This window comes from Chelonus insularis, unplaced genomic scaffold (genome assembly GCF_013357705.1).
Source record: "Chelonus insularis isolate UGA/USDA-ARS -01 unplaced genomic scaffold, ASM1335770v1 contig_279_pilon, whole genome shotgun sequence".
Classification (NCBI taxonomy): Eukaryota; Metazoa; Arthropoda; class Insecta; order Hymenoptera; family Braconidae; genus Chelonus; species Chelonus insularis.
The window spans coordinates 1-218,440 of NW_023276463.1; the positions used below are offsets into that span (position 1 = coordinate 1).

At 28.3% G+C, this 218,440-nt stretch overlaps 6 protein-coding genes and 2 long non-coding RNA genes across 16 annotated transcripts; 5 read left to right on the forward strand and 3 right to left on the reverse strand.

Annotated features, from left to right (window-relative positions):
* Positions 1 to 6,583: 6,583 nt before the first annotated feature.
* On the forward strand, positions 6,584 to 8,203 carry LOC118065241 (uncharacterized; the record flags this gene model as incomplete). Its single annotated transcript, XM_035080409.1, has 5 exons — positions 6,584 to 6,798; positions 6,868 to 7,088; positions 7,308 to 7,513; positions 7,607 to 7,760; positions 7,912 to 8,203. Coding segments are annotated over 5 exons (1,088 nt in total), but the record flags the coding sequence as incomplete, so codon positions are not given.
* Positions 8,204 to 10,571: 2,368 nt separating this feature from the next.
* On the forward strand, positions 10,572 to 121,746 carry LOC118065245 (alkaline phosphatase-like). Of its 2 annotated transcripts, none has more exons than XM_035080417.1 (9): positions 10,572 to 11,612; positions 57,804 to 58,051; positions 105,297 to 105,471; positions 107,772 to 107,950; positions 108,832 to 109,033; positions 110,180 to 110,320; positions 113,129 to 113,323; positions 120,016 to 120,137; positions 120,288 to 121,746. In XM_035080417.1, exons 1-9 carry the CDS (start codon positions 11,546 to 11,548, stop codon positions 120,663 to 120,665), a joined length of 1,707 nt encoding a protein of 568 aa, XP_034936308.1. In that variant the 5' UTR covers positions 10,572 to 11,545; the 3' UTR covers positions 120,666 to 121,746. The 2 variants fall into 2 exon arrangements, with proteins under 2 accessions (XP_034936308.1, XP_034936306.1); XM_035080415.1 differs by lacking the exon at positions 10,572 to 11,612 and adding an exon at positions 47,035 to 48,717.
* A 5,731-nt stretch (positions 121,747 to 127,477) lies between these two features.
* On the reverse strand, positions 127,478 to 149,430 carry SERCA (ATPase sarcoplasmic/endoplasmic reticulum Ca2+ transporting SERCA). 5 transcript variants are annotated; one of them, XM_035080414.1, is made up of 12 exons: positions 149,211 to 149,430; positions 145,794 to 145,990; positions 141,276 to 141,293; positions 138,983 to 139,065; positions 137,014 to 138,894; positions 136,716 to 136,936; positions 136,457 to 136,592; positions 136,217 to 136,369; positions 135,993 to 136,126; positions 135,613 to 135,730; positions 135,373 to 135,490; positions 127,478 to 129,872 (listed from the first exon to the last, which is right to left on the reverse strand). In XM_035080414.1, the coding sequence occupies exons 2-12, from the start codon at positions 145,909 to 145,911 to the stop codon at positions 129,844 to 129,846; spliced, it is 3,009 nt and encodes a 1,002-aa protein (XP_034936305.1). In that variant the 5' UTR covers positions 145,912 to 145,990; positions 149,211 to 149,430; the 3' UTR covers positions 127,478 to 129,843. The 5 variants fall into 5 exon arrangements, with proteins under 5 accessions (XP_034936305.1, XP_034936301.1, XP_034936303.1 ...); XM_035080410.1 differs by lacking the exon at positions 127,478 to 129,872 and having other exon boundaries at positions 135,104 to 135,490; XM_035080412.1 differs by lacking the exons at positions 127,478 to 129,872; positions 149,211 to 149,430 and adding an exon at positions 148,168 to 148,312 and having other exon boundaries at positions 135,104 to 135,490.
* Positions 149,431 to 149,535: 105 nt separating this feature from the next.
* Positions 149,536 to 151,586, forward strand: LOC118065244 (uncharacterized). Its single transcript, XR_004690146.1, has 4 exons — positions 149,536 to 149,781; positions 149,902 to 150,276; positions 150,951 to 151,260; positions 151,339 to 151,586. It is a non-coding gene; the product is annotated as an uncharacterized lncRNA (long non-coding RNA).
* A 6,030-nt stretch (positions 151,587 to 157,616) lies between these two features.
* LOC118065240 (pre-piRNA 3'-exonuclease trimmer-like) lies at positions 157,617 to 161,802 on the reverse strand. The gene is made up of 10 exons (XM_035080408.1): positions 161,591 to 161,802; positions 161,068 to 161,302; positions 160,322 to 160,934; positions 160,133 to 160,246; positions 159,930 to 160,026; positions 159,718 to 159,817; positions 159,308 to 159,394; positions 158,845 to 158,933; positions 158,357 to 158,455; positions 157,617 to 157,848 (listed from the first exon to the last, which is right to left on the reverse strand). Exons 1-10 carry the CDS (start codon positions 161,740 to 161,742, stop codon positions 157,770 to 157,772), a joined length of 1,665 nt encoding a protein of 554 aa, XP_034936299.1. The 5' UTR covers positions 161,743 to 161,802; the 3' UTR covers positions 157,617 to 157,769.
* Positions 161,803 to 162,174: 372 nt separating this feature from the next.
* ssh (Protein phosphatase Slingshot) lies at positions 162,175 to 198,264 on the forward strand. Of its 4 annotated transcripts, none has more exons than XM_035080405.1 (8): positions 162,175 to 162,381; positions 166,251 to 166,306; positions 174,312 to 174,471; positions 182,164 to 182,342; positions 185,799 to 185,864; positions 192,477 to 192,671; positions 193,797 to 194,066; positions 194,156 to 198,264. In XM_035080405.1, exons 1-8 carry the CDS (start codon positions 162,325 to 162,327, stop codon positions 196,839 to 196,841), a joined length of 3,669 nt encoding a protein of 1,222 aa, XP_034936296.1. In that variant the 5' UTR covers positions 162,175 to 162,324; the 3' UTR covers positions 196,842 to 198,264. The 4 variants fall into 4 exon arrangements, with proteins under 4 accessions (XP_034936296.1, XP_034936295.1, XP_034936298.1 ...); XM_035080404.1 differs by lacking the exon at positions 162,175 to 162,381 and adding an exon at positions 164,303 to 164,729; XM_035080407.1 differs by lacking the exons at positions 162,175 to 162,381; positions 166,251 to 166,306 and adding exons at positions 168,545 to 168,941; positions 169,183 to 169,381.
* A 2,709-nt stretch (positions 198,265 to 200,973) lies between these two features.
* Positions 200,974 to 202,039, reverse strand: LOC118065247 (X-linked retinitis pigmentosa GTPase regulator-interacting protein 1-like). The gene is made up of 3 exons (XM_035080418.1): positions 201,756 to 202,039; positions 201,536 to 201,694; positions 200,974 to 201,460 (listed from the first exon to the last, which is right to left on the reverse strand). The coding sequence occupies exons 1-3, from the start codon at positions 201,963 to 201,965 to the stop codon at positions 201,122 to 201,124; spliced, it is 708 nt and encodes a 235-aa protein (XP_034936309.1). The 5' UTR covers positions 201,966 to 202,039; the 3' UTR covers positions 200,974 to 201,121.
* A 239-nt stretch (positions 202,040 to 202,278) lies between these two features.
* Positions 202,279 to 205,460, forward strand: LOC118065248 (uncharacterized). The gene is made up of 4 exons (XR_004690148.1): positions 202,279 to 202,474; positions 203,169 to 203,340; positions 204,165 to 204,430; positions 204,562 to 205,460. It is a non-coding gene; the product is annotated as an uncharacterized lncRNA (long non-coding RNA).
* Positions 205,461 to 218,440: the final 12,980 nt, after the last annotated feature.

Consider the following 218,440-nt stretch of genomic DNA (forward strand, 5'->3'; position numbering starts at 1 on the left):
ACTTTTACACACATTTATTATAAAAAAATTGAATTAATAAAAATTTTAATTCCTTTGCAGTCATTGTCAGTAGTTTATTTTTGGAGTAATAAAAAACTCTGAATCTACCTAATTAAGACAATACTTTTTACATCGTAATTGCCTATCTTATGTTTATTCTAAATTAATACTACTCTCAACAGTAATATACTTTGATATTCGTATTTGTTATCAAAAAATTAAATAATATAACGAATATAAATAGCATAGAATTTATTTTAGTAAACAAGGGAAGTACATAGCTCTACTTTGACACAAATAATATACGTTCTACTCATATTGTTGAAAGGATTTTTAATTATCCACTATTCGAACGTTGACGTAAACATCATTATACACAGATTATTATCATATATGTATACGTTTTATTTTAAAATAATATCATTTTCACAGGTTATTGTTCTTTTGTTGTACATAATTAAAATTCGGAATTGCGAATGGTTATCGTCATTTTCTCTGTTGAATTATAAAAAATTGTCCATTAAGTTTATTAAAAATTAAACGATGGAATTTTTTAACATTTAATCTTTTTCTTTGAATTATTAAATTCTATATTCAGAGATTTAAATATGTTTCATTCCAGAAATATTTGATCGGTAAGCGGTTGAATATAACTTCAAACGTTATGTTCAATTAAATATCAATTCCTTCAATGGAGAATTGCAGTATTTTTAGAGTGGAAAATTTTAAAAACTCCGATAGAATGGATTTTTTTCTACAAAGATAAAAGCAAATATTTCAGAATATTTATGCAATTAATTTTTCAATAATTCTTTAAACTGCATAATTTAATTTTTAACTAAATTTTATTATCATTTTTTAATCATTGTTTACTTCGTATAATGTAAAAAAAATTCCTCCAAAGCGTCAAGTTAGATTTTATTTTTTTAGTTTTCTTTCCTTTCAATACCTGCATTCAACAAGATCTAAGGCTCAGAATGACGGACACCTCGTTAAAGTAAATTATAGTAATATTGTACCACCTAAAAAGACTTTGACACTAGTGAATCTTTTTTACGATTTTACCCTCATTCTTCTTCTCTCTTTTTCCTCTTATTTGTTCTTAGTACACAGAAAAGAGTTGTCTGAAAAGTCTAATAGGACAAAGAATGTCAATGAGGCTAATTTTTTTGTACAATACTTCACGATTTTCCGTCCATTTTTATCGCTTTATTAAATGTTTTTTTTATTAGAAGTATTTTTAATTTTTTCCAATAAAATATTGATCTGCATTTCAAATCTAAAACTCTTTTAATAAATCAATGGTTTTTTTAAAAAAAAAAATTTTTCATTTATGAAAACAGTTTGATTATTGAAATAAAATATTTATTGAACTAGTACACCATGCTATACATACAATTTAAATAAATGAAAAAAATATTATAAAGATAAAATAAAAATAATTAAAACAAAAAAGTTTTTTTTAATAAAAGAATTTTATTTGTTTCTCATTTATAAATGTAGTGTGGGAAATTAATGTACAACGAACAACTAGAGGTAAAAATAAAATTTATTAAATTATCAAAGAAGAAATACACAAACCAAATCTAAATATTGTTACTCTGCCAAGGTGGAGTCTTCAACTGACTCTTACTTGGTCGATGCGAAAGAGGAAAACTCTCTTTTCCCCTACTTTTCAACATCTTCCCTTTACCTGAAGGGTTTGGGATTTTTCGGGACTCGGTATTTTTCACTCTCTTTCAATATCCACTTCGGATGTAGTAGGGTTTGTAGGATGTAGGGGGGATGTATAGGGTTTTTACACCCATAACCATAAAAGGGAATAAATCCAGTTGTTTTGAAAAGATAAGCTTATTCTAGAAACTAAGTCTACTCTTTAATATTAATTCCTGTCCCCGATACTACATGAATCATCATTTTTATTAGTGCAGGTAGTTAATATTTAAATAATAATATTTTAACTGTAAGGTAAGTTCTGGCATTACTTATCTCTTGAAAATAGTTAATGCTTTTATAGGCAAAGGACAGAGTCTCAAAACAGCTCATTGTAACATTAGTGGTCACATTTATCGAACCACTAAATAATAGTCATTGCAGAACATTCGACATGTTTTATGTTAAGAGATTACTTCTTTCTCAAGAGCTTGACAGATGCTGTGGTCATAGCTGTAATTCTTCCTTAATGAACATTAAGATGCTTCGGTTTTATTTATGGTTTGTTAAATTCCAACAACTACAAAACAGCTCATGGCTTCACAATTGTAGTTGCATCCTCTTTTATTGGTTTATAGAAATTAATTATAAATACTATTTCACATCACTTATATGAGTTAATCAATTTTATAAAATTCGTCATTCCTATTAATCATAGTCCTTTTGGAGAATATTTTATTTCTAGACAAATGAAGAACAACCTGTCAGACAATAATTGTTCAAAGTTTCTGGTTGTAAGTAATTTTAATTACTGGTTATATCAAAGTTTATAATTCTTGCAAATCTGCTCTACGGCTCTATAAAGTCATTTTTATAATGAAATTCGATTTTTATTTCAAAGTATAATATTCATTTTTGCAACGCAAATAGACATTTTAAGGTAGAAGAGTTAAAACTTCTTAACTTGGTTCAGTTGGACTGTAATATCTATTCCCCAAAAGAATATTCATAATATCTACTAATTTTTAAGTGTTCTACCGATTATTTTATTTCCATTTTCAATTTAATTCATAGGGAGAATCTATAATTTGCTGGTTTCTTTTTATCACTTTCTTTCCTGGATATTTATTTGTTTAAAAACCATGTTTCCAATTTTTAGTGAATAGTAAATGGAGTAAAAGTAATGTATTCCTAAAAAAGATGAATGAACACAGGTATTATTTACAAATAGATTGAAATCAATATTCAAACGTCAATATTATAATTATCAAATTTCTCGTTAATTAAGATATAGCAACAGTTCAATGCATGACAAAAGATACGATGCTTTTGTTTTATGAAAATGTCAGTTAAATAAAAAATAATTATGATTAACATAAATAAATATAATACTGTACTGTTATTATTTAAATTTGTTTATTATATGAAGTTGTTAATAATAAATATTAAGACCATTTGGCTTAATATATCACACGGAACCCTCAAATTTATTTTGATCTATCTTTTAACATTACTCTTTGATCTGAATGTCTATAAATTATTTTATTTATGTATTTAATCAACAAATTCATATTAAATACTAACCAATAAAATTTAGCTCATGTTGACAATTAGCAAAATATAATAATCTATGTGAAGTTATAATACTATATTAATCTGTATTTTTGTTGAGAGTATTAATATACTATTTACATTCATATCCACTGGAAGGAGTAATTCATGAACAATTTAAAATACAACCCTTTCCAATTATATTGTAATTAATACATTTATCATACGCAATTAAATACTTTACAAGGAATTTCGAAATTAATAATTATGAAGTTTAATGAAAAGGAAGGTTGGAATATTTTATAAAATTTTTATTATTTAAATTATATAATTTATAATGGATTATAAAATATCTTTGTTTGATAAATACATAATTGGACTAATTTATTTATCCTGTAGTAGTCGAAATAATAACTTTATTTTAAGTATCTATACAGATATTTCACTGGTATCGATAATAAAAACAAATCTTTGAAACCATCTAGACCCCAAAGAATTTTTATTCGCAATATTTTCAAATGAATAGATATACTTGACACACTGACCTAGATATGACTTAAGAATTAATTATACTTTTTTTATATAAACGAAAATAAATAAACTAGCTGGCTTCTCCAAAACTTCCAAACTATTTTTCTTACAAATATTTAACGTTTATAATTTTTTTTTATTTAAAAAAAGCTTATTTTAGAAGACAATTCTAACTTCAATCAATTTTTATACCGTCAAAAATTGATTTTTCCTATTTAATGATTATTGTATTCAATAGTTCAAAATAGTTCAAAAACATTACAACCTAAATTACACAAAATGCATAGTTTTGGAGATATAATAATAATAATAATACATTTAATTATTATTTTTCGTTTTGTTGACTTTTTTTTAAATTGTAAAATAAACATTTAGTATGCATTAAAAAGTACTTTCAAGTAATTTGGCTATAAAAACAATTGGTTGGCAGATTTATTAAGTATGAAATAAAATAGTAATAAAACAAAATAACTAATAAAAAGATTAATTTATAAAACAAATGGAATAAAACTAAAGTAATTGAAGATTTATCTTCAAGTAAAAAACTTTATGTTATATGTAAGCAGTTATTTCTTTTAATAGTAATTTATATTTCATTATTTATGATAATAATTTTTTAAAGTAGTAGGAGAAGCAGTAAAAAATGTATTGAAATGAATCAGCAGTGTGAGGTACTAAGTGACAGTAGAGAATGTATGCGAAAAGTTTCCAAGTTTTAGTGGTCGCGTGTTTCGAGCAGAGCAGGACTTCTCTAGTGGCAGTCGTGGATGAGGAGGCCGCAAGAGAACACACGGCTGGTGAGGAGTAACAGAGCCAAAGGGGTGAGAGTAGTCGGAGGAACTTTGGGCTGACGGGGATGAGTTTATCTGGCGGTTAACACACTAGGGAGGTTTATGCAAGTCTGCTATCGGTCCTAACTGTACTTGGCTACCTATACATTTACTGGTTTCGAGTACCGTTGACTACAACCAACTACTACTGTCACCGCAGTGGGTCAAAGCTATAAAGCCTCTTCATCAACCTCTATTACATCCTGAGAAAATTTAACGATACCAGCATGGAAATATGTTTGCTGGACTTGGCTTTTGAAGAATTTAAAGATTTTACACTATTTATTTGTTAGTAAAAAGAATTTTGTCATCTTGCTTCCAAGCAATTTTTGTATGGATTGTATTAGGCAACATGGTAACCAGGAAAGATTATCCTTGAATAAAAATTTTCCCATGTTTTTCAATTACAATGTCAAATAAATGACCCAAAAATGTATATAAATATTTTCTACATCGATCAGAAAGGCTGTTACCACCATTAACAATAAATTTAATTGCTCAACATAAACACTGTATCTTGATGAAGGAGTCTGGGAAACATGATCCCTTGGGAGTGTTGATTCAGTTCTAATATCTCAACACTTGAATCGTTCAAGTCTCCCAGAGGATAAAGTCTCTCGGACTCTATAATTTATCCAACAAATATGACTTTTCCCAATCGGATATTCCAGAAATATCTCATGAACATCCTCTACCGAAATACAGAAATTGGTTGCCATGGTCCAGTTGTTAAAATATTTCTATTTTTACCTGGATATAAAATTACTCAACAAGTTAGCAGCATTTAGAAATAACTTCAATTTATCTTTTAAATATATTCTACTTACTTTGGTAGAAAAATAAGCCAGCATGTTAAAGATACATGTGAAAGAGCATGAATTCAATGTTAACCTACTTTAGCTACATACTAAAGTAGCTGAGGATCAAAGCCAAGTATTCATGAACGGTCAATTAATGCATCTAAACTGAGTATGAATATCACGTAGCTCTTGATCACTCTGAGGCCATTTAATTCTCATAAATTATCCACAGAAAATAAACTTCCTCAAGATAACCCGTAAGTATACTTAATAACTATAGTTAACTTGTAAAATAATGATATGTATTGTTATTATATTAGTACAATTGATATCTGTACACTTTTACTAACAGGTGTTCTGCTCACCCATTTATTTGACCATGACCATCTGTATGATATCCTCAGTATAAAATAAATTTCATTAAAATATATCATTACGATATCTTGTGATTATAAAAGTAATGAAAATTTGTGAAGAATCTTCATTTTATACTTCTTATCTTAATCTGTAACAAGTATGTCATAAACAATGAGTGCCAGACAAATTATTTGCTTCATATTCTTAATATTCATTACTTATGACGAATAATCACTAGTATTTAAATAACTGATAAACTTATTGAAATCATTCTTCTATTATTTAATTCAATGTAAAAAAATGTCTGTCAGCCAATATAGAAGTTCTATAAGTTGTGATGAATGATAAGACTCATTTTAATATAAAAAATTATAAGAAATGTAATTAAGACTGTACTAAACTAGTCAAAGAATTTATCATTCACTTAAAGTTGGCTCGATTAAAATGATAAAGTGTTACAATGACAAATAATAAATTTTATTCATTGATCTTATGGATAAGTATTTTATCGTTTGGTTCACTAGTTCATAGTCATTTTCGACAATTGAAGAAGGTTATCTACATAAAAAATAATGATCCAGATCAACATGTGGAAGGTATTGTAAGACCTAAGTTAATTTTACCTGATGCCCAGGTATTGATTCAAAGTTAGATTGATAGAAATATTTTTCTTTAACATTATCAAGAAAAGCTTGGAAAATGATTCTAGACATAAAGCTATGCAGAATAATATCAATGTTGAAACATCTATGAAAAATGCAGAGGAAAAAAGAGGATTATAGAACCTGAAGAATGCACAGAATAGCTAAAAATTTTATTATTTCAAAATTCCAATGTTGTTTTTTTTTTCTTTGATTTCAGGGTTAACTTACGGTCGCTTAACATTTTTAAGAGGATGTTTGATCCACGAGCAACGTTTGAATAGGGAAGGAAATCATAATAAAAAATGCACATCTTATAATCATACTTATTATAACTATCTCTTTTCTGATCCTGTGGAATACCAGCTATTTCAGTGTAGTGGAAATATTTTCAATTGCACTGCAGTAACACGTTTTTCAGCTGCTTTAACAATGGTATTACACTCAATAATTATTGACCAATTTTTTTCATATTGTCATTAATGATATGAATAATTTTTACAGCGTCTTGAAAATCAGCTCTATCGATTATCAATTGATGAGAAATTAAATATTATAAAAACTCATCAGTGGAATGATCAACTTACGAACTCGATAAAACCACTGTTAACAAAAAATACTAATTCGAATGAGATATGTAAATGTTACTGTGATGATGAGTCTCAAAGAAATACTATTCAATCATTTTGCCAAGATATGGTTGAAACAGATTCACTTCTAGGATAGTAAGTATTAATACAACATTTTTAAACAACAAAAAACAAGTTCTATTATTTATTGTTTTGGCCTTAGTAGGAAGCAAGACTGATTCATCTTGGTCCAACATTTTACCAAGGTTCGCTGGACAAAGCACAGTGTTGGGTCATGAATGGGTCAGTCTTGGAAGAAAAAAGTCGACAAAGCAGAAATGATTGTAATAAAAAAAATTCTCTATTTATTTTCAGTGTTCTTACTGGAGTTCGGTTCAAGATAAGAGATCGAATAGTGTATTTAGAAATCCAACAAGGGAAACTAGTTAATGGCAATATTGATCTTAAAACAGTTCATTGGAAAAATTCACAACCATGTAGATATTATGGAGTGTTGAACTACAACCATCGTTCTCTACAACTAGATGATGTACTGGCTCCTGAAGGTTATGCTATAACAGGTAGAAAATTCATCTGGTTCTTAAAGAGGACCTGTAAGTGTACTGAACATATTGAGCAATGTAATATTAATGTATTCATTTGATTTCCATCAGGATTATTTTGGATAAGATACCACAAGCGAACAGCCTACTTTGGTTTTGAAAAAGGAAGATTGATATTAGCAATCAAAGCAACAAGAGTTGATAATCATGGAAATTTAGTACCTGAAAAATGGTTGATACGAGAGAAAATATCAGCACCAAGCCGGTAATTAGCATTGTCTATGGATATAGACTTTGAACTTTATGTTTGTAAGTCAATAACAAAAATGAAGTTTCAAGCTCCAATAGAATTAATTATATATCAGTTAATCATCAAATTATATACTTAATTGGTACAATAATGGAATCATTTACAGGGTATTGCATGTTTTTAATCAATATATTCTTTCATCTCCAACAAAAAAAAGTCAAGAACTTAGCACTCCTAACAAGCATTACATCAAGTTCCGAACGACAAGTTGGTCAAAGGATTTTGCTCAACATGTTGTTCCTTTCATCGATTTACAAGAAGTTATTTCGAATTCTTCTAAACTCGTTACTGGAGTGGGTGTTTATTATAGAAGTCGTAAACAATATGGTGGTTTTATTGCTCTAAAACTCATCATTAAAAAATCAATCAAAATTTATTATTTAAATAAATCACTGTAAGTATAAACAGTAATTCTTGTATCACAAAGTTTTATAATAATTTTACAGTTTTTTTATTACAATATAAGATTATATTTGCCTGCCATTAACATTTGAAAAACTTCAGATCAAGAAGTTACAAAAATTGATATCAAATTGATTATCATCGTTGAGTAAATCATATATTAATATATGATATAGGTATCTCTTTCTGAAATATACCATAAGTCAATTAATTCATTGTATATTTCTGCAAAAGATACCCAAACAGCCTACCAAACATAAGTTTGTTCACCTAGTCACCTAAATTATTTAGCAAACGTAATCATTAACGTCTAAATAATTCGTTTTGTTTTAGTTGACTGGGTTTCGGATGTTCAGATTACGAGAAGAAATTGAGACCATTTTATTGGAATTTATTCCATTATGAGAGATAGAAAAAGAATCAAGAAGTAATCGAATGTGTTTTATATTTAGTCTGAGATCATTGACACGTTGAGAGTTCAAAGAACCAAAATCATGTGAATTATAATATAATCATTGATGAATAATAAATTTCACTTTGGATAAATACAATTATTATGGGTACTCACATGTACATACAGATGTTAACTAAATTCCGAAAATAATTGACAATATTTAATGAAATGTAAAATTGGTTCTATCCATGGAAAGCTACACTGGATCATATCTTCATTTATAATATTTCAGACATCAATAGAATAAGTGATTTTTTATTAATAAATATGATTCAGAAGTTTGTTAACATTATTTCTGTTGGAAAATTATGGATGAGCATTTTTTTATTTCATTAACAATGTCTATAATATTTGTTAGAATCAACTTTATCAGCTTTTTTTATTAACTTTCCATTTGGAAGTTACTGTAATGAAGTCGATTTTTGAGATCCGTAATTTTGCTATTTCTTTACGTTTTAAGATATTTAAGGATGTGTATAACATTTATGAATTTTTATGTGCTTCAGGCTATATAAGTGCTCACTTATTCTACCTGTTGAACGAAGCTTAAATAGTTGATTATAGACTGATGATATAGGTATGATTTAAATAAAATTGTAAACTAAAAAATGATAAAATTACGGATTTCAATGAATGGGAAATTCGTCATCAGATCACCAAGTGTACTCCGACCCATTATAGAAATATTAGTAAACATCTTTTGTTTTATTTAAGAATCATTTAAACATAGAATCTACATAATGAGTACGTTGTAATAAAATATAGTTTTATTCATGATAAATAATAATATATTCTCAACATTAAATTTTCGTTTCTATTTAATAATATATATGATATAATCTCCTTATCTTACATACACATGAAGAATGAAACGATGAAAGAGGCGTGTCATGAAAGCGAATATGCAATATTGTATCATTGTTATACATAAAATGTTATGCATATTTTTTTACCAATAAACTTGATCAAATATGCTACAAAATAGAGAAAGAAAATCAAATAACTTTGAGTTGATCCTGAGATTATTTATCTCTGGAGATTAAAATTATTTTATCAAAAAAGGAATAATATGAAATGAATGTATAATATAATAAATGAATTGAATATCTTATTTTATTTTTTTTTAATAAAATAAAATATTTATAAAAAATCTGGGATCGTTTTATGTTCATCCATTTTATTAAATTCTTTCATTTTCATTGTTAACACCTGAGAATCATATAATTTGGTAAAATAAGTAGAAATGTTAAGTGAAATAGAAAATATTTGTTAGATATACCAAGTTTATTAAAATCAAGCATTTTATATAATAAAAAAAAAGATTCAGTAATTTTGTTAAATTTAATTATAACCTTATTTTTGTATAGAAAATTTTACTGAAGAGTAAAGTTTTTGATTAGTTTTTGAAATTATGTCATCGATATTAGATTATAACTTTTATTTCATTTTTTTGTTAAATTTTCTATTTTTCCATAAAAAAAGCAATATGCTTTTTTGCTGCATCTATCATAATCTTGGCTTCATAAGCAATGAAAAATTGAACAAAATACCCTAGTCAGTAATAGTGCTTGATCTGCAAGATTTTTTTCCCCCAAATGCTTCAACAAAAAATGAATTGAATATCGAAAGTAGCATCTAACAAATTATTGATGAGTCATCATTAGATGATTTTCATAGGTTATGAAAATTTAAAAAAGAAATAATTTGAAGAAGCTTGAATAAATAATTTGTCAAAAAATACTTAATTAGAATAAAATAGTTTATTCAAGTGTAGCAAGATTAATTTTATCGAATTCAGTATTATTCTAATCCAAGAAAAGTTCATTATAGAGTTTCTGTTCTAAGCAGACATTAATGAAGTATAGATAGTGCAAAGTAAAGCTTACAGCAGTATAGTATGCCATCGAAAACCAATGGACTGATATTCTATCACAAATACCAAACACAGCACAGCAAAAAGGGCATGGTTGATCTTAACCAATAATATATAATATAGCTATCCTAGCAGACTAGAATATTGAAATCTAGAGCTAATAATTATGTGTATTGTGTGTTGTTATCTTTAAACTCCAAATGGTTATGGAAGACTCGCAACAGACGTGATTTAACATTCAGTTTGCTTGCTATTAAAACAGTCACTGTTAAACTAAAATATTTCAATTCTTTGTTTTATGATTCATTACTCTAGAATATTGTACAAATAGCTCTCTACCAGATGGTATATTTAATCAGTGAAAATTAAAGTGATCAAATTAATAAAAATTATTGTAGGTTATCTTCTTGATAAAATAAAATGAAATATAAAAACGTATAAATGTGGTGTGATTGTTCTAAGTATATGAGGTTATAGAAAAAAGTGAAAGGTTTTATACACTATTCTTCCAAAGTGCTTTTGTGTTATTTATTCAAACCATGTTTCTGACTCACCACAATTTTGTGAAGATTTTTTTGGGTCTAAGAAGTATGAAGCATAATCAAAATAGACAATTTATCCAATTCATTATATACAGCAGAGGTTATATAACAAAGACTATCTGTTTTTAATGCTTTCATCCTTAAAAAAAAAACGCTTTGATGAAACCAATCAGTTGACTGAAGGAAGACAAAGAGTGAATGGACATAGTGAACGTATAAGAAATGAAAGAATAATCGTTTTTATTGATCCAGATAGATCAGCTGTGATTTTTTTTCTCAATTTTATTTGGAAGCATCGTTTAGCAAACAAACAAATTCATGAAAGTGATGGTAAGAGAGACAAAGTGTGGAAAGGTCGATTGTTCCCTTGGTTCTCATATGTGTCCCTACTGTACCAAAGACTCGTAAAATAAAAGAATCTTTGCAAACGTTGCGGAAAGCTCACTGACTTGGCCACTTTCAGTCTTCTATGATCATCATTTTTTTCTTCAACATTTATCTGCCTAAATTTCATTGCCATCAACCTTTTTACACTGGTAAGTAATACCAATAAGTAGATATATGTTTGTAAACATAGGATATATATTAAGTACAAATGACATATTTGACAGGAGTTGAATTTACAGGATTATGCTTACTTATACTTCTAATCTGTGGAATCACTTCTTTTTTCCTGTCAAATTGTCAGTTCTCATAACCTCAGTTGATTGGTTCTACGTTGGCCATTTGACAATAATTAGGTCCCACAACTATGTAGCAATCTGCTAAAGGAAATAACCCATATAGGGTATTCCTGGTATGATGTTATCATTCACATCATCATGTAATTGTCATCATGGTGTCATTTTCCATCATTAGACCAGCATTGATTGCTATTTACAATGATGGCCCATCATTAATAGCAGACACTTTGGTCATATTTTGCATTTAATATCAATCAGTGCTAATAAAACATCAAAATAGATAAATAGAAAAAGAAAAACAGGTCCATCAATCGTTGAAAATAAATAAAAAGTTGTGATTCATTGAATGAATTATAAAATTTAATTTTAAGAAAGACCAGAATATTTTTGCAATGAATCATGCTGAATGTTTTAGAGAAATTTTTGAAGTACTAATTGAGAATCTTTCTTCATTAGTTTAATTTTGGTTTGAATTATAATTTAAATGAAGCGTAAATTCTTAATGAAGAGATCTTATTATTTTCCACTTTCCGTTTTGTAGACAAATCGATAAATATTTATCACCAGTTGATGTAAAATATTTATCTTTATTATTTCAGGGATTCATTTGTACTGATTATTCATAAAAAAAAAAATTCGTATTCATGTTACTTTATTAAAAGTATGTAAAAATTTTTCTAGTATAATTCAGTAGTGTAAACATCGTTATAGTCAGACAAGGTAGATGAATGTAAACAGTGGAATGAAAGTGGACAAATGGACTGTTTTGAAATTAAAAAAGGGAGAGTGAAAGAGTTGGATAAATAATCTTGAACATCAAATACGAGAATAGATGAGAATGAAAGAAAAATTATTCAGAACAAATGAAATATACTTGAGTTTAATATTGACCAAGTCTTCATTAAGATAAGATGTATGTTTAGGAAATAATTAAATACACAGATAAATTTATTTGTTAAGTGATTGAATTTTATTTAACTCACTTTTCTGCATTTTTATAAATTAATTATATGTGATTTCAATTTTTTCTTCATCTTGGATTTTAGAAATAAAATAAAACCTTCTCTTAAAGCAATAAATGGAACACTTGCAGACTGAGAAATAAAATATTCAAGATAGAATCAATTGGATGATCAAGGCAAATGGATTTCTGTTTATTGTTAAAAAATAAACGAATGTTTATAACTAAATATTTTTTATTGTTAAATAATGGCGTGAATTAATCCTATGGGATCTTATATCTCGTATAAAACATTCTGTGTACTAAATAAGTTTTCTTATTCTTACTCTAGTAGAAAAAAAAACTGTCTTAAATTTTTTATGTCTCTACATTATTGATTAATCTAACATTTGATGACGTAAATGACTATTTATTTTTTTACGAACATACAATGATTAAAACAAAATGGGTCTGGGTGCATTTTTTGCCCTCACGACGAACTTCCCATTCAGTGAATAAATTAAAATCATTTTTAATTGTTTATAGAGCCATGTGAAGTCATTGACAACCATATTATATTGATACTAACCTCAGTTTCAAACAATATTAATTATCAAATAAGTAGAATTTTTTTTTAAAAAAACTGGCTGTACCAAATTTGTTTAAACTTCTTTCAAATCTTCGTTATTGAATTATCTTTCAAAATACAATTAGTCTGAATTCAATATCTTTAGTGGTTCTCGAGATATAATGTCAAAAACGCACGTTTAATTATACGTACGGACAATTGTACGTACATTCATTTTTTGACTTTCTAATATGCTTTTAAATGTCTTAAAATTTAAAGATACAATAAAAATACGAATTTCTAAAATCAATCCCACTACAATACACATCCTAATAGAAAATTAAAAATATTCATTTTGTTATTTTGTAAATCACTTCTGTATAAAAGCACCTGGATGCAGTTTTTTTTCAACAACATTTCAGTATCAGCGACATAATTCAATGTATGTGTTAATAAATTATAAAATAATAAACACGATCCGATTATACAAAATAATAAAGACAATATTTGTTTTTGGATTCAATAGCTTCACAAACTATTTAGGAGAAATACAGCATGAATTATCAGCGATTAAATATTTTTATATCAAAGTAAATATTTTTGTATTTATTTTGCTCAAAAGTAGTAATTTTATTGCTCTGTGATAAAAGGAAATAGTTTGTTTGAGAAAATGAAGATTAATTATTTTTTCTTCACCGAAGAAAATAAATGAATTCATGATGCGGTTTATTTTGCATTTGCTTTCAGAATAGATCACTATTAGTGAGTCATTATCCGCAAACAACAAATGAGGCAGGACACTCGAGGGTATAATCCAGCTAATCCTACAGCCATTACGTTAATTTCTCAGAATACACTGCTTTTACCAATAAATGTACATCAAAAATTTCTCACTAATATACACACGTTTTAGATTATTCCAACATTACTTATCATTAAATATCGATTGATTACTAAAAGCTTGATGATTAATTAATCAAAATGAAATCAGTAGTGGTAGTTTCTGCTGCATAAATTAATTGAAAAGAATTGCATCAAGTCATAAATATACTAATGAAATATACCTTATATTTATTTCTTTTAATTAACCACATAGAAAAGATGAAATAAAATCATTCAGAGTAAATGAAAAACTTTACCATAGGAAACTACACTCACTTTAATTAACCAACTATGTATCCTCACTGGTAACGCTTTTCTGAAAATACATAAAAGAACACTTGTGATTCTTTTTTCATGTGAAAATGATGTCACTTACACGCCTTGAATTGAATGAAAAAGAATTACTTTCCTTTGGAGTCAAGAAAAAAATTTAGTAGGTTCTTTTTACCAGATAACTTGAGAAACGTTGTCTCACCTTTAGAGTGATAAAAATGAATCAGTTGGTGGAAGACGACTGGAAGTGATATCAAGAAAAAATATAGAAAAATTCGATTTTTCATAAATGTATGAGAAATGGAATATTTATTTATTCCTAATATGGAAAACAAGTTTTTATTTTGTCTTTAGCTATAGTTTTACTATGTTTGGTTATTGTTCATAAACTAAAAATAATAGTCGACAACAATGTTGTGTTTTTGAAAAAATTGAAATAATAAAATTACGATTCCATGTCGTGTAACGATTCTACATACATTTAAACAATGTAAATATTCACTAAATGAAATATGGGTTTTTTTATTTGTGAAATCTGGGAAAGCAACAAGTAAAAATATTTCTCTTTTCTATTATAAAGTGACAGCAAATTTTCGTTTTTATTGAGTTCTTAATTTCTTTTCTATCAATTACTTTGCACTTTTTTTTATTTAAGAAAAAAATTCTGTTTTTCCAACATTTATTTTTTCAATTTGAGCTTCTAGTGTTTCTGTTATATAAACACTTCTCTCCTTTAAATCAATGTTAAGAGCTGTGTGTACAAAAAAAAAAAATCATGGAAAAAAAATCTTAAATATTTTATTAAGCAATAAAGTTGTTTGTGAGACAGTAATGTAATTAATGATAAATATTTTATAAATTATAATTAAATACATTAAAAAATCATGTTCCACATTAGAAATATTTTAGGCAAGATTCATGAATTTTTTAACTTTAGCTTACCTAGATAAGATGGTAATTTAACGGTAATAATTCCGAAATGTTCAAGAACTCTTATTTCCTCTACATTCCGTTTTTATCCTGTTCAGTATTTCGTTAAATCAGATATATTTTATAAATATCCTTTTCTTCTTCAAAGCTAGAAGCATTTTAAACTTTCGAAGTCGGGATTACTGTTTATGAATATTTGTTTCCTTTTGAAGAATAAAAAAAACTCGATTTAAAAATAATTATTCATTACTCATCAATGCTATGAGTCAGAATAAAATTAATTACGATCTATGAATGCCATTTTTTCCGTATAAATATTTATATGCTGAATATTACATCATTCGAACAAGACAATTCTTTTCATGTTGACAAGTGCTATTTAACTGATCGATTGAAGATTAGACTCAATCTATTCCATTCCTCAAGTATTGTGTTGTTAGCCTTTTTTTCTATCGAGCAATATCGTTTTGAAAAATACAAAAGCGATTGTATTGGTTATGATGAGTTTCGTGAGTCATAAATTCATGATTACAAGCGATTATTTCAAAGAAATGAGCTAATTTGTACAATATGTGCTATTTTTTTGTCGAGCTTGCAATAATAGGTACAACGGAATCAGTTTCATATTGAACGTAGAGGTCAAGAATAAAAATGCTGTAGAAAAAGTTCGATTCTATTGATTTTATCCATGAATTCGTGAGATTCAGGTCAAAAGGTATTACCAATCTCATTCGAACCGCAATTTTAAGAGGTTGCAAAAACGGAATACGGATTAATTTTTCATTTTTACGATGTTAATACAAACTTTCAGCTATACATCAAGTCATAATAATTGTTTTCAAAAGCTCTAGAGTTACAGTTTTCTTTTTCTCCAAAGGATAAAAATAAATAATAATAAGCAAAAATTCAAAAAAGATGATTTAATTTGAAGATAAATAATTAAATGAGACAGCAAAAGACCGAAACGAAAATGGAAGCGATTTTTTGGCTTTAGATTATTAACACTATTCGTAGTTTTCTCTTGCGCGAAAATTTTCAACTGAATGCCATCTGGCAGGCGCGCGTGAACTACTGGATTGGACCCGCACTAAATCTGTATATATTCAGAAAATTATCGACTTTAATACGCTTTGTGTATAGCGATTTCACATTGAACACACTCTAGATGTGTTATTTCAACACACCTTCGATTTACAGTGATTTTACTGAATTTTTTTTAACACTGATAATTTCTTGGGATGACAACAAAGTGTAAAAAGTGTACTAAATATATAAGCAGGTGAAAATGTGTAAGTTATTAGATTGAACACAATAAAAAAACACGTTGATCTGATATTCAGTGGAATCTCTCAATGATGATATTGAACTTTGAAATAAAGTTATACACTTTCATATCTGTCGAAAGGATATGAAGTTTTATTTTCAAAAAATAGCGTTTTTATGGATAAAATAGACAGCATTCTAACAATAAAGTTCGTAAAGTGATTGGATATTTTTATGTAGGATTGTAGTTAAAGTGATAGCATTTGGGTGTAGGAGGACATCAAGAGATTGAATACATCGTATCGGTCTTCCACAGAAGAAGCCAGTGACTTTTATTCCATTTAAAGATACCATCTATATGCAAATGGCTGTTCATATCCAATAAAGAAGAAAAAATAAGAAATCAACAAAATAAGTTTTTTTTTTGCTTTTTCTTCGCTAAAGTACTTGAGCAATTTTAGAAAGGTCAGGAAAATGATGTAAAAAATTTTTCGACGTTTATAGCTGGTTGTATTTCTGTAAAGATGTGATGTAAGAGTGTTGAGATGCCGACTATGTTTGCCAAGCTCTTTAGAGTACACCATTACGGATATTAGAGAACGACCAACTGATATTAATAGCAATAGCGTCGCATGTGCGTGAACATTCGTATAAATACATAGCTAGATATCTATATAGAAAGAGGAGAGATTGAGAATACCAAAGTGGCACTCACTTCTCTTGTTTTTCCGGAGAGATGGTAAGCCACACCGGATGCACATGCTTTTGGTCTTTACATCCGGTCGATTGGGCGAATTTAGAACATCCTGAATATGCCTCAAGCAACACAAAATATATTTTCATATTCAACGGAGAAAAAAATTTTTACATTGTTCCTATAAAACGTATATGTATATTTTTTTTCTTCTAATAATTAAAAATTCATGATTTATTCTCTTTCTTATTCTCCCATTATTCAATTGTTGCGTTTTGTAAAACTATTTATCCTAAAATAATTTACTGAATGTTTAAATAAAAGGCGCCATTTAGAAATTAGAATGTTACATGGAAAAGAGAGTCTCGAAAATATTTACATTTTCTTATATTAAAGAAATAACTCACATGAAGAAGTTATGTTGAATACCATTTTTTCTTATCTAAAATTTATACAATGCAATTCTAGGAAAATTTAATTAATTAATAATTAAACACCTGAGTGTTGATAATATTTGTTCGGGATTGGGCAATAAATAAATAGATAAATTAATGCGAATATTGGTTTATCAATTGAATTACACTCTTTTCTTCTTGATATCTCAATACATATTAACTATAATATTTTACTCTATCGCCCCTGGTGGTCATTAGAACAATGTTTAACACCGTAAACAAACTGTAGTATTTTGGTAAACGGCTAGAAGTGGTTAAAATTCATGCACAAAATTGCTATCGTTTGATTATGGCATTTAATATTGTAAACACTTTAAATGTTTAATTTTTAAACGTGTGAATGTTTAGTGAGAAAAAAAATTAATCTGACTATCACATTAATATTTATAATACTTTTATGTCAGTATTAGACTAAAAATATGGCTTTTATAAAACAATTGTTCATCGAATAAATAAATAAAACAATTCTAATTGAATATTTACCTTCAGCAGAAAGAAGAATTTTCAATATTTATCGTGTCAATTAAAATATTATCTGATAGACATAAAACAAAAAAATAAAAATTGATAAAAAAATCGAATGTGGAAAATGAATATTCTGTCGTGGTATTTTATTAATAAATTGACTGCAATATGAATTTTTATTCTCGTATTTGATGGCTGTTTTCGATAAATATACAATGAATATAAGCATTTTTTCTTAAAATGCATAAATAAAAAATTAAATTTTAAAACTACGCTGTGATGAAATTAATAAAAAAAAAAACTTCAATTGGGGAAAAGAGGGGTAAAGTGGAACACGAGAAAAAAATGTAAATCATGAAATTAATTTTTTTATTAACAAATGTCAATAATTTCTAATGCATTGATAAATTGAAAAATTAATAAACAAAAAACGCAATAGGTGTTTGAAGTTTATTTTAATAAATTTATATAAAAAAGTGAAATTAAATAAACCGTAGTTAATATAAAAAAAAAGAATGGCAGCTTCGAATATAAGTTGAAAAGGTATTTTAATAATTGAAGAATTTTCTCTCTAACCAGTCAAAATAAAACTAATAGCCTCATTATTTACAGTCGAGATGTAACTTAAGACATAAATCAAGAAAAATCACGTTTTTTAATTAATAGTTTTTTCACATTTCCCTTTTCCTATACGTTTTTTTTTTTTCACAATATCAATTATTAAGTTATAAAGTGAAATTCAATTAAAAATGATGGATTTTACCGATCAAAGTTAGAAGAAATTCAATTCACACTCATACAGCTTACAGATTACAGCTTTTGTAAAACTCTTATAGTGCAGTCTTAGCGCGTGCGTAGTTCATCTCTTGATATCCTAGCGCACGCGAATAAACTACCATATTACGCGTGTACCTTGTATACGACAGAGTTCGCACCATCGGATAAGCTTTGACAGGGTGACCCTGTTATCGAACGGTAAAGCCACCGACCCACAACCTCCACCTCTTTCGCTCTACGAATAAACGGAAGCCGGAAGGAGAGATGTTGTACAAACGTCCATGACTCTGATATATTAATATCAGGCTAATAATTTATAAGCTACCTATGACTATTTTCGTCTTCATTTTTTACCTCTCAGATTTTACCAGTTTTTTTTCCTCTATTTTATTTATTTATTATTTTTGGAAGTTTACTAAGTTAAGGTTGGAGTGGGTAAATATTAATGTAGAGAGGATTATCGAGGCAAAATTATTGAAAAATGTTGTTGGATATTCATTAAGAGGGAAATATTTTTTGATTCATTTCGTAATTACTTAGTGATGTGGAATTAATGATTATAATAAAGATCCTAATTATGGATATTGATTTGACTATGCTTGCTGGTAGCAAACTTTGCAAATCGGTCTGCTTCTTTTTTTTTTATTTTTTATTTTAATAAGTGAAAATAGATTTACTTTGTGGAATAAGGAGTTAATAGTATTTATGCCTCTTAAGTCAGTATAATTATTCGTATTTCAAGAATTCTATTCACAAGTTTTGATATTGATGTAATGAGAACTAAATAAATTCTCAAAATAACACAGTATTAATTTCCGGTACTGTAAATCGACATCTAATTATCTAATTATTCTAAATTTTATTATTTCATATCAAAAGAGTAGTTGACAAATTAATAAAGTTAAAAATAATTTTTTTAAAAAAATTATCCCTATTTTTTGCTGTTGATATTTATTTAATATGTTGAAGGATTAACGTAGTTAATTCGACATGATATAATCCCAGATATTAGAAAAAAAAAACCTCTTAATATGAAATATCACATTCAAAGTCCGTAATTTTACTTATGAATGCTTTACATGTGTTTCATAATGCTTCCAGTTTTTTTTAATGATGACATGTTGCCCGTCTTGTTCTGTCATCCAAGCTCGTTCCAGTTTTTCTATTTAATTGCAACAAATTTTAATGGATAACAGATCGAACTATAGTCAGCTGTTTCGAAATGTATAAAAAAAAATAGAGAAGAAAAAAGAATTTCAAAATGAAAAAAATGTCATTCAGCTGAGTGAAAAGAATCATTGAAATCTCATCGAATTGGAGGCCTTGATTACTGATTGCAAAGGAGTAAAGAGATCGCTAGAGAATAAAGACGATCCAGTTGAGTTTCAATATCGTAATGGATACAAAGTTGATCAGAAATTTTTGTTAACAAGAAATAATGTCAAATGTATTACTAAATGATGCGATGAAATCTTCTGAATTACTTGGATTGATGAAGCATCACGTGTACGTGATTGCATGTCATGATATGACCACGCACGGATGTTATTTGTGTTCAAACAGAGCTCTGAATTATTCCTCGAGAGTGTTTTACTCTTGGTAACTTTAATTAAAGCACTTTCAAGTCATCTGTTAGCAACATAAGATGCTCATGACGTTATGACATTCTTGAAATATCAATAACTTTTGAAGCTTAATTTTTTAATAAAATAAAAAATAACGTGATGTATATCCTATTAAAAGCTCGTCGGTGCTTTTTGAAAATATTGAATTTAGAGATAGGAAACACCGCTCGTGTATGAAAGTTTAATTAGAGCAACACATTATCCACCAGCTCACAACACTGGGCGTTAATTAAACCCCGTACTAATCCGTCATGGGTTCAGGCATTCATGTTTTAGTGAAAATAATCGAGAAACTCAATTCTTTGATCGATTTAGATAAAATTCATAAATACAACATATGCACGCACACTACGTTTCATCAAATTAATTTATAATATTGATTGTGAAGCTAAATTTTTACCATCACCAAATTTAATTTTTTTAAATATTTTTTGTTACTCGACTTTCTCCCTTTGATCATGTGAAAAATACATCAAAGGTTAACTGAAATTTTCCGATATTTTTCTCAGTAATTTAAATATTAATTTTATAAACATGCTTCGGTTTTGAATATTTTTGTTCTATTGAATTAATGAAACTAATAAAAATATAATGAGCTTTATTTATTATTATTTGTATTAAAATTGAAACACTGAAAAAGCAGAATTGGAGGTTATATGGGAATTTATTTATTTTAAGTTATTATGTTTTTCATATATATTATATTTTATTTTAAGTTATTTTAAGCTGTTATTTATTAGAAATTATTATACGGGAAATGATTTATTTGAAGTAGTGAACCATTAGAGCTTAGAAATAATCTGTGCGCATGCGTCAAAATCAATCCCTGTATAACCTCCAATTCTATTTTTTCAATGTTTCAACTATATTAGTTATTACTATTATTATAACGCAATTATATTTGTACACAACAATAACTGACGAACCTAAAGTGTATATTAACATGAGGATTTAAAATGTCACATAACCTTACTTTCAATAACTAATCCAATATGTTATTATTAAGCTTAATTTAATCATTATGTTAATTTTTGATTTTTTTCGGAGTAAAATTTAACTATTTAAAATTTTTTGTTTATTATATTTATTTTATAAACAATGTTTTTTTATTGCAGAAGATTTTGCCTAATTTTTTTACATAAATTCAACTGACATTTTGATTTCTCTAATAAATTGCGAGATTACAAAAAGAGAAGTATCAAATAAAAAACATTACACATATATATATATAAAAATGATTTATATTTTTGCCATATCTCTACAGTAATGTTTTTGCTTTCTTTCTCTATTCGGTATTCATTCATCAATTTTTATTTCTAACAAAATGGCTCCCGAAAGTGCTGGCCAGTTACAGTAGTCCGAGTTCAACCGCAGATACGTATAAGAGCGGATAAGTATTGCAATTGGAAACAGTGTGCGCCCACCGTGGAAAATATAGGCGACAGTAGGACAAGGAAGAACTTGCAATTGTCCAAGTTCGTTCCACAAAAACACTTATTGTATTGTTCGATCTATGTACAGATAAACCTCAACAAGACTAAAAAGAGAAAAGTGTTAAATCCGTAAATTCTTTAATTCTGGGTTAACTGACAAATATAAAACTAGATTGGATATGGCATTATAATAATTAATTTCTTCACAAGTGCATATAAGCCTCATTAGGTTTTCTTATGGTATACTGCAATGTCAATCATCTATTATTGTCCTCTAACTTCTGACCTCGAAAACAATACCATCAACCGAAATTTATTTTCAAATTTGGATAAGTGACGTTTTTTATTCACGATTATTTCTTTAAGAATCATCTTTTTTTATCTTCTTCTTTAAGCTTATTGGATATTCGACGCCGAAAAAAGCTTTAAAGGAATTCAGTTATGTCAACGACCTTCTGAACGAAAATTCTAGAAAAATCCAAAATGGTCGAAATAATAAAAAAAAAAAGACGCAATATCAATAAACAAGTAAACATAACAAGATTACAGTTCTACGAAAAATAAAACTTCAATTTGAAATAAGTGAAAAGTTTCAAATGAAGATTTATTTCGTCTGTATTCAGTATTCAGTGATCATTATAGATCGATAGATAAAGCGACCGGAATATCAAGATTTGATATTCAAAAATGGTCACATATTATTTATTTTTCAGAGTGGTTATTGAAGATGCAATGTAGGTCATGGTAATATAGATTTTTCAGAGTACTTTCGTAGATCATTAATATCAAATATTGCCCAGACCATGTATGCTACAAGTGCAGACTCAGGTGTGGAAATTTCCTCTTCAGTTATTTCGATTTTTATGTTTTTTTTTCCTACCTTTATCGTGCTACGAATGTATTTGTTTTTTGTGTGTAATATCTTGAAAGCTGTAGAGACATTTATATCATAACAGCGATTAATATTTATAGGTGTAGATAAATTACATAAACATGTAGAATTATAATAATTAATGTTATTGAACATGATGTTTATTGAAATGCTTTTGAATTTAAATAAGGAACTCAAATCTCAGTGTAGATGAGATGAAATCGTAAATTTTGGTAAATCCAATTTAAACAATTTGAAAACTATCAATTATTGTTAATAATAACAATAATTATCTGAATAAATTTTTTTTCATGTTTCTGACTCTTTCACTTATTTCAAATATGGCCGACCCAACTCAGTCAAATCGCTTCAGATTTTTTATCTCAAATATTTCCCTTATTATTCAACCAATAGGCTTCATCTTATCTCATTCTGTAGATTGATGTTGCAAGAATCTGTTCCTGCAGGTATTTTCTTTTTTTATCTATTCATTTTCCTAAAACTAGTCCACAAAGTTTCCTAGAGATTAATATATTTATATTTCTCCGCTAGAGGCGCTTCAAGCGAGAAAATCATTGCATATATAATTATTGTGTATTGTATATCGAATATTCTTACTACATAAATATATTTTAAAATCTTTAAATTTGCGAAATGACATAATTACTCATTACTTCATACAAAAATAATTTTACTTTTTCCAAATGTTATTTGATCCGAAAATGTTATATTCTTATCTCAGTTTATAACGTTCATTCGTTGCAGACTTTTTGTCCGTTACAATTACCGATTGAATTCCTAGCATTTACAGATCCTTCCTGTCGACACAATAAAAATCAAGATAGTTTCCGGAGTATTTTATTTCCTCGACAGAATTTCAAACTATTTAACGTCAAGGTATTTCGGAAATTCTTTTACATCAAGAATAATCTATGGCTTTTTAAACAATACTAATAAAAAATTTATGCTTATTTTTCGGCAATGCATTTTGCATATTAATTCGCATAATAAATGAAAATGACATTTGACACGTCGGGATAGATAAATAAAAAATATTTAGACATAAAAGGGTTCGATTAGTAAGCCAACAGGATAAATTTGAAACTCGGCTTGTTAAAATGATATTAAATGCATGGCATACAAATTACTAGAGTAAAATTCGAAGTTATCTCGTCAAGTTTTAATGTGATAATCTTTCTCTCTCTTGCTGGTGCTGCCGCTGCGTTAACTCACTGTCAGTCATGTGGAAACTTGAATTTTCATTCAAAAGACGACTTCGCAACCACGTAGATAATTTGATGAGTCAAGTGGATCTCTTGGGGCTTTAGTAACTTACTTTCGCAGGTCAACAAGCGTATTTTGAGGATAATTTAAAGTTGCATGCGACGCCATACAGTCGCAATCGACCAATCAATCTTCCTATATTCTCGAGATAAACGTTTTCCGTATCGCGCTCACTTCGATATTTTATACTAGTGATCATGGCGACTACGAGTCGCCCACGAGTAAATTGATTTTCCCATAGTTATATCAGGCATTCATTTCTCTTCTGTCACATCCAAAATTCCATTTTTTCTTCTTGCCAAGTGCCTAAATTAACCCATTAGATTTCACTCGCAAATAAATTGCCCATTTTTTACAATAATTAAAGGTATACTATCAAGAAAAGTCGTTTATTTTGAAGCATTTTAATGTCCAATTTGTGTTTTATGGGCTATTTATTATCTATAATTCTGCTGTGTTTGAAGTTAAAATATTACGATAAATTAATTGATTCATTCCTTTATTAATTATTCGATCAGTGAAATCAGTCAACATTTTTTACACAATCTATAGTGCAGTACCGGTCATTAATGCTGTGTGATTTTGTACAGGAACAGCATTTATGTTGGTATTGTAGGTTAAAATCTATAGTTTGTTTATGGCATTTGACATTGAATAGGCTTAGCGGGTTAAAAGTGTCTACAAGAATAACAATCAATCATTCTTTAGATGAATTTTTAATTGATAAATTATGAACTCGTTAAAATGAAAAAAAAGTACTTTTAGTTTGAAATCAAATTTAAAAGCTCTTATCTTACATATGAATGATTTTCCATTCGAATGATCATTATATTACTTTCATTACCATTTCAATCTATAATTTTATGAGTCTTGAATACTCCAATTTGAAGTTGCAGTGGTTAATCTCTTGAGATAAGTTTGAAATTTTAGGTCCTTCACGGATTCATTCATTCCTGAAACTCATCAAAACCCTGTAACATATTATAAAAATATAATTTTCTCAAACTTACCATCCTTTTTTAGCCTTTACAACTCTGTTTCCAACATTTTCCCAACGAATCTGATTATTTCATTATTGTTTTATATTGAATGCTGTAAATTCATCTCTCTTTTTCGATTTTAACAATAAACGTAAAAATAATTCATGCAAAAATTACAAATATAATGCTATGTTTCTTTTTTTATTAAAAAAAAATTATTTAAAAGTATAATAACAACTTCCGTTATGAATACTATATTTTTTCATATTTCAGAGCTAACTACAAGCTCCTTAAAATAATATGGTAATTTTTAGCATTCCTTGGTAGTAGTACTGAATTTGCTAATGATATAATCTAATTAGTTTTGTAACCATTTTTCTCTCTGACAATATATTGTATAAAAACTAGCACAGTATATTTTTTCTTTCTAAAAATAAATTATTGAAAAGCCCTTTATCAGACAAAGACACTTTTTTTTATTCATTTGTTCAAAGAATCTAATCATAAAAACCATTGTAAGCTAACTATACACTACACGACATAAATGGTGTCGCAATTTGGTATAGGAAAGTATAGGGAATCGCATGTATAACCTCAAAAGAAAAAAAAACAATAAAATTGGGCGACATTTATCTCGCATTGTATAGACGCTAGTCCCCCTAGCGTATGAAATACAAAATAATTTGATTGTCATACACTGTTTTTTCATTTTTAAAAATTTCTTAATTATTCGAGAAACAGGTGGCATTTATTCCGAATCGATATATCGAATATTCCTGTCCTGATTTGAATATCAATCGAATTTTCAATAGATCGTAGTCACTATTATACACGAATCTTATCTAATTTCAATTTGAAATTAATTAAACTTGGTCCTATCGTGAGTGTTTAATCGAAGCGATTAAATAATTTTCCTCAGTATTGGAAAAAGCGATATGGTAATTATATCTGACATTCAAGGTATGCACTATTGGAGCCTTTATTCGATAAAATTTGGCTGTGTCAGTCATTTCATCACATTTTTTTTTTTTTATTATTTTCTCTAGAGTATGCTATATAAGTTGCACAATTTATATTTCCAATTTCATTATTTTTTGTAAAACATAACGTTGAATTGTAAACTGTCAAGAAAGGTTTTGTTCAATTCCAAATGATTGACATGTGAATTCGAAATAATTTGGAATGAATTTTTTGAAATTGACATTTATTATAGACTCATTTTAACAAGCATAAAAAATAGAACAAAATAGCGTTGAAATCATATTTGTTGAATACGTTATGTAAAAATAACTTTATATTCATAAGCTAGTTTTAATCAATTTGATAGCTAATTTTTTTATTTATGATTAATGATATTCTCAGCTTCATTAATTCTAAAAATACACAAAATTATTGATGAATAATAAATCATACTTAAAAAAAAAATGAATAGAATTTCAGATCTAAAATATTTTCCATCTATATTTTATTAATAATATAATTTACATAATAATAAAATTTTCAGTTAGTAATTCAAAATTTAATACGTACGTATAAAGTATCGTAAAATATTTTCATAACATGAGGAGGATGAGATTCTATTTATCAATCAGATATTCAAATAAAGTCAAAAATAATAATATGATAATTAGTGAAATTAATCTTTAGCATTCCGTTACAACAAAAATGGCTACGAAGAAAATTATTTAATATGAACTCTTTAAAAAGTTAAAAGAGAAATCAAATTTTAAAATAATCATACGCAAAAATATTTATTTATAATTATGAAGTTTTTTTTTATATTAATCAATATTTAACTTCATATTAAAATGAATAAAAATTTCAGTTTTATAGGTCATCAGAATATTTACAAATGAGTTTTTAATTACATTCTGAATGCTTTTGGCATTGATGAAAAGCATATATAAATATAATGCTTTTTTTATCATTAAAATTATATAAAAACGATGCATATTTTATTCTATAGCTAACATATTTATTTAAAATTAGTTAATTAAATTTAATATTATTTATGATAATATAATTTTCGATAAAACGATTTGAAAAATTAATCCATTTTTATTGTGATCAAGATGAAATGTGATTCTGTCGTAAATTTAGTATATTGATGTCAGAAATCGCATCAGATTTGTTCCAGTAGCTCTAGTATGGATGATATAACATAAACCCTCAAGTTATTTTGAGTACAGACAATGCTATTGAAGTGAATTAAAGAATAATAAAAATTTAAAACTCAATAAAAGTTGGGTGTATCAGAATATAATAAAATGTTGCCAAGCTGCAATTTGTAAAAATACACAACAATGACAAATGTAAGTTGACAAAATAATTTAAAAATTAACTTTTAATAATAAAAATTTTTCATCTTTCCAGTGAAGAGTCACTGTAATGAGTGCGATTTTATGAATTCCAAATTTCGACATATCTCCACGTTTCGAGGTCTCCGTGTGTGTGTGTGTGTGTGTGTGTGTGTACGTATTCGCGTTCGAAATTATTTTTCGCCTCGATTATCTCTAGTTTAAAAAATGATATCGACGTAAGACTAATTGCATTCTAGTTTAAAAAATGATATCGACGTATTTGTAAAAATGATATGACTAATTGCATTCTAGTTTAAAAAATGATATCGACGTAAGACTAATTGCATTCAAAAACATAATTATGCAATTGTAAATATTGTTTCAATACCGTCAATCACAGTAAAACACTAAAAATAATAATAATGATAATGATCAATATTATAATAATTTTTAGTCTTGTTAAAATCATGAAAAAATCATTTTCGGCTCCACCAAAGTTCCTCATTTCACAAACCCATTTCTCTACCATCAGAAACTCTTGTTTAGAGTAAAAATTATGTTGTTGTTTCAAACACGAACGTTCATTTATTTTTTTTTATCATGTTCAAATTCTGTGTCGACGGTCGATTCGCAATATTGTGGCTAGTCACGAGAAAATCTTTCCTCAACACCACCTGCATGATATCTTGACTTTCTTTGCACTTTTTTTTCTTACAAATACTTTTTTAATATATCCTCTATCCTTGTTTTTTATGGTCACATCTTCGCTCAACATTATTCCACAAACGCGAAGAACTTTTCTCCTGTTTTCGTTTTATAACTTTCAAGCCTAGAATAAGTTCAAGTAGCACACAGTCAACTCGGAGATTGTTCAAATCTCTATATCTACTAACATGCACTGAAACAAGACTCGACGACCACTGAATTATCTTTACAACTTATAAGCGTGTGCAACGATGCAAATAAAACTGATAAAATACTTTTTTATTTTTAAATAAAAAAAATATGTAATTTTTTTTTCAACTCTTCAATAAACTACAATATCTTTGAAAAATAGAAAAAATTCATTGCATTTGAGAATAAAAATTTTTTTTGTTTCTAAACATCGATAACCATCGATTTACAAAACTTTGGTTTTCGTTAACATACTGCTGATTATTTTTAACATTTTTTTAAATAAAATTTTTGAACTTTTAAACTTTGTCCGTATCCTGTGTTCTACGACACCATACGGCCTGTTTTTTTATTGTTTAATATTTCTTTTTATATAATAATCAATATGACTTGGATAAAAATTCAATTCAACTGTCAAAGGGATAGGATCAATAATTCAATCAACATGGCTAAACTTGTTTTATTTTTATTTTTGAATAAATCCACGATTAAAGGAAAAAAAGTTGAGAAGAAGTTTCTCTCTTGTTGGTTTACTAACATAAAACTAGACCTGCTTTGATTGGTTCGGATAGTATAGACTATCGATAAATTGCAGTCAGAATATGTATGTGAACACCCACAAGTCATTACTGTTATTGGAGCTTCCGGGCTTGTTCATTCAATCGTTCAACGTTAAACGTCCATATTGATTACCGAAAATTGCCTCTTCCCGCTCTTAATACTCATGCCCATCACTGGCCGTTTTATGCAGCCGATGTTTACCACATTATTCTAAGCTATTTCGTGTCGACAATCTATTTTCTGTCACACAAAACATACCGTCTAATAAATAAATATTAGTAGTTTAATTCAATTTCATCAATTCGAGGTCTAAGTTGCACACAAATTGTTTTCATAACTCTCGAAGTAATTGTTAAACAATTATTTTAAGGAGATATTTAAAAACTTCAGAATCTAAGTTGAACATGCATATCTATAAAAAAGTTTAAAAAATTTATTTTTGTCTCCAAATTGTCAAAATATAATGGAAATCACGCTTTTTTAGGGAGTTTGCCAAGTATTCTAGCAATTTTGAAGATAAAATTATTAAATACACATATCAACTCTCAATGAATATGAAATAAATATAAATTGATTTATAAAATACTTTCATTATTTTTGTATATATTGTTATTGATCAAAGGGACATTTTTTATCAGTCTATAAAAGTTGAAGATAATGAAATAGTCAACACTTATAAGTATTCATATTATTTAGATGATGGTATTTGGTATGTATGACTCATAAATTTTCAAAATACCCGTCAACTCAATGGTCCTATTATCACCATTAAACTGACTATTTTTACCACGCTGTTGTTTGAATCATAATGAAAAGTATGCAAATTTCAAAGATCACCTACGGGCATATGTAATCTACCGTACGCATCCCTCGGGATTCTAAGGTATGAAGGACTCTATGGAATTCTCTCGTGTATCTTCTCAGTAACGCTACTTTACTAGCTCTCCTCGATCTATCGGAATTTCTACACTGACTCGAGATAGTTTCCATTCCAAGCTATAAAGAGAACAGGCTTTAGAATTCTATCGATTTTCGTTTATCGAAACTTCCTGTTTTTTATTATGTATTGTTTACCTAAAGTAACGATAGATATTGTAACAATGTTTATTTTGTAGCTTTGCTATCAGAACATACCGAATGTTTGTTGAAATTTTAACGGTTGAATTGGTACTCTAATATTGTCAAAGAATAGATTTTTTTCCTTAACGTAGTTGTTTGAATTGTAATTGAAAAGTGGTTAATATGTTTTTTTTTTTTTCGACAAGAAAAGATCTTTTATTAAAAAAAATGAAATTTAATTATTTTTATTTTTAACTTTGGAATGTAAATTTATTTATAATTAATTAATTAATTTATTTATTTATAATATCATAATGCATCATAGATAGTTTAAATTAGCACAGTTGCTAATTTTAATTGCTTTTAGTATTACAAATTGATCCAATTCAAATGAAATATTGAATAAAAAATCCTCTGTAAATACTCAATTAGATTTTAGTTCAAAGTTTACGTTCAACTTACATTTAGTTCAATTTCAACTTACATGCACAATTTACATTGCATCGATTATATTTAATTGAGAAAGTTGGAATTTAAAAGGAAAAAAAAATGGTTTAATTTTTAAAATAAACTTACTTTTTCTAATTTCTCAACAAAAAATTTATCATTATTTTTCTTTAAATATTTCAATTTTATGTTGATAAAAAAGACAATATGATGTATTCTAATAATTTATATTGATGATAAAATTTCTAGTGATAGAGTCATTCCAATCTAAAAACAAGAGGCGAAGACTTTTATTTATTTCTACAAAGTATTGGTCTGGCTGGTAGTCAAAAGTACTATATTAAGGGAAGATGAGTTTAGGTCTTAAACTTTGGAATCAAAAGTCAGTTCAAAGTATAGAACTTATGTGAGTTTGGAGCATTTTCGTGGTATTACCAATATACATAGCTCTATTTCTATATTTTATATATTCAAAGCATATATTAATATGTAATATCAGTTTCTGTACTGAGCTTAATTAAACATAAGTCCTGCTGCATTGCCTTTGATTTGGAGTTATCTGATGTTTTAAATAATCATTCATAGCCATTAGAACCTTTTAGATAAAAAATACATAAACAATATAAATTTGTCAATACCATGCCACATTTACAAATACAGAATTTATAGTATTTTTTTCAATTTTAACCTTTAAAAGCGATTTTTGATTTACTTGTTGGAAATCGGGATAAAAGGGTGGAATAATATTTTGTAGATTGTAAAAAAATCGACAATTGTTATTTCAAACTTTTTTCTATATCTTGTATAGTTTTCGAGATAATTGCAAAAATAAGCGATCGGGGTGGTTTTTATCCTTGTTCGAGGTAGATGGCCATATGGGAGAGATGGCCAATCGAAATAATTTAGAGAACTGTTCACTAGATGTTGTTAGTGTGAGAGATCGAAACAACGACCAAAATTTTGGCGAAAGTTCTATAAATTACTTCGATTGGCCATCTATCCCGGACTTAACCTATTTTTTGTCTCCTAAAAGCTTTTTAGTATACTTTGAGCCATTGGAGTTCTTTCTGACTTCAGCATAATATTTTCTTCACTATTACTTATTTAGAGTGAATTTTTTTCTCAGTGTACTCGATGATTTGATCAACGTAGCGTAAGAACTTTATTTTTCAAGTAACGTTTCTTAATTATAACTGTTGGGTTTTTTTCTTGGCTCTTCCTTGATCAGATAAAGTTGTGTCTACTTTTCATCAGGTATAAAAACCAATTTTCTCTTGTGTATTTGCTTTTTATTTACGTATGATATATTTGATGAAAAAAATTAATTAACTAAGACCGATGGTTGAGTGGGATCAGAATTATGATATAAAGTTAAAGAAAGTGCGTTGAGTTTTACTATTGAAGTAAATATAACAAATTAATTAAATTTAAAATACTGTAGAAAAAATTTAATGAGCTCAATTAAAGTATTGAATCAGAATTAAAGTGAAGATCTGGTAATTAGGTAAAATGTTTGAGATGAATTTTAATTAAAATTAATAAAATAACAAGAAATATAACTTTGAAAAGATTTCAATGTAGATTGGAAAGCTATAGAAGTAATTTTATGACAAAATCTAAATATTTAAATCATTGAAAATGATGATCATAAAACAGCAGTATTCTTGACTCTTTAGAATCTTAATTCAAATAGTTAGATGGTGAAGCCATTTTTTGAACAAGTTCATGGAACAATTGGTACAACTCGTGCGCTGGCATCATCAGGATGAACGAGTCGAAAACTTTGTTTCGGCTTTTGTGGGGAATTACGACGAATAAACTTGTCTCCTTGGCGTGTTTGTTCTCTTTATTCTCTATCATTTTAATTATATTCTCCAAAGAGAATAATCTAGCTTTGTAACTTGCTGTGTACAATTCACTTGATCATTTGAAGCCCGCGATACAAATTAAGAGATTTAGCTTGGGAAAGTGGTCTTTGAGAATTCATTGGCCAGGTCAATGGATCTGAACGCGGCAATCAGGTATGGCAGCTTACGTCTCTGGACATTTCCAGTACACCGGCTGTGGCAAATTAGATGCATAATATTCCATGCAGGCACCAACTGGTCCTCGGGTACAGTTGGTATATAATAATTACCAACGACCACTGGGAGACTCGGAGCCCGGATCTCTGTAATTAGAAGTGCAAGTTGGGCGCAAGGCCGCATTCGCTTAATACCCAACGTCGAGCCTCACTCTACTCTCTTCCTCTTATATGAGATTATCGCTTGAAGTGTGCCTGCACTGTTAGGATTATATTCAACTCACTCACTATCAACCTTTTGCTTCCTTCCTTCCCTCGGCCTTCACAATCTTTAAAGCTCTCACCCAAATCCTGACCAACTATAATTGAAATAATGTCATGCGATTTAGGATATGTAATGAAAATTATTGTTATTGCATTTGTAATGCTTTATAATTACCTTCATTGGCTTCTTTATATATTTAATAATCTTCACATTCACTAGCTACACGTTTATGAGTGGAGTTCATGTTGGTGGAAATAGAATCAGTACCTCGTTGTTAGAAGTTTAATCATTATTTATTAATTGTTACAGTTTTATTAAAAAGAATAAATGTTGCAGATTAAAAATTATTTTTTAATATTGGCATCAAAGAGAAAGCAAAACCTTTTGGGTGGCTGAGTTCATAAATGGCTATCAAAGATTTAAAGATAAAAAAAATTGATGTGAAAAATTGATAAATGGGTTTTTTCCTAGTAGATTGCAAGCTTTTTATTTAAAAACTTGGCAATATTTTATTTTATTGGAATTATTTTTTTTGTTTACATTTTTTTAATCAAAAAACAAGGTGATTTATTAAACTATAAACTTTGATAAAGTACCCATAAAAATTCATTTCAATTATAATATTATTAAATAATTTTATAAATTGATTGCTAGACAATAATTTACAGCAAGAAAAGATTTCTTAAAATTCACTGAAGAATCCTTTAATTATTACTGAAGTAATGCAGTGAAGCGAGATCATATTTGCGAACCCAAGAAAACTTACTCAATAACCCAGTGAAAATTCTTGAACAAAAAAAAATTTTAAGACTCTAAAAATTCTAATGGGTTCCCAAGTAAAATAAGAAAGATAACTATCGATAATGTACAATGATATTTTTTATTTATCTGATCATTTCCTGCTAAATTGCTTTAAATATAAAAATAAAACCATTACCATTTAAATAACAACCCCAAAATTGTCGCAGTTTTGTATCTTCTCGGCTGTGAAAAATTTCAGAACAATGAATACCACAATAAATAAAAAAATATCCCGAGTATCTCAGTAAGACGAGGAAAAAATGTTGACGATAATCCAACTGTTTTATTGTACACCGAGAACCACAGGAACTTTCAGTTAATTCTTGTTTTAAAACCCACTGTACAAAGTAGATAATTAGTAGCGAAACATTCAAAAAGAATAATAAAAATAACAGAAATAAAATTACAAAAAAAAAAGAACTGTGAACGTTTAACAGCTATTGTAATAATTTTTATTAGGATCAAGCAACTTTTTTTTTCATTAGGTTCTAAAGTTTCATGGTTCTACGCTGGTGGTCTAGTTAATAAAGCAGACAGATATCTAGGATCTAATAGCATGTGAGTTGAAAATGACGAAGATACTCACGTCCGTAGCTTCAGGCCATAATTACGAGGGTTTCCGTGAACTTTGTATTCTGTTAGCGTTCGCTTCTGCTCAACTACTCGTATCTCATGTCCACTGTTATACACTGGACATTCTTGCCTTATCAGCTGTTAGACTCCCATCCAACATGTCCTCGAAATTATTTAGTCGTGTATTCACGAGAGGAAATGACTAAAGTAATAAAAGAATAAAAAAAAAAGACATTGAAAATTCAAGTAAAACAACGTAATTCATCTCGGTTCTTCCCCATCCAAGAGTTTCATTCATCACTCGTGCATGCATGTTGGCTCTGACGTTATATTTGTTTTGGATCCTTTCTCATCTCTTCCCCATTCGTCCCCGGAATTTCATTCTTACAGTTATTTCCGGATGTACCGTCCATTTGGTACGCCAACAACCGCAAGTCTACTAGGTTTTGTTCATCGTCCACGTGCTTTACTATTCTTCTTTTATTTCAATTCACATTTTTCCATCTTTTTATACATCGATTGCTGTACATTTTCATTGCATCCAATTCATCTCAACCTCGACCAGATTCACAAAAAAAAACTTTACGTAAAATAAAACATAAAAATAAAACTTGATTATGCGTCCATTCTGGAACTGCAAAAAAGCTTAAATTAGAATAAAAATAGGGGAAAAAAATTGGCAATCGTTTTTTGCATTTGTTATCTGATGCTTAAAATTACTGGGATTGAGATGAGACAATGATGGGGATTATTACATATTGTGTTATGTAACAGTGTATGCTAAAAGTTAGTAAATTAATTTACAAAGCGACATGGGAGTAGAATTAATTTAATCTTTAATCTTTCACTTGGCTACGTTGGATCTGACATATGGAATAAAAAAGTTATAATTATAATTTAATCACCTTCAATATATGTACAAGTAAAAAATAATTTTTTTTAATTTTATTTTACAGTAAAAATGATACTAAATCATTCACTATTACCAATTATAATCAACCATTTTTTTCATTTCTCGTTGATTGATGAAAAATGCGTTAATATAAAAATAACAAGCATTAATAGAGATATTCTAATAAAGAATTTATCTTTATTATTTCAAACTGATTCAAGAATTATTTGAGATTAATGGACAAATAATGAAACATTTAATCACATTATTTTTTTACATAGCTGCTGCCTGCAAAAATATTAAGCACGTTATGTTTCTCATTGATGTCCACCGAGAAAATTAAAAGATAAAAGTGACTCTCTATTTAAATTTTTAATTATTTCTCTTAGTAATCGAGCGAATTATTAAGAATTAGAGAAAAATGGCATCTACTGAACAGATAAATGTTATACAGTTCAACATACAGATTGGTTATTTTGAAGTAAAAAAAGTAAAAGTTAGATATAATGTTCAAGTTAGATCTAGACTGAGGAAAAGAAAATATTACTAGGATGTTAATAAAGCATAAAAGATAGGAAAGGCTCCCTTTCTAAGACTCTCTAATAATTAATCAATTTTTTTTAAATCAAAAAGAACGTTTTATTTTCTAGTAATTTTTAATTCTGATGCAGTAAAAAAATTATTAAGAAAAAACTAATCCTAATCGAAATACCTCAATTAATGATTCTTAAGTAATAATATTTTTTATTTCTCTTTATTGAGAGAGTTATTTAATTATTCCAGAGATATTTAATTTTACAGAATATATCAAGTATGAGTTATTAACAATAAGGATTTATTTAATTACGTGTCTCGACAAAGGATTAATTTAATATTAATAAATTTTATAATTAATTTATTTTAGTGAATATATATTATTAAATAAACGTCTTTGATCATATTCCAGATTATTCTTAATAAATTTATGCATTAAAAGATAATTTTATTTGTTATTAAAATTATTTATGCAGAAAAATAAAGAATAAAATTTGATAAAAGAACTGAAAAATTCTTATCATGAAATAAAATATTTTTAAAGATTTTTTAAAATTTATAACATGCATCAGAAAAATTTTAAATACAGAACTCTTGGCAGCATCTAAAAATTTTAAAATTAAAGAAGAAAAAATTATAATTCTATATTTATTTTTTGTTTTTTTTATCATTTATTTTTTACGTAGTGGAAATATTTTAATATTTTTAAAATGTAAAAATTGATAAACGAAAAAAAATTCAGTCATCTTTTACTTTATCATACTCAACACTTCATTTCCATACCTTAAAGCTTCCCCTTCTTAACTTCAATCCTCCAAGAAATTTTCTCTGTAAATAAAGGTTAAATTTCTCCTACTCATGCATCTCCGTCGTCAGTCAAAATTACAAGAAGTATTTCATGGTGAAATAGAATTTCGAAGAAGATTGAATAAAGCATGTCGTCCATCCCCATCAACTTCGTCACTTCATACGTTCCAATGTCAAACAAATATGTACGCTGGTATTTATATCCTTTTTTTTCTTTCACGCTAAATATCTCTCAATAAAATAGTTCTACACGAGAAAAATATGTTCCACTGTATTTTAAAATTCCTGAAAACTTCCAAAGTATTTTTTTTTTATCACAAATGAACTGATTTTTATAAAATATTTTCTCTTTTATAAATAATTAACATAAGCATAACATTATTATTGAATAACATTTAATCATAATAAAATGCAATTTTCTCTTCACTAAAATATGGAACAAAGTAATGTCACGAACAAGAACTCCATAAAATTAATTATCTTCTTCTAACTTCTGCCCTGAAATTCGTCCCATGAATTGACGAATTAAATTTTTTCTTTGATCATAATTAATGATAATTCCCTACAGCACATCTTTATAATATTACTAACAATCATTATTAAATTCAAAAGTGTTCAATGATAATTATTGTTTCCCAACAATTAATCAACCTTTGAATTGTTTATATCTACTTTGATCTTCATCAAGTATTAAGATGTTGAAATGAAGGTGGAAAGTAAGTACATACCTGTTATTCCAGCATAATTAAAACAAGCAAATGAGACCTTGATGTTAACATTGACAGCTTCAAATTGCTTTCGTCAGTGATGAGGATGTGGTTGGCAGAATAGTAACGAGATATTCAGATCTTGAGGATTCGAAGCAGCTTGACATAAATCCTACACTCTGGTTATCATCTATGTTTTCTCTATTTGACAAAAGCATTGCTACAGTCGTATCGTATTCGGATGCTCAGAGAGGTATCTGAGGGAGTACTAGTGTTACTGGTACTCGATGTTTTATTCTAGGAAAAGCGCCGCAGGAACACAATACGAGGAAATGAAAAGACTACTAACTCCTGAAAGAAAGATAAAACTATTTTTCCTTTAGAGTAAATAATTCTTTTGAGTTGTTTTTCTTTCTCTATTTAGTGCTTTCTTGTACACTTTTTTTCAATGTTTGTTTTTATTTTTATCATTCGTTTCAAAATGACAGCTGTAGATGAAAAATAAAGTGATAAGCAAGATTGACTCTCACTGTATGTAATGTTAATGAAATAAATTTTTATTTTTCACTCACTGACCTGTTTTTAGTAAATAAGAAATTCTGTTCGCATATATTCAAGCCTCATTTACTACAGAAACTTACGATAATGGATCCTTGCCTGGTCTGATGTTTTTTCTTCTTAGTTTATCTTCTTTCCTCTCAACATCCCCAGCATCACCCTTTTAGTCATTTCAATTGACGAGTGCTATTCATCTAGTGGTAGATAAATTTCTCTCAATCTACAGTCTTTTCATTTGTCTCTTGTTCTTAAACTTTTTGAACTGTTTTCCATTAAACTTTCGTTGTAATACTCAACTTCTGTACTGAACATTTGGTGATTAATTCTCTGAATCAAAACTCAATCGTTTTTTGTATTCCTTGACGTAAAACAATGAAAACATGAACACCTTCCTGAATGATGAAAGCAAATGATTTAGTATTATGAAATGATTCACTTTAAAGTATTTCAATTGAGATTAATTTTTTTACTACAGTAGAATTAAAGATTATTAGAAAATAAAACGTTTGGGTAAAAGCGCAGATTTGGGGCTCCAAATTAAGTGTCTTGGACAAACAAATATAAGTATTTTATACTTTAATTTAGGCCGTAAGAGAGACGATGTAGTGTATTTTTAGCAACAAATATTAATTTTATTTCAAATGGCTCTGGATTTTTTTTGATACGGCCCAGAATGTAATAAATAAAAATCTTTTTTCTGCCTCTATGCTTTATAGTCCAGTCAATATAGGAGGCTTGGCTCCATTGGTGTTGAAAATTTTTGTACAAAGGACAATTTTTAATTTTCTAACGTCAAAATATCCGCAATGACCTAGAGAAAAAATGTGTCCAAAAACGAAAGTGCGCTGATTTTTTCGCATTTTAGGGGTCCCGTGTATCTAAGCGAGACAGCACTATCGGCGGCGCCACGCGCTAGAAAAAGACACAACTATCGGAATGTAAAAAACGTATTTTCGATAAAAAAATTGTAGTTTTTTTTGTTCAATATTATTTTATTAATTATTTGATGAACAAAAAAACCTACAAATTTAATTATAAAAATTTGCTTCATTAAAATAAATAATACATTTATTTATTATTTATTTAAATTTTTTGGGTCAAATATTTGCCTAAAATCAGTAAATAAATAATCAGAATCAGAATCTAATTAGTAAGTAGGTTTCCCCGCGGCTGTCTTAGTCTGCAAAAAAAAAATAATTAGAATAAAATTTAATAACATTGACTGAAATATCTTACAATGAAATCATTATAAGAATTATGAATTTCTATAAATAAAATAAACAATGATTTAACTACAACTCCACCATATGTTATCTGTCAGAAACAATAGTCTTTTTGTTCACACTTGAACATATTTAACTGAAATGTTCCGTATCTTACAGTGAGACATGTCATGTTTTCGAAACACGAGTATCATTTGGTGAGTGTGAAGGTTCATATAAATAATCCAAACCGCCACAATATTAGATATAGAGTGAAAAACTTTTGGTGTAATTTTTGAAGGTTTCACGCCATATACTGATGAATAGTTAAATTGTTACCGTTAAATATTCGACAGCTTGAATGGGAAATGCATGTCCCATGGGACAGCAGATGTGGTTATCAAGCGTTGTATTCTGCATTCTCTAGTTCTCTTCGTTGTTGCAAAACCACCAAAACGCACATGACTAACGTCCTTGCTTCAAAACAGTACAACTCTTGGCTCTGCTCAAGCTAATTCCATATTTTCAAGCTTGATGTATTAATATTTCATATAAACGACCGCACTGAGAAGGAAGTGAATATGGAGACACGATAAAGAAATAAAAGAACATAAAGTCAAAGTGCAGGAAATGTGAGTCAGAATCAATGACAAACCTCTTTATGTCTACTCTTCTAACCATTGATTTATAATCTCTGCAGTCACGTTTGCCTAAAAAAAAATATTCCTCTCAATAAATCAGCCTTGATACTGAAAACAAAAGTATAAAATCAGCATTACCTCTTACCGATTTTTTAGCAATTTTCGGCTGGATAAAAATGGGTCAGATTAATCCTAAGGCTTCTCTCATTCAAGATCCATCTCGCGTTCTCCAATGTTCAGATGATAAATATGGAAATCATGCTGTGATGATATATGAGCTACTGCTTTTAGAGTAGCTGAGTAGTTGTAAGTAAAGTGAGGAGGTATTAACCGAATAAATGTGTATACAGGAAACCAACGTATAATACAAGTTCCATGACATTGAAGCTCATCGCGATTGTGTATTTATATATAATTCATGTATAGATACAGGAGTACATTGGTATAGAATCTGTATAACGTGCCTTTTGATGTACCATCCGATGTTCGACTGCTTTCAGTTAGAATCAATGACATCGATGATTATAGTCATTGTATCCATCTCAAAGCGTATTTTACGATAAATTTATTCATTAAACTGATTCCGTGTCAATTTGATTGTAAAGAAATATTTACAACAATTCATTTTTATTGATAAGAAAAATTAAAAGTACATTAAATGCTATAGTGAGAAAAAAATTTATTGTGAAAAAAGAATATTTTTTTCAACGAATAATATCAAAATTGTGAATAAAACGCATGAAATGTTTAGTAATCAAACATAACACATTGATATTATTTTTTTTAGTGAATTCTACTGATTGATTTTTAAAAAGTATGACATTAAAAATATTAAATACATTTTTTTCAATACTCGAAAGATTAAATGAGATTGCATCGGTAATTCTAGTCACTCAAAACCGTACAATTGTATGCAAAAGCATTAGAAATTGCAGCGAAAGAGAAACGACTAAGAACTCAGCACAATTGTAAGATAAAATGAGGGTAGATAATCGTATCATGATATCGATTACTTCCAGCTCAACTACATCTTGTAAATCTCAAGGTTATCGTCGTTATAGCTGCACAGTAGTCTCTAAGTAATTAAAGCCCAACTTTTCAAGATAAAACGTCGTAAAAATAAAAAGTTAGAAATTAATTACACCTCTTTGATACTTGTGTTAGGGTTGTCATATAAATGGTTGGGTACAAACGTTTTTATGAAAATTACTCATAAAATAATATCTTCTCACTCACGAACAATTAATTTTGATTATCCAGACTGAGGAACTCGGATTCCGGCATTTTTATTAGTGAGTATAAAAATGCTGAATTAAATTCTTTCTCTTTGGCTTCAGTTGGACAGTATTTTTTTTTTGTGCCTGCAATATCCAAACTTGACCCGCGGGAAATGAACGTCGAGATGCTAAAAGAGAAAGGGACAAATGGTCAGAGCTTGTGTGAAATCAATGCAATAAAACACCGGATATGCGAGGCTTGGGAATAGTCTGTTACTGTCGTGGCAAAATTATGCGATTAGCTTTGAAGGTTCATAACAAGTGAGTAATTCATTTGCTTTTACTATCATTTTAACGAGAATTAAATCAACTTTAAATCGTACTATTACGTACATAATTTTAAAAAAATTCAAAATAATTAATAAAAGATAAAATTAATAATACTAGACAATTAAAATATTGTAAAATAAATTTAAAAAATGCGCTTTGTTTTCAATTTTGTAATTAAACATTTGTTTTGATTAACTTTTAATTGATTTAAAATTAATAGAAAAATTTTAAATTATTAATTGACAATTATTAAGCCTGTATAATTTTATTATTTTTCTAACTGAGTACAAAATATTTATTTAATCGATAAAAATAATTCGAATAAAATATTTTATTGGATTTAATGAAATTTTGCATGAATTTTATATTGAAAACATTAAGTGTTTAGTTTCTACACATTTAGATTCACCATAAAATAAAAGTGTTTTACTTTAAAATTATAACGATTCATTTCTAGTTTCACTAGAAATCCGGGAAAATTCGAGTGTATAGCAATAAAACGCTTAAAGTGTTTAATAATAAAATACCTAAGTGTTTACAATATTAAAGACAGCTTAAGCAATGAAAAATTAAGCATGTTAAAATTTCAATTATCAAATAATTTAACTACTAATTAATCTTCATTAATTATTGTAATTAACCAGTGTCTAAGCTCGTTGAATTTACAATAATAAATGTTTATTTAATGAAACAACAATCAGAATATTTCCAAGATATGAATCAAAAAATTCTCCAATAATGAGACATGATGATTTTTGAGTCATACTCTTAGCTAAAAATTAAGATCCTCTTCTTAATAGGTAAAATCGATGATAATTAATTTAAGGTGGAGTATATAGCTAGTAAAGTGCACGTTGGTCTCACAGGGTAATTAATTTAATCGGATATAAACCACGGATTATTGTCGTGAACAGGACGACCAGGCTCACCAGAGACTGAAATGCTTTTGGGTACCTACGACAATGTTGAGACGATTAATGCTAAAATAGCAACAGGTTTGACGCGATTATGTATTTCTAAAGAAGACATCAATCTGTGTTAATAAATTATATATCATCAGAAAAAACAACAATTGTCACAGCAAAAAAAAAAAAAAAAATAAAAAATGAAGTCAAGAACATGATTAAGGCTTGTTTAACATAATATTCATAAATATTTGGTGTTAAATGTCATGTTAATCTAAATAGATCATCTATTATTTAGCTTTAATATTATCATTAGGAGAAATAAAAATAACTTTCTGATACAAAGATTTCAGAAATAACGAAAACGACAAAATGAATGATGAATTTCCGGTGACTAACATTTTTCATCTCAACCCTTCGTAACATCTGAGGTAAATTAACAGCTTTGTCGATATGTTACTTGAGTGGTATTTTTTTTTTTTTTAATTGCTATTTTTATTTCATTCGATGGTATTTCAAACGATGAAAAAAAAATCTAGTAAACTTTTAATTAAAATTTCTAGCGTAACAAAGATATTTATTTTATTTCCATAAAATAAATTTTATCTCATATGAGTTTAAAAGAAAATAAACTAAATAATGATAATAAAAAAAAAAAAAAATAATTTACTATCAGAATGTTGTTCAAATACATAATTAATTTTGTGTCACTTAAAATGTCAAATGGATTTGTAGTGGATATTTTCATTGTAGATATTTTGCATCAAAAATAGTTATCAATGTGGATTAATTGAAAGCTTATTTGCAAGATCAGTTACAATTTAAATTGCTCCGTAAATCGAATGTTATGTATAATAGGATTTATATGAGAAAAAACTGATAAATGTTGATGTAATTAATTAAGAGCAGTTTACATTAATGTCTATTTTACAAAAATGAAATATTCTGGAAGATAATTTTTTTTTTATTTTTTATTAGGAAGTTATTGTAATGAAATTGATTTTTTACATTTATAATTTTGTTATATCTTTACATTTTGGAACATTCAAAAGCATATTTAAAGAGTTAAAAAAAATGATATCGACTCAAGACTAATTTCATTCGAAAGATAATACTATGAAGAAGATCTGACAATAAGTTTAAATAAATTCGGTTTAGCCGTTTTTTTTTTATAACAAAAAGAGTGTAAAATAATTTGAATCGAAAAGACAATTGAAATAGATTCTACTTATTGAATAATTAATATTATTGAAAAATGAATTCAATATCAATACAACATGGTTGTCAATGACTTCACATGACTCTAAACAATTGTATATTGTTTATAAAAATTTCAATTTCGATAGCAAGTTGTAATAAACCAAATTAATTAAAAGATGAAAAAATTATTCTTAATTAATTTTTATCAGCATTATTTGTTTGCTGATTCATACTATATTCAACAGCTTCAAAAATTAAATCTCAAATCCTCGTATTGTTGTTACACCTGTACATGAAGCTATTTACGTCTCAGTAGTGTTGGTAGAAAGCAATGCTGAAATCCTGATGGGGGATATCTTGAATCACGGTTGTGAGATTCACTGGATTTCTAGAAGCTTTCGTGGAAGACTAGGAATTTGTCAGTATTAAAGTCTTTCATAAAATTTTAGTGAATTCTTCAATTATAAACAATTTATGTTAAACATTAAATTTTTTTTCTTCTTCGAAATTTTTCTTTAAAAATCTAAAAATACAATATCTATTATAACAGTTCAATAAATCACTTTAAAAATTTATCAAGTTTAATAGAGAAAAAAAATTAAATCCGGAGCTTTCTAGGGAATTTCTTTTCCACACTTGAAGTATCTCTACCTTTAATTGTATACATTGATGCAATTGATGATTCAATGAATCATAAAAAAATCTTGTAAACCCATAGAAGTATTTAATGTACCGTTGAAAAGTACATTTCACATCAATGAAAAATAAAAAAACTAGATCAGTAAATGGGTTTCGAAGGATAACTTATACTTAAAAGGTTTTAGAAAGAACATCAAATATACCTGATACAGGTAATCATTTAGAAGAAGAAAATCAGAAAGAAAATCTATAATGTACTGTTATGAAATAAAGTGTCCACCAATGAAAATCAATATTAATAAATTGATAAATGATTCTGAAAGATAATTTACGGTTCAAGTACTTCTAGAAAAATGGATAATACACCTGGCAGTGATTGCCCTTTCAGAAAAAAGTAAAATAAATACCAAATACTTTTATCATAGATGTTTTTTTTTTTCTTTTAAAATAAATTGCATTGCAATAATTACATAATTCGTTACATAAATTGATAACTTTAATTAATAACAGACATTATGAAATTTCTTCGACGTTTATTTCAATAATTTATTTTTCTGTAATTCCCATTTTTGGATGCTTGATAATTTTTAATGATAGATTTTCAGTGAAATAAATACCTTTTAGAGTATTTATTTAAAATACGTTTCCTACAGACCCTAAAATAAATCAAATACATAAATAATTGGCAGTTTAGTATTTTCAATTTACACCGTTAGTAACCCTTAAAAGTTAGTACCGTTCTTGTTTAGTAATATTCTTCAGAGTGAAAGTATAAAGGGGTTGAGTTTACCGTTAGTGTGCTGTAGAGTTAACGTAAATCAGTAGTCAATAACAAATGAAGGAAGAATAAAGTGAAGCTAGTTAGTAACTAAAGTCAGTCACAATGAGGGTGTACATGCTTCAATGAACACTTTGCAATACTCATATGAGATCTGTTAGAATAGCCATTATATATTTAGAAAAAATTATATCTTTATTGTTTTCTTCTTGATTAAATATTTTGAAAACATTCATTACACAATTACTCATTGTTTAATCGAAACAGATCGAGCACTTTAAAGTGTTGAATTATATCATATTGATTTACTTTAATGTGCATGACACACTTTGAAATGCATTACAGTAAAACACTGTAAAAAAATTTATTTCTAAGCTATAGCCATATTCCCCCTAGAAAATTTCTAGCATCAGTGAGTGATTATGCAAAGATTTCTCCAAAGTTGTATCGTATAATTATACTTATATAATAATAAAAAATAAAAAAATGGAATATTTTGTTCACCAAGATTTTTTTTATTTTCTAAAAATTCTTCGCTAAATAGTTTAAGTCAAACAACTTGATAATAAATAATATAATAATTAACTGAAGGAAAGGAAAAATAAAAAGTTATTCAATTTACTTGATTATTACAAGAAAATCATTCTTAATAATTATTCAAATTCATAAGTCCTTATCTCGTCTCTTCTTTTTTTCCACAAAGCTCTTTTTCCAACTTTCTTCTCTTCAAGACAGCTTACAGCTTTTCTCTTCTGTGTAATATGCAACAATAGTTTGCCGTCATGTTGATAGTTTTATTCACTTTAATATCGACATTGCATCTCTTTGATATTTTGATGATTCTCTGAAATTTTTTATTATAAACATCTGGGTACAGAACAGTAGGGAATTAATATGTATAGCAATAATTTACCATTTTATTATTGATTACTACAGCCTGATAAAATAGTTTAGATACATTTGTTAACTACAGTGATTGTGAATGAATGCAAAACAATTGACCAAAATGAAAGAATTTATTTATAATTGAAATTGTTGAGTGGAATGTTATTTAAATCATTTATTTATTTTTTTTTAATTTAAAAATTTTTACTTATACTCTATAAAATGGTTGTCTTGGAATTTACACATAAACATGTTTAAATATCTTCATCACAAAGCTGTTTCATTCAAAAATATAAGTTAAATTAACTTTATTCCATGCATAAAATAACTTCCGTGTTGTTGACTTTTCTAAGACATCAATTCTAAAAGAGGTTTTTCAATGGTAATAATTTCATTTCACATGTGGAATGTCTAACCTTTTCATTAACAATACCATGAAAATAATTCAGCTAAATTCAATCTGTGGAATCAACTTGTCTCATGGTAATATCAAACCAGCACAAAATTTCAAACAAACTCTATTAAAGTATATTTCATTAAACAAGTTAACTTTGAACTTTAAATACATAAGAATATAGCTTTTGGTTAGTTGAAAAATGATTGATGGTAAATATTGACTCTAGATGCTCGAGCAATATATTATCAAAACGAAATGATATTAAAATTGTCAAACAACCAAGGAAGTCAAATGAAATACCAAAAAAAAAAAGGTTAATTAATTATATATAATAAAACTTTCAACATTAGAATTAACGCTAGTATTTTCAATTCTATGAGAACCTTTTTTCCCCAAAGTGTTGAGGAAACGATGTTGAAATATGAATAGCAGTTTCTTGGACTAATGATTCATAAACTTCAATAATCACCTCACTTAATCTATGGATGTTGATTTTCTACGAGCACGGATTCTTTTGATAATAATGAAAACTTTTCAATCTTTTTAATCATCCTTGTTATCAACTTATTCCAAGAATAAACACTAATTTTCTGAAACAAAAAAAAATCATTAGTAATTATAGAACATCATAAATTTAAACATTAACATGACGTCATTGACATTTAATAAATTACTTTTGAAAATGTTAGGTGTCTGATTTTTGGAACATTTTTATAGAGACCAGCTTTTGAAACGAATTTTATTTACCTGTTCTGACATTGAAGAAAAAAATTTAAAATTCAAAACATTAAATTCGATCAAAAACGTCCAAAGCCAATCATACTAATTTCACTTTCGAGTTGCAGTAGCGGTTATCCGGGATGTCGTGAATTCACGATATGGAAATCCGTAATACTGTTGTCCCATTGGTTTAGTATCAATCTATTGAGGGTCGACTGAGCTTGCAACCAAATGGTAGCCTATTAATTTTCATATTATCCATCGAATTCTACCAGTCCATGAATTTATGTAACTGTATCATCACAGCTGTCGTATAGGACAGGGAGAAAGCAAAGAAGAGAAAATAAAGACGAAGAAATCCGAGAAAAGTGCACGTGCAAACCGCGATGACTCTCGCGCGTGTTCGTTCATCTCTCGCGCACGCTCGTTTGCTCCAGCTTACGGTTAACACATCTGGCTCGACTCTTCAGCATTCGGAACTTCACCAGTTCGGGTGTAGGTTTGCCTACGAAAGCTTTGTTCAGTGTCGTGTATATTTCGCGTCTGACACATTTCTTTCATCTCAGTGAAGATCTTTCACGTTCTCTCATTTGCTTGATCACTATTACATTATTTTTGTTATCACATTTATTTTTAAAAGTTCGATGTTACAGTAAAGACAATTTAGATAACAGAATAATAAATAAAGCAGTTTAACATCGTTAAAAATCAGTTAAATAAATGAACTAGAGTTTTTCTTGAGGGTGAATTTAATTTGTTGTGCTTTAGTAAAGTGTTCAAACAATTTATTCAGTTGTTTCGTAATAAAAGTGATCCACGTGGTGAGTTTAGTAGTGAAAATTAATTACGTGAGTGTATATACATTTGTATGAGTGCTAACGAGCTTTGGTGACTTTCACACGAATGAACATATAGTTTACTCCCGATCAAGAGTTTCTCTTCAATACATTGATTACCCTCAGTACCAACAAGAGGCTTTAATTAATTTCTCATTGATTTATCATACATCGAATTTTATTCATTTATATTATATCATTTCTTCAAACTGAATCTTCTTGTGTTTATCAACTCTAATCATTCTTTTATCTATCCCAAGTTGATCTAAAGTTTGTTCTAATCAAGTGTAAGAAGAAGAAAAACATTAAAAACTTATCAAGTTGATTCGGGTCAATGAAAACTACCACCAAGGCTTTTAGTGGCATATTGGAGGAGAAAAAAAAATTCACCAAACGCTTTCCACCTCTAAGATGAATACTCCGTCGAAACTTTTCCAAGTAATCGCCATGTCTATCATGAGTGGACTCGGCAATTAACGAGAACAAAAAACTCAAGTAAATCTCATCTAGAATTTCTTAGTGTACAGTTTTTTTTATGTAATTATCTTATCATTAGAGGGTAAATAAAAATGTTTGAATAAATCGGAAACAAAGCAAGTGAAATAATAAAAGGAAAATAAAGACTTTATTTAAAAGATATTGGACAGTTAACCTCCGGAGTTCTTTGGAAATTCACGTAAATCTTAAAGTACGAAAGTAGGGCTGGATAGTTACGTCAACTTCCTTTATAGAATACAAAAGAGAATCGGTGAGACCTAAAGGAGGATCCTTGCTTTCGGTTCCAGGAAGAAGACTAGTGTATAACACTTTAGAGCGTTTGTTGAACTGAACAGAAAAAAAAAACAAAGGAATATAAAAGAAGAAAATAAAGAAACTAATAAACATAGAGAAGAAAAATCCCGTCTGAACTGGCGTGAGAAAGAGTAATCTTGTTTATATTTTCTTTACTTTGGTGTCATAATAATTCTGCTAATCCTCATCTCCAGAGTAGAAATGTTATTAAGATGTGCTTCAAATGAGGCAGTCGATAAATAGAAGATGGCAAGAAAATTCGAGGAAGAAATAGTAATTGAAAATTGATGATGAAAATGGGTTATAAGGATTTAGATAAAATTAAACGATTTGAGATATTTTATTGAAGAGAATACATTTATAAGTTAACAAGAAGTGTCTGTATAAATTACAATTGGATACACACCACAAGACTGAATAGGAATGACGCGACAGCGTGTCACGTAGAATTAAAGCCTGTTTCAGTGGAGATGCGACACCGACGCGTTATCTTCAGCCCCGCCCTTCTACTCCTGATGATCCACACGATCATCCTCGTCCTGGCCGGTGACCAAGGTAAATTAATGTCATTCCACCATGTTTACATTCACACCATCTGCTTTATTTATTCATTTTTGCCCTGGGTTTTTAAACACTATTATAATCTCGTATACATCGTTAGTATTTTCTGCTAATGTCACTCTATGAAGAGATTGAGGTATTTCAATTGAGATTAATTTTTTCTTAAAATTTTTTTTTATATCACTAGAATTGAATATTATTAGAAACTAAAACGTTTGTTTTAATAACAAAAAAAATAATTGATTCATTGTTTAGAACTCGAATTAGTCGAAATAAAAGTTCACTATTTTTTCCAGTTAAACCAATGATCATTATAAGACTAGTTATTTTGAAATTCATTCAAGAACGGTTCTTTTATTTTTGTGGAAAAAAATTATACAGGATAAATGCATTTGTAATGAATACTTTGTCGAAAAAATAAAAGTTGTTAAAAACTAAATTATTAATAATAATAATTCTAACCTAAACTCTTTTATGAAAGAGGCAATAACCTTTTTTCAATCTTTTTCAAAGTAATAAAAGACAAATTAATCAATATGGTGGAAATTACATCGCGAATCCAAGTGTGTTATTTTTGTATACATTTTTAACACACTCAGCCTCTCCAATATTAAATGTCGTAAACAAACTATAGATTTTTCACACATTATAAAACATATAAAAAGTGTCTACAAATTGTGTATAGTTTGTTTATGGATATTTTACATCAAATACACTTTATGTGTGTTATTTTAACACGTTTATAAAATCGTAGGATTTGCAGTATATAGTGAGTGTATTAAATAAAAAAAATATTAATGTCATTTTTTAACCTTAAAATATTTAAAGGATATTCAATTAAATGTTTAGGAATATATAAAGTCCATTAATACTGCTCTAGAGTCATAAAAAGGTTTAGTTTCCAAGAAAAATATAGATAGATAAAGTAAATGAAAACAATGTAATGTACTCTTGTAAAATAAACATACTCTGTGTATGTTAAAATAAGTTTTAATATAATAAATGAGACTTTACGAGATTCAATTTAAAAAAAGATGACAACACAAGTATAATAATTATGAATAGGTATATTATTGAATGTCAATATAAACTTGGAGTGTTGAGAATCATTTACTAAGTAGAAATTAATGTAAACAAATCGACAAACTGAACATGACCTATCCCACTCTATTTTAGTTTAAATGTATCACGCGCACCGGGTCACAGTGCCAATATTTACCCGTGAAAATACTGCAGGGATTTAGGTCTACATTTTCGTATGTCCACTCTCGAGGTTTCGGTCATGTTATTTCGGGTCTTAATTCAACACTCAAATTTATGTATCCCAAAAATAGATATATATATTTTTTATTCTAGAGATAAAAAAGCTCTGTATTATGGTCGTTTGTGAATACAAAATTGTCTTATTTTTCTTCTTGTCTATTTTTATATGTATTTTTCTGTGCTCTATATCCCTACTTTATTTTCCGTTCTCTCTTTTTTATACTAATTCTTGAAGTCTTTGAGAGATTGTTATAAGCATCGTCAATCTTCTGAGTATATTTCTTTCGACTCGTATTTCTCTTCCAATTATTTTTTCATCATTTTTTATCATTCATAACTCAACTAATTAGATTAGTAATCTCCGTGGGCGTACATAAAATTTTCCAATAGTTTTAGATTCATTTTTTTCCTTTGCACCTTTTTTTATCGTGTGAATTGATCGTTTTTCACATTGAGGAATTTTTTTTTTTTATTGAATTTTAATAAGAAAAGTATTTTTAAATAATAATTCAATTTCCCTCAGGAATTTTTGTCTCACTTTTTTTCCTTGTCTCTGTTACTTTTTATTGAAGTTATGAAAATTCTACTTTTATCAGTTCACTGATTTTAACTCGGTAAAAATGCTCATGTTTAAGCATATATTAATTTCAGCATCTAGATTTATCAAATTTGGCAGTTTAGTTAATTTTTATAAAATATTGTAGAGAATTATAACCTATTATATTTCAATAAAAGGGACTAGTTGATATGGTTAATTGGATCAAAATCAGTAGTGTGACTTTTCGATGTAATGCACATAAGAGAAAACTTAATATAATTCAAATAATGAGTTTAGGAAAGTTTAAAATGTAATGAAATTTGCATAGAAGTTATTTTCATTGTTCTTAGGAGAAAATGAACTAAATAAGTTACAATCCATTTATATAGAAAATTTTGAAGAAAATTTAATCAACCGGTGATATAAATAATTAGAAATGTCAAATACACTTGGAAACCTACATTAAGACCTTATTATTTATTAATTGAAAGAGTTATTCTGAGATAGAACTAACTTATCATCAATCAAGTAAGTTAATTATTTAATAATTGAAATAAAATGGCGTTTAATTTATTTTCTAATTAATTTAATATAACTTTTTGATAATATTCAGTTTAATTTATTTTTAAAGTAGATATAATTTGAATCGATGTTCATAAAAATCTAAAAAAAAATTTATAAAAAAGTTACATTCATTTATCAAATATTTTTTGACATTCATTTCAAAACTCTACTCAATCCTTACATTTCCACATGAATTAATGAGTAATTATTAATTATCAGATTGATAGGATGTGAAGCATGCAGAGAAGTGAATAAAACTATTGGTAATGATCGTTGAAACAGTTAAGGTACTTTTATCAAAGTATCACTGGTGACTAATTAGAGACTTTTAGTGAATATTCGAGCTCATTAATTTTTAATACTCTTTGAATGTAAGTACATAGAGTGATGAAATTATTCATATTCAAATAACTATCATTGATAAAAAATAACTCACCAGTAATTACTAGAATACTTGAAAAACTTTTTATATAGTGTATTTACTTCAAATTTTATTCTATCATTGATACAAGCTCTAGTTAGTAAATACCAGTGAGAAAATATTGCTGAGGAAATTATTATCTCATTATATTGTTAAAATTAATCAATACTCGATTCTTATGATCAAAAGTGACATCATGTTTAGAAGGGAAATTCAATTTTAATCAAAATATTATCGTTAAATTCTTGTAGCTTTTTTTTTATCACTATCTACTATGTATTAAACAAATTTTGACTGAACAATAAGATTAAATTAGCTAGGATATTTGATACAACTACCTCATTAAAAAAAAACTGATACCACAATGAGAAAAAAATTTACTGTGAACAAGAGATATTTTCATTTAACTAATGAAATAAAAATTTTTAATAGTCACAATAAAATAGTTTTTTAATGATTTCGTTTTAATGATTACGTGAAATAATAAAAAAAAAATACAATCTGTTAATTACACAGTAAATCTGAAGTGTGTTGAAATAACACAATAGAATGTTGCAGTTATTTTTAACTTATTTCAAGGTGTGTTAGACTCTATCTATTTGAATCTGTCTCTAAATTATTTCTATCAACACCTTTCTAATTATTCTTAACAAATTTATTCCAAAGACTAAAAATTTTACATCGATCTCAGAATTAAAATTTAATAATATGTATTAGTGATTTTGAAAAAATATTCTTCCCTAATAACTTGATTGAATACTCAGAATAAGCATGTGACAACAAAGAATTAATTGTCTACTAGACAGCGACTAGTGTTCACATAAAAAACTACAAACTAGAAAAATCCAGGGAAGAATGAAAAATTCATACAAGTGAAAAATGCCTCACACGTTCATAAATCGATCGATCGAACAGGCGAGGAACATTGTGGGAAGTCTATCGAGCAACTCTGTCGCTCACGGAATTGCCTGCCGTCGTTTAATCGTCCGGGAAACCACCGAAGCTTCACTTGATGCTCTCTTCTTCTCTTCTCTCGCTTTTGTGATTCTCTAGTTTCTATCTCTTGCGTAAAATTGTTGACAGCCCTTTATCCGATTCCAGTATAGCGTACTATTCAACTTGTATCTTCTACACTTAAATCCAACACAATTTAAATCACTAACCGTAAGTTGACAAATTAACAACCCAACATGTCTATCAAGTGTTGCTGTCAATCAATTCAGAATACAATCAAAGGTATACAATCTCTTGCGATTGATTGGATGATATCTCTACAATAGATACCAATCTAGACTATCTAATCAGAAGTGCTGATGCTCATTTCACCAATGTCAACTCTATCACAATGACAAGATAACTAGAATCATTTTATATTTGAAGATCAAACATGTCTTGTAGGAATATCATTTGAACAGCATGAAGTGATGATGATATTTAAATATAGCTTTTTGTTAGTTGATTATAAAGTTATCTTAAACTTGTCTATCAATGCTTATTATAGGTAAATTGATCAAGTCAATGACTAGGGTCAATTTTGGCGAGGGTTTAAGGTCCAATTTATTTTAACTAGGATAATAGATCCTTTGATATAGGTATTAAACTAAAAGAATGAGTAAATTTAATTATTCATCGCATCAGTTACCATGGCATTTCTTTGATGATAGAATGACACTAATGAATTTTTTTATCAACAAATTATACATGTAACACATGATGGTTATTTTAAGCCCCTTCTATATTGGTGAGTAAATTTGATCATGAGATGGAACGTTGAATTATGGGTAAATTGAAAATTATATTCACTTTTCAGATGAATGTTGATTTTACTGCAGTAAAATTTGAATATGCTTCAAAGTTATTCCAGCTTTTTCATGTTTGATGTTTTGAAAATTTTATATCGGTATTTTTCTTATTTTTATGAGATTTATGTGCAATAAAATAACAAAAATACACTTTTTTATTTGATAAAAAATACTATCCATCTACATTTTATTAATAATTTTTAGTTTTTCTGTTGAAAGCTTTTTTTTAATGAAATGAATTTAATGATTGATATTAAAAAATTTTTATTACTCAAAAAAAAATAGTAGCTTATTTTCTTGATATATTATTATTGTTTATGGCTATAATAAAATTTTTTTTAAATACAAAAGATCGATTTTTAATAGTTATATTTAACGTTTCATTCAATTTGTTTAAATGCGTTACTTTTATGTTTAAAAATAAGAAAGAAATATGATTTTTCTTAAATGTCAGTTGGTTGTGTAAATGATTAATTACAATTGCTAATAGAAAATCAGTTGTATTGCTGCAAAAAAATGCTATCTTCAGTGCATATCGGAATTCTTCATAAGCAATTTCCAATAGACATAAATTTTATTTATTGCTTATTCTACCATTATAATGGTAACCTGAAACCGAAAAATTCTAGGAGCCATAGAATATAAATAAAAGGAAATTAATTTCGGAAATCATATTTCGGATGTGATAAATTTCCAACTCTAAGCTTAAGAAAGCTCTTTACTATTTTTCAATGATGGTTTTGTTGAATTATAGAACGCCACACGTGTAAACAGCTAGAGTATTAAAATTTGAGGAATAAAATTAAAAATGGTTCTTAATTTTAATATTTAAACGATTGATCAGACAATTATCGAATATTTGAAACCAAATGATTCATTGAAAATTAAATATTAATGGTAATACCAGTGATTCTAGTAAATATTATTCTTTAATAATATATTAGTAATAATAATATTAATATTTAACATATTATTATTGTGAAATAATATATTATATTATGTAGAGGAAATCGTGTAGCACTATGAACATTTCATGTAGTTTTTCTTTTTAGAATTAAAATAATAAGAATCCACAAAGTTATAATAATCTCTTATAATTTCAAACAGTAGAGAACTCCACAGGACAAACTCTAGGAATTTGCCATCTCATTAAAGGATCTCTTGAATTGTTAGAATCACTCAGATATGAATGAATAATGAATTAGAATCAGGACTAGATGAAAAAATTTTGAGTTGATATTAGAGAGTGATTTTTTTTTCAATTTTCTGAAATCATTTGTCCTTTTTCTAATTATTGAATCAAATCAAACTATTGATTTAATTTAATGATGATGAAACAGTCATGTGGGAGAAGTATTTGTCCTTTTTATAGAAACTGTAGACCATGGTCTTCTTAGCAACCAGATCTTTTGATCTGCATTTTCCTAGATGTCCCATAGATTGAGACAGAGAACTATCCAAGTTCATCATGCTATCTTTTTGAGTTGACAATGTCTCTTGATATGGGTTGAACTAGAAAACAGCGAGATTAGCATCACTAAAACCCTACTTAGTAAATGTCCAGCAGTTGAAATATATAATGTCTATGTCGTTTTTAATTCTTTTTAATAATCATTTAATACATTTGTATGAAGTTAATTTGATCGTCAGATTATTTTTGATAGACATTTAAATTAATTCGTGAGTAAAAGTGAGAAACTGCGCTGATTGGATCATCAATTGAGGATCAATCAATTGTAATTTATTTCAACTTGAGTTATAAAAATCATCTGTTGGTAAAACAGATTTAAATCGTTATTATCATATTTCAATTATATTTATTCAATAAATTTTTATATTGTTTTTATTTAAGAAACAAACAGATTACACAACACAGTTTACCTTGAGAGTATATCATTTTATTCCAATAACCCATCCAATAATGTACTTCTATGAAATATTAGCTAATCTTTTTGGGTCTCGGAGTACTTATCATTGCGTTCTTTCTTTAAATTTAATTCTTGTGTAAATTCTCTGTTAAATATGTACTATAATATAAATCCAATTAATTACCTCCAACATGTAATTCAAATAATACATAGAGTTTTGATTAATTATTGATTATCCTTGTTATCCAAGTTTAGCCATTTGGATCATTACTTTCTTCAACAAATTCTGCTTTATGCTCAATAATTATTGTAACTGCATCGATAATTCATAAACAACATTCAATTAGTCGAGGTAATCACCATGAGAATTTCTTGTTGTGTATCTCAACGATGCGTGAAATACATTTTTTTTCCAACATTTTTCAACAGCAAAGATAATTCACTTTAAATTAATTACCATTAGATTAGAGTGAGTGCTAGCGCATCGACATCGTTCAAAAGTTACTCTGATAGAATTAGAGGCGTTCATCTCACCCTTCACTACTGCTTGTGGACGATAAAGTGTATTTCTTGCCGGTCCAGTTAACACCAAGTGCAAGCGAGCTTGTGTTCGTACAAAATACCTCACCATAACTTAGAATAGACAACGTGATAAATTCTAAACTTGACAAAAGATGTGTGAAAAAAAATTATCAAATGTCTTACTGATTGAATGTAATTTTTGATAAGTGTACACGATTGGAACTTAAACACGAGTAGGTTCTTAGAAATGTAAAACCTATCAAGAGCCCTCACTTTTGCGACTTTAGTTCTGAAGAATTTAAATGGACAACTACCTTCTTCAAATTTATATTAGTTCAAGTACATATAAAAAAAGTCATTTGGCCATTGAAGATACAGATTAGGGAAAGTGTAAGTGACAGAGTGGGAGAGGAAATTGGACATCAACAAAAGGATTAGGGAAGAAATAAAACATCTATCGAAAGTCTCCTGTGTATGTTCCATTTGATTTCTTTATCATATTCTTTTTATTTTGAACAAGTTATAATAGCCAGAGTTTAGCATGTAATTTTACCAAAATGTGATGATGGATTTGCGAGTTATAATGCACTAAACTTGGCCATTAGCGTGAGCAAGTGAATAGTAATATATTCTATAGGAACGTAATGTCGTCGTCGAAGTAGTTTACGGACTTTGTTTCCACTCTAAAAGTCTGCGGAATTGTCGGACCGTAGGGAAATAACCGTGAGATCTCACGCGATTCTATATAATCCAACCCTAATCCCTATCCTAAAGTAGATAAAATTCTATCAATTTTAGCCTAATTTATTATACGACGTTCGTTTCTATTCCCAAGAATTATAGTCTAAGATGTTGGTATTTTATTCGACGTCATTTCTATATTCGTATGCTATAAAAAACAATTATTTGAAAATGGATTGCATATTTCGAGGGCCGTTCAGAGGAAGTCATGGTAAAATGAGACACTGGGGTCAAGTTAGATATCTCAAAATTTATAGTCTTGTGGGGCTAAGTGAGTAACCCTTCTTCATGAATAAGATTTTTAAATCAAAAGAGGTCATTTTTCAGTAGGATTTTAAAATAAAAATTTCAGTTAGTTTAAAATTCTCTCAAATTAAATTCAAGAATGACTACACTGAGAAAAGAATTTTTTGTTATAATATTCACCTCAAAGTGAGTTAAAAATGACTGCAACGTTCTATAGTTAGTGTATAGCAATTTAACATTGAACACACTCAAAGTGTATTATTTTAACGCACTTCAGATTTACTGTGAATTAACGGAATATACTTCTTTGTATTATTTTAAGTAACAATTAAAACGAAATGATTGAAAAAAAATTTCTATTGTGACCAGTCGAAATTGATTTTTTATAATTTATTTATTTATAAAATATTTTCCTATTGGCTAAAATTTCTAAAATGTATTAAGCTTTTTTATACTTTAACTTATAAAAACTGAGTATTGAAATATTCCAGAAAGTAATTTTATTATTTTTCAATCTCCCTGTATTGATGAAATGCAAAAAATCTATAGTAATTTTATTAACAAGTATATTTTAGTTATAATAATTTGTAATATTGCTTTTTTTTACTAACAATGAAAAGCTTCTATATTGGAGTTTTTATAAAAATGTTCAACTTTATTTTATTAATTATAATTTTTCATTGAATAAATTTAAAAAAATCGGATTTGATAAAACTACATAAAAGTAAAATGTAGAATTACCTTCGTTAGTTATTAATTAAAATTTTTACATAAAAAACATCAATGATAATGAAAAAGATTCATTTATTCTCGGTAGAATTCTCTAAGACCACATTTAATGAAACATATTGTATAGAAACAGCTTCCATTTCCAGTAATTATAATAAAGTGAATGTTGCTATTGATTTAAATCCAAGTTAGTTGTTCCGAGTGTTATAAACTTGTAGCTGAATAGACTAGAGCTCGGTTAGAATAAGGACCAGAAGGCAAGGGTGTAGTTAGGTTAGCATACATTCTAGCTACTCTATTCTCAGGAGTCAGGATACACCGGTTGAAGATTTATGAAGCACGAGTACATCGTGATTCAAACCAGGTCTTCTTGTGACTTTTCACAGAGAGGAACGTGTGGTACGATGCAGCTACGAGGAGCATCGAAACTAGGATACGAATGGCTACAGCCGCGACTACTTCGGGTGTCACACCCCCAAATGGAGAGGCCAAAGGTGTTGTCCTCTTTGTTGGTGATGGTATGGGAATGAGCACACTTACTGCTGCCAGAATTCTCTCCGGCCAACGCCAGGGACGTACTGGAGAAGAAACGGAACTCATCTGGGACACATTTCCAGCTGTATCTCTTGCTCGAGTGAGTATTACATAATTTTTTTTCTTAGCTTATACCTATTTAGTTAGGTTAAAAAATATATGAAGAGTTATTTAATATTTGGAATATTTAAATTTTAATTTTAATAATATTTAATTTTTTTCGTTTTTTTTTTATAGAAAAGTAATTAAATATTACATTGCGTATATAAAATTTTATTAACACATTAAAATAACATGCATAAAGTGTGTTTATTCTAAATATTTATAATTTATAATTTATAATAGAAAAATATTTATTCTAAAAATTGAATAGCAATTTTGTCCGGTAATGTACGAATGAAATGCCCTTGGTGAATTAACCTCAACTATGGGGTACGTTGAGCATATCTGACTTTCTTCACTTAAACGGCTCTAGCTATTAAATGTGACTTATTAGAAATTAATTACTATGAAGACTTTTAGAAAGGAATGAATTACTTACTCATCAGTATGCATAACAAGCAATTTAAACTTACCATTGAAGAGCTATGATTGATTAAGTGGCCTTGGGTTAAATTATTCTTTATTAGTTTATGTTGAAAAAGAAAAGAAAAAATAAATTCGAGACAACTTGTTAATCAACAAGTGTCGTATTATAAAAAACCTAAAGTGAAAAACTCTAAAATAAATAAAGCTCTGATTTATAATTAATTACGCGAAGGTTTTCATCACTTGTATTTCAGGAGACATTTGATTTAAGACGTTGATGATTGATTGAAATAGTTGAAAAAAGTAGTTTTTGTTTTATGGACAATTTTTATTAGAAAAAACATTGCATCATCGTTGGCTGCGTCTTGAGACCATAAGTCACAAGTCAGAAACAGATTATTACACAATAATTTACACCAGCTCGCTGGAATAAATTTCACTTCCGAATGACAAAAACAAGATCCCTTAAATTTACAGCTTGCATTCGCTTTGAATACAAGAATAAACAAGTATTTGTTTATGAAATATGAATAATAATGAAGATCGAAAAGAGTCAATTTATTTTAAAATGAATGCGTATTTTATAAAATTGATATAGACTTCATCATGTAACAAAATTCGTTTCAAAGCTATTCTTCAGGATAATGTTCGAACAATCAGACACAATAAATCTTGAGGGGAACATTTTTCAAAATACTTAATTAAATATATATTTAATAAAAAAACAATTTTTTTTATTTACAGAATACTATAAATCATAATGTTTTATATCAATGCACTTAAAAGATACTTTTATTACATTGTATTTAAGCACTATTTTATGCATTACACACTTTCAATGCATTGAAATTAAATACTATAATTGAATGAAAAATTGTAAAGCAATCTATTCATTATTTTATTCCATTTTATTGCAATAATTTTTTTTTCTCCGCTATTATTTCTAATTCTGACAAAAACATATTTGCTAAAAACATGAATAACTATTTTAATAACATAAAAGTAGTATTCAACATAAATATTATGAGAGATTTTATATTATATTACTCGTGCAGAAGACATAAGAACTTTCAAATGAAGTTTTATCATATTATTTAGGTGATAAGAATTACAGGATTATTTTTTGATGAAGTTTAATGTTTTTCATTAACATTTTAATGGTAAAAAACGACATTCAAGTGGTGAGATCGAAAATTTATATTCTGTCTAATGCTGAATTCATGAAAAAACAAATGAAATTAAAAGTGTTGATAATTTATAAAACAAATGTTAGCAATTTCACATTCTCTCATAGTTTGGATTAAATTACAACTCTGTTAATTATTCGGACATTATGTTGATGCTAATTATTTACAACTCATAATTATCGTTATAGATTTTAATGTATTTTAACAATAAAAAATTTTTTCTTTTTAATTTAGATAATTTTATAGATATGAATTTTAGGTTGAATTTTTTAGAAAGTGTGAATATTTAAAGTTTTAAGTAGTTTTAAAAATTAACATGAATATTACAAAATCACATTCTCTTTTTTATACAATAAAAAATCGTGAAACGAGATTGGTTGAAAATCTAATCGGCTATAAGTTACGTCAGAACGTATCTTTATCACCCTCATAAATATCGATTGCATTACTCATCCATGAAAAATCGTAGTGAAGGAAGTCTGTAGATATACACACGCAGCCTCTTTTTTTTTTTAATTCAAAAAATATTGAATTGCAAAAAAAAAATTACTTCTTTCAATTTTTCCCCAATTTTTCACGAAAACCAATACTTCTTTCCTTTGAAAAAATGATGACTAATTGGTCATTATCGATATACTGCCAATATGTAAGTATGGAAATATAAAATTCAAAAAATGGTTGAGATGCTATTACTCATCTTTCTGTTCAAATTCATAGATTCCATTGAAGCTTTCTCATATCATAACTTGTCAGAATCGAAATTATTAGGATATTTCGTAGGCAAGTTTCTAATGAATTCTCGCCAAAATTCATGAGATAAAAGACAAGAGAGTGAGTTGACGGATATATGAATGCAAACATGCGGCGTCACAACAAAATTTATTGGCTGTATGGGATCACGCCACCGTCATCCGGATGATAATTAATTAGAAGTCAAGATTGACACGCAGGAAACTATGACGGATGAATACGCTTATACTTGCAACTTCGTCGATTATGCAGCATCGATAATAATCTAATGCAAATCAGGATGCATTGCTAAAAATTGACAGTGATTCGATTGTTCTTTTACATTAAAGATAAATCTATTATAAATTATTTGACTAATTACGATCGTATAAGTTTTCTAAAAAATATAATAATAATTACTGAATAATATTTTTAGATAATTAAACTTTTTATGAGATTTTTTTTGCTTTTTAAAATTAGCTTTTGAACTTTCTAAAACTTTTGTAAATTCATTGAAACTCACAGATTTCAGGAGCATCTAATGAAAACCACAATATTCAACTTTCAACTATACTAGTCTATACGGTTATCCGTTAATAAAATTTTTCATACTTTGTACGAAATTGTATAGATAAAATGTTGAAAAAAATTAATGATTTCAGATTTTCATTTTGTTTGCAAATGAAGTAATTTAAGTATATTGAGAAATAATTTATTAGAACAAGTAATATTTTTTTTTCAACCAAGAAAATGAAAATTTCAAAAAGTTGCAATAAAATATTCTTTTTTCGGGATTGACATGGTAAAATTTTTATAGTTTTAGTCCCGATAGTTACTTGAAATAATTAAAAAATAGTTTAATCATAATTTGATGACTTTAAAAACTTAGTTTCAGTATAAAATAAGTTCTCTCGAGATTCTATTAGGTACTATTAAATTTGTCGCTCATACTACAATTACTATTGAAAGTTCGTAAATTCCAGCCGTAATCTGATTACATTCCCAATAACAAAAACGATTTTTCCGGTCAATGATAAACAATTTATCTTCTTTAAATGCCAATGAACCAAATATAATTTGTAGATCTTCCAAGGAGTTTAGATAGAAAATAATTTATCAGTTCTTTTGTTTTTTAGTTTAAAAAAAAAAAATGATATAAGCCTTGATTTTTTAAATAATAATTCTAAAAAAGAGATAAATATTGACAACTGGAAAGAATAAAAAAAGTAATCGTTAATAAAATTATAAATTACGTGAAATTTTAAAAATATTGCAATTCAAAAATTTTAATCAATTTTTTTTCAAAGGTATTTTGTTATCAAACTCTTTTACAATTGTCATTCATTTTTAACTTTTACTGATCAATAATTCTCTCAAATAGAAAAGCAAACTAGATTGAACGAAATTCGTGATCACGATAAATCGTTGTTGATAATTTCTAGAGTTACTCTAGATTGACAAAAAATTTATTATTAGTTAAAAAAAAGCAATCAATGTTACTGAAGCTCCAATCAACTATCAACAGTTCATAATTTTAGTAGTAAAAAAATTAAAAATAAAAATTTCAACTCACTGACTCGGATATTGACAAGCTGACATAGTTCTCTTCTTTCTAATTAAATTTTAGTAGAGTTAAAAACAAGAAAAAAAAAGGGACATAAAATAAATAACGAAGTGAATAAGGGTATAAAAAAGAAGACGAAAAAGGATTCGTGGAATCTGATAATATATGTAAAGGATATACGAGGATTTAAAGAGAAAATATTGATAGGGGTAATTATTGAAAGTGATATTATTATCGAATACAACTGAACATTATAAACGAAGGGATGAGAGATGTCTAACAAAACGTACTTTCCATATCAATGCATTTTATCGCGGTGATAGGCAATCTGTAACGAATGCGCAAACACTCAATTTTCAAATGAAACTACGAGATATCGTATGGAGCATACAGAGCTACAGGCTTTGGCAGCTTTACGTCGACGCTTTTAACGACTCTCGAGATCGATAAATGTAATCACTTCAATCTCAAACGTGATTTTAACAGCTCAACATTAATTCGGGGTAAAATAACACGATACCATTTTATGTGAATACACGAATACTTTCTCATTAAGCTTATGGTTTCATAAGTGTTTATTTTTTGAAAATTCAACATGAAGTAAACTCTTGGATAAATTCCAAGTGACCTCTTCACCTCAGAATTAAATAATAATTGTCGAGACTCAACTCTCTGGCTGACCACACTCACAAGCCAGCTTGCATGCTTGAATTATTCTATCCGCTGAAATACGTGCTCCAACCAACGAGTACGTTGGTCATTGTTCGATCACTCAACAAGCTTACTAACTTTTAAGTATCTTTCTTATGATTTCATACTTTATTGATAATCTAAAACTGTTACTATTCTGTTGGTGAAAGTTTCTTTGAAATTTACAAACCGATTTCTGGGAATTAATCAAAATTTAATGTATGCCATCTCTTTGATGGTATTACACTCGACAGAAAATGAATATTTGTTTAACAAAAAGTCTCTTACATTGAATATATTTTCAGAGTTAAGAGGATGCTTTCTAAATGATATTACGAATTCAATGAGAATCGAATTGAATTTCAATCTTATACTAAACAGAACTGCATATGTGAAAAGAGAGAACTTCTAAACAGATAGTGAATGTTTTTTGTAACAAATGAAAACATGAGTAGAGAATGTTTTCAATTAGTTTAGGATTTCTTTGATAAAAATACTGAAATAGAATATAATCATGGAAATATTTATTACTTATTTATTTGAAACAATTACATAGGCCCAATAGAAAGAAAAATATTAAAAAAGCAAAAGAAACACATGAAAGTTACACAAAAAGCACGTAGTAGAATAGCAGAACTTGTTTTGATTCAGTCTGCAATACCGACCAAACCGAATTGTGGGTTCTGATCGACACTAAATTTTAATGGCAATTCGATTCGGTCGGTATTGCAGACTGAGTCAGAACAAGTCCTGCTTTTCTACTTTTATAGAAGTAGAATCATGGGAGCATAAATCAGAAAATAGGTTTTCTCTATAGTGGTTTTAAGTATAAATAAAAGTGCCTTTACTATAAAACAATCAACAACTGTTGACTATTTAATTTGAATGAAATAATAACCTAATAATTCTCTGAATGCTTGGTAAATCAAAATTTAAATAAAAAACTGTTATAGGTAAATGAATGAACTTCAAAGTTGGAATAAATCCGATTCAATTACTGATCAATTGATAAGTTGTATAAAATCAAATAATTTCATTTGAATTTATAAAGCATTAATCCACTTTACTCTTTTCATTAAAAGAGTAAAATGTGCCATTTAATTCAATTGGAAACTGCAATTTCTATTTAATCAAATAAACTTTAAGATATGTCTATTAGCAGTTTGTATTGTAGATGTAGTGAGTACGACCTAATTTATTTATTTCTATTCAAGTGTAGCAAATAAAACTTTTACATAATTCTATGAATACTGAACAGAGTTATTTTTCCAAGTACTTAAATTTGTATGGATAATTTGATAGACGTAAAATTGAGAGATGAAATATGATAAAAACTATCTAAACCATTGGGGTGTAGTGAATCAGCAAAGTCTTCAGGGAAACATGCATAAAATGCAAGAAACAACCAAGTGAGGAAGTTTGGAAAGTTGAGAAAAAAATTCAACACGGAAATTCGCTTAAAATATTGAAGATACTTTCTATTCTAATTCTACAAGAACACTGTAGTTTAGAAAGTTGAACAACGTCTGATGTTGTTAAAAAAATAATTAAATATAATTATGATATACAGCATCATCCTGATACAATTGTGAGATCTGAATTAATAATTAAATAGACCAAAAGTTTCTTCATTTTAGTTTTTAACTGCACTACATAATTTTACCAATATAAAAGTAATTAGAAATACTACAGATTACTAAGTGATTGACCTAGATATCAATAATCACTGATAAATTTGTTAATGGCCTGGATACACCAATAAACGTGTTGCATTGATTCCAGATGATTTCACTTGACCTAACATTAGTCATAAAATAGCACGGTGAATGTGTAATACACAGAAAATAATTCAAACTGAAACTAGTGAAGTGAATCTCAGTAAGCCAATTATTTTACTGTCTATGAGAGTGAAAAATTATTCAATGGTCTCCACGATCCTAGCACCTGTATGATGACCTGCATCAGCTTCTATCATGATGCTCTAGGACAATATTTTTTTATGGTAACTCATTCTAGAGAACTCTAAGAATATCACAATGATATAATCATGTCTACAAGCATCCCAAGGAATATGAGCTTGACAAGTTTAGTTAGATGATCTCCAAGTTGAGGATACGTGTTGTTGAGTGTATAAATGCTGTTGAATAGTTGTTTAAGTTGTTTGAATAGCTTAATACATAAGGTGAGGTGTGAGTAACATCATTGTTGGGCTGGTTGAAAAATTATTACTAAAGTGAGTCAAGAGTATTTTGTTCCAGTGAGACAATCTCTGCAGTCATGATAGATGAACGTTAAAATTCTTCAGTAACCATCTCGAGTAGTTGCAAACTGATTCGTGAGTTAAGGGTTGCAGTTGATGTAGCTCTATGTTGGATGTTGGTGATTTGAGGTGCTTCCGGGTGAGTGGTTACTTTTGATCACTTGATACATCAGTAGCACCTTCACAGTCCTTCATCAGGATTGTGAGAACCATCAGCTTGTTTATGATTTCACTAATGAGTTTACCAAAAATTAAGTTCACTAAAATGAGTTCAGGATAGCTAAAAAAAATCATCATTACTAAGTTGAAGAGTTTGATAACTGGAACTAAATGCAAAAAGATTTGATCATCATTTAGTTGATATATTTCAAGAGGATTAATAATTGCAGTACACATTGTTGAATACAACTAAATGAGAGAATAGTTGATGCATAGCTATTGAGGTAGTAATTTCATTTTAAGAGCTACATCGTTACATTCTCCAATCTAAAAAACTAAATAAAAATGCTTTGTTAATTTTTGTTTTATACTCTGAGTATCCGGAATAAGTATTTTTTTTAATGAACATACTGATTAAATGGATTTCTTGTGATCAGACAAAAAGTTGTAGAAAACTTGAAATTTAAAAAAAATTCATAGATATCTCATCATCAGCTCATCTTTTGTACTTGTACGAAACTTTGAAAAATCAACCAAGTATCTTCATCGTACAATGTCTTTTCATGAAAAGAACTACCTTGTTACTCGATAATATCGCGAAAACTGACTTTCACGTGATACGAATATAATCCAAGTAAAGTTTAGACGAGAAAATGTCCGTGGAAGTTAAACTAGTGCAAACTTTTTTTACATTCAAACATCGATTAATGTCTCTCTTTGGATCAGCTGTACTCATCCATGATTTTACCAACGTATTCCCACAAGTAAATTATTTAATGTCATTATGTAAATGACTATTTCTTGAAAAGTAATTAATATTTATTTTTCCAAATGAGAAAACAAAATATCCCATAGGTGCTGAATGAGATTGATCTTATTTAAAGCATAAAGTTTTATCAAGTTTGGTGCCATTTTCATGAAGATGTATATTGACATAAAAAAAAATATCTAGGTTCTAAGAACACGAAAATTTGATAATAAATCCCTTCATACATTCTCCAGGGAATCCATAACGATTTACCAACAACACAACAATTTACCTAGTTTGCACTTATGCTTGAAGAAAATTTGATGTTTGATAAATTCTCGTGGGACATTTTTCCCTAGAAAATATCATCTTCTAAGTTTTATTCTAACTTGAATAGATACAAAGTTCTTCCAATATTCATTTTACACTTTCCTATGACTTTAAAGACTTCAATGACTACTGAGTAATTATTTGCATAAAAATGTTTATTCTTATTTTTATGATCTTAAGTTTTTTTTTTTGTTTGAAAATAATTTTTTATTTATTACAGTTTACTTTGTAATTATACTCAAATATTTATAAATTAAATATTTATGAGTAAATAAATAAATAACAAAAAGTAATACAGAAAGTAACTTGGTAATAAGGGTAATTTTTTAGATAAGAACATTTGTTAGAACTTATGTCACTTAAAATTCAACTGATTGGTTTACTAAGTGGAGGAGAGTGATATTAGATAAAGTAAAAATGAAGTGGGAATAGAAGACAATCGAGAAGATAAAGATTCGATTGAGAGGGTTAAGAGTACATTACATCTTAGGAAAGACCATTAGATGTGCTTTTAAACCTTTCAATAGTACTTTAGTCTTCTTTCGTGTCTGTCTTTTTATCTCTAATATTTTATTTCTTTCGTATTATTTATTTATGTAATATTTATTTGCTCAGCCTTATTTAAAGTTACCAAAACCTATTATTTTTAACTCCCCATTAGGAAGTAATAGCATCGATTTCTAAAATTCGTGAAATAGGTACTACTTATTGAGTGATTAATATTGTTAAAAACTGAGGTCAATATCAATACAATATGGTTGCTTATAACTTGACATAACTCTAAACAATTATATATTGCTTATAAAAATTGCAATTTGTTATGATGCGTTAGAATTCGAATTAAAAAATAAGCTTTCCTCTTTATGTCATTTATTCACTGTAGCAATATTATTTATGATAACCTCTCCGAAAAAAAGTGCCCTTTTAATTCAGAACACCATCATTATAAACATCAGGATTCGAATAAACTGAGCAGAAAGTCATTACTAAATTAAAAGTAGGAAATTAATATTTTTTTTTTTTCTTACTCCAAGCAAACATTTTTTCAGCCAGTTCATTTTTAAAGTTAAGCCAAAACTAAAATCTTCCTGTGTCGAAAGTTTGTTTAAGGTTAAAACGGAAACGTAAGAATAAAAAAAAACATAAATAGCACGAGTTGGATAAAAACCACAAAAAGGTGCAAAATATTTCAACTACTGAGGAAAAATGAAAAAAGTCTTACCTAAAATGATGAGAAAAAAAACATACCATGCAAAACCATCTAGAGTCTTTTTACAACAATCTTTTTTTTTTATCATCTATATATTTATTACAATATAATTTATCTTGGCAAGTAATAATGTGCTTCAGAATCCGGTCTAAAAAGTTCCTATTTGAAGACACATGTTGGATAATGGTGTCAGTGTAGCATTAATAACAGTGGAATACCGTATATTTGGTCAGGCAAATAGTAGTAAATTCAGTGGCGTGGATGACTAGTAGTGTCCATATACAAATCAATGAGTCCTTGGAGAGGTGAAAGGATAGCAAGCAAACTCTATTAGAAGGAGTACGAACGATGAATACGATGGAAAGAGGAGGGGGGGAGGGAGTTTGGCCAGGTGCCAGAATGATGTTTGCCAGTTCACTGCGGGCACGTAGCGTTCCATCATATTCTGGCTTGTAAATTGACGTGAGGCTGAAATATAAGAAGTTTACGAGCATAGCAATTGGCTTGAATAATAAAAATAAAGTTGAAGTAGAGTATAAAAAAAAATAAATAAATAAATAAATAGATAAATAAATAATTATTGTAAGTATAGAAGAGATTAAATGAAATCTGGAGTGTATGTAGTTGGAATAATGTAGAAGATGAAGTGTATATTGACTATACCATTCATTTAATAGAGTAAATAAAAACGCGTTGCCTGCTGGGTTTGTGAAGGTTAAACCAGTACCCAAGAGAATCATATACAATACTCCTATACACTTACTCGGATAATCTCAAGGAAAAGCTAGTCGCTTTAGACATACAAAACTTTGCTGCAAACGACGATTCAAAGTTAAAGACAACTGTAAAAAAGTTTACGACTTTATTTTCTTCTGCTTTTTTGCTATTTTATTATGCAAGAACAATTTCTTTACATCATTTTGATAAAATATGTAGAAGAATTGAAATATTCCGAATATTAGAATATTTCTGATAATAAGACTAGACGAGATTTTTTACATTTTATGTATGGATGTGAAAATAAATTTTTTTATGTATCAATGAATGGAGTTTGAAGAAAAGAAAGTATTTTTTGTGTGTATCTCCTTTCTAGTGATTATGTAAAAATTTATTGAATCTTACTTTTGTTATATCATACAGTACTATGCCTCCATAAGTTCTTTATTTATAATTTTGAATAAAAAATAGATTTAAAAATTTATTATTAATCATTGAATTTATTTAAAGAAATATTTCTTATTATACTTTATTAATCAATATTGTGTTTAATTATGCTTTAGATGAAATTTAGTATGCAAAGAAATAAAAAACGTTGTCAGAACTGTTTTTTGCAAAAAAATTTAATTATAAACGAAAAGAAAAATAAAAGACATGAATATTGATTTTATTTGAACCAATTAAAATTAATTATTCAATTAAAAATATAAGAGAAGGGATGTTGGTACCTGGAAGCAACAGCAAAAAATGTCCTTTGAGTGACACTTGAGTTCAAACAAATAAACTATAAAGACGTATTAAATTGTTGTTATAAAAAATTATTTTGAATAATTAATAGTGATAATATTTGTGAAATTACAACGAGTACAGTTTGTAATATAAATTATTATTTTGGATTAAGTATCAATAGTAAGTTTCGAATATTGATTCTTAATATAATTCAAACAAAGTGAAATCTCGTGTATAATAATTAATTTTTATATTATTTGAATTATAAAATCCTATAGATGTAATACCATTATTTTTTATTTTTAAGTCAAAAAATCATTCATTTATTATTTTAAATAATCCTCCAACAACCTCTTTCTCCGTCCCAGTTATTACACTAGGTGTAGGTTAAAAAGGAGTGATTTTTTAGATGTCTTTTTAATAATTTAAAACAAAATATTGCTGTAAACAACTCATTGTTTATTAGTTAATCGATAATTTTTTTTTTTAATAAAATCCTTCTTTCAGGGTAAAATTATAACCAAATATTATTCAATTGTTTTTAATAACATTTTGTAATGAAAAACAAACCTGACCACATTCATAATATGCATGAGTACACAATTCTATTTATCCATTGTAAAACTTCTATGGTTCACTACTTTTTAGTTAATTAATTCAACAACAAATTCCCGATCCATTCCTGTAACGAATTTTGTTTTCCATTATATTTTATGAACTTTAATTGTAACACTCCTAAATTTTCCCTATTAATTATTTTGAATATAAAATAATTAAACTTCATTAGTGAAATATTTTCCCAAGCCTAGTCATTACACGATTTTTGAAGTATTAATAAAATAAACATCAAGTAGAATAACGTTGTATTTGTTAATAAACACTAACAAGAAAATGCATAAAGGAATTTCTAATGCTTTTTTTCTTATACTTACCAGTCTAGAAGAGATCTTATTTACTAACGTAGCTTGACGTGAGCGTTAACGATAAATAAATTAAAGACTAAATAAAGGTCTCGCGGTTAAGCTTTCTTGTTTCTGTTATACGGCTTGTCGATAAGACGTGCGGACGCATAAATTAAAGATAAGATGAAAGTGTGGCAGATTCAAACAACGAGACTATGAGCACGGTGGCACGATTAGGAAGTTTTAATTTTTTCTTGTCACGAATTAATAATATCTTTTGACTAAATTAACGAGCTTAACGTTTACTTTTCACCCTTGGATAAATAAATTATTATTTTTCAAAAATGTAATATAGAACATGAATCATTCAAATGAGTTAATTGTATCGGAAAAATTATGAAAATATTTAAGGTATTTCTATCACTAGTAAAAAGTCGCGAAAAAAATTTTTAAATTTGATAAAATATTCTTCAAATAGCATATCAATTGAGAGCGTTGCCACATTTTGAAATGAGCCTACTTTAGCTTCTGTAAAAAATGGCCCTACGTGATAGAAGTATCTGAATTATGAAATACAAAAAAGAAAAATAAATATGTTGGCTAAAGACATTGAGGTTAATGGCTGGAAATGTTTTTTTTCTCTTCGCTTCAAGGTATATCACAAATTAAATCGCTTCTCTACTATATAAAATGGACTAATACATGCACTGTTATCTTTATGCTTCTATTTTATTCCTTTTGCTATGCATTGGTTCATTGTGCGGATTTTGTACGCATAAACCAGCTTTCCTTTATCCATGTTATTATTCCTGAAAATTTGCAATCCTTCAAAATGATGGTTTTCTGATTAAGAGAAGTATTTTTTAAATAATTCTGTTATGATGAAAAGAGATTCTATAACGTATTTTTGATAATATACCATCTGAAATTATTTCCTTTATCTTCTTACTTTTATAATCCTCAGGAATTTATTTTTGCTGAATTAAAATACTCCAAACAATGTATCCATCGAAACAATCCATCATCATTGTTGACAACTCATTAAAATATCTTGAAAATACTAGAATTATTCTCGAGAATAATTACGGTATTTATCGAATAATTAATAATTCAATAATTGTTTGTTTGAATAATATTTATTTATAAGAGGAGAATTATTTTCTTGGTTTGTTAAGTGAACAGTGAATTGTTAATGAAAAATAAATAGAGTACAAATTAATTAATTATGGTTTCATTGTAATTGACAAATAACGATTTGAATTCAATGGATTTATTTTTGATTTATGTGTCAAATTCGGTTAGTAATTGTTTGGAATTTTTTTTTTCACCATGATAAACTTCACTGGTGTCAATATTTCTTTATTAATTATTTTTTTGTTAATACTACAACGATTTGTAACTATTTTAAAAAAGGTAATAATAGATCATGTGACATATCGAATTGGAATTCTGTACTATGACCGTAATTATAACGGTCATTTTTAATCATTAACAAAAATTCATATGCTTAAGAAAGTTTTTATTGCTTATTTTAAGTTTTGTTTTCATGATCAATAAATAATCTGCAATTGTTCTTGAGCAATTATTGATACAATTGTAGACCACAATTGTTTATCGCTATTCGTCATAAAAATTAATTAATTTAACATTTTGATAGTAAAATTCATTAAATAATTTTCTCCGTGTAAATTCGATCAATAATTTTTGAGAGCTCAAACTATGGAATTGATGACATTTTTGATATTTTAATTCAGTATAAATAAAATGTGCATCATAAATTGTATTTCAATGTTGATTTTATTTACTTGTGAAGTATGGATCCAATTGAATAAATTCTAGGTAGTTTTATATGAAACCAATAATCAATTTCTCGGAGAGAACAATGTTTTATTAACTCCATATGTGTGATTAAAAAAAATAATAGCACTGAATACTAGTATTTTTTAGTGGTTTTGGTGAACAAAAATCTGATTAATATTCTTCATGCTCCGGTAACGCTTGCATAAAAATCAGACGGAAAAGGTAGATGTACAGTGTAAAGCCCCAACTCTCCGGAACTATGTAAAGCATTTAAATAATTGGATTTTTTATTCAAACAAACTAATCACGCCTCTTCGCGAAATATAAGTGGAAAATATATTTCTAAAATATTTATTACCATGTTTTGATTTTTTCTAACAGTCAATTATTTGCAATAAAACTTCATAATAACCCTTTCAACTTCAATAGAATAAATAAAAAATATATCGATGCATTACTGATCGTGTAATTGCATTACTGATTGTATATATTATAATAAAATCAAATATCATCAGAAAAACCAACCCTTATGCACTGTAAAATTATTTCGTATTTTTTGCAAAAAAATCAGAGATAATTGTTAATAACCAGAGAAATAAAAAAAATGAACTAATAAAAAAAATAGAGTGTAGAAAATAATAAAGTGTATAACGTTAGAAATGATTAATTACAATGATTCTTTTGAATGGAAAAGAAAACGTAGCCATTCAAGCTGAATAAAAACATAGTAGTGTCTCCGTCATCGGCATTCCAACAAAACTAAAATAAACCTGTCTCCTGATTGTATTATTAATACTTAATGACCAAAGTATAGTTAATTTATAATTAGTAGGTAAATAATATTATTTATAGTCCAAAGTGTAATTTCAACGTCAATTAAATGTCCTATAGTAATATTTTATAGATTCAATCATGCGAATGATTCTCTTTATAACATTTATATTGGAATATGATCGCAATGGACATTTAATCGTGTTACGAATGCTTTTAACTTGCACGAGCTTTTGAATGGGCATTTGATTTAACGGAAATCGAACTTGTCAAATGAAAAAATTTTCGCTATTCCATTTTATCGAAAATTCTCAAGGCGTGATTGATTCAATGGAAAGTGCAAGTAAATAACTTTACAGAGATGGAAAAAAATTTGTGTCTAGAGATATAAACACATAAAAGCAAAGTAATATAAAAGTGCCATTTTTTTGTTAAATCTATTTGTATTTACGAGATGTGTACGTAAAACCAGCTCTCTGCAAAATCTCTCGTCTTTTTCACTTTGCTTCTCTTGATATTTCAAATAATTATCGATGATCGATAAAGGACTCTTAAAAAAGAACCACAATTGTAATATTGCATAAGTCATTTTTTATTCACCATAACACTCACTTTAATCTTCTCGTTACTACAGAATAACGATTCATCTCAAACAAGTTCCTTTATGAACAGATTGCATTGCATTGTAATTTAATTCTCCATGTATTCTTGAATATTTTCTTGTCCTGCCATTCAGGAAGTAAAGCACACAAAATGGGTATAAAATTCAAGAGATACAAGCTCAAGTGTAGTTAGATAACAGGTCATGTAAGATCACCAATTGAATTTAGCAAACATCTGGTAGCAAAAGAAAAGAATCAAGATCGATTTCAGTTCGATTTCCCCAGCAGCTGGCGTTCAGTCGTCCATTTCTCGTTTCCAGGGTTGAAGTATCAAGAAGAAGAACGTTATCGAAAAGAAGATTGAAATTTTTGTGAATTGCAACTTTGAGTCATCTTCGTGCTTCATGCATCGTTGGAGTGTCGCGGGCTCTATATTAGTCAAGCTCAAATTTCTTCAGTTGAATGTGCGTTTGAGCAAAAAATAACGAACAGTAGATGTCTCTACTTCAATGAACAATCGATTGATTTACTTATACACAAATGAATAAGAAGTTTCGATGTGGAAAAATTCGTTTTTACGTTACTATGTTTAAGTCGGTCCACTTAATATGCTATCCATGAGTAAATAAACTTTTACGATTGAATTATTCCTAAATGTTATTTACTCATGTGGATATTTAGAAGATACGCTCTTATAACTCGTTAGCTTATTAAGCGATTTCATTATCTATCCATTGCACTGATAGAAGAGATTTGTAATAGTGAAGGAGGCTTCTTAGCTGTTAAAAAACAAGATTTATTTATTATAAAACTACTAATGTGTTCAAAGCCAAGCATTTTTTAACAGTTAAAAAATATGGATTTTAACAATTAATAAATTGTTTTTCAAAAGTATCAGAAGATGAAAGAAATAATTGAAATATTAAAAGAAAGAAAAGATTCATTTTAATAAGTAGGGAAAAAGTTTAATCATTTACCTTCTATTTTGATATCTCGTTTTAGTGATACTCACGTTACATTTTCAAGAAGGTCATTAAAGAGAGGTTGTACAGCTTCCTTTAGCTTCTTTATTTTATTACCACAAGGAATATAAAGAAGAAGGATCTCTACCAATTTGAGTAGCTAAAAAAAAAATAAAAAATAAAATAATTACTGTTGATGATATAAAGTTGAGCTTGGTTTACTTTAAAGGATAAACTTTGATAGTTTAGAATTACGGATAATGGGGACTCTGTACATCATACCTATACAACATCCCAGGTGCACTCTGTCTGTCAAGTGTGCAACAATCTAGGTATAAGTATCGAGTAATAACTTGTCTTGAATTATATAACAAATTGTGATAAAAATGATTTGCTGTTTATAGAAAAAAATGAAAATAGGATGTTTTTTATTATAACGATAATGATTTATGTCATATTTATTAAATATAATAGTCTATATGACTGTTTGTGATTTTGTAAAATTTGTTATATAATTTTATATAAATATATCCGATTCTATAAAAACAATTTATAATTTTGTATAAAAAAGTATAAAATCTTATACGATTATATATAAAATTTTTTATTGGCTATATTTTCGATAGAATTACAGTGAAGTCTACTTCATTATATTAATTTAATAATTTATTTCTATAAAGTGATAAAATTTAATAATTTTAGAATTAATTGAAAATACTTAACAACGAAATTAATAAACAAAATTAACCTTTAAAAAAATTTCATTACTATTAGCATGAATTTTTTTTATCATTATTTACTTAGTTTACGACATAATTTATTAACTCATTCATTATTTTTTACTCAACATTAAAAACAAAACTGCAGCATCAGTATGATGCTTTTTTTGATAATAAAGTGACGCCAAATGAAATATTTTGGCTTTATGGTACCATTAGAGGATTGAAAATTCCAAAAAAGCAACTAGTAGCATGGAGTTAGAAGAAAAGACTTCCACTATACTGTGTGACAGTCATGATAAACGAAAGGATGGAATAAGAAGTAATTTAATAAGTTGAACATTATTACGAAATTTTTCGAATCCAAGCATTCGCAAATGGAATAAGAAATAAGTAAAGAGTCGAAGTGGTGAACACGTACATCCACTAGGCAGCTGAATGAAAATGCAAAGGTCGTTGGAGCATATTGAAGTGGAGGCGAAAGGTCGCAAGTGAATTTATTCTTATACAGCTATATCTACAAAAGCATCGAGCAGCATTGAGTGTATAAATATAAGAGTTAGACGATATACTCAGTTGTACGATGAAGATATCAAATAGAAATATCAAATGCTGAAATGGAATATGTATCTAACGTTATAACCGGTACAGCAACTAGGTATTGCAAGAAGGCAACAAGAGTGAGTATATTCAAACATTTCTCATTTGCTCAAAGGAAACTTCAGGAAATAGACATTTGTGCAGTTTAGCTGCTCTAAATAAACCAATCAGGATGATGATCTCGAGTTAAAACGTATGGAATATTCAATTATAGTGAGATATGATCTTGATAAAATTATAATGAATATATTTGAATATAAAATGAAAATTGAATAATACTGCTCAATGTATTCTTCATTGACAAAAATATTTGGAGCATTTTATAATAATTGAGATGCTGTGATGAAGATGAAACAATATCTTCAATCATGATTCACTATCAACTGATGTACCTATTGTTGAAGCTTGAAATTGGATCCATGGTATATCTAAGTTTTGATACTAAAAAACAACCATATTGGCAGATGTATTCTGTGCTAAACTGCTTAACTTTATCTTCAATTCATTCTTGAGTGTTGTAAATTATTTCATTTCACTCATTTACAGTGAATTGTCAGAAACAAAAGATGTTAGAGATATCTAATGTGTTGCAGTGACAAGACATTTTGTTCATATATGTGTTTAGAGGAATTTCTAGTCACTTCAACTGGAAAGCACTAACCATTCCTCTGTTGTTGGTACATACTAACATGATGATAATATGTAACATTTTACTCAACTATTTATTCTTTTCTAAGTAACGTGCTTGATGTGTTAATAACTGTTCTTTAATCAATATTTACTACTCCAGTAAAGGGACAATTAAAAACAGGGGTAATAGAAAATCTAACCTCCCATTAAAATTACACGAGAATTCCGAAAAAATCATTCGCAGGCAAAAAAAAATGTATCTGTCATTGTGTTTTTTTATTATAAACAATTTTTGCCTGCTCGAGCCCGCAAATTTTAATCAATAAAATCTCTAAAAATCGTACGCACCATGTCTTGATCTCTGACGCGTTGTTTTCGAGTTATTTAATAAAAAATGAGCTGTGCAAGTAGATGGATTACTTTCTCTTTCTCTTTTTCTCTGCCAGCAGTGAGTATAGAGGAAGAGAGATAGCTACTTGACACTTTTTTATAACGAACAGTTTTTGTTGGCGAGCACCTGTTCTCATAACGTCCCATAAAAAACTTGGTTTCAAAAGAAAAAAATTTCAAGTTCGAAGAATAAAATTCATTGGAAATGTCTTTGAAGAAATTAGTTGGTTTGTCGAGAGTATTACATCAAAAATGACTGTGTAACACTGATGTAATCTTTTGCCAAATAAATGTTATTACATTTACAATTAATTAGATTACATCAATAAGCTTCAGAAATATTCAGTTGAATAATTTGGTTTAATTCGATTCAATCATTCTGTCCATCACATTATCTATGATAAACGTATCAAAAGGAACCCATTGAGTTTCCTGATGCTTTCGCTTAGGAGTTTAGATTTAACAATGGTCGACGAAGCTGACGTGTCGATTTACACGGCTCACCATGCGAACCGCAACGCGCTGTTGATCTCGGCACAGAGCTCTGCTATTGTCATTGCGCGTAATTACGTCAGGTATTTGTGTATGAGCCCTCGACAGGGGATATTGTTCTGTATATGCAGGAAGAGAATCCCGAGAGCTCTACTCATCCCCTTTGGTACCTTCGAACCCCTCAAACTCACCCAGGTTGTGCATTTGACCACATTCGAATACTCTACAATCGAATCATATTCGGATTATTCTATCTGGACAGATTAACCTGTCCGTTATTTTCACATTTTCAGACCATACAGTTGTTGCCTCATATTTCACGCTAATTTTTTATTTCAATTAAAAGGTATATAAATATATTCCTATTTATTTTCATAGTAAAGATATTTCTTCTCAAATGTCAGCTTTTTTTGTATGGAAAGTATAATTATCGGACAATTAAAGTTTCCATGTTTTTTTCCTGTTGATTGTAGTTGTAATGAGAGTAATTATTCACCAAAAAAATCTAAAATAGTTACAGTTTGCTTTTGATTGATCCCCAATAGCTGGACGATATTTTAATCAAAACTGTTCGTTTGTTGACAAGTACACGATGTTACAGAGTATTTGTTGAATGAGTGATTTAGAAAAACTGATAGATTCTGAGTGTGTTGGAAATTAGGGAAAAGGTATTTAATTGAAAGGACTAACCAAAAGGTCCAGGAGAGAAGTTTAAACCTAGTTTCTAGGGCTAATGTATCTGGTTTTATTTAAGGGAAAGTTGGAGAAATCTAGAGGACTCCAAAGTTCAACTTCTAGAGATCAGAGATGATACAAGAAAGAGTTTTTTGTGAAAGACTTGTAATGCATATCAAAAATGGGTTTTTTCTGTTGAGAAATCTGAACTTTCTGAAACTATAAAACTAATATTCCTTTAAATATATATACATCAGTCGATGGGTAAGCTGATTCTATTGTGAACTACACCTTGAAAGTTTTTTTTTAAAATTCATTTGAGAATTAAAATTTTTATGTAATGATATTAAATTCTTTAGCAAGAGTTTATTGACAATGAACACCTAGATACTACTCGAAAATTTTAGAACCTCAAAAACTTTCTTTTCATTGTGAAAAGATATCTTCAGAAATTGAAAAATATTGAAACATAAGCTTTCCAAAACTTTGTAAAATTTTATGTCATGATGTTTCTAGAAAGGAGTTTTCTTTGTACCTGACACACCAAAGCTCTACTTTTTTTTTATTAAAGTAGAGAATCTCTTTCAGGACTGGAACACTTGTATAAATATAAGAGTTGCTTAAAATTGTCAGAATCAGAAAAATTATGAAAATAAAAACGAATGTTTTCGTTGTTTAAAAATTTTATGTATTGCAATTAATAATTATTTGAATTTTTAAATGATTTACAATCATTTTTCAATGATACAAGCAATCGAAAACTGACCTAAATTTATTCATTTTTGTAACATTTATACCACTTTATCATTATAGTAGTGTTGGTCCATATTTATTATCATTATATTATTAAAACAAAATATTTATTTCTATTTGAGCTGTATATGGTATATTGTTTTTCTTATTTTCTTTACAAAAAAGATGACAAGAGCACATTTTTGCTAAAACTACACTCAAAATCATAAATATACACTTATTTTGCTGCTATAAATATACTATTATTCAAATAAGCAAAATCCTTGAATTTACTTTTGCAGTAAATTTAAGGATTCTTATGAACTTAGTTTAAGGGAGAGAATATACAAGCATTTCTATACGTATCGATTCATAACAATAACTTTCACTCCCATTTTTTTCTCAGTAAATAATACTAAGTTGAAAAATGTATTGCATCGGCAAAAAATTCTGCTAGTGAGATGATTCTGCTAAGAATTATTTTTTTATTCTCTACGTAGCGGAATCTGAGAAGTGCATAATAGAAATGCATTGAAATTCGTATAATATAGAATTTTTTAGTTATTAATTTAACAAGTTTATTTAAGTAAAAATTTTTTTTAATTTATCTAGTATTCACCATTGCAAAAAAAAATTACTGCAAATAATGTTATTTATTTTTAAAATCGTAACGGAAGTGCATCAATCTATTATCGTATTTGAAATAAAACTATTTATACGCATGTCTAGTACTTCGCCAAAGGAGACAAATTCATAACATCAATTACTCAATTTATTTTACAGTCTTTTTGTTATTAAAGAAAAATTAAAAAAACTTAAAAACTACGAAAATTAATCCCATTATAATAATTCTAATGGAAAATGAAAAATTTTATGATTTATTATCTGATTTTTATTCAATGAGAGCAAAAATAAAAATAAAATTGGCCTTCAAAAAAAGAAAAGGCAATTATTTTCGATTGTTAAAAAATATAAATATTTTTAGTATATAGCATAATAATAATGAGAGGGTGAGAGGTAGGTGTAGTGTATAGATGTATGTATATTTATTTTCAATAAATAAACTGATCCTGTTATTGTTTTTAGTTCACTAAAAATCGAACAGAAATGAGTATTCAATTTTAAATTTCTTTTGTTTGAACATTCTATCCTACGATCAATACAATGTATAATTTATATTTTTAATTTAGTCAACATGATTGTTTTAAAAATCGTATGTTTATATGCATGTCTATTAATAAATGATTAATCTATTCTAGAAAAAAAAAATCTCAACATCCATAGTAAATGATCGGATTGTTTTATTGCGTGAGAATAGAAATCACCTAGTCCATTATTCACACTTCTTCAGAGCTATAAATTTTATTTGTACTTCTTTCAACATTTTTTTCTTTACATTCAATTGCTTAATATCCCATTCAATCATAAAGTAGGAAATAAATTATTCTGTATGTTCTCATTTATGAGAATAAAAATTGTTTTACATACCTATATAAATATTGATAAGGATCATTTAATTATTTGCTCTAGAAAAATGTAAAGAATGAAATGCGTCAATTACTGGAAGAATATTTATCTTGTTTTATTTGAAAAAAGAATATTATTAAATAAACCATTCGTTTTTAATCATCAATACAGAATAAAAGATTAATTATATATTGACGTAATTTATTTTCATCAATAATGTATACAAATAAAAATTATTTTTGATATGAAAGAGTAATTAATAATTATTTGTGATTAATAAACAGTAAATAAAAAAATTGTCGATAAAAATCTATATTCAATATAAAGTAAAGCAAATTGTCAATTTCAAATTTATTTGTTAGAAATTTTTCGATAACTACCTGCGTATCATATAATTAGATAAAAAAATACTTTGGATAAAAATAATATGTTAACACAATTTTATTATGTCATAAAAGCTCACTATAATTACGATAATGATAATGAACAGTTACCTGCATTAAAATGAGAAACAAAGAGAATAATTTTCCATTTTGAATGTAACATTTAAAATGCATTTTATTCATCAACCACAAATTGTTTTTTTTTATATATAAATTTAAGAACGACGTTTTAATATCTAAATAAATATATATATATATTTGTCAGTGTTTAAATAAATTGCTTCAAAATACAAAATTAATTTGTAACAACACAGGTCACATTAATCCTTCAATGGATAGTACTAAATTAAAAAAAAAAACAAAAGAAACGAAAGCTTCAGGTAATATATAACAATAAATATTTTTTTATTCGATCAATGTTCTAAAAAACAACCATGTCAGTGTAGTATATTTTTATAAAGACATTTGTGATGAATGATGACTTCACTATTTGCCTGGTTTGTTTTTAATTGGATGAGGGAGCGGGAGGGCTAAGAGTAATGGTTACTGCAATGTCTTTTTGAAATGAGATTGTAATAAATATGTCATAAAAAAATATTTTCCACATGAGGTCACAAGGTTGACTTTACAATTATCTCAGGACGATTCTTAATAAAAAATATTTTCTGTCAAGACCGAGAATCGAACTGGGGACCTTCCGCTTACGCGCTGGCTGCTAGATCAGTCAAGCTATCTCATCAGTCTATATATTTCGATTCAAATCATGCCTATATTAAGCCGTCAAAGCTCCCGCTCTTCTTCATAAAATTAAATTTTCGATTGTCAAGCTTTCAGAACATTGAAAATCTTTTTAACAAAAAAAGCTACCAATCAATCGTTCAATTTAAACAGAATAGAAGAAGAAAAAAGTAACACACTAAAAGTTAATGGAGCAATCTAACATTTATTTATTTGTTCAATGAGAATATTTGCATAAGATAATGGGAATTATCGAACATTGATCAATGTGTACTTGGTCGTTCTATCTCTCTGTGACAGATCTACTGTCGGTAATTGAACAAATGGGTCTCGAAAGAGCGTCAACTTGGTGGTAGACGTGTTGATCCATTGATGCGACATTAATGATGTGCGTGTCACATACGTTCCTTTCGTATGACTGCGAACATTCCAATTGACCTACACTTCATATCATGCATTTTAACTGTCATACATCCTTGCTCTCCTTTTCTCTGGTTTTCTTTTACTTTGAAATTCAACTCATGATATTGCCAAGTTTCCTTTCGTTAACTTGGAAATAGGGAAGGAGATTACGAATCAAAAAGGATTTAAAAGTACTTCGTATTTAGGGTACGGAAAGATATTATTATATTTTACACGAAAAAGTTCAAACTTTCAAGTGGAATGTTTTTAATAAGTCAGTCAGTATGTAGATTAAATTTTTTAAAAGTTTTGTTGTTTTGTTGCTAATTTATTAGTCAAAAAAAAAAATGTTTAGACAGTTTCAATCAATAATAGTATTTAATAATAATTCTTTTTAAGACACTCATTTATTATTCTCATCAAATATCTGAATTAGTATAATTCGACTTCTTAATAAAACTTTAAAGTTTTTATTTGAAAGAAAAACAATTTTTGTTACTCAAATAGAACTCTGTTCAACTTTCAAATTAAAAGATCACTGTAGGAAAAAAGTATTTTAGTTTATTCTTTATCATAATATTTCGCTACGAATAATTAATTTGATCAATTTTTATGTCTGAGATACTTAGTATTCATTAAAAAATAAACTTATAATTTTTTAAAAGAAAGCTCTTCAAAAAGAGGAGCTTTTTCTTAAACTGATAATCTTCTACATGGAAGATTATTTGATATCTGTGTCTGAAGTGGAGATCAAGTTGTCTCAAAATGGCAGAAAGTTCTAATTTCTCTTCTTTTTGATACTTTAATCTTCAATTTTAAATTGTAAAATAATTTAAAATATTATTCATAGGAAAAATTATTATATTTTGTAATGGAGTTTTTTAGAAAGCTCTCTTTCAATGAAATATAACCATATATAGGCTTGATCATATTTTCCTACAGTATTCCACAATATTACTATCCTCTTATTACTCTTTAACTATCTTACTGTCACCTCAGTACCACCTATTACATAAATAACTATTAAACAGTCCTGGTCTTATTGTCTCGTCCTGGTTTGAATTGACTTCCTTATCAGTCGAAGCATCTTAAAAATCAAATCAACCACGTTTAGAACATCAGAATAGGGCTTTCCTTCTATTACGACATAGGATCATAAATTGATATTTTATTAAAATTATGACTTGCCTAAAATAATAATTACAGCAATTAAAGTATTTGAAAACCCAACAATGAAAATTAGTAAAGAAAGTGGTATTATGAAAGTTTCTTCCAAGTTTCTGAAAAAAAGGTAAAATAAATTAATAAATGAGGTAAAAAATTTAAGGCTGCTTCTTTCATACGTTCTTATTTTTAACAATTTGATGTCCAGAATTCAATCCTAATGACTGTCATTCATGAATGAAAGTTAAGAGAAAGCATTCTCAGATGAAAAGGATCAAAATTATATGAACGTTATTCATTAACAGATTTTAATTAATGGCGTAGTTAAAAATGAATTTTCTTCTCATTAATGAAAAAGAAACGCCTCAAATAAGTGTATGTAAATGTGATGTAGTACATAATTACACAGCCCTGTCTTTTTAATAAATTTAATCTTAATTTATTATATGAGTATTAAGACAACGTACTGTGTTAAATGCTTCTGCTGTTTGGTGATAAAACTTCAATAACGTCTTTTATAATTGAAATAATATTAGCTACAATTATTTTTGCTCTTGGGATAAGTCTTAAAGTACTCTTTTGGAGCTGGCAGAGCAAAAGAAGAGGATGCAGTCGTGACACTTGTTAAAAATGTGCACGGACTGAACAAATTACTGATGGGTTAAATTTTTTTTATGTGCTTAAAAAAAGAATGCTTTTAATTTTAGATGGTTCTCAAAAATCTTGGCTATATTAATATTCATAATATGTAATATAAAATTTTTTTTCTAATAAATTGATAATATGGGAACCTCTGTTTTGTTGTAAAATTATTATGCAATGTACGTAAACATAATTTCATTTATAATTGTGAAAGAAATTAAATTTATTGGAAACTTGATAAAGAAATATTTTTACAATCGAAAAAGCTTAACTGTTTTGACTCGTTATTAGTAAATTTTATTATCAAAATTAGAGACACATTTTTACAAATTATCAACCGGCCTAATTTAGAGGAAATTTATCAATTTAAATGTTAGTGGTAAGTTTAATACTGGATTGAATTTGAAAATAAGTGACTCAAGCAGCCTCACAAAAATTTTTATTGCCCAGTTTTACTGCACTACCTCAATGGCTATCTAGCCCTAGATCCAAGAGAATGTACCAGACTGTAATAAATTTCAATTTCACAAACCTTTCCACATTTCTCTAAAAAGACTTTGAAAAACAATGGGATATATAATGAATGATAATTCATTAAAAGTTACATAAAAGAAGTAATTATTCTTCGCTGGATAAATACGAAGCTTTCTTGACAGATTTTATTCATTAACAATGACAATTAAGGCTACGAGGAGTTATACTGGACTAAGCTGTCAGAATGTACAGGAATAACTAGAATATAGTAATAACTAGGGTACAGTTAGAACCAGAGTACACTAAGAGAACTTATAGGCCTATATTTCTTGTGTAGTCTCCAATGCCTGGTTCTCTCTCTGTACCTAAAGATGAAACCTACCAATATTGTAGAGGATAACTTAAAAGCAACATTTATGTATTCTTCATGAAAATAAATAGTAATCCAAGTGAAAATATATACTTATTAATTCGGGGTTTTATGCTGGCTTCTGTTTACTCAATAGCTGATGAGTTAACTACCGAAGATTCATGAATTTCCAAGTAGGAAGCAAGATTAGCACCTAACTAGCCTAACATTAGACCAACATCATCAAGCTTGATCCAATGTTGGACAAGGATTAAACCATTCTTGCTTCAGATTATACTCGGGTTAAAGTTTCTACAATTTGTACTTAGAGAGGATTCAAAATATGGCAGTTTTATTAAACTGCATTTGATATATCAATCAATAATTAAAATAGCTCAATGAAAAACTACCTATCATAATTCTTTTAAGCTCCAGATCATCTTTTTTATGCAAATTACGAAAAAAAAGTTTAATAAAAATTTGGATTCAGTACCAATATTAAAATAATCTCCAGTTCTTTCAAATGCTATGTTCAATTCTATCCATATGTCAGTTGAATACCACTGAAACGTATTTAACCGTGGTAGTCTTGGAGTTGAAATTGAAAAGTTAATGATGACTCGTCGTCACTAGTAATGAGCTAAGCCACGAGGTAGTATGATAGGATAAGGACTGAGAAATTAAACTAGGAAATTTCGGGATTTGTGATCAAACACAGGTGATGGAAGTGGAGATAAAAAGGTGAAGTAGTAACTGTAAGAGAAAAAAAATTCGTTACAGATAAAAATTGATCTCTGTCAGTGCAATAAAATGAAAAAAAAAAGAATGAGTTAAAGCTAAAGAGAAGTTTATTACTCATCAAATCTCTTGATCATATTATTTCAATTGATTTATTAAGGAAAAATTGGCTCTGTTAAAGAATAATAAAGATGTAGTCGATCTGATGTTTTATTAATGATTAACTGTTCAGGCATAAGAACCCTTACCCATAATCAAACGAGTCTAGGTAACCCTATAAGGATACTTGGCGTCATGCCACAGTTCTACATTTCGATAGATTATTCAGTTATTCTTTTAAGTACGTGGTTGGTAATTATTCTCAATGATCGTTCTACCAGCACTCACTTCAATGGCATCCAGTGAAGTTACAATGAATGGTCCCTTGCTTAGTTATTTAAGTTTCATAGATGAATGATGAATATATTGACCTGACCCAATAGTTGCTTTTTCTTGATGACCTAAATTTATTTTATGCCAGTATTTGATATTAAATAAGTTTACAATTTTTAAGATGAAAATATTATAGTTCATGAAGATTCATAAAACTTCTAATATGTTAGATCCTCTAAATACCATCATCATTGTCCTTAAATATGGTAATTAATACCTCATTCTAAGTAGATAAGACGACACGAGGTAGAGTTCTTACTACAAGCATGGAGTTGCTTATGATAAAAACTCTATATGACATGGTACATACGAAGTCTTATGTTGAATACACGCTACCCTTATTTGAATAGGGTGATTCTATGCTACAGAATATCACACCCATAAATTATATGTTAGATCCAGATCCAGCATGATTGTATTGTTATTACTGTTATTACCGTTATTATTGTCGTAGGAAATATTTAACAATTCTATTAAAGTAGTAAATGTACCTATTCAGCGTGAAAATCGATGCAACAGTTGCAAGATAATTAACACTTTTTTAAAACATCAATTAAAATATTTTTTTTTTTCTTTCGAAATGAAAGAATGATGATTATTAGAATGTTGTTTTTATTATATATCTTTTAATGTACACTATAATTCTGCACCAAGCTAGACATATTATTTTGATAAATGCGACAAAGTGAATAGTTTGACAGTTGACCAATTAGTCTAGCACTTGATGGCGATGAGCAGGATTATAATGGGTAATCTTTTCGTTGATTGATATAGGATTTAGCTGTTTCTATTTGAACGATATTACATCTCTTTGAGTTAATGAAAAGTACCGGAGTTACTAAAAAATGAATTTATTTTAAACGATGAAATGATTTGTATTCATTCACTACAAATTCAAGTGTTTATAAACGAAACACTTAAAGTGTTCATAATGTTAAATGCCATAAATAAACTATGATAATTTTGTAGATAAATTTTAAACACTTCTTAGTGTTTACCAAAATGCTATAATTTGTTTATGGCACCTTATGGTGTAGTGTGTATATATCATATAAGAAATTACCGACTGGGATAAATTTTTTTTGAATAAAGATTCTGATCATAAATTTTTTAAACATGGATCGTATTCAACATAATTAAAAATTATCTACCAAATTCGGTAGATAGTAAACAATTGATTATTTTATTACATTGAATGAGATTAATAAATTTAATTAATGTTGTTCTTGTCCAAAAGATTTGCAATTTATTGTTTGAATTTTTTAGAACAAAAGTGAAGTAATTTCAGAAAAAGCAAAAATTTTTAGAATTCATTGATAAGCTTTATACAAAAATCATAATACCCCTTCAAAAATTGCATTCCCTGTTGGGATATTCGCGTGATTGGATTATTGACCGGTACTGTGGTGTGTACGTGACCGAGGGTAAGCGATCTCGATACTCGTTGAGAACGTGAGTTCTACCAAGTTCGCTTCTCATAACCTACCTTTAGAGTGTAGAGTAAGCCATGTGTGTCCCAACTCGTTGGAGATATACACCCAAGAAATTGTACAACACGTATAACATCAATAGAAAAAGTATATAGTTGTATGCTGTAGTATTTTCCACTTTACCAATAAAAGATCCGGAAAAATTCAATTGCTGCAATTTACTCGTATCCCTGACGAAACATTTCACCAATTCGCAACCGAATTTCGTACTTAAAAACACCAAGGATATCAGAAAAATCGACGTTCAAATTTTTGATTGAAAAATTAAGAGTAAAAATTTTTTACATCAATTTTTGTGTCATTATTTTAAAATAGTTAGGTTTAGCTTTAAAAGCTTCAATAATCTGTGATTGAATTTTTGAGAGCAATAATTATCTTCAATACATAAATGATAGGGGTATTATTTAATTGGAAGTTTTTTTTAAAAATTTTTTTTTCGCTGGATTATTATTACTTTTAGTAAAGATCAGCCAACCATTGAGATTCCCCCATCTGTAAGAATGTTCCAACCTAAATTTAAATTAAAATGAAAAAATATCTTCTTCGTTTAAATTTAATTACGACATAAAAAATAATGTAAAGAGATAAGTAATGGAATATCAACTTTAAAATATTTTATGATGTGTTGTAGCAATACACTAAATTGAAATTTATTTAAACGAAATGAATAGTGAATGTCCTAATTTAATGCAATAAACAATTCATTAATTTTTGAATCAATTGAATTGAGTTTATCATTGAATTAGAACAATTAAGTTAATCAATCGTGAAGAGCTTAAATAAAATTGATAATTATATGACGAAGTGTGTTTATATTCGAAATCGAATAATTCCATTTATACTAATGAGTGTCTTTGAAAGAATTACTTTATTACACATCCTATCAAAAACTTGAATTAATTTAATGGATTTGCAATAAATAACTTCTCGATGAAGAATGGTGATGGATACATTTAATCGATGAATAAAAAAAAAATAAATTTAATCTTATTGACTATACAGTATCGCATATGTTATATGAATGTTTTCAAATTATTTCCAAATGATTTATATTTTTTCAATAAAATTTCCATATCAATAAATAATTTGTTATTTGTTATCTTTAATAGCTTCAGTTAACATTAATGGATCTCTCACGATTATTTGTAGTTTTTTATCGTATCCATTATCAACACACTATACAAATATGATTTTAACAACACATATGAATGATTAAATATACATATCAAATGGTGTATCAACAATTTGTCGTTATAAAATCCTCTACCATTACAATTACAATCATTTCTAGCCACTGAAAAAAAATTTTTGAAATACAAAAAAATGTTAATTCAATTAATAAGAAAATTCTAAAATATTTGCAATAAAATATTTTACGTTATGTATAAAATCAGGACCAGAATCATCAAAAACTTCTTCTGCCAACACATCAGCCTAATGTTTAATCTTAAATACTCGAGTAATGGAATATAAATCAAAAAATATTATTTGTTGACACTAAATTTTTTTCTTAGTGTATACTCCATTAGCTATAATATAAAAAAAAACCATTGAGACATTTATGATTTGGACATTTCTCCAAGAAATAGTAGTATAACTTTTTACATTGTATTTAAAAACACATGCCACATATTTTTTTACAACTGTGCTTGATGTTCCTTATTGTTTCTATCTCTTTCGCATTTCCAGCCACTTTTTTCCTTCGCAGCCTGATGCAGCCACTCCAGTGCGAGATGTCGTTAACCACATCTTGCTGCCTTCTCGAGTCTTTACCCTCTTTCATCTTCCTCCTTTTTCCCCGGTTCGTAGATGTGTTTTTTCCTTATATTCTTCAAATATACATACACTTTCTTCTTTTAACTTCTGCTTCGTCTATCTAACACTTGAACCAAGCTTTTTTCCTGCTCCCTTCACTTGGTTCGGTTCTTTTTACTCAACTCGTTTTCACCAGCACTCAAGTGATATATACCGAAGAGGAACCTTCGTCTCTAGTACATAGTAACTTCGTAAGGCTGACTCTACATAGCATATTTCCACTCAAATTAGAGCCTCAAGGGGATTTTTCTTTACGCATTCTAACGTCAAATAAACAAAGCAACATATAAGATAATTTACTAGAAATTCTTATCTTTATTTTTATTTATACTTTTCGAGACTTTTTTTTGAAAAATTTCCTTTTAGAGGAACACACATGCATAAATGCATATATGAGAGATATAAAAATGGAAAAATGTGCCTCACCACGTTATGAAAAATTCACAATAAAAATTCAAAAAATGTAATTCAATCAGTGCTATATGAGAACAATGTCTTGGGGATATCTAGATAGATGATGTTTATCAAGATGCGAGAGAATCACTGACCTGGAAGTAATTGTGAAACGTTGTTGGCTTCATATACTTTTTTTTCTGTTCTTTAGTGAAAATTTATTAAAAATAACTGCTTTATATATGCGTGTATATTATAATAAAATTTTAATTATTTTATCAAAGTAATTTAAATTGATGAAAAATATATCAAATTTGATTATCGCCTATCAAATAATTCAGTTGATTAATATTAAGTTTAATAGATACAGCTGATGACAAAATATATAAATTGATATATAGAAAATGCTACGAAAAGTAAAACTTAGAGCTTCGTGAATAAGAAATTCATTTAGCGCTTCATGCAGATTACAAATTAAAGTTGAAGAGACCGATTGAGAGTAGAAAGAAAATGCAATCAAGCTAAATCTTTGATTTAAAAAATTTTCGTGCTTTTTGCAATCTAATTTTTTTTTTTTTTTATATCAAAACGATTGAGAGATGAAGTTAATTTTTAATTTATGAAGATGAAATCCGTGAAAAAAAGTACTCACGGATTTGGAAGAATAAAAAATCATTTCGATCCAATTAAGATTGAAAAGGATTAATTTTTTATTGCAAAAGAGTTATTGAAGCAAGAGGAAATAATTTCTATCAAGTCTTTAAACTTTGTGAACTTTTTATGAAAATCGATTGATATTTGTAGACTTATTCAATAAACTGAATTTTGAGTAATTGGAAGCAGCCTTGGGAAATTAGTGAATGACTTTGATAGATTTCTTTTTAGGTACATCGATGATTGGAAATCGGTTATGTTCTTAATTTGATAAAAATGATAAGATGAAGGGTATAGTAAAAAAAAATGATAATGTCTTGCAGAGAATAATGTATTTAAAATTTTTTTAAATACATTAACTAATAACTAAAATAGGAATAATTCATAAAATAGATTTTTGAAAGCAAACTAATCAATGTCTCTACTTAATAAATATATCTTTTAATATCGAAATATTTTTAAAGGTAAAAATTAGTTTAGATATATTTCGATTATTGGTTAACTTTATGTGTCCATGGAAATTCATAGATAGGATTAAGTCGTAAAAGTACTTTCGTTAATAAAATTATGCATGTAACAGGTAAATTAAATACTAATTATTTTATTAACAAAAAAAAATTCAAAATAGAAAATCATCAATTAATCGTCATGACAATGAATATTCACTTTGTGATCGCATGTTGTTATAATGATTAAAGGGATAAAGAAATTTCTTACTAATTGAAAATAATAATGAAGGAGTAAAATTACAAGCTTTTCACTTAATGAACATACTCAGACTAATTATGCTTCTAGACATACAACGACTAATTATATTTATTTTCTCCGGCTATGAAAATGAATTATTTCTGAAAAAGTAATGAGAAAGTATCGAATATTAACATAACTATGAAAAAAATAAAACAATACATCATGTATGTCTAAGTACTCTATTAAATATAAAAATATTTATTGATCATAATTCAATAATTAATGATTGTATTAAAATATATTTAGTGAAGAAAATTCATTAAAGCACTCACTTGTTCTAATCAGCAATTAATAATGAACAGGTTCATTTTACGATAACAGGCAATTTGTTGGTTAATAGAAAATGGTCAACAAATCATCGTGTGATAATCCGCCCCATTTATTTGTTTCATAAAAACTAATCTTAAAAAGTAAACGATATTCAACCCATTAGTATGATCATTTGCTACCAGGATGAATAACGATGATGTTTACCACGTCAATTAATAAAGATAAAAGTAAGAATAAAACAATTAAAGAAAAAAAAAATAATCAAAAGGTATGATGAAAAATTGCAGCAAATTTTTTTTTGAATAAATATAAAAGGTGTCTGTATGAATTTCATGACAATATACAGCAATCTCACGCAAAGCTAAATACATAAATGCTGTAGCGCGTGAAAAAAACAAAGCAATAAGGGTATTTTTACCATCGTTTTTAGTTATTTCAAGCCTGACAGAGCGAATGGATCCAACACGGATATTTCCTTTCAACTTTTCTTGTTTTTTAAAAGTCAGAAGCTTTGTTGACATCACTAGCACACGCCAGACATCATAGTTTTCATTTATTTGTTTCAGATTTTTCAATTAAAAAGTATGTAATTTTACATGCATACCACTTGAAGCTTTTTAATTCTTATGGATTAAAATATTTACCATTTAATAACATTCCAAAATATTTTTGATTCAATTTCCCTCTTTCGGAGTATTCATATTCAATTTATTAATAAATAAAATAGAGTCTCTTCATAATGAAATTCGTAAACCAATTTGTTGAACTCTGAGTTGGATAAAATTTGATGGAAAATGTTATTATCAGATGATGAGAGTTGGAACAAAGCTACATTATTTCACTTATGAATATTTACTTTTTTTTTTTAGTTTAACTATTTTTATTTGCCATCACTATACATCAAAACGACTCGCTGATTTGAGGGATTTATTGATCGTAAATAGAAAGTTAAAGGAAGAACTGGTTCGCAACATTGCAAACTTTAACTGTAAAAAAATGGAAGTGGAAATAACCAGAGGAAAATAAAGAGAAACTTTCACGGATTTTTATAAAGAATGGCTGAAGGAAGGAAGGGAAACTTCATGGATTTGATCAAAAAAAACTTCTCATCATATTGATAATCGTTCAGTTGTGAAACATGACTGGGTGATAACACCAGGCCAAGATTGCTCTATATTAGCAAGATAAAAAACTTGATGCTTTATGAGTTGGTGAATCATTCTTGGTTCAGTAAGAGGCCAATGTAACCCAGTCGTGATCAGTTATTCAATAAGTATTTAGAAACAATTGGTGCAGTGATATAAAGCATCAAAAATGCAATCACACTGGTTTCTTTTCAAGTTGCAAAATCCTGACATCTTATGATATAACTTAAGATGTCAAAATGTCAGGAACTTCTTTCCTGAACAATGAAGTAGAAGATGACTTGGTGATCATTTGAAATTCCCTTCACCTACTTCTAATTCACACCAAGCATATATGTTTATACATTTCCATAAATTCAATTTCTTCCAGTCATTTCTTATTCATGTCTTAAAAATAATATTATGAAATTATTGTCCAAGAATTTATTTCATAAATCTTCATGATAGTTTGAAAAATATCCAATTGTCACCCGGGTATGTTAGTTGATTTGTGTGATTATCTAATTAGTTTGTGTACTTGCAGGTGTTTAGAGGGAGTTATGGTTTAGCTTGTTATCAAGTTAGTTTCGATAACGAGTTACGGAACTACCCTGCTGGCCAATTTTTCATGGAAAACAGAGCGTAATTTAGTTACAAGGGATCGAATCGCGGTTATTAGACGACACCCAACATGCATGCGTGTTCCACATCCAATATTCGTGCAATATATTAAAAGATGCATGAGCAACAGAAATAAATTTTTCCATATTTCAATATTGATTTAAGCACGTTTTTGTTCATGATATATTCATTTATTAAAGTCTCCGATCCTGTTGCTGCCATTGTAAATATTTTTTCACTATATATTTGTTTTATTTGTCTATTTTCAATATTTGTCCTAACGTTTTTCAGCATCAGTAAATAAAGTTTGCAAATGACTCTCCATGGAAACTGGATACTAATTGAGACATCAACATTCTTTGACGTTAAATCAAAATTATTTGAAGATAATTAATGTGATTTTTAGGTAAATCAGTAAAGAATGTGATAAAAAAATATATAAAAAAAAGCTTGTGGTGAGATTGAAAAAAAATCTATTTCTAATGGCAAGTTTTAATTAAACACTTCAATAATATTAAAGAGCTTTAAGGATTGCACCGAATTTTTGAGTGCTGTTTGTAGAGCTTTAGAAGTGCGGAAAATCTTTCGAAACCTTATACGAGTCATGGCTCTAATAGGAGTGTTTTGAAGCTGATGAAAGTACCAAAAACCGCTGAAAAGCCTCTGAAGATTTGAAGAATATCATTGATAAGCTTTCAACATTCTATAAAGGTAAAAATTGAAAAAGATCTAGTTGAAAACTGTAGAACAGTGTGTATATAATTCTAAAAAGCTTCAATTATCTGGAACAAATATGAGTAACTCAAAGGGGTTTTAAGTTTGCCATTAAAATTCGTGATCCTGTTGTTTAATTATTAAAGCTTTAAAGCTCTTGGCAGATTACGTCGTCAAAAATGGATATTTTGTCCCAATTCAGGTTTTAATTGAAAGCTGAATTTATATTCTAGGATTGAAAATACAAATGTTATTTAAATCATTAATTTATAATAGTTAAAAAAAAGAAAACAATATATGCACTCATAGAATTTTCAGGTGTCATGGCGGATGCACTTGTCATCAGCTGATCAGTGATAAATAATTGATTATGCAATAACTACAGCATTTGCACTATAAAACAATGTTTTCCATTCTATATACCACTTTTTTGTGTACATATAAACAACTTTTACGTCATACAAGTTAATAAATAGTTTATAATTAGCCAAAAACAATTTGAGGTGATTTGAGGTTAGTACCACTCGGCCTTGATATTGACAGTTTAATTGGAAAACGTTGAAGGAAAAGTTCCTAGAAGTTGTTTTAAATTGTCCCTGAGAATGCTAACAAGCATAAGAATATTCGTATTGGAATTAATAAACTGGTAGTGACGCTTGAGAACATATTTCACAGACATTCATGGATGTTTATCATATCTTGTGTCACAGAAGATTTTAATTCATTTCCTCCTTGATCCCGTGGTTGAAAAAAAAAAACTTGGGTTCGACTTTTTTCATCTTCCACTTTACGATCACGACACTCTGATATGACGGTAATGCCACCATTCGTTTTGTATCTTTGAAAGAAAATTGAAATAAAATTGCAAAGCTTTCCACCTTCCGTGTGACAATATTTTATCGTTTTCTTCTGTTGGAGAAAAAGTCTTGATCTCTGATCTGTATTTACGATTTGTCGACGCTCGTAAATGCTAGATACATGACATTGCATTCAACTAGGTGCTTCTGAGTTTTCTTTTGAAAGTAGAACGAAATACATTATGAAATAATATCAAAAATAGTTGGTAAACAAAGAGAAAGAAAATCATTTCAAACTTGGAGAATGTCTTGCTTTGCTATAAATTATCGCTCAAAAGACTTTTTAATACATCGGAAACGTAAAATCTATTTAAGTTGAATTTTGTACAGGCTGCTAAAAATACAAGTCATTATTCCAAGTTTATGTGACATTTTTAAGAAAAGGTCTGAAATAAACTGCATATTAACTTCAACAGCAGAAATTCTTCAAAAAAAACTAATAAAATAAATTTTTATTAAATTTAAATCTAATGTAATGTCAAAAAAAATTCTTCTAACAACGTTTTACATTTCTTTGCATTTTAAATTTCATCTAAAGCATCATTCAACATAATATTGATAAATAAAATATAATAATTATTATTTCTTAAAATAAATTTAATGATTAATTATAAATTTTTGAATCTTTTTTTTGATTTTACATTTTAAACAAAGAACGTGTAGGTGAATAGTGCAAGATGACAAGACAATAAAATTTAAATCTTATAATTACAAATTCATGCCCTGGAGATTTTTAGAAACGATGCATAATCTAAAAATTAATTATTAAAACCTATTGTTAAGCTGATGATTCACTTTTTTTTTGTTTTTCATTTCAAACTACAATATTCATTATTCCAAAGCTGCTTCAACGATTTTACTTACATTTAATATGAATTTATATGTGTATATAATATCGAAAAAATGCTAATTTAACAAAGGTTGGAATGAATCATAAAAAAATGAGGAGAATAATAAAATGCAAACAAGATTTTACATTATGTTTAAACAGGCAAGAGCCATATGCTATCACAGCAATTTTCCGAATAAGAAAGAGCAGATTGTAAGTGGCAAGTGATCCTCTTCTTGCTCACATCTCTAGTTTCTCGTTTTCGCTATTTTTCTACGTAAGAGGATCCTACTGCTGAAAGGACCGAAGTGAACGCGAATAGACGAGAAAAACGCTCTTAAGTATTACTCGTGGTCGTTCTTTCACTCGGACTACTTGTGCAATGATTCGCTACGAGATCACGATAAGTCTCAGAAAAATTCAAAAAATTGCCAAACATTTTTCCAACAGTTTGTTATATTTCTTTATTCATAAAGATATTATACAGAGTAAAAATTCCTGCGAATGATGTATTTTGCTTTACTGGTGATATGAAACATAATCCATGACGGTGAAAAATTATCGTTTCTTTTACGATTAAAGTTTGAATGTAAATCACATGCTCTTAAGATAATCACATGATTTAATATTCATCTTTATAGTTTTGTTTTTTCTTTTCAGGAAATTTAAATATTCGTTGATAAATATTTTTCAACCAATTGTATTATTTTAAACAAGGATTATTGTTATTCCTCTTTGTTTAGTGTAATTTAAAGCAAAAGCTTGGAAAAATAATTAAAACTTAAGAGGAATCAAAAAAATTTCAGTGTCCAATGAATGTATGATGAAAACATTTTTAATTTTGCATTCTGTTTGTTCCGAGTGTTTTTAAAAATTTTATTTTCAAAGAAAAGATACTCTGCTTCTATACCTTTTAGTGATTAATCGTAAGCCTTACTTTATCAATGAAATGAAATGAAAAATATAAATGAATTTTGATAAAAGATCTTGATACTGTTTATCAAAAATAGTTGGATAAAATACCTTGCTTCATACTCCATACTAAGATTCATGATCTACTTGAGCAGGAAAAATGTTAGAGTCTATCTGATAATTATCCAAACTGTATTGAATTTTATCAAGGTATACTTCAAATCAGTCCTGATTAAAAATTTTCTAAAATACTTTCTTAAATTACACCATCATTCGCAGCTTCAGACTTTATCCAGATGAGTATATTTTTTTCTCTTTCACATTAAATTAAATCAGATCTAGCTTTGGTCAGGTATATTGATTAGAACCTCATGTCTAAGGTGTTCCATTCCTGATGAGAACTCTATAAAATCTCCAGTACCTCTAACATGGTCTTCAGTTTAGTCTCGATAATTTTCTGCTTGGAGACCAACTATCTATGGTTTGGAATCCCTATCCTCTTACGTCAGATCCACTTAACACTTTTTTACTCCAACTTCTTATGTTATTACTCCAACTACTGAACATTTCGCTGGGAAACCCTGTCTTACCTCAATTAACCTACATTCTATTGTTTTAAAGTCATTCAATAAACTTCATTACTGATCTTCCAGATTTCATCAAAGCATAATTATATTCGTTATTACTGTTATTTACTTGGCAAAGATAAACTAAATTAATGTTTCAAAACCCGACACTAGATTTAAATTAAATAAATATACATAATAATGATCAAACATCCATACTTAATTTTTGAAATCCAGTTATTTACTAAATCAATCCAATAGATAATGAAATGTAGTGATTTGGAGTTATGTTGAACAAAAATTGATTATTTTTAATCATCAAAGTTTAAACATAAACCATAAAGCCTCAAGTAGATCATTCAAATTAATATCTTTCGTTATGGCTTATTTTATTTTATTAGAATGAACTATTTCCCATAGGATTTGAGTTGAAATGCAGCATTACATTAGAAAACACACGGTATTACTGCAGTTTCGAAGATGCACTTGGGCCGAGAGTGTGATCTATGTAAGTTTGAATAATTCCTCTCATGCGGACGTTTGTAAACTTTGGCCATAAGTCATCCACACGCCTCTAGGGTTCCTCTATCCCAAGCACTTTCAGTCTCAAGAACTAGAACACAATGAAACTTCGATAATTCAAGAGCTTACTATTTATTATTCATCACTTAGGATATCAATCATGTATATTTTTCTAGCATTTTGCAAATTCTGTGTACCCGACAATTTCATATCAACGTGTCTTGCTTGGTGAATTTCCTACATGTGTGTCTGTATCTATGTGAAAATTTCTCGACGATCCAAGTTGAAATTAAGTTGGCTCGAATACGTGCACACTCTTGTTCTCCTTCTCTCACTTGCTTTTCTCCAAGACTTTAAGATCACCAAGTTTCAGGATATACGGCCAGTCGTTGACTTCTTGCTATGAAAGTCTCTGAGAGTAGCCAAAGATGTGTAACTTGCACCCAAGTTTGCCGTTAAAATTTCTCCGATTTGCTACTGATTTTTTTTCTCTTTGCTAAAAACATAAATAAATAAAAATATACAAGTCTCAATAAAATAAAAAAGTCAATCAAGTGTAGAGAGAAATATAATAAGATAGAAATAAAATAGAACTCTCTTCTGGAATATAAAAAAAAATTGGAAATGAAATAAATAATTAAGTGAGTTATAAGGTTTAAAGTTTCTTACAGTTTTTTCTAGATTAGATAGTTCAATTAATTACAAATAAACTTTATCTTTATTGATTATTCACTAATAATTTCGATTAAAAAATAATTATTATTAAATTTAAATGTGGAAAATTATTTTCACAAGAATTTTAATAATAAATTTTTATTTAAACAAATTTAAAACTAGATGAGTACTAAAGTTAAAACTTTAACTTTTTTCAAAGAATTTTCATCGAACAAAAAAGCTGTTACTCATTAATGATTTCATTACTAGATGTTGGAAAGTATTGGGTTGACAAGAAAATAATGAAACACTTTTATGATTAAAACATTCTAGAATGTTGAATATTACGATGTTACCACAATGTCAGATTGTGATAATATTTTTCTATGTCTTCAAAAGTTTGATTAAATACTAAAAAACAAAGTATAATAAGTATTGATCAGAGAAGAAAGAAATTTTTGAACAATATAAACTATATTACTTATTGAATGAATAGTTATCCGGCATAAATAATATCTAATAGAGTCAAAAGATTTTTTACGACATGCTTTAAATTTTCTTTCATTCGAACAAAAGCAGTGCATTAAGCTTTTATTCAGTATTTTCAAATATTCTGGAAACCTGCAAAAAGTGTCAAAAAGTTCGAGAGAAATCCAATAAAAAAACCGAAATAAAAGTCGACAAGATAAAAAGAGGACAAAATATGACACGATGAAAAGCAAAAAATAAGCTTTTAGTACGTGAGAAGTATTGCATATCCAGCAAAGAGTAAATGAAGTAGTAACGAGCTTAATAAGGAGACCTCTCAAGCCTCTTTAACCATATTTATGTCCGTCTGGAAGCAGATCTCCAGTACTTTACACATACATATAATAACTCCACAAAGACGAGAGAACATACAATGCTCACGTCACTAACTGTAAACGCACAATAAAGTCTATTATGGAAGCGACGTCAAGCTCTAGGCAACTCGAATACACACTACAAAATTACGTATTGCCCTGCTATTAAATGTGCATATATAGAATTTTAGCCTCTAGCATTTTCTTTGAAGAAAGAGCACCTAAAGCTCTCTCCTTACAATTCTTGGACACCTTAACCAGCGATCTTTTTACCTGAAAGACTTTTAGGTATTTTATTTTTATTTAAAGTTTTTTATAAAGTCTTGAAAACCTTTTTCAATGACAAAACTAAATGGAGTTCAAAGTTTTTTGCAGTTGTTATCACAGGAGGAAAATTATCCAGTGAGAGACATTATATTGCTTTGGGTTAGCAGGGTGATACCTTCTCTCATCTAACCCAACACCTTTCCGTTGCATACTTCAGTGCAGAACCTGAAACTGTAGATAGAGTGAAATTCACCTCAGGCATTTTCAATTTAGAATATTATCAATGTATTGGAGGTATACTTGATAAGTAGATGTATAGGGATATGTTGGAATATGGAGGTCTAATCAAAATAGATATTACCTATTAATAGTATTAATAACGATTATTCCACTCAACAACTTTGAATGGCCTTTGAATGCTATAGAATAAATTGTAACAGTTATAAACTCAAACCACATTCTATTGACTGATTTCTATATTTTATCGGAGTTCTGAATTTGTCCATGTCTTTAACAATAGTTTCCACAAATACAAAAATTATTCCAAGATTCAAAAAAATTTTATGCTATTCCAAGTTAAGATGTGCATATTCCTTCAAAGAAACTTTCTTTCATGACATAATAATAATACATTATTCATTGAAATAACTTGGCAAAAAAACTTGATACCATTTTTAGCAAAAAAATAGCCAACTTTTCGAACCTCTTGTACATTGATAGGAGGGCTTATTTGGCGAGAATAAATACAGTTATTAAAATTTTTTTTAGCATTTATTTGATACAAATATCTTTATCATTACGAAATGTTTATTGGGTTATAAATAATATTCACAAATAGTTTATATTTAATCTGATCAAATAATATTTAGAATAAAAAATATACTGAATACAATATAGTTTAAATGATTGGTATCTGAAGAACAGAATGGATTGATTTAAATTATGTAGACAAGCTAACTGTCCAGGAATGAAATGAAATAGGGACAAATCTTACGTTTCCATTTGAAAAAGTTGATATTAAAAATAAGAAATGGATCTTATTTAACTTTACGAAGCTTATAAAAATATCAAAATAATAATAGTAACAATAATGATAGCAATAACAAAAATAATTGATGTAAGAATTACATAAAATGTTTTCAACAAACAATGGTCTTGGAGAGGTGGTTTTTGCAGGCGCCAGAGGTACGTGATGACAATAGAGATAAGAACAGACATACGTTGTGTATAGAAGTCGTGTTAAAAAAAATGAAAGAAAAAAAAAGACACAGTTTTCTACAGTGACTCAACGCCTGAGAAACTCAACAAGACTGAAGGAGTTGAAACACTTGGAAACAAATAATACGCGACTCCCTCGACATGGAACAAGTGTTCCTGGCACGATATCAAAAGAGCGACAGGAAGCAAACCCGTAATCTCGATATTCGAAGAAAGATTCCGGATGAGTATGTAACGTAACGTCGATCTTCGTTGAATTTCACTGCATTCATACATACACACATCGATTTATGTTTATTTGTGATTCTTACATTCACCTGTATACGTTTATACATCTGTAAATGGTGTGACGTAGATTACGTATGTGTTGGTCTGTTTATTTTATGTGGAAACGTGGAAACGACCACAGAAGCATTTACCGTAAATGCTCATGCTCGTCGAATAAATTTCCTTGCCTTTACTGCACATGGATGAAGCGTATAAGATGATCCTTTTTCCAAAACCTCGATTAACTTTGATCTTATTTCTCTCCTTTCTTATGTTCTTGCTATAAAAATCTTATGTACAGATCTTTCAAATGATTGGATTCCAGATTTTTTTCTTCATGAATTTAATGTATGTATCAATATGTTGATTTGATTTATCTACAAGCTGTCTTATTTCTATCATCATAAATTTTCTACATCTTTTTATTATAGAAATGTCATTGTGAAATATGTAGATTATTTGAATTATGAATAATAATAGTGGCATCAGAAAAAAAAAACTTTCCAATATGAATATTTGTTCCACTTTTTGCGTTTTCAATCATTATTTATTATAATCAATAAAATTGTTAATGATAATCACCAAATATTTCTTCATATTGATTACTTGATTTATAAAATTGAATTAATTATAAATACTTGATTGAAATAAGCATGCATTAGTAAAGAATTGATGCAGAGTTTAAAAAACTATGTCAATTTAACATTGAATTGAATAAGGTATTAGATATCATGTTAAATTAGGTTTCATTCATTCTCATATCACTGGCTTCTCATATCTGATACTATTGGATATGGTGCTACCGAGTTTTAAGACTTAGTTAGGTCCAATTAGCTCTAGCTACCTATCATGAATGGAGTATCATACCATAGATATTATAAGTCAGAAGCAATTAGAGGCAATGAAATCCATCCAACTCTCTCCAATTACAATATAGACTGCATGTAGGTCTTGTAAGTTTCATGGAAATATATTATTAGACTTAAGCCATCAAAGATTTGATTTAACATGGTCTAAATTGAATATTAGCAGCAACATGTCAGCATTGGACCTCATTTTATTTTGTGTTATTGAACTAGGATTATCAGTAATCTTCTATCAATTTACTTTTTAACTAATTATAACTGATAAATTAGTGCTTCTATTTATTATTAAAACTTCTACATTAAAAAAATGAATTTTAGATTTGGATCAATTGACAAATCTTTTATAATACAATTGTAGTTATTACGTTATCTGTATTATCGTGGAAAGTATATATAATCAACTTTAGAGGTAGTTTTCAGTAGTGTAGCCAATTATTATCATAATTTAGCAGGATTATTAATGGAAGAAAGTATTAGCATCCAACATGATAACCCTGCTTGAAATATGACTCAAATTTTATTTCTTTTTTTCCTAACATTTTAATTACCCCAGTTACTCACTTCAAAGCAAAGGGAAAAATATTATTAAAAAAAATTTTAATTATACACTAGTTAGTAGAATATCTGTACAAATTCCTGTTTTTATGCATCTAAAAAAAGATCCATTATCATTGACATTGGACAGCAAAATGACCAAAACCAGCTGGCTTTAAACATGCTGGATCATAGTGGAGGAGTGAGGAGGTTAAGAAAGAAGTTTAACCCCCTAGACCTACCTTAGGAGGTTTTAATAAAACACAGTATGACAATCGTTGGAAAGTCCACTACTCAAGTAAAATTAAAACAATAGTCAACTAAATTATTCATTGTTCTGAGGGACAGATTGTAGTTCAGAATATCAATAAAAAAAAAATTATTATTGGCATCAAATAGTCAAAGATTTTGTTCTACAGTAGATAAAACTTTTTTCAATTTGATTTCTGATGGTAGATGATCTCAAATCTCATATAAAGATGGTGTTCCAGAGGAAATTGATAAGACAAAAGTGTTGACTAAAGATATAAATTGTTTTTTTTCGACCTCCAAGTTCCTCAATTTTCTGTTATTTATTTTTCCTCCTATGTGACTGGTATTCCTGTGTTTATCACACTTTTCTCTTGGCATTTCTCGTTCCTCGGAGTAAACTTTAGGTCAACGTGTGGGCGACAGTAGTAACGTCGGTTTTCGGTCGACCACACAGTGGTAGTTTCCGGCATTTGGTCAGACGAGTTCAAACGGACGAACCGTGACTATTGTCCAAGTACTTAAACGCTTGGTCACGCTCTGACTAGCTATCAAATGACTTAATTTGCCTCTAAGCAATTCCGATTGTTCCGAAGTTATCGTGAAAATTGACGCTTCATTATACCTACATTAGAGGAGATAATATCTCCAATATATGGAGATGGAAACAAATTCTAAGAAAATCATTCTCCTAGTAGAATTATCTACTTCACTGTTTTTAAATAATACATTTTTCAAACTCCATGAAATATAACTACTGTAACTACTTATATGACAGCTTGTTTTTTATCATTTATACTCAGAAATAAAATATTTCCATAAAATAAGAATTATTAACTGGTGTAGGCTTAAAGTATAAAACTATTCCCTCCATTTATTTCTTGAGCGTCATTCAAGTATTTTCTCATGACAAAGAATAATCCATCAGTTATGAAACATTTTATTGAAAATACAGTTAGAGAAATACTAGGACAAGTTAAAGTCCTTCGAATATTAAAGATCCATAAATAACTCAATATGTATTTCTTATGTATTGAAGATAATAAAAATTATCATCAAATTTTTAACTTCTCATTAAGATGGTGTTTTAAAATTCATAATTTTGTCATTTTTTGACGTTTCGAGACATTTGAAGGAACATTAGAAGGTTTAAAAATGTATGTACGTATGTACAAATGTACGCACGTATGTCCAGTTTTTTTTCATTTCTGATATCTCGAGAACCCCTGAAGATATCAACTTCAGACTAATTTCATTTTAAAGATAATACAATAGAGAAAATCTGATAATAAGTTTAAACAAATTCAAATAAAAATTCTAATTTGTTATAAACAATTTAAAATGGTTTTGATTTATTGAATAATCATTACTGTGATTATATTTGACAAATATCAATAAAATGTTATAAATAACTTGATGTGATTAAAAAATTGTAACCATAGAAATTTATTATAAACACAAAAAGCAAAAAGGCTGGTTTAGTATCAAGTTAATGACTAGTTACTATTGTTAAAAGTAATTTAATATTACTAGACTATTGAAGTTTGGATATCTCGGTTTGTTTGAATGATCTTTTAGAAATGAATTTCAGGGTGAGCACAAAGCCCTCTTAATCTTAACTGATAACATGTTATAGATGATATAGTCACGCAATTCACCATGTCAAGACTGTGTGAGGTAATTTAATCAGAGACAAGAGAACACACATGAATCTCTTGTTGACGCACGACACTGGTTTATGATCTTCAATCTATTGACTTGATGACATTTACACTTTATCCTATGATCTATTTCATAGGGGGCAAGAAACAAGGCGTGTCTCAAGTTTTATACGAATGACGAGAAAACTAGTCTAGCTCGTTGTCAGAACGACTTTCCATCAACGTGCGTTTCAAGATTTATGTATTCTAGTCTGGTCCAAGATGACGCCATAAAAAGCTATGAGAAATCTTAGATTATCATAATATCTCAGTTCTCTCACAGACAAACACACTATGGATATAATTTCAAATTTATTGTCAAAATTTGTTTTCCATTTTAATGGTAAAAAAATTTACGACTTCTCTTTTTTGCAAAATAAAATGGAAAAAAAAATTATGATCAAAGTTCACATTTCTTTAAGAAATATTTTGCTGACAGCGTTATGATATGTTCTTTGATGATACTCTGCTTATAGTGCAGCTTAGAATACCAATATCACGTACAGCTGTGGTTATTGAATGTATGGTAAAGACTTTGTCATCATAAACATTTTTTTGTAAACAAAAAATTAATCTATTTAACTACAACTTTTTAGTAACAGTTACAAATTTATGGTTATTATTTTCATTATTTTTTTACTATTTTATGAAAACAAGTTATCTAAATGGAAGTTTTTCAATAAAATTTCTAACGTTTATTTTAATTTTCAATTTAAAAAATGAAAAAAACTAGGACAAAGTATGATATCATAAGCAGAGATATCTCGATCTGCTTGAAATATTTTTATTCTGTACAATATTATTCTCTCTAGCATATAAATGAACAGTATCTGGGATTCATGGAAGACAGAGTGAATAGACGTATGTGGAAAATAAAAGAAAATGACAGTGCTAGATAGAATTAGAATATAATATTTAATCGAAACGAATGATGGTGTTCAGGAATTTACCTAGCTATTCTTTTTTTCTTATTTTATTTTCAGCTAAATGCATCTTATCCTTTTCTTATATTATACTTTTTATATTAATGACATTTTAATTTTTTCCTGTCTTTTATAATCGCATAATTCTCACCACCTGCTTTATTTTCTTTCAATTTATTAACTATAAATTATTGTATTTGCCTTTAGCATTAGATTCATTCTGTTGGGTCTATTTTTTTTTAAATAAATAAATTAATAAATAAATAATTCCAATTAATATGTTGATGAAATCATCTACCTTTTTTTTTTTAAACATTTTATAAATACTTCATTATTTTTAAATAAAAACATTCCTAGATGACCATAATCCTGCTTTTCAAATTTCCCTTTATCTTTTTCTCTTTCAAGTTTTATGTTCACCAGTACAGTATGCTAAAAGGTGTGATTAAAATTCTACTTGATTCTAGCACAATTTTTTCCCTCAATCATCGTAAAAAGCACTGTACTGTAAGGTGATTTGGAATTTAAAAATAATCCTGCGGTGAAGACTTTTTACCATAGTTAGGAAAAAATTCCACCAGAAAAGATTTGTTACAACTTTAAATTTCCTGTTGATTAGGAAATAGTTCAGATCAACAACCATCTGGATGTTTTTTACAACATTATCAGTAACTTTTTATCAAAAGAGTATTTTATTTCATGCATTTCATGTCCCTAACTTTCATAGGTAGTGATGATGTGATTAATTTAAAATATTCCAAGTATTTAATGGCTTTTATAATTTATATTTATCAACCACATCTGTCGATTTCCTTTTCCTAATTAATCCAAGCTGATAATGTATGAAATTATCATAATAAACAGCATGAGTATGAATACGTATTTTCATGTAAATGCTGTGTACTTGACTAAATAGTAAATATCTGTTGAAATATCATTTAGTTTGCATTCTGAATAAAAGATATTTATTAATCTGATGATATTATTTATAAATACCATCTAAAAGGTTCAATAATAGTCTGAATAAATCATATCTTCACCAAGAAAAGCTACTTAAAAATGAAAACTCAAGACTAAACATTAATTAAAATCTCTATCTCTAGCATTATAAAATTTAAGATCATCTATTATAATGAAAATGTCTTCTGCAATAATTAATTCTGTTGAAGCATACAATTCTTAGTAGATAATCCTTCTCTTATGAAATCTTAATAAAATTTTTAAAGCTTTGTGATTATTAATTCAATGCACACCACCAGGTCTCCAACTGTTTTGTTCCATGTAAATTCAAATTTCAGTGAATACTCTAAGATTCAAATAATTTAACATAAATGACTTATTCACCTGGTCTAACTATTGATATTATAATTAAAAAAGGAACATTTATTTTCAGACGTACAACATGGATGCCCAGGTGGGAGAGTCTTCAGCATGTGCAACAGCCCTTTTATGTGGAGTGAAGGCAAATTATGAGACACTAGGATTAGATTCATCAGCAAAATTCGATAACTGTCTATCCAGTAAGACAGCTAGAGTGCCGTCAATTATGGATTGGGCACAGGAGAGAGGTGCAGTTAATTTTACTAAAGAAAAATCAATTAATAGTCTTGTAGAACATATTACGATACCACGGATGGTAGACAACACTCGTACACGTCCATTTCCGGTCATTAAGATGAATTACCTCGGTTGATTAATCACACTGTGCCGTTTGGCACTGACGTACTACGGACCAGCCACTACGTTACTAGCGTTATGTCTCACACATATGTATATTATTCTGTATATGTATATGAAAGTTCTATGCATCTCGTGCTTGCCGTTTGTTATACCATTTAATTCTCTCCATTCAATTTCTTATTTACGAGCTACACGCCCAGCCCGTTTCTTCGTTCGTACGTACGTTAGCCCGAATGATAAAACCTCGTCGATCGCTCGTTTCCGATGCTAGAGAAATAACATCCACCCTAACAATTTATCGTCTTCACGTGAAATTCAAATAATTCTACGTTTTATTTATATCTTCAACCTGTCATCGTTATTTTTCTTTAATTATGTTTATCTTGGTCATTACTTTTAAATTGATCAATTTGTAGTCTGTTTCTTTGAGATAATGATTTATAAATTGGCGGATTATTTCAAATAATACCACTTTAAGATAGAGAAAAATCCAGTTCTTTTGTAAGAAAAGAAAAGAATAATTAAAGTTAAATAAGGAAAAATTTATTTTAGAAAATTAAAAGTATTGTTTATAGAGTTTTATGCTTTGAAATAGAATGAAGCTATAGAAGATCACTCTGGTGTTCGTTTATTTGTTTGCTTGTTTTTACTTTCTTCAGAAATGACGTAATATTACTATCTAAAGATTGGTATAGGCTAGAGGAAGATGAAAAAATACCTTTTACTTACCATATAATCAATTTGATTAATAAGTAACCCAAAATTCCCATTTTGCCCCGGACTTAGAGTAGACGAGCACATATTTTAATCAGGCTGGCAGTGTTCACAAATATGAGTTTCATCATCTTTGATGTTCTAGAGTTGATTTAGACACATATAAGTGCTTGAGAAATTTTTTAAAAATTAACAGCATTGACTACTTTTCTCATATCATCCTCTTCCCATTTCATACGATTTGTTTTTCGTTCATAATTGCACACCATCTTGACTGAAAAAAATAAGAAAAGCTTAGAAACAAGTAGGTACAACCTTTTTCATGACAATGAAGCACGATGGGATAGTATCCCATTTTGCCCTGGTCTTCCCTGTATACTTACTGGATCAATAGACTCGAATTAAACTTCCTGATGATTTTGATCCTTGGTAATTTTTTTTTCTCCCGGGTCTGAAGTGACTCACAAGTACCATACCAAGCCACAAGGGCCTTAAAAAATTAAATTGGCCATGTTTAAAACCCCAGCATACACTGATGTAAAAACTACTTCTTCTCACAAATTGGTTTATCTGCGACTATGAACATAAAATCGATTGTATCAATTTCAGTGTAGACTGAAATCTATTGGATAAATTTTTATGGAGCAATTTCTTATGTACTAAACTATGTCTGATCAATAACGGAAATACAGAAACTTTCATGAAAGTTGGAAAAATTTCGAATATTTTGTAGATATGTGTGTCGCAGTTATTAAAAAAAAAAGGAAAAAAAAGAGAGAATTATCTCCAGCTAAAGTCAGATGTGATAATATTATTTTTTCTATTGTTACATTAAAGAAAAAAACTTTATTTTAATAAATGCATATTTATTGATTCATTGAATAAAAATGTCCTATATTTGAAAAAGACTTTTCTAATATTTGCATCTAATCAGAAGGCAAACTTTTGGTTTTCCATTGAAACACAATTTTAGACAAATTTTTTTAAATAAAAAAATTTTCAAGAATATTTATTCTAATTCTAATGAATAATTTAGGTACCAAGCTTCGAACTAGCTTTGATCATTCATTGTACCAAATGAATGCTCATGAAGTAACTTAATAAAAGTATCTATGAAATGAAATTTGATGCTGATTTGTTGAACATGTCCATTCTAAATAATTTTTTCAACAAATATTTTTAATTAATAGTAACTATCTCAAAAATTTCGATCAATGAATGTTGATTCAATTTTATCAATTTATTTTAATGATTGATAAAAATGAAAAAATTTTAATGAAATTTAATAATATTTAATGAGTTTCAAATATTCGCTAGTTTCATGTACACAAAGTTGAAAAAATAACGGATAAAGTGAACTAAAATCGTGTTTATTCACCATGTTTTATCAATAAATTTATCTGATCTTTCTTTTTTATTTGAATAAGTAAATATTTGTTTAACTGAAATAAGGTTTAACCTTTTTATTGTGAAGGCAAATCAACTGGTCTCGTTACCACAACTAGGGTTACTCACGCTACGCCAGCAGCTCTTTATGCCCATGCTTCAAGTCGCTACTGGGAGGATGATGCTAAAGTGCCTTCAGCAGCTCGAATATCATGCAAAGATATTGCACGACAACTTCTTGAAGATGAACCAGGGAAGAATATTAATGTAAATATATGTTTCCTTACCTTTTATTTCATTTATTTTATTTACCATTTTTTTCTTTATCCCAGTTTTTCACTGTTGACTAGGTTTTATTTCAAATTTTTTGCTTTTTTTCAGAATAAAAGTCTATATCTAAAAGAATATCATTATGCTGGAACTGATCGGTAACCTGTTATTACAATGGAATTATTTTTTATTTGAAATTTTGAAAAGCAAATTTTGTTTGCAAAACAATTACTTTATGCTGCACCTACAACACCTGTGTTGCCGTAATACATTTATCTTCTGCTACAACCACATATTAAATTTGATGCATCTCTCATTTTATGTGTATACACAAAGATAATATAACACATTTTTTGAATTTAAAATAAATAAAAAATCCTCTCTATTACATACAATGATAAAATCATACCTTTTTGATGCATCAGCATTTTTATTTTTTATTATTTATATAAATAAATCGAAGCCAAATTCCTGAAGATAGAATCATAATTTACATGTTCAACTTTAAATGCTATCTCGATGCTATTTAGATCATGTCAGAGGTTTTATCAGTGTATAATGTATAAAATCAAATACTTACATTCAGCTTCTTATCAAATGTCCATCTAGAAACCAACGTCTATCATGTCTAACTTAGAAGTCATGCTAAGTTGCTGTACAACTTATAAATTACGATAGTTCCTGAAAAAGACTTTGATAATGAATCATGCTATAATCATGGAGAATCTGAACTTTTAGCACAGCAAATATAATACCAGAAAATTCTTTGACGTATAAAACTTATAAGTTGATGGATTGTAGATATCTTAGTATTAGTTATAGAGTTAAATTCTAAATATACCTAAGTAATAAAAAATAAATGAAATATATTCCTCCAGGTAATCTTAGGAGGAGGTAGACGACATTTCGTCTCCAAAGTGACCCAAGATCCTGAAGAACCAGACAAAGAAGGCAGACGTCTGGACGGCAGGAATCTAATTACTGAGTGGACAAAATATCACCAGAGCTCTACGGCAAAGTATGTCTATTCCAAGGAACAATTTGATGAAGTGGATCCGTCGAGAGTCAACTATTTACTTGGTATGGAATAAAATACTAAGGTTTATATCAAAAAAATTTTTAATGTAAAACGATTCTATTTCCTGCTGTCAAACATACGTGTCATGCGTTATTGATCTCATCATTTCTTGAAGATTGAAGAGTTCTTATTTCGTTCTGTACCTCTTTTAGACTTGTCAAATGTGCTTTCATGGTACAAAGATATTTTACTCCTGCTGTCAAATAAACCAAAACTAGTTTGCAATGCAACAAATGCAAGTTCAATTAAATAAAACTGATCGATTTGGATAAATGTCAATATTACTTTTGTTATTGAAGATATCAAAAGAATTTCTATGTGGATTTGATTGGATTTAGGTTAAAGCAAGCACGCGTTTCTGATCTATTGTGACAATAAAGGTTTTTTTTTCTGTGAACAAATATCTAATCAAAGTAAATGTCAAAGATACTTGTGATACTTTTCATTGAGTTCACATTTAAGTTATTTCCATTCTTTTAAAATCATAATTTCAAATAATTTTTCTATTTTTCATTTGTAATAAAAAAATTCACTTTAATTAAATTATTGAACAGTTAATTAATGAAATAACTTGAAGGTATTTGTAATAACAAACTAAAAGTAATAATTTTGTAAAAGTAGTAGTTGGTATGAACGATAAAGGGAGAAGTGAGCTTGACAAGAGTACCAATTGCTACTCTCAGTTAAAGCTGAACATCACTTATTGGTTTTGAAAAAAAAAAGTTTCTACAATTTACAGTGACATTAAATTAAACTGACAAAATGTATTTTATATAAATAAATAATTCTGGTGAACAGAGATGTCATGTGGTTAGAAACACTATTTCAATCATAAACATAAAAATAACCTCTTTTTATTCCACTTCAAAACTTAAGTTAAATCTTTCAATAAAATTTAATTACAGTTTATACATTTTTATAACTATTGTTCATTCGAAAAAAAAAGTAAAAGAAAAGAGAGAATTGTTTGAAAAAAAATTTTAATTAACTCGTTTTATATAGACAGAAAGTTTACGTTGAGATAATTGTGGACTTTGGTGCACTGTAGTTAAAGCTTGTTAATTATTCCTAGTATTACATGTGGACGTTTTTTGCATCTAGAGTTGAATTTACACGTACTTATACATCAATCGGAATTTTATTTGCAGGTTTATTTGCCTACTCTCATATGGACTTCGACGTTGATCGTAACACATCAAGCAGTGGTGATCCATCTTTAACTGAAATGACGATCAAGGCATTACGAATACTGAAAAAAAACTCCAAGGGTTACTTCTTGTTTGTTGAAGGTAAACGTCACATCAAGTATTCAAGCAATCACCCACAGGAATAAAACAATTGTCAATGGAGATTGAAAAAGTTACAATGAAAATACATCGACTTCTTATACTTTCAAAGCTTCTTTGCAACTTTACGTACAATCATTTACTCTACTTCTTCTATGATTCCATCCAGTTGTTGTCAATTGTCCGATTAAATTTCCCTCTAAGCATTCTTGGCATGAATTGAATGTCCTTACAGTTACTTGACTGAGTTCGACACTTCTAAAGCTAAGATTTTCATCTATCTCTTTCTCATCTTTCTACTTCTATTCTTCATTTATCTCTACAACAAAACACACCTATTCTCTAACTTTCAATTCTCTCCATCAATTTATCGCGAAATAACTTCACTCTATTCATCAACTTCACCAATTTGTTTCTCTTACTCCAACATCTTCACTCACTTCTGTCAGTCATTAAAAGAGAAATAAAATATTTCATATGTTTTTCATCAATGCTTGAAATTAATTATCGTTATTTAATACAGCTAAACGTACATCTATGTTGATGAGAACCATGGGTTTTTAGATAAAATACATTCAATATGATTAAATAACAGTGCTAATCGATGATTAATAATAATCAGGAAGAGATTCTTACATCTTATATCTTGTGAAATCCCTGATCTAATAGGAATTTGCTGATAGCTTATTTTATATTTAGCAGAGTCTTTATTGATAAGCTTGATGAATGTCTCACGTTAAATTACTTTGATAAAATAAGCTCCTAGATCTTCGTAAATTCTAATAAAATAACTGTCATTAAGGTATTTACTTACATTAATTTGAAGATAAAATAAAAGTTGGATAAATTTTTTCAATAAAACAACTTGAATTATTTTGTTTTTTACTATCAATTAGTATCATGTTAAATCAATGATTTTTTTTCACTTCATGACAGACCAAATTATCGAATTTTATCAATAACTAGTAAAGCTAGTATTCAAATACTACAGGTCAATTAATTTCAAAAAGTTCAACAACACTTACATTACTAACTTCAATATCTATTGGTATTCAACATGGTTTTTCGAATTCGGTCGCATCATGAAACGAAAAAAAAAAATAAATGGCAATGTAATACTGAAGTAGAAAGAAAGTAGCTCAATTCCCAATTCGCCCAGTCAGTTATTCATTTTCGACATTGATTTGGTAAAAGTACCTCGACGTGACATAGATTTGATCTAATCTGATTACATTTTTGATCAAGTACTCTCCGATTCTGTCCTATCTCATCTAATATATATAAAAATTTTTTGAATATTCATTTTATCATTAATATTATTGATTGATTGATTTATTATTATTAAAGATCCAACAGTATGAACTTATTACAGGGTCATACAAGACATTCGGGCAGAGTAAAAATAAAAAAAAATATATCTATAAAAATGAAACAACAGGTGTCGGAGGTCATTGAGCAACAAATAACAATATAAAAAAATATTTAACAATGAAAAAAATAAAATATAAAATGGTAATACGAGTCCTGCATACCTTAATGAACACAAAAGAAAATAAGAAATACAATATGGTTGGCTCAAAGAGTACACGTGGAAAGATTACAAAGAACTGTAGTTAATAATTATATAAAAAAAGAAAAAAATGTTTAATATTGATCTTCAATTATAATATAACAATTATATAAATTTATAAATTTCGAATACTTAATCTCTCAGCGAAAAGAGCTATATAAATAATAAAGAAAGATGGGGAAAGTTTGAAAATTTGTAGGAGCTTGTTATCGAAAACATTTTAACGTTATCTTAGTACCATACAGAGTTTCAGTGACCTGCTAGAAGAAAATTTGGCTTGAATACAAGGTAAAAGTTTAGCTTAGAGTAAAGAGTAATACTCAAACTCTCTGAAAAGTTCTTTTTTTCATACACTAAAGCCCAGTAAAAGTCATGATAATAAGCCTGTCCTGAAAAAGCTCTTTTTCTTTCAGTCAATAAAAAATTTGTAGCAATTTTAATGGTGACTTTATTTAATGTTAGTACTAATAACTGCTCAACTTGACAAGCTCATATTAACCAGTTAATTTCAATACATGATTACTTGCTATGTTTGAAATTTCTTTCCAGACTTTTAAAAATCAAAAAGCAACTAATTATATTTTTCATTAATTTTGTAATTAGATCAAATTAATTAAAGTGTATAAAACATTTAAGTCAATCAAAATTTGTTTTTATGTTCAAATGATAAACTGATTATGTCTAATATTGCTTATAGAATGAATTATGTATCACATTGTTAATAATTAATCAATGGGAATAAAAAAATACAATTCATTATTTTATCACTTGAAATATTATTGATGAACAAGCAACTCTAAAAAAAATTAAAGAATTATTCATAAAAAATGATCTCTTCCTGGATATTGAAACATGAGTGAGAGTTTTTCAATGTAAAAATTTTTTTTTTATTCTATGCAACTAATATACATGCATGAATGAATTATTAATTTAAACAGATATGCAAATGAAGTCATTTTTCTAATAAAAAACTTAAAAGATAAAAAATCAAGTTGAATATTAATTTGAATATTTCCATAAATAATACTCAAATTATCTTCATATTCATTATATCACTGTATTAATCAATTGAATAATGCATGCAATAAATTGAACTATTGATTAAAAAATGAATAGTACAAAATTATGAATGAAAATAAAAAAAGAATGTTGACTTAGCAAGCCATCATATTGAAATTGATCATAATTTATAGGTCTATGGTCTATAAATAAATAAGTAAGCAATTCTTTGATCATTTCAGGGGGAAGAATAGACCATGCGCATCATTATAATAACGCTTACAGAGCGTTAGATGAGACGTTGGCAATGGAGGAGGCAGTACGAGCAGTCATGGATGAAGTTGACCTTTCAGAGACGCTTCTAATAGTTACGGCTGACCACTCCCACGTATTGACTCTTGGTGGTCTAGCTACAATCCGGGGTAACCCAATCTTCGGTCAGCATCTCTTATTCTCTTTACTCTTGTGATTCTCCTTCAGCACAGCTCGTATACGTTTGCCATTTCGCGATTCACTAAAGTTCAATCTTATCCTCAGTGTCGTAACGCTTATCCCAATGTCTTATTGTATAACGACTACGAGCGTAGGATTTTGATAATATCTAGAAGAAAAGCTGGCCAGAATATCTGACCAACTTATGATAATATTTTCCTATAACTATTAGGAAGTGATCAAATTGAAATATTATTTTTATCTACACCACTGATAGAATGTTTGCTACTTTTTTTTTACCTTTTTATTTTTAAATTTTGCTTTTTCCTTTCCTCATGTAATGCTTTTTCTTTATTCAGAGCTTTAAAAATTTTATGGTAGATTTTAGATTGAGAAAACGAGTGAGGATCTCGCTTATTCCCTGGTGAAATTGTCGGAATCCGATAAGAAAGACGCGAGGTTCCACCGTATGCATCTGCATAAATCTACATGAATATCCAACGTTTAAAGGTTTTAGAGCATTCGTAGCAAGAGGATTGAAAATTCTGTTCGGTCAAGTCATGTCTCTGTGGTCTAACGAACGAATTGTTGCATTTCCTTAAGTTGAATATTTCTTATTCAGCATTCTCTATGGAAAAATTTCATAAAGTCTAGAAAATGTTGGTTCTTTGTATTGACTAGTACCATGATGACCTAAATTGTTTGTTACTGTTTCAAGTTAAAAGAGCAATCCTTCATATTTGGACTGATTTAACAATATAGCTAATTTTGTAGAGTGATAACTGTTAAGGTTAATGTGGAAGGTGAAGGAATAGTTGAATAAAGCGTTAAATAAACTTTAGATTACACATGGAACATTAACAAGTAGAATATAATGATTAATAGAAAAATGGAAATTACAGTTATTCAATAGAACGATCGCTAACCAACAGCTCTCTTGTTTACAAACCGACTTTATCTTTCAGACTGATTCATTACAAAACTGTTGAGTTACTCTAAGGACGACCTAATTACTCATACATCAAAAATAACATTAAATATATTATTGATTTCATCTGATTATAGTTTGAAGTAGTTTATTATCACTCAAAGGTTCATTTTAATTTCACCAAGATATTAATTCGTGGATTATAAAATATTTTTTTTACAATTCAAATAACTTATTAATTATCAAGAACTTTAAAATATACAATAAGCTGATAGCTGCAATGAAATATTAAATTTAAATTTGTTTAATCTCATTAACTACAGAAATAATTTAATTTAGTTAAACTAGTACAATGAAAATGTACATAATTGCATTTATATATGCAATAAAAATTAATTTACATTGTTCCATGTCCGAGAATCAGCAGAAAAAATTAAAATTTCAGGTCATCTAGTTATATTAGATGATAGCTCTCAAAGCATCAAGATCCATGTAATTAATCACAATCAGAACTCTAGGACTGAAACCATTATGAAAAGGACTCGATGTGAATTATACAGTGACTAATTGCGTCCAAAGTACTGATCAGAAATTAAGATTGAGTACAATCAGATTCGATACATTCAGATTTAGTGAAGCAATGAACATCCTCGTTTCTCCATATTGAATTACATTCTAAAAAAGATAGTGACATTTATGACATAATTAAAGTAGTAAATTTCTATCAGAGAGACTGGAAAATGAATGTTTATTTCTTGAATGAAATGAGATTTAGAATATATTTAAAAAGTTGTTTTGTATATTCATGTCATTAATGATTGAATCTATTGTTTATGAATGAAATGAGAATAATTGTACCTTTGTAGGATGTTGACATTAAATACATTTACTAAGCTTCTGGTTATATTGTAAATTCACTTCCAACATAAAATCAAGGTAATTTGTATTCATTTGTTTGGAAATGTTTTTATAAAACTATCTACATAATAAGGGACTTGAAAATATAACATCTGTTTTCACAATGGAAAACATTTAATGAACCCAGAGAACATTTTCCTTCATATCTAATCGGATATTTTCTGTGGAGCTTAATAAATTCACATACTTGCTCACTTTAGCATCAAAAGGCAGGATAGGATATAAAGTAAAGAATGCAGTAAAGTTAGAAAGGGAGTTTACTTGAAATAATGGATGTTGGATTTCTAGAGAATGGCTAACGTTAGTGGGCAGTGGGTCAAGCTGAAAGGATGCGAGATTAACGATAGGAGAAGGCGAAAAGAGAGAAATGGAAGAGTAAGTTTTGAAAGTGGTCTAAGCAAACCTGGAAGCTTCATGTCTTGTGGCATCTTCTGGAGCCGGTAAATTACATTTAGCAAGACTGCGCGCGTTCAATGGATGTAAGAGCACGTGAAGCCGCTTACTTGCTGAAAATTAACTTGGTCACCAGTCGAGGATACTTGAAAACTTGGTCGTGTTGCCCACCGGGATTGGTCTGGTGAATTTACTTGGTCAACATTGTTCAATGTGAAATTTCCGAGATAGAGCTTTTAATTGAACGAGTAATTAAGAGGAAACGAAGTAAAAAAAGCATTTGCAAAAAATAAAATGAAATGAACAGACTGGAAATCTAATGCTTTTAAGTATCTTAGCTCAAAGTGATGATTTTTGGAGTAAGAAGACTAATTGGGAGATTATAATTAGTTATCATGAATTACTTGGATGGTGAATGACTGAAGATATTCAATAGTTGGAAAACAAGTTATCATGGAGATCAACAAAATTTATAGTTTTTAACTTATTCAATATAGACTTACTTCTGCTAGGTCAAAAAGATAGGTTTACTTTTATAGAAGTTGCAAATAAAATATTGCCAAAAGGATTATTGAAAATTTTTCAAATTTTAAATTGTGCAAATACACTGAATAAATATTAACACAAATCTCTGAAAATTTTGAATGATTCTTGATAGATATCTGAACTGTATTTAAGTGTCTATGAGCATAGTAACTAAAATTCTATCAAAACATATTATGACTCAATTTAATTTGAAGTTATCATTCATTTGAAGAGCTCATCTGATCATAAAAATGGTTAATTTTGTCAAACATTACAATATTTTATATCACATTGGAATAATGATATCAAATAGCATTCAGAATAATATATAAAAGTTCTCTTAAAATGAACCAAGCATATAATTTGAATAAATAAATGATAATATTCACCCTCACAAGTAGTTGATTTGAAAAATAAATACAAATTTGTAATGAATGAGTACAACTTATAACAGAAATAATTGATCACGACCATTGAAATTCATATGCATAAAATTTCAGTTTATGTAAATTAATTTTGCTAAAACATTGGAAGTGCATGATATTCTATCATGATTAATACAAAATAACTTATTTAAAATGAAATAATTACAAATAATGGATTAAGAATGTATTTCAAGAAATAACACCAGATCTTTTAGGAAATAAATAGGCCAATTCGTAGAAGAGTGTTGATAAGGTATCAAAATCACGATAGGATGGAATCAAATACAATCTCACACAAGAGGATAAAAGGCACACTGCTCGAATAAAACATGGTCCAGTTGGATTTACACCAAATAGATGTTCTATCTGATTCCTGGTGAGATGAGATTTTGATATTGAATATAAGAACGTAAACTGGACAGAGTTAAAGTGATGTTGGACATGTCTGTTTAATAAAGGAAGAATATTTAATAAAAACAAAGGTAAATAAGCAATCGAGTCAAAATTATCTATCATTGTCGAATACTTCTAAAAAAATCATTGATCTTTTTTAAAAAAAAAATCTCCAACTAAAGATTTACCCAGAGGTAATTTCTCCTTTCAAAATGATTATCTTCTTTTAATTGCTTTTTGTCTCACAGCAAGAAAGAAAAAAACCACTGTAATGCCAAGCGGAATGTGAAGAGGGTTCACCACGGACAGGAAACTTGAGCAACTCTATTGTCCCATGTGACCTACGTCTTCTCACTTGCCTGGTGGAATCTCTGCCGTGCTATATACATATAAATTCCCACATTCTAAACAAGAAGACCATTTTCATATCAACAGCCAATGTTCAATAGAAAATATCCTCCAAAATCACCTCTTTCACTTACGTGATGTGCCAGACAAATCGTCTGATCACATATGGTTGGATTTATTTCCGTTGGTGACCAAATGGAATATCAATAGTATAAATACCATTGAACGATAGTTGAATTAGATTTTGGTAAATCAGTATCTCACCTAGCATGCGCTATTCTACCAAAGGCTTTGATAGAGCTCATAGGCGGATCGCGTGATACAGAGTGAGCACGATTATCCGTCAAATTGGCGGATTACGAGTGAGTTGAGAGGATCGTTGAGATTTTGATACAAACACGAATACCCTGGAGCTTCACTGAAATCCCTCTGCAACTTGATGAACCTTTATGCTCATCTTTTCTTACTTTTGCATGAACAAAAACATCATGTAAAAAGTCTACTGATTATCGTGCTCAATAACGAGAGTAATTTTTATATAAATACTTTTTCAAGTGTGAAATGGATTTAAAATAGACATCAATGCTATCAGGAAATATAAAAAGATTTCGTTGAAAAATGTATCATATTTTAGTTTAGGCTTTTTTTGTTAAAAAAAAAAGCTGTACAATGTTGAGTGAACAATCAGAATAGTTTGAAATTATATAAATATTAAATGAGAAATTGATGACTTGAAATCTGAAAATAATGTTGAAAATATGGCAGATATCTATTTAAAAGCTCCATGTCAGAATGGGAAACATTATTATTCATGTCATTTGTATTCGCAGAATGAATTACTGGTTTATATGATGAATAAAATTTTTATAATTGAACGTTATTGAAGATGATTTATAATAAATTGAACAGTTTTTTATTATATTATGTCTTGATGTATTAAATATAATATTGGAAATAATGAAGATTCTATTAGTCATTTAATCGAATTGAAAGGAAGACCAAGCATAATTGAATGATATTTCTATTATTATTATTCATTAAATCGTTGAGATAATGAAAAATATTTTTGTATATTTTGAATGATAATGTATCTCTAGTATTGTGTATAGAAAATAATAACACAGAATAATAATGGTTGGATTTTACTAACAAAAGATTATAGAATTTTATACTAGCTATTTTAAATAAAAATCAATTAATGAAGTAACTATAATGCACTTTCCCAGGCGATTTTTGTCTCAGCGAGAGAGAGAGAGAGAGAGAGAGAGAGAGCGTAACTTTTCCAACCTTAAAACAAACAACAAATTTTAATTTACACCCAGATCGAAATATTGTATTTTTCTCCCTCGTTTAACAATCTACTATTTTCAATGAATTAATTATAATACTTTTCTAAATATCTCCTTTCAATTCGTGAAATCTGAAAGAAAATAAAGAAATTTATAAATGAATAATAACCAGTATATGAAAAAAGGAAAAAAATAATAAATCATCGAAGTAATAAAACAGTACACAATACACTTGCGTAAACGAACTGTTAAATTATGCATTGTTAAAAAGAGCTAGACAGCTTGGCAACAATTGTACCTAGAAGGTAGAAATAGATGCATGTGACTATAAGAGAGTATGAGAAAACAGTCGACACCTGAATAAAACATCGGCATCTCCATTTCTCTGACGTGGAACCCCATTCTTTTGCATTCTCTGCCACAACATCCGTGTCATTTCATTCGCTTACTCCTTTTCATTCCATCCCTTTCTGTGCTTTTTTTTTCTTCAAGTTGTTTAATTCTCTCGCCAACACTTGTTTATGTCTGCAAGAATTTCTCTTCTTTTTTCCTTATAGATCTTAGTCGAGTGATTGCATTTGTAATAATTATCGCAATTCTCATTTACTTTGAATATCTTATTTATGCTAATAACCTAATACCAACGTTCCTTAGTATTCTGTCATCATCGTCTGCAAAACTTTATTTATTTCTAGCTTTTATGAAGAATTTTCTAATTAATTTATTTAAATTTTAAGATATAGCTTTATTTTTGTTAACCATGTGTTCTTTTGTTCATAAAGAAATATATTTACGATTAATTATTCTTATAATAGAATTTTTATAATTTTTTGAAAATATTGCATTACCTTACATTTTAAATTTGATGAATTCCTTGATGATGATATTTTGAATAAAACAATATTGATATGACTATTGGATTATTTTTTATATTGATCTGTACTCAAATATGTGTAGTTTAATCCTTCAATAACAATAGAAAATCGGAAAAAAATGAGAATTAAAAATTTTTGATTGAAGGAACTTGAAAAATTATTTCATGATTTGTCTATTGTTTAAACAAAACAAAACATTTACAATTAACTAATGGTAGAATATATATTCTCCTATTTATGAATTTCGACGAACATATGAAGTTAGTCAATAATCGATATATATCGAAAAAGTGAGTGATTTTTTCCTTATTGGTTAAAATATTTAAATTATCATCTAATCATCAGCGCGTACTTTATCATTCACTTTTTGATATATTTCGATTATTGGCTAACTTCATTTATTCATGTAAAGTAATAAATAGGATTTCTATTATTGATTACCTTTATTTGCTAATCTAGATTCGTAAATAGGATTACATAAAAATAATACTGCAAAATATATTATAAAAAGTTGTTATTCAATGAAAAATAATAGAACAACAGAATAAAATAAATCGGCGTCATTTTGTTTGATATTCTCATTGAATTTGTCTGGTTGTGTAGGATCCGACAGCAAAAAGTCAGACGTGGATGGAAAACCATATACGACTCTGTTGTATAGCAATGGCCCAGGTCACACGGAGCCACGATCTGTCATGCGAGAAGCTGGAAAGGATTCCATTCAGGTAAATAGACATTCCAGTCTCTCTATCGATTCATTAAAATATACCAGGCACGATAATCCTATTTTAAATGACCCAAATAAATTCCGTAAAGCCGGAAAATCCACAATAAACCTGACTTAGAAGTTCTGACTTAAATTGAATCCTTTACAGACTGCAGGGGTGCCGAGAACTTGGGCAACACATGGTGGTGAAGATGTTCCAGTATTTGCAATTGGTCCACTAGCAAGTGTTTTATTCTCTGGAAGTTTTGATCAAAGCTACATTCCTCATGCTATTGCTTACGCTGCATGCTTTGGACGGTATGCAAATCGATGCTCTTTCGACCTCAATCTCACGATTAACGAGACTATAGTCGCGCCAATAAGTTGCCCATCAGCTGAACCCAACAGTGCTGCTATATCGAGCGATGTGATGAATGATCAAGCAAGAAATCCACCCTTAAAACCAAATAACTGCTCCATCGTTTCTTCTCTCTCAATTCTTCTCCTCTTTCTTCTTATCTCGCTAAGCTTCTCCTCAGGGAGTTAATATCTAAGAGATGTAGATATTTTGCCTCATTCTCCTACAGAATTGATATCTTCAGAGCCATGGGATTCGATAAAGTTTCAGGAGCTCATGCGAGATATTTGTATAAAGTATTTTAGACAAGTGATAAATAAAATTTCTCAAGAAATAATAAATGGTTACGAAAAATCTCTTCAAGTGTCGACAGAAAATTTGGCAGATCACAGCCGTTGAAAAATTTGAAGCTAAAGTTTGCGGATATAACTTACGATAAATCGGACTTGTTATTACTTGAAGGAAATACCTTGCTTCAACTCCAAAGACTGAGTTCAATATTCCAGTTATTCGTGCTTCTGTCGACTCAAGGTCTTGGAATGTGAACTTTGATAGTGGTGCATAAAGACTATTGATAGTGAAGAATCTTTGGTTAACATTGTCAGTGTGAAAATCTCTCACAATTGTGATATGGGATTTCATTTTATCTATGAAAAGAAAATTGAGGGAATTGTTTCAACTATTTCAAAAATTGAAAATTTGTGTAAATTATTATCTAATGCATTTTTCATGTTGAAAACAGTCTAGAAAGTATTGTTATTATTTATTTATTCAATAAATTCTATCAATAATGATAAAAAAAATAACTTTTATCTACAAATTTACTTTATTTTTTTATTTAAAAAGTTTTTGATTAATTAAAATATTTATTGTGATTTTTTATTTATTTAATTAGTTAAAAATAATTGAAAATAAAATAGACTATTTTCAACATTATTGCAAAAAAATGGAACTGTACTAGATAAGAAATAGAAAGATATTAAACTAAAGTTTTGCACTTACATACTACACTCACAACCATTTATTTTGTAATTCACCTAAATAGAAGCATGAATATTGATTTCAATTAATGGTATGTTGTGAGATGATGAAGAAATTCACTCAAAAATATTTGATAACTAAGTTCGATATATGATTGATCACACACGATTAATGCAAACGATTAAAAGAAAGTAATTGAATATGATTTAAGAATCAGAAATGTCATATTTGATGACTTTCGTTTAATTTATTTATATGTGTAAATAATACGAACAAGAGGAATTATTGTGAATGGAATTTATTATATTATTATATAGATCTATATAAATATATATAAATGTAAACTATCGTTTCATAAAAAAATAAAATGTCGAATATTGAAACTTGTTTTGATTTTTTAATACAAAAGAAAATCGAATAGGACATTTTTGGTAAATGTCTAGTATTGATTGTCCAATTTAGAAGAAATCCATGATGATATGAATGGGAACTTGACATAACAAGACACAAGTTGAATTTTTTGATGTCATCACAAAGGAGCAAGGTACCAGTTAACTTATGGTCTTTACACAGCCAGATGGAATGAAGAATTATTTCACGATTATTGCACTTACACTATTCATCTTTGTTTTCCGATATAAATAAATATTACTAACTAAAAAAATGTTCTCAAAGAAAATTAAATAAAAATAATTGGAGCTTATTTTTAACGTTAAACAGGTTATTTTTTTGGCATCTATTTATTCCTTGTTTTAGCTGATTTCTTTCAACATGCGAAGGAAACTTTGAACATGTACTAAAAGTGCAGCAAATAGAATTGGGTTTCAATGCATGAATAAAACAGCTTTTTGTTTATGAAAAATTCATCGACAACATTTTAACAAATGTTTTATACTATTTTAAATTTTAACATGTATTTATAAAATATATTTATTTAATTATAAATATCTTATAATTTTTTTTCAACCATTTAAATAATTTAATTACTTACTTGTAATCTTTAGAAATGATGAATAAAATATTTTTGCATCATTAACTAGTTATGAATTTAATCTTCGATCGTTACGTATTTAACTTTCAGCTGATTACTTCTTGGAAGTTTATTGTTTACTACCAAGAAAGTTATCTATGTAGACAGTTTACTTGGCGGGAATTTGCGAGAATCTCGAGAAACCACGGAAATTGTACAGTCTTAGTGAAGACAATCAATTTAATTTGACGCCATTTAAAATCTTTTCCGGAATTCATATCCAGGAACTTAGTAAATTAAATTTGAGGCGCATGATCAGACAAATTAAATTTACTTCAATATCCGCAGAACAAAGAAAGGGAAGCCGCAGAGTTGGTAGAAAAAGTTTCACGTGCTAGCCAAGCAAATACAAGGTTGCAAACGTGCGAGAATTGTTTCTAACCTAGAAAGAACATCTCTGACTTGATAAGTAAAATCGTCAAGGTCTTCCGAGATTATAAATTAATTTCTTTTTCATTTGGTTCAAGAATAACTCATGAATTTATTTAAATTTGTTGACTCAATCTAAAAACCAATCTCGTATTCAAATATCCTTATATTTAGCTTTGTTCACTATTTCTTTCGACTATTGGCTAACTTCATATGTCCATCCAAATTCATAAATAGGATTTAACAATTAAAATGCTTATCAATGTTAAGAAGTACGTGTTTTTTTATATGTCTACACTAGGAATCCGGGAAAATTAAGGTGTTTAGTAATAAAACGCTTAAAGTGTTTACAATGTTGAATACCATAAACAAACTAGAGTATTTTGGTCAACGGAAAGAATCGTTCAAAATTCGTCAACAAAATTGCTATAGTTTGTTTATGCCATTTAACAATGTAAACACTTTAAGTGTTCAATTTCTAAACACTTGAATTTGCAGTGTTTTTTTTTTTTATTTGGGATACTAGAAATTGAAATGATTAAACAACCGAGCTTTTAGGACACTACTCAAGCAGATAAGAATCAATTCAATGAAATGCAGAGGATGAAGAATAAGAAATCTCGAGTTTTTGGAATAAGTATAAAAAGTTTGTAAGAATGCGAAATTCTGATGAATTAAAGATTTAATAAGAAAACATAAGTGGAAAGAAAAAAGTTGTCTACGGGAAAACATTTTTGTTCACAGCTTTTTAACTGACTATTGATGAATTTAGAATAATAAGTTGATAAAATAAATAAACAAATTGATATATCATTTTACGAAAGTTTTAAGAGTTTAATAATAATACTACACTTAAAGTATTTAGTAATAAAGAAACATTAAAGTGTTTAAATGCTAAACGCATTTGGATTTGTAGTTTCATGATAAGTATTTGGCGCAATTGCATGATGACTTTTATGCAATATTTCCTAGCTTTTGTACTAGACAGTCAATTGGTACTAGAAAATACGCTTAAGCTCTTTCTTTGAAAGTATTTTGATACTTCAAAAGGATCTGGAAGTGACAGAGAAATTTCATTTTCAATCAATTGGAACGCACACGGTATTTCTGACAACTTTGTTGCAACAATTCAAAAGTCAATTAAATATTTGTTGTCAGTTATTTTTATCAATCATTATTTCTTATGTATGAAAACCATCTTTATATTCAATTAATAAAATTTTTCAAACATTAAAGTACGAAGTGTCTGACCAAACACTGGGGTTTCTACTTGATTTTGTTCCGGTACATTGATTTTCGCTCGATCGTGTCAGATCACTCATTATCCATTTATTCTATTCTTATCAATATAATTATAAAGGTATGTTTTATTATTAAAAGCATTAAATAAAAAATTTCACTCAATAATTTAAAATAACTTCTGAGTATTTTTTTTAGTCTAAAAGGACTAAGTGCGATGAAAATTGATGAGGATTTGGAAGTGGCGAAAAAGAGAAAAAAGAAAATCTCTTGAAAATTGGCAGGCAAGAGAATCGTTTGGACGCGAAAATCCTAGTAGCAAAGAAAGAGAACTCGATCCCGCGAAGGACATGACTCGACAGCTACTGTTGAACGAAGAAAAATCGATAGATGTTTGAGACAAAACGAACATCTTTCAAAAGACAGTGTTCAAAGTACTCTTGGCAGTATTATCAAAGTGAATCTAGTCTTCATAGAACTCATTACTCAATAAAGATTTATATCTCAACCTGCATACATTATTTATTTATCAATACCTTCATTATAGGAAATCGATAAGAAAATAGAAATAATAATACATTTGAATTTGTACTACACTTCAACATTTTTGTTAATTAAAAAAAAATTTTTATATTCAATTTACTATAAAAACATTTCTGTTCAGCTGGATTTCATCGACTTCTAGGTGTCATCTTATCTTAAAATTGAGAAGACTTATGAATTGTTGATGATGATATTCAATATTATGATGTTTAATGTCAATTGATAGAAAATGATTAAATCTTCCTTTTCCAAGGATATTTTAATAACTTTGTTATTTTGTGAACGAGAATAAAATGAATTGTAATTACTGAAAATAATTACTCTAGTAATTGTTATTATCTCAGAATGAGTTATTCTAATCAACGAATTGGTAAAGCCATATACAATACTAACAATAGTTAATCCTCCAGGTGGTACTGAATCATTAGAACCAGACTCCGAAAGGATAAGCCCAACTAGATCAGAGAGCATGAATTTCTAAATAAATGTCAGAAGCAAACGTTATTGTAATCTTTTTACTTCCATTGTACCTCCAACTATGTATTTATGTTATCTTAAATATTATTTCAAAAAGCTTAAACTCTTTGGGACTAAATCAGATTATGGTTGATAGTTTAAGTTTAGAAAAACTCAATATTCTTTAGATTAGTTTAGAGTAAATGCAGTTTCTTGCTCAATTTGACCTTATTGTATTTGACTTGACCTAATCATTCTTATAAATGAACTCAATCTGATGAAATTAGATCTAACAGAATTAAATATAGTCTCTCTAAAGTAGGTTTAAAGTGTCTGGATTACATCAAGCTGACATCAAAACTAGAAACCTAAAGATATTAATATATTTGGTTCTAGATAAATCTAACCAATTTTTCCTGAATAATACAAACTTGAACTCTGGACACTGATGCAACATTGATAGTTTATGCTTCTGAACGATATATTCTGATGCTACTAAAACCTCTTGAATATTTCAAGATATTTCTAAGAGTAGACCTTGGTCAACTTCCAGATGTATCTCCACATTTGGTCATTTATGAATTATTGACCATTTATAAGCCAAATTTTTCTACTAATAGACTTGGTTGAATATATTTTAAATATAGATGATAAACGTGTGTAAGATTTTAGTTAGACTTGAATAAGATCATCATCAGAACAAAAGTTGAGTTATTAAATCAACAAATTGAAAATAAAAACCTAGATAAAATGAAGTTTTCTAGTTTACTTCCAAGTTTTTATTTCTTGTTTTTCAAAAATACAGCGTTTTGTTTCTATTTTTAACTTATTATGGAATGGATGTAAAAAAAAATATCTCTTGTGTAGAATAAACTGAAAACTGAAATTCAATATTAAAAATGGAAATCAATTTGATTTGAAAAAAAATTATTTGACAAACGTGAATTTTTTTTTGTTCTTTATTTTATATTTTTTAAAAATTAGAATTAAAATTTTTATTTCTAACAAAAGATTCAAATTGTTATTAGTTTAATGATGAAATATTATATATTGCAATATTATATTATTGAATACATATTAACCCAATATTTAAAAAAAGAAGTTGAATTTTTAAAAAAAACTGTCCTTTTTCCGCTTCATTTATAGAATAATTAAACATTAATTATAATTGTACAGCGTGATTAGAGATAATTAAGAGTAAATGTGTAGTATTCCTAAGACAAAATGACGATTGTTTAGTTGCTCTGAAAATAAATTCTTGTATCACAAAATTCAATTATATTTCAATATAATAATTAAATTTGTAACATAATTGACTTGGATTATTTAGAGAGTGGGGATGTGATTAACTTGTGTTGTTAAAGAGTCAATAACAGTTTAAAATCAGTCAGTCATCAATTGAAACATTTTAAATGATATCACCATTGATTCATTATTTCCTTTTATGCCTTCATACTCATATAATTGATGATAACTTTTTTCATTCAATAATCAATTCATTTAAACCCAATTTTCTGCTGTTGATGAAACTGATTTAATTAAATTTGCATATTAATCATAAAAAATTACAAAAAAAAATAAATAAATAAATTTCAAATTAATTAAATTCTAATTTGATGCCAATAACAAATTAAATTGAAACATGTGCGCTAAAGAAATTCAAGTTGGTCCAAAATATTTATATGGTAGTAATGAAATCACTTTATTCTGTTACTATGAACACTTAAATATTGATGAATTCATAAAAGTGGATAGAGATGGAAAAATAATTTGTATTCAGGTGCTCAAATTCTTGACTGATTTATAACATACAATCCTCACTTACAAGAGGGGTACCAAGGTTATGACTCATGGAATCTAACATATGCAGATACGCTATTTGGATAAACGAAAAGTGAAGATGATTCTTTGATATGCGTATATATTGTAGTACTACACTACATTTCCGAAAAGTATTCCAACTTCTTTTACTCCCAAAAATAACGTTAATGATTTAAATTTTCTTGAGGATGAAAACGAATGGTGCTTTGCTGCTTTAGGTATGCATTGAAGAGGCCATCTCCTATACAGCATCAGTAAAATTGAACGAAATCCATGAGTCACAACCTTGGTACTCCCCTTGTTAGTAAAAATTCTTCTTTGATGAAATAGATATAGGTGTATTAAGTACTAGTTTTTTCTAAAAATGATGTCACGATTTAGTAATGCATATATTAAGGGCAATTTGCCACATCGTGTAAGAGATAACATATAAAGTTGGGTAACAAGGTTTTTATATATTGTATAACGATACTAATCATTTTTGTCACATAAATTTTATGATAGAGTAATTCATTTTGTTGAGCTGGCAATTTTTAACTGGCAGCAAAAAAGAAAAAGAAGAAAATCTTTAAAATATATTTTTCTTAACCTTTATATCTTTACATCCCATTGATCAACCCACTTTATTGATCTTATATAGTATATTTACAATAGTAGAATTTATAAACTTTGTGTATTTAAATTTAATTAAATTTTATTTATTTTTTTTTCTTAAAATTTACTTACAGTAATATTAATAATTTATTTAAGTATCTATTAACCTCCCACGTTTCTATATAACTGAAAACCCGTTTCTAGGCATTACGATTATTATAATTGAAAATGATTTACTCAATTAATTAATTTCAAAAATTTTTATATTTTTATTTGACTGTTTTTTTTTTTTTTTTCATTTATTTTAAAACTTTTTTAATATTTATTTTAATTATATCATTAAAATCACTTTTATATCGCAAGATATAAACTCGCGCGTACACAATTGTACTCAATTGACGACGGAACTGCTTATACATACGAAAGAAAAAAAATTTTTTAAAAGAGAGAGAAAGCAGTCTCACGAATTAAAAACGCGTCTGGCAAGAGTAGAGTAGACATTTACAAAGATAAACGAGAAAGAATGGAGAATTAAGAAATGAAGAAAAATGAGTAAATAAAGTTAAGAGTTAAGACGAAGACCTAGGACAATCGAATAGAAGATCATTTAGGAGTTAAATAAAAAACTTCAAGAATGGAGAAGAAGAAGAAAATTATTTTAGTAGAAAGATTTACTGATACGTAAGCATGCAAACGTATGCAGTCTATTAAAGATCAAAAGATAAAAAAGATAAATAGGATTTGAAAATAGAGTAGAGAGTTAATCGACATGAATGGAACATTTTTATCAACAATATATTATTAAATATAGTCTTGAAACCAATTTTTATAATATCTGATGTTTTGTATATAGTCAAACTCTGCTAATTTTTAATTTCATAATTTTGACTTCTTGTATATTAAATGTTAATATACTCTAGTTTAGTCCATATGTTAGCAGAGGATGTCATAATTTGACTCTTAGAAAAAGTTGCCCCAAGACATAAAAATTAGAAGAGTTTGACTGTATCAATAATCAAAAATGTCCATTGCATATGCCAATTGATGATATGGTCTGAAGTAAATGAGTATCGATAATACACCAATTCATGTCACTGTGAAAAGTTAGCGAAGCAAAGCATTGGAATAATGTCTAAAGATCCATGTTTGTCTTAAAATGTGGATAGTAGACAGAATTGTCAATGGTTATAATGTGTTATTTAGCAAGAAATAAACTCCTTCAAGATCACTTGAATGTAATCAATAGATGATCGAAGAGGAGTTTGAACTAGAAATTGAGGACTGATTCTCTTTTGAGAAGAAATAGCCTCATTGATCATAAGCACACACTCAAAGATTGAAGTTGAACCACAGGACAGGAAGTAGATGTCAAAATGTTTGAGTAAGAGAAGTGGGTATGTGGTAGAGAAGCAGTAGAGAGTAGCAGAGCCTCCAAGTGCTTGATCTATTAAAGTGCTCAAGTTATTGCGCTGGCCAGAGGATCAGTCACACACAAGCTTGCTGTCATTTGCAGTGGTTGGCTTGTTGCTTTTTGTTTTAATAGCTTAAGCAGAATTGGTTTGTGGCGGCTTTTGACAGGGCTCAAGTTGATGAGCTGACTTTAGGCCCAGTTGTCATTAACCACCAAGAAAGCTGTAACAAAATAACAAGAGGGACAATTTCATTAGTTTAGGCAGTTCCTTCATTACTGTGTCGCGCGATTATCGATTGTCTTCATCAATTTTTCTCCATTGTTTGTTTGGTTTTTTTTTTATTCTCTGTTGCTTAATAAATTTATCTAATCTCAATAATTCGATGTCTTTCATTTGAGTTTTTCACTTTGAAACCGACTACCCTCATAATTTACTACACAATTGGCACTTCCTAGAGTCCCTGGCCAATCGCACCGCATTCTTCGAGTCTTCAGATTAACGAGAAACGACATGTTATCTACTTTTCAATCCACACCCACACTTTTCACTCAATCTCGCACTTCCTTTTCACGTGCTGCTCCTGAGGGACATCCAGAACAAGGTAATCGCTCACAAACATTCCTTTTGCTTTTTTCACGTATTTTATTGTATTTATTTTTTTTTTTAACTTTATTTTTTGTCAACATTCTCGCACTTTCTCTCCCTCTCTTTCATTTCTTCTTCATTCTCTCACTCTCTCCCCGGTGTTTCGCTTCGTTTATTTTTACATTTCGTGATTTCCACCGGCTCGCCTTCCAGTTGTATATATCGTGGACAATTTATTTTTTTTCTCTCGCTCTCTTATTCTCTCGTTACTGATTTTGTGTATCGTTTATCTCTCTCGCTCTCTCGCAAATCCTCTCGTGCTATCATCACCTCCACTTTACTTCGTCGGCGTCACTGGAGGGGCCACTGCAAGCACATTTTGACATTTCGTTATACATTTATTTTTTAATGTTATTTTGATTATTTATCTACTGAAAATATCATTTATTTATCAGTTAAAAGAAACTGTCAATACTTTATTCGAATAATTATTCATAAATTTAATTGATTTAAAAATAAAAATAAGTTATTTACTTATTTATCTTCATTAACTAAACTGAAAAATTGTAAATATAATAATATTATAATTTAAAAGATTATTAGCAAGCAAATAACACTAGCTGTTCATTAAATTAAATTAAAAACAGATAAATAATTATCTGTTATAAAATATGAAATAAATTCAGTGTCTAATAATTGTCAAGAATACTTTCTATGATATAAAGAAAATCCTAAAAGCTGTTAAATATACAAACCAAGAGGCAAAGAAATATTTTATGTTAGTACGCCTCGCGTGAAGCTCACACACCCCAGAAAACTCCTGGGAAACGCGTCAAGCGTGGAATGCTTTTTCTTAAAGATAAAATATCTTCCTCATATGGAATGTTTCCGCTTAAAAACAAATGCTTTCATAGAGTCCCCTGATCATCAAACAAACTTTTTCTTCTTATGTAACAACTATTTTCTTCAAGAATTTTTCAGCATCTTCGAGTTTCCTAAAATGATGTTTTACATAACTAGAAAAAGGTGCAGCTAAATGGAAATCATTGTGAAGACATTAATAGGTTCTAATATTATTAAACAACAAAAAATACTTATAGAATAAATACACTCACCAGAATTGTAATCGTTGCATGAATCCAAGTCAATTGAATTTGTTTGAGTAATCAACACTTTCAACAAGCAAAAAACATGTTGGAGATTCAGGGGAAATTCATTTGGGGACAAAGCTACATTTAAATAAAGTCAACAATGGGTTCTTGAGCATTTTTATAACATCGAGAAACCATCCAAGAAAAAATAAAAACACTTCATGCAGACCGTGTGAGGTTTTTTTTTTAACGTAATTAGTCTGTTTGAATTGTTTCGAAAGGAAGGCTTAGAAAAACTACAAACGGTTTCAAAGTATTTTCTAATCGTTTTTTGCTATTTTTCTGACAATTTTAAATTTTAACGTTTTTCTTTGAAAATCCATTGATGCATTAAAATAGCAAGAGTAATTAGCACACATGGTCACTTTGTTAAAAGGTACAAAGGATCAGGGAAAACATCTTATGACAGAATAGTTGTTAAAAACAAACAAAAAAATTGAAAAAAAAAATTAATTACATAACTTTTGTATATTTCGTCATTTATTGTTCAGTTTTATTATCAATAGGCCGATTTAATATTTCAAAAAATGTTACATTTTTTTAATAATAACAAGTTAATTGAAATTCATCTATATAATTTAATTTAAATATGTATATATTTATACATATTACAATAAATCAATTAATCTTTTAGTATCTACCATTTACCTTAACTTGTTACTTAAAAAAATGTGCTAGGATGTCTTGTAATCCATTTTATTTTACAGATAATTTAATTAATTAATTAACCAGTCATATATCTAATTAATTAATTAACTTATTTTTAATATTAATGATAAATAAAGGTTACAAATAAAATCGTTGCTAGTTTGAGGATCAAAGTCGTGAAGTTGGAGGTCAATTGCTCACGCATTTTTGACTTGATTCTCATCATATCGAGAATATGATTGATTAAAAGTCAAATTATTATTTAATTACATATTTATATTAATTTATATACTAACAATAAATTAATAAATTGCGTCATGAGCAACAACAAATCGTAACACACATCACGACTGAGATTTCATGTACAATATCACACACATCCCACACGCTGATTACGATTAAATTGTTTTTGTTTTTTCATATAAATTATTTATAGTATTATTAATTATCATCAATAATTAAATGATATTCATCTTCACTATGACATACTTTTTTACTTCTTTTCTATCATTAAATATTTAGATAAATGCGTGTGAATGCGTCAGTGTACGTTATTTAACAATTAAAGAGGAATATTAAACATTATTTTTTATTATTATAAGAATTATGTTTTTTTTTTTTGTTATTATCATTATGTTTTTCACTATTATCTTTACCACATTATTTTCCTTTTTGTTGCTTTCTTCCAATAAAAAAATTAACAGGCCCTGCAGCGTTAGGAACACAATTTTCACAATCCACACAATATTGTTTTACTTACAGAACCACCTACGTCGAGTTTTATGCTAATAATTAATTCCTAAAAAGTTCATTAAATAATTCATGCAGGTGTGAGAATCATTTTTGTTAATTATTCATGTTAATCAATCTTCATAATTATATTTACCATCACTCACCAACAATATTAATATATAAAGTAGATTGGGAAAAATGTTATGTTTTTTTTTGTTATCATTACATTGGCTAGTAGTTTATTTTTATTCAATTTCCTTCAAAATAATAAATCTAATTTATTTTTATAATTATTTAAAAATACTTGCAATTTTAAGTAAATACTTAAAGACAATATTATTTATTAGATTGATGTATGAAAAATTGTTTAGATTAAATTATTAATCAATTTCTATCCAATCTATTTTATACTTCTCTTTTTATAATTTTTTTTTCTAACTTTATTTACTACTGTTAATTTGTATTATTGTTTTTTTTTAATAACTAATTAAGTATTATTAATTATGCCCATACTAAAAACAAACTATATCCCTTTTACTGATATTCACAAATTGAATAATTAATTGTCAATAAATTACACTATTTATAGGGTATATTTAAAACATTTCGATAATGTCTAAATTACAAAAAAAAATTACTCACAATTACACGAAGAAAATGATTGTTTCAACTGTAAAATGTATATTCATTTTTGTCTGAATATTTTATCACATTTTCTTTTATTAATTATTCATAAAACTATGAAGTTTGGTGTTGAAGTATTTTTCAAATATATCAGAAATACTTATCTATTTGATTCTCATTTTTATTTGAACTTTACAATGATATTATTTTGATAATAAACTATCAAATGATATTTTTCAAATTACTGTTATAAAAAAAAAAGGAAATTTTTTCTTCGTGTAATAAAAAGTCGAGTCGTTTCTCGCCTTGTCAGTCTTGTTGCGTTTATACGAGTTGTAAAAATTCTACATTAAACTCTGATTAACTATTACTATAATTATTTTCAAATTTCCTTAATATTTACGTTCATCAGAAAACGTTACTTAATTACGATTAACAATTAATAATAATATTACCATAATACCCCCATAAAATTTCTATATGAAATTGAAGTAGCTATAACTTTATTAATTATTATCAAACTCTTTTATGTTTCAATCGGTAAAAAACATTTATAAATATTTCAAAATAAAGTTTATGAAATTGACTGGATAGTCAAATACATCTTATTGTTTTAAATTGATTGTATAATTATATATACGCAACTCGACGCAGGGTGGGCGATTAAAAATTGGGCACGACTCATTTCACAAAGTATCTAGTGCTTTACATTAATGCTCCATTAATAAGCCATAATATAAACATTCATTTATAGAACAAGAAAACACACAGAAGCATTTGTAAATAATTGGAATGAATTAATTATTAATAACTAAATATTTTTAATATTTTTTTTTCTCGAAGAATTATGATTAAAGTAGTAATAAACAAAAAGAGAAAAATATCAAAACGATTGAATATTTTTTGTTAATAAATTGACTATTTTTAATATTGAAAATATTCAAGAACACTTGCAGCATATCTGCATTCTTTGAACTTACCAAATTAGATGAAATATTATGTCTTGCTTTTGTAAATACCTTATGTTTCCCAAAAGAAATCTAACTACTATTTTTTGATGAAAATAAGAGGGAAGGCGTGAAGAAACGTGAGGATAAAACGTTGGCATGCACAAGCATTTTACTTTAAACTCAGGAAGAAGGTAGTTATAAAGTTGGTGCTAAAGATGTTGATTATCAGCCGTCAACTGAATTTCCTTCTTCTTTGGACTGTTTCACCTGACACTGTGAATATATTCATGCAACCAAAGAGACATTAATAAAAACAACTTATCCAGCAAACCACTTATAAAGGCATAATATTAAGCAAATTAATTATTTTAATTAATAAATGAAAAAAAAAAAATTATAAATAAAATAAAACTTTAATAAAATAAAATTTTTAAATTAATTCAAATAACCCAAATCACCTAGCTACCAATACTATCCTTGAATTTATATTTAGATAACAATTGTTTAAGCTACAAATATACAGCATTTTCTCTCGTGAATCTATTGAAATATATACAACTTGAATATAAAAAAGAGAGATAAGTTGATTTTTTATAATCTGGTCAATTAAACATTTACTTCAGGTATTATCGGCTTTTCCTCTCTTGCCTTTAATTTTAATCATAAATATACCTCGTATATTTATTTGATCAAGTTTATGTGAATACACCAGAGAGAATAATTTTACTAAAATAAAAAATAAAAGAGTAATAAAATTGAAAATTAATTAGAATGGAAAAAGCCAATATAATACTGAAATTAATTAATTGGCCCCATGATATAAATAGTTGTTAACGTCTGTCAGAAATTCAAGGAAAGTATTAACTAATGTAGAATTTTAAATAAGCATGCACTTCAGTTAGCACTCGATATTGTCAAAGGTTGTGCGAGTCGTGCTAAAGGTGTTTGACATATGTTTCAGCTAATTAATAAATCAAAATTACAGTACGTTAATTACAGGCGTGATAATTTAAAATCAGCGTTAAAAAAAAAAAATTAATTAAACGAAAAAAAATAATAATAAATTAATCAATTGCCAATAGTTAATAACAATAATGAGGAAATTGGGTGTTCAACGTGAATGTGAGAACTGTGTATTAAACGCAGGGTAACGTATAAAATTTGAAAAGGCACTCGCATGAACCAATTATTAAATTAATGATACTTTAAATCACACTAATACAGTACTGATACTTTCAAAAGAAGAAAAAAATAATCTGAATCATGGGGACAAATCAATGCCCTTCGATTGTATAATTGTATTACATAATATGTTGATGGTATTTGTGGTTTGTCGAATGAAGATCGCTATTTTACACTGACGAACACCATGCACGACAGTCCAAAAAACTTGGTTAAAATTTCACTTAAACACACTTCGTTAATAATTGTTTTTAATTAGAAAGAGATTTTCTTTTACTCTTCCTCTCTTCTTCTTCCTTTTTTTTTATCCTCTGATTATTTTTTCTCTCAATTAAATGCAGCTGCAAGTCCAAATATTCTTGGCATTTTCCATAGGAAACACGTTCTATTTTTAAGCTTCTCGTTCTGATAACTTTTTCGTTATTTTTTTTTAGGCTAATTATTAATTAATTAATTAAAAAATTAATTAATTAAATAATATAAATAAATCGTAAATCTAAATAGGGCAAACTATTAAAAGTCCAAAAAACACGGCCCACATAAGAACGATCCAGTGTACGGTGTAAATGGGACTCTCACCGTCTGTTATTTTTCTGGCAATGAACTTCAGGGTCTCATCTAAAAGTACCACTGGAATGGAGAACTTCATAACAGTAAGCCACTCTTCTCCAGTCAACGGGGTAACTTGGAATACAGACTGAAACACAATCAAAAACTCGTTTAAAGTTTTATTCAAAAGTAATAAAGTGAATATTTCAATGAAATTGTTTTTGACATTTTGGTTATTGTAATTATTTATTATCGTTTTTGTTGACTTACCGAAAGTACTTCAATATGAAGAATAACAAAGTGAAGTGTAAATGAAAGAGCCATTGAAGCAATAAGCCACATATTGGACCATGGGGGCATCGATATAAGTGATTGATTCTCTGATAAACTGTAAATAATCATTTACTTTAAGTTAGTATCAATGTTTATAAAATATGCATTTAGTTCTGTTTGACTGTATGAAAACTCAAAGGAAACTTGATAAAGAGAATAGACAACAAAGTTTAAACCTCTAAGCTTTGCGTAGTCTGTAAAGTTTACATTCACTTTTAAACAATTATAATAAATGAATAAAATTCATTTAAGCTATTTTAAATGTAAATTCTTAATTTCCAATGGTCTTAAATAAATGCATTTTTTCTTTAGGTTACCTGTTCATTGCATTTAACATTTCAATTGTGACAAGTACAGACAACGCCATAGTCATAGGATGAGGATCAGTGAAAATCTTGCAGTTGACTCCTTTGAATTCATCTCCACCACCAAGGCAAGCTAAATGATGAGTCTAAAATGGTAAAAAAAAAATTATCAATTCATCTCCAAACGTTATTGAAATATTTTGTTAAAATTGAAAAAAGAAAAGAATAATTTTTACCAATTGATAATAATTAAGTTGAGGTCCATTAGGACTGTAAAGGAACCACCAGGCAGCAGATCCTACAGTGGCAGCACCTACATATCCACCAATAGCGAGATAACGGAAGAATAACCAGCCAGAAATCAAAGATTCATCGGCTTTACGGGGAGGCTATGAAAAGTAAATTTGCATATTAAAAAATTGATAAATAAACAAAGTTTCTTAGAAAATTAATCTTAAATTTTTTTTGTATTTTACCTTGCTCATAATGTCAAGATCTGGTGGATTAAAACCAAGAGCAGTAGCTGGAAGACCGTCAGTGACGAGATTTACCCACAATAGTTGGACAGGAATGAGAGCCTCAGGAAGACCAAGGGCAGCAGTCAAGAAAATACTAAAAATTTATATAAAATTAATCTTTTGTTATCAATAAACCTCTAAATATAGAGCTTATACAATTATAATTGTTTTAATTCCTCTTTTAAATGATTGAGAGGCATATTGTTTAAATATTTACCTGACGACTTCACCAATGTTCGAAGAGATTAGATAACGAATGAACTGTTTCATGTTGTTGTATATGGCACGACCTTCCTCAACAGCAGCGACAATAGAAGAGAAGTTATCATCAGCCAACACCATCTCTGAAGCTGATTTAGCTACAGCTGTACCAGAACCCATGGCAATACCGATTTCAGCTTTTTTCAAAGCAGGAGCATCATTTACACCATCACCAGTCTGTTAAGAAAATAATCAATGAATAAATTTATTCAAACAATATCTAAAATAAATATAGATAATGGAAAAAAATTTACCATAGCAGAAATTTCATTCATGCTTTGCAAGTATTCTACAATCTTGGATTTGTGAGCAGGCTCTACTCGAGAGAACAATCGAGCTCTCGCGCAAGCTTCTCTTTGTTGTGAAAGAGGCAAATCGTCGAATTCTCGTCCTGAATAGGATTTTCCAGTTGTATCTTCATCTTCCCCAAAGACTCCAATACGTCTGCAGATAGCTTCAGCAGTAGCTTTATTGTCACCAGTGATGACAATGACACGAATTCCAGCAGCGCGACACCTTTGAATAGAGTCAAATACTTCTTTTCTTGGTGGATCAAGCATACCAACGACTCCAACAAATGTAAGGTCTTTTTCATAAGTGTAGAATTTAGTAGAGTCTCCAAGATCCATTTCATCGGGTTTCATTGGATGATCTGCTGTAGCAAGAGCTAAGCAACGAAGAGTATCTCGTCCTGTACCGTATTGTCTAGTTAAATCAAGAATACGGTTTTTCAAGGTAGATGTCAAAGGAACTTTGGTTGTTCCAACACGAGCATGTGTACATCTATCAAGAACTCCTTCGGGAGCACCTTTGACAAAGAGTTTTGGTCCTGTTCCCAGTTTACTTGGTTTAAGAGGAACACAGTAGGATGACATTGATTTACGATCTCGAGAGAACTCAAGAGTAAATTCTTTTTTCCATTTAGTTTCAATATCTTGTCTGACAACAATGGCAGCAGTACGACGATCCAATCCGGTCTTGGAAACTGCAAAAGGATTAAGCTTCTCGGCTAAAACGATTAAAGCAGTCTCAGTAGCTTCACCAACTTTTTCAAAAGCTTGTTTGAACTCATTGAAATCAATAGCTGAATCGTTACACATAATACAAATAGTTCCAATTTCATGAAGAGTTTCAAAGTCTTGTCCCTTAACTTTTTGACCTTTCAAGAAAACATCTCCAATGGGTTCATAAGTTGATCCAGTGATCTCGAACTCATGAAAGCTACTATCATTGCCTTCAATTTTCTCGAAAATGAACATTCTGCTTACGGACATTTGGTTAGTGGTCAAAGTACCAGTTTTATCGGAACAGATGACAGAAGTACAACCCAAAGTTTCTACTGATGGTAGAGATCGGACAATGGCATTCTTTTTAGCCATACGTCTAGTACCAAGAGCCAAACAAGTTGTAATGACAGCTGGTAAACCTTCAGGAATAGCAGCTACAGCCAAAGCTACAGCAATTTTGAAGTAGTAAATTGCACCTTTAATCCAAGATCCACCGTGAGCAGGATCATTAAAGTGACCAATGTTGATAGCCCAGACAGCAACACAAATAACGGAGATGACTTTGGATAATTGTTCACCAAATTCATCAAGTTTTTGCTGTAATGGAGTCTTGATTTCTTCAGTCTCAGACATTTCAGTACGGATTTTACCGATAGCAGTGTTAAGACCAGTGCCGATGACAACTCCTCTAGCTTTTCCAGCAGCGACGTTGGTACCAGAGAAGAGAATATTTTTCTTATCTTGGTTGACAGCTCTTGGGTCAGGAATGGCATCAGTGTGCTTGATAACAGAAACTGATTCACCAGTGAGGATTGACTGATCGATTCTAAGCGTTGTTGAGTAAATCTTGGTTAGACGAATATCAGCAGGGATTTTGTCACCAACTGACACTTCAACAATGTCACCGGGAACAATTTCTTTAGCACGAATCCTCTGGACTCCAGATTTATCGGCTCGTACAACTTTACCCATTTCAGGTTCATATTCTTTAAGTGCTTCAATAGCAGACTCAGCATTACGTTCTTGCCAAACTCCGACCACGGCGTTAGCAATAAGAATGAGTAAGATGACAAAAGGTTCCACGAATGCCGTAAATGAGTCTTCATGTTCTTCAAATAAAGCTAAGACCTAAAAATATTCATCATTTTAGTTTCAAACAAAAGAACTCTTTTATTTGATAAATATAAGAAATCATTGATGATTGAATTATACTTACAAAAGAAATAATGGCTGCTAGAAGAAGAATTTTAACTAATAGATCATCGAATTGTTCCAATACCAGTTGCCAAATGGATTTTCCTGTAACAAGAAAAATATTAATATATAATAATAAAATAAAAAAGCTACATTAAAGCCTAACACACGAATGACATACGGGCGGAAGTGATGCTAGTTATCGAAATCACATGGCCTGTATTTAAGCTCGATTATCGATACCTTCTTCATCCCTCGGGCCATGTGTTTTCTATAAACTATTACCAAAGAGCCACCACCATACCTATTTCAGTTATCTTCAATAGATATTTATTATTAAATATTTATGAAGATATATTGCAAGAAAAAATCTTATTTATCATGGTAATAAAAGTTCTCATATTGGATTTATTTTAAATATCCTGAAATCTTTTGTGTTCAATTAAAGTGAAGAAAGAACTTTTGTAGTTCATAGTCCTTGGTCTCTTACGTTAAATAGCGGAACTTAAAAAGCCAAGACACCACACGACGGTTTCAATGACCTTGATAGCAAATGTCTTACATGTTATTGACGTCACGAACTCTCTTTGCTTACTCGACGAATTCATTAATAATAATTCACAATCGAACATTCATAAAATTCACCATTTTATAAATAATGAATTAAAAATGACATTTTTTTCTATCAATTAAAATTCTTTTCAGTATTTTTTTTTTCAATTCAAGAATTGTCTTTTATTTTTATATAAACAAATATTTTATTTATTATTCCTAAATTTTTACTGTTTCTTCTAAAATAAATTTTTATTATGATAATTAAAGAAGATAAAAGACCAATCAATTTTTTACCAGTAATATTATTTAATTTTTAAATATATATGCACATTAAGAAAGAGTATAAACTTTAATCTGAGTGCTGATAAAATGAAAAACTCCTTACATAAGAAAATTTTCATAAGTAATTTTGACTAATATTCTTTTATAAACTTCAATACTCATAACTTATACATAACAAATTAGAGAATAATACTTATATCAAGAACTTTGATCAAAACTCTGATGATCTTTCATCTTTTCAACATAAATTTTAAAATTTCAGCTCCTTTAAAGCTTGAATATTTTAAATCATAAATAAATCAAAAATAAAATATTATTTTTTTTGAATTAAAAAAAAATAGATTGTTTTAAATAGTTAAAAATAATTAAAAGTATTTTACAAGCTCGTGTCTTGGCAAATTGGTGAGTTGAAAGAATAAATAAGTGTTGATGATAAAATAAAATACATCTTGCATAAGATTCACATTTGTGACGCAGAAACGATTGCAGTGAATATATAAATGACTAGCATCTATCTATCTAGTAATACCTTTATAGAACGGAACATACAAGCCTTCAACGTCATTACTACGTCATGATTAATACAATAAATACGACATTATTCATTTACATTAATTTTCTACTCATTCTTTCTTTCTCAAAAAAATTTTTTTTTATCCACAAAGTTAAATATACTTTAAATTTAAAAGACCTTAAAGCTTAAAATAAATACCATAAAAATAAAAGACAATAAAAATACATAATATTAAGATGCGTCGACAAGCAAAGAAGTAGAGGAAGAAGAAGGATAGAAAAGCTTTATAATGTTCATTATCTTTGTCACCGTGTTCACTTGAAGTCTATAATTAATCCGTATATCACACCTCAAGATCTACGAATTATTTATCCATAATGATTAGCAAAATTTAGTTCAAGGATCGTCAATAAATTATCAAAAATTATCAGCATTAAATATTTAATTAAAATCGGTTTTTGATAAATATTCTTCATTATTACTTACGCAAGAAAGCATCAACAATTTTTAAATAATCATGACGCGATAGATTAATATTCTATTCATAAGAATCTTTGTAGAATACTTAATTTTACTCATGAACACCAAGAATCAGGTATTTTTATTCAATAATAATTGTTTCTTTGATCTGATGGTGTTTTTTGGCAATAAGTTTTGAATAATTTTAAATATTAAAAACCGAAAAATTTTAATGGATTAAATTTTAATCTCCATATCCCCATTTGATTCAAAATAATTTATAATTATCCCTCTTTCACTATATTTCCAAAAAAATATTAAAATGATATATCAACAATTATGATATAAATGTTATCACATCTGAAAATCTGTCAGCCACAAACATGTCATTGGTGGTGGTTTATTCATTTGATATGAAGAGTTGAAAAATTGCAATTAACATGTTCAGCTGAATAATAATATATTAAATGAAATATAAAAAACAAATGATCCTTTAAAGACTCACCCTCCTCAGCTGGTAATTCTGTAACAAAAAAAAAACGAAAAGGTTAGTCGATATTAATTTTTTTTTATTATTAGTCTATTATATTAGTAAATGATTGGAGATAATTGGTTAATTGAAATAATGTTGGATTTTATAAATATATTCTCAGCTAATCACTAGATACAATAAGCAATCAACTTCCAAGGTTTCCGGTGTCACTCTCTCATTCTCTTTAAGCTGACCTACATCAAAACTAGAATATCGACTGTCTGCATCCATGAACAAGTGGAATTTAATAGAGTACTTTGGATTTGATTAAAGTGACGTGGAGTAATTGTCAAATTGCCTTTATGTATCCCTAGAAATGCTTAATATACAGTTTGACATTTATTCATGTTCTTTTAATTCATTGAATAAAATATTCAAATGGATCACAATCTATTTTGTAAATGATGATAATGAAAATGTGAGAGATAAACATTCAATACGAATATCTATGTATAAATGTTGAATCTGATGCAATTAATTAATCATAGATTAATAAAATAATAAAAACAAAGTATTATTTCTAGCAAGTTTTAAAATTTTATTTGAAAATAGCAGAAGAAATAAAAAGTGAAAGTATAAATTGAGAAAAAGGTCATTCAACTGCTATCAAATGAATGAATGGCATCAGGAAAGAAGTCTTAACAGACATGCATGGATCAATGATTTAATAGTATTAACCACGTGTATGCAAACTACATAAAATAATAAATATCATGGTCTCATGTCGCATAAGTTAAGTGTATCTTTGTGAAGAAAACACGTGTTGCTACAAGGAAAGATGGTGTAGAAAAATCGATAGATTTATGTAGGGGAAACCAATAGCTCATAGTTTGCAAAGCTAGCTTTTGTATCTATAAAAGAATAATAATATTTTTTATATGAAAATAAAAATAATCATAACAATGTAGTGTTGGATAGAAAATTTTTATCGATAAAAGAAATAAAGATTAGGGATAAAGAATGATGTGTATAAGTAATAAGGTTGCATGTAGAGTAATAAAGAAGAGTGTCCATATTGATCCAAGTTTTTTCTTCACCACGATACAATGCTGATGAGAGTGACGTGGCTATGGTACTTGATGGTTACCGATTTGTTACGCGAGAGCGAGCGTGAGCAGCAAGGACAGACACAAAGCTGATATGATAGTGTTATACAAATCTATCGACTCTTTCTACAGTAAAAGTAGCTAATTTTAGATCTCCTCACACTTTTCCAACTCGTGCAGTGCATCGTGGTGCATGTTATACGCGTGGTATTCTATTATAAACATTTAATTTTGTTTATTACATTTTTCAAATAACTTTGTTCCTATCAATTTACTTGGAGTGAAGCTTTTATTTTTATTCAATTACATCAATTACCTAATTAATTCAGATAATTTAATATTTCTGATTATTAGGAATGATGTTTGATGCATTATATGAATGAGTAATCATTCTATTCAAAGTGTCTAAATATTTAGACACACGTGGGCTTCTTGCAGATCAATCACTATGCCCACGCTCGTTTCAATGCATCATGTAAACACCTGGCATCTTGCTGTTATCGTATCAATTTTATTGCTATTAATTGCAAATATTAGTTATTTAGAATAATAAATAAAATTTATAACAATTACATTAATGTAATTGTTCAATAGAATCATGAGTCTATTTTAATCAAGTCTGAATGATAATAAATCTTAGCTATTTCATAAATCCAATAGTTAGTTCAATAGAATCTGCTGTAAATTCAGCATATATTTTAATGGTTTAGATAATTTTTTTTTTAATCCAAGTGAATATTCATATTTTCGTCATCATAATATTTGTTTCCAACTCCCAGTTATGAGTTTCTTCATTAAGTATTTAACTCAAAAGTTAGAAATGATACTAATTTATTATCATAGTTTTAATATCTCATCACCTAAATTTATCCAGTTGAAGTTCCATGTTGTTAATTAATTTCTTTATACTAATTTCACTCGTTAAGTTTATTTATATATTTTTTTTCTAATAACGATATTTTTAGTAAAAGTAGAGATTTAGAAAAATCCTTTATTTAGACTTTCTCTCTAATGCTGGGTTTAATGGTTGTTGAACTCACAACCTCACAATATAGTTCAAAAGAACTGAAAAAGGAGGAGTAAAAGCTAGCATAGTTTATAGCCTAGTAAAGTTCATTGGCTCAATATCAAAACATACAACTGAACTACCAGAAGAAAAGTTCTATAATATTAAGAGTTAAATCTTTAATCACTAACTAAAATGGAAAATATTGTCAGACTTCTAGCTTTTCAGTGATACCCGGTGATAATTGATGCCTTAAACAGAAATGAAAAAAGAGCAATAACTAAACAATCAATCATAGAAAAGAAGCTTCTATGAGTAAAGTACATAAATTTAAATTATTGCTCACTTTCTTTCAATACCATACAACTCTTTCTTATATCTGATGATGTAATTGTAGGTTTAAGACTTTTATTTTAGCTGAAAACAATTTATTACGACAAACAGACTGGTAAAAATTTGGCAAGTGAAGTGAAATGCTTGACAGGCATGAAAAAAGGATATACGTGATAATATCACGCCTACAAGATCCAAGTTGGCGAGAGAAGACAATTTGAATAAAAGAAAAGCACAAGGTCGAAATAAAGCTCACAAATTGATTCGCTATTTCCGTATACTTGTTGCCAAAGAAAATGACTGAAAACTACTTTATAATTGGTTAATAAATCATTATAGATTTATTTATTTATATATTATTTATTAATAGATACTTTTATGTAGTTAAAAAAAAATAGTCATTTAAAATATTAAACAGATTTTTTTTTAAATAAAACCAATATTGTTTAATTTAAAAGTGCAAAATAATTATAAAAGTTAAAATTAAAAAATACAATTACATGTTTTACTGAAAAAATAATATTTATTGTTGAAGCTTATCATAATAAGTACTTGAATGAAAAAAAAAAAATAATTCACTTTGATAAAAGTTTCCTTAGGTAATGGGAATATTATACAACTTTACATTTTATTTCTTATATAAAAGCTTGGTTGATGCTATGCAATAGTTGTTATTGCGATCGTTAACAATTAAAACGTTGATAAAGTATTTTCAATAATGATCATCGATTTAAAATGACGTAAATTGAAAAATACAGATAATAATATGAGTTGAAATACACGTGATCGAAATCAATGAATTTTAGTGCTGACAGAAAAGAGAAGAAAATAGATTTGCGGAAAATTTGTTTAACGTAACAACCTCAAGAGCTATGTGAGAAACAAAGTAAGATGAAAGATGAACAAGTGTTAAACGTGATAGTTAACAAAAATATCTCGAATGAGAAGCTTAAACTCGGTCACGGTGGATGCGTGAAGACAAACTGGATATGACAGCTAAAGTTTTGAAATGTTGATTCTTCAAAAACTTTAAAACCGAAGCAAAACTAAACATAAAAATAACAAAACCTACGTACTTATGGGATAAAGTGACATTTGATGCATGAAGATAAGAAAAGGTAGACAACAAATATCTATATATACTTTTTTTTCTTCATCTGATTCAAGTTTGAAAACGCTAATTATTATTTTAGACAACTCTTTTTTCTTATGTTGATGGACATGTTGTGTCAGAGTTGGTTGATTTATTTTAATGATTGAAGAGAAAAATATTTTCAACTAAATAGGCTACTGAAAATGAGTTTGTGCTAAAATATACGAGTTGTTTATAAATAAATTCCATCATTAGATTTTTTTTATCTCAAATTAACTATTTGGTTATAAACACTTGATATAATTCAAGCAGTCAGGTGTATCAAAGTTACTCTTCTTATCACAGCTAAATTGTAAATATTTCCATTACGTAATAATATGTAATAATTACTCATTTATCATTCAATTCAGGAATTGTCATATGTCAGAGAAAATAATAAATGGAATTGTAGGGAAAAACTATTATAGACCGTAAAATATTGATTTCTTTTATTAGTCATCATATATAAGAAGGGGAAGCCAGAGTAAGATAATGTATCGGGGCAACATGGGAGCAACGTTATTTAAACAAAATCACAAGCATTATAATATAATTTTTCTATATTCATGAATAATTCATCAAATTATTTTATTAATGCTTTTAATTCACTATTAATATTCATTATTCTATTTTAATTTGCTCCAAATTTTTTATGTTTGATTTTAAAAATAAATGATAAATGAGAATTATGCATATTAATTTTTTTTTTTTAGAAAAATATTAACAATTCTTGTAATTGGACGCAGTAAATAACTTCAACAACTCCGTGTGTGAATCTTTGATAAAGACCAAGAACGGTCTTCTTTTGTTACTGATAAAAGAAAAACCCAAGGAGGAAGTGTTTAAAACTCCGTCATTGCTTTTATTGATAGAACTAGCGACATAAAATCCAACATTATTGTTATATATTGTTGTTTGTTTGATGAAAATAATAGCATTTTAGTTAATAAATATATTGAAAAAATATTACTTACCATTGAGACCATATTTTTCCTGATTCCTTTTGACTTGGTCTGTGGATAAACCTTTTTCAGAATCAACATTGAAGTAATTCAACACCTCGTCCACAGTTTTACAGTGGGCGTCCTCCATCGTTGCTTCTTTTGTTTAATGTACACTTATTATTATTTTCTTCTCTGTGTCAGTTTATGATCATTCACACAAATTATTTCTGGAAAACAAAGAAAATAGATAATGAAATGTAAGTTCGAGACCCTAGTTCATTATCGACTATAGATTAATATCTAACTTAAAAAAAAAATTATGAATATTATCATTCATGTAATCAATGTACCTCACAACTGTTCATGAATACATTAAAACTAATGAATAGTATTAATTATTATCTTTTCACTAATGTGAATACTTTATTCACAATTATGTAAAAATAATAATAATAATAATAAAACAAATTTAGAAACTAAAATTCGTATGTATTTTATATGTAATACAAATAATTAGATAATGTGTTACATGAATAACCTAAACATTGGCTCATGTAATAAATAGAATTTAAAAGTATAAACATGACTAAGTCAATTTTAAAAAAAATATCAAGAACGTTTGGATTATTTATATAATAGTATTAGTAACGGAAAATTAATTTTTTTTTTATAAATCTCTCATACACAATTTTTTAAATAACCAAGCTAATGTGTAATATAAAAAATTAATGCCTTGAAAACATAAAAGTAACCTAAAAATAACATAAAACAGCACGCCATTATTTCTAACCTTACTCAAACCCTATATATTAAAATTAATCAACCGACTACCTTTTTCCAAAGCGTTAGCAGCGAGGAAAATCACAAAAAGACGCTATGTACACTTGAAAAACAAATTACTCCACCCTAATCACCTGAATTCAAGTCAAAATCTACAGTATATCACTAGAGAGTCACTCACGACTTCACTGACATCGCAAAAAACGTAATGAAATTAAAACTCACCCTGATTAGTTTTCAATTCACACGAATACGTGTCACGAAACGAAAAAATTATACGGGCCACAAGGTATATAGGTTATGGACTAAGTATTTCAACAAAAAATATTATCCTATTAGAGTAAATAAAACACTATTTATCCAATTATTGCAAATATCACAGATCACGATAACAAATTATAATTTTATTCGTCATGTTTTCTTTTTAATATTTTATTGAATTCACAACTTCTCGATTGGAGCAAATTTCTTGATACTGATGAGGACCCTTTCCACGAGTTGCTGATCAAACCTTTGCTTCCGCGCAACTGCCGCACGTCGAAATATGACGCTTAGTGATTGGTCAATGCGCCACTCGCGGTGTCTATTCGTACTTTACTTCAGCGCGCGAGAATAGTCAAACTTTTTAAAACTTCCGCTGACAAAATAATTCTTTTAAAGATACTGAATATCCTATCATAACTTAAGTAAATTTAATTAGATTATTAAAAGAATTAATCATTTACTTTTAAGTATCAATCAAATTTACTAAATTTTAATTCGAAAAAAAGATGAAAACGGCAATTAAATGGTTCCGGAGTCACAAGAAATGTATGCATACACGGCCGAAAAGGAGCATGTGGAGCAACGCTATTGGCTGGAAGATTCACTCGTCAAGTGACGCACAGCCGGATTCTATTTTCAGGTTTCTTCTGAGCTATTTCCTTGGCGCGTATTTAAAGACATTTTGAAGAACTTTACGCTCTGTCCTATTATATAAGTAGCGGCTAAGCGTTTGAAGAAAAATAAAATCAAAACAATTATCTAGTGAAACACTCCGTTGTCACAATATATTTATTTAATTTATTCAACAACATTTTAATTTTATTTTTTAATTATTAAAAATCTTCACTTTCAGTCAGTAAACCTACATTTTGTTTCCAACTTAAATTCAACAATATTCTCAAACATTAATCCGTCGCATAAATAAAAATTAAACCATGCTAATGATCAAATAATCTATTTTCCACCAAGGGAGTAAAGTAAGACATTAGAAACTCGTTAGTTAAAGTGTTTTACATTTACTCCCATTGTGAAAATATAGTTCTTTTGTCATATTATCACAAAAAATTAGATTTGATTCTCAGTTTAGAGGTTAATAAAGTGACGCGTTTTGGTAGAGAAGAACAAAATGCGTCTACGCATGCGCACAAACGAATTTGTCATTCTATGCGAGATAAAAAAATGGGACTTTATTAACCTCCAAGCGGGGTATAAAATCTAATTTTGTATGGGGGTATGACAAAAAATTAATTTAAAAAAATACCGAGAGTAGTCTTCAATTATATAAAAAGTCAGAAGTAAAGAAAATGCAAGTGAATGTAAAGTAAATAAATGGATAATATTTCTTTAAAATGTTTCTTACAATAAACTTGAAGTTAAAATTGATCCTACAAATCTGCCATGCAATAATCAGCTGCTAAAAACTATTTCAAGTTGACTTTTTGAAGTTGAACTAGCTTAGACTGAATTCCCAGGAGTGGATGATAGCCTTGTAGCTAAGACGCGCGTGCCCGAGCGGACACTTTTAGCACATCCTAAGACGACTTTCTAATTATTTTGGCAGGGATAGCCATGCTTCCACTAGTTTGCCAACTTTTAAGATTAACAACAGAATTTTAACGTAATAATCGTTAATGATTAAGTAATTTACGACGTAATGACTTTTAGAAAAGTTTGCCCAATGATTTTAAATTTATTTTTATGGATTGTTTTGACTCAAAACTTTTTACACAACTGCATTGAAGTCAAGATAATAAATACAAGCTTGATGATTGAATTAATGATGATTTTACGAACTTTCATTTTGAATTAACATCTGAATTAGCCATTTTATATTTAAATACAAAATATCAATAAGAATCTCTGGATGATCATAAAGCAATGAGATGATATATGAAGATGTTATTTTTATTTAACTTGAAGTATATTTAGAGCAACGAATGTTTATGTAGGTAACAAAAAATGAGCTTTGATCACGTAAATAAATGAATTCAATTCAACAATCGCACAATGAAATCAAGTTAAAGCCTACACTTTCAATAATAAATACACTGGGACACTTCTTTGATTTACAACAACAAGAAATGTTGATTTCTAAATGACAAGTTTTAAATTTTTTATCAATCAAAAAAAAAAAGATCTTTCTGAAAAGATAATTAGTAGAAGAGCAAGTAATATGAGAACAATAATTTGAAAGCTCTTTTCACCAATTGTTCTCCATAAATATCCAACTCTTTACCACCATGAAGACTTCTCTTTTAAAATTTAATTGACAAAACTTTATTTTTATTCACAGCACTTAATCTATTAGATAATCGAATCACTCACATGTTCACTTTTTATTTCACGATCATTTCTTAATATTATGACTTTTTTGTAATTTTTATTTCTTCTTGAGTGACTTACCAATTTAAAAAAGTCCCTATAATCACTTTATTATCACTTAAAAATCCAAATTTGTTTTAAAAACTACTATGCCTTCTTAAAAAACATGATGACAAATAAACGAAATTAAATAAATACTGTGAAGTTTGTTTGATTAACATAAAAATTAATGAAAATTTGTGTTAATGATACGGCAACGCCTGCGCTGCTGAGCGAAACAGGGCGCCGGACATCCTAAAAATTCGTTTAAATAGTCGTTGATGTCGCTACCTGGTGGTTGAATGAAGAACAAGACATGAAAAGGAGGGAAAGACGTGAGGAACTTCATTTTGGATAAATGCCAATGTTCCCCAGCTTATTTCTTGGTCACTGCTGCTGATGATGCTGCTGCATCTTTTTTTTCTCGATCACAACCTTCACAAATTCAACAAGTCATTGAGTCTATTGTTTGCCAGAATACGCTTTGTACATGTTATTTCATAAACATTATCCAGCCAGATACACTCTTTCTGTGAAGCTACATATCATCAAGATCATCAACGGTTGTTGGATCCGAGAATACAGACAAATGCATTTATAGATTTTTCAAACGGTTAGTATTGATGAGTTATGTTGATATTAAGTAAGCAAATTAGTAAGTTTATTTAGAAATATTTAAATATTCAAGTTTACTATAAATAAATTTAAATAATGGGAAAAAAATAATTTTCAGTTACATCATATTCAACTAATCTTGGGCTATGCTGAAATCGATGAAATAATGCATAATTGCAACGACAAAGAGTCGTATGGGCAATGTTCCAAAAATGGTATTAGACAAGATTGTAAATGTCCATTGAAATTTTTGTGACATATAGGCAATTAATCCTACAATTTTTTTCAAACTCTGGAAATGAGAATTCTTTAAATAATAGCAGTAACTATACATAAAAATCATTCTATTTGTCATGAAAGTTGAAGTTTTAATTAAATTTATGCTTCCAATGATTAAAATTGAAGTTGAAATATTCATCCTCAAGAAAATTGCATTCAAATGAAGATTCTTCCTATTGGTAGTTTTTTATTGATTAAAAAACCCTAGAAAATGGTATGCTAATTTTGGAGTATTTTTTAATTATACTAGTCCACTCATGATTTTTATCAAGATTAAAAAAATAGGGGAATTGAACCATTTATTTCTTGTTTTTGTTTTCAATCATGTCAGTAGGAAATGACAATGCTTTTATAAATGAAACAAGAGTGTACATATTTGACTTTTCCATTAATCAATAAAAAACGTATGAACAAACTAAATTTAAATAAATAATAGGTAAAAATATTTTATTTTCATCCATTGTTCACTTCTAACAAATCAACTTTTGATTTATTTGCTAAACTCTGTTGTTTCAATTGTTTTTATTACTCTCAGTCAGTTATTTTGCTGTTTCGTATTTTTATTTAACTGTACAAACTTTTATTTAAAAATTGCAACTATACAAAACATCGAATTCATTTTATTTCATCATTTAGTATTTCCGCGATTATTAAATTTATTCAATAAATATTCATTGTTATGTGTATCTATTTTTAAAAAATGCTATAAAATTTTTCTACTGAATGCATTTGTCTCCTATGTACATTCATAATCATTTAATTTTTAAAAGTAAATATATCTTATTTGTATTATTAGTTGTTACTTCATGAATTTATTATTAATTCGTCTAAAAACAAAATAAAAATCAAACGATAAAATTCAATTTCTACAAATAAATTTCATTTTAGATAAATAAATTAAGTGGAAATGTGTGGAAGTTATTTATTTAGAAAAGAGTTGATGTGAGTGAAAGCTTTTGACAGTGAAATTAACTAAAGGATACGAGTGGCTGATGACCACTGATGCAAAGACTCGGGGGAGTAAAGATACTAATTCGCACACTCGGCAACTTCTCTCGGTGTCCGATTATAAACTTTCGGTCAACGCACTGAGTGCAAGTACATTCTAAAAGGTGATCAAATGTTCCTCATCTAAGAGTAGCTGACGGATATTTTAATGGTTCAATTACTGCTCTATATAAATACTTTTAATTCCTATGTAAGTATCAATTATAACATCAATGATTTAAAAAAAAATATTGCAGTATTTAATTGATTTTTATTGTTTTCTTTCCAGAGGAATTTGTTAACACAAGCAGTTATTTATTCTTCAATCTATAAACAAAAGAATATTTGTTAACAGTCAATAAGAACATTACATATAAATAACTGGATGGAAATTGATATTTTTAGAATGCTTATAATTTTTAAAATCACATTCATTTTTGAAGAATGAAATTATGATCAAACTTTATAAATGTAATTATCTCGAATTCTAATTTTTTTCTGCATTAGAGAAGTGTGATTGAATTATAATCTAATAATTTCTTGGTAAGATTTATTTTTTGACAAATTATTTAGAACTAATGATTAAAATTGAAAGAAGATAGTATTCACAAACGGAAGTAAAAAAAAAGTGATATATTATTTATAGAAAAATATAATATTAAAACAAGCTCTAAAGACATCATAGCAAATTATAAAGAAGAATTCTTGTCAATACAACGTCGGAAAAACAGACGAGGGTAAAAAAAGACAGAAAAAGATGAAAGAAAAAGCGTGTTGTCTGTTGGTGAATAAACCAGAAGTATATTTTAATTTCTATTTTCATGTCACGTATTACAACATTGTCAACAAGCCGATTTATTTGTTACCCCATAAATTCTTAAGCGATTTCTCGTGAAAAAGACATTTAAATGTTTCAAAATTGCCTTTAATTGTTCTTCAAGATTAACGACTAGAAATAAAAAATAAAATAGTAAATAAAAAGGAAAAATATTATAATTAAAGAGTTATAAAATAAGTGAAGTGAAGACTACAGTTATAGTTTAAAATATATTTTTAGCTTAGCAGGGGAAAAGAGATAATACGAAATTAGAACGCGAACGGCCTTTGTGCTCATGAGCATTTAGTATTTTTCAGGGTAGCGAAGAAGCTTAAAGAACGCGTTTTTGATCGCAACTAACACGAGTCTGTCCCTGGCAGGCATTATTGCTGCCAACATTTATAATAGACAGGTAATACATCCTTTATTCTCTATGAAATCTTCTAAACCTTATAATAATCTTTATTGTTTCAGCCGTTTATTCTCAGTCCAACCAAATGATGACTTTATCTCATATTATGATCTCCAGAATCAAATCATGATAGATATAAATATTAGATTTTATTAATGAAGCCATTTATTAAGCATTTTTATTCAATTATTAGACATTGAATCAACTTTAAATTTATGACTGAAAATTATGACTTTATTATGCAGAGTCTTATTTAAAACAAAATCAAACAAGGTTCTTAATAAATTAGATTAGTTTTATACTTATGATAAATTTCTACCTATAACTATTAATTGAGTATGTCAAATAGACAACTTATTCTTGATAAGAGCCATCAATTCAACACCCATCAGATCAGTTCTTCAAACTTTGAGGACACTTGCATACTATAATGTAATAATACCAAGCAATACATTGAACATCTTGGCCATGACAAGAAGCAATCAAAAGAAGTGTGAAGAACTTGTTAGATGACAGGGGTCATAACACGTAGCTGACAAACGAGCAATCATTTGCCAATAGATTGGCTCATAAATGAAAATTAAAAAAATATATATATATACATGTTGCTGAAAAAAGCATCAAAGATATAATGAATTTTATTTAATTGGTATAAATTAATGATTTAAATTTGAAAATTAGAGACAATTGATTTATTGCATGGAATAAAAGCAATCTAAGAGATCAAAATGACCGAGTGCGTACAAGCAAGGCGTTGACAGATACAAGCTGCTTGCATCCCAGCCAGAGAAGATACAAACACATGGATGAGGTAAGCGAAAAGCTACTTCTACAGTTAGAGTACTAATGACGATTTTTATAAATATATATTCAGTACTTAAAAATAAAATCGATTGTCAGGATCAATTGAGTAATAGTCTTTTGGCTAATGTAAATAATAATTAAAAGTAAAAATTTGTTTTTTATTCTATAAATACAGTAGTGATCCAATACAATAATTAAGAAAAAGGTCAGCTAATATATAATACCCATTTAATTAACTGTAAGATAATAAAAAAAAATGTCAAAAGAACTAATAAATGAAACTGGTTGATCTGAAAAAATTTATAGAAAAACTAACAAATACTTAAATCAAAGATTTCGTAAATGATATTAAAATTTTGAAAAAAAAAATAAAATGTGAGTGGTCTGACCCTTGAAGGCCAGACCTAGAACTTCCCGCCTTGAATATTATTATAAATAACTAAAAATAAATTGATTGATTTAATAAAAAAAAATCGTTCAGTTCTAAATTACCTCAAAATTGCTTCAACTGAGTACTAAATAGATTTTTCTGACGTATATATGTATTTACATGTATAAATATTTATAAAATATCATTTGAAAAAAAACATGTCGACAACAACATGTAAATAATGCAATTTTAAAAATAGTGAATGATTTTTCTATTATTTACTTCATCTGTAACCAGATCATTTTTATATTGGAGAAGAAAAATAATTTCATTATTATTTACAATTATTTATAAATATTTTAATTAATAATAATTAATGTAATAATTTTGAATATCTAACTTGGGTACTAAATAAAAAGTTTTGATGCTGATTATCAAACTTCAATTCTTGCTACTTCACAAGTTAACTTTTTTTATTTATTTATTTCGTTTTTTTACAGGTCATCATCATCATTTCTAATTATGAAGAAAAAAAATTTAAAAAAAACCTTTTTTGAAATATTTAAATACAATTATTAAATACTTTCTGTTGTCAGTATTTAAATATTATTTGAAATACTTAGCCAGTATAAAATCAAAAATATCTAAAAACCTTAAAAAAATAATAGGTTTACATAAAATTGAGAACTGAATAAATTGATAAATTCATGACTTAAAATATTTGAATGTATAGCATGACATTTACAAATCAAAGAGCAGTTTCGAACATTATAGAGGAAACTTTTGGCTGAAGGAAATCAGAAAATCTGACATAATGGCTCGGTCTGTCACCTAAAGTCTACATCTGACAGCTCTCAACATGATTTAGCTCGACAATCAACTGAGAAAATGTGTCGAAAAATAGAACGATCTTACGATAAACTTATATTGGTGAACGATAAAAACTATACTCTGAATCTCATTAATCTATCGTTGAATTTGATTTGTATTGTACACTATAACTATACCAGTCATTGTCTTAAATAATTCAACACTTAGTTCGAGAGGCTTAGGATAAGCAAGTTTGGCAGATTCGTGAGTGCGACGAGTGTCAGGAAAATGCAGAAAACTCTCATCTGTCATGTCGTAACACGCATCGCGAAAATAGTTGCAAGGATGCCGCGAGGTCGAACTTGGCTCGTCGGAAGCTAGCTTGCAAATATGACCATGACCATCTCGTCTACTTTATAGTAATAAATTACACCATGGAGGAAGTACATCATTTCCCTCAACTTGGATCTGCTTATAATCTACTTATAAATTCTGATTAACTTCTGAAAATAATTATAAAACTTATGACAAAAAAATACCACTGATGATTTGACATTTTTTCTCAAGTTTAAAAAATGTTTAATGAGACACTTGGTGGTTTAGTCTAAAGTATATAGATTACATAACACTATTTCAATAAGCAGAATCTTCACGTGCTCGCTGTGCCAAGGATCTACCTATAGCTTATAGTCCAAAAGCAACAGAAATAGAGGGTATTGTAGCATTTTCTAGTCGAGACATTTTGGTCCTCACAAATCTAGATGTTCGAGAAGTAATTTGAATACAAGTAGATCGTAGCCAGGTCATCCCGGGTATGACCTCTTAACTTTAATAATTAGTAGTCTATTTGTGCTTAATTACTAAGAAAAGAAGTCATCATGTCCATCAGAAGATACTTTCCTGTGATTTTATTGAACATGATCAAAGTTAATAAATAGTTCTCTACCTACAATAAGTGAAATAGATTTGTTTTATTAATTTTATTTCAATGCCAATCATCTATTGGAGTTTATTATTGGTGAAGAGGAGATGATAAAAAAAAATAAATGATATAAATACATTTTAATTTGTTTAGACAAGTTTAATGAACTTGAGGCGTTAAACATTACCTTGTTCGCAGTAGACATACACGAGATCACGAGACAGAAGTTTTTTAAAAGCCAACTACGTCATCACCGGGAGAGTAGAACGATCGTTGAGTACTCGTCGTCATAATGGTCTGTGAAGCCTACGCTCTAGGCCAGGGGCTAGGCTAGGCTATTTTCTATCTTTCAGCTTATGAACTGAAAATAGTCCTCAACGTTTTTTTTACTTCTACGAACATCACAAAAATCATGACAATCATATTGAAACTCGTTCTCATGATGGATATAAAAAACGATGATAATATGTAACAATTTTTTAAATGTCACCCAGCTTTGAGTCTTCACAAATTTAAGTAAAACAATTATTCATGTTTTCCTCGTGAGTTGTAAATACTTTTACTTGATCTTTAAAACGTCATTGAAAAGTCAGGCCAAGTGTTTATAGTAAGAAAGTGTGAAAAAATACGCAAAAAAGATCAGTTCACCTACGTAAGTGTTGGGTAAACTTTGAAGGAAAATATATATTCAGATAGCTTTTTAAAATAAAAAAGTTTCTGAAATTTAATGAGGTACTCTAGTACATTAGTTTTATTTATTTTTATATTTTTAAAAAATTTTTAAGCTATCTTTTGACGATTGGCTTTTGAATACTCTAGTATATAATTCATTCCATCATCAATACAATCTGTTAATTAGTTTGGCTTGTAAAATTGTATATTGTATTTTAATAATTATTTAAAATTTTTTTAATGGGAAAAGAAATCTAAATTATAAAAATACAGTAGATACAGATAATTCAGCATAAAAAAATAGTGTTATGAAGAATAAATTTTTTTTATAGGTATTACGAAATTGAATCATCTTGCAAATATTTTTTATGAATGAATCATGTATAAAGAATATTTCAATTTAACATTTGAATGGAATTGCATTAGAAAGATAGGCGCAAATTTTCTAAATTCTTTTATTTAATTTTTAATATATAGTAAATGACAGAATATTTAATTTTTAAATTTTTAATTAACTTATCACAACAAAAAACATGTTGAACTGATGGGAAATTACAGTATTTTGTTCTTCCTAAAGTGTTACGAAATATTCTGTATTTTTATGATGGTTTAACATCTTAAATCTGTTGGAATGAAGCAACAAGACAAGGTGTATCAATTCAATGCATAAATATATTAAATTGACATAATATCATGTTATATTTTTAACAAAAAAAGTTTCAAGAAAAACTGATTGTAATAGTTGTATCTAAAATAACCCGTTACATTTTTAGCCATCAAATATTCTAAATGATTATTGAGCAAAATTATTCTACCCATAACATATTACTTATCATTATTCAAGTGTATCAGAAAAATGACTTGAATTTTTTACGTTGCCCTCTAGAGAAAAATAACGAAAAAAAATATCTTTAATATTAGCTAGCTACATTAATTAATATATCTATTTTTATTCTCTCCTCTTAAAATGATCAAAGGACATACGACAGGTGTATGCGCGTGCAAGGATAGACAAGTTTTAGTCGGATTGAGCCAACGAATCACAGGGACAAAATCGACGACAATCTCGTCAGCAATTTCGAAACATTTCAGACCAAAACCCGAGGTATTTTCATATCACCGTGGTGCTAGCTGCCAGTATAATATAGAAAGCTCGAGGCTACTTATCTGGGAGTAATAGATAGGTAGAAGGTATTTTGAGAGTTCACAAGAAGATACGTTTAATACTTTAGAGAAGATTTAGAAACCTACAAAAAAAAAATTCAAAAGAATTTTAAAATAATTACAAGAATATTTTTTTGCAATTCTGACAGTGATGAAGAAACTGCCAAAATGAATAGTAGTAAAAAGTCCAAAGATAAGGCAATAGAGGAAAGCCCACCTGTCGCTTTGACTAACAGCAGTATCTAGGGGAAAACTGACATGACAGAGTCAAGCTTCACGCCTACACAAATTGCTAGTTTTATTTCGAGGATTTTGGCCTTGACTACCGGCCAGAGAAAACTTTTGAAATATCGGAAAACGGAGAGGCTTCTTTTGGATCTTCAATAAGACACTTTTCTAAAAGAATAAGATCATGATGATGTAAAATTACTTCAATTTTCGATTGATGTGCTTGAAGACAATTTAGTTCAATCTGATCCTAAAACAACAAATATCAAATAAATACATTTTCACAATTACGATAATATGTAATTTTAATATAAGATTAATACAAATATTTTTATAATCGATAATTAATTATTCTTGGTATCCAAAAAATTAACAAATATTTTTGTTATCAAAATTATTGATAGAAATTTATAGTCAAATATTTATGTAAAAAAATATGAACATTGTGTTGATATTATAAATATCATATTGACAATAAAACTCTGCTTAAGCCGATGAGAAGTTATAGTAACAAATGAATGTTACAGTTGAGTAGAAGGCTTCATCAAAGTATCACGAATAAACCAGGTTAATAGGCCACCAGATACAATTAATCCTCCCCTTATTGAAAAATAAATAAGTTCATTAAGTGATGTAAAAAATTAGAGTATATCCTAAAATGACAAAAGGCATACGAGAAATCATTATTGTACTAACAAAAAATTTATAACTGAGTAATTGTAAAAAAAAAATAATATTTTAAGATGGTAATAAATGATCATGCAAGAAGATTCTACTTCCAACATAAATTAATAGTAATGAGTCAAAAACTGGGTCATTACTCTCATGTGATTTATATAAGCGATTTTCATTCCAACAGAAGATGTATTTAAATTATTTTGATTTGAGTAATGAAGGATACTATTAGTTATTAAATAAAATAATTTTTTAATATTATTGTTTTTGTATTGTTTTTATATAATTCTTCTTCAAATAAATGAAATCAATTCATTTTTTATAGATCAAAACAAATATTGTCGTTAACATAATCAAATAATATTCAGCTTAAACTGATGCCCTTTGTCATTTTCAAAATAAAATAGAAAACTTTATGATCAATATTTCATACCAAATGAGCGATTTAGTCATCAATGGCTGTCTTAATGGATTATATAAAGTTACTCGATAGTCCTTATTTTTCTGGAAGTGTTCCAATATTTGGTTGGCTCTAGAAAATTTAATAAATTCATTAAAAAAATTCATAATGACTAAAGTAAAATTGTTCTTAAAATTAATTTGATGCATTAATAATTCGATTAAAAATATAAAGAAGGATTCTCTTGAAAATTACAAATAAAGAAAGACTGTACAAATGAATTACTGATAGTAATTCCCGGGATAATTTGTATCTAAATTGAGTCGAGCGGTGGCAGCTGACGGAGAAGTACTTACGCTCTTAATGCGTACTACGTTTGGATGAACCTTGGATATTATTAACTTCTCGTCGCTTACCTGAGATTGGGCCAAGTAGACGATGATTTTTCATCCAAAACCGACAGTAATCATGATTGTACTAGTGATTTTATTTGGGAATGATGTAGATGTGATCAAACTTACGTTTTGTAGTTCGAAGTTGCAACTAATATACTCCGTTTCGATTGTGGTTGAATAGTAATCGCTCCAAATGATGCAAGAGTCTCAGAGATCTTGAAAAAAAAATAAAATCTATATTTTAAAATCATATATTTGTACTAAAGATATATCATTAAATCAATTAAACAATAAAATAAAATAATTCCTAATGAGAATAGAAATATATTTTAATACAACTCTAAATAGATTTGATCTTACTCAGTCACATAACAATCATTCTCTCAACTATGACTCAATACTGCAATAATTGAATAGATCAAATTATTATGATTGACTTTAAATTACACGTGTCTATAATTAACGGCAATTTGTCTGTAGCTAAATTTAAAATTTTATTTTAGAATATATAATATATTGATGATCAAACAATTGGAAAGAATCAAAATGATTGAATTATTTCATCTGTGTAGCATAAAAAATAAATTACCTCTTTTATATTGATTAAACTTAATTTATCTGAAGAGATATTAATCCAAGGTGGTCGCGTAGAATCAGGATCTGGACCGTCTAATTTCTTTAACAAAAATTAAAAAGAATGATTACCAAAAAAATATATATATATATATACATTAAATATATATAAATATATTCTATTATATCGTATTCGAGTAAATATACTCAATCTATTAATTATGTAACTATGTGAATAACACTACATAAAATATTCAAATAGAAATGATGGTAAAGTTATAAATATTTTGTTTGTCATTTGATCTAAAATATAAAGAATTTTGTTTATAACTTGGTGCGATTTATTCGTAAACAAAATTTTCAAGTAAATAAAAATTTTTATTATATCGTAGTATTTTAATGGTTTTGATAAATAAGTTGACTTACTAAATACGATAGATCTGCTTGAATAATATTAATACAATTCTTGTAGTCTTTTATTCCATATAAAATTTCCGTATTTGTCAATTCAGGTATATCATGGATGCTAAAAAAGAAACAAAATTATTAATTATTATTTTATTTCGTTAACTTAAAGAATTATAAATCATAAAACATTTAGCTGTTTTAACTAGCATTGAATAGAATAGATTTCACACCTATTACGATTATACAATGTTTGTGCATAAGCTATTTTGATAAAACAATAAGCTGCACAAAATGAATCCCATCCAGCATCGTGATATTTCTCATTATCTAAAACAAAACAAATACTAAATGTATTGAATACATCTCGCTTTGTCTGTTAAAACTGATAATTATAGTTTAAGAAAAATTTAATCATATAAACAAGTTGTATTACTATTATTTGTTTTTCCTGTAACTTCAATCACAGGTGAATTTAATAACAATGGAGTTCTTGCTTCACGAATAAAATATTCGAATAACTCCTTAAGTACGTTAGTTTTGTATGCTCCTACAAAATAATTAACCTTTAGTTTATTTAATTAAATAAAAGAAATTTTATTGTAAAATTCATAATTTATCATACCTGCTTGTATAGATTTTTTCAAGCGATAACTGAGAAATTTAGTATCGTAAATAGTAGGAAACATACGATTGATATCTTTCTTGAATACTTCATAATTCTTTGGTAATGGTTTATAAAATTGTTTGTACATAAACAATAGATCTAATAACAAATTATGACCTATAATAGGTTTTTTTAATGTTAATAATAACTTAAAAACTCTAGTAAATCCTAAATAATAATCAATGATTTGATTTTCTAAAATAGTGTTATGCTGCTTTTGTGCTTGTTCTTCCAATGCTTCTCTAGTGTCTTTTGATACTTTGATAACTATAATGGATTTTTCTTTTGATTCAGTCCAAATATCCTTAAAAGAATTTCTAAGCTCTCGTTGGAGATAGCATTGATGAATAAAACTCTCACACTCTATTTCAATCGACTGAGGTACAGATTGATTATTCGACTTAAACTCTTTTAACCATTTGAATACTTTATCAATAGAATCAGTGAATACATCCTCATAGGTGCAATTGTTGAATATACGAAAATTATTCGCATAATTATTATTTTTAAGACTTTCTCTGAGTTTCAATTCTCCTGTTTCATCTAGAAAAGAGATCCCATTGTAGCACAACTAAAATCAAAGTATGGATGCAATCATTGATAAAATTTGAATAAAGAAAAGGTAAATAGGTTTTTATTTTGTTACTAATGATTGCAAGCAGTTTTAGTTAAAATAAATTACATTCAAGTTTTAGAATTATTACCTTATTAAAGTCAAAGTTGTGACGAGTAAGAAATTCTAAACTACTGATTTGAATGGAAAATTGTCCATCATCAAAAGGAAGTTGCTTTGGCAAGATATGAAAGCTATATGTTTCACTATAATACTTATTTTCATCTCTTGAGTACTTTAATGTTGTCAGTCCTATTTGTATGATAATAAAGGAATTAATATGGTTACGTAATTTATCATATCGTAGTGGCATCGAATCGAAAAGTCTGAAACATAAAAATCATAAAATCAAGTTAATTATTTGCATTGATACAATTATTCTTATTATATGAAGAGATGAATATTTCAAACACAATTTTTCGATACATAATAGACTTATATTTAGATAATTCGAGTGTCATTCGATTTGTAATTGAATTTTGTATCGAATAACACTCGAAGTATTCAAATATAAATTTATTATGTATCGAAAAATTGTGTTTGCAAATTTTGGCTAATTTGCCGTGTTCAATAGCTCCAAAGTAGAATAGCTTTTGTGGTTATTTATTACTTACGTGACACCGGGAGCATTTTCGTTTTGAATGCCAGAAAATTCAGCATCAAGAGAAATTAAAGCTGCATTTTTTAATGAATTTTCAATTGAAGGATATTTGTCAATAAAATTATTGGCATCAATTTCATACATAGTGTTTTCATCACACTTCATCACAGTTCAAAAGCTTTTGTTTATTGAGGTTATGTACAGAAGCCCGCCTCGACGTAGTCTTGAGTGCTGCTTTTTATAGCAACACCATCTCCTGTCTTTTTGACGAGTCTCTAATCACGTTTTTACCGTCTATTTCAATTGAGCTTTTATACTAGTCTCTCTTCTCTGACGTGAGCTTTACGGGCTTCTGTACTTCTCTGTTCCTTATATTATATTATATTATATTTATTATATTATTAATTATATTATATTATATTAGTATTCTTTGGTTAAAACTGTAAAGTTGCTTCATTGTACCTTCTCTGATAAGACAGTATTTTTTACAAAGAGTAAATCTCTTTTTTATCAATAATTGATAAATCAAAATGGCTGCGCATGCGCTCAAAGTGCACTCTAACGGAGTTTTTCACAAATAATTGCATTGAAGATGGCTGTCATGAACGTGATGCTGTTTGACGTGCATAAAATATGATAGTTTTTTCCGTTCATTCGGCGGCACAGTTTCCTTGACGTTTGTTATTTTAGTGCGATTATTAATCGCGCTTAAAATTCGCCGCGATTACCGTCAAAGTGGATAAAGTGATGGCCTTGGTGACAGTGCAACGATCGCCGAGTGTCTCTAGCTCGCCTCAGAGTTCAGTGAGTATTAGTTTATTTTATTTTCAAATATTTTTGATGGACATTTGCTGTTTAATTTTCTGACCCTTCAAAATATTATTTCAATCATTATGCATTTATAAAAATTAACCTAAAAACTTGGCACGAGAAAATGTCAAAAATAGAGTGTTTTGACAAAGGAAGCTAAATTGTTTGGAAGGTTGTGTCAATTTAAAACAAAAGTTTTTCCTTTTTAGGATTCTTCATTAAGTTATCGATTTTTTCTCTGTAATTCGTTCATTGAGGTGATAATGAGAAACATTCAGGAATTGAATAGCAACAACATTCTTATGATTTACAAGCCGGCAAATTTAAAGACGCGGGAAGGAGCAGGATCAATTTTTGTGCCTAAACATCAACCCAAACGTTCAACAAGCGACGCCCCCTTGAGATATCTAAATTTCTTGATATTTATTTACATTTTTGTTTCAGTGAACAATCGAGTTTTCTTTAGTATACCAAAACAAATTGCATTTAATCATCAGTTCTATACAATGATTATTATGTTTACTGTGTGGTTTGTTAAATTGGTTTGTGGAAAACTATTTAATGAAAATTTCATTAAAATCAAATTATTTAGGGAAAGTTTTTTTTTGATATTCACGAGTCTTGTCGTGCAATTTCCTAACAGAATTTCCTGAGAGTTCTGGGAATTTTAAAGAGGGAGAGTGATTCTAATATTGGAACAGTCGTTTCATTTGTCAGTATAAATACTGAGCTTTAATATTATGAAAATTTTTATTTTTCATTTAAGTAATCATGATAATTATAATTAAAATACAATTGTTTCCTTACAAAATTAATTATCAATATGATTCGATAAACATATAATTGCATAAGATTATAAAAAATTGTGAACAAAAACATATATATTTATATTTCTGATAATTTGGTAGATGAGTCAATAATTTATTCTTATTCTTAATATTAATTTAAAAGATTCTAAAACTATGGAAATACACAAAGAAGTCTCACAAATATTTTGAATGATTTTTGGCTCTGGATAGTATGAAACGATGCCAATTTCTGATGAATCTTTCTTCTATATTTATTAATTACTTTATTCCACTTAAAGTTTGTTACTTTCTTACTATATTAATATTTTTAAAAATTCATAAATATCTACTGTCATCAGATATTATATCTAAAGTAGAATATCTTAGTTTAATTATAAATCATGATTAAAAAATTATAAAAAATTCATTCATTTGTAAAATTATGGTTTATCAATAATCCTAGAATAGTATTGACCAACTTCTTATGTCCATGTAAATTCATAAATTGGAGATTAAATATTTCGTTCATTGTTTCATGTTATTACAAAGTATTTTACTTCATTATCAATACTTTTATTTCGATCGTGGGAAAAAGTATTTTCTCTTAAATTTCAACCTTATTTTTCATTAAACAACGACTTAAATATTTACTACAAGTTGCGACTATCAATTCACTGTCAGCTTTGCTATTTTTTCTTTTCCAGAAAAACAACGACATTCTACACTGGTGATTCGACTCTGTGGAACTTGAAAAACCAGACAAAAGCATGAAAAATTAAACCTATTTCATTTATAAACTGAAAAAAATGATTTCTATTAATTTTTCAAGATGCAGAGGGTCGTATTGTTTTTTTCTTTTTGATGACGTAAGAGCGTCAGTTTGCTGGCGACGTCTCAAGTTTTGTCCATAGGACAATTTCGAGACTCGTTTGTACACATAAAACATTAGAGTAATGTTAAAGTGCGCACACGAGTGTAGTAAAGTTGCTTTGTCTTATTCTCCTGCTTCTTCTCCTCTTTCCTCTCACTTGGCACTTGGTATCTTTTCTGCTGCTCGGCTTCTTGATGACGATGGAGAGCGAGTACTAGAGGCGAGAAATTTGGGTGTTCGCAGTTTAGTTGAGACCGTGCGTTCCATCGCATCAGATGCTTGCCCTTGAGCCTGTGGTTACTTTAGTGTGAGTGTCTTATAGAAAAATTTATAAATATCTTGTTATAATACGTGGAAAACCAGAAATTCTTGTTCTATAATGATCGTTTTAATCAAGTTATCGGGATAAGTGACCGTAAAATTCAAGATCAATGATAGTTAAAATGCAATGTTTTTGTCATTAGTTCTTACCAATTTTGAAAATAAAATAGTTAGTATGGTTATAAAATAATACCAACAAAATGGTTTATATTCTTCCACCACCAGATTCTCCAAAACCTCCTTCACCTTGGACCAGTATTCGATTGTGTTATGAGACTGGAAATGATAATAAACACGTGAAGCCCAGAAGAATTCGACGTTCACGTGCTATCCAATTGAAATGTCAAAATTTACAATCTAATGTAAGAATTTCTAAGTCTTCATTACTCTGTCTAATAAAAAACAGTTTAAATTAATATATTGTATTCTAGTGAAGAATATTTGGAGTAATTTGAAGTTTTCAAATCTTTGTGATTAAAATTTTAAATCAAATATCTGCACTAATCACCATTTTGTGGATGATTTTTGGCAACATCCTGATGCATTTCAATGATCCATCAACATTTATTGTTATTATATAATTTTATAAATAATATTTTACTTTCATTTTATTTTCAAACTTAATGATTTTGTATTTTACAGTTACTTAATAACACAGGCTAAGAGGAAATACAAAGAAATCAACATTTTATTTTTAATAATTTTAATAATCTAATATTTTTGTAAGTGAAAAATATAACCTAAAAAAATTAATATCGAATATTTTTCAACATCTAAAAATACATAAGAATGAGGTAAATTAGCTTGAAAAATTTTTTGTCTCAGTAAAAATTAGTTTAGTAATTTTTCAAAAATGTAAATTTAAAATTCAATTTACTTATTATGTCTCTTTTAAAAATTAAAATTTCCAAAAATTGTTTATGTAAAACTGATATTGTTATATTCAGTATCTCCACAGAAGAATATAATTATATATAATATGTTATAATATAATATTTAGCATCAATTGAAAGAGAGACACTTTAATTAATTAATTGATTTTTTTTTCAATAACAATTATTGTCGAAACTATGAGACGTAGATTTGAATTTTCAATTCATTAGGTATTTATTCAATCAAAATGTATATGAATTACAATAATTTTAAGCTAACATTTCAAATAATAAACAACTAATAATTATTGTCTATTAGAGTATGCTTAACTAAAATTAACCAATGAACTCAGTTAAAAAAAATAAAATACAAAAATTTTGTTACATGTATTATCAAGTAATGACTTGATGACCTTTGTTCAGTGAATCCAATTGAATTCAAGTATTTTTATATCACTTGATATATGAAATTTTATTGAAATATTAAATAATTTATCAATTAACTTTTAACGATTTAAATGTCAAAGTTCATCTTCAAATTGTAGACATTACATATCTTCACTGACGAAACCAGTTATGAAATGATTTTATTTATTTAGCTTAGCTAAATATCAACATTTTTTTTTTTTAAATTTACATCAATAATGTTATAATTATGTATCTTTAGCTTCTTGGATAGTTGAAAACAGTCAATTAATTCATGGATAATGAATGAATTTAGCTATCGTATCCGTTCTGATTTTTTACTATTCTATTTGCGTGTAGTTGTAATTGATTCAGGTCATGAATTTGAAATTGTCTTCAATCCAATGATGTATTCTTAGTCCTGTTGTTCGATTGTCGCAACCTTCTGACCTATTTTTCTTTTATGTAGTTACTGTTTATTTTTACCGATAAGTTTATTATCTTATTTGACAATTTTTCAAGATACTATATAAGAAACATCTCATGTCTACATTCATAAATTTTCTTCTTTATCTTTATTTAATTATTTATTTATTTATTTTTAAGGACTCAGGAGCAGGAGCACCAGCTGATGAAGAAGATTCCAATCGTGGCTGCAAAAGGTAAAAAAATTAAAATATTATTATATATTATTATTTTATATTTTATATCAGTTTATAAGATTAACAATTATAGATAATTAATTTGAATATATTCTAATTTTTTTATCCATAATAATTAGATATGAAGTGAAAACGAACGTTTAAATTTTTTTTTTTAATGTTCAATTCAATGTTGATCCGTAAATTTACAATCAAAGATTCCATGCTAATGAGTGGAATAATTTATTTATTGATTAATTAAATGATTAATCAAACTATCAAGAACTTTCATTTTGATGATTTAATTTGTCGTTTTTTACCAACATTTTTATTTACCGTTTAACAAAATTTTCCTTTTATGAACACGAATAAATGTAGAGATTCTAATAGAAAAAACAACAAAAATTAGCGGAGAAAGTATTCTGTCCATTAACATTCATTTTAATGAAATAGCGCGTGAAATATTTTTTTCTGTTTTCTAATCAAATAAACTACCGTCATTTGTCGGCTATTTAAGATAATCAATCAAATCAAAGATGTGTAAAAGTGCTTTCTGCAAATATCCTTCAAATATACATCACCTTTTGTTTCTTTTTTTTAGTGAAATTATTGACTTAATGTAGTTCAAATGAGAGTTTATTACTGGTTTTTTTTTCTTTTTTAACATTGATATTTTCCGACTTATGTCTCATTCTCTTATTATCATTTTTTAATAATGATTCACTTATATCAATATCTTGTTGTTAAGTTCGATACGCGTAGACGCTCGTCACGGTGCAATAGTTGCGTCCCCGGGGCAATAAAATCAATCTAAAAAGATTTAAAGTAGACTGGAAGTCATAGGAATTTACAACAGTCATTTAACTCTTCAAAAGCGAAAGTAACGCACAATTACTTTATTACTGTCATTATTACTGTCAGTTCTATATATTTTAAATTACTTCATTCCGTAAGACATTTTTTTTTCTTACATTTATGCATATTTTATTATTCTCTCTAACGATTTAATTTGTCTTTTATTTTCATGTACAAATACTTATTTTATTCTAATAATACGTAACCTTTGCTTAAAAAAATAAAACAAAAAAAAAATGATGAAGCCAATGAACTCTAGATCAGACCGAACTTGAGATATTTGTATCCAAACTGAAATTCGTAAAACCGTTATCTTTATCCCGTCTGTTTTGCCATCAAGACTTCCTCATTCTCTTTTACTTCTTCGCTTTCTTCTTTCTCATTCCCTTTCTTCATCATCAATTTTGTTCCATCTCATGACTGATGGCTTCAAGCAGAGGTTGATAACCTTAATAGTAAAAACAATGACCGGGTCAGCTCATTATTATCAACATTATCATTACTACATGGAAAAAATTCGAACTCAAATTTTAGCAAAATTTGCTATAAATAAAAAAAAATTATGTTTTTATAGCAATAAATAAGAAATTATTATGAAAATTTACTATTCTAGATTGTAATTATTTGGATGTACTAGTTTTTATCCAGTACATATTAAAAATAATTCTCTGCATCCGACTAATTTCAGAGTATGTAAAACAGATGAAATTTCGCGACTAAAGATATCATATTAATGAAATATAATGATAATTAATTACTTACAGAAAGTTTTCTAGTATGAGTCGTTTAATACATTTTTATGTAATATTTTTTATATGTTCTCGTGTATATTAATATTATATTTTTGCGGTAATTGAGAGATATTTTTTGTCGTTGTCGCTGACTCATGTACACATGTCCTTTTTTATACTTTCATTTATATGTTATTTCAAATGAAATCAATTAGTCGTTATCATTGATTGATTTTTATTCAAATAATAAATAATTATTAGTTACAAAAAAAAAAATATTCCTTAGCTTCATAAATAAATAAATAACTGATAAACAAAATAAAAAGTATTAAAGTTATTTTGAATTTTTAAATTTCAATGTGATTAATTTGTTTACTTGAATAACTCAAGTTGTGTAATGAAAATTTTTTAATTTATGGATAAAGTTAATGAGATTGAATCTAATTTAAGCTTCCAAGATTTAAAGTTAACTCGCATTTTGATAATAAAATTATTTTATAGTTGAAAAAAAAATTCTAAAAATTTAATTGACGAATTTTATTCAAAATCTTGATACTTAAATAATTTATTGTTGTATTCTACTCCGTTTTTTACCATCTCATAAAATGCAAAGTAATAAAATCTATTAAATCTTGCTACATTACCATCAGCTACCTGGCGATCGGTTTAAAATACTGTAAGTTAAATAAAAGAAGCACAAGTGTATATATGTATGTATGTATTTCGATATACAGACTGACTGGTTATACCTTCCCCTTCTACTGAACATCGGTTACTACCACCGGTTCTCCTTCTTTTGCCTTTTCCCCAGACCCTTCAGTTGCTTTGCAGCAGTCGTTGCGTTTGGAGCATCATGTTTATTCTTAACTAAATTCTAATCGATTCAACTAAAAAGCTAATATTTAATATACTAAATAAAATGAAGAAATTAATACGAAAAGTATTGTTGTCAATAATGTAGTTTAACTCCAGTGAAAGTGATGTTAATTAATTATAAGATATAAATTATCGGTGTGCTGGTTTAAAAAAAGAAAAGAATTAGAGCAAATAAAATTACATGATTTATTGCTGTTAGTATCAATTTTATCAGTCAATGATTATTGAAATAACTTTTAGAATAAAATCATGATATTGTTAAGTAATTAATTGATATAAATATATGCTAATGATTGGAATAAAAATGTTTGACGCCATGTTGTCTCTTGAAGAGAAATGAACACGTGGTCCTGAAGAAGAGAATTCTCTTCCTCATTCTCTTCTTCTTATTCTGCTTTAATATATTTTTTTATTTGCTTTAATGCTCATACAAAGATCTTAAGTAATGTTGACCGATGACGCGTGTTGAGAATGTCAAAGAGTGACTATCAATGATGCAACTGAAGATGCCACAGGATTTGATCTGTACATCATCAATAAAAACTCGTTTTTAAATGGTTTTCCAAAATATCGACATGAGGAATCCTGGATTCCTCTTCGAACATGCTAGACACGGATATATTCAATATGTCAGGTAATTTATTTATTCAGAATATTTTTTTTTTATTTCATGCTGATTAAGCGAAATTTTACATCGTATCAACTGGAAAGTACATTCGTGATTGGTTAAGTTATTCCATAGGATTACATAAAAGTGCTTAAATGTTATGTTTATATTAATTGGTTTTATGTAAAGCTCGTTTTAAAATTTTTATTTCAATAATATCAGAAAAAATGTCAACTCAATAAACTAAGGGTATTTGATAATAAAAGAAAAAAATACAGAATATCAAGTAAACATTTTATTTTTATTAGTATTTGATATTTAAAATATTTTATAGAATGTCTATCAAATATTTAACTTACTGAATTTATAATGAAGTTAATTTTTTAAGTCAATATGATGCATTGAAAATATTCAATATTTATATTTAATATTTTAACATATATACTAAATATTAAAATATTTAATATTAAGTATATATAGATATATTGATATTAATAATTATATTATATATTTATCATAGTAGAAGGCTAAGTTATCACTAATCTTTAATGCTAAAAAAATTATCCTATTCAATTTAGTTTATGTTTATAAATAATAACTTTATCGGTTATAATTTGCAAATAAATACCTTGAAAAATTAGCACTGTATTTTAGATAGGATATCAAACTCTAAACACACAACATAAGACATCAATGGAATTTTATGTATATTCTTATTTTTTTTTTTTTAATTTAATTATTAAACAAGAGTATCTAATAAGTATTGATTAATAACCCCCATATAATGCATGATTCTTTTTTAGTCTGAAAAAAAATGATTCTACTTAAGGTCTAGACTGTTTTTAATAATATTGGTATTATCATATTTGTCACTGGATGCATTGTAGAGTTAAAAACTGATTACCAAAAATAATTATTAAAATTAAAAAACCTAGAAAAGAATAACATTAGTTTTATTGTCTTTCAAACATTAAGTATCTCATCATATACAGAAATTAGCTAAAGTTATTAAAAAAGTTTTTTTTATCGTTGACCTGTGTCATGATAGATAAATATGATTACACAAACTTCACTGAGAGAAAATTAATATTGAATATCTCAACAAGGTTATTGAAGTCATTTGAAGTAAGGTCAGGTTTGAATAAATTCTAACGAAAAAAAATACTGTGTGTATTCCTGAGAATTTGATGAGTTGAGAAAGGTTTAGTAAACAATGTAGTAAATTTTAATTCATTGCATAATACTTATATTGTAATATTAATTAACGTTAAGATTTTATTATTAATGAGAAATATAATATAATGGAAGAATAATATGAAAACAATTTAGATAAGGATTTGAATACATAAATGAAATTAAAGAAAAAAAAAACAAAGGCATAAGTTATGATGATTATGGAATTATTGGTGATTCTGAAATCATATAATATAATAAACTACTTTCGCTATGACCTTCTACGGTTGGGTAAACCTCTAGAGTAAAGCATATCCATTCGAGAATCTCTGAAATTTACGACTGTCTTTTTTGTATACATTGTTTTAACTTGGTAAATGATATAAAGAACAACAAGATCATAAGTTTACTTTTGATGGTCCTAGGGTTATTGCAAAATTACATGGGTTCTGCATTAAACTTTGCTCTAAAAATATCTTTTGAAATAAAAATTCAACAAAAAGTAGGGAATGAAGTAGACCCACTGAAAGAACTAACAATTTTTGCGATTTTTTTTTTATCTTTCTTTGTAACTCCAGACCCTCTTACCCCATTTTTTAGCTTTCTCTAGAGCCCTTTTAACACAGCCACGTGTCTATAGCACTACTGCAATACAACTGACGGGGATAGAGAACCAGATCAACATTAGGGGAAGGTCGCAGCCTTGTTTCCTTTGTTCAGGCACTCGAGAAAGAGATGTAGGGAGAAAAATCAAGATTAGAGAGATGTTGCTAAGACCTTGAGCTCTATTTTCTTTCTATTATTTAAAGCCTCTCATTTGAAAATGACTCTTTTTTTTTTCTTTTATTCATTTAAGCATCAATTTTTATTAATTAAATATTTAATGTCTATGTTTTTTGAAGATATTTTTATTATTTAAAATTATATTGTAGACCTGATGTTGAAAATTATATTGTTTCCGAGTCTAGACTCTTATTAGTTGCTATACCTAACATGCACTATGAAGAAATAATCAGCCGTGGTTGCTTGGAAACGGAAGCCACAACATGAAAATTAAAGGAATTTATGGTGCACCGACACTAGAAGAGAAAATTATTTATTAGAGACTGTCTAAGCCGAAAAATTGCTTTAAATTTTCAGCTTTGCAAATTCGGTTATTTTTTTGAAAAAATTTGATAATTATTAAACCCTTTTTACACTGATAAAAGAAATTTGTAATAGAAAAGGAGGCTTTTTAAATGTTAAACAATATTTTGTAACAGTTGAAAAATTGCTTTTTAACAATAATCTTTTATATCAGTATAGCCCAAGATTGAAAAAAAAAATTATGTTGATAATGAAATGAATTTAGGTATTCAAAAAAACGAAATTTAAAAATATAAAAATTTTTAAATAATAATAATAATTATTATTATTATTAATTATTTATTGTTACTATTGAAATTTCATCATTTTTGTTTACATCAAAATTCATGATTAAAATTTTTTTATAACAATTCCAATGAATTTTACACGTAAAGACTTTTTTGAAAATCATTTTGACATTTAAGGTCTTTTTTAACCAGTCCTACCCTGAGGCATGGTTATTTTTGTTACCTAAAAAAAACCCTCTGAATGTCAAGGTAAGTTATTTCACAAAAAATTTTTTGTTTCAAAATTTTTTCAAGTCTTTAATTAGTTAGATTACTTATTAACAACATTCACATATCCCAAGTCATTCTTTAATTAAATTCAATCGTAGTATTTAATATTAATAACTTGTTTTTTGTGGTGATTAACTGTGTAATCAAATCAGTAAAAAAAATTAATATATTCCATTATTATTGAAATTATCTATAATCTAATCATAAATCTTGAGTCTTTCTCACGTTTTTCCAACCAACGTTTCTTTTTTCTACAATATAAAACTAATTTAAACATCAAGCAACGTAATGCGAAAAAAAAACTCAGCATTTGAAGTGCTTCAGTGTAAATCTTCAGGGGGTATAACTCTCGATAATTCTGACAGGAAGATCTATCGGATCACGACAACGTTTAGAGGGTGTAGGAAAGCGTAAAGTAGAAAGGGTTGAACAGAAAGGGTAGTTGAAGGATCGATACTCTTGTCTGCTGGTCTTTCTCTTTGTTTTTTCATTCCGGTTATCCCCGACATGATGGTGATTATGAAAGATTGTCTGGGCATTGGGTCCAGTCGATTGCACAATCACATTAGCGATCGTTCGTCAAGGCGAAAAAATGCATAAAGCATACATGCAACATCGAGAAAAGCTTTATAAATATTCTTCACAGTGACTAAAGTAACTTCAAACGTCAGGATTGCGATTTAATCCGTGAGAATGCATAATAAAGCAGCTTTAAAGTAGCAAGGGGACATACACTTTGATATCGATTGTCTTTATTGTCATTCCCGAAATAATTTATTCATCTTGTTTGTATGTGACTACTAAAATACGACGTAAGTTTTAATCATTTGAAAAGTATTAGCTTTTTAATCTTTACTACACTGAGAAAAAATTTTTATTATACAAAAAAAAAATATCCGTTTAATCAATCCCGAATAAAACTAAATAGACCTAAAAGAGGCCCAAAAAAAACCCGATACAGACCCAATTAAAGCCTAATCTTAACTCGAAAGTATTTTCTAGGCCCACAACACGCCCAAAAATATTTTTGGGCCTGAATTCGCTTCGTTGCGGGCCCAAAAAATTTTTTAAAATTGAATTGGATGCGTTGTAGGCCTAAAAAATAATTTGGGCACGAATGGAGCTTCTATTGGGCCTCACACAAAAAGTGATCATTTTTACTCGAGATAAACAGAATTTGAATTTTTTGTTTTTACATTATCACCTAATTGATAATGAAAATCTTTTAAAAAGATTACAATTTTTGTGCTCGAATTAGCCAAGTAATCTTTTATTTCAGAATTTCGATTATCCATTTCCTAAAAGAAATATTTTTGCCACTGATTAGTTATTATGTAATTTCTATCATGTTATCGACATCGTTATTTTTTTTCAAACAATACCTACACCAAGGACTGTACACAGATCATTTACATGATCGTAGAAAATTACAATTCTCGGAATTGCATTATATTCTCCTGTGGAACCAGTTAAAGTGGAGATTATTTAAATATACAAATAAAACAACTTGAAGTAAATGCACGTTACTGTGACCTAGTGCTTAATTACAGTTAAATGTTCTTGTAGCTACGAACTAAGATAATTTATAAATAATTTCAGGTCGTTAAGAAATTTGAATTAATAATGAAGGATTAAAATGATTATAAACTAGTCACTATTAAAAATGAATTGTTTAAAAATTAATTCATAATTAAAATTAAGTGTAACAAATTAAAAACACTAATTCATAATATAGATATAATTTTTGAAATGTTTGAATAATTATTTACATTATAACATCAAGTGAAATGTCTGTCTCAATTAATTTTCCATCAAATTGAGTGTATTTATTTCTTATACAGCAAAGCATATTTCATTTTGTCATTTTTAATTAAAGTCAATCGATTTATTACTCCAATTTGAAACTTTTTAATCAAGAAATGATTTGTGTTATTTAATTCTCATAAATATTCATCTAATATGAAATCAATAACAGCACACACAGTTTTTTTTTACATTGAAAAAATAATTGTTTACTGGTGTGATGAAAACTAGAGTTTTAAAATCACTTTATTGATTATTTTTTTGGAGTTGTAAAATTTTTGTTGAAAATACCTTTATACCTGTATTCATTGTTGTCTTCTTCTTTGACTTTGATATAGTTTGAGTGAGTGTTACTTCGCGGGGAAAGGAGCTGCATTGGTTTTACCGCCCAATGAGAGAGCCAGACCATCAAGAAGGGTATCAGCAGCAGGATGTGACATTCAGCAGCATCTGCAGTCCATGTTTTACCTGCTCAGACCTGAGGAGACCCTAAAAATGGTGAGTAGATATCAAGGGGAACAAAAGTCAACAAAAAAATTGTATATTGATTATAAAAATGTTCGTTGAGAAATATTTCATCTAAAATCATAATCAAAAGTAATTTTGAAAATCATTAATTTCACTCACTAGTACAAAGATAGAAAATAAAACTACTAGGAATTCCTTTGGTTTTATTTATGCGACTTAGAATGCACTTTATTGATGGTCATTGACTTTACATAGTTCTTTTGTAGTTTGGATTCTTTTCAGATTACTCTGAATATAAATTTAGACATTTGTCGCAATAACTTACTCCACAGGATTCTCTGCTAGAGAGAAATATCTTATTGTTTAGAAGACTAAATTATTAAACTTCCTGGCTATCCTGATAATATTGAGCTGATTATTAATCATCACATCAGTACAAGAAAAAATGATTATTAAAATCATTTACAATTTATTCTCATTGTCTCCACAACAAATTGAAAATTATCTTCAATTCCACAGGTATAGCTACATCTTGGTAACAGACTGCGCCCTCTATCTCAAAAACGGTTGACCGTATGAAAAAATGTTAAAAACAAAATCAGTCGCAAATTTGGTGCTCGACAATTTTGATAATAGATGCTAACATCATTAGAGCAATAGAAATCGAGATAATCGCAAAAAACTGATTTTTGTGGCCTTTATGACCTTGAATAACTTACGATGCAGACACGAGATTTTATGAGACAATTTTTAGAGTGCTAAAATGAAGGTATATACGAGTTTCCAGCTTATTATGTCTCTCATTCTGAAGTTGACCAATTTTTTTCGCTCAAATAACTGTGTTGATAACTCATTATCAATCAAAGACTTAACACTCGTTGATGAGAGTTGTTTGGATATAATTACTTCAAGTGAAAGTGAAGTCTTATATTATTGACTGCTCTAAAAGTGTTTTGAAAAGTATTGAAAGGTATTCCACTTTGGATTCCATCATTTCACCAACTCTAATGTCATTTAGCTTTTTATTATCACATTAAATTAATGAATAAACTAAATTATATGTTTATTCAATTTCCCAATTTTCATACAGTTCATTTTGTGAGATACTATTTGATATCCGATTGTCTAAATTGGATCCTGTTCTGCATTAATGCGTTATTCTAGATGACAATACACTGTAGGTTGATATACTAATACAGACCAGTGTCCTATTACCATACTGGTTGGTTAAATTAGAACAGACATCTGATCAGAAATTTTTAAAAATTATCTAAAAATGTGTGAATAATAAGTGAAAAGATAAATGATAAAATGTAGCCAATGAACTTTTGTTTCAGTTCAGTTACCATGAAGTCTATTCATTTTTTATATGTCTAGATCAAAAGGTACTTTTTCTCATACATTTTCTAGTATTTAAATGACATTTTTTTCTCAGAAACTTTTTCCTAATTTCTTTGTTTTTTCTTTTAAGAGCTTGCTTTTCTTTCTGACAGTTAAACTACATAATAAAATGACAATAAAAAAATAAATAGATACATATTTCTATCATGTTGAAGAGAGTGGACTGACTTTTCTAGTAATTTTAGACAAACTTTCATTCGTTCTTTCTTGACGATGCGCATTGCTCTGTGACAGGATTACAGTTGCGACACTTTCACAAGAATAAGTGGTCATTCTGTCATCTATTCACTGGTTGGTTTTATTTCAAATATTCTATACCTTCACTCATATTTGTTTTCTCGACAAGTGTTAGGTACTCAAGAGAAATTACTTTTAACTTGTAGCACAAATAAAAAAGAACTGAAAACAGAGAAACATGACACAAGTAAAAAGAAATCATTAGAGTTGTAGGTATATATAATATAAATATCATTTTCTGTTTAAAGTGCAGTCTCATCAATAATTCACTTTCATTGAAATAACAAAGATTGTCTTCTCCAAAAAGACTTTCACATGGATAAGAATAGACATCACTAAATCTTTCTGGAATCCAACATCCAACATTTGCACTATTGCACATAGATCCAAGCTGGTGGCCTCATTTTCAAGAGCTACAGGTACACAGATCTAAAACCACAGCAACCTTCTTTGCCCTTCTATCTCCATTTCACGAGAGGAGTCAGATCGATACTCGATATTCCATGACATTTCACTATTTTATGTACAATACCATCTTGTTTCTAGTTTACAGTTGATACTTACTCAGTTAAATCTTCTAGAAAAATGTTTGTATTCAATTTATTTTCATCAAATACAGTTTGAACTCTAGGTATTCTCAAAAAAATTATAAATAATAGTATTTTTTAAATAAATAATGAATGAACTCATGTTATTTTGCTTGCTTGTTGAATGAAAAAAATGAAATCAAGGCAAGTTGAACAATGATTATTGGTATTTATAATTTCATTACATGAAATCATCATCCTATAAGTAAACACGATGATTCGATCGGAATATATAGATAATTTTAGTCTCAATGCCGAGTAGATAGATAAAAAGCAACGTTTTTGTATGAATTCTTGATAGAATAAAGCTTTCAATGAGTGTTAAGAGTAAAAATTGGGTCGATTCATTGAATTTTCATGAGTTTAAAGAAAACCTTAGCACAAAAGATTGGCCAGTTGTTGGTTGGTAGTATCAGGACTTTTTGTCGCAAGTTCATCTTCGCACGTTTCTTATTGGTAAGAGCCCGGTTGGACCGGTTGGCCTCAGTCGAACGTTGGACTCTACTCTCAAGCTCGTCCTAGACCGGCCGCTCCCTCCTATGCACTCATCGGTTGTCTTTTATAGGCTTTACGGCTCCCATTAGACTCTTCAGCTTTCCCGACTCATCCGAGGATGCGTAACGCGGCTGCGCTCGTCATATACGTCCTGCTTGTGTGTTTGTACTGGTTGCAAACCATCCGCGAAACCCGGTAAGTCGATAGAAGCTGAAGTGAAAGAGCGAGTCAAGAGGAACGACCGTCTGGAGATGTTATCTTACAGACTAAGCGAGTTATGCCCCAAGCATCAAAGTTGCCACGAGTGCCAAGTCATGATCTACCTCGGAAATATCAAGAGATGTTACATACACCTTTTTAGCGTCCAGTCTTCTTTCATATCACTCCCATTGCCATGTTGGATGTTCAACAGAACACGTGGGTGCGTTCGCGGAAACACTTCCGTATTGATGCCAACCCAGACGACATGGATTTATGTATTGAATGATGTAGGCGTGACCTCGTTGATTCGATAGAAAATAATCTCGCAGCTGCAGATTTTATACATTCGATTTCATTTCATCCTAATTTTGTTGAAACAAAGGAATATTTATGACCTAGGTCTATCATGTTTTGGCATTCATTTTTACCCTTGAAATGATGATGGAATTTTTATGATGGAAACTGGAAAAATGCTATCACTGAGAAAATTATTTAGTAAATTTGACTATTAGGATTAGAGAAAAATTTATTTTTAAAATCTAGTAAAAATTATTAAAGAAAGTAGTAGAAAGTACTATTTTAGTTGATAAAATTACAAAAAAAAATGGTAGACTACATAAAATTTGTAGGCATTTAAAAAATCAAGTAGAATTAATGAAATATTTCTCTTAATGGACATAAATCGATATATATTCATATAAATTATTATCAAAAAATAAATTTTAATTAATAATAAATAAAATTAATTATCCTTTTATTCAGCAATATTATATCATTTTTTTTGTAATCATGATCGATTATGTTTTTTTATTATCTAATGACTCTTCTTCTCCATCATTAATAAGTAATTAATTATTAGTTTCCAATAATTCATTAATAAAAAAAATTTCCATAATAACTCGATTGAAAGATTAATGAATACAGACAAAGATAATATCAAGATTTCATCAAATTTATTTCCAACTTTTAACTTCAAAGTTTTTTTTATACCCATCTAACTAAAGATTCATCAAGGTATTTTTTAATATAATTAATATGGAGGTTATAGATGTAAATGACTTCTGATGATTTTAAGCATGCAATGGATAAAAAATATTTAAGATCATTTTCATGTCAAATATTTTAAAAATGACAGACAGTATGTAGAAATTATGTAGGATTTTATTTCGTGATGTATCAGACTTTCTATCATAAAGGTCAATAGATGTTTGTGGTAAAGTCAGTTTTACTAAAAGTGCAACATGCTATTATTCGGCAGGTGTATTTAGAAAGAAGTCTTTAACAAACACTTTTTTATAATCTCCAAGAGAAAAAATTATTTCCTGTTTGTTATTTATATTTGTTGATGTTTTTCCAAGTTTTTTTTCGAAGGCATTAAAATAGATATTAAATAAGTGAATAAATACCTTTTAAACTTCACTGATGCACTATAATTCACCAAGACTTTTGCGTCTCTAATTCCATCAAACCATGTAATGCTAATTTTCCAATGAGAAATAGATCTCTTGTCTGGCTTTTCTTTCCAACTGTCCTTGTATCTCTATTCTAAATTCTGCAAATCATTGTAGGATGTAGATAAATAGGATTTCACTTTCTAAATAATACATTTTGTCGAAATTAAGTAGGATTATTATTATCACAAATTGTGTACATGTGGGCGATTACTTTCATCTTTACTCTTCTCTTATGTCTCGTATTATTCATGGAGGCGTTCATTTTACTTCCGATTCTGAGCTGAAAAAAAATAATATTTCAATACATTAACTTTGATGAGCTTTTTAATTAAGAATATCCTCATTATTTACATGATAATATAACACTTTATTATTAACAATCAAGTTTCAATTTTTTTTGTCGTTTAATTTGAAGAAAATCAAAGCATATTTTTAGGAATTTTTTTAGACAATATGAGTAATGGTGGTATATCTAAATAATTTCTATGTAATAATACACTATCTGAACGATATTTTCCTAAATTTTTATTGCAAAATATTAATAAATAAGCCGTTGGCGCCAAATCTCCGCAGATGTCTCGAAAATAGTGCATTTCACACCTAGGGAGGGAAAAATTGTTTTGTGATGTACGTTGTAACTCAAATCTAATGCACTAAAAATGAAAAAATATTCAAATCTCATTGTTTTGTCACAATTTGACAATTTCTACCAATGTTTCATTTTAATTGTTAGCAAATTGAAAATAGTTGTTGACTGAAGACAAACGTTACTAATTGAGAGCAGTTATTTTGGAATATGTATGAATGGTTATTTTATTAATATTTTGACATCGAGTAGCCTCTCGACGGCATAATTATCGAATAAAAAAGAATGCTTTGAGAGCGTTTCTATAGTCATTGTTCTGATGACACGTAAATATCTGGGCGTATGGAAAATAGGTCCTGCATTTAGTCACGAATAAAGCCACAAGGCGTAGGCAAGTTAATTAGCTATTTAAAAGGCTTAAATGCTTAGAGGTTACGAGGACTGAGGAATCATTGTCATGTCCCGCTTTACTTTTTAAGGAATAATTTAATAAGACAAGCGCTAATAGTAATTAATTTTTAGCTGATCAATAGATTAGATTAATTATGAGATGCTTTTTTTTTTTGCTATACCTTTCAAAGCCTTTCTTGAATGATAAGTCCATTTAGCGATGAAAGAAAAGGAAAGTTAAGCCAAAATATATAGAAGTGAGAGTATAAAAGATCTCGCGACTTGTTGTTAATTTATTTAATTACACCAAGTATCCGAACATTATATTGATGCCAGTTATGTTGGATGTCAGACACGATCAGTAGCCAGTCATTAATCGCAAGCGGGAAGTCGTTTGACTAGATGATTAACAACCCGTCGAATGTACGGTATAGAAAACTGCATCTGTTGGTTTCAAGAATACGCTGGTACACTCTTAGGATATTTACGTACACGGAGCATCGACTTTGGACTTTTTGCGATCATTGCACTCGCGGTAAAGCAAGTAAAAAAATATTTTTAAGCTTATTAATAATTAGATATTAATAAATAGAATCGTTTTTCAACAGATGATGTTTATTTTGTGGATTAAAACTTCAAAGAAAATTCATCTGGTACTTTTATTGGTCATCATATATTATTTAAACATCTAGAGCTCTCGCAGTTTTAGATAAAATTATAGTTATGTTACTTATTTTATTAACTTATTCTTTGCTTTTGAATGCTTATATACTGAAAGAGAAAAGATTAGTTGGATCAACTAAAATTTGGAGCTGAATACAAAGCTAGATTAACTAGGAATATTAGTTCGTAATTTTTTTTTATCCTTCGAATTAAAATTTAGTTCAATTAAGGGAATTTCCTCACCTACAAAATTTAGTTTAATACACTCAATTATTTTTTTATGTTTCAATATGATTAAATATATCAACTATTCACACTTTTTTTTAATTAAGAAAAACATGAAATGGAAATTGAAGTTATGGAAATCAAGTTTTTGTTATGAATAAGACTGAACCAATCTGATCTTGATACCTATCAGGAAAACCTCAGCAAAATATTATTCAGCTAGGAGAGTAAGAATATCTAAGAAATTATATGAATTATTTCTTATTTTTTAGTTAAAATGTTAATTTATGATGCCTAGTAATAATAAAAGGTATAGTTGTTCAATTATAACTCTTATTCTGTTCATGTCTGTGAAATAATATTTCTGGTATAATCTTTTTCATACACAATGATAAAAAATAATTTTAAAAACATATCGCAATTAGATGTTTATGTTTTATATAACACTTCATTATCGTTTCAAGTTATAATGAATATAACGGTTTATGGTTGAATGATGAATATTACTATCAGAAGTGTTGATAAGTATTAAGTAATTTCCAACAAGCAAAAATTTCTTTCTAGAGGAAATTAATAATAGATTAGAAGTGGTAATTTTACTGCAAGGTTTCTACAGTTGGGAATCATTTTTTTTATGTATTCCAAATTATTATAGTGAAACCAGCGGTGAAAATATGCTATTCATTAATTGTTTGGTATACTAAAAAATATATTTACCTGAAGACTTGATAGAAATGAAGGAAAAAATATTCTTATTAGAGAAATATTTCATCTTAGCTCACACAAAGCTGATCACCATAAATCAATCTTACCTCTATTGCAAAGTCAATTTCAATTTTTCAACATAATACTTTTGAAGCTTACATTTTCTTTATCTATTTAATAAATTATATAATTATTATAATGTAGATATTATAAATCTTGATGACTCATAAGTCTATTGAATTATGATAGATAATTTTGAACCAAGTGTTCATCCACTTCTACATCATTGGAGATTGGATTATCTTCTAGGTTATGAAATAGACCCTGAGGTGGTTGTTGATAATTATTATTTCAGGAAATATCTTTTCCTTGACTTATCCACCAATAACATGATGTTTCATGACATTTTTCCCAAGATATGGCGAAAAAAGTTTCTCAAATCCTGAAATCACTTTCAGTTTCCTTAATTTATAACTTTCAATGCGGAATTAGGAAATAGTTGAACAAAAACCGTGAGTAATAAATAAGTTTTACGGTCGATTAATAATAATCTTATGCTGTTTATCATGATACGAGATTTCCTCTCGACAACCGAAGGAAAGAGAAAGATAGATAGTTGGAGAAAAATAGTATAAACCAGGAAATCCTGTTGAATGAAAGTGTGTAGAATAATCGAATTGATGTAGGTATAATGTATACATACTTCCTGCGACATTTTTATGATTTTGCAGATGATGCATCTGTTTTCTAATGATGTGTAAACTATTTTCTTTTGTAGGCTGTGAAGCTTGAATCTGTACATCCGGGAAGAACACGTTACTTAGTGGTAGTGTCTTGTAATGGACGACAGGATGCCGAAGAGAGTTGTCTACTTGGTATCGACTGTCATGCAAAAGCAACTGTTGGGCTTGTCCTTCGGGTTCTAGCTGATACAGCTATAACACTTGATGGCGATGGGTGAGTCTATTTTTTTTCGTTGTTTCATTTCTTCCCCACCCATCAAGAAACAACTCCTGTTATCCTTATCACCATAATAAACTTATTAACAAACCTGCAATTTGATTAATCACTTGAAATTATTCATTAGCATTTTCATGTTTCAAGTTTAATCATGAATCAGATTCAAGATTGAGAAATAAGAACAGGCTATTGGTTTTTTCTGCAAATTTGTTATTGAGAAAACTCATAATATAGTTTCATAACATCATATATAACCTAATAATAATAATACATATTTAGGATATTTTAATTTATCTGTCATAAAATTTGCATTGGTTCAGCAAAGTATCAACGAGAAAGTATTGATAGCTGATTCATTACTAGCACTTATAAAAAGTGGGTTGAATAATAGTCTTCCTTTATCACTCTAATAGTTGTCATCTGTTAGACCAATCGATCAATCAATAAAGCATTGTTGAATGGTCTATGAGAGAAGTTATACTGATTAGGTATAATCAGATGTATTCCAATATTCTTCAATCTGATGCATACATTTGTATTGTAGCAGTGATGTATAGTAAAATTTATATTTATAACGTTAATTAAAACACGTCATTTTTTATGATGAAGAATCATCATCAGTGGAAATTAAGGTTTATTGTAGAATCCACATCAATACCTTTTATTTTGATGAATTCCTTTTTTTTATTCATAGCTTCTAAAATAATGAGATTAGAGTAAAAATAATGTATGTAAAAGTTGTTCTTCTTGGAACGAGGATTATTTCTTATTCAAACAATTTTTCTCTGTATCCCATAGTTTAGCTAAAAAACGCATTCAAACAATAAAATTGTTTATAACTTTTAAATGAGCCACTTAAAAAAAAAAATGACTTAAATATTTGGATTTAGCAAATTAATTCAAAGAAAGCCAAAGTTATTTTATTTACCTTTTAAAAAAAAAAATGCATACACCTTTTATGTCTGGCCCATGGATCATATGAATTCCAATGACCAATAATTCAATAATAATCAAGTTGTCAGAAACGTGACAAGTATTTTAGTCTTACATTGGCGTCATGAATTTTTTCAATGATCAAATTAATTATTAAAAATTGATATAACAAAAAAATTTCCTGACAAAGAAATAAAAGTGGATTCTATTGATGAATAAAAACAAAAAAAGGGTCAATAAATAAGAATAAGAATCATCAAGAGGCACTAGTGGCACAACGAGAGTAAAGAAAATGAATGCGCCGGTCACTTTGCGTTCCGCTTGATGTCAACGAACCCCAGGATGCTCCGTTTCTTCCATTCTTCAGCATCGTCATGGTTTAGTTGTGTATATACATGGCTGATGCCTCACTCACCATCCATCCTATGCGTGTATAGACGTGTAAATGACTAGCACACACGTTTTTCTCTTCACTTCTGCGTTAGTATTCATCGATGCACCAGCATTCTTCAACGATGAAAATATTTTATGATTCTATAATACATTTGGAATTTTTTTTAAAAATTATTTCTCACCTTTATCGTTTATCATCATCTCTCACTACAAGCCCCTGACTGTTTTTTGTTCATTTTTATTATCTTTACGGGTTATAAAAATTAAAAAAGTAATTTTTATTTGTTTAAATTCATCCATACGGATCAAATAATCTCATATTTCTGTGAAAGTCTTATAGGTTTTATTATATACCAATGCGGTTCACTCTTTTATATTGTATCTATTCAATAGACGTATCACACAGCAGAATATTCGCAAGCTGGTTTATAACACGTGACCCCCGTGGAGTGCGCGCAATGCTTGGCATAACGCTCCTTTATGTAACGTGTGCGCGTGAGTTTGTAATTAGCCTGTGAGTCGATGCAACTGATGGCGTCGTAATTCAATGCAATCGTTAGTTATGTTAACTTCACATGTTAGAGAATCAATGAGTCTAATATATCTTGTTCCCATTCAGAGAGAAAAATTTGCTTTTTCAGTTATGAATTTTTTTTGCCTTTGAAATATTGGTTTATGATATGAAACAACTGGAGACTGTGCTAATATACACACCTACTTTCATATATTTCAAATGCATTCAGAAAAAAAAGTTATGTTATTTATTAATAAAAAATTTTTATACACAATATTTACTTTCATTAATTTTTGTTTATCAATAATTTTTATTAAAAAAAATTATTTAATGGGGAAGTAGAGTTAATTCGGAAGAAAAAAAGCATATTTTCAGGAATTTTTTTTAGACAATATGAGTAATGGTGGTATATCTAAATAATTTCTATGTAATAGTACACTATCTGAACGATATTTTCCTAAATTTTTATTGCAAAATATTAATAAATAAGCCGTTGGCGCCAAATCTCCGCAGATGTCTCGAAAATAGTGTATTTCACACCTAGGGAGGGAAAGTAGACTATTTTAAACTACATAATTTTACACATGGTTTAAGAAAATCTAATTGTGCAGTTAGAACTGAATATAATTTTTCATCTTACCTGTGTGGGGAATTCAATTTCTCTCGAATGGAAAAATGAACTTTCCGCGCGGGTATGACGAAAAAATTGTTTTGCGATGTACGCTGTGACTAAAAATCTAATGCGCCGATTCTTTTGCAATTTTGTACACAATTTTTACATATAAATTACCAGGTTACACTATCGAGTTTTTTTTAAATTATTTTTTATTTTATAATAACAAATGACCCGATTTTATTTTTAGTGAAAATCGCGTTTTTAACTTCAAAGTGCTACTAAAAATGGAAAAATCAAATTAACTCGTTCGAGTAAATATTTTTTTTTTTCATAAATATATATCTAGTGTTTGGAATGTTCAGATGTTGAGATAAAAAAAACTTGGTACTTGAGTAAATGTAAAAATATTTAATTATGAACAGTGAGTTATTGGAGCAAGTAAATGTTTATTTAATGTCTTTTGGAAGAATTTTCTTATTTTCCACTGAATTACTGAAATTTATTTATCAAATATTTTTCTTCGAATTGAATAAATAAATTTATAACTCATTCACGCGTTATTATACATTAAAATATTGATATTCTTATTCACAAATCAAGCAGAACAAATAGAGAAATTTTTTTAGATAAAAAAAACAAACGTTGCAAAAATCAAAGGATTTTATTGAAATAATATAAACTTGATGAAATAGTAGAAATTCAGGTTTAAACACACTACGAAATCAATTGCAAATGACTTTTTTATCATACCATAAAGGAAATTAGATTAAAGCCACAGAAAAGAGAGTTTCCATGGAGAGTGATGTAAAAAAAAAAACAAGAGAAATCAGTAAATAATTGAACATTGTAATAAAGTAATATTGTCTTACCTAATCAACAATGAAAAAACCTTTTCCTTAGGTCATTAAAGCACAATTTGTTGATTAGCCATTAAATAAAAAAACACCTACACACATGAATGATTCTTATTTCCGGTTTTACTTTCATCTGCTTTCAGAGGTTTCAGTGTGAGTGTATGCGGTCGTCAGCATATCTTCAAGCCTGTCTCCGTACAAGCAATGTGGTAAGTACTCGACAATTTATATTTACATAATCATAAAAATTATCCGGAAATGCAATCAATTACATCAACAATCTTATTTTATCATATCAATGTTTGTAACAGTACATTAATTTTATTTATCCACTTATATCTTACTTTAAAATTATTTATTTATATTATTTACTTAATTTTCATAAATAATTAATTTATTAATCAACTAAAAAATTAACTTGTTGATGAGTTTATTTATTTTTAAATCTCGATGATCGACCGAGCTTTTGATGGACTCAAAAGCCAGCTTCAGTATCCTATTTTTGGAGAAGCTTCTTTGGTAGGTAGCATGATGACGATGACCACTACCATCAGCACTACCACGTGGCTTCTTCATCTACAAGAGTGGGGTATTATACTACGAACCAACGCCCGCGCCATTTATGGGCGCGATAACGTTCAGGCCAATGTATTTGCAAGGTAGTTCATTATTTTGGGTACGAGGGTCAGAGGAGGTCATTAAGGAAAATCATTCTCTCATTTTAAAACTGTTTATAATGTTTTACACAGTTGGATTGATTCAGATATGAGTGAATAATTTCATTTCGTGGATGTATGTTCTAAATATGATGATGAGAAATTCACCTGGTATATTATAAATAAATGGAATAATTAAATAGAGTAATGAAGTGTTAAATGATCGGTCATATAAGCTTTAGAACCCACTGGCGAGATCGGTCGTTTATTTTAGCAATTCAATAATTGGAGCCAAGATATCCTATTAATTATCATCACTGTTAGTTGATTGTTATTGACTGAAACTCAACCAATTGATTCATATTGTTATTATGAATTTAATAACGATTATAATTACTTATAATTAATTATTATTATATTTAATTAGAAATTCAGTGGATATTTAAAACATTTATTTCGTGTTAAATTATGAACATTTCATTTTAGAATAACTTATTCTTATCAAGCATGTTTAATGCTTTAATTCAATAAAAAAAATGTCTCTATTTTCCTTGTAAAATATTTTAACTATTATAGACATTTAATTTTGTTTTCACAAACAATTTCTTTGCTTTTATAATCAGTCGATTTTATAGTATCTACAAATGCTTTTAAATATAACTATTCATTAAATTGAGCTCAATTATTCTTATAAAATGATAACCTAAAATTATTTGAACAAAGTCTAAGGTTAATATCAAGAAACATTTTCAATGTCACTAGGTGATATTTTTTTTCTAAAATAGATGATTTAGAATGGCAGTATAGGACATTGACAACATTTTAAGAGGTATTTAAATCAATTTCAATTGACCTTCAATTAATTAAAATAGTCTATACACAGTTTTATTCATTGGATTATAATCTGATCATGTGAATATTTGGTGTCTATTAAGAAGCCACATTTTGTTCAATTTAAATTGTCTTTTGTATTGCAAGCTCGATAAGTCTAGAAAATTAATTCCAGAGCAGTTGATCTGCACCTGAGCCCTGATGTATCCATTCATCAAACCGACAAATAATTATTTACAAACAAAACGAAATCCTACAACAAGGGCGAAAAACTAACTTAGCAAAGTCATCAACGTACTGACCATAAACTAAAAAATTTACGACTTGTTTTAAAATTATACATCAGAATCTTCTATTTATTTGATTGAATTAAAAACCTTTTTTTAAACTGAATTGTTAGTTTGTTTTGAATGATTAAAATTCACAATTTTATATTTGTGCTGAGTTAACATCTTTCCTGTGGGCGTCAATAGATTAATATCACCAAAAAATTCTACAACTGGTCATAAACAGTTTAAAATGACAACTCGATGAGCTGGAATCACTTCAAAAAAAACAGCTTAACGTTAGCAAAAAAAAAGAAAATAAATGTAGATACAATTTAGTACAAATCTGGACGGGCAGTGGGTCAGCCGGTTGTGAGTTCCATTCACCCAACAGTCACTCAGAGACATTGCGGCGACTATGACGACGTCTGGGAGAGAATATATAAGAACCCACGCTAGCAACGTCGATCGAAAGTTTCCTCAAAGGAGGTTACATGAGTAAAAAGAAGTTTGCAAAGAGCAGGTCTAAGTGTCTAGCATCATTTGACTCTATCCGGGTCACGAGTTAACGAGTGAATACATGATTATTTTCTTGGAACATCATCATGCAGTTGGAGAAGAAAGACGACGATGAATTTTGAAAAGAAATGATATGTCTAGAGGCAAGGTTAGCAAGGGTATACCGTTTTCTCATACATTTTTTTGCCCTCTGCCCTCTAGCTAATCCATTTTTGAATCTCTATTGTTGATTTAAAATTCGTATCAACTAAATCTTTATATTATGTTTATTTATTTTTAATCCTGGAAAAGAAACCAACTCTGCAAGGGAGTAAATTACCAATTTACAAAAATCGTACGAGTTGAACTTTAATTATCAAAAGTTATTTATTTATACAAATATTTTTCGATTAATTATTTACTGAGTTACCTATTAAATATTTAGGCATCAATGTAGGAACAATAACACTAGCCATCAATGTTTCTTTAACCAATTTTTTGAAAAATGAGCAAAACTGCATGTTCAAATAGAGTCAATATATTGAACTTCAAATCAATATCAATTTCTAAATCAGAACAATATTTTTAGTGCAAAAAAACTCATTGAAAAATTTGGTCTAAAATAAGTTAGTTTAAATTAAAATCTCAGAATGAATGTCTTCTCTTTGATAGCTTCATTAGTTCCTACATGAATAGCAGACCAGCAATTACATTAGAGAACACTACAAGTTGTCAAGCTGTCAAATGGTGAAAATTTTATTTCCGATAATTAAAAAAGTTTGCACAGGTGCATAAAACGCCTAGTAAAACACCTACATCATCCTACGAAAAAAGCACCAACTCCCCAAGTCTATATATGGATCCCTTGTACATTCGTCACTCTTCGTTCAAACACCCCTACTTTTCTTCACTAACAGACTTGTCGATTCCTACGCTCGAATCTATATACTATTCTTAAAAAGTTATTCAAACGTGCATGCAAGCAGTTAAGTAAACTCGTGAGCTACAAGTTAAGTGTGTTATTTCATTTTTCTGCTCTGATACCATCAACTTTACATTCATAAAAATACCATCAAAAAACTCAAATAAAAATTTATTACAATACCACTGACCTTTGATGTTGTTATTACATTAAAATCAGTTCAATAGTGCTGTTGAAAGTGTCTAAAAGTGAAGAAAGTATGAGAACAAAAAAAAAAGATTTGGAATACTTGATAGGCAAATATGAAATGAAAGATGCATAAAAGAAAGAGAAATGGACTTTTGGCGAGGTCATAAAGACCTCGAAGAGACGAGAATAGCCTGCAGTGTTGAGCTAGCAACTCAGTAGCAACAGCAGCAGCAGTCATGTTACTTTATATCCATACTCTTCTTATCTTGGCTTTGCCTACAACATTCTTGCGGTTTTTAAAAAGCTGTAAGAAGAGCTGTCATATTATTATTGAGGCCTTGCAGATTGTTTGGTACAGTAATATCATCATTTAATTCAGTTAAAGTTATTACACAAGCATGACTTAGCAAAAGCAATAAGACTTAACTCATTACTCGATCAACAAGATTAAGTCAACTAAATATTGAATTTAATCAATTTTAATATTCTCTTTTTATTAATGTAAATTCACTCAATCAAATGAAAAAATATAAATATGTTTACCAGTAGAGATTTTATGATAATTTTTTTTTTATGAAAGCAAAGAAAAGATGAAATAATCATCAGGATAACAGAACAAACTTAGCAGCAATGAATTGATAAATTATCTAGAGTACCAACAAGTTGTTGATGTTCGAACCATCATTTTGGCTGTATGTAGTTAATCTATATTGTTAGTTCTAAGATCAGAGATCAGATGAGTAAGATGAGAGAGAGAGAGAGAGGAAATCAGGTGAAAGTAGCCGCAAAGTGGCAGGACAGGTCGTGTCACGCTTGGAGAAAAGGAAGCAAAAGTAACATAACTCGAAGACGATCTCCTTTGTCTTGATTTAAAACCACTCCCTACTGAAGAAGTGGCTATACTTGTAAATAATATGAGTGACTGTGAAGATACATAATAGAGCAGAGAAATCGTTAAAGTCATGAGTCAATTCTAGAATCTGAATCATGATAATCCTGAGATTTGTTGGCACCTTTGATCAATCAGTTTTGATTTATCTCTGCAAGCTTCTTTGATATCTTTATCTATTTTCTCTACTTAACCCTTTGACTTAACATGACTACTTTACTTCTGATTTAATCTTCATACTTAGATTAAAATGAATAGTGCATAATTGAACTCAAAGGGTAAAACGTGTACAAGAAACTAGAAATTTTCATATTTCTCCAATGATCTTAAGCCTCTAGATCAACTTTTTCAACTACTGATAAAGACAAACAATTCTTTCATTTATTATAAAGATGTTGAATGTTGTTTATCATCAATAATCTGTGCTAGAAATCATTTTTATCCATAAACTAGAAAATTGTGGAGAATAAATAATTTTTTTTTTTTAATTTGATTATCTTGTTGACATATGTTTATTATTTAATCTATTATCCTTTCAAGTATCTATTATTAATCATTATTTATACTCTCAAGTAGTTATTTCACATCAAGAAATCACATCTGAAGCAGACTCTGCAATAGTATCATTTAAAGATCACTTGCTATTTAGATCTTTTGATTATTCCTTTCTCAACTTAACTCACAGCTTCTCATTGCTGTCACCTGTACAGTAAGAGTATTTATTTAGCTGTTATTTTATATAAATATCAAATGATATCTCTAGAAATCTTCAAACTTGATGTTTTTTTTTTTATAAATTATTTAATTATTTTCCCACATTATCTCATATATTCTATCATGTGGATCTTTTCTTAGAGACTCCCTTTTTCAGACTTCTTAAACATCACAGCTTTTCACATTCTCCGTCATTCCTCTTCACCAAGGTCGACTAGTCTCTGAACAGAGTACATAAGTACCAGCAAGCAAAACTCAGGATTCCATGGCAGTGATTTATCGTAGCATCGAGAGATCGTCTTTAACAATCGTCTTTACTTTTTTTAACTATACATACTACTTCTCTATATCTTAACGCATATGATTTGACCTCGCATACCAGTGAACGTAAATTGATGACGTTTTTTGATAAACAATCAACCTAACCTAAAAAACATTGTGGTGAATATTAATTTATAATGTTTATAAAAATCACTATGTACTCACTTGCTCTCACTAGATGTTTAAAACATTCTTAATTTTCCTTCATGAAATTTTATTATTAAAATATAATACATATTAATTATTATTTTAGTTTTTGGTATTTATTTTTGGAATTTTAGTTTGATCTTGTTTTCTAAAATTTGATTCGATTAACCAACGGCAGAAGATCGATCTTATTCGATTTAGGTTAGACTTTATTAACCTTTAATCACTTCAAATTTTTTTCGTCAAATTATGCAATTTTTATTGGTTTTTTTTAATGTAAAAAAAATTAGAGATATTTCGAGAAGTGGTATACACATTGGAAAACAAAAATTGATATTAATAGTTTATTAACAATCGTAGAATAGATAACTTTTCACCGAATTCCGAGCTGTCATGGCTGCATTATTGCACTTATACAATCAATCTTTCTATAAATATTTTTTACATGAAAAAAAAACAATATACATCGCACAATTTGACGAGAAAAATGTAAGGTTAGTAAATTCCAACCTTGATCGACATGAAAAATCGAGATCAAAACAGCATCCCTATTATAACCTCTATCTTTTCTTGTTGATTATTTTTCTGCATTAGTCAGAATCATTGTTTTCCATCTTCCAGGAATAGTTATCGAATTTATTCCTGATAAGCCACAATAAAATACTCTAGTTTTACTTTGTTAACACACAGAAAGGTTGTTTTGAAATTATTTTTATATATTTTCATAGGTAGAAATCACGATAGCCCATTATCCACTTACAAATAAAATGTGGACTTCAGCCTCAACTTTCTCAAGATCATAAAACTGAGTCAAAAAACCGTTTCTTTGTTACACTTATCATTCGACTTTCCGAAGAACGTGGGTAATAATAATAAAAAAACATAATCATCACAATATATAATGGTTGAGGTCAAAGTAATGTAGATTTTCAAGTAAACTATTCATAACCGGAAGTATAGTGGAGTAACCTCGAGAAAATATCGATAACAATAAGCTTGACTATAGTGAATATTTACATTTTATCACATTTAATTTTGAGATTAATACTGTGACGAGAATTTTATTGAAAGCATATTTGATTACATGAATCGTATTACAAATGCGTACTAGGTTATTACTTGTTAGAAAAAATTGATTGCAGTTCTTAGTTTAGTTTGTTTATTAAAGAGCTACAGTAGTTATCTAACAGTAGTTTATCAAATATCTTTTTTTCCAAGATTTAAAATTATGATAAAATGATTAAATTTGCATTTGACATTTTTAAATAAATTCTAATTACCAACTCACGTGGTCATAAGATGGAGAAAAAATTATTCAATGGCTAGGATTGACAAAGAGTTCAATGGGAGATAAATAAATATGATTAATATCCTATTGTTGATTCCAGGTCAGCTCTCCAGACATTGCACAAGGTTTCAAGCAAAGCCAGAGATCAAAATTATTTTTTGGGTGGACTATCACATGACTGGGTCAGTTACTATGAACAACGAATTGAGAGTGATCGTTCGTGCCTCAACGAGTGGCACGCAATGGACAATCTCGAGTCTCGAAGGCCTCCATCACCGGATAGTGTGCGGACTAAGTAAGTCTAGATCATTATCATTACCACCTGGACAACTCTTGATCATTTAAATTGATCTACCACTCTGATAAACATCAATTGAATCCACTACATAAACTAACCAGTTTGCTGCACAAGATTTCAAAACGTTTCATTCTTAATATGAAGATTAATAGCTTGTTGAAGTGATAAAGTTTAATCGAAAAATATGAATTTGTTGACTTCAAGATGTTTCTTCAGAGTTCTTTAGACTTCTATCTGATATTCCATGTGACGTACGAGACTCCGGAAGAAATTTTAGAAGTCGATTCTTCTCAAGAATCAGCAATTTAGTTGGGTTTTCTTGTTATTTACGTTGGCAAAAGCCCAAGAGTCAGAAGTTTGTTGACGTAAAATTGAGCAGACGACTCTTTTATAGCCGTCCTTCAATTATTTCCAGTCTCACGTTACACGGAATTCACACGAGCTTTTTTCTCACACATTTAGATTTTATTACACTAATAGACCTCAAGTACTCATTTTCCATTTGTCTTTTAATGTTCATTAAAGCTATTCTTTACTAAAATTTAATCATCACTTAGATTGTAAATTAAAAACCGTTTTAATCCTTAGTCTTTTATTTTAACTAATTTCGTGCCAAATACTTCTTCATTGTTTCATTTTTTTTTTACCATGAAAACAAGTTATTGATAATTTGTAACAAAAAAAATTTATTACATTTGATTATGATATTATTCAATGACACTAGTTATCAAAAGACTTTTAACAAATGAATTATAATTAAATACAACTATTTGGAGGCGTAATAATGATAAGATAAAAAAGTTTTATTGAAAAAAAATTTAACTGTTTTTAATATCAATAAATAATTTGAAAATATTTACATTTTTTCACGCTATCTAATTACTACGCAAATTCATTTATTTCACGTTCTATTAATATTTAGGAATTTGATTAAAAACTTTGAGTTTCTTTATCATAAATAATAAACTATACATTTACTTTTACTTTCACGTATTTAAAATCAATTTATTAATAAATCTAATTCAAAGTTCTAATTCTTAGAATACTTTAATAAAGATTTAAATGTAAATTGTCAATTAAAAAACAAAAATGATCTATTAATAACAATTAATCATTGTGCAGGCCAAGAGAACGTGAAGAAACCGAACGAGTAATTCGTGCAACATTGAAAGAGATCATGATGTCAGTGGATTTAGATGAAGTCACATCAAAATACATTCGAGGAAGACTCGAAGAAGATCTCGATATGGATCTTGGAGAATTTAAACCATTTATTGATGAAGAAATGCTGACAATTCTAGGACAAATGGATTCACCAACAGAAATCTTTGATCACGTTTATCTTGGTAGTGAATGGAACGCTAGCAACCTTGAAGAGTTACAAAAGAATGGGTAAGGTTATTGGGTTAAATATCAAGGTTTAATTTTTTAAATTGGCTAGTTCAATATTCAAATTAAACTAATTAAAATGTTTTTTCTAGGGTCAAGCATATTTTAAATGTCACTCGGGAAATAGACAACTTCTTCCCAGGGATGTTCAATTACTTAAATGTTCGAGTATATGATGATGAGAAAACAGATCTCTTGAAACATTGGGATGACACATTCAAGTACATAACAAAAGCTAAGAAAGAAGGATCTAAAGTTTTAGTTCATTGCAAAATGGGAGTTTCACGATCAGCATCAGTAGTGATAGCTTATGCAATGAAAGCTTATAACTGGGATTTTTCACAAGCTTGGAAACATGTAAAAGAGAAACGTAATTGTATAAAACCAAATAATAATTTCTTACTACAACTAGAAACGTATCAAGGGATTTTAGATGCTATGAAAAACAAAGAAAAGCTTCAGAGATCTAAATCTGATACAAATCTTAAGTCACCAACAACATCAAAGCTTGGTAGAACGAAAGAGAATAATGAGGAAGATAAAATAGATACTCGAAATGGAACAACTAATGAAGTTTCAGGCGTAGAATTAAAGAAATCCGGAAAAAGGCCTAAAAGTTGGTCTCCGAGAATTGAAATAGTAGAGAATGTTTTCCCGGCTCCTTTGTCACAGTCACTTGAAAGCATAGATAAGACATCAAACACGGAAATAACAAGAGAAGATTTGCTTCGTGGAACGAATATCAAAACAGCTGTTGATCAAGAGACAAGAAATGTTTTAATGCCTTGTGACAATGGTCAGTCATATTCCGTATCCCAGAATCAAATAGTTCATCTTCCTGGACCCGATACACCTGGAAGAAAACAAAAGAGTAAAGCAGAATCTTTTCAAGGTCACAGACGAAGAGGTTTAGTTTTGAATTTAACAAATCAGTTCGAAGCTGCTGGAAGTAAACCTTCATCTCCAGAGTCTGAAGCTGATGGAGTTAAGCCTTTGAGTCCGGGAAACGAGAGGGTCATGGAAAATGGCCTTTACTCGAATTCTCAGCGGTCCTCAATAGATAATAAGCAAGATAATGATGGCAAAAGGCCAATAAAAAATACTAATAGTGATTGTCTAGTCTGGACTGCTTCAACAGAAGCTAAATGTACCAATTCAAATAACATTAGAAGTAGTGTCAGTGTTACAAGTGATTTAATATCAAGTGATTTGCCGCCACCAGCGGTAACAACTACCACAACGACGGCAGGTGTTAATTTTAGAGCTGTACGACGACCTAAAAAAGATGGAGATCCTTTTAGCGCACAATTAGACAAATTTTTTGATCGAGAAGAAAGAAGAGAACCTTCAAGAGAATCTCCTAGTAGGCAGAGTTCATGGAGTAGTTATGATAGTGCTGTTGTGCTTGACAATAACTCAGTTCATAGTTCTTGGGCAACTCTGCCATCGAGAAACAGCTCCTGGGGATCATATGATATGCGCCCAAATGATCTTCTAGGTTCTTCAGGATTGTTTCCTTATGATAAAGAAGAGATTCCCTGGCATCCAGGTACTGTAAAACGAACAAAACAAAAATTAGAAGAAGGTACCGGTGTTTCTATGACTAAAAGAGTTTGTACTCAGTCCAATGAAACTGAAGAAAAATCTCAAACACTGCCTTCGTCTGATGAATCATCAGAACCTCCATTTAACTCAGTTTTACTTCAATGCAGTACATCTCCAACACCTCAAAGAAGAGATTCATCGCCTACAGTTACTGAAGAAAATCACCATAAAACTGATAGATCTGGTGACAGTTCTGGAGGCATTGATATCTCTCCTACCTCATTAACTAGACAAATTGGACGATTATCAACTAGTGCACCTGTTCCTTCGGTTCTCTCAACTGATGCTGATAATTTACCTTCGTCTTTACTTAGAACCTGCAGATCTGAAAGTGAAACATCAAGTCCGTGTGTTGTTAATACTACTCAATGTCCGTCTGTTAAGCACCATAAAATGGTTCTGGAGAATCTCAGTAATAAACCAAGTTTTACGAAACGTTGTTTGTCAGTTGATGATTCTCTTCCTGAACCACCGTGTTCTTCAGCATCATCTTCATCGTCAGAAGGACCTAGAAATATGGCAGGAATTGTTAAGAACTTGAAGAAAGAATTTGAAGCCAAATCTAGCAAGTTCGAAAAAAGTCCTGATAATACTAGTGACCTAATGAATAACGATAATCAATGGTCTAAAAGAGATTCTAAAATTATCAGGAGTCTTCCTTCTTCACCTGTCATTGCACATAGTGAGACAAAAATCCGCTCATCAACAAGTATTTCAACTTGTCGGGATAATTCACTTGTTAAAGCACATTCTGATGAGGATCATGAAGCTAGAAATCGTCAGGATAGTTCAGAGGATCTTTCTGTTAAAGTATTGGTCGGAAAATACGAAGTTGCCAAGCCAGATGCTAAAAAAATATCTGAAATTCAACTTCGTTCGCACAAAGATCGAGATAATACTATTGAAGCCCACCCTCCAGCTAAATCAAAAATAGCTCCTCAAGAATTTGCTCGTAGATCAGCACCAATTATTATTAATTCTTCAGTGTTTATGTCTGAAGGTGCTGAGGCACCTGGGAGGCCACCTGTTCCTTCACCAAGTGCGGTAGTGGCAAGTGTTGTCGCAAAAGCTGCAAGTAAAAAGCAACAACAACAACATGGTAGAACTCATCCCCTTGCTAGGCTGCAGGTCAGACCGAGGCATAGTAACTGTCCTGTTTATAACACTATGTAATGGATCTTATCTTTATTGTTAATAATTATTTCAATAATGTTTGATCCATTGGGAAGAATGAATTATCTAGAGAGAAAATTATCTTCAAAAAAAAAGAGCGCTGTCTTTGATAAAATTGAATTATTCAATAATTTATTGAAATATTGTCATTGAATAATGTTTCTGAATAATCTATTTTATATAAATATCAATTTCAACAAATTTTTTATAAAAATATTTATTTTCCAATATTTTTTTAAGATCTTTTTTAATAATTTTCTCTTCAGCGCCATTTGCAATCGCGAAATACTCATTGTTGAGGTTGTGAGATACAAGAAAAAATTAAATACATTTAAAAAAAAAAATTATGTGATTATTAAAACATTGAATTTTTATAATTTGATTTGGATTTAATTTTACGTTTGACCGCAATGAGCTCATGGAACAGTAAAATTAAATAAATAATTGAATAAATTCAGAGTGGTGATAAAGACAAATATCTTCATAGTAATTATTTAAATTCTATTTAACTGATTTGGCGTACTTTGGAAACGAAAAAAAAATGTATGATAAAAAATATAATGAATGAAATGAACAAAAAAAGATCTAAAGCAATAAAATTTTATCTAACAAAAATAGAAACAACTATAGAACGATTAAGAGTCATATATCGGTGAGCACTCGGTCAGGCTGTGAATGAAACGTCTGGGGCTCGCGTGTTCCAGCTTTCTGTTCTTGTTTCTTGACAATTGTTTTATCTATCAGGCTATTTTAATGTCGCCATCATTGTTGAATATTTTCCATAGATAATTTGGTAATAAAATTCAAAAAATAGCCTTTTGTGAAGAATCGCAAAGCTTTGAAATGCATCAGGGCTGGAAAGATTTTGAGATAATGAAAAATAAGATAAAATCGATAAACTCATGAATATTAAAAAGTGATAAACTCATAAGCTTTTGTGTAACATTTAGGTAATTAAATGGACTATATTGTGATTAGAAAGCACTTGAGAGTGCGCTAAATGTAAAGAAAAGTGTATGTTTGTGTGAAAAAAAGAATCTATTTCGAATATTCATTAACTAATAATAATATTAATATTAATTATAACAATAATAAAAGAGATGTACAAGTAAATTTATTGAATGATTGTGTATAGAATGACGCGTTAACTATCCTAATCTTTATAATCTTAATTACTTAGGTACTAATTAATTATTAATTATTAACTGTCGTATATTCCCAATTATTACAAATTAAATTTGTTAATCTAATAATTTGACTTGTGCCACTTTTATCGCCGGCTTCGCGTTTACGTCATCATTCTTAGCTGAATAAATGTGTCCTTCGATAGCTATATGAACAAATGCATCATTCAATTGTATATTTGCAGTGCGATTGTATCTTGCTTAGTTTTAAATTTTAACAAATTGACAAAATGAAAAAATTGCAAAGAGTTTGAAATGATGAACAATAAAGAAAATTAAAAAATCGAACTGAAACTAATCATACTCTTTCTTTTTGTAAACAAATTTGAATAACGTACAGTATTGAAATTAATGAAAATATTTTTTAAAAACATATCAACGAAATTATGGATTTTAAAATGATAATGAAAATGAATATAATAAAAAAAAGAAAACATTTGATAATTAAATTACAAAAAAAAAGAATTTTTATTTTTACAAAGATGACTAAATACTTAAAATATAAGAATCGGGAAAATTTTTTGTTTCTCAATTATTATTTTTATAAAATTAAAAGTAATTATTAATTATGATGCTGATGATTAGTAGATGAATAAATTATCTTCTTTCTTGCGATTGTCGCTTTTTATATAAACTTGATCTTAATTAAATAGACTTTACAGCTTATAATTGATTATTAAGAACATTTACTGTAAAAGTGTTGTGTCAATTAAGTGTTGTAAGTGGCATTGATTTATTTTAATTTCTTTATTTTTATCTTCGCAGTTTTTAACTTCAAACATTACTTTTTGAACGTGCATTGAAGGAGTCAAAGTGACTATCAATTTAATAAATTATTTAAATGACTATAAAAAAAAATAATTATATTCGTACGACAAAAAATTACATTTTTTGATATAAATAGAAAAAAAATTGACCAATTTTATAAAACTCCAGTGTATTTACAGCTATTTTTTTTCTTTTTCAAATGATACTGATTATATATTTTAATACTATTTAACTTTCCAACCAAATAAGTGAGTATTAATGGTGAATGCGAGAATAATAAAATAAACATGAGTATAAATATTGCATATTAAACGTGTGTTTAAGTCTTGCATATCTATTTTGTTCCATTATATGTATCATTATCATTAACATTACATTGTATGAATTAAAAACTGTGAATTATAAGTGATAGACTAGTTTTCAGTAACTATCTAGTTGTTATTTCGTTACTCAAGACTGGAGAAATTCAATCGACACTTAGATATTTTATGACAATCTACAATGCACTTACAACTTGCGTTTTCAAATGTAAATGATCTTTTTTTTTTTTAATTTTATCTGAACATTTCTGTTGATTGTGGCTCCAACAGACATTGAAAAATAACTAATAACAGCGATAAGCGAAAAATATGATAATAAATCCTATAAAACAGCCACGTTCCTCCACCGAGTCTGTTTCTTTTTTTTAACGACTGATTAGTTTAAGTAGTGTTGAATAACTTTCTTCTTAATAATAATTCATAAATTGAATCATTTCTGTTTTTTTGTTTTTTTTTAATATAGGAGAAATGAAAATAAAATTAATGACAGAAATGTTTTTTAACCCTCTGTATCCCATAATTGTTCAGAGAATGTGTGCGTTCAGAATGTCCATGAAAGATCAAATGGAATTAAGAATGGAAAGAAAATTTTTTTTTTGTAGATGGAAGAATAAAATAATACAATAAAGAGTGTAATTGATGAGATAGACAAAGAGTAAATAAATTAAATAAATGAATAAATAATGAAGAAAGATAAAAAATTAATTGAAAATCATGCGTTGTTCTGTATAAATTTTGTACCATAGTTTGTATGAAATAAAATATTGTTTATTGCTTGAAAAAAACTAATGAAATTTTTATATTTTTCTGTAAGCTTTAATGTCGCTTGTATATTAAATAACCTGTTTTTTTACACACACTCAAAAAAGTTAACTTTATACAGTGGAATGAAGAGAATGTGGATAGTTTACTAAATTAACTGATAAGCTACTGATAAAAAGTTTAAAAAGTCGTCTAAAATTTTTAAAAATAATAATAACAAATTTTACGCGATATTAAAATTGATAATTTTGTTGTATTAAAATTATTCATAATTTTAAAATCTTAGTATCTTATAAATATTGTCGTGAAGAGTTTCTTTACAATAAAAAATTCATTTACACAGAAACTAATAAATAAAATTAATTTTCTGATAAAAATTAATTTGATGGTAGATAATACTGGAATTTAATAATACCTGAATACTCGTATCTTTAAGAGTAGATATAATTTTCATTATATTTCAGTGTAGCTTTCATTCATAATCAAAAGTAGAAGTGTTATAAATTCTTAAACATCACTTGAATGGAAAACCTTTCTTTCTTTATGGTTTCATGATTTTCATTATTCTTCAAGAAGTTGATGTTAGATTATAGTAAAGAACTTTGTTGTAGATGTTTTTATTTAGCGCTTTAGTAAGTGTACAATTCATTGATGTGATTAATGTACTTAAACTTCACAAGTGAAGACTGAATAAATTAATTCGTTTGTGTGGTAAATGTCGTGAGAATACTAGTTTGAAAACATTCTCGCTGTTAACTCCGTTTGATGAAAAGTAACAATTTGAGATCTTTACAGGTATGTATGATAATTTCGTGATTGTATTTATAAAAAATATTAAACATTAATATTATTTCAATGTATCATTATTAGTAATGCACATCATGGAGCAGATTAAAGATCTTACTTCTGAATAAATTGTACTTCAATGTTCTTACGAAAAAAGTTTCCTTTAAATATATTTAAATCAGTCTTGAAAAAAAGTTTAAAATATTTTTACGTACTTACTATGCTATATATTAAATTTTATAAAATGACATCTTTGAAATTCAACAAAGAATCAAATAATGATTGTTATTTCTTAAGAAAAAATAGAGCTGGTTGTTTCTTACTTTTATTTTATAAGCCATAATCATTTTAAGATTTATATTTATTTTTTACATTATTGTGATGTATATGTATATACATAAGTTTTGAATTGTTTTACTGTTTATCATCTTTTGGAGAACCAGCTAATTGTTATAGTTCTTCATTGTTCGTCTTCTTCAGCAAGTGCTTCTTTCTCTTCATCTGTAAGTTCTTCCTCTTCTTGTTGTTCTTCTTGAGCGGCAGCTTCTTCTCCAGCAGCCTCTGTGTCAGATTCTTCTTTTCCTTCGTCTATTTCCTCTTGCATTTCTTGCTGTTCCTCTGCACTACTTTCTGTTACAGGTTCAGATTCTGGAAAACCTTCTTCTTTCGAAATTGAAAATGTAGCTTTAAGTAAAGCAGGAAGATGAATGTCTAACTGTGCTTCCATAGTACCATTTTCAAAAATTCCCATGAAGTTTCCAGATACCATTTTAAATTCTCTTTGAAGACAAGTAGCTCCCTAAAAGCCAATTTAATTACTTTTAAAAGTAATATTTCCTAATAATTATAAATAAGTAATTGTCAAGTTTTTTACCTCTTCCACTGGACATGCTATTTCTATATCTTCATCATCATCATAGAACCCTAAAGCATTCATTAAAATAAATGACATAGTTCCTGAAAGCTCATCAACATCATCATTACACAATTGAACAGGTTTTCGTACTGCAGTGTTAGCATAAATACCATAACCCTACGTCAAAAAATTAATTTATTCATTTGAACACTTGATAAAATTTTATTATTAAACTTACATCATACATTGGTGAGTCTTCTATTCTTTTTCGAACAATGACAAAATCGTCAGAACAATTTAAATTGAGATCTGAGTTATCTAAACTATATTGGCCTGAAATAGATAACACTTCCTCTTTTTTTGGCTGAATATCCGATATTGTTATGGTGTATACATCAGCATTAACATACACAAAAAGAGCAGTAAATAAAAATAATACGTTTTTCATGGTGATTACAAAGTAAAAGAGAAGCTCTAAAAAATTGTTTAACCAATAGAAGTGTTTTCACAAATGAGAATCGTTTATTTCGAACACTACATTTTATCTACTTATTAAAAGTAATAAGTTGAACTTAAATATTATAATTGCCTTAGATAGATCGAAGTATACAAGAAAATTTCTTTATCACTAATGATATAATGATGGCTTTTTTTTATTGAATAATTGAATGTTGTGTAAGTATAAGGTTACAACTTTTGCAATAATTAATTTATTTTAACAAGTATTGTTCAAGATAATGATTATGTATTACATATGCAATCGTTCAGTAATGTTAAAATGTGTATTGCGAATAGTTTTTTGATAGTTTGGCATTTAAAGTTTTACATTTATTAATTTGTCAAATTTAACTTCTCTTTTCATATCATATTAAAAATGATTCAGTGATGTTTTGAATCATTAGACAGCTTTGTGATATTTATCAACAGATAATTATGCTGTGATGATATTTATTCAAGGTCCTAATTGATGTTTTAAATTAAATTAATAATAATATAGCAAGGATATATATTCTATTTTGATAGTTATGCATTGTGAATCCATTGCTTCAACAGATTTGTGCCATAAAATAAATACATTCACTGATGTCGAAAATTTTCATATACATCGAACTATTTTTATAAATTTTTATTTACGAATTATATTATATTTATTTTATTCAGAATTGAATTCTACATCTTGAGTGCCAGGATTGATAACAGATTCAAATTCACTCTGTATAGCTGAATATATTTAGTAATGTAATCTTGGTTATAATTTATAGCTTCTGTTAGATGATAATTTAAAACTTCTATCTCAAAACATCTTCATTCAACTTTTGGACAACTGTTGGTTATTAAAATATTTTAGAATGAATTGATATATTTACTTGACATAACATGAATGAGTAAACAGATCAATTAACAATTTTTGTAATCAATCAATTAAATGTTTGTGTCAACAACACGCTGGATGGTGGCGACCTCAATCGTTGAAATCGAAAGATTATTTTATTTACGTTTGATATTTTTACTATATCTACTGACTTTATTTATTAAACAATAACAATTGTTACTATATTTTAAATTGCTGATTCACATTCATACATTATTATTATTGCATCAGTCTTAAAATAACCAATTATAAAAATTTAAACAATATTTTATTTTTCAGAGTAATCAAAGCAGAGGACATTGGAGTTGGAGATATCCTTTTTCTGATGGAGAAATGATCACATTTATATAACATTTACTGGAGTGATACAAATATTGGATTATCATTTAGATTAAGTTGAATGGAGAAACAAAATTTCATTTATTACCCAATAGTCAAGGAGTTGATGAAGGTAATGTTAAAAAAAATTGTTTTGTATTAATATTAGAAAGCTATTGGATTGATGAGACTCAAAGATATGTATTCAACGATTCAAAGTAGATAAATGAAAATATTTTCTGATACTTAAGAGGATTATTGTGATACATGTACTAAGTGTATATTCTGACTTCTTTCCCTTTGAGGAATTACTTGGTTTATAAAATTTACTATAATCTATTGTTACCTAAATAACAGAGGGAACAAATGAATCGTTTTCCCTGACGATAGGCCTTCTTCTTCGTCTTTGTAGCGTTAAGTCTATAATCCAAACGTATTTCTGTCGTAAGGAAATGGAAGAAACCTCCCAACTGGAAGATTCTCTATGTCTGACATCGTATATCGGCTTTTCTATTCTTCAATTTTGTCACACACATAAGCTGATATGTTCTCTTTTCAGTTAGTAGAATTTTAAAGCAGTGAATGAGAGTGAAAGAGTGAAGACGGATTTTTAAAAAAGTAAATATAATATTAAATGATATGTATTGGAGTGATACATGAAAATGTTTCAAAGAATTTACATCACTATGGTTATTAATATTCTTGAAGGACTTTTATCCAACTAAATATGTTATACTCGTGTTTATTAATTTTTTAAACATGGGTTCTATTTATAATAATTCACCTGAGTAATGAAATTACAAAAACTAACAAATTTATTATGTTTTATAAATTGTAATAACTTTTTTTATGATAAGAAAAGCAGCAACAATTGGTGAAAGAAAAAATCATCCACAAAAATTTGATAGAAAATGAATAATTCTCTAATGATTATTAATGAATCATTTTTGATTTTAGATGTTGGACTTTATTTAAATATCAAGCAAAATAAATGGTGAAAAAAATTTATCTCAAATCCTGTGAGCAATGGAGTTATTTTAGCGAAAATAAAAAGTGAACAATTATTAAATGAAAATGTGAAGTTGTTGTAAGCGATGGTCGTCATGTCTTTCAAAAATACATTACTTGTTTCACTCATATCCTCTATCTTCCTGGACAATTTGCCGAGCACAAAAGAATCCTTGCTCGAGAGAGAGCAAAATGGAACATACACAAGTATAACAGTAAGAGAAAACTACCGAGTCCAATTTAATAATTGTCTTTTTTTATTCTTCATTATTGTTTGTTTTTTTTTTTTTTCATTTTCTATATTTTTTATTTTCCCCCTTTTTTTCATTTATGTCTGTGGGAAAAGATTGAGAGAACTATGGAAGTAATGGACCGAATACACATGGGTATGTACAACCATACTGCACGAAAAGAATGAGAAAATAATCGCTAGAGGTAAAGATGAGTCAGCAGAGTTACTTTTTAAACAAAAAAAAAAAAATTTTCATTTATTCCGAAAATAAAGATGTAGAGTAAGCTGTCATAAATGGCAATTGATCCATATACGCTTAACGTATAATAAGTAATAAGTCAGACTTATTTAAACTCATATACAGTACATGTGCATATATGATATGTGAAAAGTGGAATTTGTTTTCATGGAAGAGAGAAATGAACGTTAATCGCCTGCCACTGGCAGAATAGGTAGCGTGAACATATAAACACACGCACATCCCTTGGGTGTTGTAATATCATTTTCATCAAGTTCACTAGCAAATGAGAAAATCGTCGGGGTTGTTAAACTGTAGGGAAAGATTTTGTATATTATGATATCTAATTTGTCATGATCTTTTGTGAAAAAGCATATCAATTTGCCCTACTCTAGTAAATTTCATAAATATTCACATCAATATATATATGTATATTTAATATTCCCATTTGTTGGGAAACTACATTCGATTATATTTTATGATTATGTGATATCATAATTTATTTAAAAGACATCCAAAAGATCACTCCCTTTTGGCCTACACCTAGCACAATAGCTGGGATAGAGTAAGAGGTTGTTGCACTATTATTTAGAATGATTATAAATTATCCTTCAATTTGAAAAAAATTTATAATGGGATAATATCAATAGGACTATCTATAAATTAACAGCAGAATTGAAAAGCTCATTAGAATTTTTATTAATTAAATAATCAAATTAAAATTTTGAAGTGATACAAAAATTTATTAATAACATGAGATTGCACTTCTCTTCAAATAAATATAAAGACAAATATTAAGACTTATTTTTGATATTTAAATTTAAATAATAATTTATATTCCAAAACTGTATTCCTTCAATTTTTATATTTCTTGAAATAAATTCAATAATTAATCATTAATTATTGAATTTATTTCTTAATTTTTATTTTAAATAAAGAACATTATTTCTTTTTAAACTAATAAAAGATGTTATGAATAAAATTGTTTAAGTTTGTTATTACCAAATAAATATTACAGTTAACAAATGAATGGATGTGGATATGTTATATCAAAACTATTATTTTCATCGTATTAAAAATTTTATATTCCTATATTATCACCTGATGTTGTGATTGTAAGACTAAGAGCATTATAAAACAGCTGCTTAGAGCAATATATCAACATTTTTATGCAATCTTGAGTTAATAAAAGTTCCTTTGGAAGATATAAAAAAATAAATACTCCACTACCCAACATGAACATCATAACATACTCTAGCACTAAAAATGAATTTTAATAGAGAGAAAATGTGGAAGTAATTTTTAATTTTTATTCCAATCAATACACATATTTATGTAAAAAAAAAAAAGTAATTCTTTTCTTCTATCTTTTTTACTGTTGACAAACGACATTTAATAGTAGACTGGCGACAGATGTCTCGGAAAGCTCGCGCTAATTTGAATCCTATCGTGAGACTTGTTCACTTTCTACTCTTAGGGGTAAGATGTAAGTTTAATCGAAAAATAATGCTCAATTAGAACGCCTCTAGACCTGGTACACGATACTGGATTGCATATTAATTATTCTGCTTCATCAAGATACTCTTGTCCATTTAGTGCAGCATTGTAAGAAGAAGTAGTAGGAGATAATAATAGTCTAGTGTATAATAAACCAGTTTGAAAAGTTAGAAATGGTTTTATAAGTGTTAAGTGCATCTCCTAGTGACTGTCTAACTCTGCCCTTTCCCTTTCCCTCTAATTTTCATGGCACAAATCCAACAAATTTTGAGTCTGCGGTTGCTAAACCCACCACGATTTGCAGGTACTATCTGAGAACGACTGTCTTTAGTACAGGACATTAGAGCTTAGGATTTAGAATAAGGTATGTATCATTACTTTTTATTAATAAAGTAATATTCTTTTTGTACAACTTAATCATCTGAATAATTATACTTTAGCCAAGTCAAAAATTTATTTACTTGTTTTTTTTGATAATTAACTTTCAGTCAGCATCAGCTAGCATGATCTCCATGTATCCAAGACTGGTAAATATTTATCAATTAAATATGACATTTAGAAATGATACCATTCCTGATTTTACATTCATATTATATCTCATTTTTTCAGAGAGACTCTTCACTATTTGGATCATAAAATGTTTATCTTACATAGAATTATACCATGAAGCCATGATTGGTTAATATCTGGACTATCACTGTAAATGAGTGGCCTGTTATTGACATCCAATGTTGATTCAGTCTTGGAAAACGACTGAATGATAATATGGGATCAGTATCCACCATTGATAATCAAACAATGATTCAAAGTACATTGGGGTTATTATTGTTTAAACATAAGCCTGTATTACACCAAAGGTCAATTAATAAAAAAACAACTAATGTCTTATTATGGTTTCATCAGCAAAAGTTGATTAAAATATGCAAAAAATATTAAATTTGTTAACTTTAATTAAATAACATAAATAATACCAAATTAATTAATAAATGCGTAGTGGTTAAGCAGACAAACAGCTGATTTATTTAAATGGCAATTATGAATATAAAATTGAAATACACTTATTTAATAGTATAAGATAATCTGGAGATTACAATAATTCTATCAAAATGAATTCATCTTTTTTACAAATGTTCTGATGACAATCAATAGATAATGAAATAAAACCTCATAAATATTAATCAAACGTATATTTTAAAATTAAACAATCCTAGATGATAATCCTAGTGGACTTGTTAAACATTATAAAATGAGATATAATAGGATTGTTTAATATTTGCAGCAGAAAGATAACAGAGATAATGATTGTCTTGAGAAGAATAATAACTTCTAATTGAAATGATATAAAATAGAATAAATGGGTAATAATAAACAATCGGAATGGTGAATGAGTTAATTCAATATAGAAAATAGCTAGATGGACAATTAAGTAAACTCAAACATGGTTTTGCTGCGTGCCTGGGGCTCTTGACTTAAGACAGAGAGTGCAGAAACGTGGTTTGAGTTCACCTTCGATTCTCTGAGAAATCCATAGACAGTAGTGCAAATATAGTTAATAATAGTCGAGATTATAGTTTCTGCACTATGGAGTTGAATATCTTAGTACTTGGACCTAAAAGTGAACAAACATCTTCAGCACTATCTCCAATCTGTTATCTTTCACATTCTACATCCTTTTACCTCTTACCACTCATCCTTGCATTATAATTCCTCCTTTCATTTACTCAATCTAACTATTGATGTAACATTTCTCTACAACGCCTCAGTTAATTCTCTTTGATATATTTCAATCCCATCCCTTATTCTACTAACATTTATCTCTGACTGTTTTTACAGTCCAGCAAAAGTTTGGCGCCTTTTCCATGTAACTCAACTCTCTTGTGCGATGAAAATCCATTGAATATATTTACCGCAGTTGCGTGAAGGCAAAAACTTTGAGTTTTGCATTGGAGGTTTTGTGTTTCTTGCAATGAAATTGTAGGATAAGAAACATGAGTAATCGTAAATATGAGGGTAGTAACTGAATTGGATGAAAAGTTTCGTTCTATATCTGAATGTCACATAATAAATAAAATTAGTAATAATTGAACATACTTCTGGTGATGAATTGCATAAAATACATTTCAAATAGTTTCCAGTTGTGTGAAATAATAGATGACTTGCTAAACATTTAATTATAATAAGGTTCAAGAATAAACTGTATTAACAACCATACAGAATTTAATTATTAATGGATTTAAACTTTTATGGAAATTAATATTATTATTATTCATAAACTGCTGTCAACAAGAATAAATTAAGCTCATTTTTCTATCAAATTTGAAGCAGAACTTGAAATTAAACTTCACTGAAATTAATTCATAGAATTAGAAATCAAGTGGTCCAGATATTCTATGATGGAAATGAAATGATTTTAGAAAAATATATTTTTAAAAATGGGTCTGGGTGCACTTTGTATTTCTTTGGTTTCCAACGAATTGCTATTGTTATTAATAATATAAAATTATTCAATCACACTAATTTCTTTATAATAACATTTTATGAATATTCTGATAAGATAGATTTTAGAATGGATTTTTTTTTTAATATTAGATTTTTATATCAATTTTAATGAATTTGATTCATTAATTGGAAATAATTGAGTCAGCATTAACTCTCGACCTAATTTTATTCAAGTAATAGACCCTACTCCATTTTCATACGTTTTCTCTAATTAGTAGCCTAGACATCCATGTCCTTACTTTTATTTCATTGAAACAACAGATGTAATTGAATATTTTTTTCTAGTTTGTTTTCAATGAAAATCTGAAGAACACCAATTTTTATTAATTAATCTCCGTATATTAAGTTAGATTAGTAGACTGCAATTCTAATATTGATTCTATTCATTATGATTTCACAGCATTTTACAATTAATTCAACATGTTGGATGATTCAGCAATGTAAGAGTTAACGTTCTTGTTTGTTAATTTAACTTGTTCATTATTTCATAGCTACTCTTATTAGCAATGGGAATAAAAATTTTTGATATTTTTATTAACTTTAATGATTCAATATTATAATATTTAAATAAATGATGAAAAATAACTGCTTGATAATTTGAAATGGTTGCAATTGCTGATTACATGTGTTAAATAATTATTGAACCATACAATGAAGTAAGGAGAATTGGTTTCAGAATAGTACATTTGCAATAGAACAAATCTTTTTAAGTAGAATGAAAGGTTTTTCGATAGATTTGACCTCAGTAGGTCAGGGTTTTTCGATAAATAACATCTTCCCAAACAGAACAACATCAAGAATTGTCTATATCCTAACTTATAACTTCTGGATTCAGTTCTCACGTTCTAATTCAGCAATTATCTGCACACTTGGTGATCATTTCTATGTATCAATCTCTTTTTTTTTTCATACAACTACTATATTTCCATATTCCGTAACAATCTGATGAGAGTCTCTGATAACATTGGATCCTATCAATCAACTGTTTGATTGCACTCAATGGCTTATCTTCAATTTCCTTCATTAAGAAGCAAATTCCACTTTTGCAATTTTTTTTTAATAGATAGATAAAATATTATTAGAAAATGGAAACTTTAAACAAATAGTAAAATTGTAATAATTATTTTAATAACTGTGGTGACGATAGTAAATTTTCTCTAAAAACTTCAATTGAAAGAAAATCCATTAAAGTCAAAGATAAATGTGTAACAATTTAACTTTTCTGATTCCCTTGCAATCTAATGCTGTTTTCAGATGAAGAAAAAAAAACACAGAAAGAATAAAGACAAAGAAAAAAATAAATGATGGACATCACCGGCAGCAATTACCGAGTGATAATCGTCTCTTGACTGACGAAGAGAATGAGAATGACGCAGTTGGGGAAAGGGATTGAAGCAGCTGGAAGACCCGTCTAGTTGTATGACAGATTATAATGGGTGACCCAATTAAAAGCCGTTGCCAACGCGTATCGTTTCTGCTTGCATAGTTCATATATGCTTTGTCTCTTTGTCCTTTCGATGACACCCTCTAACTCATCGAGTAATTCTACGGGACTGAAAATGTAGCCGAGAAATACTATTTGTCATTCTCATGAAACTTCAATGAAGGTTTTAGTTTATGAAGTCAATGAAACTCGAACGAATCCAATGAATATTAATGCCACGGAAATCACATCGTTAAATTCATATTCTCATTTTCTTTGATTTTTTAAGTATTGAGAAGATTGATAAAACTACAGAGACTATTCAACGATGAATATGTCATTTGATAATTATTATATATTAATGTTTAATTAAAAATTTCTGATTCCTCGCAGTTTGTATTTTAATTAAATCATTTTGGAAACTGTGAGTAATTAAGTCTGAAAACTGTGGAGGAAAGTTTCTTGAGTTATGCTGGGCCCTTAATCGTACGTTTACTTATTCCATGACGAATAGTCACTTTAGTAAATACTGAAGATATCAGATTATGATAAATAAGAAATAGATGAATAGTTCATTTCACACATCGGGAGGAAAAGTAGACTAGCTTTAACCATGTGTAAAATTTCAACCCGAGCCGAAGGCGAGGCTGGTAAACACGTGGTTTAGGATAGTCTAATTGTTCTCCCTAGAGCTGAATATGATTTTTCGTTATACCCGTGTGGAAAGTTCAACCCCTCTCTAATGGCAATAACAAAGTATTATTTATAAATTTAAATTATTTTATTTGGTTGGATTATAATTTTTATGAATAAATTAACGTCATTAAAATTTAAGGTTTGAACTACATGTAAAGTTAATAGTATTTTTTATTTAAAAAAAAAGATTGAGCATTATTTGTTATGATTTTACTCAACTTGATTTCGTAGTACCATGTATACTTTAGCATGAGCATAAAAGCGAATTTATTGCCGACAATATCTCCAACGCGGTTCGTGTAGAACAATTTTGTTTGGAAACTGGTCAATCGATACTTCTTAGAGTACCTAAGAATTGATTGAATTTTAATGTAAATTCATTAAGTTGTTACCGAGTTATTTGAGAAATAATAAAATATATCTGCCAGAGTTTCACTAGTTTGGCCCAGAGAATATAACGATGAGAAACTTTTTTTTAACATTAATTTATAGTTGTAAAATTAACTTTTGTACATCATAATGAACTTTTTTACTAATTATCATCCTCGAGAATGCTAATTTAATACATCATTCTTTCTTATTGATTTTATAATGCACTGATAGAAGAAATTTATTCATTATTAAAATCAATGTTTTTTAAAGAAATATTTTATAATAATAAAAAAGCCTTAGAGAATAGAGAAATTTTGTTTTATCGTAAAAAAATACTTCTTAGCAATTAAAAAAAATCTTTTAACCGTTAATAAATCGGCGATTGCAACACCGAAAACATAAACTCAATAAAAAATTACTCTGTCTTTGAATTTTATTGTCGATCTCTTTTTTATCAACCAAAATACTAAAAAAAAAAATGAATAAACAAAAGTCAAAAAGTTTTAAAGAGAAAATGTCATGCAGACAATTTATTCCAGTTATTCAAAGGTTGGTTGGATTGTTTTCAATAAGTACTATACGATTGACAAAGAAAAATGTGGACAGATTGGGTTAAAGTTCAATGAAAGAGACATAAAATGTCAAAGTTTCAATGAAATGATGTTAAAAACCAATAAAAGACAGATCATTTCTATGAGACGTGACGTTGAAATAAAGACTAAATCTTGAGGATGTCATTGGATGGTAAATGAGAAAAGACATGAGTAAGGCTGGACTGGAAGTAGACTCTAACGAAATTCGCATCGTACTTGGGTGTAAAGCTCCATAGCAAAGTGACACTCTGTGAAGTAATCGAGTTGTTATATCGACGTCTTCCGTCGGGGAGAAGCTATGGGTCTCTTTTGCCGCCGGGTTGCCCCGTCATCCTTCTCCTTTACAGCTGCCAACGTTCACCGATTTGCTGATTACTTCACCGAAAAAAAATTAAATGAAAAAAAAAAAATGAAAAGCTGAAAGAAGAGGAAAAGTAGTGTAGAAACGAGAGAACCCGTGAAATCGTTGATGCTGACGATGCATCCGCGCTATCTGTTTCTTTCCCCGGTTGGGCTGTCGATCTATGAGACAAGTAACGGACGGCAGGGGTCCCGAAACAGGAGGGAAAGATAAGTAGAAAGACTTGGCTGGACAGGCGAAAGTCGATCGAGTTGCCAAATGATTTTTCTATTTAGAATTTAGATTAGGTTGAATTCATTCAATTTACTTCTTTATTAATTTCCACTGATATATTTTTATTGTTTGTTTTAGGTTCGGACACCATTTTTTTCTACCCAAAATAATTAGGCATGATCATGCATGACGTTCTTGACAAATAGATATCATGCTTTGTATAATTGTATGTGACCATTTATTTTTATTCGTAAAAACATGCCTGATTATATTTGATCATAAATCTATATTTTGAGGTCCTTAAAAGGATCCAACTAATTTTTAAACTCATAAATAACAATACTTTATTTCTTACACACTCAAAATTAGAACTTTAATGAATAATTCTTGACACATTTTCCAGATTTTAATTCACTCATCTTTTGTTTCAGATTTCAAAAGATTTTTTACAGAATAAAATACTAATTCTATTTTTAACACTCCAATAAACAAACGCATTTTAATAATAAAATATCTAAACATTTTATATTTTTTTTTAGAAATTAATTTTCAATTATTACTTAATTTTTTATTTCTTCTTATTAATTAATAGAATTAAAAGATAAATATATTCGACTATTGAATAGAAGAGATATCCGATTACCGAGAATCACTCATTGATTATCGATAGCAGAAATGATAAAAATAGTACGGTTTCAAGAATCAACTTGACTTCTTTATAATTAGAGAGGAAATTTGTTCCAGGCCAAGATGTGTCTAAGAGCATGAAAGACTTTGTTAATTAACAGAGAGTGTCATTTTGGATGAAGATAAGACACACCTTGAAGCATCTTTGCTGACGCCAATAACTCTCTTTTTATTCTAACGCCAGCACTCTTTTACTTCACTTCTTCCTTACATTCATAAGAAACTGCTTCAAAAATTTACGCAATATTTTACAAAAAAAAAAAACACTCAAATGAAATATTTGTCTTCGCAAACATCCACGTTTTTTGCTGACATATTTCTCTCGATATTTAAATAATATATTCAATGTTTATAAATTACAACTTTTACATCACTGTGATTATTAATAAGAATAAAAAAAACTACGTGCAAATAGAACATGCAAATAGTGAAAAAAAAGGCTAAACAAAAAGATAAAAATGGTGAGTACTCTAGCTAATAGTATAGATATTCTAGAATGACACGACATTCAGATAAAAAAATTGATGAAAATATTCGTTGGCAAAACAACCCTTTCGTTCAAGCTGCTGGCGTCATTGTAGTCGCCATCTTGTTGTTTGTCAAAATCTGGCCTTCGTACTTTACTTGAATCGATACTTCATATGTAATTAATTGAACTACTGTTTGAACTCACCCAATTATAATATGGAAATCTTTATGGTTTAATTAGAAACCTAGCCTCTTTTTTTATCAAACCATTTAGATACTCAGATTACATTTATTGGAGGTATTTATTCAAATGAACTTGTTGAAGTCATTTAGTTATCTATAAATAAATTATTGTTATCATTATATTTATGGCACGACAATCAGTGTTAGAGTGTTGGAATTTTATGAGTGTGTATCATGATATCCATAAATCTGTTCCAAAGGATCTTCAGAAGCCGAAAATAAACATCACTTTATTACTGACTATCCATACTGTGTAATGAGTCTCTTTCAGGCTTGAATTTATTTCTTTATGATTGTCATACCTGGTGAGGCATCTTAAAAATGGCTTAAATTACATGTGAATAATTTTATGTTTAATATTTATTTAATATAAATGGCGAGTGAATATTACGTGGATGTAATATCTAAATTGATATAACTATTGAATATGTCAAAAAAACGACTTTACAATGGTCAAAGGAATTGGTTTATCTGTCATTGTTTCAGGGGTTGTATCGATTAGGATTCGAGCAGTGGAATAGCAGCAAATAAAAAGAAATTAAAGAGGAAATTAAAAAATTGGCTTATGTGAATCGAGATTACAAAAATATACTTTAGGTAGTTTCGACTAGAAGAAGTAGTAGAGCTGGCTAAAGAATCTCATTCGTTATTTATCAAGACCAATAGCGATAAGGATGGCAAATCGAGCGAAATGCAACCGACCCAAGCTGTATTCAATTCCGGCTCATAATTGTTAAAGTGGAAAAGTTTCGAAGCGTTGGTCCTGGACTTTTAGTTTCCCATAGACGGTGTAGACTCGATACTATAGAGTCAGTACCTATTTCTCTCTTTTTCCTTCTTCTTTCTCTACAGCATGTCGTCGCTTTTATATAATCTCAATGTACATGTGCATGCTATATAAACCTTTATGTACAACTTTGCACTCGTTTTGTGCTGTCGAGTCGATCCTTTTCTAAGTTCACGACTTCCGTCCACGATGAAACGCCGGCCGTAACGCTTCCGGTCTACCCTGTGTGATCCTCGACATGGTGAATACGTTTCTACTCACAACAATTCACTATCATAGCGATACAACTCGTGATTTTACAACGAAATGACAAAAAAATGACAGCCTGGAAAGAAAAGAGAATAAACCAGATTTTAAGTCAAATTAAAATTGATAAATAATTATTTTAAATATTTGTTACAACAATATTTTTATTTAATAATAATCCAAATGAAAGTAAAGAAGTCCAACATGAAAAAAATCCAATACAGACCCAATTCAAGCTCAAAAGTATTTTCTGGGCCCACAAAACGCCCAAAAATATTTTTAGACTTGTTATGGGCCAATAAAATACGTTTGAGTAAAATATTTTTCGGTCTGAATGGGACTCATTGTGGGCCTGACAAATAATTTGGGCTCGAATGAGGTCTTTATAGGACCTCACCTCAAAACTGATCATTTTTACTCGGGATATTTTAACTATAGTCTAAAAAATCAATTAATAATTAACTATAAATTATTGTGTTTACAATATTTTAGTTTAATTTTTTCTACCTTCTACCATATTTGGCTATGGAAGTTTAAATATTATTATGTTGATAAATAATGAGCTTTCGATGAGCTTTAATCAGTCGTATTTTTAATCAATGTGTGCAGAAAACAATTGAGTAATAAAGGACTGATAATTATGCTTTAAAGTTAATTTGTTATTTATTAACTTAATGATAATTGGATGTATTTTGAAATAATATAAGCATCTAAGCACAACAGCAGTGGATTTACAATAAAAAGAATTGACAGGTAAAATTGTGACAAAAAAACTTCTCACTCAAAAATATAAATAATTATCCTTCCGATATAAATGGCAATTTTTCACGCTCCATCGTAAAACGTATAAAATGACCATCGAACCATATAAAAATATGGATATGCCATAGGAAATGTAAGAAAATATCGATCTAAAATTTTCCATCGACGTTCATCGTAGCGAGTGATTGAAATCGACGCATCTCTGAGATTTATGCTGTCTCTCTTCTCTATTATTATCTTTTCCATCTATCCGTTACTTTAATTCTTTTACTCAAACAATCTATGTGCATTGCAGTTATGCGAGTTCAAATTTATTCTTTTATGTTGAGTTTTTCAAAGTTCACCCTCACTACTACCACCACTTACTCTCGAGTAATTGCAGCTAAATAGTTTTAAGTAAAAGAAATATTTATAGCAGTACTTTGCTGGTATCAATGAAAGTAAACAATTAGAGGAAATTTAATCATTCTTTGTTGAAGTATTTAACTAATATATTTTTATCAATAAAATGACGGATAAAAATTATTTATGACAATGCAAAAGATTTTTTTAAAATTTATATTCTTGCAAATTAAATTTTATTTGTAATGGAAAATTAACGGACTAAAAATAATATTAACTTTTTATTATTATTGTCATTTAATTTTAATAAAATTTCGAGCTTATCATATAAAATAAAAATTGACTTCATGTCTGATCGAAATAAAAATACATCACTGAATTTTTTATGTATTAATAATTTAATAAATTTTTAATGTTTTAAAAAATGTGATTATTCAAAATTTTCATTTTTTCAGTTAAAAATAAAATATTACTTATTCACAATAAAATTTTTTTTCACTTCCTTTCTTCGATCATGCAATATCAATGTTTAAATTTATTTTTCAGTTACTTGTCTCTTTACGAATTACTCTCTAACTAGAAAAAAATTTTTTCAAGCCTATAAGATGTTTTTTCGAAATTAACAATAAGTTTTTCAAAAATTCATCAAACGGATATCGATAGGGATTAATTTTTGGATACATAGAATGATGTCTAACAGATGTCTAGATAATTGTTTGGCTTTCTTTTTGGACATGGTTGTAGACGTCATGTGCGCTGTATCATTCTACATTTGCTATATATTATTTGTCTTGTATCATTTGTATAGCTAATATAAGCTTCTTTTGAAGTTTAAAAGTTTGATGAAAAAAAAAAAAAATTAACATAATGTGGAAGAATGTGGTTAGTCTTATATGTGACCATATTTTATTGCTACTCAGATTAATTAATAGATGGACATAAATTACTAACTTTCACATTTAATTCATCAGTTTCTGAAAAAAAATTCCTTCTCAAAGTTTCACTCAAGTCCTCATTTTTCCTTTCTCCTTACACTTTCATGCCTGCACATATTTTTTGAATGATAATAACTGTCCGATAGTTGAAAAAAAAATTTCCCTTAATCATAAATAGGCTGTTAAATTCATAAATATTTTGAAATTCATCCACAAGAAGTCTGGATTATTAGAAAAAACATCCAATTCAACTATTTAGTAAAAAAAACTTTCAATAAATCATGTTATCAGCTTAAGTAATTTTTTTTATTTTTTTTTTTTTCAAATGATTTTCCTGTCATAGCGTCTTAAGATATCGTTTGGCTTTTCCCGTCGTAAAATGTCGTTAGAAATAGGTTCTTTTTTATCAAATATAGTTTGATATGATGAACAATATCAGAATGAGTTTTTATAAAAGAATTGGAGATCGAGACTATCGTGCAGCGTCACCACAACTTGGTAAAGTTTGCTCCAAGTGTTTTATGGATCGTACTGAAACATGTCCAGTGGCATCTTTCTGAGGAATAGCGATAGAAAGAAATATATAGATATAAAGTGTAGAAAAAGAGAAAGGGAAATAAAAGAGATCTGAAGAGAATAAAAGAGAAGAAACGACATGGGTATTCGCGAGACAGTAGTGGAACGGATGCTTCTTGCAGAGTTGACGATAAACTTTCGAATAAGTTAAATACAAACGGAATGAAGACACATTACTCACTACCTCTTGTCGCGTCTTACGTGAAACGGCGCCACTGGACGACAACTACGGAGACAGCGACAGGCAAGGAAGTGCTGGACTTGCTTTGACACAATAAGAAATAAATAAAAAAAAGGAAATTTTAGAGAATTCTACAGTAATAGCAGATGATAAACTATAAGTTTAACTCATGGACATATATATTTTATTCAAAATTTTTTCTACCTAACTCAGTATTTTTACAAATTATTCATGATTCTTTTGTATTTTCGTATACCTTACATGGTAACGTCTTTCCAACTTTTTTACCTCATTCAATAGACTATCAATAAATGAATATTAATTTATACTCTATTTTAATGTTAATTGAAAATTTTAATATTAATCTAGCAACAATCAGATCAAGGTCTGACCAACAATTTAAAAAAAAATTTAATCCCTAAAAAATAGTTCAATACATTGTTTTATTTTTATTTAGTTTTTTTTTAATTAATTAAATAAATCATTACTTAGAAACCCATTAAAAGTGACTACACTATTACTAGTGAATAAATAAACATTTTAATATTTATTATTAATTATTTTTTATTATCATCCATTTTGAGGAAAAATCAATTTTTTCATAAAATGGTAGAAAAATTTCTTAACCGATTTTAATAAAAGCTTTAATTGTATCACACTGACGTTAATACGTGGTGATTAACGTCAGAACGAAGTCGATATCTCAATTTCTCAGTGAGTTATCGTCAAGAAAAAATTTGTCCACGTTCTTACACCTACACATATTCACACGTGTACACATGCAAAGGATCATCTAAAAATTGATATTAATAAACCTCTAATATTTTCAGACAAAAAAAGATTAATTTCAAACCAATCACTATAATTTGATAAT

Excerpts from the sequence above, each read along its gene's own strand:
- SERCA (XM_035080410.1), bottom strand. The coding sequence starts at position 145,911 with ATGGAGGACGCCCACTGTAAAACTGTGGACGAGGTGTTGAATTACTTC. Across the intron at positions 136,937-137,013 it reads TGAATGAAATTTCTGCTATG|ACTGGTGATGGTGTAAATGA; the intron begins GTAAATTTTTTT and ends TTTTCTTAACAG. Across the intron at positions 136,593-136,715 it reads AACATTGGTGAAGTCGTCAG|TATTTTCTTGACTGCTGCCC; the intron begins GTAAATATTTAA and ends ATAAATTTTTAG.
- ssh (XM_035080404.1), top strand. The coding sequence starts at position 164,568 with ATGGTTTATATTCTTCCACCACCAGATTCTCCAAAACCTCCTTCACCT. Across the intron at positions 164,730-166,250 it reads GTCAAAATTTACAATCTAAT|GACTCAGGAGCAGGAGCACC; the intron begins GTAAGAATTTCT and ends TTTATTTTTAAG. Across the intron at positions 192,672-193,796 it reads CCGGATAGTGTGCGGACTAA|GCCAAGAGAACGTGAAGAAA; the intron begins GTAAGTCTAGAT and ends ATCATTGTGCAG.
- LOC118065247 (XM_035080418.1), bottom strand. The coding sequence starts at position 201,965 with ATGAAAAACGTATTATTTTTATTTACTGCTCTTTTTGTGTATGTTAAT. Across the intron at positions 201,695-201,755 it reads AAGACTCACCAATGTATGAT|GGTTATGGTATTTATGCTAA; the intron begins GTAAGTTTAATA and ends TTTTTGACGTAG. Across the intron at positions 201,461-201,535 it reads TAGCATGTCCAGTGGAAGAG|GGAGCTACTTGTCTTCAAAG; the intron begins GTAAAAAACTTG and ends ATTGGCTTTTAG.
- LOC118065240 (XM_035080408.1), bottom strand. The coding sequence starts at position 161,742 with ATGAAGTGTGATGAAAACACTATGTATGAAATTGATGCCAATAATTTT. Across the intron at positions 160,027-160,132 it reads TACAGGAAAAACAAATAATA|ATAATGAGAAATATCACGAT; the intron begins GTAATACAACTT and ends GTTTTGTTTTAG. Across the intron at positions 158,456-158,844 it reads GCAACTTCGAACTACAAAAC|AGCCAACCAAATATTGGAAC; the intron begins GTAAGTTTGATC and ends TAAATTTTCTAG.
- LOC118065245 (XM_035080415.1), top strand. The coding sequence starts at position 48,633 with ATGCGACACCGACGCGTTATCTTCAGCCCCGCCCTTCTACTCCTGATG. Across the intron at positions 105,472-107,771 it reads GGATTGGGCACAGGAGAGAG|GCAAATCAACTGGTCTCGTT; the intron begins GTGCAGTTAATT and ends TTTATTGTGAAG. Across the intron at positions 109,034-110,179 it reads GAGAGTCAACTATTTACTTG|GTTTATTTGCCTACTCTCAT; the intron begins GTATGGAATAAA and ends TTTTATTTGCAG.